Source organism: Prunus mume, linkage group LG6 (genome assembly GCF_029339155.1).
Source record: "Prunus mume cultivar Tortuosa linkage group LG6, ASM2933915v1, whole genome shotgun sequence".
Lineage (NCBI taxonomy): Eukaryota > Viridiplantae > Streptophyta > Magnoliopsida > Rosales > Rosaceae > Prunus > Prunus mume.
In genome coordinates, this window is record NC_142703.1 from 15,424,785 (window position 1) to 15,702,504 (window position 277,720).

Genomic DNA, 277,720 nt, shown 5'->3' on the forward strand with positions numbered 1-277,720 from the left:
GCGGTTGCATGTTGCATGGACTTTGTTTCTTAATGACCCTAGAAAAAGGAAAAAAATAATCAGTCTTTTTCACTTGTAAGTTGTAACAGAGGGTCTACGAAATGCAAAAATAAAAGACTTTTTATTTATGCATAAATAAACTCAAATAATGACAGAAAATATAAGTAAATGATCGCATTTTTTTAGGAATGAAGGATGATGAGTTCCTTCAAGTTTTTATCTCATTCATTCTGGATCAAGACAAAAACAGGTTAAAGTTGGTCCTCCGCCATAAGAGCAACTCCAGCAAGGAGTTGAGCCCAAGGCTGGGGGAAAAAAGAAAAAAAGCTGTTTCCAGCGGTGAGCCCAGGCCCGGGGGGAGGGTGGGTCCCACGAACTCTGTTTGGCCCGAGGTCCAAGTCGAGGCTGTGCTGGCGTCATCGCTACCGCTACAATACCCACTGATTCGATTTTTTCTGTTGCCACGTAGCGTCGTCTGGCCTCTCCAATCTGATTTTTCATCCAATCCAACGGCAGCCAATTTGTTTGCAATAAAATATTGGAAAAAATTTGAAATTTTTTTAAAAAAATACCCAAAAATTAATGAATTTTTTTTTTATAAATACCAGCCAATTTTTTTTAAAAATTTATCTGAAATTTGAAATTCAATATTTTATCCGATTATGAGATATGAATAAGTATTGACACGTACAAACTCGAAAATCTTATCTGAAAATATTATCCAAATTAATTATTTTTGAGTTAAAAAAAGTTGTGAAAAAAATAAAAAATGAATAGTAATTACCCTTTGCCATGGCAACGGATGGAAACGGAAAATACTATTTGCAAGGGCAACTACTATTCACGTGAATAGTGGCTGCCCTAGCTCCCTTTACCATGGCTAAGGGCAAATAGGTGGAGTTGCTCTAAGAGATACAAAGAGCAGCAGAGGCAGAGAGGCCCAGTTGGCTACAGAGGCCAGCACAGTCTGTTTTGGTCTTGCATGATGACACAGGCAGGAGGAGCCACACTGGGACCAGTGTGGTCCCGGGCCCTCACTCAAGTTTTTATATATTTTAAAAGTAATATACTGTTATGTATTTCTATATGTATATTATTTCAAATACTTTACGTTTTGATATGTACCCACATGTGTTGTAACAGATCTATCAAGGCACAATGAGATGCTTCAAATTGCCTCTTTGCTCAATTGATAGTGATGCACTCCAGGTGTACAGATTACCTTATTTCCATTTTTAGCATTTAAATAAATGTTTTGTCCTTTTACTTTCATTTATTTTTATATTACTCCATTTACTTAAGTTTACAATGTAAATAAGGAAGTACACCCTATTTGGATTCAAATAAAAATACTAGAAAATCAAATTCCCACCAAATCAAAATATGAAAAATCGGTTTTAGTGCAAAATACGATTCATGCTAAAAATGATGGCTCATTAAGTCAATATATACTTTATACTAAAATCCTATAAAATCAAGTTTTCTTATTTGATGTGTAAGGAATAAAAGCCGCCAAAAATTATCTTGAGAAAATGATTATTTCAAAAAACCATTTTTCATACTTAGTCAATATTTTTACATAAACCTTTTTTTCATGTATGAAATGAATGTATGAAGGGACCTAAGGTTTTTTTTAGTTTGTGAAATTTTGATTTTTTCTTTCTATTGGGTTTAATGGGGGAAAAAGCTTTAAAGATATTTGCTAAATCACTACTCTTTGTCTATCACTTACAATTTTTCTTGCTTAAAATGTATTTGTCTATCTCTTTGTCGAGGACAATTATGATTGCAACCAATAAGCAATATAATTCATGACATATGTGATATATATATACTATTTTTCATATGTATTATGAGTTCAAATTTTTGATTCTTTATAATTTGTAAGAGGCCCCCACACACATGAAATCCTGGCTTTGCCACTGGACACAGGGGGCCATGCACAATCACTAGACGGATCTTTGATTCCACCACCGACAGAAAAAAGTTAGAAGAAAAAAAAAAAGGAACATTGTCATGATATATACATTTCAAAAAAAAAAAAATTGCTCAAGATGCATGTTCTCTGTTAAAAGACGGATTTTGTATCACTAAGTATTGAAAATGCATCAATAATATGTCGATCCGTTTTATTATTAACATCTTATCGAGAATGATAACAACACTCATATGCAGTCTCATCTTTAATACAGAAGTAATATCATACAAGGGAAAGAGATTTCCAAAAGGCTTGTGGTTTCAAAAGCTAAGACCATTCACCCCTACAATTGAGATATTGTATTCAACTTAATCATCTCTTAATATTATTTGTATAAAAACAACAACAACAAAAAACAACACACAAAAAGTAGAGGGAGTGAGATTTTACCAAAGCATTGAGCAGATGAGGAGGAAAATGCCAAATTAATTGCTTTGATTCAAATGGCTAAAAACCACGCTCAAACCTATATTCTACACAACCCAATTCAACTATTCTAATCCGCAATGAAAAAAATAATTTGGGTTTTGCCCTAAAAACTCTTATTTTTATTTTTATTTTTATTAAGTGGTTATAAATTGGGTTTTGTCTTAAACCTCTTTTTCTTTTTTTGTTTTGGGGTACAAGTGGTTAATATTCTCTTAAATGCGTATAAATGCACTGATGCTAAATATAGAGGCTCAATATCTCAAATTCAGTTATATATAATTGTTGAAAATAAAATCAAAAGTATACATATTTAGTATGCAAATTTCCACATATTCAGAATTGTCATGAGGAGGCTTGGCCTTCAATTTTGTGGTTACTTCCATGAAAAATTGTATCACACTAATGACATGTTTACTAATTCGGAATTGGATTAGGAGGAATTGAATTGAGAAGGAGTTAGATTGAGAAGAATTAGATTCCAGATTCTTATTAAAATTATTTACTAAACCATATGAATCGAGGGGAGTTAGATTCCGAATTCCTATTGAAGTTGTTTACTAAATCATATGAAATTGGGGTAGAAGTGGTGTTAATTACTAAAATATCCTCATTGTTGGTTAAAGTAATTGGCAAATTTAAAAATTTAAAAATTGTGTGAGGATATAATGGGTAAAAAAGATGAATTCCTAATAGGTTAGTTCTCTATGAATTAGAATACCACATCTCATTCAAGAATTGAATTCCTCTAAAATCAGGAATTCAATTCCTAATTTTATGTGGGTCCTACTTACTTTTTAATTCCTTAATGTGAAGTAAATGTAAAATCCTTCATAGATAGAATTCAATTGCTGATGAGAATTCCAATTCCTAATTAGTAAACACACTTAAGTATATTATTTTTATTTGTTTAGAATAAAAAAATCAAATATATGACAACAAAGAAAGAGGCGCAACAAATGGGTTGTTGCTTGTTGGGATGGTCGATGGCCACCATGATAACATCAATTGATTATAAGGTCATGATCACCACCATACCTTGAGTTTATATTAAATGTATAAATTTTTAGGTTGGACTTGCTAAGACCGACAGTGTGCACATTTCTTGTTCAATTTATTGTGATGAACGAATCTTCACCGCATTCAACGTCAATTGACTAAGTATACACAAAATTGAATAACAAAAACGTCATTTTCTTACCAATACTAAACTAGGGTGTTGCACTCATAACCATCAATTTCTTATCTATTTATTTATTTTTATTGAAATAACGTAGAAACAACTCTTGCACGAGTTGGGATTTTCATTTGATTTCAGCTGGTAAGAGGTAAGTTCAAAGGTAGGTTCTAAGTTCAACTCTTGATGTAGAAAACGAACAAAGAGTTGGTGATACATCGAAAGACAATTTCACCCAGAAATTACGCAAAAACAAATAACGAGTTAAAGAAAAAACGAAACCTTTTTTTTTTGGTTTATTATAATTATGGCATCAAATTTAATCAGCACATTTTAATATGGGATTAGCCTTTTAATCCTTCACCATCAACATTCACGACCCATCCAAATACAAATACACAGAGAATAAAGAAAAAGAAAAGAAACACCCATTTGCTTTGCTTCATCAAGGAAATGTGATAAGGTCAATTGGGTTGCTCATTTGATCCGACGGCAGAGAGTGATGCCATCGCCAACTGGAAGCATACAGATCTCAATTCTGGGGTCAGCAGCGAGAGCCTTGTTGAGCTCCAGCACGAAGTCCCTGTAGTACCTAACGTACTTGCGGAGCGGGGCATCAGGGGGCGCGACCACGGAGCCATTCCATAGGGTGTTGTCGTAGCCGATCAAACCCCCAACCTTCACCAGATCAATTAGCCTCTTGTGGTAGTTGATGTAGTTGTCCTTGTCTGCGTCCACGAAGATGAAATCATATGACCCATGATTCTTCTCCTGCACAGAACATCAATAGCTTTTCAGTATTATGTACTGTACCATGAATCAACCGAAATGTTACATGTTAGACTGCGAACATGACATAACATAACATGTAAGACTGCACATAAACTTACATCTTCGATCAGTTGGTCGAGAACGGGGAGTGCAGGGCCTTCTCTGAAGTCAATCTTGTGGGCAACGCCGGCTTTTTCTATAATTGGACGACCCAAATCATAGTTTTCCCTATTTATGTCCATGGCCAAGATCTGTGACAAAGTTCCCAAATTAATATACAAAACAATAATTTAAAATTTTTTTTTTTGGGAGGTGTTTTTGATTGAAGTTGAGGGATTGATAGTCGACCTTTCCATCATCAGGAATGGCAAGGGCTGTGGCAAGGAGGGAGTAGCCAGTGAAGACCCCAATCTCCATGGTGTTCTTGGCATTGATGAGCTTGAGAAGCATGTTCAAGAACTGGCCTTCATCAGCTGATGTGGTCATGATGTTCCTATATTTATTTCAAATCCAAATCAGCCAACCAACCAATCTCAAATAAGAAATTAACAAAAGGGTTATTTCCAAAATTGATGAATTTCAATCTGGGTGATGAAATCAGAACAAACCATGGGTGCTTTGCAGTCACTTCTCTGAGCTCCTTCATGGATTCAGGCTCTCTTGGGTACACACTTGTCTCCAATATATACTACACAAAATAAAATCGAAAACCCAAAAAGAAAAACATGAGCTTTAAGCTTAATCACCATCCAATTTTCTAAAATCTTTTTTTGTGTTGTTGGAGATTTTGAAAATTCATGGCTTTGATTGTATATATGTGCTTGGTTACCTGGTAAAGTGCATCACTTTGAAGGAGGCTCTTGTGGCCAACCTCTTGGTGCCTCCCTGCCTGGTTTTGCTGGTTTTCTCCATTGGTTGCCATTGCTAGCTTTGTTTTTCTGTTGCTTTGCGGGCTTTGGATTTCTGCAGTTTTCTTGGCTTAAAATGATTAAATGGATACAGGCAGATGAACCTGAATTTAGAAGAGAGGAAAGAACAAGGTATATATGGAATGAAGTATCCGGTTCGAACCAGATGGTTGGTTGAACCGACCAGCAAATCCGGTCCGGGGTTGGTGAAACTGTGATGAGAGGGTTCTGTGAGACGAATGAGACTCGTACTTTGGAGGTGTGACCCACTAATGGCAAATTTTGAATAGATGTGTATCAGCTGATATGGTAATACAGTACCATTTTATAATTTCTCGTGGGAGTGGGGAACTTGTCAGCAAGGAAGGGTTGGGGCTGCTTTTTTTTTTAAATTTTTTTTTGAAAAGGTAAAGATAAACTTTTAAATCCAATTGGATAAAATGTTTATTTTTTTATTTTTTTACATGGCAAAATATGAATAAGGATATCACCAGCTGGCGTGGTGATACGATACCATTTTATAATATCTCCTCATGTGGCTAATGGTATGATTGGTTGTAGACTTGTGGCGTTCTGGTTGGCTCTTTTTTTGTTTGGTCAAAGTTGTGGTTGGTTTCTTGGTGACACCATTTTGTGTATTTATCACGTCATCATTCTCTTTCCTTCACGGGAGTTTACTTAGATGTTGATGGAATTTCAGCTAAAACTTTCTAATTTATGGAAATAATAAGAAAAGCGTGAATTCCAAGTTACAATCTTTTTCAACATTGAAAAAAGTACTCCTATTAAACCGAAACTTATTATTTGAGGATAGATTTCTCTCAAATTTTAATTACGAAAGAAATTTAATTATCACGGTGATATATTATTAAGAAGAAATTATATTCGAAATAAGTGCATATATGAAATAAATATGAAATTTGTTTGGATTTTTATAGTAAATACATTCAATTTGCATGGAGTGTTGTCCCTGTGTGGATAACACTAGTTTGTATTATTTTTGCTGGGTTGACACTGTTGTAACTTATAGTTTTGGGTTATAATTATACTTAGCTTTGCTAGCTAATGAATTTGATAATGCTAATTTCATTAAAGTTAATGTAATCACATGGCTAGGTGGGATCCACTTCCTCTTTTTAAGTGGAAAATAAGTTGGTAAGAGTGCGATGAACTTGGCATTTTAGGCGTTGCGGTAGGTAGACCACCTCCTCTCTCTCTCTCTCTCTCTCTCTTAAGTTAAGCCTCCTTTTTGCTAAAATGAGTTGTTGTTTGGATCTTATTATTAAAATCCTCTTCTTTTTTTCCTTTCTTTTAACAACAAAATCTACTATTACGAAATAGCTGTGTTTGGATTAGTCGCCCACCCACACGTAAACAATTACCTTAGTATTTCTCCTCATAGACGCATGCCCTTGGAATTTCTCCTATTAAACGATGGCCTTTAGAATTTTTTTGTATTTTTTTTTCCTCATAAACAACTGTTCTTAGCATTTATCCTATAAATGTACTTTAATAATCCTCATCTATCCTTAAAGCATCTACAATTAGATCCCTAAACCACTTCCTTAGACAAATTTTAGAGAGGAATCATAAAAATACAACTTCAACCATGCTCCTTATCCACCTCCTAAAATAAGGAGTCATCTAGGAGCTTCTAAATCTAAGGAGAGAAAAAAAACTCCTAGTGACTCCCTATAATTTTATGTTGCTTTATTTAATGAGTATTTCAAACCGTTATTTAATGCTAACTATTTTTTATTTTATTTTTTTAATAGAGATGGACCAATCAAAAAAGAGTTATAGCATTTATGACTCTCCAAATTAGGGAGTATGGTTGGAGTTGAAATATTTTAGAGAGCTCCTAAAATAGCTTTCTTATATTTTTAGCTAAATTTTAGTTAAGAAATAGAGAACATCATTGTTGATGTTGTTAATACTTTTATTATGTAAACATAATGAAAAGTTCAGTTGGTAGGTGAGGTGGGGTGTTCCTTTGCTTATCAAACACTTGGCAGACAGAGAACGCCATTTTGCCCTTATCTTATGAAGCTTGATCCCCATAATGAGACTAGTATGAGCATCTCCAAGGGAGATGTCAAATACCAAACATCAAATTTAAATTTGATGGATGATGTAGCAATTTGACATCTTACACAGCTTTACACTCCACATGATATGTCAAATTAAATTATTGTTTTATTACATTTTTAATGTTGATTTATTTTTAATTAAAAAGAAAAGAAAAGAAATAATAATAAAATATTCATTTGACATCTTTCTTTTGAGATGTCAAAAATAACATCTCAACCTCCATCCTTCATTCCACATCGGCTTTGACACATTGGTTGGAGTAATGTGAGATGTTATTTATAGTCGTTAAATGTCTATGTGACACTTTTAACACATCGGTTGGAGATGCTCTAAGGTTCACCAACCCCGCTGGCTGGCTTTTCGTTAAAATTTCAGGACATCTCTCTTTTTGCATAATTATATAGTATATGCAGTACGTAATAACCGTTTGTTTTTCTTTCTAGTATGAGGTCGTAATCTAAATGTGCTGTCAGTTCTGAATTCTACAGCCTTGCCTTTCAACTATTGAAAAAGGCCATGATCTGTGCAACCAAGGTCTTGGAGCAGTTATGTAAGGAGGCAAGGCCAATTCCTTTGTTAGCAAACCACTACGGTCTAGGAATACGGGGCTGTCAGCCATTATCGAAGCCAATACGTCATTACAACTTAATTGATCATCGAAGCCTTAAATACTTTTTCGGAGCAAAGGGTTTACCTTGTTGCAGCAGAAATGGTTAACCAAGCTTCTCGGTATGGATTACGAAACATAACATAAGAAGGGAGTAGAGAGAAGGGGTTCCAAACTGGCTTAAAAGAGTAATTACAAGCCACAAGGATGGTCTAGATAGTTCATTACCTGCAGTATAACTTCAATATTTTCACAATTAAGCTTGAAGTTACATGTCCATGGATTTTAATGAAAGGATTGCTCAAGTCAGAAGGAAAGGATTTAACTTGGTGGTAACAGCCAGGTTTACTAAATATAGCCACTTTTTGGCTCTAAGTCATCCTTCTACAATATTTGACGCATCTATTTCTAGCTCATAATATTGAGCATGGAAGACCATCTATTTGTGACTTGACAAAGTCTTCTAAAGCTATCAAACAAATGGGAAGATTTAATAACTTATCACTATCTATTATTCGGAACTGAGCCTGCATATGAGCACTGCCTATCATCCACAAACTGATCGACATACTAAAAGAGTTACAAGCTGTTTTGAAACATATCTAAGACGCATGACAGAGAAAGACCTCAAAGTGAGTAAAAAGATATTGATATTGTCCTCATGTCACCACCCTATAGAAACTAGAAAGACAAGCACAAGTTGCTGCAGCGAGAATTTGCTCAAGCCGAGAACATAATGAGACAATTTGCAGACAAAACTCAAAGTGTAAGATCATCTGAAGTGGGAGATCTAGTCTATCTATCAATCCAACCATATCAACAGACTTTTATTAACATTAGAAAAAAATTGAAGATAGCTGCTAAGTATTTTGGGCCCTTTCCAGTGGAAGCCAAGGTTGGTTCAGTGGTTTATAAATTTTACATCATGATTCAAAAATTCACCCCGTGGTCCATGTATCCCAGCTTAAGAAGCACATTGGGAGATATGTAAACCATTACCTAAACTACGAAAGGTCAGATTGTTGTTGAGGCAGTTGCTGCACTAGCTTGCATACTAGTTAAGCAGTAACCCAAGCACCACTACTTCAGTGGTCTTAATTAATTCCAAAAAATGCAACTTAGGAAGGTTGGTTTTTGATTACCACCTAGAGGACAGGGATTGTGTGGAACGGCAGGTAACTTGCCAAACCCCAGCTACCAATTAGCTGAAGAAAATAGCTATCCTGAAGATTTGGCAAGATGAAGCTGCTGCTTCTATTGATACTGAGCTGTGCAACAGTTGTGGCTAGTTTGTTGTGCAAATGCTAAGCTATATAAGGAAGAGGTGAGAAGGATGTTGAAGATCAAACTGAAGAACAGTTGACTAATTTGATGAGGAGCCAACTAAATTTCTCAAATGAATGGTCAATTATAATGCAGAATAGTCAACTACATTGGCTTACTGTCAGATGCTATAATGTGTAGTTTCAGATATGGTGTTTTCGGTGTGGGCAGGATTAGTTAAGGGAAGTCAGATTGTTACTTGATTAGTTTCTGTGCTAACAAGCTTGTATTCAAACCCTTTCTGATTCTTGTTATTGCTTTCAATAAAGATTGAGGAATTTTTCTTGAACTTAAGGCTTCCTGTGATGGGATTCTAATAGATCACAGAGAAACTATTTTAATTTTTAATAACAGAAAGATTAAGCCTATATCAAGAAATGGATAACAATGCGCAATTAATAGTATCCACATTCACAACAGGAAATCTTTGCACTTTGATTATTGTAGAAGATGCTGAACATGAGTACATCTTCAAAAATAAATTGGCAAAAAATTATTGCAAAAGCAATTTCTACTCCAAAATAAATAAAGAATAGAAAAGAAACACCAGAGTAGATTGCATCAACAGTATTTAATCCTGAACAAGAAAGAATCTGAGATTACCTGTTAAAACAAAATTGTTCTAGGTTGCTCCCTCTACTGAACCAATATCCTAGGTGGATTGCAATTGGACCAAAGAACTAATATTGCTTCAAACTTGTGCGTTTTGAAACTCTTTTGCTTTTGCAGCCAATGCAGTTCGTATTACCGAAGCCTTCCTCTCAATTGAATTCTCCACCAAACTAGTATCCCTATAATACTGAGAGCTCTGATCATACAAAGAGTAATCATCCACATCACACATAGCAGAAAAGTCCTCCCTCCTTAGCAAACCATTATGCAGTATAGAACAAGCACCAATATAAGCAACTGCCATCTTGAACTCCTCTTGTATTGGCCGGCTCAAAATACCCCAACTCTTCAAACTAACAATGGTCCTAAGCGCCGAAAGGCGCATCAGATTGTGTGCTGCATTGAAATGCTCTTCACTTGAGCCCTTCGCAGCATCAACAAAAGGGACCATAAGCCAAGGAAGCAAAGGGTACCCTTCATCTCCAATTAAGTACTGATTTACAGCCACCCCGTCTACATTAACTGGAGGAGAATTCAATAACCTCCCTGCTTCAATATCCTTGTACAAAGTTGACGACTTTAATACTCTTGAATCACCCTTGTTGCCACGAAACCCGGCAACAATGCTGAGAATTCGCGACGAAGAATCGACCATGATTTGGGCAGCAATGCTCTCCTCGTGAAAGCCGCCATTTTTAAGAGTCTTAAACCTTGTACAATCAATCACACCACAGCAATTGGGCAACCCAGTTTGGCTTCCGAAAGCCGCCGATACAGAGGCAAGCTCATTTGGGTTGGGAAATTCAATCCAGAAACGGTAATTGGTGCAAAGAACTCGGCACAATTGCTTGGCACAGAACCTTGCCACGGGCTCCGAAACCCCGAATTGCTTCGAGATTTCGGGGTAGCTGGAACCGGTGGACAGCCGAAACAGGCCGATACCGAGACGAAGCTCGGCAGAGAGATTGAGCGGCAACCCAACTGGGTCACGACACTCGAGCAGCGGCTCGAGTAAACCACAGAGCCATTCGAAGGTAGAGTAGGTCATTCTGAAGGAGTTTCTGAACGAGTCGGGACTCCGAGTCAAACCCAGTTGGACCGAGTCGCCGCCACCGAGTTCTTGGTCCTTGTCATGGTCAGTGGGCTCAGAATCTCGTTCTGAGAAATGGGTTCGCTTTCGTTTCCTGGAAAGGGTGAGGAGGGAAAGGGTGGCGGCCATTTCGTGGGAAGAGAGGAAGCTGTGGGCGATTGGGAAAACATTTGCGCAGGAACTGGAGGAATTGGTGGAATTGGGAGAAAGGAGGAGGAGGAGGATGAGTTGGGAGATGGAGGAGAGTAAAGCTAGAAGTGTGGACGATTCCATTTGCTCATGGGCTTTTGATTTTGATGTTCTTGGGAATCGTGGGATTGAATCTCTGGGAGACGAAATACAAAAGCCACACCACCTGGCCTCTTGGAAGCTTCTTTTGGGGCACGTGAGAGAAGAAATACAAAATAGTATACTGGGATTTTTTTTTCTTTTAAATTTTTTTTTCTCGATTTTTGTTTATCAATAAGAGTGGTTTAAAACATTATTCATTATTATTAAACTATTACAGAGTCTCTATTGATTTATTGTAAAATTTTCACACTAAAAAAAATAAAATTGAACTCTTATATTGATTTACTTTGAGATCTCTCTCTCTCTCTCTCTCTCTCTCTCTTCAATATCTACTTTGAATATGTTGAAACTAGCAAATTAATATGTATAAAGTATAAACTAATGCAACTAGGAGGGTCCTTTTACTTAGTGATTAGGTGATCACGCGGCAATACTCGGGTTGTTTTAATTTTTTTTTTAAAATAGTCTAGCCGCGCGGCTATACCCGATTTTTGAGATTGGAAACAATTGAAAGTTTAGGTAAAATGGGCCTGCTAACAAGTTTGGGTGAGGTTGAAGCCCACCGGAAATCCTGGGTCACCAGCTCTTTAATAAGCCCAATACAACCCAATAGCATTGCAAGCAAACAAGGAAAAAAAATAAAATCCGAAAGAAGCAGAGAGCAGAAAAGTGAACAAATCTTGCAGTACTGTCACTCTAAATTAAAGCGTGACAGGACGTGGAGACGACTGACCGTATAACGAGAGGGGAGCTCAGCTCACCACACCCTTGCCACAAAGGAGCACGCCACCTCCTGCAGTGCACACAAAAAATTACAATATTAAATTAAATTAAACAATTTATAATTATATATTAATAATATTATTAGCTGATGTAGGACCCAGAACGAGTGCATGCAAGCTATGTGGACATCGAATTGGCTGTGAGTACTCGGACCCAAACCCAGCCCCACCCATGACCCACCCACCTCAGCAAAAATCTCAAACCATCATCAACATTCAACATTTACATTAACATTGCTCTCTCTCTCTCTCTCTCTCTCTCTCTCGTGTTTATGTTCTCATCAGCTTCTCTCTCTCTCATCCATTGCTCAGTTGGGCTTTGTCGTATTGCGGGTTATCTCTTTCGCAGCAGTAAATTATTATTATATTATACATAAAGATGAGAAGTAGTAACTGAAGGAAGAAGAAAAATCAGACTCAGAGACAGAGAGAGAGAGACCGAGTGGGAAGCGTTTTCTCACCATTTGATCCCTGCCGTTTCATCTGTGATCTCATCCTCCTTCTCAATGTCTTCTCTGGTATTTCTCTCTGGGTTTTGACTATCATTTCTTGTATTGTCATCTTCCATTTTCAGTTTTATTCCCTCTTTTTTGTGGTTTTCATTTCATGCCAATTTGATAAGAATTAGAGCGATCGGAGCCGACCCAAAGGACCCTGCTTTCTTTTCTTTAATACTATATGTTTTTTTCTCCCTAGGCGGTTGTTCTTTCTGGGTTTGGTTTCTTTTTAGTTTCTTTTCCTGGGTTGGGTCATTTTGCTATCGAATCATTTAAAAAGAAATGAATTTGGTTGGTTTTTGGCAAACATTGCAAAGATCCTCAGTTGGGTATTTTCAGAATTAAGCCCAGTTCAAGGAATTGGCTTGGGTATTTTTCCCAAGTTTCGCATTTTCATTTTTCTTTTGTTGCGTTTTATGAGCTTATCATTTACTCTCCTACCCATATCATGGGTTGTAGGTTGTGCATGGGAAGCATTACTATTGCAGATGTTTAGTCCTGCTTGCATTGTTGCTCGATTTATCATTTTGTAGTTTTTCTCTGTTCTTTTATCTTTTGAAAAGGTTAGACTATCAACATTTGATTGAGGGCTATAATAGCACTTGATGTTGCATTCTTGTTCCTGTGGTGATTTTCCTCGGTACATCTTTAGTTGCTAAAGCTTAGCCCTTTATAATTCTGCATCTCATTTGGGCTAGCAAATTGCCTCTCATTTTGTTTTTGTTTTTTTTTCTAAAGTTGTTGTTACAACATTCTGTTGGGTATTTGCAATCCCCCTAGAATCACTGACAAATCAATGGACGTTTGTAGCAGTGACCATTGTTCTTTAGGTTGTGTGCACCACTTAGATTCATAGGCTGCACTGTTTCCAGTAAGTAACTTATACAGAAAATTTTCACTGCAACATAGCCAAGACAGAAGTTAATAATAGTCATTACATAATTTGACATATATGTCCACAATAGAAATTGCTCAGAAGAGTTGAATTGAGATGGAATTTGAATGTAGGAACGAAATTGAGAGTGTGAAAGGGGTGCTCAGTGTTATGAAACTCTCCTGGTAATCTTAGATCAAAATGGTCTAAGTGACTTTAATGATAATGGAAGTAAATTTGTGTTTTCTTTAGGTATAAGCAGTAGTGTTTAGAAATTAAGTTCATTTTATTTAGTTTCTGTTTATCACATTTAGGGGGTTAATTCATCTTGCGGGATTCCCCCCCAAGTTGTAATTGAGTGACCAGCTTCACCAGAGTATGACCAAATTAAATTTGAGTGTGACTTAGTTTTCTTGAGTTCAGCCAGGTTCTGACCTATCTTGATCGGTTCTTTCCACTAACTAAATCTGTCTGAATAAGTTTGAGTCCAACTTCTCTCTAACAAGGAGAGAATTGTACAGGTTAATTGGTTTTACTTATAATTATTTAGGGCCTAGTTATATTAGGATAGTTTAGGCATTTATTCTTATGGGGTTGCCTATGTAAAGAGGCTATTTTGTAAGAGGGGGTGATCTAACTCTGTCACATAATTGAAATTGATTAAGATTTATTGATTGAGAATCAGTTCTTTGTTCTCTTAGTTCTGTCTATTCTCAATTTGTCCTACATCACTTTTTTTTTCTTCCCCTCCTTTGTTAAACTCCTCTGACTGTTTAATTATGTAGTTTTACCTTTTGTTAGTTTATTTGAGGCCAATTCAGCTTTAACTGATCTGCTAGTCGTCAGCTTGTCAAATGTGCCTGTCACTTATTTTAGTATTAATGTTTCATGCACTTTCTAATTTTTTCCTTCATATGTTTTTTCTTTGAATCAATTTTCAGGGTCAGGGTTTTCAGTTGAAGACATGTACATAATGCAAGAAATTTATTCTATATCATCCAATCTCCGTTAGTAAGTAGATATCCAATGTTGCAAGAATTCACATTCAGATTTTATCTTCTCTCTCTCTCTCTCTCTCTCTCTCTCTCTCTCTCTCTCTCTCTCTCACCGCCCCCTCCCCCCTCTCTTCTAACTCCTGTTTTGTCCCTTTATTATTTTTATTTGAATTTGGAATTTTTTTTTGCAATTGTGTACCTGTTACTTTCAAGGTACCAGTATTGAGTTGAGATTTATCCTTTATACTGCTGTGCACATATTCCAGATCTTCCGAAGAAGTGTTTAATCCAAACCACTGTAAATATAGTGTCATCTGCACTTTACAAGGTTTATTTGGTGAGCCTAATGCAAGGTCAAGGGAGTAGTATTGATACTTTCCCAGAAATAACAGAAGTTGGGCTGGGATCCATTTCCAACAGCACTGGTATGAGTCAGCAGACTTCTCTGAATAATATGCTAAATCCTGTAGAAACCCGGTTGTCAAGTTTTATGGTGACGTCTGGTGAGATGACATGTTTAAATGCCACTAGTCATGACTCCCAGACCTTGACTGGTTCAGGTGGACCTAGCTCTAGATTGAATCTGGAAAACCCAGTTGATGATGATGGGATGAAAATGGAACAAGGTTGGTCATCTTCATGTAGTGCTTGTCCTTTGATTGGTCAAAATTCAGAAGAAAGACGAGTTGAACAAAATAATATCCTTTTCCCTGGGCGAGCTATCAGTGGCAATCAGATTCAAGGTGGGCCTTCTTTTTCTCAGGGTTCTAGCTCTAATTATATCCCTCAAAATGCAGATCTAAATGCTGGATATGTGGGAAGTAGCGGTAATTGTGAGCATGGTATGGAAGCTAATGCAGAACCTAATCTCTACAAGTCAAGTGGATTAGAAACAGAACAGACATCTTCTGGAAGTGGTTCACCTGATATTGTTGGGACTTCATCAGGAAGCTCTGATTATGTGGTTGGGGAAAGTGATGGTAATCCAGGCTCTTCTTTCGGAAATTGGGGTTCATCCTGCAAGCGAAAGGCCCTTGAGGGTACTTCTGGCCAGGCTTATCCTGGTGGGAGTTCTAGCTCCTTTCCACAAGCTGAAAATGGTGCTTGGAATACTGGTCCTGCTCGTTATAATCCTTCTAGTAATTTAAGTTTATCTACACCCTTGCGTAATTCCCCTAGCGCTAGTCCTTCAGAACAGCAGAACTCAAGATCGAGGGTTGGTTTGAGACTTGGAGCATCTGATACCTTTCCTTCATTAGGTATTACGGGCAATGCAGAAAGCCCACTGAGACAATTTTTTGCTAGGGGGGTTTGTACTGGGCCTCAGCAAGAATCTGCACCGTCTAATTTATCATCACAAGGGAGATCAACAACTGTAGCTGCAACAAATTCGGGTGGTCCCCAAAGCCAGTTTCCTGCTATGCATATGAGCGGTTCATCTGGAAACCTGCTTCCTTTACCTTGGAATGGTGCTTCCAGTTCAAGAGTGGGCAGCTTATCAAGTTCTCTTATGTCTGGATATAGAGGTGCTGAGCTAAGAGAAGAAGCAAACTTAAGAAGCATTCCCAGAAACAATGTGGAGCATTCCACATTTGCAACTGCCACTGATATGAGAAATTCAGCACAGGATCCAACAGGTTGGAGTTTGGCCCCTGGAGACACAAGCACTTCTGTAGGTGCGCCTTCCTCTTCAAGAATTGGCTCTAGTTCTGGCATTCGTTCTTTGCCTAATACTGCATGGATCCCTCTCAACAACCCTCCAACCGAAAATCATCAAAGAGTAACAGAATTTTCTCCTTGGTCTTTGTTTCCATCTTCTGATTCTCAACCTGGAGGTCATAGTCATTATAACCCAGTACCTCCAAGACCTTCTGCTTCCTCTCAGGATTCAGGAAGTTCTTCTGGATCTAATAACCAGGGTCGTCATCTACCATATCCTAGGTCAGTGTTCTCGGTGGACCGGCAGGGTGATGATGTTCTTAATATGCCCCATTCACTACGGGCATTAGCAGCTGACATTGAAGGGAGGCGCCGACTCATATCTGAGGTTGTGCTCTATATTTCTTTGTCCTGTTTTTCGAGTTTACTCTCATATATTCTTTATAGTCTGTATAACAAGGGTATGCCATTTTCAGAATTGAGTTTGCATTCCTTTTTCTTTTGAGTTGTGCTATTTCCACCTCCCATTACCCACCCCATTTTAAATAAATTTTTATTACAAATTTACCCTTGCACAAAATTACTTTAAAGGGCAGCATTAGGAGAAGAGGCCAGCGTCATAATCTGCTTATCAAGAAAAAAAAATAAGGGGTTGGAAAACTGTTCATAGGGTGGGTGGTTGATTTGTTAAATTAGAGGTTAAAATTATTTTGTATGTTCTTAGGGAGCTAATTCTGCATTGTACTACTGCCTTACCGTAGATTGTATTTATCTTTGACCTCTGACTAGCAAAATTAAGCTGTTCTTTACCATTTTGATATTTGTTATATTCGTATTTAAGACATTTTGTTTGTTAAGGATCGGTTTTATGGTTGGATACAGGGTTAAAATTCTTGCCTCTGATTAGAGAGATGATGGCATTAATGCTTTCAACTTCTGTTTTTGTATATCCACTAATTTTTGCAAGAACCATTCCCTCTGGAAGTAACAATTATAATTTACTGTGTGTACCAGATTCGTCAAGTTCTGAATGCTATGCGCAGGGGTGAGAACTTACGAGCCGAGGTTTGCTATTGACCTCTACATCAATTTCTGTTTGATTCACTAGGAATTCTATATGTTCTATTGCAACTGCTAAGGTAGTTTTGGTAGCTGGCTTAGGCCGATAGTCATTGTCTTTTGAGGAGTTCAAAAATATGAAGGTAGAAGGTTAGATGTCTTAGATTCAGGTTTTTTGTGCTGCCTATGCTTTGATTAATTTAACATTAGATTTTTTATCCATGTGTACATTGAAGTGCCATAGCACTAAACAGTGAGCTTTGTTTGTGCTATTGGAATTTAGTTATTTGCAATTGCAATAATTAGTGGCTCCTAGGCCGTCAAATTTTTTAGGTATATTGCATTACATCTGATTCTGTCTTCTTGTGGAAAAAAAGCTGTGGTAATATCTTCCAGCTTAATTTGCCATAGCTATTTCTGTATAATGAGACCGTATCTATGAACAGGTTTAGGAATCTGTTTTTAACTGCTACGGTGTATATACCAGCTTAAATAATGGTGTACTGGCTGTGACATGGAGAAAACCCGCCAAAATGATTTTAGTACAACTATATATAGCTAACAACTTTCTAATGCTATGTGAAGCTGTTTAGTTTATTTTCTTTTGCCTTCTGGCAATAGATCTGCATGCTTTACCAGGTGAACATGCTAACCAATGGAGAACTATGTCCTATGAAAAAAAAAGTAGCAGAAGTATGGTTTTTCCACCATTTTTTGTGCAGCATTGGACATTGTTCTTTGTGCATGGGCATTATATAGGATTTTCTTTTGAATAAGTGGATAAAATATTTGTATAATCAATTATCTTTAATCTCCATGATATAGATTATAATTTGATGGTGTGGGAGAAAATGGCTTGTGGGAAGAAATTATACGGTTGTGGAAAAATAGTTTGTGAAACTAACAATTATTAGGGGGGAGCATAATTAAGCTGCAAGCAAATGGGTTTGTCTATGATTGTATATGTTTAGCGAGGGGAAGAACGCTTAGCTTATTGCTATATACAACAGATTGTATATGTTGACAATCAAGCTTCGTATGTGATGTCAGGATTATATGCTCTTTGACCCATTCATATATCATGGCATGGCTGAGATGCACGACAGGCACAGAGACATGCGCCTTGATGTTGATAACATGTCTTACGAGGTAAAATGGGGGCAAGTGAGGGCAAGTATTTTCTCATAGGTTTTTGCTTCAAAATTGTTCCCATAACCATACTGTTGGACAATAGGAACTGTTGGCACTGGAGGAACGTATAGGAGACGTTAGCACTGGACTGAGTGAGGAGACCATTGTGAAGTTAATGAAACAGCGAAAATTTCTCTCGGTAACAGCAGAATCCTCAGCAGATATGGAACCGTGCTGTGTCTGTCAGGTATGAGCTATGTGGCTATGTCTATCCCCACAAGAACACAGCTAGTTGCTTTCAAGTACTTCATGCAGCTGATTTATTTGTTCTTGTTACCTTGTTTGAACCCTTATCGTGGCAGGAGGAATATAATGATGAGGATGATATTGGCACACTAGATTGTGGGCATGACTTCCACACCAAATGCATCAAGCAGTGGCTAATGCAGAAGAATCTGTGCCCGATTTGTAAAACGACAGCGTTGCTTACTTGAAGGGAAAACCATCGATGTCCAAGCCTGAAATTTGATTTTCATGCTGCTGTATCATTAAACCCAAAAGTTGGGTGGAGAATCTAGTCCTCCCTTCTCGACTGAAACTGGTTTTATTTGTGCATGGACTGCATGGTTTCATAAAAAGAGGAAAGAGCGGCCGTGACTGAAAAAAGAAAATAAAAAGAAACTTTGCTGCGCCGGTCCTAAAAGGATTTGTTTATTGGCTACTGAAGGATCCCTTTTATTTATTTGTTTTAATCACCATGACAATAATGAATATATTGGAATAATACTTCTGACATTAAGAAGCCTTTGCTATGAGTTTGGGAGATCGGACTGTTTCATTATTACTTGTCATATGCACAGATTTCATTATAGTTTTGTTCTTGTTTTGTTTAATCAAATTGTTGTCCCGATCTCATTTGTGGAACTTGAGTTTCAGAGATGGGTTTTATCATTTTCTAGCTGTTTCATTGAGTCTTAGATTAAACGGATATTTAATTTCTTGTCATTTTAGTCCCATGGGTGTTGAGCGTATGCTTGCAGTGTTTGCCATTAGCTCACTTCTGTTGCCCACAATACTTGTCGGATCGGAACTATGATGTTGCTTTGGTGATTTAAAAGTCATAGTGTAGAAGGAAACATTTACATTAAAAAATTATGGACTTTTTTCGAAGGTGGGGGCCTTGTTTGCATTGATAACTGGATCAATTCAGGATGAGAACAAAAACAACAGGGGAAGTTGTGCTGTCTAGTAAGAGAATGCAGCTGGGTTTTGCAGCGAGATTTGGATTAATTCAGAATGGAAGAAAGAGAGAGCGTGAAATGGAATTAGTCACAGAGGACAGTTTCTGTGATGACCGTGCAGGTTTCTTGAGGCCGTAGCTCAAGCAGGTTAAGAGCAATTACCCTTGCACTTGAAGTCTTGTGTTCGAATCTTCCTTCACTTGTATTAAAAAAACAAAACAAAACAAAAAACAGAGGTTTAAGAAACTTTTTAGGTTCTAAATCCCATCTAAATGACTCTTTCTTGAACGTGGAGATAATAACCTACATGGGTTATACAAAATGAGGGATTTGGATTTGAATTTTTTAGTGTAAATTGTTTATTAAGGATCCTAGAAAGAGCATATGGCTCCAATGATATGAATAGCTAAAGAATCGAAACCAACTCCCTTTTCATTTGCATTAGATTCACACTAGTACAAGCCCCACTTTACCCTCAATCACCGGGGCCCGCGCCAAGTTAGCTGAGAGACAATCAAACAGTCAACTTTATCCCTTCAGTATGAGGAGGTTTGCAGGCTAAAAACACCACCTGATGTTTAGCAGCTTTATTGCTTTGCGGTCAATTTACCATTCAGCAGCAACCATCACTATAATGTTTGTCTGTCTGTCTTTTTTTTAAATACAAGAGGAGGGGGAATTAAACCTAAGACCTTGGGTGTATGGATAAAACATTACTTTTAATCACTAAAGTTACAAGCACCTTGTTCTGGTGGCATACAAGCACTATATATCAATCCATAATCTTTATGATTTCACTTGTTATGGTCATACATTCAGGGCCTCAGCTCTCATTTCTATAGGAAAAAAATCAATACACCCTTAACATATTAAAGAAGTCTAATAATTCTCTCTCCCTCCTTAACCTTACTTATCTCTTCATTCAATACTTCCATCTGCATTCTGCACCAAGTTATTACAAATACACAGAAAGCATCAAATTACTTGTCATTTAGCACAACAATATCCATGTCTCTATACTTTCAATATTGCTAAACTTCATAATTACACTGAAGCTTTGCGGGTAACAAAAGTACAAACCATGCAAGATGATCAAACACGAAAATAATATAAACTCTGCAAAGCTTATCTGATCGTATAAATATGGAATATATATATATATATATATATATGAATGTTACAAATGGGAATGAACAAAGAAAACAAAAAATTAAGCTTAATATTATACATTTTTATGAGTTCTGCTTCTTTGCTCTTATGCTTGTTTTTTTAGGACCTTTTTCTATTGAGAAGAGCGATACTATATACTTACACACGCTACACAAATGTTAGGACTTGAACCTAGAAGCTTTACTAAGAAGAACACTAGTAGATTCTTTGCTGCTCTTATGCTTGTTTGTGAAGAGTGAAGAGGGATAAATTTTAAATACTGTTTAAATTTCTGAATAACGGCCATGTATCAGCCAGCCAGCTAGGCCATTGAGTCAGTAACCTTCTTTCTACTGGCTAATATGGATATGATTACGGGTCCAACTTTTTTCCTTTAACTTTATCAGCATCATCATTATCAAGAAGCTACCATATGCACTGGCTGTTGCCTGCATGCAACTCTAGTTGTTTACGTGTTGCGTGAGTAACACAATTGTCTTTCAGTTTTAGAGTTTTTGGAGCCCTATAAATTCCAAAAACCACTAAACGACATTCTCTGCGTGTTTTCCTAAGCAACTGAGCACTATTTCTTTTTTCTTTTTCTTTTTTCTTTTAGAAAAAAACAGGTTTTTTTATTTGTTGGTCATTGTCACTGAAATCAGTGCTCTACACACCTTGAGATCTGAGAATAGCTCATACTTCTGGCTTCTAGCAGGGTTCTTGTGAATTAGGTTTCTTATAACTTGTATATCACATTAGGGTCTAGGGTTTCTTACCTTGTATCTTTCTAAAGTCCAAAAACACATCTTCGATTGGATTGTTTTGAATCAGCCTAGATTGGTTTACCTTATTTGGTTAGATATGCATACATGATGATTTAATTGACCCCTTGTTAATTATTAACAGAAACTGCATATATTTCTCATGGAAATTTAATTTAACTCTTGCCATTTTCAATGTTATTGACTGATTTAATGGTAATAAAAGGGGTATCTGGCAGTCAATCATTACATTCATCTGTAACGCTTGCATATTTTCCAATTAATTATGGAAGTATACTCTTTTGAGCAACATCAAGACTCCTTAAACAAATTACATTATGTGTGCGTTTTGCCTCAAGAACCGACCAAATAAATTTAGGTAGGCAAGTACGCGCTTTCTTACAAAGGAAAACAGAAAATTTGATGTAATTTGTAAGGTGATTGAGTTCCTTAAACTTGGCTTCAGAAAATTGTTTGGGCATATTACAATGTTGAACTTAATCACCAGTTGAGGTCATTTGCTAGGCCAAGCAGTATGTACAAGGGGGTCACTAGTAGTGTTGTTGGGAGGCTACAATAATGAAACGATACGTAGTTAAGACTATGAGACAATGTCAGATACATTGGCTTATACCACGTCAAAACGACACGTAGTTACCGTTAATGGTTCCTACGTAAACCACATTGGTGATGTAGTAAAACCGTTATTTTTATGATTTTTTTTTTTAAGGTAATTAAGTGCAAGAAATTCACATCTTAATTCTCCATATCTAGTGCAGAATTGTAACGGCGCATTCATAACTGTATGCATGTAAGCAAAATGGTAAGTGGTTTCAGAGACCCATATCAATACCAACTCAGTATTGTTGAAGAACTCTAAAAGAACATTAATATGAAAAGGTTTTGATGGGAGATGAACGTATCTTTTCCAAACCAGGAAATGGAATTGTAGAAATTTGAGAGTGAATGGTAATTTGGTTTTGTGTATCAGGTGGTTTTCGGGCAGGTGGGGTCTGGCAAGTACCCTTGTGGGTCCCTTGAAAACACATAGCTAAAGCTATCCGTTTTTTGTTTTGAAGCATAGTAACGGCATGGCCTTATGATTGTATTTTGGGCTCTTCCTTACCAGCCAAAACAGCTTTCTTTCTTACACACACACACCCCTCCTATTCCTTTGCCTCCTTTTAAACGCTTCCTCACCCCCTCTCCCTCTTCCATAGCTTCTCATACCCCTATCTCTCTCTATCTCTCTATATCTCTGTGTGTGAAGATATGTCTGGAGGGGAAACAGGAGGATTCTCAGAAGGTTTTTTGTGGGAAAACCAGTCATGGGCTAATTTGTCAAATAATTCTGACAACTCAGTTGGTGCTGGTGATGAAGATAAAAATTTGGGGAACAAGGAGGAGACAGCTGTGATGGGAATTAGTACAGAAGGTCATAATCAGGTACCGCCTGCACCCGGTAAGAAGCGGAGGGGAGGAGGAGGTGTGGGGAAGAATGGGATAATCAAAGGAAGTACTAGTCCTGCTGACAAAGGAAAAGGTTCAACTGGTGCAGGTGATGGTGGTGGTGGTGGTGAGTCAGATGACCATGAGATGCATATTTGGACAGAGAGAGAAAGGAGGAAGAAGATGAGGAACATGTTTGCTAATCTTCATGCTTTGCTTCCTCAGCTTCCTCCTAAGGTAATAACCATAACCATTTACAGTTGAAAGGTTATTAATGAGTCTAATTTTATTTTGCATCTCTCTCTCTCTCTCTCTCTCTCTCTCTTAAGTGTTTAGAAAGGAAAACAAGCAGTGAAACTTTTGGTCTTTATGAAAAAGAGAGCCTTTCTATTTGCGTTTTCCTATCAAAGCTATGGGTAGCCTTTTTGCATATAATGGGCAGTTAATGAGAAAAGCTTCCTTTCTTTTCTCATTCTTTTTTTGTTTGGTCGAATTTCTTTTCTCATTCTTTTATTTCTCCCTTTCTCTCCTTTATCTCATAGCTTTTGAGGAGAATTGTACATGTTTTAATTACTGGTTTTATGGGTCTGAAAGAAAAAATTAATTCTTTCAACCATCCGTTTGAAATAACTTCCAAAAAAGAAAATGGTTTTCTCCAGAAAGGGTTTCTCAGCAATGGCTCAAAACTTTAGATGCCAAGATGTAACCAAATGACAAAAGAAAGGAAGGTTCTTAAATATGCAATTCTAATTAATTAATTAAATGTTTGGACATGTATGAATTGAAGTGCAACAATGTGAATACTATAGATGCACCAATTCTCTAATTTCATATGATTTGAACAACCATAGATCTCTAATTATTTATAATGTTCTTATAGGCTGACAAATCCACAATCGTAGATGAGGCAGTGAACTACATCAAAACCCTACAGCAGACTCTCCAGAAGCTACAAAAACAAAAGCTAGAGAGGCTCCAAGGTGCCACAACCATCAATTTCGATCCATCAATACTCACCCCGCAAAATGTTGCCTTTGGCTCGAGAGAGGAATTCTTAGCTAATCACGGCTCTGCGGCTATCAACCCTTCGAATTTACTCTTAACCTCGCATTGTGGTCCTGTGAACTTTCAAACATGGACTACACCCAATGTCGTTTTGAACATCTGCGGCGATGAAGCGCAAATTAGTGTGTGCTGTCCAAAGAAGGCTGGCCTCCTTTCCGCCATATGCTTCGTCTTGGAGAAGTATAAACTTGGTGTGATGTCGGCTCATGTTTCCTCGGACTGCAATCGCAGCATGTACATGATTCAAGCACATGTAAGTTTAAGTTTTTGTTCAATTCTATCTCATTATGATGCAGCTTTTGTGTAACTCTAGAGTCAATATGCAGAACCTAGATTTTTTTAGAAATTTAATTAAAGCGCTAGCTGGAAAATGTTGCATGACTTTGTTCCAGCTAAGTGCTTTTAGTGACTGACTACATAATATCCCATGGTGTTTCATGTAGCCCTCATATATATACATATGGCAGACTATGCCTCTCTCCTCACATGACTCTCTCATCACGTGACAAGTCATGAGATAGATTTAGTAAGTGTATATACCACTAGGATATGCAAGTTTTCTTATAAATTAGGAGAAACACGACGGTGTGCTCATCGCACTTCTACATTAATTGCCAATTCATGGCTACAATATGGATAGACAACATAGTTGATATATATGTCATGGACCTAAGTATAGTATTAAATATAGATATGGTACGACTATCAAAACAAAGAATTGCTCCTAAATTAGGGTTGGAACCAATAAGTTGCTCTTGCTAACTATACACTTCGAAAACATAATGAAACCATAATTGCACTATGAGGGTTTCATAGGTCTATTGATAGAGCATTTACCTACACACTCAAAGCTAGAGTTCAACTTTTACCCTCCTCCTAGGTTTTAAGCATTCTGGTGAAAAGCAGTTTTTGTCCATGGAATTTTATTCAATATTTGAACTGTTGAGTTTGTTTAGAAAATATATTTTCTAGCAAGTCGATTTGTAATGCTTAGTATACTAAGTTTCATTGCAAAGTTATATATATGTTTTCAGTTATACCTAACAGTAGTGTTATTTTAGCAGGCAAGAGGAGCTCCCGATCAGTTTCTGGAGACATTTCCTGCAGATGAAATATTCAAGCAAGCTGCAGCAGAGATAATATTGATGCTCTCTTAAGAGACCAAGCTTCTCTCAGATTCGTCGGATGCTTTAAGTTTTCTCTGATCGTATAATACAACTGTTCGGATCTTGATAGCGATGTATGTATACATGTCAGTAGTATTTGCATTTGCCCTTTTCTCCTTGTATGAATATGCATGGTGAGGATCTTTTTAGCAAATTGGGAATGTATGAGTAGTGAATATTGAGCAAGTTATTATTAGTTGGAGATTTTTCTATTGGTTTACCCACTGGGAATCGAGTTCCACTAGCGTAGATACTTCATTCAATAATTCATGTAACACCATATTGAATATACTGTATAAATGTATTGCATAAATTATATTTCAAAGTAAAAGAAAGACAAAATCACTCAAAAATAATATTTTGGAAACGTATAATATATTATGAAACCCCCCACCCTTACATGTGAGAAACGAGAAGATGGGGAGGGGCATGGGGACTGGGACGAGTACCTCAACCCCCACCCTTATACCCAACCTGGTTCGGAGAACAAAGCAATCTTCATCTCCGTCTTTGTACTTGATTTTCTTTCTCTATATTTTTTCCATTTGTGAGGCACTTACCGCGGGATTTAGGTGTAAGGGGGAACTTAGCATCCCTACTCAGATCGAGATCGCTATTTTTTGGTGGTTTTTTGGTGGTTATACACATGAACAAATGGTCTCTTCTTTGAGTATTCAAGAATTTTTATGCGTCTCTATTAAGGTGACTTGCATTTAGTAGCTTTGATACCATATTGAATATTCATTCTTGTTGTAAATAAACCTAAAATAATAGGGGACTGTTAACTTGCAAATAAGCAGCAGTGATATCATATTGGTGCTCTCTCTCTCTCTCTCTCTCTCTCTCTCTCTCTCTCTCTCTCTCTCCGTTGGTGTATCTTCCCATTGCAAGTGATATGCCTAAGGTTTTAGCAAATACAAGGAAGGGAAAGTTCCTGGAAGATGCAAGCTTCCATGCATGTGATACCAAAGTTGTGGGTGTTGAAGAATATAAGTTCCGCATTAGAAATTTGACTAAATAAAATACAAGATATAATGAATGGTTTTACTACTAATATCACCAAGGCATTTTCTGATAAAATCTCACACCTACTTGGCTTTGTAGATGGTTAAGTTGGAGACAATATCGGTGTTGCTAGTAATGAGCTAATTGCCTATTTCTTTGAAATTTAACATGATATTAAAGCGGGTTGATTGACTAACCCTGAACTAAGCCTTTACCCTTACCCTATATGTGGTGTTCACATGTTGGGCTTGAATTTACACCTACTCCTTACCCAATATGTGGTGTTCATGTTAGGCTTAAATAATTGACTCATATGTGGACTTGGCTCCACGTGTGGCCCATTATGTGGTGATCCCATGTGAAGGGGGTGTGTTGAAGAATATAAGTACTATATCGAAAACTTTACTAAATAAATCACAACTTATAATAAGTGGTTCCACTCCTAATAGCATTGGAGCCTTTTGTGATAAAACCTCATACCTATTGGGCTTTGTAGATAGTTAAGTTTGGGACAATATGGGTGTTGTTAGTGAGATAAAAACCTGGATGAAGGAAAAATAGTACATTGTGTTAATATATTCCATAATTATTCACGTCATTCTCTGTTCTTTCAAGAAAAACCAATTCTCCCCCTAACGACTTGAAAATAGCCTCATAAAAAATCCCCTCGCATATAGTTTTCCAAAGAAATATGATCTTTGAATAAATTATTAAAAATATCAGATGTAATTGCCAACAAAAGAAATTTTAGTTGGACATTTGAATAATTTCCATTGACACTGTGTCATAAGTTTTGTCCTTCAGGAACCTTAATTCATACAATTTCTTACGCATTAGGCACATTACATTAACACTATCATACCCTTGAGTCACTCTTCTAGGATTTTAATCTATGCAGTGTATTATCAATGTATTCAATTTGCAATCTTCAAGATTTGCATTGTATTTAATAATTCATTTAAATGATACAAAATGAATACATATCAGGATTATTCAAGCCATTCTTCTGAAACGGTCTTTTGTACATAATACAAGCCGTTCTTCTGAAACGGTCTTTTGTACATATTGCAAGCCGTTCTTCTGGAAGTCTTATCTATTCATTTGGTCACCACTGAAGATGACGTACATAACCTTTTACCTATTAGAAGCAAAATACCAAAATACTAAAAGGAGTACAAGTATGAAATAACACAAGTATTTCTTATATCCTTCAGTATGAAAAACTTTACTCAAAGATTCTTCAAAATCAGGTTTCCTCAACAAATATAATAGAACGCTTGATGATCTAGTTATATATTGCAAGAGTAAAAACCATAATTCAATTTCCTATGTCAAAAAAAATAAAAAATAAAAATCCTAAGTGTTAGGTTCAAACAGGGATTTGTTCTTCATATGAAGGTTCTAAAGACACAAAATCCTTTGGGAACAGAGAGTTATAAAAAGAAAGAAATATACAAAAAAATCCTAATTTTGATCACAATGTAGGTAAGCATCAGGGAAGGAAATTGGTGAGGTAACAGACAACAAACTCTCATTTCAACTTCATAAATTGCCTTTGTAAGGTCTGATTGAAGTAACTATGATTCAACTTCATTTCCTCCCACTTTCTAAAAGTTCAGCTTTTCAAAGACTTTACTTCAAACTCTTAAAATGATATGAACTTCTAGTTCATATTGTGAATGAACATGAGTAACCAAGAAACTTCAACTTCCCTTTGATCTTATAATCAAGAAACTTATGGCTCACTCTCTCTCTCTCTCTCTCTCTCTCTCTCGGCTTCTTTTCTTCTTTTCTCCGTTGGTGTATCTTCCCATTGCAAGTAATATGCCTATTTATAGGCTAAGGTTTTGGCAAATACAAGGAAAGGAAAGTTCCTGGAAGATGCAAGGAAACTTCCTCCATGCATGTGATACCAAAGTTGTGGACTCCACCTTCAAACTTATAAAACAATCCTAAAATTATTAGGTGAAGAGATTTATACAAAACACTTAGCCTACTATAGAAGCCAACAGAGAATTGGGTTAGAGGGTGAATCAACTAAGAAGAGAAAATAAGTAACTATAGAGTTGTTATTTGTTCATTTCAAGGGAGAAAGTAGACTAAAATATGCAAGCAAAAGTTACTAGATCCAGATTGCCACTAAGCCCAATGACTGAATGGGCAGGAGTTAAAGATCATGGACCAAAATCTCTACTAGCTGACTGAAATTGCCTTGGACAAGTTCTTTTGGGCCTAGTATTTGAACCAGTTGAGTGAAATTAAGAGTCGGCCCAAAACTTTGTTCTTTGTAGAATATAGAACACATTTTTGGTCATTGTGTGTTTCACCCGAAACCATATTTCGTCACTGTATGCTTTCAATTTTATCAATTTGATTCGCATCCTGAAAACTTAAAAGCATGAGACATTAAACCACATTGAGACCCATTAACTTGCTAACTAGGGGAGCATGCTCTTTACACTCTCTACATTAGTGTAGAGAACATGCTCGGCTTGATGGATCCCGATAGAATTTGAGTAAACTTAAGTTCATGCAACTAAGACCTAACCATGAGAAGAAATGTACCTGTTAGAGTGAAACCAAATGAGTTTCATTTTTGTACAAGTAGGTAGAAGTTGGAATGAAACCTAGCTATTTCTTGCTTACTTTCCCCTCCATATTTTATTGGTCGAATCTTTCCAACAACGATGATTGTTCTACACAAGTTTCTCTAGCTGATTAAAGAAAAGGCTGCAGACCAATGCATCATAAACTTATTGTAAGTTTTGTTCTCCCTCACGCGTGAAAAGGAAGAGTTGTTGAATTCCATGCATGTTTGCTTTAAGCAGTGTAGTCCAAATCCCACATCGAGCAAGATCAAGAAAGGAAGTAAGAAATGATTTGTAAAAATAATACCGTTTGACTAAGCATGTCATTATCTCTTTGAGTCGAGTATACCTTCAAAACATATTCATCTTATTATGTCCTCACTGGCGACCACCCAAGATATCGTGGATCAATATTCCTCAACAACTCCAAACTAAATTTACCCTCTGAAAAAAAAAAAGAGAGAGAGAGAGAGAGAGAGAGAGAGAGAGAGAGAGAGAATAAAGCAATGGGGGTAAGAATGCCCCTATATATTGACAAAGTTAGAAGAGAGAGACATTATAGTTTGGGACCCAAATGCTGTAGTATCATAGTGTTGGGTGGACAAATTGAATTCCCATCTGTTGTTGTGACTAAAAGAGTAGCAAACAAAGTTGGGTTGGCATGTGAGCACTAGTAGCCATCACAGGCACAAAGAATAAGAACCAAGCCATGTGATTCCACACTTTTATTCCCACAAACATGTGAACATCATCTTCTCTACTTTCAAGCCACATATATGATAATTGAAGAATGTTTTCCTACCAGACTCATCTTATCAGATAAATACTTGTATCACTAGTTAGATTGTTAATTTAAATTACACGTCTATAATCGACTTTCACAGTCTACCAATAACAAATTTCTTATGTTGTCAGACAGTCTGACTTTTGGAAAGAGTTATTAGGATCCGACATTGTTAACTCGCCAAAATTTTGATGTACACCTTTAGCATGCATGCGTGGGGCAGTACTAGCGCCATCTTTGGAAATCTAACAGAAACCTAACCTAACATCTATTTGATTTGTTATTTGGGCTTTTATGGGCTTAAATGCATGTGTTAATGATTTCCAACAATTTGAGACCCCAAAAGGTAAGCCTAACCAATTAAAATTCCACAAACAAAGAAGCCCAGTCAAAGCTTGTCAAAAAAAAAACAACCATTATGCATGATTAGATGTGTCACCAAATTATTCAAATCAGTCAATTGAGAAATAGGGTGACGAATGGCGGTCACCAAATTCATATTATTCATACAAGGATTCTCTGCCTCTCTTGTTCTTATTTGATTTTTAATCCCAACATTTATTTACAAATTCAATTCTTATATTATATTCACAGTCTTCGTCACGCAGTCCCATTGGAGTCTTGATATGCCATTCACAACCGTCTCAGTCACCCAATCCTTTGTATCTTTTGTTTTCGAGTTCGATCTCCCTTTCCGTATAGTAGTACATTCGTTTTTCTTTTCTGATGAAAAAATGTAATTAATTAAAAGATTCACATACAAGAACATATCTAAACTTTTCTCTATGCTTTTGCAACTTCGTTTAATCATCTAAGCAAAAATCCTTACATACAAAAATACACAAAAATTACAATTTCTTTATATACCAATAATCTACAATCCCAATTTTCATCTCTCTTTTTTTCACTTCCCTTGTTTTTTTTCTCTAATGACAATCTGAAAAATTGAGATTAAGAAAATTAATGAAGAAGAAAACAAAAAAGTGGAAATTCAAAATGGTACTACGAGCTCGCTGCAAACAAAATCATCAGAATTCCCAACTGAATCCTCGGGCCACGAATCCCGAAGAAGCTTCAGCAGCAGCTGGGCCTTCCGCTTGGCCCGGTCCGTACAATCACTCTGCACCAGCAGCAACAGTTGCGTCAACACGCCCGCCGCCACGGCGTCGTTTTGGCTCTTCTCGGACGCCGAGCACAGCGACAGCAGAGCTCCGGCGGCGTACTCCGTCGCTCGGTCCGAGATCTTCAGTATCGTCTTCACCAGCAGCGGCACCGTCAGCGCGTGCGCAGCAAACGCCGTGCAACCGTCGGGGACTCTGCAGAGCAGCTCGATCGTCGCCAGCGCTCGCTCCGAGTCACATTTCTCGAAGTCGGCCAGGGTGTTGATGAGCGTTTCAGGCGCGCCGGCCGATACGGCCTTGTTTCGGGTCTGCTTCACCAGGCACAAGGCGAAGAGCGCCTTGATTCCGATTTTGAGCGCGCGGGGATACGCGATTGGGTTGCGGAGAATCGAAACGACGCCTTGGTGGATTTCGTCGACATTGCTAATCTCAGCTCGTAGCTCCGCCGTCCGCGACCCGGCCAGGACGTTCTCGATCAACGCGGCCGAGTTGACTCGGACCTCCATCGACGAGTGCTGAACAAGCCGGGCCAGGTACGCGACCCGGTCCGGGTCCGACGCCACCGCTGCGCAGTCGGACTCTGGGAGCGGGAACAGAACGAGAAGCGCGAGCGCCTCGTGAGTCAACTCGGAAGATTCTGAGCCGGTATCGGCGAACACGAGCTGAACGAGGATTTCGCGGGAGTTCTGGGAGGAGATGGTGGAGCGGTTCTTGTCGAGGTCGCGGGCAAGGCCACGTAGGCGGCGAAGGGCGGTGAGCCTGGTCGGGTACGTGTTGGAATTAGACGCCGATTGGGTGAGGAGGTGGCGGATGTGGGTCGGGTCAGCGGGCTGTTTGGGAGTGGGAATGCGCTCGACGCCGAAAGAGCGGTTGGCGACGCACCAATCCTGGATAAGGCGGCGTAGGGTGTGGTTGGGGATGAGAGTGAAGTCGGAGAGCGGGGCCCGCGTGACGGGGCAGGTGGTGTTGCCCGTGGCGACCCACGACTCGATGCTGGGGCGGTCGTAGGTCTGCCCAGTGCTGACCGTAACGGGGTCGCGCATGAGCTCTAGCGATATGGGGCACCTGAAGTGGTATGGTATCTGCACCCCCAAATCCAACGGCTCTAAACTCCCAGGCATTTGTTCCTCTCTCTCTCTATCCCTATATTTGTCTCTCTCTCTCTCTTTCTCTGTGTGTGTGTTACTAAATCTGAGGGCTCTGCAAATTCTGATTTTTGGGTTTGGCTTAGTTACGCTTTGCTTACTAGGGGCTTTTATATTGGACCAAGTGGAACAGAGAAACATACCCAGCAGGGCTAGAAGGGGCTCTCTCTCTCTCTCTCTCTCTCTCTCTCTGTGCCTACATCTGACTCCAGATTGGCCACACGTGTGGTGTATTGGGGAAAGCTGACCCACCCAGCGTGACCCTGGTTAGGTTAAGGTTGGGTCAAAATTGAGATGGTGCGATTGGACTAGACTGGACTGGGGTGGGACCCATTCCTCTTTCTCTTATTAGCCAGCCCTCCATCCCCAATCTAAAATCTTACTCCTGTTTACATCATGGATTTGTTTAACGTGCGGCTGTCATTGTTCTAGGAGATTGATTGGGTAATGCGCATCATTCACTCATTATGGGTGGGTAGTGGTCTTTGCATTCATGCCCTTCTTCTTACAAAACTTCACCATCCATCCAATCCAATATAAATATTAGATTATATAAAGTTTAGGGTTGCATTGCATGTATATCAAGTAATTGAATTTGATTTTTCATGTGTCAAGTAATTTAATACTAATTTTACACCTAACATGTTTCCACAGCAAGACGTTCATGTTTATAGATTTGACTATATTTACATTTTCTAATGAGAATTGTTGAATATAACCAAAATCTGCTGACTTTTGATTGTACCATGAATCGCCAAATTACAAGAAAACTTTTTGCTTTTACAACATTTACCATTTATTATTGAGCCACTTTTATAAGTTGTTATTTCCTTTTTTTGTTTTCTATGTTTTTGTAAGCTTTTGTTCAACTCCTAACTAACTTTTAAAACTTTTTTAAAGGTGTTCAAATTACCTCAAAATTGTCCAAGAAATTGAAGATAAATAATGTGAATATAGTTTCATCATTGAATACTTCAGTCAACCATAAAATTGAAAGACTTTGTTGGAAAAATCCAACATAATAAAAGCCGATTTAATAATGAATTGAGTGGCATGTTAAAAGCTTTTGAATATTTTAGTTGAATATAAAATTCATGCTAAATAAGTGAAACAACTCATCTATATGCTCTTAAATACAAGCCACTTTAGGTATAATTGAAGTGAAACTTACATAGTTTTACCTACCTTACGAAAGAATAGGTGACAAAAACTTTCCTTATTTATTACCCAGAAAAAGAGTGGTGAAGCTCACATCGCAACACTAAGAAGGGCACAAGTGAAGTGAAACTTACATAGTTTTGCAAGAAACAAAATATATGGATTTTCATGGTGAAGAATAGAGATAAGGCAAAAATAAAAGGGCAGAAGCAGAAAATAGGTGGTGGATCAAACTATAATTAGGTTTGAATAGTGTGGCAGTGGGGGCAGTCAAAGGTCAAAGATGAACAGATTAGAGAGATGAGAGAGAAAGGAAGAGGAATTTGCGGGTCCAGGGTGTCTCTCGCTCTCCACAAAAATTTCGTCGTGTGGATAACATCAACAGGGTGGGTTGCTGGACTGGTGGGTTTCCATAAGAGAAACGATGTTGATTAACTGGGCCCCACCTCTACCTTAACATAATTGGCTATAATTCCTTCTCACAGTGCTGGAATTTGGATCTACTGCTGCACGCTATTCATTTGCTACCCAATGTGAAAAATAAATTTTAAAAAGAATCTCATTTTTTTTACTCAAAGGTGCATGGCTGGAAAAAAAATTATCAAATCGCAAATCTGTCACGGTCTACAAAGTTCATATCTTGAATTTTGGCTTCTACACGCAATAATAATTCTAGAAAAATTTGGAATTTGCGAGTCAACTTAAGATAATCAATTATTGAATTTGTAGGGGATTTTATACGATTGGTCTTTGATTTTCTCTATTTTTTCCTCGACATCCTTTGGATTATGTCATATAAATCGAGAGTCGCTCTCTCATTTTAGCTCAAGGAGAGACAAAAGGCATCTAGGGTTTCTTCAATGTTCATTGGATTTCTTGAGTCGGTTTTCTAGGTTTAGGATTTAGGTTAACTAACCATATTAGTTAAGAGTTCAACGTGTCAACACAATTTGACTTGGTTTAGTTTAGAGCTTAACTAAACTAACCATATCAGTAATGATTCGGCCAAAAAATTACTGACTCAATTTAATTCCTATCTAATTATTATAAATTTAAAAAGAAGCCGACATATGGATAATACTCACCCAACATCCTTACTCTGCAGTATTCCAATTTTTACCTTCTTTTGTAGTTTCAAAAGCGGTCTTCCTTTTCTTAGGATACTGCAACAGCATCAAAAATTCAAATAAAACATGTTTGGCATACTCGTGCATGGACAAACCCCAAAAAAAAAAAAAAGTACCAGTGGTTCAGAGTGTGAACCTTTTACTTGTCTGATAAAACTGAGATAAAGATTCAGCAGCACTGACCGAGTTTGAGTCAGAGATGAACACCAAACGGTGTCATTTAGCGGTGGCCACGCCAAACACACACGGGTGGTTTCTACAGTGCGCCCCACGAGCCATTTGAGCCCACATCGGTGAGTTGGTGTGACCCTCTTGTCCCTGGTCAACCCGGCACACCCCGCTTGCCGGTCTACCGATATTTTCACTATTTTCGGTGCCTCAATTTAATTAAATTAAATTTTTTTTTCTCTCTCTCTCTCTCTCTCTCTCTCTGTGTCTGTGCACGTGCTGCCAGCTAAGATGAGATGAGAGGCTCTTTTATTCTTTTGACCGCATGCTTTGACACCAGGGTCCATGTACGGTTTTGCGAGCCCCACCTTGTAATAACTTTGTCCCATGGCTTCCGCCTTCACACGTGTAGGTGTGAAAACGTGAGATTAACATTCCTTGTAATTTAATTCACATTTTGGATATATATTCGAAATTATTTTATAAGTATGTCGGTATGTGGATACATTTAATATTTTATTTTATTTTTAGAACAAAAAAATATGGTATTATATTATTGCAGACGATAAACAAGTTACATGATCAATAATCAAGAGGATTAGGCCAGCCTGAAAGAAATATATTTATTTATATCAATTGAGGAGTTTGGAAGCAAGTTCTAACATGAAAGAGAAAGGGGCAAACAATGGCATAAAATTTGACAAAATAGACATTCTCAACATTTTACACAATTGATCATTTTTTTAATAATTTTGAGATGTGTCGTTTAGAAGAATTTCTTGTAGGGTTGATCTATAGAGAGGATTTTATTTTGGATAAAAAGCGATTGAAGTTTATTAGATCAAACGGAGAGTACAAAGGAAAAATATATATATAAATGGAGTCATCCTAATAGCAGTACAGCAGATATGGGCAAAACTTTTCAGTGATATGAGACAGCCAAAAAACTAAAACGATATCTAGGCTAGTGAAAAGAGTATTGACATGCAGACTATCGATCACATGTTTAAACCCCCATAGCACCTTGACTTTCAAGTTAGCTCTAAGTAAGTAGGTTAGGTTATCACTAAACTACGCTTAAGAGCACCTAATTATTGCATTTGAGAGATAATGTGGGTGACCAATCCATTACATTACTGTAGACCCTTCAATAAACCAGATCTTAAAATTTCCTTGTTGTCAAAATATAAAGTGGAAAACAAAAGATAGTGCTTGCTTTTATTCTTTGTTATTGTGAATGAATGCATATAATTCGTCAACCTATATTCTAAATTCTAACTTTATTTAGTGAAAAATCTGAAAAAAGAAGAGCCAGGGATCATACTTTATTTTGTTTGTTTTCTTTATTAAAAAGAGATTTAACCCACTAACCACCCTTGTTCCTATATATCATTGTTCTGTAGAAGTGAAGGATCACGTAAAGAAGCATATTATTATTGTTAGATTACTAAGCTTATACTAATTTGACTTCATTGTCACATCAGAACCAAAGATATTCATCTTTTAGGTGCAATATTTCTATTATCCCAATTTTATATCCTAGAAAGTAAAAAAATCCTACCATAAAGCTCTCCTAATGACATAGACTGTTAGACAACATATATCTTCAATCGTCATAAAGCAAAGTTGACGATCAAACACTCACTCAATTTATGTGGTTAACGATGTATTAACTCATTAACTGATTAATGTTTTTTTCTCTATCTATTATTTCTTTATAACGGTAGGATTTTATTGATAGGAAACGTAACTAGTACAAAAAATCGGGCAATGTCGTCGGAGATTAGGCGAGTTTCTCTATTCATACGGGCTCCATCGTCGATTTAACTGAGTAGCCTTACCTACTCAACCGCAAACAGAAGCAGGAACCTAAAAGCTATATTATTTCTACAATGCATAAGTATCATTTTGTTAATTAATTAAATATATATGTTCTGTTAATTGTCAATTTATTAATTTTATATTTTATATTTGAAATTTAGTCAAATTCTAAAAAACTAAGGAAGAGCTCTTCCTTAAAGAAAATGGGATTTTTGACACTTGTCAAATTCCAAATCAAAGAAAGTAAAAAGAAATTCAGATAAAAAAAGAGTTTAATAAAATTGACAAGTATCAAAATTTCAGTTGCATTGAAAAGAAGCCTCCTCAGTTTTAACGAGCCAAGTTTTTTCCGTGATGGTCCATTCTCCTCCATAACTAAGTGTGAATCGAATCAACCTTTTCCATTAGCATAAAAAAGGATTCCAGCATATTGCTTTGGTTTTCGATTCTCTATTATCCTAATGCTCAACAGATCTTGTTTATGTTATGGGAGCAACCATTCCCCCAACTAATTTAATCCAATAATTAAAGTAGGGAACCAACTAATCAAATCTTTCTTTACAATAATTAAATATTAAAAAAATTCATTAAAGTGGTCGAAAGCCAACTTTTAGTGAGATTAGTTTACAAATTTCTAAGGGGATGCGTCCGAGAGGCCTACATGTCTCGATAGTGGATGAGTTGTTCATAATCCACACATTAATTATAGATTAAGCAGCTTGTTTTCAACCCCTAAAAATGATTCGATTCCAAATTTTTAGTGTAAGCTTAGTTGGGTTTGTGATTAGACCTAGGGGTTTTTTTTTTCAGCTTTGTGGTCCTATACTCCTATCAATCAAATAATTCAATCCACTTTCCACGTGGGTGGTCCATTCTTGCACCACGTGTCAACTTTGATTGTGATGCTGATGTGGTCCATATATGTAACGTCTATTTTCGACAACATTTTTGTATGTGTGCATAGGGTTCTCAATTCGTGGTCCTTTGTTTTCGCCCAAAGCCACAAGACACCTAAGTGTGAACATTCAAATTTCAACTCATTGAGAAATGGGTGATTGGATGCCACGAGAGAGGTTTATTTTCTTTTGTTTTGTTCAAAAAGTGAAAAGAAAAAAAAAAGTTATATCCTTTTTTATTATTGGCAAACACAACTAGTTTTCCTTCCACACTACTTTTAAGAACCAATACCCCAAACCCATCACTCTTTTCCCCTAATTTGTACAGTAATTAGGAGTTTTTCCGAGGATGTGTCAACGGGGATTTAGTCGAGTAGAAAATGATTTACTTACAGACTAGTAATCTCAAACTGTGATACGTAATTGAATATGTTACTCTTAGCATAGACTAATTATGATACGTGATTAAAATGACAAGAATATGTTACCAATCTATACTTAACTATCTATAACATGGTCAAGTGGTTGAAAGGAGAGGATGTGTCATTTCATTGAATAATGACCACATTAGCTGATAATTCTATAAACGTAATGTTTTATTTTAGTTTCAAATAGTCAAACAATGTTTATCTCTCTCTATCTGTGTTTTTTTTTCTTTCTAAATTTAATTAAGCTCTTCATGGCATGCACGCGCGGACCAAATGAGTAGATTTATGAAGGCTAGAATATGGATACTGTTTGATCATGTGGATTATGATGCAAGCAGTCAAACTGAGTAGATTTAAGCGTATATAAATATTATAATTGTGTGCTTTCAAACTTGGCAACTGTTACCAATCCAATTTTCGTATCTTATATTATAAAATAAATGTTGCTGCGCATATAATTAGGTTGGGTGGAAAATCTATGCTCCATCAACACTCAGATGTTAATCCCTCACAATTAATTTAAAACTCGGGTTAATTGGACATGACTTTATTATGTGGCATTTCTAGAAGGCTTTTTATTTTTTTATTTTTCTTTGTGCATGATTGATAGTTGGGAACTTGTCTCTAATTGGATAGTGGATAGCCAATTGTTGTCATAGGTGTTGGATTTCATTGGGTAGATAAGAATCATTTTTCTTTGTGCAAGAAAAAAAGGATCTTTTACCTTGCAAAAAGTCCACAAAGATAAATAGGTGTATGATCATTTTACTGATTCGCCCAACATGATTGCAATAGGTGTATTAGTTATGCAGATAGACGTGGGTTAAGTCAGTTGGCTAACAGTGTGTATGCCTAATATTCCAAAAATTTTATTGATTTGCCCAATAGAATTGCAATCAACAATATATTAGGCAAATTGATCGAGACAGCATGTATGCCCTTTGCATCTAATCGCTCGAGAATATTTCGTAATTTGTTTATTGATTTGCAGGCAATTGAGCTCAATGCTATAGAATATGAAGAAAAAAAATTGTTGCTTTTTTATGACAAGTCATATGATGACACATTTCGAAAACAGAATTCCCCCACACCGACCTACAAATCATATATATTCCATGTATTTCTTAGTGCTTGATTAACTGAACTAAGCCAACATATTTGTTTTCGATCAGAGTGCTTGATCAGAATGACATTGAGCCAAGCTTGATTAAATTGTTAATGTATAATCAACCTTAAATCCCCCCTAAAATAAAGGAATTAAGGTTTCTTGAGCCCTGCACAGAAGGGATTCATATGTTAAATTATTTAGACGCATGCAAAGTGTCCTTGATTCATGCATATTAATTTAGTCCCGACCAGAGACTAATTAGCTGCAGTTACCACCATATACTTTTATTTCTTGGCCCCTAACCAAAGATGCCAAAGGCGCTAGGAGCTGACTGCTTTGCTCATATAATATTTCTCAACTGGACGACTCACCAGTACAAGTTTAGGTTTATATATATGCACGTTATCATTGTGCGAACATCATTGTAAAGAAAGAGGAAATAAGGGAATGACAGTAGAAAATACATGGCATCCACACGATAAAAGCTAATATAATTTTAAAAGAATTATATTTCTTTTAACAAAGGTCCTAGGTCAAAACTAAAAGCTAGTATAACATTTAGGGTTTAAATAAAAAAATAATCTTATTGAAAGATAACAATCTAATTTTTTAGAATAAGTATGTATATGTATGTATGTAAAGTGTTTGAGGAGTGGGATTGCTCGTAAATGGAGAAGAAGTAAAAGAAACAGGAAACTTAGGTTAAAATTAAAGTAGTCAATACCGACCTTGCAAAGGGTGATATCATTACACCCACAAACCGATTGACCGTTAGCAAACTCCACAGCTTCTGGGGCGCCACCACCCTCACTTGTCTGCAAAATTCGTAGCCAATTATATTTTAGTAAATAATTACATGATGCAATCTTTTATTTATTTATTTATTTGAAGTGGATGTGGTAGTAAGTAATTACCGGGTTAAAATCAACATCAATGAAATTAGGCCATCGATTGCCAGCAGCTACATGGCAGGTTTTGAGCATGTCAAGCAAGGGAGCTGAGTTATCTTTGCAGGCATTAGGAAGGTTTGGATTGCTTGAAAAGAAGTTCATGAACACTAATGACTTGGTTGTGTTCTGCACGTCCAATGATTCAACACGGTTTGAGCAAGACCCAGCTTTCATCCCATTATCCCCATCTGCAAATTCCAATCTCCATTAAATTTCATGCACTGGGGTTCAAATTATAAGCAAATAAACTACATGTTTTAGGTAACATGATCACATTTTCTCTCCACAACTTATATAGGACTTGCATTTTCTTTGTCTATGGGTGGTTGAGTGGGTTCGGAATGATCATGGGCTAGTTTACAGGTATTGAAATCTGCAGCCAAGCCCATATAGCTAACCTATACTTCAATTACTAAATCGGACTAATGGATAATTGTCTACGCACACACTCTCTACTGTTAATGTAAGTGAGTCTTAAAATGCATCAACGGCTGATGAACGCACTATTCATATTCATGACTTCATGTCAGTACGCATTTGTGATTAACAATAAGATATTGTCATGTCGCATACTTGATGACTACAATTTAGAACAAATTTTGATGACTCTAGGTACATACGATCCATCAATTTTCTACCATTTAGTTCCACTGGTAGGCAATTCCTTCAGAAGCCTCCTTTTCTGCTCTTGAAGTGAAAACCACTAAACGTTGATTTGCCTTGGCCATGTCTTGGAAGTATTGGCCAATCGGCCATGTCTTGAAGTATTGGCCAATCTCCACCATTTTTTGGCATCTGAGTTACTGGAAACCAGAATTCCGGTATGGTATGGAGAATTAGTTATTTGCCCATGCTAACAAGATTTTGAGAATTAGTATCCCCTTCATTCTATAACCTTGTTTCTCACTCAAGAAAAACTTGGGGTGTTTGGACTTTCATGCCATCTGGCACAACCAATGAGTCTAATTAAAGCGATGTTATAAGTTTTTATTTATGACAAATTTTATTGTAACACATGTTATGTTTTAACTGGACAGTACCTGTAATTTATATATATTATTACAAGACAAAAAACTTCACACCTAACAAATAAAATAACTTTCTATAGCATTATGACTTTGGTAGCAAGTGAAGCGAAAATAATACATAAAAAATAATACATCGAAAATAAATAAATAAAATTTGAGTCTTTGTATTTACAAATGGTTAGACTTATTCCTACATCAGCTAACCTAATTTATAGTTACATTTTTACTGAATTACGCTAGCTTATGTGGCAACAAATCTAGCCATTAGATTGTTGTAGTAGTTTAGATTAAATGAAATGCACCTAAATAAACGATTTGTAAATTCATAGACTCGATGTATGATAGGAAAAATGTACCGTGACCACCTTACCCTGACCACTAGAACCTAAAAAAAGGGTTGAGCCGAACAAAATGGCAATAAAGATGAGTTTCTGCAAGCCAACATTAATTAATTGTGAGATCGTAGAGAGTATATCAAGAAGAGGAAGATGAAGAACTACTTGCCTTCATGATAAATTTGAATATGTTTTTGTATATGCGTTGTCTTTGATTAGCTGCATATATACATATGGATTCAGAACACTTAAGGAGCTGTTTTATAGGGCAAACAAAATTTACCCAAATGCTAAAACAGAAAGAGACAGATTGGTTTTACATAATTTAATGGTTGTGATTTATAAAATACAAATTTATAAAATGTCTTTTACTTGATACAATAGTGTATGCATCCATGTCCTTAAATAACCTTTGAAATGCTTATAAAAGGAGGAAGTATCTGGTAACGTTTTCCTCTCACCCTTTGCCCTCTTAGTATATAGATCAAAATTCATTACGTAAAAGGGAATTCATAGGTTGCATGGAAGAGACAGATGGATAATTGGAAGAAAAGTAAAGAGTTTATCATTAGAACACTTCGGAGAAAAAAATTTCATCTACTTGTTCAAAAATTATTATTTTTTTTGTAGCCCATCGCTCATAATTTTTTTTTTGGAGCCCATCAATGAAGCCCCAAGCCCACCTTCCACCATTGAGGCATACTCAGCTCTCAATGAAATGGCCCATTCCTTGTGGTACAACTAAAACCCAAGCTCAAATTAAAGTTTTTATTTTTTATTTTTGAAAAAAGAGTCATTTTTGAAGTGGTTGAGAGAAAAATAGGCTACCTTTAAAAAAAAAAAAATTGAAAGCTAGCATGTTTCAACAAAAAGGAACCACAATTCTGCTAAAATTGAAAGCTTGAATTTCCCAGACTCATATCCTTGAGCTTTTCAATAAGAAGTTGAAGTAAAAAATATGAGTTTGGTCAGTTAATCATGTAGTGTGTTCGATTCTCAACTCCGAATTCGATGCTGATGTTAAAATTCAGATTTATTTATTTATTTTCTAATCTGGCGACCGGAGCAATTTGAGTCCTTAAAAACAAAGGAGCTGAGTATTTAACAAAAACATCAAACCTTCTTGTAATTTAAAAAAAAAAAAATTTCTGTTAACAAAAACGTGAGTGGGTTTGGTAACATCAATATTTCTACTACCTCTAAACTAGTGGAGCTATTATATTTCAAAATGAAAAGCCTTCCAACTCCCAGCCAAAGTAGACATGTATACCTCTGCAGCCAGAGTAGACCAAATATAAATATATATATATACACACACACCACATGCTCACCAACAAAAATGTTCCCAACTCAGACAATTCTGTTATCAATTGAAAAGATATACACAGCAAATCTTAAAGAAATATAAAATCCATCATGCCTCCATCTCCATGTGCACAATGACAAAAGATTGCCTCCAAAAGTTTCCCACAATTACAAAAAGCTGGAAGGCATGCTGTTTTTCTGTCTGTTAATTTCTTTTTAATGATCACATGAGCCCCATTCAACACACTAATTCAAATTCCAAATTGACAGTCAACTTCATGCTGGTTAGAGAATAGATTTCCTTTTTGTTTTTATTATGTTAAAGAATGCAGAATCTACGAAGACAACAACAGGAGAAGGCTCACAAGAAGACTCCCAAACAACCACTGGATTTGAACTGGCCCCCCATTTGAATTTGAATAACCGAAGTTGGTGTTTGTTGGTGCAGCTGTAGGGATAACATCAGCCTCAGGCTCTGAACATACTCCAAAACTCATATTGGCCTGTGTACACAAGAATACATTAACAAGTATCGTGTATCTAAACGACCGTATTAGGTTAATATTTGTTTGAACGTCTTGTTCAGATTGATAATCTGATAACATAACATATCAGAGATTTATACACGGGATATATATTACTCACCTTGCAGTTGGCGATGGTTCCACACCCGCAAACTAAATGACCATTTGCCACGTCTGTTGCTCTAGGAGCTCCCCCACCATCACTTCTCTGGAAGTACATTTATACACACACACACACTAAATTGAGCATCCATCTAATTTTGTTTTGCCAGTATTTTAAATTAATTGTGGAAAATAATATTAATATACCTTGTAAAAATCAACTGCAATGAAGTTAGGCCATCTTTTACCAGCGGCATCAGAACATGTATTGACCATGCGAAGCAATGAGTCTGAATTATCTTTACAAGCTTGGGCTAAGTCTGGAACATCTCGAAAATAATTTACTAGGACTAATGATTTTGTTGTTGTGTTCATGGGAGATGATTCTGCTCGATTTGGACACGACCCGGCAATCATGCCACCTTTTCCATCTGAATCAAGTTTCAAATTAAGCGACGTAGTTTTGGACATAAACACAATATCAGCGTGAAAAATAGCATGTTCAAAATCGTAATTAGGACTCACATTGGTTTTCTACCACGTAGTTCCACTCGTAGGCAATCCCTTCACTGGCCTCCTTTGCTCGTTTCGAAGTGAAAACCACCAGACGCTGATTTTTCTGGATCATATCAGCAACAGTTGGCCAATTTCCGCCATTTTTGGGCATTCTTGACACTGGGAACCAGAACTTTCTCAAGCCAGCAGCATCAAACACCTTGGTCAAGCCCTTTGGTGATGTAACGTAGTCTTCAATGATGATGGTCACAATCTCTGATGGGTTTGCTTGAAGAAATGCTTGAATTTCTTTGAGAACATTAATGGCAGGTTGCTGGTAAATCAGATTGTAGATTAATTAGTACTACTATTTAAAAGATGCTTTTAATATATATATATATATATATATATATAATACCTTTGGTTAATTCAAACATTAAGAATTGAAATTATTAATTAAACGAGGATAATATGGTAAATTCATACTTTTTAATTTAAAACAAAATAAAATTAAAAACAAAATCAGATAATAGGTCATACTTTTACGAAACATAACTACCCATTTTATCTTTTCTTAATTTAAAAAAAAAAACAATTGGAGTATGTGCCAAGGGTCTAGTAAATATAAACAGAAATTATTCAATTTAATTAATTTTAGAAAATATCATCTTTAAAAGTAAATTTAATGACAGTTTGAGTCATAACCACCTATCGTGTTACTATCACATAAACCAGGCTTCCCATTTATGTGGTACTCAATTAAACTTCATTTAAACTTCATCAACTTAAGATTTTCATTAGTTCATCACTTAATCGACATGATGAAAACCAGTAATTTTTTTTTATACAAACGACATTCTACTTTAATCTAATCTAAACCCGTAATTATAGATATTAGTACCCTAAGTGACATTTTAATTAAAAATTATCGGCAACAACTCATTATTTCGCATCTATACTTACAAAAGATGTAAAGTTGTAGCAGTTGCCCCCGAACGAGTGACATAACCAAATATCATTCTGAAAGTCATACATATCGAGCATTAACCCTCTAACACCATTCTGCAAGATGATACAATTTTGTTAGCATATAAAATTCATGAAAACAAATAATGCACGAAATCAATATTTTATTTTTACATTTTGAAAAAAAAAAATTCATAATAATATTTTGAAAAATATCATTTTATTTATTTTTCCACCATCTGTATAAAACTTCCATCTATGTGGGTCAATATTTTGGCTCTTTTGGTAGAGTGATGCTTATATTATAGAGCAAGCATGACGGGTGTATTTTGCAAGTAGTTGTGGTGGTCATCATCATCATTATGAACATATATGTATATATCTTACTTTTGGATGTATGCTTATTCTCTTCTTCCCCAATTAGAAAATAGAGGAAGAGGAAATTATCAGTCAAAATACACCTAATGGCTAATTCCATAATAATGGTGGGTAAAAAGTCTAGCACTTGCCCCCTTCTTCTACGGTTCTACCAGCGCAATTGATGGATATTCGTGCCGGGCAAGCCAAGACTCGTAGTATTACACACTTTTTCTCCCTTCTAAATTACGAAGTGCTTTTTGAGTTCTTTTACCTCATTCTAAAGTGCTTATGCAATGTAAAGTCCTATTTTTGCATACAACAAATAGGTCACACAACAGCCAACCAAGACTACCTGAATTGGAAATTTCAAATTTTCACATCAAAACCTAGCGTGAGAACCTACATGCAAGAGTGTCCATTATTACTTATTGGAGCCCATATGAACCTTGAATTGAACCATCATTTTTCATGCTAATTCAACTAGCCAAACCTCAATATTTTGCTAAGTTGCTAATTTCAATAACCCAAACGATATTGTTATGCACAAAAATTCAGAAAAAAAGAAAAAAAAAATGTAAGCATAAACAAAAACTCACTTTCAACTTTTCCAATTTTTTTAAATACGATAGTCTAAACTGAAGAGGGTTTCTCACACATTCACATTACAAAAGTATCATAAGAGTTCGAATACGAGACAACTGATTTACAAGTTAAACAATTTTTCATTAGGCTAGCCCATTCACACTTCCTCATTTATTAACGCATGGTGTGGTCCTTTTTCAGGTTAGCAATCTATTGAATGTCATCAATGCGATAAGTGACAGGGCCTCACCCCTCAACCGCGTGGCCTTGAATTCTAGGCCTCTGTGTTTTTTTTTAATAAAAAATTATTTCTTCTCCTCGGTCAAATAAAAGAAAAAAAAACACAACAAACACAAAACACACGCATTTCTTCAATGATTTTCTTCCAAGTTTCTCCCGAATCAAACAAGAAGTTCGTTATAGCTTCCACGAAATTAGAAAACAAATGAATATATTATAATTTATATATGCATAAAAATATAGAAGATAGAAAGAGACATACATTAAGCTGATCGGTAATGGAGTCTTGCTGATTAGTAGGAGCAAGAATTAAAGAGCCAGTCGCCGATTTTTCGCCTAACCTCGCAAACGAATTGTGGGTTGTCAACCATGAATACCTATTAAACGGCAGCGTTTTGACCTGTTCATGTATAAATGCACAACCACATCAAACAGTTGCAGACAGACTAAAGCTGAAAATGAACTGAAAATGAACTGAAAAAATCAAACAAATTGGGTACCTGAGAAATGGGGTTTATGGGTTGGGTTCTGGTGCATTTGGGCACGACGTTGCCGTCTGCAAGGCACGTCTCGCAGTGCAAGCCCGAGTCACAGTCGCTGTTCTTGATGCATTTCTGCCCCTCCTGGAAATTGCAGAAAACAGAGGAAACAGAACAGACAGAGTGAAAAATGGTTGGTGTTGACTTTAAGTTGAGCAAATGCTTATAAATTAACAAGAAATGAAATGGGTTTTCAGTTTTGAATTAAAGAGAAAGGAGAAATTAATTAAAAAGTTGAAACCTTGCGGGCTGAAGAAAGATCAAGGAGAGAAATGGTAGCCAACAGAGTTGCAATGATAACGAGTCTCTGCAAGGGAAAAAAAAAACACAGAAATGGGTCAGAGGGTAGAGAGAAAAAAAAAGGTGATCGAGAAGAAGAAGAAGTTAATTACAAGCTCCATTGAGGTGTTGGCTATGGAGCTTTACTTGCACACAATCTACAGATGCAGGGCAATTCTCAAAGAACCAGAGAACAAAAAGGGTGCCCTCTGTTTAAGCAAAGAAATAGAAATTGTTCAAGACTCCTTTTAAATCACCATCAATGTTTATACAACAAAGTCTTTTAAGACCAAAACCTAGTTGGAATATCAGACACGTGTATCTTATGGAAGTAAAGTTGGAGAGGCCCCACACTAGAATTCCTCTTCCCTTTCATCTCCAACATGAAATGCATGTTGTTTGTTCTGATGTGTGTGTGTGTGTGTGTATATATATATATATAGAGCAAGTAAGATGGGATTGTTGTATATTATCAGAGTCCATTGCCATTTATTTGCTTGTTTTAATTCAAATTCTCCTCTTTTGTGTGGATAAAGGCCTATCTAAATGAGTGGTTGCATTTAAACTATATTTTTAATTATGAAGAAAGAAGATTAATAAGATTGCTAAATGAATATGATGCTTTGACTTAAACGTCAAGCATTTTTAAGTGGGTTCATCATTAGGAAAAATAATCACTTAAAATTTCTTCTCTGGTCACTTGTAACTTTTCTATTGATTTGTCTGCTTTAGACTATAGTCCCGTTGTATTTAAGGTCAGGAGCCTCTTGACCTGCCTCATTAGAAAGAAGAAGAAAACAATTGTTTTACGTATATGTTCATTGAAAATGAAGTTGCAAATGACCTATTAGTATAATGATTTGAAGCAATTGCTCCTTCAGGAAAGGTCTAGGGTTCGAGTTCTAGCATTTGTATAGTATGTGTAAATTTAGTATGTTTATGTTATCGCCTCTCTTAATATGAAAGATTCGAAAAAGAAAAAGAAAAGCCGTGTTTTGAAATATTTTTCGTAAATAAACGCAATTTTGAGTTATTTGAAAACTTAATCATAAACGTCTTTAAATATATAATTATTATGAGATTCGAATCTAGGAATTTAAAATTAGTTGGGCTGGATTTACTTGACAATTAGTTGGACCTCCCAAAAGTGCGATAAAATGCTTTGCTTTCGGATTTTGGATTGTTTGATTTTGATAACAGGCATGCTTTGTTTCCCTCCTTTTCCGAAACCTTTTAAAAAAATTTTTTTTTTAAAATTTATAAACCCAAAAAAGGTTTTTTAGGTTTTAGACATAAAATTTTTTTTACTTTTGGAAAAAGTCAAAGTTTTTTCAAAAAGACAAAAACCACTCAACTTTCAAATCAAAGACATACAAATGTATTGGATTCCTTAGAAATCTAAAAATAAATAAAGGCATTTTTGTCCATTTTGCTTCTTTTAAAATTTTTCTCTCTCCTTTTGCTTTTTCCAAAATGTCCCTTATAAAAATTATAGGAAAAGGTAAGTTCTGAGCAAGAAAGAAAGCAAATTCTATTTTGTCTTTGATTTTTTTTTTTCTTCTTTTGTTTGCTTGAAGCAGCTTCCTTCTGTCGTGAAATGAATGTGACCAATCCCACTGAAACTGCTTTATGTAGTACAAGACTTGTAAGTTACAAACTTGACTGACGTTCCAGAAAAAGGCAATGCTTGTAATACGTATTATATGATTATGAATGAGAAGGTGAAGGTGAAGGTGGAGGAGGAGGAGATCTATCCAAAAAAATAAAAAATATGAAGGAGAATGGATATGGGTTGTTTGGAAATAATGGGTTGAAAGAATACTTTTTGGTTGTTGTTGAAATGTATGAAATAAAGTGGGTGAAGAAATATGGACGAATAATAGCGCTACAGTTCAAGTCCATGCGCCCTTTCCTGTCCACCTGATGTGAATTTTACGATAGTGAATGATGGTGGAGAAAACGCAACTCTTCCACGTTTTAGTTAAGGTAACTCTAAAAATATGCATAAATTGATGTATGTCATGTTGTGGTTTAATTTGTGTATATTGGTAATAAGGGGTTTTCTTAAATAAATAAAAAAAGTACATTGAAATTAGGAAATTTGCCCTTTAATTAAACGAGTCGTTCTATGATGAATGTATTATATATGGACTATAGATGTGGACTTTTATATTAGCCACATGATTTTTCTGAATAGTAACTTTACTTAAATTTAATGAAATGATCTTGTAACTTATATGAAAATCCACATGAGACGTCTGAAAATACCTGCAGGATGACTCAAAATGCCTATAGGAGGGTGAATAGGCCAATTTAAGATTCTAATCAAATAAATCAAAATAAACTTCGGTAGCAGGATTGATATGGCTTATCAATCATGTAACGTGCTGGGCATAAAATAAAAGAACTCGCAGAGAATTATTTTACATGGTAAAACCCCACCTGGGGAAAATTCACGGGACTCCTCATCCAACACAAATCCACTATAGAACGATGATTACGAGAAGTACTCACACACTTATCCTAGACACATTCTAGATAATGTTTACCGACTTCTTCGTAACTCAACTTCTGTCACGGGATGATCTTCGACACTCCTTATGTTGAACGCAATACGCCACGATTGCTTCAAGCTCACCGGAGGAAAACTACCACCACAGTCTTGGTGCCCTCAACCGTATGAGTCACCGACGTGCATATGTATGCAATATGAATGAAGAAAGGATTTGATAAATCACCAAGTAAACAAGGAACACTTGATGACTTATCTAAGAAAATAAGCACAGCAGCTTTTGCAAAACGGCTTCAATATTCCAAAGAAAACCAATACGTTAAAAAGCTGCTCTTGTGAAAAGAATACCCTTAGGTTTTATTCAAAACAGGTTCTCTTACTCAAGAACCTACGTAACAACCAAATCCATTCACCAAAGACTTTTAATCCTATTCAACTACTACTACCCAAAACCTGATGCAAGAATATTTCATGCCATGTGATTCATGCCAGCTAATGCACAATGTGAGGACTTTCTACTCCAGCCCATCTTCTAAACCAATATCTACCTAACAAATTAATAAGCCCAAACAAGTAGGAAATAATATTAGGAGATAAAATCTAATCCTATTAAAAATAAGATTAAGATAAAAATACTTTAAGTGAAAATAACTCAAACTAGGAATCCTATAATGAATGCATGATTATGTCATGATTTACCTGAAATCAGATTCCTCATATCGGTCAAGTTATGCTTTGGAAACCTGGGATTGAATATGTTGCGCCAAAACGTCTAGTAAACGATATTCACACACTAACTCCCAACCTATGCTAGAGTCTAGGAAATGACAATACAAATTTCATACTAACAATCTCCCCCTTTGGCATTTCCTAGACAAAACACCTATTACAACTCAAAAGAAATTACATGGGATTTAACAAATGAATTCTTATTCTAAGCTTGAAGCTCTGAATCCCTGCACATTATGAAACAACAAAACCAGTGAAGCATGTGGGAGAAGAAATATAATTCAAAGCAGAATTACAACACAACTCCCCCTTAATTCCATAACACAATCTCTCCCCCTTAATTCCACAACACAATTTCTCCCCCTTTTTGTCAGGAAATCCAAAGGGCAAAGAATGAACATAAGGGAGCATATATAAGAGGAAAAGAAAAATAAAAAATAAAAAAATCAGATTGCATTCCCAACATATAAAGACATAGAGAATAACCGAAAATTGCATTATATATAGAGGCTTTATCTTGAAAACAAGCCGAAAATTCTTTTTTTTTTTTTTGTTTTTTTGTTTTTGGATAAGCGACAGAAAATAGAGAACTAAAAAGAATAATGAGAAGTTGTTAAGAACCAAAACATACAAAAACAAAAGCAATACACTCAAGACAGAAAGCTCAAAACAATCAAGACATAAAACATACTGTAGATGCAGACCCAAAGTTCTCTTGAAGATATAATTATTTTCCATTCATAAACATGCCAAGTTTGTGGGTAAAGAATGAAAGAAGCAACAAACCCTTTGCTGTCTTGAACGCATGTGAAGCAAAGCATGTCAGGGACAAACACACGACAGCACACGAGACTCACAAACTCATAGAGAACAGTACAGGCATACCACAGTCATGGTGAAAGATAAAAAGGCATCAAATGAGTCTACCATCAAGGAGCAAATGTGTTAAATGAACTCTTTTTCAATTAAGCACAAAAAATATGTCCACACAAGACGAATCCCACCAAAGATTGCACAAACACTAAGTGCATAGTAAGTATAAGAAGATCAATAAATATATATATATTTTTTAATACAAATTTTGTGGCTCACTATATCTAGCTTTTGACATGATCCATGTAACGGATGGTCAATCGGTGTGCTTATGTCAGATGACTGGAGGCAACTGGGTGATGAAGCACCCCTGGGGAAATACTGATCCGAATTATGAAGGCTCCAAAGATAAGCAAGGATAGCAAACCATCACAACCTGTTGACTCGAACCTCGACGTTAGTTAGACAAGAGGCCCGGTTACTGAGCAATGAGTAGTTGACACCCTTTTTTTAATTTTAATTTTAATTTTTAATTATAAACAGATCAAGAACTCACGCACAGTAGTGTTATGGCAATCCAAAGAGAGACAAGTGCATGATAAGAGATATTCAAAGGACTTCAAGGAAAAGAGTGTGGTGTGCAAAATAAAAATAAATAGATAGATAGATCATTTAATGAAGTTTATAATGCACCAAGACAATGGAAACCTTTGTGTGAAGCTGAGAGTGTAAGTTCTTAATATAGTGCAATGTCAGAGCCCAATCTAAGATCAACAAATACGTTCATGCAGTTACAGGATTGATACACCTTAACAATCCTTGCACGAGTTGGACAGATTTATAAACACAGAAATTAATTGAAATATCATAAAACATGAAAGAGGCTTTGGCATGCGATAGATTCCAAATTAATCTAGAGCACATATACCTAAAGACTTTCTAAGAGTGTCAAATCGAAGATTATCTAAGGGTTTTGCATCAATACATTTAAGATCCAAACTTTCTAAAGCAATGGGTTCATGCACAACATTAGTGGAGGAAGACATACAATTATAATTTTCCTTTTTCCTCCAAACTAACTTTGTCTTAGTTGACGGTAAACAATGAAAAGAAGATAGTTTGGATAAGCGGTTTACCTCTTTCATAAGATTTGAAATCTTATGTTGGATACTTGCTTTTCCACCCATGCCATGAGAATTTGAACAAACAAATTCGTTTAGAAGCTTATTGCATCTCGGTCTTATGTGCCCACAAGTTCCACAAAAGTGACAAATTGGAATAAATTTCTTGCTTTCATGAGAGGCAGAAGGTTTAATAGGTGAAGTGGATTTGACAAACTTTGTTTTAGACACAGCGGAAGACTTATTACTTGGTTCAAATCCCAAGCCTCGTTTGTCACCATCTCTTCGTCCCTTGCTAATCATCTTGTCAATTTTTTCTGCACCAATGGTTAAAGAAACAATCCTTTCTTTGGAATTTTTAAGTTCAAGTTCAAGGGCTTTGTTGTCAGAAGTTAAAGAAGCAATTAATTTATTCTGATCAGTCAATTTTTTCTGCAAAAACATCAATTTTTCGTTCATACCTGCACTTACCTTTTTGGACTTTGCATCAGGGGATTGAAACTCGTTTGCAATCCTGCAATTTTCCAGCTTCAGCATAACAACTTCTTTGACGAGCTCACTATTTTGTTTACTGAGCTTCTGAGATGCAGCCAACAAATCATCATATTTGTTCATGATAAACTCAATATTTATACCTTTACAATCATCATCCTCACGTGATTCATCCAAGCTAATTGTGGTTATAAGTGCAACCGTCTTTTCATCATTCTCGCATTCCGATTCACTATCACTCCAAGTAGGATGCATTGCCTTATTCTTGCCATCCTTTTGTTTCTTTAAGGTGTTGGCACATTCCGAAGATATGTGTCCATAGCCTTCACATTCGAAACATTTGACATTTTCTTTTGGATTCTTTCGTTCATTTAACCTGCGAAATTTAGATCCACCATCAGTATAGTTAACAAACCTATTTTTAGAATTTATATCTTTTGAATCTCGACTCCTTGGATCCTGATTCTTGAGAAAGTTCATGAATCGTCTTGTGAGAATCGTTAATTCCTCATCACTGCAATCTTCATTTGAATGCCCATCATCTTCTTCATTCACAACCTTGAACGCAACATTTTTGCTCTTTTTAGGAGGTAGATGTTTCATCTCATAGGTTTGTATGGACCCTATGAGTTCTTGAACTTTCAAGGTGTTCAAGTCACGGATCTCTTCAATAGCCGTGATTTTGGTTGAAACCGTTGAGGCAAGGATCTCAAAATCTTTTTCACAACTCTATCTTATGGAATTTTTTCACCTAAACCTGAACAAGCATTCACAATTACACAAAGTTTAGCATAAAATTCAGAAAAAGTTTCATTCTCATCCATCATAAGTGTCTCAAACTGTAAAGTGTGCATTTGAAGCTTGGCTCCCTTGACAGTATCTGTTCCTTCATGAGTAACCTGCAAAATATCCCAAGCTTTCTTAGAAGTATCACAAGCAGATATATATTCAAATTGATTGGAAGAGACAATAATAAATAAAGCATTTATTATTAGTGCTGTGTGTGACTTCTGCAGTGGTCCACTCCTCTCTAGTTTTGAGGACTGTGGTTTCTTCATCTCCTTTTCCAATCGTCTTTGTGGGTTTAGGAAATCTATGAACCACTGTGCTCCATACACGTTCATCTAAGAACTAAAGAAACGACTTCATTTTGGCCTTCCAAGCGCCATAGTTGTTGCCATCGAAATATGGTGGATGTGCAATTGAGCCCGAGGCACGATCCATCCTAAGGTATGTTAGATCTTGCTGAGTATGTCCAGCAACCTGCTCTGATGCCAAGTGAAAATACCTGCATGATGACTCAAAATGCCTAGAGGAGGGTGAATAGGCCAATTTAAGATTCTAATCAAATAAATCAAAATAAACTTCGGTAGCAGGATTGATATGGCTTATCAATCCATAACGTCTTGGGCATAAAATAAAAGAACTTCGCAGAGAATTATTTTACGTGGTAACACCCCACCTTTGGGGAAAATCCACGGGACTCCTCAGTCCAACACAAATCCACTATAGAACGATGATTACAAGAAGTACTCACACACTTATCCTAGACACATTCTAGATAATGTTTACCGACTTCTTCGTAACTCAACTTCTATCACGGAATGATCTTCGACACTCCTTATGTTGAATACAATACGCCACGATTGTTTCAAGCTCACCGGAGGAAAACTGCCACCACAGTCTTGGTGCCCTCAACCGTATGAGTCACCGACGTGCATATGTATGCAATATGAATGAAGAAAGGATTTGATAAATCACCAAGTAAACAAGGAACACTTGATGACTTATCTAAGAAAATAAGCACAACAGCTTTTGCAAAACAGCTTCAATATTTCCAAAGAAAACCAATACGTTAAAAAGCTGCTCTTGTGAAAAGAAGACCCTTAGGTTTTATTCAAAACAGGTTCTCTTACTCAAGAACCTACGTAACAACCAAATCCATTCACCAAAGACTTTTAATCTTATTCAACTACTACTACCCAAAACCTGAAGCAAGAATATTTCATGCCATGTGATTCATGCCAGCTAATGCACAATGTGAGGACTTTCTACTCCAGCCCATCTTCTAAACCAATATCTACCTAACAAATTAATAAGCCCAAACAAGTAGGAAATAATATTAGGAGATAAAATCTAATCCTATTAAAAATAAGATTAAGATAAAAATACTTTGAGTGAAAATAACTCAAACCAGGAATCCTATAATGAATGCATGATTATGTCATGATTTACCTGAAATCAGATTCCTCATATCGGTCAAGTTATGCTTTGGAAACCTGGGATTGAATGTGTTGCGCCAAAACGTCTAGTAAACGATATTCACACACTAACTCCCAACCTATGCTAGAGTCTAGGAAATGACAATACAAATTTCATACTAACAACGTCTATATACGACACCCTCACTATAGAATTTCGCTTAACTAATAATCCAAACTATTCTATTCCATGGACTAATAAATATGGGGTTATAAAGTATTGGGCTGACATTGCATATAAATTATTTCAAAAAAAATAAAAATAGGCCCAAACCCACCAATGTGGTGTGGTGTCACTACTGCAGACACAACCACTATTGCACTTCTATTTATTTTTGACCTAAAAAAAAATCTGAGTTATATTTACAGCAACTATTAATTTATATGCTCCAACAAAACAAAGCTGGTACACACCATTACATCATTGTCATGCACTGTTTTTGTGGCAAAGACAGACAACACAATACGGATAACAGCATCATCATCATTCATCACAAGGGTGCCAACCATTATGCTTTTTAGAACAAACTGATCAAAAAGAACAAAATTATAAACATTAAAAAAAACAAAAACAAAAAAACAATTAAATTGTGGGTCTCACATGAACCTTCGTTAATGAAGTCCATGGTCCTCACATGCTATCTGGTCACTAGGATGAGATGATTGGACACATCTACACGGGATGGATTTCCAGGGAATGTAAGGGGTCCACTTAATTGGAGAGCAATATGCGCAACCAAAAATTTATTGTGCCAAAAATTAATCCTATTTAATTATGTCAATTCCTGTCTAACATATAATATTTTACCTTCCCTCATCATATTACTCAACAGTTTTTGTATACGCATGCTGTGTACACACTTCTTTGATACTTCAACTCCGTGTTGTCGATGAGTTTGTCTAGTGAAAAATAATCTTAACTTGTATATCGGTGGTCTTAGGTTTGAACGCCTATGATAACTTAGCAGTGTGTAAAAACTCTCCTACTCTTTCAGACAAAAAAAAGAAAAGAGAACCTCTCCTTACCGAAAAAACAAAGAGAAGCTTGAACAAGCTGACAATTATCCTTAGCGAGAAAACAGGACATGCTAACATATACAAGTTTATGAGCAAGCGTACAATCATTTTCTTATATGGGTGTTAAACATCCGATTTTTTAATCCAGACTCAATCACCATAGTGTAATTTTCGGTTAATCGGCACATGTTCTTGTTTAAAATCCAAAATCGAAGTTCGTATGGTGATTCTACATCCTAAGTAAACAAGCATATACAAAATGACATTATAAAAAATAAAAATAAAACTCGAAAAAGAAATTGATGAAAATTGATGTTTATGGAAGCAAGTTGCGACTCGAAGCCTAAAAAATAGCATGCTGGTCGACCGGCCTATAATCGCATGGCGGAGGAAACCAGAAGATTATCATCCGAATGTAAGAACAGTTTTGAGTCACCCTCTCAGACTCTTTTGTAACTAAAAAGGGAATAAAAACCCAATTTTGGACCTACCACTGAACTCCATTTCCATATGACTACATGCACATGCAACTGATACCACTCAAGAAAGCCTAAACTTTGAACAGCACAATGGAAATAGAAAAACAAAAACAAGAACGTAACGGAGTTTTTTGTGTTCCCAGAAAACCAATGAAATGTGACCCTCCCCAGTATAATACTGGGAAACAGGGCCCCACAGCTACCTATTAAATTTGATAAAGAATAAGAACTCTAAAATTTACCACACATTCTCGAAGGAGAGGGTGGTGGGCCCATTCCAGTCAACTCCCACAGTCAAAACCCTCTCTCATTCTCTCTCACTCTCACACGCACACACACATTCTCAGGGTCACAAGCCTTCGTTTTTATGGTTCCCAAATGTGTTAACATACTGGCTCGTTGTTTCTTACCCCACTTCTCTTTGCTCTCTCTCTTGGTGAGTGGAACTTTCCCTCTTGGTCTCGACCATGGCAGTGTACGGACCGGGATTTCTTCTGGGTTTTCTTGTATTTCTTGGAACGCAGCTTCTCCCTCCAATAATGGCAGGTGAGTAAATATTTCTGGGTCATTTTCTTGTTTCTCATAAAGCTCTGCTTTGGTTGTTGTTCTTTCGTTTTGCTTTGCTTTGTTCTGTTTTGAGAGTGACTGAAGAGGCTGCAATTGTATTTAGTTATTCGTATTGTTGTTGTTTTCGTTTTCCTTCTTATTGCATTTCATGTTTTGGGCGCTTTCACTTTCAGAAACCCCATTTTGGGTTTATAGGAGATGGGTCCTATAGAAAATTTCAAAGTCCTTGACATTTTTTTTTAAATTTTAAGGCACCCGTGAGTCTGTATTTTTTCTTTCCCTTTTAACGAAAAACTTAATGTGCTGTGATTTTTAATGGGGGCACTTACAATGTGTATAATTTTCTGGGAGATTTTGGGATTTTACGAACTCATTCATTTGGCGGAGGTGCTCTAGGTGGATAGATGTTATTGGCATGGTCGTGTTTTTCAATTTTGAGCTCAATTTGGCTACAAGCTCACTTTTGCATTTTTAATGGGCATTTCAGAAGTGTTCTTTCGCACATTATTGGTTTTGCTTAGGAGTTTATAGCCAAAGTAGTTACACTACAACTGGGTTTTTGTAGTTTCAGAAATCTCTCTGTGTTCTATTGTATTCCACCTTTTTTAGTATTATTGTTGCCTCGCTTAAGTATCTTATTCTTGTCTTTCATAGAAGCTATATAAGAAAAGGTTGCTGACCTTATAATGAGTCACATGTGCTAGCTTGGCATTGTATCCTATACCAATACGGTGTGCAAGATAGAGCATTGCATCAATGCATCACAGCAGATATGATTAAAACTTTTATAGCTCCCACGTAAATAAGGAGTTGCCTTGTTCTTTGGAAGATCTATCTCGTGTCTGGTACTGCATATACTTGTACACGTGAAAGATAACGTATTTGTAATCTGTCTTGGTTTGCAGTCATTATCACAATAGCACTTCAAACTTTTTAGGATAATCCAGGAAAATGCATCTTCATTCATGAATAAAGTGCACTGCTGAGTCATAATCTTTTCTGTAAGTGACAAATGTGCTTATTCTATATCTCAAATAGGACGCTATTTTTCTTTTCTTCCTTAAATTGTTCTTATTCTTTACTTATGTACAACACAAGTTTTGAGATCCAAGACTCAGATGTGCTGGACCCTGCATGAAGAAGTCTGAAAAGCTGCAAGATATGGGTTATCTATGTACTTATTTTCTATGCAGAATCTTATATCTCCTTTCCAAGGCTGTGATATGTTTGCCTTGATACAAACTTTTAAATCCAATTGTAAAGATTATTAGTATTTTTCTGTACTGTTTAAACAGTCTGATGTCCCATGTTGCAGCTGTTTTTCAATGAAATATGGTTTCCATAATTGATACCCCAAAAATGGGAAGAAAAAGCCATCTCATGTTGCCCATAATATCTACTTTTGCAGAGTGCCCCTTAAAGTTGAGTGGATCAAACATTACTCTGGCCGCTTCCTTGTGCTCTAATAACAATGACAGAGGAAAGTGTTGCCGCTATATAAATGCTTTCATTGCTGTTTCTATTGCTCAGTATGCAAATTCAACAAGCAACTTAGGGGTTCCTTCAAATTTATCTGACATATGCCTCCATTCTATATCACAAACCTTAGAACTGTATGGAGTTCCCCGAAATGCAACAGCTTTCTGTGGGTTTGGGACAAAAATTCCAGTAAATTATGAGTGTAAGGGCCGAACAACTGTCACACAGATGCTGCGGTCTCCAAAATTCATTGATGTCATGGAAAATTGCAAAGTACCACTTTCGGAGGAAAGTACTTGCAAGAAGTGTTTAAATGCTGGCATTGTTTATCTTCATCATCTATTAGGAACAGAAGATAATATAACATTGAGTACCTGCCGGGACGCAACTTTTGCTGCACTGGCTAGTCAAGTTGATGATGCTTCAGCTATTGGCATTGCAAGCTGTTTCTTTCAAGTCCAGGGGCTTAACATCCTACCAGGTATGGATAGTTCTGGCAGAGAATGAAATTTTATCTTGTAAGAGTATGTGACAAATATTGGTAAACTGGAATGATGAATGAATTTTTGGATCCAGTTTTGTTGAGAAGCCCCTTCAAATGAACTTGGTCCTTCAACTATTGCCTTTGTCATTTAATTATTTATTTTTGTCGTGGAAAGGTTGGTGTTGGGAACAACTTTAATGTATTTTGAAATGTTTCTATGGCAAGCTTTTGATGAGGATATCTATGCCAGTACATCATTTTTCTTGAAACATATTGCAGCAGTGATCCTTGTTTGTTTTTTCAATCACATAGTCCAGTAAAATGTACAATACATTTTTGTTATAAAGTTATCCTTGTAATGTTAAAAGCTGAAGATCTGGATTTAACTTATTATTCATGGTAATTATGTGTTGGCATGTTTTATAAATGGGGTTCTTGGTCTCTCTCTCTCTCTCTCTCTCTCTCTCTCTCTCTCTCTCTCTCTCTCCAAACAGTTAAGGATTCTTTTATTTTTTTGCTTACAATTGTGTTTCTAGTTTCAGAGCCATCCTCATCATCCACCCCAAAGGCTTCTCCGAGCCCTTTGGTTGCTTCTAGCCCAAGCCAACACTCGTTGGGTCTTCCCCTAAATGAAAAACATCATTCCTACCACTTGACAATGGTTCCAGGTATTGGGATTGCAGTAACAGCTGTCGCTGTAATGATGCTTTTAGTCTTGATAGTTCTCATTCGAAGGAAAAGTAGAGAGCTTCTGGATTCTGAGAATATAGATAAAAAATCATCAAAATCCTTTCCCTCAACTCCTCCTATGAGGAAATTTCAGGAAGGTACAATTCTAGTTTTTTTTCCCTGTTAATTTGCTTTCACAGTGACCGGTATTCCTTATTGAAATTTTTTTGTTGGGGTTCCTCTCTGGGATGGGAAATAAGTGCAGGTGCTCCATCTATGTTCCGAAAATTCAGCTACAAGGAAATAAAGAAGGCGACAGAAACCTTCAACACGATCATTGGACGAGGGGGATTTGGAACTGTGTACAAAGCTCACTTTAGTGATGGTTTAGTGGCAGCAGTGAAGCGGATGAACAAAGTTTCAGAGCAGGGGGAGCATGAGTTCTGCAGAGAGATAGTGCTCCTTGCCAGATTGCATCATCGTCATCTTGTTTCTCTAAGGGGTTTTTGCAGTGAGAAACATGAGAGGTAGATGATTTATGTAGATTTGTGTATGTTTGTGGAGCTTATGTACCTGCCCAAATGCTTTATGTGTTTCTTGGCAGGTTTCTCATGTATGAATACATGGCAAATGGTAGCTTGAAGGATCATCTTCACTGTATGCTACTCCATCTCCTGAATTCACTTGCTTTGAGAATGGTTTTGTAAAACCAATTTATGGAAAGGGATGATTTTATGGTGTTTTTCATCACATTTGAAGTCCATTGTTTTATCTTTTGGTGCCTCTCTGTTTCTGTCTGTCTGTCTCTGTCTCTGTCTGTCTGTCTGTCTGTCTCTTGGTGGAATCCCACTTAATATGTTGGTTGCCACCTTTCTGAATGATATATTCAGGCATCCAAAAGCTATGGAAGATGACATAAAATCATTCTCTTATTTTGTTTCCAAACCAACATTCTTTTTAAGGCCATTGATCTATTCTGAATATGTTTACTCACGTGTATGCAGCTTCAAATAGAACTCCTCTAACTTGGCGGACTAGAGTCCAAATTGCCATTGACGTGGCTAATGCTCTGGTAAACTCATGGTTTATGCTTATCTTGTTACCGGCTTCTTTTGTTCATGAGATTTCAGATTTGTTCACAATCAATTACACAAACACACACACTGAAGGAATAGATTTTCTTCCTAATTTGCTGTTCTGAACTGCAGGAGTATCTCCATTTCTATTGTGATCCTCCTCTGTGCCATAGAGATATTAAGTCCAGCAACATCTTATTGGATGAGAGTTTTCGTGCCAAGGTATATGGTTGGATACAGATACAGCTTTTAATACAATCTCTTTGGTGCAAATTTTTATTTTATATTTTATATTTTATAAACAACTAAATGAAGAAAGATAATAGTTTTTCTCTTGATAGATCCAGGTGTGTTCACATACTCATTTGTGACTAAATTTTCTCCTCTTTAAATAAAAGAGGTTCAAAAAGGAAAGGACACTTTTTACAATTACTTTTAGAGTTTTAAGATATTATGGCATGGAATGTATCCAGAAAATGCATGCTAATAACTCCTTTTAAATTTTTTGAAATAAATCTCTCTCCTTTTTGTTCCAGGTTGCAGATTTTGGCCTTGCGCATGCTTCAAAAGATGGTTCTATTTGCTTTGAAGCGGTAAACACGGATATCCGGGGCACTCCAGGTTAGAGTCAAGCTTGTTTAATAGCCTGAAATAAAAAAGATATATTTTTTCTTGCTGAAGAACTTAAGAATATTGAACGGATGACTTCAGGTTATATGGATCCTGAGTATGTGGTTACACAAGAGCTGACGGAGAAAAGTGATGTATACAGCTATGGTGTGCTACTGTTGGAGATAGTGACTGCGAGACGAGCCATACAAGACAACAGGAATTTGGTAGAATGGTCGCAAAAATACATGGCATCAGAGCTAAGGCTACCTGATCTAGTGGATCCCAGTATACGGGATTCAGTTGATCTGGATCAGCTTCAGACTATCATGTCTGTTGTGAGATGGTGCACCCAGAAAGAAGGCCGGGATAGGCCTTCAATTAAACAGGTGCTCAGGCTTTTGTATGAGAGTTCAGATCCAATGTATAGTGGATTTCTAGCAGCTGTGGACGATGAAGAGTACGAAGATACTGAAGGACGGGGAAGGAATAGTAAAGGGAAGATGCACAGGAGTGACATGATTTTTCACAGTGGGGATGGAAGATATCTTGCTTCTTCTTCAAGTACATCCAGGTCCTACTGTAGTAGAAGCTTCTTGCTAGAAAATGGTTCCCCACAATCCCCTCCAAATATTCCATCCGTTTGAGGCATTCATTTAGCCATTATCACCAATTAGAAAAGGCTGGTAGCACATGATCATTTTTGAAACCACTGAATCAGATTGCCGGCCTGTTGCGAGATTCGAGGTACGTTGAGTATTTCTTTAGCTCAACCTTTTGAGAAGCACATTAAACAACTTCAAGGTGTTTCCCAGCATAGGCCAAAGGCCAAAGAAAATTGTGAGGACGGTAATGTTGCATCCTTTTGTGTTAAAAGTTTTGGGGAAGAGAAACATAGATATATATATCTTTGCTTGTACTTTGGGTATGAAGTTTAACAATTTTATAACCAACATTTAGTATAAATTAGTGTTATACCTAGAAGTGTCTTTTGGATATGTAACTCCACATGAATTCGAGTTACTTGTGGTGGCCAAAACAGATAAAAAGCAATCTTACTCATCAGTAAATGCATGCCAATAACCCCATTGAATCAAATCAAACATATAATTGGGTTCATGCAATTTTTCCTCTTTTTTAGTAATTTGAATTATGAACATTTTAAGCGATTTGATGGAGAATTGTGTTGCGTAATATATTATAATGGACTGGCATGCATACGGCCTCAGAATAATCCTCAACTCAAGCAATCAAACAGCAAGCTTGAAAAACAAAAGAAAAACAACAGCAAAACAAAGCAAACCCGCCCTCAACTCAACTACATAGTATTTTCTTTCAGAAATTAACACTTGACGAACAACAAACTTTTATTAGGAAAATCCATACAAAAAACCTGCAAAATAACCCAAATAGCTAGTAGAACTGGAGGAAATAGACAGAACAGCGAAAAAGGAGAAATCTAAAGAAATAGATATAGACAGACCAGTCAACATAAATCCCCTTCCTTCAATAGTATGTAGTCAATAACTTAAATCGTTCTGGAATCTTTCGCAATCCTCGACAGCGGCTTATCTTTAGATTCTTGAGCTTCATCATTGCCCCTTCTTCCACTATCAATTCCTCTAAAAACCATAAACATTGTAAATGTAGAATGTGCAATTGAGGAAACCCTTCGGAGGAGGAGCAAACCAGTTTTGTCCAGTTCCATGAGTTCAATCCCAAGAGAAGCATCTTTAGGTTTGGCAAGCTCCCAAGCTTAACGATTGAATCTTCCTCGAGATCAGAATTAAAAAGACTTAGCTTGATGAGGCTCGGTGGGAATTGGTGTGGATCAGGTAGCTTTTTTATTTCCCCTTCCAAATGGAGCTTGCAGAGATGCTCCAAATGAGAAAGGCTTATGGCTCTTGGCAATGTTGAATTGGACAGATTGAAATCCAGCGACAAGGATTCAAGGCAGTGCAATCTCTCTATGTTGAAAACCACTGACTTTAAATGTTCTGGCTGCGATAATAGTGCTATTTGCAGTCGTCGCAAATTAGTTAAATTGTTTATGGTGTTCAATCTAAAATTCATTATTATGACTTGGCCGAGCAGCAAATGTCTCAAATTCTTCAACTTCCAAATAACATCGGGAAAATAACACCATCGGAAGTCTGCATCGGAAGTTTCTACTTTAAGTGTTTGTAGATTCTTCAGTTTTCCAATCGATCGAGGAAGCTTGACTTGAAGTTGCCGCATATGAGATCTCATTAATACGACTCCTAGATACCTCAGTTGAATTAGGTTTCCTACGGCACTTAGTGCTCGCGATGGAAAGGGAACACCATCTAGGACCTTGAGCAACTTGAAATCCTTGAAAACAAAGTCGAGTTTTGAATACCTTATGTTGAAAAATTGAATGGAGCGTAAGCAGGAGGCATATGGCTTTAGAAAAACATACAAATCATGATGGTCACCATGGATTGCAAGCCTTCGACATTTGGTCCGTTGTGATGTTGGCGATTCAATTTTCTGCCCACTATAAATTTCAAGAAAACTTTCCTCTTTGCCCTTGGAGATAGAGAAGTCTCTGAGAACATCATGCATGTGAACGGCTTTAAGACTTCCAAGTGAGGTTAGTGTTCCTACCTGGATCATGCACCTATCAACCAACTTGTTTAAGCATTCGGTAACACCTTCCGCGGCTTCTTCTCCTTGTTGTAGTAAGAATCCTTCTGCAACCCACAATTGTATCAACTTTGTTTTCGATATAAAGGAATCCTCAGGGAAAATACCCAAATACAGAAAACACGATTTTAAGGGGAAAGGCAAATCATTGTAGCTTAGAGCTAAAATTGCAGAAAGACGATCTTGATCAATCAGGCGTGAGTCGATGCTTTGAAGCACGCGTCTCCATTCCTCTACGGTCTTCCTTTTCGTGGACAATAATCCTCCCAGCACTACCACTGCTAGTGGCAGACCACCGCATTTCGCCATCATCTGTCTTCCGAGATTCTCCAAATCAGGAGGCATTTCATTCATTCCTGGGAATGCTTTTTTGCGAAGCAGTAAAAGGCTTTGTTCTTGTGTTAGAAATCGTGGCTCAATGGGTTCGTTCATTGGATCTGCATATAAAGCAACTTCCTTATTTCGGGTGGTGAGCATCACCTTACTTCCCATCTTTCCCCTTGGAAATGCAGATTGCATGCTATCCCAGACCTCTGTTTGCCAGATATCATCAAGAACCACTAGATACCTTCTCTCCTTCAACAATTCGTACAGCTTCAATACCAACGCCTCCTCTGCTAGTTTCGTCAAATCCTCCATATTGCAATTAGGAATTGTAGCTGCAATTATTCCTTGTAGAGTGTCTCTTCTACTGTAATCATTAGATACATAAACAAACGCTTTGCAATCAAATTGTTTTGTGATATCACAATGGTTGTACAATTTTTTTGCAAGAGTGGTTTTGCCCAGACCCCCCATGCCCACAATAGAAACCACACGGCGATGCGGGTCCATGCTAGACAGTTGTGTTAGCAATGCTTTGGTATCTTCTACAAGATCAACCAAATCATCTTCCTCGATATTGGGTGATGTATGTCTCCACCATCGAAGCCTTTCATTTGGGGAAGCACTCGTCCTTTCACGTCCCTCTCGAGCAGTGCCAGTGATCCCAAAATGTTCTTTTTGGCTTGAAATGTTTTGGACCGTAAATTTGATTTCTCTAATCTTCTTTCCTGCCTGGTGAAGATTGATTAACTTTGCAGCTATGTTCCATGAACTGTGAGATGCTGCTTCTGCAATGTAAGTTGCTATAACATCTTCGGCATCCAAAGCCACTTCTCTTATTTGAGACACCCAATTGCGAAATCTTTCATTTTTCTCCTGCTCTGCATCTGCATCCTTGAGGAAACTTTGCATCCACCGCAGTTCGTTTCGTAGTTGCTCAACTTTGCCACCCACACCTTCCAAGAGAAGTGCTTCTTCAGTGATACAGCTCGTGAGCTTTTCGACGACAGCCGAAACTGCAAACTCAGCCATCTTCCCTTCTTTCTGGCTTCTGTTTATATGAATGGTTGGTTGCTGTGTTTCACCTAGGTATCTGAGTTCCTTGGACTCCCTTAACACAACGTGAAATTTGCCTTCGGATAAATATAAAGTTCGTCATCTTTGTGAGAAGAGAACAATTGAATTTCAAGGAACTTGCAAAGCGTTATTGCTTGGTGGATGCCCAGCTAAAACTTTTTATACTTTTCAGTGGGGAACTTGCAAAGCGTTATTGCCTGGTGAACTTGCAAAGCGGATAAATAAAGATAAAGCTCCTCATTTGAGTGGGAACAATTGAATTTGAAGGCACTTGGAAAAATTAACTGTGAAGTGATTGGTGCGTCCTTCCATGCACCCACCTTCCTCATATTGAAGGAACTTGCAAAGCGTTATTGCTTGGTGGATGCCTGCCTAAAACTTTTTATACTTTTCAGCACCAATAATTTTTTTTTTTTGGGTGGAATTTCAGCACCAATAATGTTTAAACATCTTTTACACAAGGACAGGATGGAGCCTCTGATAAGAACCAAAAATGTTAATATAGTTTTTTTTATTAACAATTGGACAAAGTAAATGGAAACATGTAGCAAATCAAATGGGCAATCTGACAAAGGAAAGTGCTGTGAAACAAGTGTGGAAATTGTCATGGCTTTTATTGACATTATTTAATGCATTAAGAGCATTCATAATGGGCTCTTTAAACTACCTCCTTAGACAAATTTTAGGGAGGAATCGTAAAAATGCAACTTCAATCATGCTCCTTATTCATCTCCTAAAATAGGGAGTCCTCTAGGAGCTCCTACATCTGAGGAGAGAAAAGACTCATAGTGGCTCCCTATAATTTAATGCTACTTTATTTAATGAATATTTCAAACCTTTATTTAATGCTAACTATTTTTTATTTTATTTTTTAATAGAAATGGACCAATAAAAAAAGAGTTATAACATTTATGACTCTCTAAATTAGGAAGTATGGTTGGAATTGAAATTTTTTAGAGAGCTCCTAAAATAGCTTTCTTATATTCTTAGCCAAATTTTAGCTAAGAAATAGAGAGCATCATTGTGGATGCTCTAAGGTGGCATTGGCATATGAAAGGAAAGTTTGTTGTCTGGTGCTTTCGGCTGGCTTGAGGCAATGATAGTGCCTACGCACGTCCATGCTCACTCTAGCCCAGTATTGACTTTGGAGAGAGACAAATTAGGCTTAGTTGTGTAAACTCAATCCAAAAAATATTTAATAATAGCCCACCACCTTTTTTTTTGAAAGCAGCCCGCATCTACAGCCAAATACTTTAATACTTCAATTACTAAAGTTTCTTTTCTCTCTCTCTTCTTTGGTTTATTCAGCTTTTGATTTGGCTCAAATAAGGTTTATATGTCTCTCTGATTTTGTTTTTTCAAATTTATTGAAGTTGCCTTTTTTTTGTGTGGAAATTTTGAAATATGGACCCTCCCTAACTAAACCATGCTAAAATATGAAAACTATAAGAGAATATTTGTTTGTGGGAATTTTCTATGTATTCTTCTCCTTGTAGGAGGTCATATTTATAATACAACAAAACCTGAATGGGCAAGTAAATAATAAATTCCTAAATCTATTTACAGTAGGAAATCAGGAATTAAAGTAAATCAATTACAAATAAAATAGGAATCCTTGGTGTGTAAGGAAAGTAAGTCAATATCCACAAGTCACGCCAACACTCCCCCTCACGTTGGTGCATAGATGTCGCCAATGCCCAACCTGATCCAGTGAATTGTGGAATGCTTTCTGAAATCGCCTTTGTCAAAATATCCGCCAATTGATCCTCGGATTTCACAAAAGGAAACTGAAACACTTTAGCCTCAAGCTTCTGTTTGATGAAGTGTCGATCCACCTCAACATGTTTAGTACGATCATGCTGAACCGGATTCTGTGCAATGGCTATAGCAGCCTTGTTGTCACAAAAGAGATTCATTGTTGATGTAGGTTTATACCCAAGTTCAGTAAGCAACTTTCTTAACCAAAGAAGTTCACATATCCCTTTAGTCATGCCTCTGAACTCGGCTTCTGCACTGGATAAAGCTACTACATTCTATTTCTTGCTCCTCCATGTCACCAAATTACCTCCCACAAATGTGAAGTAACCCGATGTGGATTTTCTATCTGTTACATTACCTGCCCAATCTGCATCTGAATAACCATCAATATTTAGATGACCATGCTTTGAGAACATAAGTCCTTTTCCAGGCGCAGACTTCAAATATCTAAGTATCCGAAGAACTGCATTCATGTGGTCTTCACTTGGAGAGTGCATAAATTGACTGACAACGCTCACTGCATAAGCAATGTCTGGTCGAGTATGTGACAAATAGATCAATCTTCCCACTAACCTTTGGTATCTTTCTTTGTTAGTTGGAACTTGATTCGGATATTCTCCAAGATGATGATTCTGAACAATAGGAGTGTCCGCAGGTTTGCAATCTAGCATTCCTGTGTCTGTCAACAAGTCCAAGACATATTTCCTTTGAGAGAGAAATATGCCTCGCTGCGATCGAGCCACCTCAATTCCCAAGAAATACTTGAGTCCACCTAGATCCTTCATCTCAAACTCAGTAGCTGATAGTCTTGTAGCTGTGATATTTCCTGTTTATCATTCCCAGTAATAATCATATCATCAACATAAATTATTAATGCTGTTACCTTCCCTTTCCGATGTTTCAAGAACAAAGTATGATCTGAGTTGCACTGTTTGAAACCATTGTTCTTCATTGCCATGGTGAACCGTCCAAACCATGCACGTGGTGACTGTTTCAACCCATACAATGCTTTTGTAGCCTGCAAACTGTTCCATCTGAGTAGTATTATAACCGGAGGAATGTCCATGTACACCTCCTCCGTGAGTTCGCCATGTAGAAAAGCATTCTTTACATCAAACTGGTGTAGTGGCCAATCCAAATTAGCTGCAAGGGACAATAAGACTCTGACGGTGTTTAACTTTGCAACTGGAGCAAAGGTTTCTTCATAGTCTATACCATAGGTCTGTGTGTACCCTTTTGCCACAAGTCTTGCCTTGTATCGCTCGATAGATCCATCTGCATTGTGTTTTATAGTAAACACCCATCTACATCCGATAGTCTTTTTTTCGTGGTATAGTCTCCAATGTCCAAGTCTGATTTTTCTCAAGAGCTTTCATCTCCTCTTTTATAGCTTGGACCCACTTAGGATCTTTCAATGCTTCAGAGACCTTGGTTGGAATATGGATAGCAGACAACTGATGCACAAAAGCCTTGAGTGGTTCAGACAGCTTCTCAGTAGATACATGATTTGCAATTGGATACTTGGATGTCTTGCTAATATCAGGTGAATAGCGATTTGGTGGCTTCCCACGATTTTGCCTGAAAGGTAATTGATATCCAATAGTTTTATCCTCTAAATGCACAAGTCTAGTAGGAGTACTTACCTCAAGGATATTCTCAGGAGATTGGTCTGTTGGTACTGTTGAGTTAGAGGGGGGGTCTTCATCTTGTTGTTCTGTATTGTCTGTAGGTGTGAGACTCGGATCAGAAATATCTTCGTATGGATCAGGTGGGTCAGGTAATTGATCGCTATGAATGGGCGATTGGTCGCGGCAGAGAGTAATCTTGTGCTCCAGACTCGGGATTATCAATTATTTCTGTACATAGGAGAATTTCTTCGTTTTCCAAGTTGCTCCATTCTGCTCTTCATTTCAGATCTCCCCCAAGCGTAGAATTGGATGATGGGTCATGGAAGAACAGCTCAGATTCCGAAAGGTCACATCCAAAGTGACATAGGTACGTCGGGTAGGAGGGTGATAACAACGGTAGCCTTTCTGATGAGTGGCATAACCCACAAAAACACAACGAAGCGCACATGGATCAAGTTTGCTACGTTGATTTTTGTGGAGATGAACGAAAGCCACACATCCAAAGATTCGGGGTGTGAGTACCAAAAGCAGAGGCGAGGTCCGTATTGCGCAAGCACCTGTAAGGGAGTTTTAAAGTCAATACACCAGAAGGCATGCGGTTGATTAGGTGAACTGCAGTGACAATAGCATCATCCCAGTGATGGCGAGGAACATGAGCGCCAATCAGAAGTGCTCGGGCGGTTTCAAGAAGATGTCGATTCTTTCGTTCAGCAACACCATTTTGTTGCGGTGTCTGAGGACAAGTCGTCTCATGGATAATTCCATGTTGTTGGAAGTAAGTCTGAAAGTCATGATTGACAAATTCTCCACCATTGTCGGAGCGAAGAATCTGGATTTGAGCATTAAACTGAAGTTTTCATCTGTTTGTGGAATGATTGAAAACGGGAAAACACTTCGTTTTTATTCTTCAGCAAATAAAGCCATGTCATCCGTGTACAATCATCTATGAATGTGACAAACCATCTAACACCAGAGGGAGCAGTGATAGGTGAAGGTCCCCAGACATCAGAGTGAATTAATGTAAATGGAGTAGTACACTTGTTCGTACTCAACGGGTAGGGCACACGGTGACTCTTAGCCAAAATACAAGTATCACATGTGAAGTCGGAGTCCTTGAAACCTGAGAATAAATCTGGTATAAGATGCTTCATATAACTAAAAGACGGATGTCCCAATCGACGGTGCCACAACCAAATTTGCTTTTGTTTGCTATCAAAGGGATGCGTCACACTGTTAGCTATGCCAGGACTGAAGTCATCGACATAATATAGCCCTCTCTTAGTACCACGACCAAGAATCTCCTTAGTGTGAATATCCTGAAGCAAACAAAAACTCGGGTAAATGAGTACACAACAATTCAATTGTTCAGTAAGCTGACTAACGGACAACAATTTAGTAGATAAAGATGGAACAAGTAAAGTATTAGACAGTGTGAGAGAGGATGAGAGTGCAACAGTGCCACCTGTCACAGGATAAGTAACGCCATTGGCATTTGCAATACAGGTTCGTCGAGGTTGTGTAGTATTCAGAAAATCATCAGGATCAAACGTCATATGATCAGTTGCACCGGAATCAATTATCCAACTCCTGGAATCAATCTTATCGGAAGTATGGAATCCATAACCAGTACCATTACTGGTCGTATTGCATTGTCCTCGATCTTTAAGAGTAGCCCACCAATCGGGGTAGCCATGCAATTTAAAACAAGTCTCACGAGTGTGTCTCGGATCACCACAATATGCGCAATCTAGTCCATGTGTCGGTGTCGTTAGTCGAGAAGTCATAATCTATGCAGCGGAAGATGCATAGGATATAGGTAGAGTAGGAATTCGGATCGGGATCCGAGCCTGAGTCGGGGCTAGAGTCGAAGTCGAAATCGGGATCGAGGTCTGAATCATAGACAAATTCGGGGTTGTAGTCATCATCGGAGTTAGGGTCGAGATTGTCTTCGAGTCGGGTCGGGTCGTCGTCGTCATAGTCGAGGTCGGGGTTGGGGTCGTCAAAATAGGATCCTGATTCAGGATCAAATTCGGGGCCAAAGTCTGCATCTGTAGGAGCTGAGCCATTTGGGCACTCACTGTATGGTTGGTTGAGAAGGAGAAAAGGAGTCGGCGGTGCTACCTCCATGAGGGTTGAAAAATCATCAACCCCCATAGCGGCGGCGGGGTTTGAAACTAGAGTCAGCAATTCCAAGATCGCGGCTCTGATACCATGCTAAAATATGAAAACTATAAGAGAATATTTGTTTGTGGGAATTTTCTATGTATTCTTCTCCTTGTAGGAGGTCATATTTATAATACAACAAAACCTGAATGGGCAAGTAAATAATAAATTCCTAAATCTATTTACAGTAGGAAATCAGGAATTAAAGTAAATCAATTACAAATAAAATAGGAATCCTTGGTGTGTAAGGAAAGTAAGTCAATATCCACAAGTCACGCCAACAAACCATTCCGCTGAGCCGAAGTCCTTGAGCTTCAAATTGTTCTTCATCCAAGCCTCTGAATTTTGGTTTTTCTAGGTTTTCTTTGTTTGTTGTTGGTTTCTTTGTTCACATATCCCTCCGAAAATAGTAGTTATTTTAAATGAATTCTGAAAATAATTTTTAATTTGAAGGAAATATATTGAATCGGTAAAAAAAAATATACCACTTTCATTAATCTGAAGGACATATTGCTTTATATATATATATATATATATATAAAAATAGGGCTTATAATCGATCCCAACCAAAAAAAAAAAAAAAAAAAAGCCCACCCCTCTAAATATTCCTGGGTTACATTATTTGTCTTTGCTTTGGCTATTTAATAAGGTATGGCTTGGCAAAGAGATAGTGTGGGTCGTATGCACCATGGTGTTTTTGCTGCCGCACTTTTTGTATAAGTGTTCTTCCTTTGTAGCCTCTCTCTCTTTTGGTATCGATGTGTGAGTGACTTGGGTGTATTTGGGTTCTCCCATACCACCAAAAAAAAAAAAAAAAAAGGTTCTCATTGTTTATATAGATCTCCCATATAAAAAATAAAAAAATTTAGCACACCTCCAAAAAAATTCATGGTTCCACCATGACCACATTAGCTGATAATTCTATAAATGTAATGTTTTATTTTAGTTCAAATAGTCAAACAATGTTGATTTCTCTCTCTCTCTCTCTCTAAAAAATTTAAAAAATTTATATATGATATTGGACTTGGATTATAATAAGATCAATCAGTGTTCATCATCTTCCTTCTAACCAACCAAAATAAATAACCAAATAGGAAAATAATTAAAAAAAACAAAACATTTTTATAACCAAATAGGAAAATACAATTGGTACGAAGTTTGACAATTTTATAACCAACATTTAGTATAAATTAGTGTTATACCTAGAAGAAATGTCTTTTGGATATGAAATTCCACATGAATTCGAGTTACTTGTGATGGCCAAAACATATATGTATATTTTTAAAATCTTACTCATTCGTGTCCCAAAATGGCTGAAAACAATATAGTCATTCGATTTTCTGAAATTAAAACCGAAAAACTTCTAGCCAAACAAACAACCTGCAAAACAAAAAGCAGAACCTAAATTAATAGCTAGGACTGGAGGAAATTAGACAGACCAACCAACAAGCTCACTGCCCAAACTCTTCACTCCAATGCAAGCAAATAAACATCTAGGCTAGCAATATTATCCCCAAAATTCAACCAACATATATCCCCTTCCTTCAAGAGTATGTAGTCAATAACTTAAATCGTTCTGGAATCTTTCGCAATCTTGGACAGCGGTCTATCTTTAGGTTCTTGAGCTTCATCATTGCCCCTTCTTCCACTATCAATTCCTCCAAAGACAGTAAAGATTGTAAATGTAGAATGTGCAACTGAGGAAACCCTTCCGAGGAGGAGCAAACCAGTTTTGTCCACTTGTATGAATCGGATCCCAAGAGAAGCATCTTTAGGTTTGGCAACCTACCAAGCCTAACTATTGAATCTTCCTCGAGATAGGAAGACCTTGGAGTTAGCTTGACGAGGTTTGGTGGGAATTGTTGTGGATCAAGTAGCTTCTTTATTTCCCCATCCAAATTGAGCTTGTGGAGATGCTCCAAATGAGAAAGGTTTGTTGTTGTTGGAAATGATCCCGCGAATTCCAGCGACAAGGATTCAAGGCAATGCAATCCTTCTATGTTGGAAACCACTGAGTTTAAATGTTCTTTCGCTAATACTACCATCTTCAGTCGTCGCAAATTAGTCATGCTGGCCAGACCACCATCTTCCATCCCTCTTCCACTATGTACATTTTTTAGGGTCCTTAAATTGTTTAAGGTATCCAACCTAATCATTGCGCGAGCTCCATGGACGAGGAGCAAATGTCTCAAATTCTTCAACTTCCAAATAACATTGGGGATACAACACCAATATACGTTATGTACACAATACTTGTCATAATTTTCTACTTTAAGTGTCTGTAGATTCTTCAGTTTTCTAATTGATCGAGGTAGCTCGATTTTCTCCATATCCACTCTCATTAATACTCCTAGATACCTCAGTTGGATTAGGCTTCCTACAGCACTTAGTGCTCGAGATGGCATGGGAACACCATCTAGAACCTTGAGTAACTTGAAGTCCTTGAAAATAAAGCCACATTCTGAACACCCTATGTTGAAAAATAGAAGGGAACGTAAGTAGGGGGCATACAGATTTAGAAAAACCTGCAGATCATGTTCACCATGGATTGCAAGCCTTCGAGATTTGGCCTTTTGTGATGTTGGCGATTCAATTTTCCGCCCACTATAAAGTTCAAGAAAACTTTCCTCTTTGCCCTTGGAGATAGAGAAGTCTCTGAGAACATCACGCCTATGAACGACTTTAAGACTTCCAAGTGAGGTTAGTGTTCCTACCTGGATCATGCACCTATCTGCTAAAATATGAAAACTATAAGAGAATATTTGTTTGTGGGAATTTTCTATGTATTCTTCTCCTTGTAGGAGGTCATATTTATAATACAACAAAACCTGAATGGGTAAGTAAATAATAAATTCCTAAATCTATTTACAGTAGGAAATCAGGAATTAAAGTAAATCAATTACAAATAAAATAGGAATCCTTGGTGTGTAAGGAAAGTAAGTCAATATCCACAAGTCACGCCAACACTCCCCCTCACGTTGGTGCATAGATGTCGCCAATGCCCAACTGATCCAGTGAATTGTGGAATGCTTTACTGGAAATCGCCTTTGTCAAAATATCCGCCAATTGATCCTCGGATTTCACAAAAGGAAACTGAAACACTTTAGCCTCAAGCTTCTGTTTGATGAAGTGTCGATCCACCTCAACATGTTTAGTACGATCATGCTGAACCGGATTCTGTGCAATGGCTATAGCAGCCTTGTTGTCACAAAAGAGATTCATTGTTGATGTAGGTTTATACCCAAGTTCAGTAAGCAACTTTCTTAACCAAAGAAGTTCACAAATCCCTTTAGTCATGCCTCTGAACTCGGCTTCTGCACTGGATAAAGCTACTACATTCTGTTTCTTGCTCCTCCATGTCACCAAATTACCTCCCACAAATGTGAAGTAACCCGATGTGGATTTTCTATCTGTTACATTACCTGCCCAATCTGCATCTGAATAACCATCAATATTTAGATGACCATGCTTTGAGAACATAAGTCCTTTTCCAGGCGCAGACTTCAAATATCTAAGTATCCGAAGAACTGCATTCATGTGGTCTTCACTTGGAGAGTGCATAAATTGACTGACAACGCTCACTGCATAAGCAATGTCCTGGTCGAGTATGTGACAAATAGATCAATCTTCCCACTAACCTTTGGTATCTTTCTTTGTTAGTTGGAACTTGATTCGGATATTCTCCAAGATGATGATTCTGAACAATAGGAGTGTCCGCAGGTTTGCAATCTAGCATTCCTGTGTCTGTCAACAAGTCCAAGACATATTTCCTTTGAGAGAGAAATATGCCTCGCTGCGATCGAGCCACCTCAATTCCCAAGAAATACTTGAGTCCACCTAGATCCTTCATCTCAAACTCTGTAGCCAGATAGTCTTGTAGCTGTGATATTTCCTGTTTATCATTCCCAGTAATAATCATATCATCAACATAAATTATTAATGCTGTTACCTTCCCTTTCCGATGTTTCAAGAACAAAGTATGATTTGAGTTGCACTGTTTGAAACCATTGTTCTTCATTGCCATGGTGAACCGTCCAAACCATGCACGTGGTGACTGTTTCAACCCATACAATGTTTTTCGTAGCCTGCAAACTGTTCCAGTCTGAGTAGTATTATAACCAGGAGGAATGTCCATGTACACCTCCTCCGTGAGTTCGCCATGTAGAAAAGCATTCTTTACATCAAACTGGTGTAGTGGCCAATCCAAATTAGCTGCAAGGGACAATAAGACTCTGACGGTGTTTAACTTTGCAACTGGAGCAAAGGTTTCTTCATAGTCTATACCATAGGTCTGTGTGTACCATTTTGCCACAAGTCTTGCCTTGTATCGCTCGATAGATCCATCTGCATTGTGTTTTATAGTAAACACCCATCTACATCCGATAGTCTTTTTTCCTCGTGATATAGTCTCCAATGTCCAAGTCTGATTTTTCTCAAAAGCTTTCATCTCCTCTTTTATAGCTTGGACCCACTTAGGATCTTTCAATGCTTCAGGACCTTGGTTGGAATATGGATAGCAGACAACTGATGCACAAAAGCCTTGAGTGGTTCAAACAGCTTCTCAGTAGATACATGATTTGCAATTGGATACTTGGATGTTTTGCCAATATCAGGTGAATAGCGATTTGGTGGCTTCCCACGATTTTGCCTGAAAGGTAATTGATATCCAATAGTTTTATCCTCTAAATGCACAAGTTTAGTAGGAGTAGTTACCTCAAGGATATTCTCAGGAGATTGGTCTGTTGGTACTGTTGAGTTAGAGGGGGGTCTTCATCTTGTTGTTCTGTATTGTCTGTAGGTGTGAGACTCGGATCAGAAATATCTTCGTATGGATCAGGTGGGTCAGGTAATTGATCGCTATGAATGGGCGATTGGTTGCTTTTCGGCATAGAGTAATCTTGTGCTCCAGACTCGGGATGATCAATTATTTCTGTACATAGGAGAATTTCTTCGCTTTCCAAGTTGCTCCAATTCTGCTCTTCATTTCGTATCTCCCCCAAGCGTAGAATTGGATGATGGGTCATGGAAGAACAGCTCAGATTCCAGAAAGGTCACATCCAAAGTGACATAGGTACGTCGGGTAGGAGGGTGATAACAACGGTAGCCTTTCTGATGAGTGGCATAACCCACAAAAACACAACGAAGCGCACATGGATCAAGTTTGCTACGTTGATTTTTGTGGAGATGAACGAAAGCCACACATCCAAAAATTCGGGGTGTGAGTACCAAAACAGAGGGCAGAGGTCTGTGTTGCGCAAGCACCTGTAAGGGAGTTTTAAAATTCAATACACCAGAAGGCATGCGGTTGATTAGGTGAACTGCAGTGACAATAGCATCATCCCAGTGATGGCGAGGAACATGAGCGCCAATCAGAAGTGCTCGGGCGGTTTCAAGAAGATGTCGATTCTTTCGTTCAGCAACACCATTTTGTTGCGGTGTCTGAGGACAAGTCGTCTCATGGATAATTCCATGTTGTTGGAAGTAAGTCTGAAAGTCATGATTGACAAATTCTCCACCATTGTCGGAGCGAAGAATCTGGATTTGAGCATTAAACTGAGTTTTCATCTGTTTGTGGAATGATTGAAAACGGGAAAACACTTCGTTTTTATTCTTCAGCAAATAAAGCCATGTCATCCGTGTACAATCATCTATGAATGTGACAAACCATCGAACACCAGAGGGAGCAGTGATAGGTGAAGGTCCCCAGACATCAGAGTGAATTAACGTAAATGGAGTAGTACACTTGTTCGTACTCAACGGGTAGGGCACACGGTGACTCTTAGCCAAAATACAAGTATCACATGTGAAGTCGGAGTCCTTGAAACCTGAGAATAAATCTGGTATAAGATGCTTCATATAACTAAAAGACGGATGTCCCAATCGACGGTGCCACAACCAAATTTGCTTTTGTTTGCTATCAAAGGGATGCGTCACACTGTTAGCCATGCCAAGGACTGAAGTCATCGACATAATATAGCCCCCCTCTCTTAGTACCACGACCAAGAATCTCCTTAGTGTGAATATCCTGAAGCAAACAAAAACTCGGGTAAATGAGTACACAACAATTCAATTGTTCAGTAAGCTGACTAACGGACAACAATTTAGTAGATAAAGATGGAACAAGTAAAGTATTAGACAGTGTGAGAGAGGATGAGAGTGCAACAGCCCATCACAGGATAAGTAACGCCATTGGCATTTGCAATACAGGTTCGTCGAGGTTGTGTAGTATTCAGAAAATCATCAGGATCAAACGTCATATGATCAGTTGCACCGGAATCAATTATCCAACTCCGAATCAATCTTATCGAAGTATGGAATCCATAACCATTACCATTACGTCGTATTGCATTGTCCTCGATCTTTAAGAGTAGCCCACCAATCGGGGTAGCCATGCAATTTAAAACAAGTCTCACGAGTGTGTCTCGGATCACCACAATATGCGCAATCTAGTCCATGTGTCGGTGTCGTTAGTCGAGAAGTCATAATCTGTGCAGCGGAAGATGCATAGGATATAGGTAGAGTAGGAATTCGGATCGGGATCCGAGCCTGAGTCGGGGCTAGAGTCGAGTCGAAATCGGGATCGAGGTCCGAATCATAGACAAATTCGGGGTTGTGGTCATCATCGGAGTTGGGGTCGAGATCGCCTTCGAGTCGGGGTCGGGGTCGTCGTAGTCATAGTCGAGGTCGGGGTTGGGGTCGTCAAAATAGGATCCGATTCCGATCGGGTTCGGGGTCATCAAAATAGGATCCCGATTCAGATCAAATTCGGGCCAAAGTCTGCATCTGTAGGAGCCTGAGCCATTTGGGCACTCAACTCAGGTATGGTTGGTTGAGAAGGAGAGAAGGAGTCGGTGGTGCTACCTCCATGAGGGTTGAAAAAATCATCAACCCCCATAGCGGCGGCGGGTTTTGAAACTAGAGTCAGCAATTCCAAGATCGCCGCTCTGATACCATGCTAAAATATGAAAACTATAAGAGAATATTTGTTTGTGGGAATTTTCTATGTATTCTTCTCCTTGTAGGAGGTCATATTTATAATACAACAAAACCTGAATGGGTAAGTAAATAATAAATTCCTAAATCTATTTACAGTAGGAAATCAGGAATTAAAGTAAATCAATTACAAATAAAATAGGAATCCTTGGTGTGTAAGGAAAGTAAGTCAATATCCACAAGTCACGCCAACACTATCAACCAACTCGTTTAAGCAATTTTCGGCAACACCTTCCGCAGCTTCTTCTCCTTGTTGTGGTAAGAATCCTTTTGCAACCAACAAATGTATCAACTTTTTTTTCGATATAGAGGAATCCTCAGGGAAAAGACCCAAATAGAGAAAACATGATTTTAAGCGGAAAGGCAAATCATTGTAGCTTAGAGCTAAAACTGCAGAAACACGATCTTGAGCGTCAATCAGGTGCCAGTCGATGTTTTCAAGCACACGTCTCCATTCCTCTGCGGTCTTCCCTTTCATGGACAATAATCCTCCAAGCACCATTCGCATTGCTGACCAGTTCATGAGACACAATAAAGTTAATTGGTCGCTTTGCTTCACCAGTTCACCTATCTGGGTTCCTTCGATTCGCTTCTTTACAGCTTTTTTGTTTTGCTGCTTTCCTTTACCCATCACTTTGGTTTACGAATCCAATTCATCGCTTTCTCTTTTTAAAATTATGTCTATACTTGGTTTTCTCACACACACACATTGCCAATGTGTCTTAGGGTTCGAACCTAAGACCACTGATCTGCAAGTCAATACTCTTTTCCACTATTCCGTTGACGTCTATACCTGGGTTGGCCCCAGACTGTTACATTTCCTCTGATTTCTTCTTAATTAACCTAGCAATTTTTTATATTTATGTATACCATTGGACTTATGTAGTAAGTATGTCACATAAATTAATTAATAGGAAATGATCTTATTACTGAAAATCTCCCTCTATATATCTCCAACACAATCTGATGAAAGTAGGAGGGTTCACAACCAAAGCACTTCTAGCAAATAATTAGTTGATAGAACATTTGTTGATTTGTTGAAGATGCTATCTTGAACACTATTTATAGGTAAATCTAATTCCTGTTTTATTATAATCCAGCACAAAAGCGAAATACAAGTAAATTTACATGAAGATCTCCCATTAGCAGTCGATCAGTTACAGATGACCGGGCATGGAAATTTCAAATATTAATTTCAAATCCATGCAGGGCACATTTAACATTTTAAAAAAAAAAGGTCGTCCCCAAGCCTCATCTGTCTATTTTTTCCCTTTATGAAATTTGTAAAAAAAGAAAATATTCAAAAAGGAGTGGGAGAGATGCTGGGCTAGGGTAAGCATACCTAAACCCTATGGTCAGCAGATGAGAGTTCAAAGCATCAGAAAACTACTAGAACCAGCAGCCAAACCACCTCAGTTTTTTAGCCACCACTTGCAGCCAGGAACTTCCTCTTGCTAACTGGCTCTTCAAGCAACACCACCACATCTGTCACCTTCTCAAACAGTTCCTCTAGCTGATTAACGCTGAACTTCCGATAGTCCAGAGGTTTTTTGTACCTTTGCTGGTAGATCGCCTCAAAGCAGCCCAAGAAAATCCGACAAGAGTAACTGACAAGAATCTCTTGCAACTCATATTTGAAATTCTCAAGACTGCGGTCATCAATTTCACATTTACCTGCTGTTTCCACATTGGTCTTTCCTTGGCTTCTCTCATCATGTTCTTCTACAACAACTCTTTCCTCCTCTGAGAACTCATCTGATGAGCCATTGCCTGTAGTAATATCCATGCACTCTTCTTGAGTCCCCTTCCCTTTCTTATTATCCTTCTTTGACAAAACCAAAGGTGGTGCACTTGGGCCTGTTTTCCAGTTTCGGAGGTAGACAAATCTCTTGTTCCCTTTTCCCTCTACAGACATTGTGTCACCCAGCTTCTTGAACAGATTTACGAGCTTGAACGCACCATACTCTGCTACATAAAGAGGCCTTCCGAAAACTTTCTGATACTCAGAAGGAACTCTGATAAGAGGCAAGCAACCTCCCGAAAGTTCAAGCAATTTTACAAGCTGTCCCTTCAGACCATTTAGGTCCCCTGGCTGAACCCACCAAGTAGATTCATTTTGATCACCAGAAATTATAGGTCCAGCAGAAACTTCATTGAGACCAGACGGGAGACTGTGTGACCTTGAAGCAGTGGGACAGCAAGGCATCATTAAGGAACTACTGTTGAATTCAGATACTGATTGTGAGACTATTGAAAAATCTCTTGAGTTGTAATAGCTTTGTGATACTCCCCTATATAAGATAGCTTCTTCTTCATTTTGGATATCTACATTATCATTGATGTGGCAACCCATGAAATACCCAGAAATATCAGAGTGACCCCCACGAGGATGCATTAAAACCTTAGTAGCAGGCACAAAGCCTTCTCCGCGTGCCACACTAGGCCAGTCCCACACAAACTTACCAGCATTGCTGAGAGCAGATGAAACACCAACTCCAGAAGGGATTACTAGGATCACAATATATCCACGTTGCCCAAGTATATGAAGCGCTGGAGCAAAATCAACATCCCCGGAGATCAGCATGATGGAAGAAGGTGGAGGATTGTCAAGGGCAAACAGGAACATATCAACCAAGATAGCCTTGTCAGCAGCATCCTTTCTTCCATTTGGAACATCAATTAGTTTAACACCAGTTCTCTGGCATCCCTCGCGGAGTCGCCGGGGGAAGGCATTAAAGTCCCCATAAGCAGAAAACGTCATAACCGCTCCTTTAATTACAGGATGCACCTGCAAAGCCATTCTGATATTACCAGCTACATCTTCAGGACGGACATCACTAGGAACAGGGCAGTTCTCAATATCCCAAAGGATAGCCACAGGACCATCAGAGAAGCTTCGGCTGGGTTGGTTTGTTGGAGCTTGAAGCATGTTTGTATTTGAATCTGATATATGTGCTCCTCTTTGCTCTAAGGGTTCTGAAGGCACTATTGATGTTGATGTATTTGGGCAAGCCATCACAGTTCAAAACTCAAATGGTCCTGCTTAGGCAAGTAAAAGAAAACAGAATTAGAATGGTCCTTGATAGAATTATAAACAACAAAGATGAACCAAAAGCAAAAAACCGCATCCCAAAGTATACAAAATTCTAAAACTTGAGCATAACTGATGCAGGGCAGTGGCAATAAGCTGCTGTCCAGCGACCCAAACCATCCCAAAATACAGAGAATAGAAGGATAAAGCAATAGAATTGAAGTTGGAACGAAGATAATTGAGTTCTAGGGCAAAATCCCAATAGAAACTCTAATGACTAAAGTCTGGAATTATATTCATAAAAAATTAAAAAAAATGAATACAAGAATCTCTTAATAGCCTATTTATACTAGAGTAAAGCAGCCTAGTGTTCCTATTTTCGGTTTATTAAGAAAACCTAACTGACAAAGGAAATTAAAAGAAAAAACGGAAATGAAACCAACTCCTAGTATGAATAGGAAAGGAAAGAAAAACATAATTCAAAATAAGTAGAACCCTAGCCCAATTGACTAACAGGCCCAAGAACTCTTGAACAGCCTTGTGGATGCTCCTGCAACAATAACTCTTCTACTATTTTTGAAAAGTTAGGATTGAAGTTATACCCAATTGGTTTGCTTAGCTGGAACTTTATAATATTCAAAATCGCAAATGGCATAAAACTATACATATTGACTACTTGACAAATGTTGGTTATAATCTAAATGCCGCAGTAATTAGATATAGACAACCTGCCCTCCCAATGTCTCAAGCATATTTTCTAAGGCAATTAATCACAGAATGAAGGTCTGTTTCAAATTAAACCAAACTGGTTTGTTGAACTGGAATTCAAAAACCAAGTAGGCTTTAGGCTTGCACTTAAAAGGTTTAGACCATTAAAAGTAAACAGGCAACTTAAAGCGAATGCAGTGTACGTTGTTGCCTAGAAACTATTTAATGCACTGATAATTGCTCATATGTCATTATTCTTATAGTGCAGTCATTTTCTTGTTTAGTAAGTCTTTCTTCATAGTAGAATATAATAATTAATCAGTTATCCAACAGTGGACTTAACATTGAAATCTTAATTTGAGTGCGTAAGTTACAAAATAAACAGAAGACAGCTAATGAAAACTAGCCATCAACCACCTTATCCCCCTCCCTCTCACTCACCCATCACCTTCTCTCTCTTTCTAAACTCTGTCACAATCAGAATCTACGTTTAAAACTCACTCTGTCTTTAGCCCTCAATCAGATTATTTTCAATCTCTAAGTCTCTATTGGCAATCTCAATTCAAGCTTGATCCATAGTGCAACTCCAAGCTCAAAGGTAATGAAACCTTCAATTGTTAGGTTTGCTTAACCTTCCTTATTCTTTCTAGACTTTCCTTTGTGTTTTTATTTTATTTTAATAATGGTGAATATCATTGTTACATGTTACATAAGCTCTACATAAGGACTACTGGTATTTGATTGAAGGTTAAATTATTATTTTCAGTGCAACGTGCTTGTAATCATTAAGATCAGTAACTTTCAATACCAGATGTATGCACCATGCTTTGAAGCTGTCCTATTAATCATAGCTCGTGCAACAGTATAACAAATAAGCAAACTTTCAGATTGAATTCTAAATTGCAATCCATCAACTTCAACCAAGTTCCAGCCTACAGAAGGACTCTGTTTACTAACTGAGAATCTTGCAGAATTCACAAAAACGTACAAATTTTCTAATCATGTGTTTTGTGCCCAACTTATTATCCAAATCCAATAGTGGCAGAACCGTTCAATCAAACGCATCAACAAAACAGACCCATGAGACTGAAACAATAATAATCCCGAAATCAATCTATATTCCATAATCAGATAAAAATCATCATAGGAAATTTAACACCACAGATAGAATTCTAAATTAAAAACTAAACAACAAAATTCGAGACAAAATGGTACCTCATATTTTGGCTGCCGCTCCTCTTCAAAGTACGATTGCTTCCCCAAAAGCCAAAAAAACTTAGATCCTAAATACTAAAGCGACTGGATAATTATCAGAGAGAAATCTGAAATCAAACAAAAACCCACAAAAATTCGAACCACAAAAACAGAAATTGATTAGATATATCGGAAACTTGGGAAGAAGGAAGGCTTCTGGATAATGGGTATTTGAGGATTTATCTGAGAAACTGAGATTTTATAGTTTTTTTCTTTCTTTTTTCTAAGGAAAGCGGTGAGAGACTCAGAATTTATATAACACTTTGATTAAGAGTAGGGACTGACTAAAACTCACACCTACTTTTTGATTTTCAGCAACAACCAAAAAAACTGTAGATTTGGGCTTCTGAAGATGAAGCCCAGAGAAGGAGTGTGGATTGTGATTTTGGGGGGGTTTTTAACTTTTTACTGCCACTGAAAGTCGAGAGAATACCAGATTATACAGAGAGGCTTTTGAGTTGGAGGCTTCACAGCTTTTTCCTTTTTTGGGGTTATAAAGGTTTCTTGTTTCTGATTTTTGATAGATTTTCACGCGTATTTTAAAACCGACATATTGGACAATTCTTCTGCTCAGATTCCTTGCCTTTCCCGTATTTTACTTCTCTTTCTTTTGTAAGCAGTCTTAAGATGAGACAGATTTCATGGGTTTTCTTAGAGGTTTCCTTTTCCATTAGATAGTATGAAAATATTACACACATCAACTCTTATTTCTACTCTTATCACGCGCGGCGAATTTCTCGAAAGAGCATTGCTCGACTCCTTAAAATCATTATGTAAGATATGTGCAGGACATACTCTATACAAGAGAGGTAGGAAAATTAAGGGTGTTTTAATCTCCATTAATTGGTAAGTATTTAAGGGTTGTTTTAATACCCAAATAATTCATTCCATCAAATTAGGAAGACAATACATCATCATCAAGGGAAGAGAACGCACAATTTGGTCTTTTCTTGGACAGTGTAAACCTAATTAGATGATGAGAAATATTCTTTATCATATTGTACATATGAACCTTTGATTAGCTATATATTCTTGTTACGTGTTGTTTAAATTCACAGCTTGAAAACATAAGCATTTTTCTAGCAATGTAAATTTGGTAAGAGAACGTCGCCCGCTACAAAGTAAGAGGACTGATTATAGTCAAATGAGAAGTTTCAAAAAGATACTTAAAGGGGAGATGTGCCCTTTGCGTAATAATAATGCTCTAAGTAAATCTAATGCCATAAACGGGTGTTCAATAGAGGTCACGTCATTGTCCAGATTCAAGAGGGATGCCTCGTTACTCTCTGAGTAATTATTACTGTTTAGGAAATGGGAAGCACAAGAATCAAACTTGTAAAGAGCTTCTTTTTCTTTTTTTTTTTCTTTGTGTTGAAGGATGAAATTTTATTACGAAAAACTCACCCAATAGAATGGTACAAATACAACAATACAAGCAACTCAGTAAGGAAGCACAAATCTAATCTGCAATATCAGATGAACATGAGCAACAAACTGCCCTAAATAATGATATAAACATATAAACAAAATTAAAAATTGATAAAAACTAACAAAATTAAAAACAACATAGCAACAAAAACCACATAAAAGCACAAGCATCACCAAACAACCACCATAAACCAACAACACTCAAGGCACCTCAAGGCAAAACAAATAGAACCATCAAGACAGGAAGGAGGTGGTGCAAGCACCTGAGCCGTAGCAGTGTCATGATGGCTCCACACACCTTCCAAGATAATCGTGAGAAATCACTTTACGGGTTATCTGCTACAACAAAGGAAGTAGGAACCGATTGGAGAACAACCAAGGGATGACACTAAGCGGAAGGGAATGGTAGAAATTTTGGAGAACAATAATGAAAGGAGGCATGAAACCCCAGCAGAGAGGCATAAAGCCCAACAAAGAGGCAAGAAGCCCCAAAAACGAGTAGGAAAGCTCGAGCACGAACAGCGAAAGATAATCAAAAACCAAGGAAGAGAGATGGGGGGAAGGGTAGAGACCTTCTCCCCCACAAAGAGGAGATGCGGCGCTGGATCTGGAGAGCCCAAGTTTTGCTAGGTAGTAAAGAGTTCAATCTCAACTCGGCAGTTGTAAAGAGTTCAAATCCTAGACCTACCTCATAGGGTTATTGCAATAGTAAGATCAGCAAATAATACTCACACTAGACCTCACGATATGCAACAATAATTAGCAAAACAGTGTTCTTGGATCCAGATAACCTTTTTTGATGCTTTCATAGAGCAGAGCAACATGGCCACTTGCATATATCAATGTAACAGGAATGTTGTACGAAATCTGCAACTAGATTTGTTCCAACATGAAGAAATTGATACACAATTCTGCCACATGGGAGGACCCAAAAACCAATTTGGAGATCAACTATCAACCTTGTTTTTGTTTCAAATGAATCATTAACTCTACTATCACCAAACACTGTTCAAGCCAATAAACTGGGGATGAACAATCAGCAAACTTTTAGTTACAAAAATGTCTCACTATTTTCAGCCAATGCCTCAAATATAACAATGCCAAAGAGAAGGTGCAAGAAACGATGGAAACTAAGTAAGACCTAAACTGGTAAGGAACTAGGCATATGTCTAAGATATATGTACAACCTGTATAATCCCATTTGAATACTCAAGTAATAGGAAGTGAGAAATCAGCTCTACTGATGATTGTTGTCAACTTCTCTGGCGCGAATTGGTGAATGGTTACGACTTCAGGACCCTCTCAATGGCAGCAACATAGAACTCCTTGGGCATGGTACCAACCACAGTGTCACATTTCTTCCCATTCTTAAACAGCAAAACTACAGGTACAGCCTTAATTTCATTGTCCTCAGCAACCTGCAGATCAACATCTGTGTTGAGCACAAAGCATTTAAGCTTCCCAGCATATTCAACCGCAATTTCATCAATCACCCGGTGCACCATCCTACATGGCCCACACCAGCTCGCGTAAAATTCAACAAGGACAGGTGTTTCACTGTTGATGACTGATTTCTCCCAGGAGTCTCCGGTAACCGCTGTTGCTGCATACACACAACTTGATACAGTTAAGAGGGGCCATCCACCATTGTGGACCACATCTAGCAAAAGATTATAAGCAATATGCTAATGTAAAAAATTGACATGGGTGGGGAGAGCAATAGCATATTCATATTGTGCCCCAGGAGACACACCTACAATTTTTCCAACCCTTGATGATTTCTAAGAGACACAAACTCATAATATAATAATTTCATATCCCAAATATACAAACACACCAATCTCTCTCAAGGAAATCTCAAGATAAACAAAAAATCTAGAGGGATCTAGTCTTATCACTTCACACTACATATTTATGCAATCAATTAATCTATCAATCAATTTTCATATATTTATGCAATCACCAAGAGAGGAAGATAACCCCACATCCTACCATTCAAAACCGAATTTAAGCATCAAAGTGAAGTTTTGGGCCCAATTGTTGGATACCCAAATGCTAATATGCCTTGAGGAAACTAAAAATCCGTCAAAGCAAGCGAATTATTGCCACAATAGAAAACACTATGCATCCATAAAAATAACTCGTAAACAGATAAATCAATCAACTAATCAACCAACCATAGAGCACATAAGAAATGGAAGGCTTAATGGATTAGATCTACTATGAACATTAACAAATAAAAGAGGAGAAGGATCAGAAATTACCTTTGGATTCGCGCAGAGAAAAGATCGTGAGGCTGCGAGGAGGAGCATTTGGAAGGCCAATAAGTCCCCTTTTGGGCTGCAACCGGAAAGGAAATGAAAGATTCGGCGAACGGTTTAGGTGAGAGTGGGAGAGGAAAGGCGAGAGCATTGGGTTCTCTAGGGCACGCGAGCGCAACGAAGTTGAACAGTGGAATGTGGAGGCAGCCATGGTAGCTGAGCAGCACCAGCAGCGAGATGCAGAGAGATTGAGAGAGCTGATGAAAATGGTGGGGATGCGTGTGAAGAAGTAAAATAACAATTTGGGCAGGTTTTTTTTTGTGATGATCTAGTGACAGTGATTGGTGGAGAATAAGACAAATGCGGGACCCACTTATTGTTTTTGATTGGGAAATTGATGGTTGGATTATGCGGGAAAAATATATAGAAACGTTAAAAACAATTGCACGCCCGGTGGGATTCGAACCCACAATCCTTTGATTAGAAGTCAAATGCCTTATCCATTAGGCCACGGGCGCTCTTGTATGCTAACCCATCCCTCAAACACTATAATAACAACTTGGACCCTAACTTTACAAATAATTTTTAATTTTATATTTTGCTGTAAGCTATTTCTTTGGATTTTTTGTTTCCTTTATACAAGCAATAGTTTACGCTACTCTGATCCATGAGGCGGGGGAACCCGAACTTGTGTGCAAGGAGACAAACTCACTATCTTGTCAACTGGCCTAACTCACATATGCATTTCTTTTTATCTCCGAATGAGAAGATATTGAAGTCGAACCTCTTCTAACATTTGCTATATCAAAATACAACTAGATAAAAGACCCATATCCAACTGGCGGAATTGTGATCATATCTCAAATTGTATTTTGAATGCAACGGTTCTCATCTTTTTGATATATCATCCGAATCAAAGCTCTTGATATAAAATGAATATGCATCAAGGCATTTTGTGTTTTAGGAAAACAACAAAAAGTGGTTGGATTGTAGAGGCTCATACCCATGTCGAGACTTTATTCTTATCCTTTCAACTAAAGAAAGTGGTTGGATGTTTTTTATTTAGTGAGAAATTTGAGGGGAACATTTCAAGAGAACAACATTTGAATGAACAAGGACCAAGCATTTTGGCTGCTATTTCTTTCACAGAGATTCATTGTATTACTACAACATTACATTCTGAATACACCGTACTTGGTTTCTTCTGGGTCACGGTTCATAGAAGCAGAGATGGAGAGGCCTATGACTTTTCTCGTGTCGGCCGGATCGATAATTCCATCATCCCACAGCCTTGCCGTGGAGTAATAGGAGTTTCCTTCCCTCTCATATGCCTCCACTACCTTTGCCTTGAATTTTTCCTCTTCTTCCTTGTCCCACTGCAATACATGCACATGACACAGATAAATAAGAGAACACAGTGATTGTTTCTTAAACCAAGCTTTTATCATAGACGTAATTATAACCTCAATTCCTTGCTTTTTCTTGTTGCCCCTTTCTATTTGAGCAAGGACACCAGCAGCCTGAGCATTTAAATAAAAATATGTCAATCCATACCTAAGGAAGCTGTTAGTGAAAAGTAATGCAACTCAGGGAATGAACTATACGTGCTATGAATTGGATAAAAAAAACAGATCTATTGGGATATGCAAAGTCGGGAAGATAATGCAATACACATAAAATATACTAAAAAACAAATCACACATATGTTGTATGGAAAAGGTCACCTGAGCACCACCCATCACAGATATTCTGGCATTCGGCCAAAGGTACATGAAATCAGGACTATAAGCACGACCACACATTGCATAATTGCCAGCACCAAAGCTTCCACCAACAATGATAGTAACCTTGGGAACCTGTAAACATTAATCACTAAAATTAGACAAGTAAATCTTAATTCTTCCTTTCTCTCCTATTGCTATTTGAGATTCATAATTAATTAAGTCATAAAAGAAGAACCAATAACTTTTCTTAAAAGAAAACATTGTGTAACTTCAAAGAAAACAATGCAATGGGAGCAAAAGTCATTTAAAGAAAATTTTTGATATCTATCTTGAAGAGAAAAGGAAGCCCTTTTGAGCTAGCATCATAAAGTTGATAATTGTACTATACATTTTTGAACGCGTATGGGAAAAAAATTTACTGATACTACAATAACAAATTCAGGTGGACCTAGTATGTGGGAAGGAAAAAACTTCCAATAGCTAATGACCTGATAAGATGCTTCGATTTCTCCAGTTAGGCAATATACGAGTTTAAGATCGGTAGCAATAACACTCTTAAGACGAGCATATTCACATAAGGGGGGGAAAGATGCTCTTAATCACACAAGAACATACACTAACAATGAAATGAGGAAGAACGAACCTTGGCACAAGAAACCGCCATCACCATTTTTGCTCCAGATTTTGCTATACCATTTGCCTCTGATCTCGAGCCAACCTACCAAATGAATAACTGTTATTGTTCCATGCCTCCACCACCTGGCTTGCTGTTCTATCTTTGTTTGGTGAGAGCTTGATGTTTTATATAATTATATTACAACTATGTGATAATGCGTACAACGATGTAGTAAGGAGAAGAGCACTGTTATCCTTATTTAATTTCTAAAGTAACTGATAGAAAGAAAAAACTTCTAATGTTAAATTCAAACCACTAAAATAATAAAAACTCATTTTCTTCTTCTCCACAAATGGCCAAATCATCAAAATTGCAAATTTTGAATGACAGAAGTTACTGCTATTGTATGCAATTGAACCAAAACAAAACTACTATGATTAAATGTGAAAAGTGAATCCAAAAACCTAACTACAACCTGAGTGACTGAATCCATTTTATTTCCGTTTTACTGCATTTCTCCTGATTTACCTATATGTTGAAACTTTTTAAGTTCAAAGATATTTAAATACCTTTACACGTAAATCTCAAGCAACCTTTTCAATGGATATAATGATTATATAACTTTCCCATTCTCAATCAAAAAACTTATGGTAAGCATGGCTTCCTCATTCTAGAATGTACCACATAAGCAAAGCAAATAAGAGACTTATTAGACAGATTCAAAGCGTGCCCCTCTTCAAAATAGCACAGTGGTGTTGATAGCTTCTTCAGTAAGAGAGTAACAGAAAATGACCAAGCTTACATACCATAAATCCAGTGATGTTCTGAAGGAAGACCAAAGGAATGTTTCGTTGAGTACATAATTCAATGAAATGGGCCCCCTTTAGAGCAGACTCATTAAATAATATCCCGTTGTTCCCAATAATTCCCACAGGCTGCCCAAAGATTCTGCCAAAACCTGTTACAAGAGTCTGCACAGATGCTATTGAAATTACAAAACTCATAAATTAAACGAGAATAAATTTTAAAAAGTCAGAATTGAAAATGGTGCAAATGCCCTCACAGTGCCATACAATTTCTTGAATTCATCAAATTCGCTTCCATCGACAATGCGAGCAATAACTGATCGGATATCGAACTGCTGCTTATGATCGGTTGGTGCGATGGAACGAAGTTCCTTTACATCATATAATGGTTCCTGATATTCAGAACTTATACTCTGCAACCCGCTTTTCAAGCCTCTCGCTGCCATGTGCAAGTTTTTAATAATATTCCTCCCAAGAGCAAGTCCATGGAGTTCATCTACAAGAAAACTTGGGATTATACATGTGATCTCTAATGGATAACCTCCCTGCCTCGCACCTCCCTCCACATACATGCATTATGCATAGAATAATAATTCTAATAGGTCAAGAAAAATAACATGTGATCTAAATTCAACAGTTTAAATTTTGCACATTTCAAATACCACTCCAATCACGTGATAATACCTTCTCTAAGACATTATACAAACTTGTAAACCAAATGCTAGACTTTCATATACGTTGTGATAGTATTTCAAAATTGTCACATTATAACTAATAACAAAGCTTTCCATTAATTATTAACATGTCAGGTTAGAACCTAAAGTAAGCAGAGTGAGATGATAGTTTCAAAGAAATGTATGTGAGGTTTAAAGTATAAAATGGCACGAAGTAAAATACCTTGAGCAAAATAGTCTGAAACTCCTGACGTCTTGCAATGCACGCTAGCACCCCCCAAATCTTCTGCAGATACTTCTTCTCCAGTAGCAGCCTATGGAAACATTTCCTTGCGATGAATATAGATTGTAAACATACACCTACAGATATGTATGTACTCATATGCATACAATTCATATGAAGTCTACCAGAAGGCTAGAAAATAACCTTCACAAGTGGGGGTCCTGCTAGAAATATGGTACCATTTCCTTTGACCATCACACTCTCATCAGCCATTGCAGGAATATAGGCACCGCCAGCAGTACAGGAACCTAATACCAGCGCAATTTGAGGAATGCCTTTGGCAGACATTAAAGCTTGATTGTAGAAAATTCTACCAAAATTCTCCCTGTCAGGAAAGACCTCGGCCTGCTTGGGAAGGAAAGCACCTCCACTATCAACAAGATACACACACGGTAATTTGCATTGATTGGCAATCTCTTGTGCCCTGAGATGTTTCTTAACAGTGATGGGATAATAAGTCCCCCCCTTAACAGTAGGATCATTAGCCACAAACATACAAAGTCGTCCATGGACCGGACCTATTCCAGTAATAATCCCAGCAGATGGTAAGGAGTCTTCATATAGTTCATGGCCTGCAAGCTTATTATTAACAAAATACACAATAATGAGGCAAGAAATCAACTGGGTCCAATTAATTCATAATAAAAAATAAAACTTGCATCATGGTAAGATAAGATATGTGATTAATGGGATTTTTATTTCTAAAGTTGTTACTTTTAGCGAGCTTCAATCAAAACCCAACTCATGGGAAGCTATAATTGATAGTGAAATGAAATGGGAAACCTGAGAAAGCTCCAGGAAAGAAGCGCCAGGGTCAAGCAGACGATCAATGCGTTCTCTGGGGAGAAGTTTATTTCTGCTCCTGTTTCTCTTCACAGCTACAGGTCCTCCTCCACCAAGAACCTTCCTCACACACACACACACACACACACACACACACACATTCAGCCCAATATATACATACACAATCGCATGAAATAGCGAGAGAGAGAGAGAGAGACCTTTTCGATGTGGGATTGGAGGTCGGAGATTAAGAGGTCCATGGCCTTTGAGTTCCGAGAGAAGGCCTCTGAATTCCGATCAGCTCCATCGGGAAGAACTCCAAGGCTATAATCCCTCCTTGTTTGTACAATTTGAAATGCGCTCAGTGATGATTTCCATGAAGCAGACGCTGAAGCTGCTACTCTCCTCGTCAGTATCCCAATCATCTCGAGCTCTTCCTCTCTCTCCCTCTATCGCACGCAGAGATGCACTGAACTCAGTCACTCTGCTTATGTGGAATGTCTATCCCGTACTGGGCAGTGGGTAGTAGCTTATGATAGAATTTTTCTCAATTTTTTAATCTGTTGACGATAAGGCTGTGACAATTTTGAAGATGACGATGATGATGGTGTAAGTTATACTGTATTCAAAATAATCTTGAACCAATTTAGCACTTAAACCACACCTTAGCACAAATTTGATAATTAAACAATAGAACAAGTAGAGATAAGACTTACTTGAATTAGTCATAATCAGATATACAAGATGATCTTCTCCTCTCAGTATTCCAAAATGTCAAAGCTTTCAATAGGGCAAGCATACAGAATATGAACGTGTAAATATGAGAGCAGAGACCAAGCCTTTTATACAAGTTGCTTTACAACTGACTCTCCTATTAAGAGACAACTGCTAGCCAAAACGTGGAGATAATGGATGATATCCACCTCCTGTAACAGTTATTCCATTTAATCATTATCTGAATAAAAGTCTCATAATATCTTAATTTAAATATAACTCTATTTATTATTTATATGACACCTCATAATAATGAAAAGGCAAACTCACAAAATATATGGAAAAACTTACATTCTCCCACATGAGTGTAGCCAATTCATCAAACAAAAAGTATCATATTGAATAATCAACAGTGATCACTGAGTTATATGAAATTATAGATGACTTTTGACAACTAACCATACTGATATAAAGAGCTGAACTTTAGAAAACTTGACACACTTAAATTGCACCAGCACTCTAAAATCACAAACTGATCATATCATAATGTAATGTTGCTGACATGGAATAGGAAGTGTGAGTCTCGGTACCATGAGACTCCCAAATTTCGTTGGTCTTATGATGTCATGAACATCATTCAATTTCAACATAACTTTGCAAAGACTTCATAAACACAGCACTAGAACCAGAAAAAATATTAAAATATTCAAAGGTGAAGAATTACCTTACTCCCACATTCAAAACAGATCAATCGAAGCTTGCAGACCCATTTTTGGCACTAGTCTTTGAAATGCAGTCACATGCAAAGCTTTTGTTAAAGGATCTGCTATCATATGCAAAGTGCCAAGATGCTCAATATCAATGACTCCATCTTTGACCTTGTCCTGAAGTGTCAAGTACTTGATATCCAGCAGCCTTGAAGCATCAGATCTTTTATTGTTTTTGGCAAAGAACACAGCTGAACTATTGTCACAATATAGCTTCAATGGCCTCTCTATACTCTTGACAATTTTCATACTGTGAATCAAATTCTTTAACCAAACACATTGCCTTGCAGCTTCAAAACATCCAATATATTCAGATTCCATTGTAGACACTGATCCTGGTAGTTTGCTTCTTACTTCTCCATGAAACGCACCACCAAATAAGATAAACATATAGCCACTTGTTGACATTCTGTCATCAACACAGCCTCCCAAATCAGCATCTGAATAGCAAACTAAATCAAGTGAATCCACATAATGATAACACAGCACATATGATTTAGTCTTTTGCAAATATCTGAGAACCTTTTTGCTTGCATTCCAATGAGCAATACCAGGATTTGATTGAAACCTTCCTAGTACACTTAGTGCAAATGCCAAGTCTGGTCTAGTACAAACTTGAGCATACATCACACTACCTACCAAGGAAGCATAAGGCTTATCTTTCATAGCCTCAATTTCAAAATCTGTCACAGGACATTGATGAGTAGAAAATGTATCACCCTTACCAATTGGAACATCACCACCACTACATCTTTCCATGTTGAACCTTTTAAGAACTCAGTCAATGTAATTGTTCTGAGATAACCCCAAAACTCTTCTTGACCTGTCTCTAACAATCTCAATGCCCAAAACAAAATGAGCCTCACCTAAATCCTTCATATCAAAACTACTAGAGAGCATACTCTTAGTATCTTGAAGCAATTGAACATTTGAACTTGCCAAGAGTATATCGTCTACATAAAGAACCAGAAAAATAAAATTGGACTTCACCATTTTCATGTAGATGCAATTATCAAATCTGTTTTCAACAAAACCAAATGAAGTCACAACCTGATCAAACCTTAAATACCACTGTCGAGAAGCCTGTTTAAGTCCATATATTGACTTATTTAACTTACAGACAAAGTTCTCTTTCCCCCTTTCAATGAATCCTGGTGGCTGCTTCATGAAAATATCTTCTTTGAGAAAACCATTGAGGAAAGCAGTCTTCACATCCATTTGGTGTAATTCAAGATTGAAGTGTGCTGTGAGAGCCATGATAATTCTAAAAGAATCTTTGGTTGACACAGGAGAGAAAGTTTCAGAGTAATCTAAACCTTCTCTTTGTGTAAACCCCTTTGCAACTAGCCTTGCCTTCAACCTTTCAACTCTTCCTTGAGAATCCCTTTTAGTCTTGTAAATCCACTTGCAGCCTATTGGTTTGACACCAGCAATAGGCTCAATCAAAGTCCAAACACCATTCTTGTCCATAGAAGCTAATTCCTCTTCCATAGCAACTTGCCAAAGAGTTGATTGAGAACTTTCCATGGCTTCTCTGTAAGAAACAGGATCATCAAGATCTCCAATGTTAAATTCAACTTCCTGTAAATACACCATATAATCACCAGGAATTGCAGATCTCCTCGGTCTTTGAGACCTTCAAGTGCAGGCTCAGGATTAGCAGGTTCTGCCTGTACTTCTGGTTCTAGAATAGGCAATACATCTGCTTCCTCAATCGGTTCTTCAAATACTTGTGGCTGTGGAACATTATTTGCAACTATCTCAGATGTTGAACATGAAATTGGCACTGGAATTGATATTGAGTTTCCTGAGGATGCAACTGAAGTTTTATCAATTTCTTCAAAAATATAAGAATTTTTGGACTGTGAGGAAGATGTGCTGAAATCCTCAATAAACTTAGCATTATTAGTCTCTGCAATTCTTGTATGCAAAGTAGGACAATAAAACTTAAATCCTTTAGACTTCTCAGAATAACCAACGAAGTAACAACTAGTGGTTCTCATATCAAGCTTCTTTTCTGTTGGATGGTAAAGCCTAGCTTCAGATCTGCAGCCCCATGTATGAAAATGATTGAAGCTTGGTTTTCTACCTGTCCATATCTCAAATGGCGTGGAAGGAATTGACTTACTTGGTACTCTATTCAAAATATAATTAGCTGTCTTTATGGCTTCGCCCCACAGAAATTCTGGTAACTGGGAATGAGACAACATGCTTCTAACCATATCCTTCAGTGTCCTATTTCTCCTCTCTGCCACTCCATTTTGATGTGGAGTTCCAGGTGTTGTATATTGTGCTACAATGCCTTGCTCTTGAAGAAAAATAGCAAAAGGACCCTTTTGTTGTCCAGCCTCTGTATGCCTGCCAAAATATTCTCCACCACGATCTGATCTTACAACTTTAATGGTTTGGTTAAGCTGATTTTCAACTTCTAATTTGAAAACTTTGAAACAGTTTAAAACTTGTGATTTTTCAGAAATCAAATACAAATATGAATATCTAGAAAAATCATCTATAAAGAGAACAAAATAGAAATTTCTACATATTGTCTTTGTTGGAAATGGACCACAAACATCTGTATGTATTATCTCTAACAAGTTACTGCTTCTAGTTGAGTTTATTTTCCTTGTGCTTGTGGTTTTGCCTTTAAAACAGTCAATACATGTCTCAAAATCATTGAAATCCAAATCTGGCAATATCTGTCTTTTCATTAATCGTTCCATTCTATCCTTTGATATATGCCCTAATCTCCTATGCCAAAGCATAGAAGATCTGTCATTATTGAGCATTCTCTTAGAAACAGAATCAACAATATGGAAACATTCATGAAAATAAGTACACTGAAGCTGCCACAAGTCACCATTAAGAAAAGCATAACCAAGTAATTTATCAAACTGATTTTTGTGAAAAATACGAATACTTTCAGCATCACCAATATAAGAAAAACCATCCTTAACAAGCTTTGAAACTGAAAGTAAATTCCTTCGCATTGAAGGTACATAAAGAACATTATTCAATACTAAAATAAAACCAGATGACAACTCTAACTTAACACTACCAACAGACTCTACTTCTACTTTTGTTCCATTTCCAACAAAGACTTTGTAGATCTCTCTATTTTGGTCCTTCTGGCTTTTGAATCCCTGCAATGAATTAGTGATATGAACAGTGCAACCAGTGTCAAACCACCATGAGTTTTGTGGAATAAAAACCAAATTTGTTTCAACAGTAACAAAAACATCAACAATTTGAATACCTTTCTTAATGAGCCATGCCTTAAAACCAGGGCAATCTTTCCTCACATGCTCAGCAGATTTGCAAAAGAAACATTTTTTGAAAATGTCTTTGTTAGGTTTAAGACCAGAACTAGTGGTAGTAGTAGAGTTTTGAGCAGGCACAACAGAGTTATGAGCATTTTTCTTTGAATTGGAATATGAACCCGTTTTAGGTGCATTTGTCTTCTGATTGGGATTTCCAGATTTATTGACTATAGCTACTTTCTTTCCTTTCCCAGCATGTACGAAATTGACAACTTCAGCTTTGCCCTTTTTTAATCTCTCCTCCTCTTGACAACAAATAGCAATAAGTTCATTGACAGTCCAAGTCTCTTTCTGGGTATTGTAGTTGATCTTCACTTGCTCATAATCAGAAGACAAGGAATTGAGAGCCATATGAACAAGAAATTGATCAGTAATCTGCAAATCCAGATTGTTGAGCTTGTTTGCCACATTAACAAGTTTGAGGAGATGCTCTCTCATGCTCCCAGTTCCATCAAACTTGGTTGAAGTGAGTGTAGTAAGATAAGAACTTGATTCAGCCTTGTCAGACCTCTTAAACTTTTCCTCCACAGCTTCCATATAATCCTTAGCAAGATCAAAGACATATCATTTGCTCTCTCCCATTTCTTAAAAGCATCCTTTTCTTCTTGACTACTGATATTAGTCAAAGCTGCTGGCTTAGGCTCCTTAAAAGCTATGGTGAACTCAAGTAATCCCAAATTCATATCAATTTGTTGCTTCCATGTCTTGAAGTTGGTCCCATTCAGTTTCTCAATGTTAATAAGGTTTAACATATTGAAACCTGCCATTAATTATAGGAACAGAACATAAGCTTCGAAGTTCACAACAATTGTGACTAAAACTGATATCTAAATGCTTTAGTCAAACTTAAGTTATAGAAAATGATCACACCTTTAGGCAAGAAATCACTCTATAAATGTAATGAACTATCAAAACAAAAATTTGCATAGCCAAGCATAAAGCACAAGAATTAGTACAAATTCAACACCTTTGGGTGAGATTAAATAATACTAACCAAGTTTTTCATGACTCACTAGACATTAGTTTATAGCCAAACCCAGTAGACAACTTCTTTGGAAGAAAATCTACCTGTTAATGTTTATAAACTACAAACTGAGCATCAAAATTGATTTTAAATAGCAAAGGATCAGATAAACCACTTTGGCAGTTTACCCATCCAATCCCAAAATCATCCCAGTATATAATCTTGTTAATTTAATTAAATCAACAAAATTCATCAAAAAACCATTAGACAAATCAATTGAGACTGAATTTGATTCTTAATGTTTATTGATCAAATTGAATAATCAGCAAGTAACATCACAAGTGCATCGAAATATAATGATATAAAAATTACAAGTATAATCATTAACGCAGCGGAAAAAGACAAATAAAAAAAAAACAAAAAACAAAAAACAAAAAACAAAAAACAAAAAACAAAAAACAAGGATAATCATAAATGACACAATGTCGATAAACGTTAACCAAAAAAGATGAGTTCAAGGCTGAATTGATGGCTCTGATACCACATGTAAGTTATACTGTATTCAAAATAATCTTGAACCAATTTAGCACTTAAACCACACCTTAGCACAAATTTGATAATTAAACAATAGAACAAGTAGAGATAAGACTTACTTGAATTAGTCATAATCAGATATACAAGATGATCTTCTCCTCTCAGTATTCCAAAATGTCAAAGCTTTCAATAGGGCAAGCATACAGAATATGAACGTGTAAATATGAGAGCAGAGACCAAGCCTTTTATACAAGTTGCTTTACAACTGACTCTCCTATTAAGAGACAACTGCTAGCCAAAACGTGGAGATAATGGATGATATCCACCTCCTGTAACAGTTATTCCATTTAATCATTATCTGAATAAAAGTCTCATAATATCTTAATTTAAATATAACTCTATTTATTATTTATATGACACCTCATAATAATGAAAAGGCAAACTCACAAAATATATGGAAAAACTTACAGATGGAGCAAAGCAAAGGTTTTGCATATGATAGATGAGATGAGAGCGGATTGACGTGTAATTACAAGGCTAAACATAATTTTCCAGTTCTATGATTTAAATGTTGTAGTTCACATTTTGTAAATTGTATGTATGAATGAATGGTAAATGGTATATTCGTTTTATAAAAAATATTATATAAAAATAAAAAATAAAAAAAGGTAAGTGGTAGATTCGTCTGAGAGAAAAAATGGTTGGTCCAATTTTCCTGTTACCCTTTTCCTTGTGCCTCTCTATTACTCTTTTAATTTATTTACACGTCTCTACACTTAACTTCTAAAGAGCAGCTCCACTGAGGAGCCTAAGCCCGAGGTTGGGGGGAGGCCAAGCAAAATCGCCAGTTCCTGTAGGCCACTTTTGCCCGGGCTAGTTGTGGGACCCACGAAGACGGGCTGGCTCGAAGGCAAGTCTTGCCCAAGCTATAGCCCGAGGGGGAGAAGACATCAAGGATGACGTCAACGCGCGGTGCAAATTTTTTATCCTTGGCGCGTGTAATGCACGTGCCAACGGTAAAAAACTTGAACTCTCGTGTGCTAATGTCATCCCTGCTCATTTCCAACAGTTAGAAGACAGTGTCTTCGCCAGGCGCCCGATCGCTTCTCCTCCTCCAATCCAACGGCTGGGCTTTTTTTGCCTATAAAATTATGAAAATAATTCGTACTTTTTATATATAAAAAATACCAAAAAATTCTGAATTTTTTTTCTATAAATACCTATCAATACCCTTCACTTTCAACACCAATACTCATACATTTTCTTCTACTTCTACTATTATCCACCCTTACTCAACATTTTTTTATCTTTCAAATTGTATTTTTATTTCTTATCTTTATGGCTTCTTCTTTCGAAACCGAAGGGGCGTGGAGCATCATGGAATATGTTTTCTTGTCTGAGTCTTGGCTCCAAATTAGTCATTGTCCCGTGTCAAGCAATGAGATGAAATTTTGTCATATGTGAAAAAAAAATTTCAATGCCGAATTTTGTGAAAGAATTCCAAGGTCAACTCGTACAGAAATGACATTGTTTAGTATGTGGAAAATTCTCAATAAAGAGTTGAAAAAATAGAGAGATGTCTTGGCAAAAGCGAGGGACAACCATAGAAGCAGGGAAAATCTTAGTAGCGAGGTAAATATTTTGTAATTTTCGTTTTATTAAGTTTAATGTCCTAATATATATATATATATATATGTTTTTTTAATGTTTCTTGCGTTTTCAATATTTTGTTAATATTTCTTGCATTTCAATATTTTGTTAATATTTCTCGCATTTCCAATTTTTTCTTAATATTTCTTGCATAAATAATATTTTGTTAATATTTGTTGCATTTCCAATATATTTGTAAGGTTAATTGCATTTTCATTATTTTTTTTATATTACTTGCATTTCCAATATATTTTAAATATTTCTTGCATTTTCATTATTTTATTTTGTTTGTTAATAGATTATACAAGCACAGATGTGGTTTGGTGCAATTGGGCAAGGCAAAAAAACTTTCAACCATCATGAATGTTGGGAGGTGGTGAAAAATTGCAAACGCTTCAGAATTATTCCCACGAGTCCCCCCGTTATGTTAAACGAGACGCCACTCCATGATTCAACGACATCAGATTCACCTCTCGATTCCCTTATGAGTCAATGCTCACCCATCGAAAAGGAGCCGAGGCCTATTGGCCGAAAGGCTGCGAAGGTGAAGAAATGGAGTAATTCTAGCACTAATACATCAAAGAAATTTGTAGGAAATTGCAAGGCAGGCTGCCATAAGAATTGAAATTGAGAAGAAACACCAAGAGAATGAGATGGCAATTCGAGCAGAATATGTACAAGAAATGGAGTATTTGAGCAAACAACACATTGAGAAGACGGATCGGGAAACCATGACCATGGATACAAGTCATACGTCCCCTGAAACAAAAAAATTTTGGAAGCTAGAACGAAGGGATGTTATGAGAAGAAGACTTTTCCGTGACGATGGACCTAGCAACACGGATTGGTTAAATGATCAAAACCATTAAATTAGTTGGCATACCTTTTATTTATTTGTATTTTTCATGTTTTGTATTAAAGTTGTTGTAATTCATGTATTTTATTTTAGTAGTAGTAATTCTTAATGACTTGTATTGGCTTTCTTTATTTAATAAACAAAGCATTCAATAAAATAACTTTTTATTCAACATATTCCTTACATCAAACAAAACATAATTAAAAGGAAAAACAACAATCAAAACATAATAAAAAATTAAAAAAACTACAACCAAAGTACAATAATAAAAACAAACCACAACCAAACCATGATAAATAAAAAAACAACACAACCAAACCATAACTAAATAAAACCTAACCAAAGCATCTATGCTCCATCATTCACCGTCATTGCCTTTCACCACCCATAGATGCTTCATCAAGTCAACTTGACGTCTTTCATAAATATAAGAAGATTGCATATCTGTATATCGATCTAGCATATGGGTCATGAAACGATCATCCCTAACCAATGGATCCTACTCCAATGGTTCTCCACTTGGCCCTATGTCCCTTTCATAAATTTGTGTCAAAGCCTTGTTCATGGGATCCGGTTCGTAAACCTCTGCAGCATCGTAATCATACTCATCCTCCACAATCATATTATGTAGGATTATGCAAGTCATCATAATACTTCTCAGCACCTCCTCATCAAACATACGCTCCGCACCTTGAATAATCAACCACCTAGCTTGGAGGATGCCAAAACACATTTCGACATCTTTCTTGTATCCTTCTTGATAATAAACAAATAATCTTTGCTTCTGGGAACAGGGATTCGGAATGGATTTGACAAATGTAGTCCACCTCGGGTAGATGCCGTTTGCTAAATAATACCCCGTCTGGTAGACAGTATTGTTGATTTGATAGGTGATATTCGAGGCTTCACTTTTCAAAACATCGTTGAAAACCGGGGATTGACCTAGCACGCTAAGGTTATTTTGAGATCCGACAACTCCAAAGAAGGCATGACAAACTCATGTATCAAAGCCATCAACGGCTTCAAAGATGATACTTTTTTGGCTTTTTCTATTTCCGTAATCTCCTTGCCAGGCAGTTGGGCAATTCTTCCATTGTCGTGTATGCAATCGATGCTACCAATCATTCCGAAATCCTCGAGCTTCGCTTTTGTAGAAGCCGTTGGAAGTCCTAGGCGCAGTCTGCGCAGAAGTCCTTAGTGTATAGAATTTCGACTGCATCACAAAATCTTACCAAGGTTTCCAACGTAGTGGGCTTCCTCATCCGGGTAATCTCATCCACCTGATCAGAGATGAACCATACGTCAACATTCGTATAACATTGTAAGTTTTTGCTTCGGAAAAAGTCCCAAAACCCCAGCAACATCACACTTTTGAACAAAGTATGCATCATAATTGCAAATATCATGCATGACTTTATTGAACAAATAGGGTTGCATTCTATATCGCCTTTGAAAATCAACATCAGAGTACAAAGAAGTTGGGATAAAATAATCTTCCAAAAGATTCTTACCCCGAGAATGCCTATGTCTGTCGACATTCGGGCCACGGCCGACTTGTGAACCACGGCGGCGACCTTGGTTCTCTTCATCAAGCAAAGCCACTGTTATGACAACTTGTTCATCTTCTTCTCTCTGCAACCTTAGCCTTTCAGCTCGTCTATGGCTTCTCTCATTTGTTTCTCGCTCTTGCCTCCCCAAGCATCTCCTCATGTCTTCCATTGAGAATGGAGTATGAATTCTAAACTCTGAGAAATGAAAATATAGAAAGATGTGGTGTGAGAGGTATGAGCTGAGCTTATGGTTTTATAGAAAATTTTGGCCAGATAGACATGACACGTGGCTCGATTTTAGAAGATGAAAATCTTATCTGAAATTTGAAATTCATCTGAAATGTGAAATTTGAATGTTAAAATTCATATGAAATTTGAAATTTATCTGAAATTTGAATTTTGAAATTCATCTGAAATTTGAAATTTGAAATTTATCTGAATTTTGAATATTGAAATGTATCTGAAATTTGAACCCAAAAATCTTATCCGGAAATTTTATCCGATTATGAGATATGAATAGTCGTGACACGTAGGAACTCGAAAATATTATCCAAATTAATTATTGAGGTAAAAAAATTTGTGAAAAAAACAAAAAAAATGAATTTTAATTGCCATTTGTCATGGCAATAGGTGGAAACACTCATTGCTTTTTGCAATGACAACCACTATTTACATGAATAGTGGCTACCCTAGCCCCCTTTGCCATGGCAAAGGGAAAATAGGTGGAATTGCTCTAACATAACTGTATTAACTTTTTAAAAAAAAATAAAACAAAAACAAAGCTAATTATTAAACAAAAAAACAAAAACCAATAGCCTACAGCCCCATCCACCCACACAACCTCAGCCAACTCCCCACCCATCCAACCTGGTCACCACCCCATCCCGTCGGCGTCAACCCCTCTCCTCCTTGGCTCCGGAAACACTTCATTATCTCAATATCCCTTTCTATCTTTTTCTTTCCTACTTTACCATTTTCTTCCTCAAACTCAAAACCCCAATAACATAGTCAATCTCATCTGTTAAAGCCTCAAACAAGAATGACACTAAAGGGCTTCAAAATTGTAGGATATTTTGTGCAATGAGCCATATTGTGTTGTGGCCTCAACAACCCCTTCATCTTCACTACATCTCAAGTAAATAAAACAAGGAACACACATATTCTCAGTATTCTTCACCTTCAAACCTCTGATGTAGCCAAGCCTATGTAATTATAAGAGAGATCTTGGAATCCATATTTGGATATACTATATCTCACATTTGGTGTTGCCATGTTGTTTTCTCCCCCCTTTTTTTGGGTGTTGTTGGGTTAAGGAGGGAGAAGAGAAATGACATGTAGAAAGGATTATGGGTTTTAGCCATGGAGAAAAATATATCAGATATATGAGTTTGATGTTGCTTGATAAAGAGGGAGGACATAAAATAGGAGAGTTGCTGCCGACGACGACTAAGAGAGGGGTTGCCACCGGCGAGGTGGGGCGGGGTGGCTGACCAGGTTGGATAGATGGGTTGGCTATCCAGGTTGGGCGGTAGGCCTCTGGGTGGGTGGGTTGTGGTGGTGGCTGTTGTTTTTTTCTCTTTTAAATAATTAGCTTTGTTTTTGTTTTATTTTTATTAAAAAAAGTTAACACTGTTATGTTATAATTTTTTTTTTAAGTACAAGTCTAAATTACAGGGGAGAAGGATTTCTCACACACACATACAACTATGATGCCATGGAGGTTCGAACCTGAGACCTTTAGTCTACAAGTCAAGACCCTTTTCCACTGGGCTAGACCTTGTTAGCCTATTATGTTAGAAGTTAAGTGTAAGAACATGTGTAAATAAATTAGAAGGGTAATAGGGAGGCACATGGAAAAGGGTAACAGGAAAATTAGACTCATTTTCAAAAGGGTTATGTCCAATAGTGCTCAACTTCTTGAATAAAATAAGAGTTCAAGTGAGAGCTAGACTTCACATATTTATGCCTCAGCTGTGTTCTGACTACCCTTTTTGCCATGACCAGCTTGATACCATTTAACACTTGTTTGTGAATTGTAGCTTTGCTAGGAATGTTTGGGGATGTTCCTTTGTTTTCCCTTCTCTTCCTTCTCAAGTTGGCGATTTCATTAGTTGGTTATCCTCTTTGGATTGCACTACTCAACCCCCCAGGTCTGGATCACTTATCCAAAGCTATTCTCATTTGCTGGCAGATTTGGGAGGCCAAAAATGATATTAGCAACATAACCATTTGGTAAAAGGAAAATGATATCCCTATGGTGATAAAATGGCACACACCCCCAATTCTATCCCTGCCGTTTTCCCTACATGTTGGATTAAAATTAACTTTGATGGGTCTGTCATTAATTCTCAAGCTACCACTGGTTTTGTCATTCAGAATAGTGATGGTCATGTGTTATTGGCTGGTGCCAATAACATTGCTGAAAATTCCATAAATGTGGTTGAAAGTGTTGCTTTCGGGATAGTCTCGATGTTGCTATTGATAGAGGCTAGGGTCAAATTGTGGTAGAAGGTGACTCTAAACTTGTTATTGACAATGTCCTCAAAAAAGTTACTTCTCAGTGGAGTATCCAACAAATTATTCAAGATATTTGGCACCTTAGCTTTCTACAACTTCTGTTCACTTCCAACATGTGTTCAAGAAGGCAAACTCCATTGCGGATGCGGTTGCCAAGCTGGGCCATGGGCTCTCGTCGCAAGTTAGTTGAGAGCTTGGGCTTCCTTTGTCAATTTGTTCTCATTTCTATTTTGACCTCTTTGGGCTTTCTTGTTCTAGGGGTTTCGTTTTGTAATTTCAGTTTTCAAATAAAATAAAAAAATTCTTAAATAAATTAAATTAAATGAAACAAGAATATAAATGGAACATTGCAACAAAATTTTAATTCAGGTGCAACAGAATTTCTATTTGGTACATTACAAATTACAACAAGGCTTATAGTTCAAGTGTCCTTGATCCAATTTTCCCTTATCTTGTACACTGTAGTGGAGAAACAAGCTAACTTGTGTCCAATATATCTCATAAAAATATCATCTAGCATCGCTAATTTAATTTATGAAAACGAAAATGAACCCAAAAAAATGATGAAAATTAAGATATAACTTGAGGAAAACCACCTTCCGCTGAAACGACGCTGTTTTGGACTCAAGTGAAGTGGACTATGTTTCGGTCCAAGAAAGAAAATCCTGCCGAGCCGAGATAAGGTCCACTTCATGATTCTAGCGCCAAACTGGGAATTGCGTCAATGGAGTGTCTGTCTTCTATTCTCTCACCAACCGCGGTGAAATTCTCTTATCCAATGCTTGCTTCAATGGCTGCCTCTGCAGCTACTGTTCCTTCTTTCTCATTGAAGTCCATGGCCTCTGGACAGCGAAGAACAGCTACTTCAAAACACTCGGCAAAACCCACTAAAACCCTCTCTGCAACAACAGCAACAAACCCAGTTTCTAGTACAACCAGCACAAGCACAGCCACATCGCTACCTCCCAAGAAGGTCTTTTTTCAATACCCATTTGTCCATTCCTCTAAATGCACCAAACCCACATGAGCTTCTCCATGTGGTTGCTGAGAAAATGGATGAATGAAATGAGAACTTTGGCAAAATGGGTTCTTGGCTTTGTGATATATTTTTTCTTAGCAACCAAAGAAGAAGTGAGAGAGTTAGTTGAATTTTTGGGTTTGTTGTGTATGCGCAGGTTCTGGTTCCAATTGGGTTGGGGACAGAAGAAATGGAAGCTGTCATTATAGTTGATGTTCTGCGCCGAGCTGGTGCTGATGTCACTGTGGCCTCGGTGGAGCCACAGCTCCAAATTGAAGCTTCTTGTGGTACTAAATTGGTTGCTGATACCTCCATTTCCGCATGTTCCGATCAAATTTTTGATCTTGTGGCTTTGCCGGTCAGTTGTTTTGAACTTTTTGTTAAATTTCATGAATTTATAGTATTACTAAGTAACTAGCAGAAGGCACGTAATATTGGTCGTTGAGATTCTTTTAAAACAACCGAAGTTCGTCAAATTAGAACGATAGCTATAGAAAGTTTTCTTCTTTTTGGCCCAGAGCTGGAGAAAGTTTAACAACAAGAGTCAAAGTGTGTATCTATAGTTGGAAGCAAAAAATACTGTAGGCACAAGGTAGTCTACAAGCTGGAGGTGTTATTTTTGGAATTATTGTGAACCAATTACTGCCCTTGGTTTTTGTCTGTTGATTAACCAATGGATATTAATATTAGGAAGTTTGGTGATAAGTTGTACGTTGAATTGACAAACTTATAACATCCGCTGATTACTGCTATGTACATGACCCTTAAGGGAGGAATGCCTGGCTCGGTGAGGTTAAGAGACTGCGCAGCACTGCAGAAAATTACAAGCAAACAGGCTGAGGAAAGGAGGTTATATGGAGCTATATGTGCTGCTCCAGCAGTAACACTTCTACCATGGGGTCTTCTAAGGAGAAGGCAGGTGGGTTAACTTCGGCTTAGTGTTGGTTAAATTTTCATAGTTTTGTGCATTTCAATGTAGTTTTCGGCTAATGGTTGTCTAGTGTGTTATGCAAGACTACATGCCACCCTGCATTCATGCACAAGCTTCCAACGTTCTGGGCAGTCAAATCAAACATTCAAGTTTCAGAAGGGCTCACAACAAGCCGTGGCCCTGGAACTTCTTATGTGTTTGCCCTATGCCTAGTTGAACAGCTATTTGGGGAATCTGTTGCAAAGGGAATTGGAGAATCATTGGTGAGTGCTGAGCTCTGTCTCAGTTTTTTGTTCATTATATAAGCATAGGAGTGAGTGTTCAGATAATTACCTTAAAATTATAGATCGACTAAACAATTATATACATAGGTTTTAGATGTACCTCCAGATGCCTGGATTAATTGTGTTCTAAAATACGTATATATTATTCTTATAAGAAACAATTGTGTCCCAAAATATGATCATGTTCTTTTAAATTTTGTCAATTGGATCATCTGCATATAATCCTCTTGTACCAAGATATTTTTACTAGATGGGAATAAATGGAAGAAACGGACTTTACAGAATACTTACTCCATTTTTAGATCTTGAAAAGGCGAAGGGAAAGTAACAGGGAATAGAAAAATGCTTACACAAGAAAGCTCATTTCTAAGTAGTCAGAAAGTTCCTTTTCCTTACGTTTCCCAACATTCATTTAGGGTTTTAAGATTCAGAGTGAAATTGGAATATGACAAGTAGCTCAGATTTGAGGAAGATGTTTGAAATAAAAATCTACATTATTAAGGCTGGTACTGTGTCTTATATTGGTTTAAGGGTCTGCTTTTGACATACAAAATACAAAATTAATAGAAAACAAATAAAAGTTACTTGTGAACCATACATTACCTGTCTAAGAAGTCAGTGGTATGACTTTTTTGGTTCTTTTATCCAAAAAAACTTCATCCTTTGTCAGATTGTGTCTCCAGGAACAGACTGCCTGAACTATTGTGCTTTGTATCAAGTAAATATGTATGTATCTAGTCAGATTCGTTGTATCCATATGGTTTTTCCCTTTCATTATTTTTCCTGATAATTTAAAGCTAATACCCTGCCTCTCTTGTATTAGTTGGTGTGCCTCGATGATGATAACTCTAGAAGGGAAGAGTTCAACAAAGTTGAGTGGTCTTTTGATCACATCCCTCGCGTAAGTTTCTTTTGTTTCTGTTTCATTACTGAATTTTTTGTCACTTCGATCTATGGACACGCAGTTTGGTTTTCTATTGACCAATACCCTAATGGAAAACAGAAACTGTCATTCTTTGGTGACCCATTACCGAAAAAAAAGGCCGAAAGTTTTCTTCTTTTTCTTCTTTTAACAAACCCACTAGAAATAACATATTGGTAGGTACCCACTCTTGGTCCAGTGTTTGAAATGTTCTCTTAGATGGACAAAAGATACAACGATAAAACTTCATCTTTACATTCTTTTTCTTTGACTCCTAACCTTGCTCACAGTTCACCTTTTGCTTGCTCTTTTCCATGCTTGCCCAGATTTATTTATTACATAGTTTTATCTTCTGCCTGTCAATGTGGGTGTTCGTTATTTCTCTGTTTTTCCTTCGTTTTGGCCTAAAAAGCCTTTTGTCATTCGAATTCATGTAGGTTCTGATTCCAGTTGCAAATGGTTCTGAAGAGATTGAAGTAGTAACTATTGTAGATATTCTACGACGAGCAAAGGTCAATGTAGTAGTTGCTTCAGTTGAAAAATCTGTGCAGATTTTGGCATCTCAAGGCACCAAAATCATTGCTGACAAGTTGATTGGTGTTGCTGCAGAGTTAACTTATGATTTAATCATTCTTCCGGTGAGACAAACCAAATAGTTAGTGATAAGTTATATTTGGCTATGTCCCTTAATCTCTGTGGTGCAGAATCAAATAAAATGCCAAAACTCCATAATTAATTCATATGCCTTCAACAGTTCTGGTTCATTGTAATAGGGAGGAACTGCTGGTGCTGAGCGGTTAAACAAATCTAGGATTCTAAAGAACCTCCTCAAAGAACAAGAACTAGCTGGAAGAATATACGGAGCAGTCTGTTCCTCACCGGGAATCCTACATAGACAAGGCTTACTGAAGGTAACACAAAACTATTTCTCTAATTTTTTGTTTTGTTTTTGGCTTATATGATTCCTTATGCTTCTTTTGCTAAACATAGGGTAAGAAAGCCACTGCTCACCCTTCCATTGTAAGCAAGCTGACAAATGAAGTGGTAAATGGCACCAAAGTAGTGATTGATGGTAAAGTGATTACAAGCAGGGGACTTTCTACGGTCACAGACTTTGCATTGGTTATTGTGAGCAAACTATTTGGTCATGCAAGGGCAAGAAGTGTTGCAGAAGGCCTTGTTTATGAGTACCCGAGGAGTTGAGATTATCCGGACTCAGAGCCAAGTCCTTGCGGATGGAATGCAATCTTCATCCCCTAGCCATGAAGAGTATAGACTGTTAGATCGCATTAGCCTATGGAAGCAGAATCTTCATACCAAACAGTTTTGGAAAATGGATGTTCGAAAGTATTGAGTTTGACCACATTGTCCATCCGTTTCTAAAGTGATTTTCTCCCCAAACTGCTCATTGGCTGGTCAAGCTTCCGCAACATTATGATTAACAACTTACCATTTTTTTATATGCAGAGACAGTGAACCTTCAGTAATTGATGTGAAAGAGAATGCATTTGAGATGGAAAGGCCTGTAAATTTTGTAGCAAATTTTTGTTAGTTGTTACTTGTAAGTTTAGGTGTTCCAGGCTTTTTAGCCACTCTGTTTATTTTCATGACTTCATAGGATACTTACGTGGGCTGTAAATATTTTGCAGTTGAATTTATCGTCTTTTGTAATGAGAAGTTGATGAGGAATTTGAAGGCTGATAAATAAATGTGTGCAAATATTGATAAATTAAGATGGCATAAAAAAAAAAAAAAAAAAAAAAAGGATTGTGTCTAAGGTAATTGCTTCGATTGAACTGTGCCGTTCTCTGCTAAGGAAAACTTGAAAACCAAAAAAATATTCCGTTGCCGGGACTTGAACCCGGGTCTCTCGGGTGAGAGCCGAGTATCCTGACCAACTAGACTACAACGGATTGTTGTTTGAAGTACCTTTGAAAACCTATTTAAACAATGGTTCGTTTATCTACCTACCAAGCAATTTAATTTCAGTTCCCACAAAAACAGATACTAGGAGATGAGGTTCTGAGGTGAGTAAAATGGTCTTTTATACTATTTGTAAATTCTGAGATGGTGGAGCCTTTTGAAGAACTACCATGAGGTAGGTTAATTTGACGTATAGAAGAGAACAAAGTTAACATCATCAAAACTGTGTCAAGGGAAATGGCTTTTTTACCTTTATGTTTTTGGGGCCATCTAAAAGCAGAGAGAAACTTATAAATAAGCTTGCATTTGATTTGATTTTCATATAAATTAATTACCATCACAAAACAGGTTAAGATTTCAGTTTTTACATCTCCAGCATTCCCTCCTCCACCTTCCCAAAATACTAGAGCTGGGAAAATACGAAAAGAACAGTACTTGAATACGAAACCCAAGTGAACAAATCTGAAGACCTGAGCCAATTCGTTAATTGAATTCAATTCCTATATGCATGAAAATAAAAGTTTATGAAGGGCAGAAATGTATTAATTATTTAGATGGACAATACTAAAATAGTTTACACATGACTTGCTCAATTATCCTAGACTCTCTCTGCAATCAAAATGAGAAGCAAACAGAGATCATACCAGTACAAAAGTTCAATCTACAAGATGAGACCGTAGTTTGTAATTTACAACTCAACCACTCCTCTCCTATACGGACAGCTACCTACTGTTTCTAGTATAAGATTGGATTCAGATAACAGATACAAGCTCCAATCTTTGTACCATACTACCTATATGTTTGTAAATCAAGCACTCATCTTACATCTGCAGTCCAACTTCATCCAAGTTACCAAGGGCCAGTCAATGTTCGTCGTAAGCATTGCCTTTTACCTCCCCTTTGCCGCTTCACTGTCTCCAAAATCTACCGAAGTATTCAAGAAAGAAATCCGTCAGCCTACTTTGACAGTCATAATTTACAAGAAATTCCTAAAGGAACGTTATCGTTTGCCTCATTGGTTATTTTAACTGGGAGCAATAAGACATCACATAAAATGTAGGGCAGTGAGGCACTAGAGAAATAGGTACAGTGATGTACCTGATCTTTCTGCATTTCCATTATTTCTGTCTGCAGAAACCACATTAACGTCAAGCAGCGTTAGCCAAACTAGGACAACCAGGTGAATAGCCAATAATTTTTACTTAAATAAATTATATACCTGTTTTCTCTGTAATTCTTCATTCATTTCTTTAAGTTTTGCAACTTCAGCCTCTAGTTCCAAGGTATAGGCCTGCAATAAATCGAGAAGAAAAGGTTATTAAAAAAAAGTATCAATCATGTTTCTTAAACAAAAAAAGTATGAACAAAGCAGAGCGCCACTATTCAAAGAGCCGATGCTAGGACCAGAACTCATAAAACATATTATTAAGTTCAAAAAATCCCAAAGATGATTAGCCTTCCAGAAATTGTGCCAAAATTAAGAAAGAAAAGATTAAACACTTACAAATTTTGTACATTATGTAAAATACATCGGCAGTGCAGAAGGCTGCTTTACGCATTTATGTCGTCATAATGAAACTGACAAAACCTCTTACTGGGGTTCATCAAATATCAGTAGGATTCTATGAATTTTTAGGTAGATATGAATCAGCATTAGCAGACATAAAAGGACAACCCACCTTGAACTGGTGGACTGTCCATCTATACACCAAAACATAACTAAATGAGCATAAACATATGAACGTGTCTGCTGACTGCCTATTTTCTCCCACATGGCATGGCTACTTTGTGCTCGTAGTTTTTGTTTAATTCGTTAATAATTCTGCTGGTGTGTGCAGATATCCCAAAGTATGCATTTGTAAGGTTCTCACCAGAAAACTACGCATATGTAAGGATCAGCGCAAAGGCATGTTGATGCACAAAATGCCACCAAACTGGACATCAAAATATAGGTCTAAAACTACAACTAAACTCCAAAAACCACTTGATTAGCAAATACAACAAAGTTAAGCCAAATTCAAAAGACAATGAGCAACAAATTGAGATAGTACTTAACAGATAAATAATGTATGATGGCAGCATAACCAATGTAGTCACCTGTTTACGAGCTCGGGACCTTGCAGCAGACTCTCTGTTTTTTATCATTCTCCTTTGCCTTCTCTCAACTACTTTCTCCAAAGCTCCATTGGACTTCCTTCCCCGGCTAAACATGTAAGGAACTGGTGACAACGACGATGTATCCCCACTGCTCTTAGCAATCACATCTGGTGATATCTGATTTGTGGGAGATCTTGCTGCAACTGCACCGCCCCCAGTACCTAAACCAGTCATTCCAATTCCTGCACCTGGAAACCCACCACCTTGAGTGAAAACAGTGTTCATAGAAGGTTCCACAACCCCAGTCATTGGTCCCCTGGTTCTCGGGCTTGTTAACTGAGCATTGTTTGTTAAATGCATAGAAGGGGCAAATGCTACATTTGTAGGCTTGGGGAAGAGTGGCTGCTGTTGTGGGGCAGCTGCTGTGTTTGTTGCTGAGAAGATCTAACTCCACCAACATTAAGTGCTAAATTGGGAGACTGGTTAAGAACCGAATTATTGTTGTCTGCAACTCGATTACCTAAAAGACCGTTGGTTCGACTTGGTTGTTGAAATCCGGGAGCTATACCATTGTGGTTATTTGGACGGTATAATTCACCATAGAATCCACTATTATTAGGCCTTACAACTGGTTGGACATCTTCTCTGACAACCCCTGCTCTCACCAAAAACTCCTCCAAAGTCATCTCTCCCAAAGTTTGTTGTCTCTGTGGCAAATTTGAACCCATAGCAACGGTATTATATTTAGCATCACTTGTCTCTCTAATCAAGTCTTTCCAAACCTCATCAACTGTCTTCTGACTAAGTGTTCGTGGCAAAGTTAATGACCCTTGTCTCTGCAAATTACCCCCAGGAGCACTTCCTTCTCCAGCCCCAGAAGTAGATGTCACGCCTTGAGTCTCTTCAGCAGTCCATATATTTTTCAAAAGTTCATCCATGTTCATAGATCCAAAATCCTTTCCAAGCCCACCTATGGTGTTCTGGAACTCATCGAACGTCAGAGAGTACACGGAAGACTGCCGGGCCAACATAAAATTTCCTGCTGCCTTCCCACCATTGCCCTCCCCAGGTGGTACATCACCAAAGTTCTTGAAGTTGAAATTAGACCCCATCTTCTGGCACCTTGAAATACTAGTAACAGCTAGCTGTGCAAACTTTCCTATATATCCATCCAAGTAGAACACACATAGTTCAGACAAAAATCAGGAAAATGATAGGCCAATGAAACAGTTCTATGCATGAACTGAATTAGAAAACCCAAAAGCACCAAACTGCATACACAAAACACTTACTGCATAAACAAAGAGATAAGAGAATAAATTTAATAATAGCTTCAGAAAATTGGAGACATACAAAGACAACAACCCCCTCAGAGTTCCAAAAACAGACAAATGTCCGAAAACAAACTTAACAGCGGCTTTATTCAACCCACCAACAGAAGCTTGACAACACAACTCAAACCATTAAAGTCAATATCTCACACAAGATTCTATTGCCTAGAATTTGAACTTTATGAAGAACCAAGAATGTGAAAATGATCAGAACCAAACAAATTGTTCATCTCCACCTGTCCAATATATTCAGATAAAAACTGTGATGACAAATACTTTTCCCATTAGCTTCAGATCCACAAACTCACTCAAACCAACATGGTACTGGACCACTAACAAGATCTTCCAGAGTTCTCCAGCTCCATTAAATCATAACAACATCAAAATCTATACTCTCATAACCATTATCCAAGACCAACCCATTTCTCCAATTTTTGTTCACCACAACCAATAATCAAAAAGCTTAAACCTTTCATTAAAAAACCAATCAAAACCCTAACCATATCTTACTTCATACAACAACAAAGCTCAAACAACCCTGTAATTTGAATCCATAAATTTGCTTCCTTGACCAACAAAAAACAATTACAGCTAAAATAATAAATATAAAACAACCCGCAAAAATAACAGATAAAGACAAAACCTAATAAACAGAAAAAATAGCTCAAATGAAAAATAAACAAAAAGACAGAGTTAGATAGATACAGAAAGAAGCATTGAAAGAGAAGGACTTTATTTACCTTATTTTCTTTTTCTTTTTTAATTTTCTTTTTGTGGAAAATTGGGAGTGACTGCCTGGTAAAAGAGAGAGTGTCTGTTTCTCTGAGCTTTGGGTGTCTGGGTTGTGTGGAGGCGACAAGTGTCTTGTGCCGCCTCGACACGAGTCGCTATTTAAGGACGGTTCGGAGGCTAAGATTTCGGAATTGTTTAAATTTTTTTAATATTAAAAGTGGTTGGGTAGCCATCCATATCTCGCAACGTGGTCCAATCAGGGCCTGAGATCGTGATTTGATGTCTGCCCAATGTGGGGTGGCGAGGTGGGACGATCTGAGCCGTTGAAGGAGGCTCTCCGACAGGTTGATTGGACTGGGAGATCTTTTGGTTGGTTTTATTGGTCGAGAACAGTGGCAGTATGAGGATTTTTCTTTTTCTTTTTATTTTATTTCTTTAGGGGTTTTTTCTCTCTCTTCTTTCGTTTTCTTGTTTGTTTGTTGATGATTTTGTAAGTCAAAATCCCAAGCTCTTTTGGGAAATAGAGGTGACACTTATCAACTAAATATAAACAGATGAGGAAGGTTTGTGTGTTTGTATATGTTGATGATTTTTTATGACTTGCTTAGTTTGTTCTGAAGTTGCAGAACATGGTGATGTTTTGATTGGATAAAGTATGGATGAGTTCATCATGGTAGTATTGAGCTCAAAGTTGCACAAGTCAATACATGGACGGTTCAATGCCTTTTTGTATGTTGAAAACCTACTTGGATGCATTTGGTCATGCCCTTGCTTTCAGTGTTGAACTTAGGGAGATGATCTTGCAAACAAAAGAAAAAGGTCTTATCTTTCTTTTTAGCTTTAAGGTTTGGGTAAGATAGTTTGGTCTTTTCGATAGTTTCGTAAGTTATGGTATCACACTATAAATCATTATCAGGCATTACCTCAACGTAGTTCAATTTTTTGGTTTTGTATTCCTTTGATGCTTGCGTACTCAAAATAGGTTAGTCAAAGAATGTTTTGTAAGAACTTTATTCACATGAGTTGGACGTGTGGAATCAAAAATGGTTGATTTCATTGGTATAACTTTCTCATTAATCGAGGACAAAACCACCCTTAGATTAGGGTGGACCGCAACCTAGTAAAAATTTGTCCACTCCACCACCACCGTAGAATCCCCACTTTTGTTAGGCCTTACAATTGGTTGGACATCTTCTCTCACAACCACTGCTCTCACCAAAAACTCCTCCAAAGTTATCTCTCCCAAAGTTTCTTTCTCTGTGGCAAATTTGAACCTGTAGCAACACTATTATATTTAGTATCACTTGTCTCTCTAATCAAGTCTTTCCAAACCTCATCAACTGTCTTCTGACTAAGTGTTCGTTTGTCTCTGCAAATTACCCCCAGGAGCACTTCCTTCTCCAGCCCCAGAAGTAGATGTCATGGCTTTTAACCACGTGGTCGTGGGTTCGATTCCCACAGACGGCGCCAAACTATTGACGCAGAAAAATGATTCGGCACTTTCTCGCGTAACTTAATGATTTCGTTACCTTCGGTATGCTATGGCCTCGATAGGATGTTATACCTGTAAGATAGCAAACGCTCGGTAAGTCCTAGGTACCGGTGTGGTATCGGCCAAGGCTCTCCGATGCTTAAGTAAGTACGGATTTAGTAAGTTTGAACTACAGATCAATAGGCAGTATGCCTTGAGTTCGATTGATTACCTCCAAGCTGGGATAGTTGTCCTCTTTTATAGGCCTTGGGAGGTGTGCATTTTGTTTAGAGTTTCGATGTAGGACTGTGGACATCGATTGTGAGATTGCCACGTGTCCCAGGTGGTAAGGTTGCCCTAATAGAGCGATCGGTAGATAAGATGCCGAAGCTAGATGTCGAAGGCTCCAATAGCTCCAGCTTGGTCCACGTGTCAAATGTTCATTGGCTGCTCATTTTGGTATAAACAAATTCAATAATAGCTTCAGAAAATTGGAGACATACAAAGACAACAATCCCCTCAGAGTTGCAAAAATAAACGTCTGAAATCAAACACGGTAAATGGTATTGGTATAACTTTCTCCAACCAAGTAAAAATTGTTAGTCGAGTACTAAAAATTTCTAATTTCACCCTTGCTTATGTACCTCTTATAAACACAAATATTAAAACACGAGATTGCAGACATACAAACTTTCGTGCATCACTTCTTTACAACCTGGCTTTTGTGCATCATTTCTTTATAACCTGATGTTCTACCATGAGTTTAACGACAAAATACTTATTATTCTTCTAATAGAAGAACATTATGTCCCAAAGCGAGGTTTAATTTGCTCATGTGGTTGGTGTGAATTGTATAGAATAAAATCCAACAAAATCAATTTTATAAAAATACAGGGATTGAAGAATAGTGAAGGAATCGCGCATGTGAATATAGTGGGCCATACCTTATCAAGAGCTCAGATCCAAATAAAAGACGGTGAAAAGATGCCATGCTTTTCCCCAACAATAAAATTACTAAAGGACGCTCTGATTACTATCAATCTGATAAAATGGGTACTAAAATTGTGGCACTGTTAGTGGGAGGACAGGCGCCACGTGTAGCGCTGCGATTCCTTTTCCTACTAAAAAAGGTGGAGGGAGTAATGGTGGGCCCGCACGGAGTAATGGTGGGCCTGCACCAGAAAGCCGCTTCAGATGCGACTGAATGTGGTGGCGTCATGCGATTACGGCCCAAATGAAAAAAAGGAAAAAAGAGGGAACAGAGTTTGGTGGCGCCAGGAGGAGTACGTCCTGCTTAAGCATGTTGAGGAATCTCTGATCAGATCGTTCGGCCAAACTTTGAGGGCACTGCCTCAGTTGGACCTGGGACTTGGGAGCATGACTACATTGTGTGATTTTTTTTCATTTTTTTTTTCAGTTTTCTTTGGTGTAAATAAAAATTTGTGTTTAACTCGTAGTATTTAGAGTTGGTAATTAAAGAGTATAGCCGCGCGGCTATACTTTTTAAATATTCAAACTTATTTAAGAATTCGTATATGATATTTTTTCATATCATTTTTAGTTTTCTTCGGTGTAAATAAAAATTTGTGTTTAATGCCACTTATTTTAGAATTTAATAAACATGTTACGCTAGTACTATTTACGATTTTTAAATCGTAAATAAAGATTAAGAGGGTAAAGATGATCCAATGACTGCATTTTTTAGTAACTCGTAGCGTCGCTATGGTGGCTCTTCATGCAAGTGTCTCTCATTTAATGTCACGTATTCCTTTGTGACACGGGTACCATTTTTACTGGAATTTATTTTTTTTCCTCTTCAAGTGAGTTTGTTTTGTTCCTTGTCTACAGTACTCAATTACTCATTTCAATGCATGTAATTTTGAAGTTGGACAGAGGATTTTGAAACTAAGTGAAGAATCTGGAGTATGTTCGACCTTCAAGTTTTCAAATTTTGGCATCCTTGGAATGCCTTATTGGTTGTCTTCCTCTTTGGAGAAAGTTTTATGCTGTGTGTGTTTACAAAGACAACAATATGCTAACTAGTTTCCTCATAATTCCAATTTTCTTATATACTTTCCATGTTCTGATTATATGACAATGAACTGCTGAATTGTTTTCTCACGAACTCCATGTTATTTTTGGCTGATTTAACAGTGCTGATGGACATCAGTGACAGATTGATCATTTTCAACGTTTTAGTTTGTTACCAGGTATTTTTCTTACTCTTAAATATGCTTCTGGTATTCCTTGGTATAAAGGATGTACGAGGGTCTTCAGAGCGATTTCAGTTCTTTGGGGTTGGCAGGTTGGTGTTGCTCAACAATGGTTTGATGAATTGGATAATCCTGCCTCTTTGATATCACCACTTGAATCAGAGCTGAATGTGGAAGATGATAGTACAACTTCAGAAGCAGGATTTCAAGATGGAAAAGTTTGGGACAAGTGAGGTGTGCACCTTTTTGTTCATATATTTACTTGTTTTGTTTTGGGTCGTTTGAAAGCAATAGAATCTCTTGCCATGGTTACATCTTCATTCTTGGTATTGTGTAGGTTATTGTTTATGGGGCATTGTATTTAAAACTTAGAAGAAAGAAAGAATTATTAGAGGATAATCAAGAGATATCTGCAGCAAGGATAGCATATATTTTACACTTAGAGAAAAGTGGAAAGATATGAAGAGATTCATGCATCCAATTCTTATTAAAATCAAACAGAGATTGAGAGATCTCATCTTTATGAAACCTCTACATGTGAGGATAAAATTGGATTGGCTTGATCACGAAAAGGCTGAAAACGCAAAAGATATTATCCTAAGAGACTCCAAGATTGAGGTCAATGTTTCACTTAACTCGTAATATTCAGGGTTGCAATGAAAAAACGGGTCAATCGTCTTGTTATTCTCAATCAATTCTTCCAAACCTCTCTACGGAATTGGAAGAAGAAGCTTTCACCCAAATAAATGACGTCCGAACTGTGTCATTCTTGAAGTATGGTGCAACAGTTTGCCGAAAACACAAGGCGGGAGTGAGTCGAAAAGATGCTTTGTCAAGCTCCTGTGCAATACACACCACTGTGGATGTTAGCGCTTTAGTTCAGATGGATCTATAGAACGTAATCAATTACCTATCAAAGTAGAGTGAGGGTCTACTTCAATGGGACCTTTATGTGGTGATACGATGCCTTAACAAATGAAAAATGAATAGGAATGCTTTAAATATTCAAATATAAAAGTATAGCTACATGGATACATGGTGTAAATATTTTCGAATATTTCAAGCGTATAGCCGCTTATATTAACCCGTATGGCCGTTTGGCTATACTATTATATGTATAGCGCGACTATACTATTTAAATATCTGAATCTATTTAACTCGTATAGCCACACGGCTAGAGTATTAAAATATTCGAAAATATGTCAAGTGTATAGCCGCACGGCTATAGCTATACGATTAAAATATTCAAATATATTTAAAGAGTATAGCCGCGCGGCTATACTATTAAAATATTCAAATATACATTGAGGGCTGAATGTGTGCACCATTTACATCGAACTGTTCCATCGCGAAGCCGTCGCTTCGTTTTGTTCAGGGGTTGTTAGTCGGGTCGGGTCTTCATTGGAAATACGGGTTTTATTTTACTCGTTTCTACGTGAAACTCCTCTTTAAAATTCTACGGTTCTGATAAGATCCGATATATCCAACGGCTTCAATAGCACCGCATATAAGCCCACCCCTCATTAGAGACGAGCTCATCGTCTCTCTGAGCTTCATCTCTAATCTAAAACCCTAAACCCTCACTGGTGGGAGGCATCTTCTGTTAAGCAGGTCCATTGATACGTTCGGAATTTCTCTGAAACGTTCATGTATGTTCAGGTAGGAACCTCCATTACCATTCCCTCTGTTGTTCTTTACCCAACAGTTTGTTTTGTTGCTGAGAAATTCTTGAAAAAACAGATGGAACTAAATCTTCTAACTTCAAGAAATTTCATGTTTTGGTGTAATTTTCAAGTCACATTAAGCAAATAACTTTTTTTTTCTTCTTCATAATCTATACTCTAGAGTAGTAGATGAGTGAGAGAGATTGGATGATTGGAAGAGCTGAGTGATCATTTCACAACATTTCTAATTACAATCAGTATGTGTCTATCTATTTAAAGATGAGCTTCTTTACTTAAGGAACAACCATGGAATCCCAAGAGATAAACATCCTTGGATATTATTACTGAATGAAACATCAATTTTCCATACAGAATTATATTTTATAATTTTTCATATTTATTGTTTTCACTGTTTTAGTGATCATGTTTCATTTGTGTGTTGAGGAAGGGAATATGCAATTGGCATAGTTCATTTTGTTTACTCAAGCTTATTCACTGCCCTGCTGATGTTTTATATATCTGTTTCCAGTTTGGTGCCCACCTGCAAAGGTAGGCATGTTTCCAAATTTTTGCCCTCGCTTCGACTTTGTTGCCAATTGTTCTCGGCAGCTACAAATACTTTGCAATTTTCATCAGATGGCTTTGCAAATGAGAACAAAAATGATGATATCGACCTTCTATTCCAATCCTGCACTAACGTTCACCATGCTAAGCAACTCCATGCTTTTCTTGTGGTATCAGGAAAAGTTCAAAATATCTTTCTTTCTGCCAGGCTTGTCAATCGTTATGCCTACCTTGGTGATGTGTCATTCTCTCGCATCACCTTTGATTTGATACCGAGGAAAGATGTCTATACCTGGAATTCCATGGTATCTGCTTATGTTCGCAGTGGGCATTTCCGTGAAGCTATAGATTGTTTCTCTCAGTTTTTGTTGACCTCCGGTCTTCGACCTGATTTCTACACATTTCCTCCTGTCTTGAAAGCTTGTCAGAATCTAGTTGACGGGAAGAAGATACACTGTCAGATTCTAAAGCTCGGGTTTGAATGGGATGTCTTTGTGGCTGCTTCGTTGGTCCATTTGTATTCCCGGTTTGGTTTTGTTGGCGTTGCTCGTAGATTGTTTGATGAGATGCCAATTCGAGATGTGGGTTCTTGGAATGCAATGATTTCTGGGTTTTGTCAAAATGGGAATGCAGCAGACGCATTGGATGTCTTAATTGAAATGAGATCAGAAGGGGTAAAGATGGATCGTGTAACTGCCACAAGTCTACTAACTGCTTGTGCACAATCAGGTGATATCTTAAGTGGGATGTTGATTCATTTGTATGTCATAAAGCATGGACTAGACTTTGATCTGTTAATTTGCAATGCTTTGATTAACATGTATTCCAAATTTGGTAGCTTGGGGCATGCACGGAGGATTTTTGATCAAATGGACATAAGAGATTTGGTTTCATGGAACTCAATAATTGCCGCATATGAGCAGAATGATGATCCAATGACTGCACTTGGATTATTTTATTCGATGCAACTACTCGGAATTCAACCCGATTTTTTAACACTAGTTAGTTTGGCCTCAATTTTAGCTCAGTTAAGTGATGCTGCAAAGAGTAGGTCTGTTCATGGATTCATCTTGAGGAGAGATTTTTTTGTGCAAGATGTTGTCATTGGAAATGCAGTTGTGGATATGTATGCAAAGTTGGGTGCTATATATTCTGCACGTACCGTTTTTGAAGGACTTCCTATCAAGGATGTGATATCATGGAATACTTTGATCACAGGTTATGCTCAAAATGGTCTTGCAAGTGAAGCAATTGAAGTGTACCGCATGATGCAAGAGTACAAAGAAATAATTCCAAACCATGGAACTTGGGTTAGCATTCTACCAGCATATACCTCTGTAGGAGCCTTGCAACAAGGGATGAAAATTCATGGACGGGTGATTAAGAATTGCCTTGACTTGGATGTATTTGTGGGAACCTGCTTGATTGACATGTATGCAAAATGCGGGAGACTAGATGATGCATTGTTGTTATTCTCCCAAGTTCCCAGGAAGAGTGCGATCCCCTGGAATGCCGTAATTTCTAGTCATGGAGTTCATGGGCACGGTGAGAAAGCTCTGAAGCTATTCAAAGATATGCTAGATGAGGGGGTTAAGCCAGATCATGTAACCTTTGTATCTTTACTGTCAGCTTGTAGCCATTCAGGTTTGGTCGATGAAGGTCAATCGTACTTTCATATGATGCAGGAGCAATACAGAATCAAGCCTAGTTTAAAGCACTATGGCTGCATGGTAGATTTGCTTGGTAGAGCTGGGCATTTAAACAAGGCATATAGTTTTATAGATAACATGCCTGTACGGCCTGATGCTTCTGTGTGGGGTGCTCTACTTGGTGCTTGTAGAATACATGGAAATGTTGACTTGGGCAGGATTGCCTCAGAACACTTGTTTGAAGTTGATTCAGAGAATGTGGGCTACTATGTTTTGTTGTCAAATATTTACGCAAATTCCGGGAAGTGGGAAGGTGTGGAGAAAGTGAGATCCCTGGCCAGAAACCGGGGACTGTCAAAAACTCCTGGGTGGAGCTCAATAGAAGTTAACAACAACGTCGATGTCTTTTATACTGCAAACCAATCTCATCCGAAATGCCAGGAGATATACCAGAAGTTGAGCGATCTGACTGCGAAAATGAAGAGCCTTGGTTACGTTCCCGACTTCAGCTTTGTGTTGCAGGATGTTGAGGATGATGAGAAGGAGCACATCCTCAATAGCCACAGTGAGAGACTGGCAATTGCATTTGGACTCATCAGCACTCCTCCGAAAACTCCCATCCGGATCTTCAAGAACTTGCGGGTATGCGGGGATTGCCACAATGCAACCAAGTTCATATCAGTAATTACAGAGAGGGAGATCATTGTAAGGGATTCTAACCGTTTTCATCATTTCAAGGATGGAGCTTGCTCTTGTGGGGATTATTGGTGACAACCAAATATCAATCATGTAAGATTGGAAAGTACATTTTTTAATTCTTCTAGGGTCTGTTTGGATGAGGGACTTGAACAAGGGATTTGGGCTTCCATGTGCCCAATTACCCTATTTGTGAAGCCCAAAGAAGAGAACTTCACGAGATGAATGACCACAAATGTGACAAACCACAACCAACGCTGACGAGCCACAACCAACACCGACGAATCACGAACGATGGTACAAATTCTTATCCCTTTCCTTTTCTCTCTGTGATTATTGGATTCAATGTTTGATTCCACTTCTTTTCTCTGATTTTGGTTCATTTTGTGATGGATTTGGGGTTCAATTTTGACTGGGTTAGAGTTTCTCAGATGAAGGGTTAGGGTATCCACTTTGCCTTTTGTGTGTGTTCAGATTTGGAGAGTTGGGTAGTGTTGACTGCAAGTGGAGAAGTGCAAGGTTCAGATACAAAATATTCACAAAAAATAACAAAATTGATATATAATTGAGTTGGGGTAGTATTAATTCTTGTTCTTCATCTCTTTATCCATGATTTCTACTTCAGGATATAACAGCAATAACTGTCTTTTGCTAAATGAGTGGACGGTTTCTATCTAAACAAATGGAGTGGATACAAACATCATTTGATGGTGGTGATTATAAAGTTTTCTGATTATAAGTGCTGCCACGACTGCCACTTGCTGGAGGGAGCAATGTGTAATTGGCATAAGATGTGAAATTCCCAATATGAGAGGGAAAAAAAGGAGGATTGGTGGTGATTATAAAGTTTTCTGATTCTAAGTGCTGCCATGACTGCCACTTGCTGGAGGGAGCAATGTGTAATTGGCATAAGATGTGAAATTCCCAATATGAGAGGAAAAAAAAGGAGGAGAAACATCCCAAACAGAAAAAACGAAATCAGATTCTATATTGAAATTTGATTTGGCCCCAAAACAAAAAAAGAAGGAAAAGTGTGTTGATGTTCGTAAGGTGTGACTATGAGACCAAAATTGATTTTCAACCTACTACGGAGTATAGACCAAAGACATTAAGCATGTCATAAGTGGAGTTGAAATTGGGGCTGTTTAAATTGCAAATGGTTATATTTGCACACTTAAAATAAAAAAAAGAGTTATGAACAAATAGACATTTGGTAAAACAGGAAGTGTGATATGTAGTCTCTTAAGTTATAGAAAGTGTCCTGTTAATTTCTATGTTTATGCTTCTTTGCTAATCTGGTTATATGTGGTTCTATTTGTATGTAAAATTTAGGGCTTATGATTTCAATTGAATTTTTGAACTTGATTCATATTAGTTAATTTTTTAACATGATTTGCTTTCTCAGTCTAGGTGCAAGATTGCAGCTGAGTGCTAGCTTGGATGCACATTTTCTGATCAAAATGATTAAGAAGTCAGGATCCTGATTATTTTTATAACTATTGTTTCATTGGTGAAGATTAATGTAGTATTGTTTCACCTGTTCTGTGCCTCATTGATGACGTAAAGCTAAATTGTTATTACTTTACAGGAGGTTCCTGCTTAGGTTCGAGATAAAAAATAATTATTTAAAAAAAAAAAACCCTAAAAAAAAAAAATAGTGAAAAGAATATCTCAACAAAAAGAGAGAGAGAAAAACAGATGAAAAAAAAAGGGATAGATATATAATAAACTGAATAGTCTAAAAAAGGAACAAACAAATTTGATATTTATAAGAAATAACCCAATCAAATCTCATTATTTTGGAGTTCCCTCACTTTAAAGACCCATCACTTCAAAGTGCCTCATCCAAACACATTGCTAATGATTTTGCCAACTTGGTGCCAGTTGAACTAGAAAAGCCGTGGTCAAATGTACAAGAGGCACCAACTGCCTAACTGATGCTTGGATATGAAGCCAGCATTTTGGCAAGAAAGAATACAACCTGTTGATTTGTTGATCCCACATCATTTATGACTCATTCCATTTGCCAGCTTGGGTCCAGTCACCTTGCTTCACTTTGACACCATGGACCAGAAAGAAAATAAATAAAAATTCTTGGGAGGGCTAACAAGTAGCCTAGGCGTAGAGGCATATATGGGTTCTTTCCTTAGAAAACAAATATCTATTTTCTGGGTATTTTTCCATGTTTAGTTTTAAACGCTTGCTTTGGGAGTTCCTTCACTAGTGATCTCATGTTCAAATCCTCATGATATTGGTAGTATGAGAAACCTCCTTTCCTTATAATTTAGACTATCGTTTATATTAAAAACTTGAGGAGAAGGGGAAGTTGGAAGGGTAAATACCACATGTGTGGATTGAAACCAAATTAGTAGTTGGAAGGTTGGAAAGAAGAGTAAGTCAGTCATATTCATGCTCCGTCCAAAAATGTTATAAGCTTATAACAACATTAAATTAATTACTAGCCCCTTGGCGCATTTTATTTTATTTTTAGAATTAAGAAAATATAATATCGGTAGTTATGTTTTCATAAAAGTATGACCTATTATCTGATTTTGTTTTTAATTTTTAATTTTTTTTAATATGAAATAATGTGAATTTACCATATTATTCTCATTTAATTTATGATTTTAATTCTTCATGTTTGAATTAATAAGGACATTTTCTGATATTTTGAATGTTTCACAATTCTCTGTCTTTTACTTTATATATATATTAGCTTCTCTGCAAGTGTTTTACATGCGAGAGGTTTTTTAATTTAAATTTATTTTAAAATTAAAAAAATATAATGGGTAGTTGTGTTCATAAAAATAAGATTCATTATCTAATTTTTCTTTTAATTTTATTTTTTTAATATGAAAAAGTGTGAATTTATCATATTATTCCTCATTTAATTAATAATTTCAATTCTTAATGTTTACATTAACCAAAAGTATTTTTTAGTATTTTGAATGTTTTATCATTATATGTACTTTGAAAAATATATGTATTTTTAAAAAAAAAATTAAAAGAGAATTGGAAATTAAGGCCCACCAACCATGACCCACTACGATCTTACTGTCATCTATGTAGACCCCACAACCATGGCCCACCACTACCTCATTCTTATTTCGACTCTGAAGTGGCAAACAATCAAACCCTATCTATAAAAGCCCTTCCCGCCGCCGCCAAACCGGCAAACTCCCATGGATAATATTACAATTTAACCTACACAAAATCCCAAACCCTCGTCCCCCCTGGCAGCCACCGAAACGGCGACGCATAAGACATTCCAGCGGCGAGCCCATGGAGAATACCCACGCGCCACTGCCTCGACCTCTGTACAAGCAGAACTCGTGGTCGCCAGACACGCTCCGTGACGAGACGTGGCAGCGCCGGAAGAGCAGCTGCAGCGCGCGCCGCCTCAATCGCAGCAAAAGCGTCTCGGAAGACGATTTGGAGGAGCTCAAAGCGTGCATTGAGCTCGGGTTCGGGTTCGATTCGCCCGTTATCGACCCCAAACTGTCCCATACTTTACCCGCCTTGGAGTTTTACCACGCTGTAAATACGCAGTGCAGTAAGAGCGTGTTAACAGGTTGGTTGATATACACCGTCGGATTGATTGATTTCACCGTGGACTTTTTTGATACGACGGATGATAATTGTTGATTTTTCTTGATATTTTGTTTCAGAAGTTGGTGATGCGGAGATGGTGAAGATGAGGTTGAGGCAATGGGCCCAATTGGTCGCTTGCGCGGTTCGGCAATCATCTTCTTCTATCTAAATCTTAAAAATATTTTCTCAATTGTAAATTATAAATTTAATTCATATTTATTTTATTTTCTATATCAATCACTCCATTTGTTGAATTTGGAAAAGTCGGGTATGTTGCTATTATAGTTATAAGATTTGAATATAGCCATATGCCTTTGGAAGTTTGGCGACTTTATCATTGTCTCCTAGGACAACTGCAAAAAAAATATCAAAACACGTGTTTCACATTCACATGAAGGAAACTTTTAGAAAGCACTCATATATGTCCTACGGGGATTGGATATATTTTGGGATTTTTTTTTTACTTCACAGTTAACATGTATCGGTCGTGTCAGTTCACCAAAGCATCTTCTCTTCATAGTTTATAGTAATGTAGGATATCACATTGTCAACAAAAAACATGTTACATGAGTGAATGAATTCAACTTTTTTCCAAGTTTGCGTTTTGATCCATGAATACAATTATTGAATTTTATAGTTCTCACACTTTGTGACACGTGACATTTTAGTCATTCTTCGCCTCTGTTTGACCATTGGTTCTCTCTAGATACACAAACATTTCTCCAAATGAAACCATAATTTCCCTTTTTATACGATGTTATCTCAATTGGTTGCAGAAAATAGCAAAGAATAAGGCTCCTTACCATTTGGAAGAAGACAAAAATTGTCATTGTGGGAAGTTGAGATGTCACAAGGGTCTTGAAGAAGTGAATCAAATTGCAGCCTTAGTAAGTGAGTTGAGCCCTAATCAAGCCTTAATCACTCAATATATACGACAAATCAAACCCAATCACTCAATTTTACATGTCAAATAGATGGAACTGCAAAGGCTATGATATTATTAGAGTGGTGATTTTTTCACTCATTTTTCTCCTATTTTATCCACTTACACTCCTTTTTTATAACTAAAAAGGAATATAAGTGAATAAAATAAGTAAATCATTCTATTATTAACCTTAACTTTTAACATGTTATATAACATAACTAAATAATACCAGTCATATGACATGAAAGTTTCTATCAAAATTTTGAAGCATATATATATACATGATAATTTGTTTACATTTATAATATAAGTAGATTTTTATTGATAATATTCCGTAAAAAAATAAAATACTTATACAAAATATACCATTCTATAATTTCTTCATATACAAAAAGGTATGGACACATACTACTTACATCACAAGTGTTTATTCATAATTCAAATTTTACGACGTATGTTATATTTTAATTGAACAACTTATCATTTTATCCCGTCAATGTCACGTAATTATGCTCCGCCAATGCATTTTTAACCTTATTCCGCCGCGAATGCGATTATGCGACCGTGAAAAAAATCCGCACATAATCTCTCAATTACCCCACGTGAGCTACAGTCCCTTGCAACCGAATATGCCCAAAGTTCCGAACGTACCGAGTACGACACGAGGACTCGCTCTTCAGCAAAGAAAAATATCTGTTGCTGTTCTGACCAAAAAAAAAACAAATATCTGGCTGAAGATATTATCTCCCGGCTGACGTGGCACCTGCTGATACAGAGAACACGTGTAAAGAGCGCGCCATCTGGAGCCTTTATTGGCCCCAACAACAACAAAAAGCCCTTCTCTCTCTCTCTACTCGTATTGTTCACGACCTCCCCGGAGTGAGAAGCGAGAGGGTTTTTTTTTTCTGCTAAATTTTAGGAGCACATTTTTTCTTTTGCTCTCTTTTCTCTTCCGAGAGCTTTCAGAAGCGAGGCCGTTTCGCATTCCGTCCGATCAGAGAGGTGAAGAGCAGTGATGGGAGAGAATATCCGGGAGAATATTCCGCTTCCGAATTCGGATCCCGAGCGCCGGCCCGAGTTGACTCGGACCATCTCCAACTCCTCGTCGTCGTCTTCGTTCTCCTTCACTACTCTTGACGCTTCCGAGGAGCTCCCGCTTTGTTCCTCGCATGCAACACTGGTAGATTCCATTTTCTTCAGTTTCCTTCCTCTTTCTTGCTATTATTTCTTCTGATTGACTACCTATATTTGTTTTTGCGTTAATATTTATGGATGATTATTTGTTATAGTTGCTGCTTTTGCTATTTTGTGAGATATAGTGTATTTATTGAAGTTTGATTGGTTGAGTTTTTTTTTTAATGAATTTTTTCAGGTAGATATTCAGATTGTGAGATTTGCGAGCTGTTTTCTGATTTAGGACCGTCATTTTGTGTTTTGCATGTCATTTTTTAGAATAAATTTTTATTTTTTCAAGTATTTATCTTTGGTCTATTTACTGTAAATGAGCGTTTTAGATGAAATATACAGAAGAATGAGATCTCTACATTTATGGTGCTGGTGTCAAGTTATTTTGAGCTGCAGTAGATTCATAGTGATGAAGATAATTTGTGAACTCTTTCGTTAAGGCTTATATTTTATGCAAGGAAATTTGAGTTGAGAATTGAATCAAGATTGGATGTCACATTTTGAATGCTTCCTTTAACTGTGACAGTTAGCTGCCTATTTAGGACCAGAACAAAAAAGAATTAAATTTGTTGGAGTCGGAGATATGGAAGCATTTTTGCGCTTTCTGTTTTCCTTGATAGGTAATTTATATGGATGTTATTTCCGGTCATTTTTCCTTTTTCAACTTTTGCTTTTGGTTTGACGCAGTGGAGTTTTGTGTTTTACAAAACTTATTATGAAATCTTTGTTATAATAAGCCACTGTCATGTATATAATAGGACTCAACCTATCTTTTTCTAGAAATGAAATGGCATGTGTTACAGGTGCTTCTTTTCATGGTGGTCAGAGGTTTTGGAGACAACTTCTCATAGTATTCAAAATAAAATTTTCCTTTAGATTAACGCAGAATGTGACTAGTTGGAAAGAATTGTGATTCATGCAAAAGGTGACCAGCTGAAATCAAGAATCTGGGACCAGGCAGCGGCTTCTAGTGCAGCATAATGCCTAAGAGAACGTCACGACCCCTCCCTCTGTGCAGTTTCGGGAAATACGGTTAAATGGATAAGGAGGTGGCTAACTTTGATTTTTTGGGTGGTACATGAATTGTAAAAAACAAAAGGTTTGAGAACTTTACCTCCTTATCGATTCACTTAGATCTTTAGGGAAAGGTGATGTATTTGAAGAACAGTCTAGAGAACAAGAAACAAAAGGTTGAGAATTTTATTTTTCAATCCATTCAATTAGATCTTTAGTACCTGTTTCTTTGGTTATGTTCTCAAATAATATTTTTTGAGAATAGTTTAGAGAACGGCAATAAATATTGGGAACATGCTCTTTTCTTGTTATTGCTTTATCAAGAAACAGAGACATTTAATTATCATTTTTGATGTTCTGAAAGGCTGCTTAGATAATCCTGTAGAACAGATGATCCTTCTGAGATGATCGGAGCATCCTGAAGAATGAAATCCACTTTATCTCAACAAGATTCCCAATTAACTAGTAGATATCTGTGCACCAGATAGCATAATACATTTTATACTGGTGTCTAAATCCTTTAGAGATCAATGTAAAACTATTGAAAAGTAAATTGTGATATATATTAGACATTCTCAACGGAAGAATGATGTTGACCATTGCAAGAAGATGACCTCTCAGAATATGGTGAAGGTCAGTGCAGTAATTAATTTTTGTTACATGTAAGTTAATATATTTTTCCAAAGAGGATAAAACGATTTGAATTAAGGGGTATATGGCAGAAGGTTTTTTAGTAGACGAACAGTCAATGATCAATTTATTTCTAGTGTGAGAGATGACATGCTCATGATAATCTATATCCACAACTCGATTGAGTTGATTGTGTCATGGATTTTAATCTCATCAAATTAAGGGCTGAGATCTTTGAGTGTTTTATGTTTAGGAAGTAGACTATTTCCTTGATTTATAAAGCATTGGCAGTCAAATTCCTTTCGTATTAGGGTTTTGTAGAGGTCCCTGGTCCCCTGGACTTGAGGAATTTGATTTCACGTTGAAGTGTAACAAAAATAAATCTGTAGCTTTTTACTGAGACCAGTATGTCTAATATTCTTTTTCTCTCAATAATCTGGAATATATAATTCCCGAATGCAGGTTCTTTTTTATATATGTTTAGACTTTGACACCGATGATGTTCCATTGCAGGGTGCATCCACAGAGTGGACAAATGAAAAGCACAATTTGTATCTTGATTCTTTGGAAACATCATTTGTTAATGAATTGTACCATTCCATGCGTTTGCGTGACTGGCATCAACAAAAGAATGCTCGAGGGACACGTTCATTGCAAGAGGTCTCATTCAAGACTCAGAATTCTTCTGACCAGGTCAGAGTCAAATCTGCTATATCTCTTTTGGTTGTGTGTGAGCATGTTGGTAATGGCCCATTTTGGTCATCTTGTTCATTATTTTCTTGGGTTATTCGCAGTTCAAGGTTGTTCAAGATGGCTGCTTGCAGAAGATCAACCTTCGAAGGAATGAAAGATTGATGGAAAGCACAGCTAATTCTCATGTTACTATGAGAAGTCCATGCAGATGTCATTATACTCTTGCAGGCAAAAGCTGCACTGTTTCATCTCCTAAGACGTTGACTTTAAAAAACTTACATGCATCAGCAAGAAGTTCAGAGCAGAACCTAGTATGTCATCAGGATTGGGTTGGCAATATTACAGGTACTCTGACTCACTTTGCTTATTTAGGAAAATTCTTTCCTTTCATCTCCTAATAATTGATATGCTCTTTCAGAATTTTTTCCCTTCCAAATTTCCTTCCCTGTCACACCCCCCCATATGCGCGGCTACACAATGTGAATGCACGTTAATTCGAGATACAGAATCGTGCAAATAAATGTGTTTTGTTCTCCTGGATACTAAAATTAATTGCTATATTTGTGCACTGGTAGTAGTTTGACTAAAATTAATTGATCTTTCCACGTTCCCCAGATTAATAAGCCTCATGGTATATGTCTTCTGGTCATGTTGCGCTTACATATACGTTTATGCCTACACATACTTGCATTATAAATATACAATTTTTCTGAAATTTTGTTTTTTTTCTTGAGTAAATTAGTAGCTACTTTTACTTTTGCTGAAGCACACATCCACACATCACAAATACGAACATGTAAAATATATTTTCTGAACTTTACCCACCCTTTCGCTAGATGGTGATTGTGAGCTCTGTTGACATTACATAGCATCATTGTTTAATGTGTGTGAACTGGCCACTGCGTATTGAGAATTCAATCATATGCTTTAATAATTCATGTGCTTCATTTTTCTTTTTTGGGTTTTGATCATTGTCTCCTCACAGAAGTATCTGGTCAGAACTTTGTGGATGAAGACCATGGAGGGAAGCTAAGCAATGCATCGAAACCAAAAAGGCTTAAAAGAATTGCAGCTGATGCTTCCAGCAATGATCAAGTAATGTCTACAATTAACACAAAAAGGGAAAAAAAACAATATTTGGAATAAATTCTGCATATTGATCTTGCTTTACTTATCCCACATAAGATCCTGTGATTATTGTTCAGTCTTAATTGTTAGGTTCTCATTTTGTATTAATTTCCTCATGTGCCTTATCAGATTGTGCCATCAGAAAATTTTGATACGAAAGAGGTTTCAATGGCCCATAATGTTCTCTCTGAACAAGGGCATAATCTTCGCTATTTCTTAGGAGGAAGCTGAGATACAACTTAGTACTGAAGTCTGACAGGTAAGCAGTATCGATACATCGAAAGGATGGAGATATGGTTATACTTTCCATTTTCTCCTATTTGAAGATGCCAAATGCAAAGGTTGATTCTATCAGTAGCTATTCTTGTTGTGAATGGTGTTCGGGGTAACGCTACCATTGGACTCTGGGCAAAAGTCCACAGGGAAGAAATTATATCTGTTCAGCGATATGCTCTTCATCTTTTAGGATTGGTAGATATAGGATTTATGGAGTAGATTTAGTTGATGAGTACACATCGATTACATGGGTCTATCTGATCATTTGCTGTTCCTTTTCTCTGTTTTTATTTTTTTATTTACTGCATTTCAAGTAGAACAACTTCTAATAGATATAGAAGATCCGTAGTACAATTTTGGGCTGTATGGCAGATGTCTGGATTTCATGGGGATGACCTGAGAGGTGTCAATCATGTCCTGTTAAAAGAAAAAAAAGGTGTCAATTATGTCCTCTTCCACAATCATGGAATTCCATTGTTATGAAATTACAAATTTATTATGTTATGAAATTCTAATAAATTTCCATTAGACCCATGATCTATCGCCTCAGTGCGATTTTAGAATTTTATATTATCTTCGTTTGTCTGATCTGATTGAGTTTGAGTATATAACACACTTGCTGTAATTACAGAATTTCCAATTTGTGTCAGCGACTTGCCGCCGCCTGCCCCAACAACCCCCCCCCTCCTCCTCCTCCTCCTCCTCCTCTCTCTCTCTTTAATTTTTAATTTTTTAAATTTATAAATATTTTTTTTATATAAATTTTATGACAAGTTTTCCTAATCTTTCCAGCACGTTTCCATGAGTTTCTTAAATATGATGGGTACCTAACCCTGTTCTACTACTTTATCATGTAGAAGCCTAATCCAGTTATTGTAATTTGTGGATTATTTAAGTAACTAAGATTCGGTTTTTTAAAATATGGGGAAGGGGGATCGGAGTTAGACCTCTTTTAACATTGAGAAGAGAAGTATGGCTATAGGAAAAGATAGTTTGCAAGTCAAGTATTTTCTATTTGGATCATTGATTAAAAACAAAATGTTAAAGAAAGAGTAACTATAATCCGGACACATCTGTTCTTAATCCTAGGAGCACTTTAATAATCCCATCCAGAGAAGTATGTCAGGATACTCGAGATATGCTTAAAGTAAAAATATAAAGTCCAAGTCAAATGCGATTATTGTTCAAGTTCTGCATGTGTGTTTGCGGTAGATGCTCTAAACTCCTTCAGCTACAAGTCCTTTGTTACTATTAAATATTTTTTTAAACAAAAAATTATGTTTTGCCCACACTTTGCTTACATGGCTTCCGCGTCCACAAAAATGCATGACCCACATTATTTACATCATCAGTTAACATAATTTTGTTCAGGTGGTAATTGCATACAAACCTAAATGCATGTGCAAATCTCTATATAGTTTTTTTTATAAATTTTATAAATTTATTTTTTTGAGGGCTTTTCCTAGTGGGAGGGGTGATTGTATCTTAAACTCACATATATTACATGGATGCTAGGATTCGGATCCAGGACCTTGACTGAGAGAGTAATTACTCCAAATCACTACACTAATGGGTCATTTGCAATCTCCATTTAGTTTTTTATATCAACTAACTGAAATTAACAAGATGAAACATAACATTAAATGATGATATTCAATAAAAAAAATACCAATAAAAAGAATTCATAGAAGCAGTTTGATTCGGTTTAAGCGGTTTCCAAATAGATCAAATCGAATTTAACCAAACAAATTATGATTTAATTTGATCCGATCTAGAATTACATTTCTTTTATGGCATGTTTACTTTCCAACAAAATGGGTAGTAAAAATAAAACCAAATCGGGGACATGGCTAGTTTGAATTGTTGGGCCGGTGTCGTTACAGTGTTTCCATCTTTTGTCGAACAAACAAAACAAATGTTTTCATTGCTTCTCCTCCAAAACAAAAACAAATTGAATATTCCTCATATCTCATCCCACTCTTCAATCTTGTAGTTGACTTGCAACTAAAGAAAAATCAACCCCTCCCCTCTCTCCCCTCACCAATGAAAATCATTTGATTAAACCCAGTTCTTCTTTTCCATCGAAGACCGCACCAAACCCCGTTATGTTCCTTTGCTGAACACCACACACAGCCCCCATTACAAGGTGCTTCCTTCATTTTCTCTTCTTCGGGAAAGACAGGACGACCCAGAAAACTGAGTGATTGATTTTGTTTGATGGGCTTGTTTTGGACTCAAAGAGGCTCGAGAACAGCGACGACCCAAGAAGGCTTACCGGTCTCTGGTGGGATTTCAACGGCGCCCAAGAGAAAATGGTCCAATCTGATGCCTTTCTTTGTGGCCCTTGTGGTCATAGCAGAGATCGCCTTCTTGGGTAAGCTTGACATCGCAAAGAACACAGCTTTAGTCGATTCGTGGGCCGACTTGTTCTCCCCGGCTCCGTTGATTCATGAACTGGCAGTGGAGAGTGATGATTTGGGCTTGCTGAGTTGCGAGGAGTGGTTGGAGAGAGAGGATGCTGTAGAGTATTCCAGGGATTTTGAGAAAGAACCCATTTTGGTTTCTGGTGATGAGAAGGTATGTGCAGTTTTTATTAGTCGTTATATTTTTGATATGGTGTGTAATTGTGTTATTATTTCTGTGTAACAATGGATGAAGTAGTTGTCTTTTCTTTTTAAAATGGTTTTTCTGGTTGATTAAGTGGTATCCTTAATTGGGGTTTAGTTGTTGAAAGTGGGGCAGTGGTGTGACTTTGAGAATGATGACATCTTCTTCTGTAATGTCAATTATACAACATTACAATTTTCATGACATGAGTGAGCAAAACAGTACGAGTTTGTATTACTGCAAGACCTTACACGGCTTAAGTTATTGATCCTTGTCACTCTAAGCAGGATATGAAGTTTGATATTTGCTTCTGGACTGCATTATGTTAGTCTTGCCTAGTTCTTAAAACTTGAGCTATCGATCCTTGACACTGAAATCAGGATGTAAAGTTCGATATTTGTTTTTGACTGCATTATGTTAGTCTTGCCTAGTTCTTATCATGGTTGAATGTCGTCTAGCGGCGGAGGACCTAGGCCATTTTAGTCTTTTAGTTTAGTTTTTTTGGGTTTGATCTCCATCTTAAAAAATCTTGTTGGGTAAAATGAACAAGAAATATTTGGAGTTGGCAGTGCTTGAGAGAGAGAAAAGTTGACGCAACTTACAGCAGTTGACAAATTGTGACAGTATCATAAAAATGAGGTATTTGTACGTGACATTGATAGTTCTAATTCTCCCTTAGGTCCTGGAAATAATCCTTAAAAGAAGACTTAGTATTTGTATTGAAATGGGCCTCTCTGTCATTTTTAATATTTCAGTAGAATGAATTGAGTCTTCGTTCTTGGGACTTCAACATGGAGTTTTGGGATATAACCGACCCAATTGCTTTTGGTTCACTTCTGTACAGGAATGGAAATCTTGTTCTGTGGGATGCCAGTTTGGATTCAATCCCAGCAAAAAACCTGATGCTGCTTTTGGCTTAGCTCACCAAACTGGGACAGCCAGTGTTCTCCGATCCATGGAATCAGCTCAATACTATGCAGAGAACAATCTTGCTTATGCACGACGGTGGGTAAGCACAAACAAATATGGCCTTATTGCATTTTTAGAAGAATTTATCTTTTCTTTTCTAACATGTAATCCCATTCTCATATGAATTGTAAATCTTGTACAACGTATTAAGCAAATCTTCCTTCAATGCTTTCAAGATTTTTTTAGGCTTGTTTTCTGGCAAAATGTACCATCAAATTTGAAATGCTGAAATATATTGTTTGTCGATACAACATTAAACATTGGTGGAAATGTCTCATATGTCAATAGTCTAATTGTCCAATCATCCTGAAAGAAACAAGGTGTTCATGATTTCCATGCTTTCTCCAAATTACTTTCATTAGTTTTTAAATATTTTTTTAAACATGAATTTAATTCTGCATCTTCTTTTCCTGATTAAACAAGCATTTAGGATAAGAAAAAGGATTCCTCAAAAAAAGAAGAAGGAAGTAGCAGGGAATACTTTTAACATACTTCTCATTCTTTGGCGTTTTTGGCCGTGCAGCTGTTTTAGGCCATGAGCATAACCTACATGATGGTATTACTTGTAATTATGTCTATTAACTATAAGCTGAAGTGTGCTGGTGGGATAATTGTATGTAGCCAATTGGAATTACGTAGTCATTTCTAAATCATATTCCTGCTGTTTAGTGGGGCCGGGGTCTGGAACTCTCAGAATGAGAACGCTATTTTATGTAAAACTTGTTTGTATAAGTAATAGTTTAAACTTTTTTTTTTTTTTTCTGTGTACTAGGAGGGGATATAATATTATTATGACAACCAGTCTCTCCTCGGATGTTCCAGTTGGATATTTTTCTTGGGCTGAGTACAACATCATGGCACCTGTCCAGCCAAAGACTGAGACTGCCCTTGCAGCTGCATTTATTTCCAACTGTGGTGCCCGCAACTTCCGCTTGCAAGCCCTTGAAGCACTTGAAAGTGCTAAGATTAAGATAGATTCTTATGGTGGTTGCCACAGAAACCGTGATGGAAAAGGTGTGGACATTTCACTGATGATTTGTAAAGTAATAATATTGTGTTTTTGCTCGTTTCCTTCCATGTTAAATCATTAGAATCTGGATTCTAACTTCCTTTGCTTGCATGCTTTCATAAGTTGTCATGCTTGCTTGGCACGTCATACGAAGTTTGCGACTAACTGTGGTTCAATTGTTGTGGCCTTGTTTTGTTTATGGTTGAAAATATTCTGCGTTGGCTTCATACTGGCTTGTAGATAATACAATTTATTGTGTTTTGAGGGGAGGTCTAATCTTATCCAATGCTTGGTTGTTTGGTCTGAAATAGATTAACAGCCACCCTGATAATATTTTTTTCCTTTCTCCATGGCTATTTATTTGCTTATAAATTATTTTCCCTCACCATAAGGAGATATATATTTTAAGTTGGACTTTCTAAGAAAAATTTCTTGGTCTAATGGCTAGGCACCTTACCAATCAGTTAATGTTGCTATAATGTGATAAGTCAGACCTATATTGATACTGGTGTCCCTTAAACCCGATGCATATGCTTGGATAGTATTGTTATTTTTTCTGATTATGTTCAGTAGTTCTAATTTTGCAATCACGTTGGACTTTATTTCCATATATTGGCTAAATTGTTGGCATATTGAATGAAATGCAGTAAAAGAGAAAGGAAGATAAATATCACAATCTTTTGTGGAGATGTCATTTGTATCTTCACTAAAAAATGGTTACAACCTTTTTGGGTACACAGAGTTTATAGATTTTGCTCTTTACGGTATATACATGTGGTTGGCTCTATGAAGATGCTGTGAAAAATCTATTGAATCAATCTTTGATTTTGTTGGGTGTGTGGCAACAGCGAACGGTGAATGGTCTTACTTGAATGATTAGAATATACTTGCATGCATGTGTACAACATTTGCAGAGTAGGATCTTTTGGGGGATAAACTGATATACTATGTTTTGGTTTCTTTAATGTGATAAGATATATATGATCTGTTGGTATTATATCTTCTTCTTGTTAACATTTACGCATGGTAAATAATTTGTTTTTTCTTTGTTTTTATAAATAAATCTAGCAGTGGACAAAGTTGAAACTCTGAAGCGCTATAAATTTAGTTTGGCTTTTGAGAATTCCAACGAGGAGGATTATGTTACTGAGAAATACTTCCAATCTCTTGTTGCTGGTATGAAACTACTGTCTCTCTCTCTCTCTCTCTCTCTCTCTTGTTGATTTTGTAGTTTCAACCTGTAATATGGGAAAATTTTTATGGAGGAAAAAATTCAGAGAACCGTTGCTTGATTTTGTGTAAATCTTGGTAATATTCTATAAACAAATTTGAGAGATTTCAATATAGATGGAAGACTATTAGTGTGTGCCTTCATCTTTGATTTTGCGATGTGTTGCCTCTAACGTCTGTAAGATTTCATGGGTTCCATTCTCACATTCAGTATAAGGAATATTTTCATGCATAAGGAGGAATCTTGCATTTCAGCTGCCAAAAGAAAAATTCTCATCTGCATACTCAAGTTCGGGAATAATCCTGAGATTGCATGCTGACATCTTTCTTTCAGGGTCTATACCTGTGGTGGTTGGAGCTCCGAATATTGAAGATTTTGCTCCTGCTCCTGGTGCAGTTTTACATATTAAGGAGATAAACGATGTTGAACCAGTTGCCAAGAGAATGAAATACCTTGCAGATAATCCTGAAGCATATAATCAGTCATTAAGGTCAAATTCTTTTTCTTATCTAGTTGAAAATGTTATCTTCCAAATCCTTTGGTTTTACGTGAAAAGAACAGAATAATGGTCATTATTATGATCATTAGTTGTTTTCTTTCTCTTTTTCTTCTTTTCAGTTGCATGTTTTTTTTTAAAAAAAAAATCTCAATTTTGTTTCTTTATGAAGTTTATATGAGATTTTTAATGGTTAGGTGGAAATATGAGGGTCCATCCGATTCCTTCAAGGCCCTTGTGGACATGGCAGCAGTACATTCATCATGTCGTCTTTGCATTCACCTGGCAACGATGATTCTCGAGAAAGAAGAAATGAGCCAAGGGTCCAAAAGTCGACCTTGCAAGTGCACCAGAGGCTCAGCAGTTGTCTATCACTTATATGTAAGAGAAAGAGGGAGGTTCAAGATGGAATCTATTTTCTTAAGGTAACTTCATTTCCTAGTATCAGTTACCACCCCACCTCTTACTGCAATACTGGGGTAACCTCACCATTCTTAACTCATGCTGAAAGATTACCGGCCAGCTCGTTTTGATATATCCAGAACAGGAGGGAAAGAGAAAGTGAAAACTAGTTGTGTCATTTCTCTAAAGTTGGAGCAGGGGAGGCGCATCATTAACTGCCTTTTATTTTAGCTTTCTGTTGCGTTATTGCATGTACTTTAGACAGCATGGTTAAAGATAAAATAAGTACTTTTGTCACCACACAGTTTCGAGAAGCCCCCTAATTTTTATTTTATTTTTATGTTCCCAAAATTGGAGAAAAATCTTATTTGTAATTGTTCTGGGCAGGTCTGGCAATCTGACTCTTGGAGCTTTTGAGTCTCTGGTGCTCACAAAATTCAAGTCTCAGAGACATGTGCCGATTTGGAAAGAGGAAAGACCTAAAAGCATAAGAGGAGGAGACGATTTTAAAATATATAGAATATATCCTGTTGGCATGACACAGAGGCAAGCCTTATATACCTTCAGATTTAATGGGGATGCTGATTTTAGAAGACATGTTGAAAGCAACCCATGTGCAAAGTTTGAAGTCATACTTGTTTAGTGCGAAAAATATAACATTATGTCAACTTTAAGAATGGATATACTGATTTTAGCAGTTCTCTATTGATAATATTTGTCGGGAGATATTGACGTGATCTCATTTGGGCAATTTGTTATGCCCTTTTGTGCACGCTGATTGTTACAGGAGTCAGTGAACTGCAAGATCTTTAGGGAAGGTGCCATAGATTATTGATGGCAAGCGCATTTGTGCAGCTAATTGTGGACCCTTTACACCAGGTGAAGGAAAAAAAAACGAGTTGTAGTTCAGATTTTAACCTATTTGGTGGGAGATTCTAATCTTCCCTAGTGGAGTTAATCAAGGAAATTGAAGGTTTTTTATTTTTTTTTATTATTTTGCTCTTAGTTCATTAACAGTTGGTGGTGGGCAAATATTTCATTCAAAGAAAAACAGTTTCCGGTTTCAAGTACTGAAAACAGTTTTTTTTAAACCCAAAAAACTGGTTTACAATGAAGAGAAATTGTAAAAGGCAGTCTTATAGACGCATAGAACCATAGTTATTTTTGAATCTTTTGGAGGATAGATAATGTATCTTGATGCTATATGATCGTTCTGGAAATTGGAATTTGAATTTGACATTCGGAGATTCTGAATAATATTTTTGTTAGGTTATGAATCAGTTCAATGACGCGAGTATGATGTTATTTGCAGTCTAGTAAAATAGCACATGATTGTCAGTCGAGAAATCTTATTATGGAGATATTGCAAAATCCTAAGTTTGTATAAGTTATGCTTTGAAATATACAATTTTTTTTTTTCATTTTCGAGATGAAAAATGAATTGCAATAAGATTACAATTGTCAGGTTAGATTGGGTTGCAACAAAGAGAGATTACTTAACAAAGTGAAATAAGAAAATTATATAAACAAGTGAAATGAATGTTGTTTGGAATGGGGTTGTTACAATTTAGTTTATATAGCAAGCGGTCGTGGTGTGTTAAGGATGTGGGTTTAGAGGAGCTGGCTCTGGTGAGCCACGGCCGATCCATGAGTGAAGGCTGGGAAGGAGCTGACGATCCAAGTCTTTTGGCACGCGTAGAGAAATCCGAACATTACCGGATTGAGTCCTTGGAGAATACAATTGTCAACAGAAAGGTTCTTGTTGTGCTCGGTTCAGCCATGGCAAATGCGATGAGATTATCTGAGATTTTTGTGAGTGTGAGGGCAAAGCATTTTAGAGAAGCCAGAGGGTGGGCGGGGCTGGGGCTGCGGGAGTTGGGGAGGGTGGGGAGTTGGTGCATCTAGTATTATTGAATGGTTATGTGTCATTAGTTTTCCCCAATATCTTAACTCCATGTAATTGCACATTTGTTTTTTTTATGTATTTGTAGTTACTGTAAGATTTGAGCGGGGTTATTAGACCCAGAAGTTTGTTTATGCAGTTTTGTTTATGAGCTTCGGCTCCTTAGAACCCAAAAAAAAAACAAAAACAAAAACATCATAACTCAATTTATTGGTGCTCTAAAACAAGTCATAACCTTCATCCTAAAGATATGTTAACAATCATATCATTCTCGTTTATATATAGCCCTCGTATAAATGTGACTATGATAACATCTTGTGAAGTAAAAATTATAAAGTGTTCTTATTGATCTAGATAATATAAAGGCTTCTCGATGAATTGGTCACCCAATTAACCAAAAAAACAAAGCTATGACGATGATAAATTGTAATTGTCTTCAGAGATAAAGCTAGAAATAATAATGTTAAAAAATTCAACAAAAGAATTAACACAAACGACTTAATGTTATTAGCTCATAAGTAAATTGTATGCAGCATTGAAATAAACGGAACGTGTGGCATTATGCTTGGGCCTAGTGCCCGTTTGTTAACCAAAAAGTGTTATAAACTGAGGTTAGAATGGCAATGGGGTGAATCGGGAATGCGTATGTCATTCCCATCCCCATTAAGCTTTCTTTTCCTATCCTCGCCTCTATTCTGTAATATTCAAATTGGGGATTTTCTACTCTCGCTTTCATTGGGGAGCGAATCCCCTGTCCCGTCCCACCCTATTACAAAATTGCCAATAAAAAACAATTTATGAATGAGAAAAAAAAAAAAAGGTTAGAAACTAAACATACAATACAAAAGTTTTGTTCTAGACTTACATTTTTGTATGTATTATTTAATTCAGTAGGGCAAACTGATTAGTTTGGACAATTGATTAAATTGATTTTTGGACACTTAATAAGCAATTCTGGACTCTTAACTTTACATCCCATATGCCTTTGGTCCAGCATTGAGCCAGTTAAAAGTAAAAACCAAAAGGTAAATAATAATGATTGAAAAAAGAGTAAAAACGAAAAGAAAACCGCATCTCTCCCTCTTCCGTCTCATCTGCTTTCTCACAGACCTCCCTCTCTCTGCTAATTTGAGCTCTCATTCGCTCTCTGAAACCTTAAAGTCAAAAACCAAGCTGCCTAGGTTGCTCCACCATGTTCTTCCCTTAAAACCTCCTACTCTCCCTCTAAATTCAGACCTACCCAGAACCCATTATGCCCTTAAGTCTCTCACCGAACTCTCTCCATCCCTCCACATTGGCATTTGCTCAAATTTTTTCACAGAACTCCAACCTTACACAGCCATGGCTTCCACACGTGCTTCTTCGGAAGCGACCCGTGACCCGAATTTCCTGCGTTTCGACCCGACCCAAAAGAAAACCGGGAACGAAGACCGAGGACCCGGATGTCCGTGAGGTGGTTCGTATGCTCATGAGGAGCTTCAGTGACAAAGAGCCTTTGTTGAAGACGCTGAACAAGTACGTTAGGATTGTTAGAACTGAGCATTGCTTTCTGCTTTTTGAAGAGCTTGGGAAGAGTGACGAGTGGCTTCAGTGCTTAGAGGTCAGCTCTTTTTTCAATCTCTGCATTTTTAGCTTTTGAGTCTTTGAAATTGTTGAAATTTTTGTTGTGGTGTTTGTGGTCGTTGATATACCTTATGATTGAGCTTATTTGGTTTGTTTTGTGGAGCCCAATAATCGTTGAAAGCTTGATTGAACGATGTGATTTTCGTATATAGGCGTTGTGCATGTTACGATATATAGGGAATAGAACGGCATGTGTTTATATTTGTAGAAATTAGGCATTTTTAAGTATAGTTTTTCACGTGTTAAATATGGACAATGACAAATTTTTTTATAGGTTTTAAGAAATAGCTCATGGGTGCATGAAGCTTGACTATGATTTTACGAGTTTGGAGGATAAAAATATATGTATATCTGGACAATTTAGTTAAGTTTCAGTGAACTTGATGATATACAGCTAATTTGAACTAAGACGTGTCAGTTTCAATTTGAGCATTTTCTAGCAGCGATTATGATTGGATGAAAGGTAGCTTCACTTACATAACCCACACTCAGGTGTTCAGATGGATGCAAAAGCAGCGCTGGTATGTTGCTGATAATGGCGTCTATTCGAAACTGATTTCGGTTATGGGAAAGGAAGGCCAAACTCGGATGGCCATGTGGCTCTTCTCTGAGATGCGTAATAGTGGGTGTCGGCCTGATACTTCTGTTTACAATGCACTCATCTCAGCCCATCTCAACAGCAAGGACAAAGCAAAGGCTTTGGACAAAGCTCTCAGATACTTTGACAAGATGAAGGGGATGGAACGGTGCCAACCGAACATTGTGACATATAATATTCTTTTGAGAGCTTTTGCACAATCTCGAAATGTAGAGAAAGTTAACTCTTTGTTTAAGGATCTTGATGAGAGCATTGCTTCCCCTGACATCTACACGTATAATGGTGTAATGGATGCATATGGGAAAAATGGGAATATCAGAGAAATGGAATCTGTTCTTTCTCGCATGAAAAGTAATCAGTGCAAGCCTGACATCATCACCTTCAATTTGCTGATTGATTCATATGGGAAGAAACAACAATTTGATAAGATGGAGCAGGTATTTAAGAGCTTACTTCGTTCCAAGGAGAAACCAACACTTCCTACATTTAATTCAATGATCATAAATTACGGGAAGGCAAGGCTTAAGGAGAAAGCAGAAGATGTGTTCAAGAAGATGATTGACATGAGATACACACCAAGCTTCATAACCTATGAGAGTCTTATCATGATGTACTAGGGAGGTATTTGACAGGTTGGCTGACTCTGGAAAGGAGCTAAAAGTGTCAACGCTTAATGCGATGCTTGATGTCTACTGCATGAATGGTTTGCCCGTGGAAGCTGATAAGCTTTTTGTGAACGGAAATAATATTGGGGTGCGCCCAAATGTATCAACATATAAACTTCTTTATAAGGCGTACACTAAAGCCAACATGAAGGAGCTTCTAGAGAAACTGCTGAAGTGCATGGACAAGGATGGTATTGTCCCTAATAAGAGGTTCTTTCTAGAGGCTCTGGGAGCATTTTCTCTTCACCAGGGAGTCCAGGGTCCGTGACTGCGATCACTAGTTTGAGCAGGCCACAGGATGGAACAAAAACTTAGGTAGATATGGTTAATAACTTGGTTTGCATATTCTTCTGATTTTTCTTCTGTTAGACTCAGGTTCCAAGCAAAGTTAGAATATAAACAGAGTTTCTGTTTCCAGCATCAGATAACTGTGGCACGCGGAATTACATATTTACATAGTAAGTGGTATTTTCTGTGATTTAGTCTTTGTTAACACCATTCGTTTTTGCTTATGGTAAACTTTTAATTTGTATCTGCAATATGTTTGTTTGTTGGGTTTTATTTATTTATTGCTTTATGTCTTCAGTTATATTAAGTTTCTTATTTGCAGAGTTTCCCTGTTGTCATCTTAATTGACCCTTGTAATTCTTTCGTTTAGGTTTAAAGTAGATATCTTACTGAAATCCCAGACTATTTCACTAATCAATACTGCATGTGATCAGAACCCTAAAAGTTCGTAAATGTTTTTTCTTTTGGTTGAAAAAATCTGGTTATTGGTGGAAAAAACGAGATTTAGAAAAACCTAGTGTTAAGGACAATGTTATTGATGAAGTTCGTCTTTCAGAATCAGAGCTGAAAATAGTACAGTTGTGCAGGAAAGAAATTCAAAACCAAAAGAAAGGAAAGAAAATTAAAATGTCATGATGGATACAATTCAGAATTACTTAGTAGAAGGTCAAGGTCTAGAAATTACCAAGTATACAGGTTAGAGAATGGCTGTGCTTATAATGAAAAACCCTAGCCACTATAGTGGGAATGCTTAGTCGCATATGAGTCATATGATATCTTTCTATCAGTTATTTTGAGGCGTAGAGTCCAAATTTGGTTTGTCCACAAAAGTGAATTCAACTTACAGCTGGAGTAATTGTTTTGATTTTTTTTTAAAACTTTTTATTTACTTGACTTCTTATATGCTCAAAAGTAAACAGTAGATGATTACTGTACCTTTGTGTAAGTGAAATTTGTTCTTGCCGAGGTTAGTTGCACCTTTTTTCTACAATGCAAATAAATATCTCCTCATTTAATTTCTAATCTAGAAATCTTTATTTGATCTAGGATCTCATTCCATCGACAGTAAACGATATACTGTAATAGTTAGTGACTCTCTCTTTCTCTACCTTGCGGCAAGCACAGGGACCTTCATCTTCTTCTCAAAAAATAGGTGCCTTCTTCATTTTTTTCCCCACTATTCAGTTTAGGTATATGCTTTTTTCTATAGTTTGTAGTGTTTGATTAACAGTTCATGAATGCTGTGTCATGACATATAGAATGTCTGTTGGAGAATGCAGAGCTGCCTGTGCCAGAGTATATTCTCTCGTGCAATATTATTTCTGAATTTTGATAAAACTGTTTGCACTCAAGTTGTTGCTCAACACACGCATCTAATTTTATTGAATTATTGTATACAAAATACTGACAGAATTTTTTTCTCTCATCCTCTCATCTCTTCCCATCCCTTTCCACCCTTCTCCTCCTCCACCATTTTCCCCATCTCCCAGCCATGGCTGTCCATAGCCCAGGAGGGCCCCTCTAAACCCAGAGGCAACTCTGGTGGCTGCATGGCCCCTGGACATGGTTATTGTTATTGTTTTGGTCAACATGGTTGTTATTATTATTATTATTAAACACAATCTACATTAACTATTTAAAAATTGAAACAATTGACACCGTAGTAGGGATGAAAGATCGCATCATTTTGATTTCATGTTCTTTCCTGCTTGTCAGTTTTACATAAATGTTTAATTTTTTCCATACTGGATTCTATTTTTTCAGAATTGATAAATGTCCGTAACACATAACATGACTGCAGGAGAATGCGAAGCCACATTTAAACGACTTATAAGAACTGAAGCTAAGTCTTGTAGAAATTTATTAGAAAGAGTAGCAACCTTTCACTCCGGAAAGTTTTGGTTTGTATTATGTAGTTCATTCTTTTCTGTTCTTAACAATGTAACTGGTGATGACACTCGTCTATGGCCAGGGTGCTTATCTGTGTAAACCCCGATTGTTATATTGAATATACTGTGTATTCTTTGTTAACTTCTCAAATAAATTACTAGGCATTTGACATAATGCAGTGCTTTGCAGTTTAAGAGCATGTCACCAGGCTTTGGGCCGTAGCATTTTGGTGTAATCTCAATTGACAGCTTCCCTTGCTTGCTTGATTTATCTACCATTCATGTTATGCACTATTTCAATTAAATTGGACAAGTGTCTTGCTTAATGTCTTGGTTGTTTGGTAAACTTATAAATGCAAAAACACATACCAAAGTACTACAGCCAGCTAGCTTTGGGTTTGGATTTTGTTCTCAATTGGTTACCTGGATTCTATTTTGATTCCTAGGTACAGTTGTTTGTTTTAAGTCCATTCCCAAACCCAACTTTTGATGTGGCTCCAATAATGCCAATGCAGAAATACAATTCTGAACCCCACAACCAATACTTTCTGCCTGCTTATTTAGGTAACCTTATCCTAATTCCCTAGGGGTTTATATGTTAATCTACTTATCTATTTATAATCAATATTCATATTGTATTGTGTATCTTAAACCCTAAGGAATTAGGATAAGGTAACCCCATATAAGCAAATCCATTTCCAATAAGATTTAAGATAAATATTTACACCAGAACAAGGCAAAGACATCAGATTGATATATCCTCTAATACCACAGAGAATAAAGCCAAACCCCAAAAGTGAACTAGTCTTTTGCTTGTGACGGAATGCCAGCAACAATTCCAATATAAAGTTCTCTTCACAACGTATCAAATTCTTGAAAAATCAGTAATTAGAGGGTTTCCAAGCTCCATTACAAATGTAATACCAAGTTTTCAGCTATAAGAACATAATTACAAGCTCGGTGTGTATTCAATTACCAAGATGGTTTCCCATTCCAAATTGCTCCTATACATATCCATTTTTTTAACCCCCTTGTCAACTTGACAACAAAACACAAGACGCTCTTCCTTAGTTTCCTCTATTTGAGCTGTTCATTAATGAAAAGTATTGGATGGAGTGAAAGGATGCGTAGCATCAAACTGATGGGAAATGCCTATTAAGGTTGTATGGCAATGAGTAGAACTCTTCACTCCTAGTATCTGAGCCAAAATTCTTGAACTTTTCCCACCAGTGCCTGCCACTATCTCTCCGAGTTGAGCCGTGTCGGCGACTGACAGTTGAGTCCAAGAAGAGAGCAATTATAATTGCCACTGTTGCTGGGGATGAAAAAATTACTTGCACTATATTGAACTGCAAGAGTAAATAACCAGCATTCTGGTGTTAGCACAGAGTTTTCTGTAAGACAACAGTGAATCTTTGAAGATAAATTGCAATTCAACTACTCACCCAAGTAGAACCAGTTCGAACAGGACCACGACCAGAAGTTGCAAGGTATTCGTTAAAGTATTGGGGCGCAGAAAGACCCATGAAGAGCGCAAAGCCAACAATGAACTTTGACCTATAGCTGTTTAGGTGGCAGAACTGGAGCAAACCAAGACCAGAAGAAGCTGCACACCAAACAGTACATATCATCAAAATTTCAAATATACAGGTTATATGTGACCAAGCATAGACAATAAACTGAGAATCATTCATAGTATGTTCACATAAACTAAAAAAAAAGAAAGTCAATAATACAGATTCATAGTTATGATATGGGAATGAAATGCGTACCGACATAGGCGTAGAGGACGCAATACAAAGCCGCCACAATAGGTAATCCTATAGAAGCAAGAACAGCCCCAAATTTTCCTGTGAATGACATAATTAATGATACCTTAGACCACATAATGTAAACAAAGTTAATAAGATGCTAAGCTCCTGCTTGCACTCACTCAGTTTATATCCTTATTCAGAAATTAAGTATCCAAATTAGATAAACAGTTAGCCCAGCAAAAATATAGAATATTCAAGATTTAGATTGCTAAACGGAACACCGAACCTAATACAGAGAAGAAGAGCATAAAGCCTGCCGATATTTGAATTACTCTCCGACTTCCAATATGCGTTAATCCCAAAAGACCTGCATTTTCACTGGAAAAACAGGGTAAGATCATTAGATCACATGTTTACACAATATGGCAAATATAGTTTCTTTCTTCTTTTTCTCTCTCAGTTAACAATTATTTCTTCTTTAGATATATTTTCACTAGAAAATGCAGTGAGCTAAAAGCCTACAACTAGGGCACCCACGCACTCAATGCACAAAACTACAGGCCCTTGTAATATGGATCGAGAACTGTGACTAATGTACTGTTCTACAGGATTATATGCAGACAAACTTATCCAACAATCGCATACAGCAATCTCCAGATTTCGTATAAATCAGCATCTTTGCGCTTTGTTCATCTGTTTTATATGCCCGGTAATAAAAAATTGGTAAAGGTAATGTGGCATTCTAGCAATACTGGCTATGCACTTGTAAGCCAGTCAAAACCTTTTACAAATTGATTATGCACACTGTGTAGTTGAGTCAGAGAAGCATTTGTCCTTATGGAATTCTACAACGAAGGATGTCATAACTTCATAAGTTAAATATTTACACTGATGCCGTGGAGCCAGTTAATGTGCCAAATATGCCATCCAGAAACGTGTTTATGCCCTGAAATTTTTACAAGACCAAATAAGTGTCGCAGAACTAAGAATTACAAAGTGTCTACAAATCTTACTCGAAAGTTGTGATTAACATGACAATTCATAGGACCACTTCCTACCTGCCAGCCAATACCTCTGCTGAGAACAGAAGGTGGTAGAGGGGTGGCACTCCCATATCTTGATGCCGCAATAAAGGCACCGGTTGACTGCCCCAAATGAAAGGGAGAAAGGATATGTCAGGGCAAATGAAAGTACTGTGTATTCATTTTGCAAACCTTTCATAGAGAATCATATTTCAAATAAAAAGATAGCATTAACATAAGATGAGAAAGTTACACAATGCATCCTTACAAATCACAAGTACATTTAATTTATATTTATTCTTTGTTAGAGTGTCACAAGTACAAAAGTTTCCTAAAGACATCTTAACAAGGATGTCTGGTCTACTTTATGTATATATACTACGTAAAATGAACATCTGTATGCATAATTGTAATCTTGAAGTATCAAAATTAGAATAGGAAATTCAATAAAGAAAACAAGAATGAACTTCAAAAGAGTTTACCTCAACAATGGCAACAAGAGCTGCAGCCATCATTGAAAAAGCATCCCCAACATTAAAATCAGAAGGCCGCCATTGAAATGGATAGGGAACCCTTATCCTACATATGGTGAAAAAAAGAAACATTATTCAATGCCGTACTATAGTTTATCTCTCTATACTAAGAAAAATATTTATATAACTGTCAGGACTAAACTTCTGGAACATGAAACTAAATAGGAGTTTGGGGAATTGTTTATGGAGCCTGAGTGTGGTAACCAAATTAAGTCAAAACCCTAGGTCAAATAATTCATTCCATTTGGGGATTATTTGACCTAATTGGGAATTAATCAACCTAATTGGGAGTTACTCAATTTAATTGGGGGTTACCCAATTAAATTGAAGACTACCTAATTGGGTTGAGAATTGATTCCTAATTCCTACCCCGATTCTCAATTAAATGAGGAGTTACCTAATTGAAATAGGATTTGATTTGATACCTACCACAATTAGGGATTTGATTTACCCTAATAAATCAAACCTAATTGATCAAATCAATTCCATAAAGGGGAGGAATAATTCCCTTCCATCTACGGAATTATTCCTCTGAAACCCTAGCCTCCGAGACCATTATAAAAGCATAGCCACACACAATGGTGGAGGTACGTCTAAATTCCTACTGAAACTCTGCAGAAATCATTTCTCACAAACCCTAGCCACCACTTTCTTTCTCTCCCTTACACAAGGCTTGGCCACCACACACGGCTCCGGCCACCCGGTTTTCCTTGAAATACCTTACCTAACTTAGGCATTCGGAGGGCCTTTGGCCAACACCCCCCGGGTGTGGTCCTTTTACTCCGATCTGTTTTGCAGGGAGAAAGAGAAGCGGAGAAGACGAAGGAATCTTTGACGAATATTCTCGTGGGGAAAATCATTCCCTCCAAATTGGTGCTTTCATTGAGAGCACGAGTTATACTCAACGCGTGCTCAAGGAATCCGTTCCTCCTATTTTCCAATCCACCAAAGCCTTCCAAACAACCATGGTTGGAAGCATGAAGACGAGAGGCAAAACCGCCGCGATGGCTAGATCCGCGACGGCCCAAAGCCACTCCACCCACGGTCCTGCAATCGACATGGTGGCACCACCACCTCTCACCACCGCACCGGCCACCGCCGCCGAATATGGTGGAACCTCTCATCAAGGTGGGCTTGTTACCACCGCCGACTTAGGCCCGGTCTTGGAGCAACTTCAAGCGATCCCTTCATTGCCTCCACGCTCGACACACGCTCCCGCACACACCTCCAATGAAACCCTAGCCCGTATGCAATTGGGCTCCACACACTTCTCTCCTCCTGATCCACGAAGTCAAGCAGATCTTAGTCTGAGAGTTGACTAGCTAGCTCAGAGAATGGACGACCAAAGCGATCTGATGAGGCAACTCCTCCACCAAATCAGCTTGGCTCAAAACCTTGGCTTTGGACAACTAGGCGAAGAGAGAAGGATGGACGAACGCACCGGCAGGCAGCTCAACGGGTACCCAGCAGGTCAAGCAGGAGTAGGCAGACAAGGCGAGGGACAACAACGATCGGCTTGCCGACATGTCACAGCATCCGCAAGCCCCACTCGGAGCAGATTAAGTTCGAGGAACAACATGCGCGAGAGGCTAGGCCCACGACTTGACGTCCACGCCCGCTTGGGACCGCAGGGAAATGTACTTCAAAGGCTAGGCCCCAGGGAGGACAATCAGACAACCATCATAGAGGGTCATGAAGAAAGACGCCTCGCTGTCCACTCGCGAGCGAATGTTCACGAGAGGCTACATCCCCGGTGGTCAACCGGATAATCCTCACAATGAGGACCACGAGGAAGGACGCTCCGCTGCTCACTCACGAAGGGACGGCTCGTCGACAAGCTATGGAGAATCTCGCAAGTGCAGTCCACCAACACACCGCCTAGGCGGCCAGACAAACGCCGACCCTCGCGGACTCCGGAGGAGGTCAGTCAACGTCGCCCGAATTGCGAAGGTCGCCAACATGATCGACCAGCAATGTGTATGGAGGACGTTGAAAAGCTTATGAATGACCGACTTCAAGGTCGAAGACTGGTGGGAACCTCGACGATGCACTACGCAAGGAGATCGACCGCAAACTCCACACCTTTCATCGCCAAAATCGAGCAGGCTGCTCCCCGGCGATTCTCCACGCCTTCGTTTATACACTTCAAAGGGGACTCCGATCCCGAGAGCCACCTAAAACACTTCAAAAGTGTCATGATCCTCCACAAGGCCGACGACGCGTTGATGTGCAAGGTATTCGTAGTGACCTTGCGAGGAGCAGCACAAGATTGGTTCCACACCCTGCCATCCGGGTCGATCAACAGCTTCAAGGAGTTGGCTTACGTCTTCACCAAAGAGTACACCTCTTACCGAACGATCAAGAAGAACCCTGACCACCTGTACAACCTGCGCAAAGAAGTCCGCGAATCCCTTTGAGATTACATCAAGAGATTCAAAGCAGAAAAGGCCAACATTGTAGGATGCGACAGACCGAATCGCATCATCTGCCTTCAAGAAAGGCCTTCCAGCTGAACACGACTTGTATCGCGAGCTGACTATCACTCCCGACCAAACTCGGCGGTCTACACGACCGTGGAGCATACGCGCTATGGGATGACGATCGAATCGCCGCAAAAAAGTCTACTAAGCAGGAAGATCAACCAACTAAGCGAGCAGGTCAAAGAAGCGATGGATTTAGCAACAAGAACAAGGATAAGCGCAGGTCACACCCACAAGGAGACGCTGCAGCAGGAGAGAACTACACCAAGTTCAGCATCCCCATACATCAAATCTTAGCCCAAGTGAAAAACAAACCTTGGGTAAGAAGACCGCCACCCTTGAAAGGAGATCCAGACAAGAGGGATACTAGCAAATATTGTGCCTTCCATGGGACACACGGGCACACTACCAACAACTGCCTCGCTTGGAAAGCACACCTTGAAGAACTCGTGAGAGAAGGTCACTGCACGGAGTTCATCGCGAAGCAGGCCATCCAGCGAATTGAAGATCGAGACACCGCCAAGGAACCACCCCGAAGGTCATAAGGATTAACACAATCCTAGCCGGCGCCTAAGGAGTCGGGACCAGCAAGGAAAAGAAGAGGAAGATCAAACGGCCGCTATGATCTTCCAAGTCTCGACTGGCCTTCTACCAGCGGCGAAGACGATCCTATAATCGGCTTCCAAAAGAAAGATCTGATCGGCCTCGACATGCCACATAATGATGCCCTTGTTGTCAGCATTCAAATCGCGCAGGCCATGGTCGACCGAATCCATGCGACGAGGGCAGCGCAGCCAATATCCTACGGTGGCGGTCATCCGGCAGATGGGCTTGGAGGCAAAAATCAACAAATCAGCCGGATCAGGACCGGCTTTAATGGTGCAACAACGGTTACCGTGGGCACGATAGACCTCGACGTCTATTCTTCACCTGTAGTGCTGCTTGCAAACATTCATGGTCATTGATGAGGTCTCACCCTACAACGGCATTCTGGGCAGGCCATGGATTGGCAAGATCAACGCCATCACCTCTGCCACACATCAGAAAATTCGGTACCCAATCGAGGGGTGGAGTCGGCCAAATCAACGATCGAGCAATGGCGAGGAAATGCTCCGCCCAAGGGCTAAAAAAGCAAACAAGCGCAATTCCTCCCTGTGAGCCATGCAGATCTGAAGGAAGTTGAACAACCGAATCTTGCTATCTTATAGCAATTAAAGCATCAGGACCAATCCGAGGAAATCCGTCCAGAGGTCTTTCCTGAAGAAGGATGGAAACCGAGGAAGACGCGTCGAGTTAATACCCTTGGATCCTGATCACCGGACAAAAGCGCGGATCGGCTCGCGCCTAAGCCCAGACGAGAAGATGGAGCTTACCACCTTCTTCCGAATAACAAAGATATGTTCGCATGGTCGCCGTCAGACATGCCTGGCATCGACTCGAAAATCATCGCCACCGACTCCATGTCAACCCTACACGCAAGCCGCTGGCGCAAAGAGACGCAACCGCACTGGCGAGTCGCTATCATCGGCCGAGATTGACAAACTTCTAGCTGCCGGCTTTATTGAGGAGGTCTCCTACTCAGAGTGGCTTGCCAACGTGGTTCTAGTAGCAAAACAAGAGAAGGGCAAGTGGAGAGTCTGTGTCGATTACACTGATCTCAACAAAGCATGCCCAAAAGACAACTTCCCATTGCCGAGGATCGACCAACTCGTGGATTCCACTGTGCAATCACCTCACTTCATGGATGCTTACTCCGGCTATAGCCAAATCTTGATGCACACGGATGATAAGGCGAAACTTCTTTCATCATCGAGAGAGGACCCTTTGCTACAAGGTCATGCCTTTTGGGTGAAGAACGCCGAGCAACCTACCAAAGGCTGGTGAATAAAATCTTCAAGGAGCAAATCGGCAAAACTATGGAGGTATACGTGGACGACATGCTGGTCAAGGCCCCAAAACGTGCAGATCACCTCAAAAACCTCGCCGAGGCATTCAGCTGCTCCGCCAGTATCGCATGAAGTTGAACCCAAGTAAATGCACATGGTGTATCCTCCGGCCGATTCTTGGGATACTTAGTCACACAACGAGGTATCGAGGCGCACCCACGTCAGATCAAAGCTATTCTAGAGATGAAGTCGCCTTCCACAGTGAAGGAAATACAAAGTCTGACGGGCAGAGCAGTGGCCCTCAACCGATTCCTCTCGAGATCAACCGATAGGTGCAAACCATTCTTCAAAGCTTTGAAGAAAGGACAAAGAGACAAATGGGATGAGGAATGCGAAGTAGCTTTCCAGAGTTTGAAGACTTATCTCACTTCACCACCCCTGCTCTCAAAGCTAGTCCTTGGTGAGGACTTGTTCGTGTACCTGGCAGTGTCCAACTCATTTGTCAGCTCATTTCTCATTCGAGAAGAGTCAGCCCAACATCCGGTATTCTACACGTCAAAAGCTCTCCTCGATGCAGAGACTCGTTACCCAAAATTGGAGAAACTCATTTTGGCTCTTGTAGTTTCCGCGAGAAAGCTACGACCCTACTACCAAGCTCATCGAGTCATCGTCATGACTGACTTTCCTTTGAGATCAATCACACAGCCCGACGCTTCTCAGCGACTCATGAAGTGGGCTATAGAGCTAAGCCAATATGACCTCATCTACCGGCCAAAGCTGCAATAAAAGCCCAGGCTTTAGCAGACTTTGTGGTAGAGTTCACCCCATCAGCCGAAGAAGAGAAATTGGTCAACAAAAATAAAGAAAATTCAAGAGCAGATGGGACCTCCTGGACCTAGCCAACTTGGAGACACGTGGCAGTTGCGGGTAGACGGAGCGTCAAACCAAAAAGGAGCTGGAGCGGGTGTCGTCATCATCACCCCGGATGGAACCTTGTTGGAGCAAGCTATCATGCTTGGCTTCCCGGCCTCGAACAACGAGGCGAATACGAACCTTGCGCCGCCTCGCGGCGAAGGAACTCGCAATTAAAAGCTAGCCATTTACTCGATTCCCTGATCACGAATCAAGCCTCGAGGAGAATACATGGCGAAGCACCCAAGGATGATCTTGTACCTTGATAAAGTCCAGGAGCTGTTGAAGGCATTTCCTACCTTCACCATCCAACAAGTACCCGGGCGAGAACGCACATGCGGATGCACTAGCCGATCTAGGGTCGTTGGATACCGATTGACGCTCCATCCCGGTTGAACACCTTGACCGGCCAAGCATTGAAGAAGTAAAGTCAATCGACACTATGCAAATTGACGAGGACCCTAGCTGGCAAGACCCCATCATTGACTACTTAGCGAATGGGAACCTACCCGCGGACAAGTCCGAGGCTAGGAAGGTCCAACGAAGGCGCGAGATACTACATGCACGACAATAAGCTCATTCGCGAGATCATACTCGGCCTCACCTTACGCATAAAATACCCTCAAACACTTGAGGTCCTCTGCCAAAATTCACGACCGAATGTGGCAGCCACTGGGGCAGGTCACTGCCTGTAGGCTCTAAACATAGGCTACGGCCTACCATGCGCCACGACTACCTGAATATGTCAAAAAGTGTGATCGTTGCCAGCGATACAAGCCGATCCCTAATTTGCCTGCCGAAGTTTACCATCCGCAAAACAGTCCATGGCCATTCATGCAATGGGCCATCGACTTAGTGGGTCCCTTGCCACCGGCGCTGCCAAGAAAGAGATGATGATCGTCGCCACCGACTACTTCACTAAATGGATCGAGGCCGAAGCTCTATCCTCTACTAAAGAAGCCGATGTGGAGTGATTCATCTGGAGAAACATCATCTGCCGATTTGGCTGCCCACAATCGCTGGTCGCGATAATGGCTCACAGTTCATTGGCAAGCATATCACCGCCTTCTTTGTGAAATACAAGATCAAACAACACCTGTCAACTCCGAGGTATCCACAAGGAAATGGGCAGGCCGAGGCATCCAACAAAGTCATATTGGACTGCTTGAAGAAGAGGCTAGAAGGCGCCGAAGGAAAATGGGTGGATGAACTCCCCGGAGTACTATGGGCTTATCGCACCACCAAGCGAAGGTCAACTGGTGAAACCCCATTCTCCCTCGCCTATGGGACGAAGCAATCATCCCTCCTCACATCACAGTCCCCTCTATAAACCTCGAGGTGGGCAGTGTTGACCAGAACTCCAAGCAAATGAGGCTCAACCTTGACCTACTTGAGGGCGAACGTGAGAAGACCATTATCCGAGTCGCCTCCTACCCAGCGAGTTGAAATCTTACTACGACAAAGAGCTAAGGTCAGACAGTTTCAACCAGGCGACCTCGTGCTAAGAAAGGCTTTCACCACCGCACCAAAACAAGGGTCGAAAAAGATGAGTCCCAACTGGGAAGGCCCTTATGTGATCAGCCGGTCCGGGGGCAGAGGAAGCTACACATTGGACACCATGGATGGGAAGCAAATACCACGACAATGGAATGTTCACCATCTCCGAAAGTATTATCCATAATGCTTCCTCATGACTACTAGAAGTTTCAAGTTTTGTACTCAGTTATTTTCATTTTCGAATAAAGGACTGTAATCTTATGAATATCAATATAAGTTCAGTTTCTCATTCCGAATGTCTTATCGCCTACAAAACACAAACAGCGATTGCCCATAAGCGGCGTCCTAAGGAACGCAGGAGGAGCGACCAGCGTCATTCGGGAGAAGCGGCCGTAAAAAGCGTCCTAAGGGAGACGCAGTGCGCCAGAATTTCTTAAAATGAGGTCTCCATGCCTTCGCGGAAGTATCCGGTTCCTATCCGTTTCCTAAGGGGCGGGATAGACATCAGCGATTGCCCATAAGCGTCTAAGGAGCGCAGGCGGCGACCAAAGCATCCTTCGGGAGGCGCGGCCCGTAAAAGCGTCCTAAGGGAGACGCAGTGGTGCGCCAGAATTTCTTAAAGGAGGTCTCCATGCCTTACGGGAAGTATCGAGTTTCTATCCGTTTCCTAAGGGAGGCAAGATAGACCGCGATTGCCCATAGCAGCGTCTAAGGGAGGCAGCGCGGCGACAAGCGTCCTTCGGGAGACGCAGCACTGTAAAAAGCGTCTAAAGAGGCGCATGAGTGCGCCAGAATTTCTTAAAGGAGGTCTCATGCCTTACATTGGAAGTATCCGAGTTCCTATCTGTTTCCTAAGGGAGGCGGGATAGACACACTGATTGCCCATAATCAGCCCCGAGAGCGCAGGCGGCGACCAAGGCATCTAAGGAATGTGCGAATCGCCGGAGCCTCTTAAGGGGCCTGGCACTCTCCAACTTCCTAAAGGAAACCCAGTGAGCACGCCCGAGCCTCTTAAGGGGCCACGGCACTCGCCAACTTCCTAAGGGAATCCATCCTAAGGATGTGCAGACACGCCGGAGCCTCTTAGGGGGCCCGGCACTCGCCAACTTCTAAGGAATGTGCAGAACACGCCCGGAGCCTCTTAAGGGGGCCTGGCACTCGCCAACTTCCTAAGGAATGTGCAGACACGCCGGAGCCTCTTAGGGGGCCTGGCGCCGCCAACATCCTAAGGGATGTGCAGGACACGCCGAGCCTCTTAAGAGAGGCCCTAGCGCTCGCCAACTTCCTAAGAGAAATGATCCTAAGGGATGTGCGGGACACGCCGGAGTCCTCAAGGGGACCACGGCACTGCCAACTTCCTAGAGAAAAACACCATACGAGATGTTCAGAATACGCTCGGAATCCCCCAAAGGGAACCCTATCACTTATAAATCTCCAAAGAAGAAGTGCAATCAAGATAGAAGCTGATTACTTAATAGTTCACATCCATAACAAGATGACCAACCGGCCAAGTTTAACAAAAAGAATATGGTCAACAAGGACCAATTATTCTAAACAAGAAAGCAAACTACAAAAGCTGAAAAGAAACAAAGAAGTCTTCATCTACTCCAGGCGCCAGCAGGAGACCTATGAGTTGCAACCTCTTTGGCGTCCACCGATCGGCTATGCCTTCAGCAGCCTCATCTGCACTGCTCGTAACATCTGCCATCATCTCATCTCTGTGTCATCCTTCCTTCCATCCTCTCCAACTGCCTGCTCTTCAGTTCCTCCTTCCGCATGGGGTGAATCAGGGCAGAGTGTCTCGATGTCTACATTGTCAATCGCATACAAGGGAGTAGTCTCATCCGCACAGTGCAGGTAGCCCAACTTGTATGCATCTATGATGGCTTCGGACTTGGATTTTTCTGCGGACTTGTGGTATGCATGAAATCTAGCCAGGAGCTTGTCATAGCTAAGGGAGATGTCAGCATTCTTACGCTCAAGACTAAAGAAGGCATCTTTGCGGCTAACCAAATCAATGGCAAGAGAGTTGAGCTCAGAATCCTTCTCGGTAAGGGAGCTTTTCAGTTCGGATATCATTGTCCTCAAATCATGCGTCTTCTTCTCATAACGGGCCTGCTCCGTGGCAAGATGGCTAGCCAATTTAGCATTCTTCTTCTCCAGCTCGCTAAGCGAGCGAAGAGGGGCAACAACAATGAGTTCGAATGGTCTCTGCGGCAAAAACCAATCCTTTTGGATCAGATGGAATGTCGCTTCCCTTTGTTTTTCCAAGGAAAGGCTGGAGAAAGTGCCAAGATCGCCGGCCTGACGGATGTGATCAACCACTCAGCACATGAGGACGGGTTTGATAGGAAGTTCGTCTTGAGCGGATCGGACACGCATGCATCCCCTGCGGGCTAGACTTGTCCACCTTGGGATCAACCGCCGTCGCTGAAGAAGAACCCTTAGCCCGAGCAGATGACTCTCTCATCTTCTTAGCCTCCGCCAACTTCATCTCCAAAGGAGTCATGTATCTTCGAATCAACTCCACGCTTGACGCTTGCGGTTCAACATTTGGATCATGCGCACCTCCCACCCGATATCCATCTTTCGACCGTGAGCGACTTGAACCGAGGAGGAATGTCTACATCTTTGACGCCTCAGCGAGAACTAGGCCGGGCACAGCCTGTCTCCACGAGGCGATCATGTTTTCAAGCTTGTCGTGAGGAGGCTCAGGCGAGAACATCCGAGCACCGCGTATACCACCAACCCGTGCAATCTCCACTCACGAGATGCTTGATCCACGTAGATGATGACGAGTAGACCCCCTTGAGTCTTCTCGCGAGAAGGAGCCTTGGCTTCTTCTCAATGGAGACCCATTCTTGGCGTGCGAAGAAGTAGCTTCATACGGAAGATTTGGTAGCAGACCTTTCTCTTTGGTGGAGATTCAGCAGAACACTGCTCTGTCTTGTAGGCGGATCGTCGGGTCGGGCCATTTTGCTTCCACCTTTCGACATCCTTGGCAGGGGGCGACCACCATCTACCTCTCAGTACTCGCCAACACCAAGCGCCACTCGCGAAACTTTTGAGGGATGTTCAAAGCACGACGGACCTTAGCCATGTCTGGTCCAAGCTCCAATTGCTTGCTGATGTCATTCACTATAAGCAGAAGACGGTTAGTCAACCACACTTTAAGAAATTCAAATAAAAAGGAACGTATCAAAAGTCGCAAAAGACATACCATGGCAATAGGTGACGGGAACAAGTGGGCCGTCACGAACGTCGCCCTCCCACCGTCCGCTAACTTCCAAAGACCGTCGTCATGCCAAGCGTGATCTCCCTGACTGAGACCGTCGAACAGCTTGGTCTTGTAGGTGCGAACTTGGGCATACTGCTCAAAGTGCCTCACCTCGAAAAAATAAAAGAACTCGCGCACTGACAGCTCCAAAGTGAAGAAACGGCTCAGATTCTCGAAGCACATGATTGCCCTTAAACATTGGGAGTACACTGGCTCGAGCACACTCCATGGCGCAGAACACCTCCTTGAAGAGCTTCGACAACGGGAATTTGAAGCCCAAGGAAAAGTAAAAGGATGAAGGTAATGACCTAGCCGGGATCATTCGCATCTACCAAAGGCTTGCTATCACCCCAAGACTTCGTAGCTTGACTTGCACGTCATCGAATGGCAGATGTGAAGAAGCTCGCCATATCGAGCATCGTCACGCGGTGCAAGTTGGCCTACGAATTTCTTGCTAGGCACTAGGGAGCCTCCCACAAATATAAAGGTGCTTGAGAGCTTGGAGCCTTGCTACCGTCCTCGGAAGACATAGTTGGTCAACGCAGTGGCTGCCAAAAAGAAAGAATTCTACAAGTTAGAATACTGGAAAAATTCGCAAGTCGAAAAAAAAAAAAAAGCAGCAACAAAAATAAAATAAAGTTCGGGCTGCTTGGATCACCAAGCAAAGAGAAGGACACGGTGCTCGGCCACAGGCCCAATCGCACCAACACCAAAGACGGAGGCCCACCTCCACTGCCCACGCCTCGCGCAAAGCCCATCGCGCATCCTTCCCGCCCGCCCGCTCCAAAGACCGGCCGACGTGGCACTTGCCTAGCGCAAGCCCACGTCCCCACGCTGGCCTAATTCCACTCCAATGCAGGCGGGGCACGGAGCCTCCAGACCTCCACCAAGCCCACGACGCCACTCGAGCCCACCTCGCATGCCAGGCTTAGGCACCTCCAGACCTCCATGCTCTAGCCCCAAAGCATGCAACTTCAGACCTCCATGCTCCAGCCCCAAAGCATGCAACTTCAGACCTCCATGCACCAGCCCGTGGGCACATCTCACCAAACCACGCCCCATGCCTCACAGCTCCAATGACCAGCTAGAATATACGGACCAAGGTGCTAAAAGTCAGAGACACAAAAATTCTTCTAGGCTAATTACCTTGGATGGACAGCAAAGATGAAGTTTCAAGCACGCTGGGAAAGCTCTCCAAAGTTTCTCTCTCTCTCACTTACAAAATCGGTGGAATAGACTTTTTGATGTGAAGAATAAATTGGAGGAGCCCTACATTTATAAGGATCAAAATTCCTTGACCTACAAGGAATCGCAAACTCTTTCCAACTTGGGAGTTCATAAAATTGGCAAGTCAAATACCTCCTCTACTCAGGAGCCCAGGTCCACGAAGGAAGCCCGATTCATATGGACAACCCAACGGAGCATTTACATCTCCTACATGCCACCACGCGCCATGCAGAAGCTGGGGGGCATTTGTGGTAACCAAATTAAGTCAAAACCCTAGGTCAAATAATTCATTCCATTTGGGGATTATTTGACCTAATTGGGAATTAATCAACCTAATTGGGAGTTACTCAATTTAATTGGGGGTTACCCAATTAAATTGAAGACTACCTAATTGGGTTGAGAATTGATTCCTAATTCCTACCCCGATTCTCAATTAAATGAGGAGTTACCTAATTGAAATAGGATTTGATTTGATACCTACCACAATTAGGGATTTGATTTACCCTAATAAATCAAATCCCTAATTGATCAAATCAATTCCATAAAGGGGAGGAATAATTCCCTTCCATCTACGGAATTATTCCTCGAAACCCTAGCCTCCGAGACCATTATAAAAGCATAGCCACACACAATGGTGGAGGTACGTCTAAATTCCTACTGAAACTCTGCAGAAATCATTTCTCACAAACCCTAGCCACCACTTTCTTTCTCTCCCTTACACAAGGCTCCGGCCACCACACACGGCCCGGCCACCCGGTTTTCCTTGAAATACCTTACCTAACTTAGGCATCGGAGGGCCTTTGGCCAACACCCCCCGGGTGTGGTCCTTTTACTCCGATCTGTTTTGCAGGGAGAAAGAGAACGGAGAAGACGAAGGAATCTTTGACGAATATTCTCGTGGGGAAAATCATTCCCTCCACTGAGTAAATGACCTATGATAATCAGACTTCAGTTTTTGCTTTTATTCCCAAACAGAAAAAGAAATAAGATCCTATGATTACTCAAAACAGGACTTTAAGTTAGAACTTTAAGCTTACCAACGAACAGAGCTAACAAGCCCAGAACGATCAGTGCGGCAACTTCTTTGAGTTATAGGAGATCTTTTGCCGTATGCACCAGCTGCAGTCAAAATTTCTGCATATACCCATACAATTGCAACAGAAAATAGTACTGCAAATCGGTGAAATATAGGCAGTTTTAACTTCATCGTGTACTGCAGTAACAAAGGTTAAATATTAGAAGAGAATTAATCAGAGTAGATATGCAGGATTTACATTCTATAAAACAATATAACTTGAGAAATTAATAATTAAATTGAAGATGACTGCAAGAGAATGATAGTTGAGGATTCTTCCTACCTGTGAAAGAAAAACCAGTATAATCAATGCTGGTAGTCCTACTTCAACACAGTTTGCCAGCTGCAACCATCAAGCAGGAAGAAAGGATGTGATGATCCAAACAAAGCAATACCTCCATGTAGTTGAAAGAGAAACTAAAAAGAGTCTTTGAGATTAGAAGTTTAAAAGTTTTGCAAAACTACTCTCGACCACCTACAGCGATATCTAAATAAAAATCAACCGGAGCTCATTTATTATAATATGTATAACAATGTTTCAGAACATTTCTTTATTCCTATGCAAGTTCAAGGAACACTAACTGACTCATACCTCGGATGGGCCCTGTCAATTTGGTGGCTTACCACCAGGCTTTCACATAGGCACAATCCCTTGGAATATGATCCATGTTAATTTTTACCCCAACATATCAGATTTCTTGACTTAACATGAATCAGAACTCATGGTGTGCATGAGGGAAGAGGAAGACATTGGGTGAGAGGAGAGGTGGGTTTGGTCATGGCTGGGTTGCATAAGGAGGCATTGTGTTTTTGCAGGTTTCGCGTGCTGTCTCTCAGAGTGAGACTGTTGTGTGGTGGTGGTGTGTATGAGGGAAAATAGAAGCAGCTTCATATATACTAATCATTTGCAACAAGCAATAAGGCAATGAAGGGTTCAGCATGGTTACCTGAGGGAAACCAAATACAAAGAACCCAAGTCCAGTACGCATCACAAGAGGAACTGCAGAGAGAGGGCTAAGAAACCTGCATCAAGCCACATTAATAATCAAGTTATTTCTTACACACGGTAATAAGCAATAAGCACATCATCAGATTCTAATAGCTTTAGTGCCACAACCTACCTCCCAAAAATTCTCACAAACCCCAGAAAGCCAAGAATCATCTGGAAGAAAGATGCAACTATGACTGCTCCTTGTATTGCTCTCATGGATTGTTTAAACCTCTAACAAAGCATTCAAAACCCATAAGAAAGACCATAAGTACAAATGAACTAAAAAATACAGGACATCATATCCATCAGGCTCCTTTATAAGTCATCAAACATTAAAGAAAGAAAGAGTACATGGTAATCATTTCCATATAAACCCTTTCCTTGCAATTCATAAATTCTGCCCTAGAGTCCAATTGAGTGCTGAAAATAGGAGAAAGGAAAAATGATGAATTGGATTAGACCAACCTGGTGGGGGTCTATGTATACATTGAACCTCCTGGATAAAGCAATGGAGACAGCAGGGATGAAGGCATAAGAACCCCCCATCACAACAGGAAGCCTAGTCCCAAACAGAGTCTGCAAGAGTGTGTTAATACCCGCAACAAAGAGCAAAGTTTCTATCACCTCAGCCTTCTCCACCTATTAACATAAAGGTAGAGCAATTATTGTCAGAAAGACCATGCAAGCATGAATCAGAAATGGGAAACAAAAAGGTAAGATTTTTCTTTTGAAAGAGGTCTTACATCGCCACCACCCATTAGAGGGACAAGTATGGTTGGAATGATCACAGTGGTCCCAAGCATTACCAGGAAATGCTGAAATCCCAAAAGTATGGCTTCAGCTGCAACCAATCAAACAAATTTTAGTAAATAGTATAACAAGACATAATACTTTTAGAGGGAAGAGAATAAAATTTTAGAGAGAGAAAACATAAAACAAATGTTAACATACAGAAGTCCCACATCGAAAGACAGAAAGAACTTCCGTATTTTTTTCTTTTATAAATTGATCCACACCCAGCCATTATCGACAGGTGTAGAAAAACACACACGCGGGTTGGGGGTATGAAGTTAGAAGATTTTCATATTTCTTCTCGCTTCATATCCCTTATCCCGCAGAAAAAAGGTATGTATTTAAACACCAAAAATCCAAAAACAAATACAAAATAAGAACTGGGTTATATTTATTTCTATGTATTACCACGTGTGGTGCTGAGAATTAGATCGGAGGAAGCTGAGAAGAGAGAGGAGGAGGAGGAAGAAGAAGAGGGGAGGTTGGCGATGAAGTGGTGGAGGAAATCGAAGGGTGATGGATCGGAGCCTCCATTGAGAACGGTCATGACCCGAGCTCCATTCTCGAACTGCCTGGCTCGAACACGAACTTGGGTTCAAGATTTGGAGGTCCAAAATGAAAGGCACATTGGCTGCTCCATCTTCGCCGCTAAAGACAGGCAAGCTACAGATTAAACGGCCAAGACCCATTGTCTTGCTGCAGCAATAAACAAATAAATAAGCAAGCGAAAAGTCGACACGCAAGACATTTTCCGGAATATGCGACGTTTTCTCGAAAAGGGAGGAGAGTGATTTACGGAAGAGAATGGGAGGAGAGGAAGCGGTCAAGTAGTTGATGGAGAGGAAGGCGGTGAGGGAGAGAAGGTAGTAGGCGTGGACTTTAAGATCCAGCTTGATTGAGTCCTGGCGCAGCGGTGGCGGAGGCGAGAGATGTAGTTTGGGGAGGGCATATGATTGAGCCTCGAGTCGATCAGACGGGTGAGGATGGTGGCGGTGTCGTCGGTTTCATCGGACGGTGGGGAGTGATGGGATGAGACGACAAAGTTGGAGGTGTCGAGGAGGAGGAGGAAGAGGAAGACATTGGGTGAGAGGAGAGGTGGGTTTGGTCATGGCTGGGTTGCATAAGGAGGCATTGTGTTTTTGCAGGTTTGTCCTCTCGAGTGAGACTGTTGTGTGGTGGTGGTGTGTATGAGGGAAAATAGAAGCAGCTTCATATATACTAATCATTTGCAACAAGCAATAAGGCAATGAAGGGTTCAGCATGGTTACCGAGAGAAACCAAATACAAAGAACCCAAGTCCAAGACGCATCACAAGAGGAACTGCAGAGAGAGGGCTAAGAAACCTGCATCAAGCCACATTAATAATCAAGTTATTTCTTACACACGGTAATAAGTAATAAGCACATCATCAGATTCTAATAGCTTTAGTGCCACAACCTACCTCCCAAAAATTCTCACAAACCCCAGAAAGCCAAGAATCATCTGGAAGAAAGATGCAACTATGACTGCTCCTTGTATTGCTCTCATGGATTGTTTAAACCTCTAACAAAGCATTCAAAACCCATAAGAAAGACCATAAGTACAAATGAACTAAAAAATACAGGACATCATATCCATCAGGCTCCTTTATAAGTCATCAAACATGAAAGAAAGAAAGAGTACATGGTAATCATTTCCATATAAACCCTTTCCTTGCAATTCATAAATTCTGCCCTAGAGTCCAATTGAGTGCTGAAAATAGGAGAAAGGAAAAATGATGAATTGGATCAGACCAACCTGGTGGGGGTCTATGTATACATTGAACCTCCTGGATAAAGCAATGGAGACAGCAGGGATGAAGGCATAAGAACCCCCCATCACAACAGGAAGCCTAGTCCCAAACAGAGTCTGCAAGAGTGTGTTAATACCCGCAACAAAGAGCAAAGTTTCTATCACCTCCGCCTTCTCCATCAACTACTTCGACCGGTTATGGATACACCTTATAAGTTTATGGAATGTGGACGTCCAAAACATTGTCAAATGAGTCCTTACTATTGTAAACCCTTGTGTTTTACATGAATAAGGACCAGGTCTATTTCTCCAAGGTCCACGCTTACTTGAATGTTGTAAAGAGGCTCCCTAAGCTTGTATGTTACAATATTTTGGTAAGAATTTACAAGTTTTGGCACTTGTATTACAATGTTTAGGTTCACACGATCCATAACATTGTAAAACCCCTATTTACAAGGATATGAGTCTACATTACAAGGATTTGGTAAATATGGACCTTGGAGATGTAAAATTGGGTCCATATTCTAGTAAATATGAGGGGTTAAAATTTTTAGGACATGTGTTAAAAATGTTTTGGATACGAGGGTATCATAACGTTGTAAAGAGGCTCCCTAAACTTGTAGGTTACAAGATTTGGGTAATCATTTACAAGTTTTGATACTGTATTACAACATTTGGGTTCGTGCTATCCATAACTTTGTAAATCTCATATTTACAAGGATATATATCCACATTACAAAGAATTGGTAAATGTGGACCTTGGAGATGTAAAATTGGTTCATATTTTAGTAAATATGAGGGGTTACAAATTTTAGGACCTTTGTTAAAATATTTTGGATAAGAGGGTACCATAACGTTGTAAAGAGGCTCCCAAAACTTGTAGGTTACAAGATTTGGGTAATCATTTACAAGTTTTGGCACATGTATTACAACGTTTGGGTTCATGCAATCCATAACTTTGTAAATCTCATATTTACAAGGATATGTGTCCATATTATAAGGAATTGGTAAATGTGGACATGGAGATATAAAATTGGGTCCTTATTCTAGTAAATATGAGGGATTACAAGTTTTAGGACCTTTGTTAAAATGTTTTGGATACGAGGGTACCATAACGTTGTAAAGAGGCTCCCTAAACTTGTAGGTTACAAGATTTGGGTAACCATTTACAAGTTTTGGCACATGTATTACAACATTTGGGTTCATGCGATCCATAACTTTGTAAATCTCATATTTACAAGGATATGTGTCCATATTACAAGGAATTGGTAAATGTGGACCTTGGAGATGTAAAATTGGGTCCTTATTCTAGTAAATATGAGGGTTTACAAGCTTAAGGACTCCTGTTACTATGTTTTTTTATACGAGGACACCATAATGTTGTAAAGAGGATCCTAAAAGTTCTAAGTTACAAGATTTGGTTAACAACTTATAAGTTTTTGCATCGAGATTATAACTTTAGAGTTGATCCAATCCATAATGTTGTAAATCCCATTTTTACAAAGATATGGATCCATATTACAAGGGATGGTTCAATGCATAGATTGCAAATTTAAAATTGAGTCTTTATTCTAGTAAATATGAGGGTTTATAAGCTTAAGGACACATGTTATATTGTTTTTGATATGAGGGTACCATAACGGTGTAAAGAGCATCTCTAAGATTGTAAGTTACAAGATTTTAGTAACGACTTACAAGTGTTTGCATCGAGAGTACAAGCTTATGGTTCATCCAATCCATAATATTGTAAATACCATTTTTACAAGGATATGGATCGACATAATAAGGAATGTGTAAATGTGGACTTTGGATATGTATAATGGGGTCCTTAAGCTAGTAAACATGAGGGTTTACAAGCTTAAGGACATATGTTACAATGTTTTGTATATGAGGGTACCATGCCTTTATAAATAGGATCCTTAAACATGTAAGTTATAAAATTTGGGTAGCAGTTTAATTTTTGAATTTTGAATTTAGTTTTTATGATTTTAATAAGTTAAATCATAGAAAAATAATATTAAATAGTATATGGCACCACGTGGCAGAAGGTTAATGGGGCCTCGTCTGTGTTTCGGCCAGATGTCCTTATATGAATGCGTCACGTGTCCTTTTTAAATTTTATGTGTTTTTATTTTATATAATTCATAAAAAATTAATTAAACATCATAAAAATACACCTAAAATTATTACAAACTCCTCACAACATTATCTTTGATTATGGAGATCTAACATCATGATTCCAAGTATTTGAGTTCATAAAAGTCATTGGATCAAAGAAATAATAGTGCTAGTTCATAGAACACAAACAATTGTTTTGGTTTGTTTAGAAACAAAGATGGGTTTTTATTTTTTATTTTTTTAAGGGTCAAAATTATATTTTTGTAGCATGAGAGTGTAGAGAATGTCACATCACAAGGAGTTTGTAGGAATTTTCGGTATATTTTTTGAATTTTTGAATTTATTTATTATGATTTTTAGAAGTTCATAAAAAATAATATTAAATAGTATATGGCGACATGTAGCAGCAGCTTAATGGGGCAACATTAGTGTTTCCGCCGGATGACTTCTACGATTGCTCCATGTTTCTCTTTTTTTTAATTTTTTGTGTTTTTATCTTAAAGAATTCATAAAAAATTAATTAAAATCAGAAAAATATACATAAAATTGCTACAAACTCCCCACGACATTATCTTTGATTATGGAGGTCTAAAGTCATGATTCCAAGTATTTGAGTTTATGATAATGATTGGATCAAAGAAACAAGAGTGTTAGTTCATAGAACACTAACTAGTGCTTTGGTTTGTTTAGAAATAAACAAGAGTTCGTTTTTGTTTTTCTTTTTTTTTGAAGTGTCAAAATTATATTTTTGGAGCATGAGAGATTATAGAATGTCATAAGGAGTTCATACGAATTTTTTGGATTTTTAATTTATTTATTATGATTTACATGGGTTTTACAAGATTAAGGACTCATATTACAATATTTTGGATACAAAGGTGCCACATCGTTGTAAAGAATCCAAAAACACGTAAGTTACAAGATTTTGGTATTGGTTTATGAGCTTTTGCATTTGAATTACAACATTTGGGTTCACCGAATCCATAATGTTGTAAATTCCCCTTTTACAAGGATATGGATGCATTTTTCGCGATTTTGCATCGTGATTAAAACGTTAAGTAAAAACTCTTCCTTATTCTTATAAAAATAATGGTTTACAACATTACGGACCCACCTTATAGCGTTTGAGACATGAACGTTCCCAAACCTTGTAAAACCATGGGTTTCGTAATTGCCAATCAAGCAGTTGATTTCTGCAAATTGAAATGCCAATTACGTATTGTCTATTTATTGATTGGCAACTTGATGGGGTTGAGTGAAAGCAAAATAGGCAACTGATGGGTATCAATTTGACAATTGATGAGTATCAATTCGGTAATTGATGGTAAAACACGCTCTTTTTTTAGTATCAATGGCAATTGCCAAACAAGAGACAAATTTCCCATCGTTATTTGAAAGTGAGATCTGACTTAACAAAAAAGAGCTTAACAATAAAAGTTAATATGTGAAAATCCAATGCTTTGTACCTTTATTTATGTGGATCTATATGACCTAATACTTTCAATTAACTTGTATTTATTTTACCCTTAATCAATTCAAATGTTTATTTTGGAAAATAAACTTGTCCAATTGCATAGTTCAATTTTCTTTTGTATTTTCATAATAAACATATAAAGCATTGGACTACTATGAATGTCAATTGCACGACTGGAATGCAAATAGGACTACTTTGATTGTCAACTGCAATACTGGAATGCAAATGGCACTACTTGTTTGTCAATTGTAGTGACAAATCACATATTGTATTTATATTTTCAATTAATTGTGCACAGATAATGGCAATTGGACGATTGGAATGCAAATGAGACTGCTTTGTTTGTCAATAGCACAACTGGAATGCAAATAACATTATTTGTTTGTCAATTGCATTGAGAAACAACGTATTTACATTCTCAAAATTGAAGAGGCTACCAATATCATGACAATCTGCATACAATAATTGTAAAAACAAACTAACCAATTGCTAATTGGATTAAAAATGACATATTAAAGTACCTACTGCATTTTCATTACAAAAATGCGAGGCAACAAATACAATGGTGCATACTCTAATTGCAATAACAAGACTAGTCAGCTGGTAATTGCATTCTGAAAATGCAAAAAGGTTTCCAATTGTATGCTAAGTTACATACACCAACTGCAAAAAACCCCTTACAATTTGGTAATTGCACGCCTAAATATTATACCAAACTTCAATATAATACAACAATTTCGATGAAGATGAGTTGAAGATGAACTCAATGTCAAAGCTCATAATATCATTACAATTAAGAATTCTACCTAATGATTTTCAAATGAGTCACAAAAATTTCAACATCAACAATATGCACAACATGAAAGAAGAGAAAGATACTGAAATTAATCATATTGGATATTGTTTGTCCAAAAAAAAAAAAAAACTTAAATCATAATGGGTTTCTTTTTAGCAACAAAACACTCACATCCACATCTCGACCACAATGCCAAGCTAAATAAAAAAACCAGATAGTACAAAAAGAATAGTATGAGTGAAAAAGAAAATTAAAGCTTCGTAAACAAAAGGTGCAAAGAAATAATTAAATTGTTAAATAATTATATAAAGCAACAAACTAAAATCTCACATACAATATAAATAAATATTTAGCACTACAAAAATGTTATAACATGTCAAGTATCTAGGGAAATGATATTAAAAACATACAAACATAGGGAAATAAACCAAATGATCTAATATCCAATAAGTGTAGGTCTCAAATAAGGGTGTAAATTGGATTGGAAAATCCGATTTCGGTTCGAAATTTTCCAAGAAATCCGACTCCAATACCTCTTATATCCGAAACTTCCGAAATCCGAAATTTCCGATAAAATTCATATCGGAATCGGAATGACTTTGTGAATTCCGAAAATTCTGAAATTCTCCGAACCCATTCCGATCCGATTTTTCCGATATTTTCTGAAAAATTCCGACTTTATAATAATCTTTTATTATTTATACTTTTCATTGCATTGTTTTTTTATTTATAGGTTGTATATATGCGTCATTTATTATTTTTTATATTTAAGTACCTACATACAAATATTCAAATGTACATGTACACTAAACATAAGAGTATATATTACTTTATGACTATATACTAAACATTCATATATGCTAAACATTGGAGTATATTAATTTATAAGACTATTCACTAGTCATAATTGTAGCTAGCTTCCTTTGACTAGTACTACTTTGGAATGTTGAATTATGTTAGTTTGGTATGGTTTGATTCTCCTCTGATTTTAACTCAAATTGAATCAAATTGTACCACTAAATGATTTATTAAATTGATCATGGTTTAGGGGATACAAGTTTTCCAAACTAGAGCACAACACTTCTCATTGATCATGGTTCATGGGGTAGTTTCAGTTTGTTATTTTGGAATACTGAATTATATTAGTGTTATATGGATTGATTTCTCCTATGCTTTTAGCTCAAATTGAATCAAATACCACTAAACGATTTATTAAATTGATCATATGGTTTAGGGGATAAAAATGCATGTATACTTATATAAATGTATGTGGGGTTATTATATAAAACACACATACATGTTTACATAAGAAGTATACACATGCCTACATATATACTAAAGGTATATTATATATACATATATGTGCATATGTATAGGAGTATACATATTACTTTAAGCCTATGTATTTTTGGCTAATACGCTTGTTTGAATATAACAAAAGTGCATATGTGTGGTTATTATATACAAACATACTATACACAAAGATATAAGAAATCATATGCTCTTTCTAACAAACAGAGAATAATACTTGTCAGATGGTGCGGCCCTAAAAACAACATTAAGAACTTGTATGGCTTCTTGAGGCAACCGATGAAGGTCGGGTTTGTCGGCCAATTTTACAACGACCTTAAACTCCCTGTCCTTTCTGTCAGTCATTCAAACACAACATAAAAATATTCAGAGAACAGGCAACTATAAAAAATCCAAAAAGGAAACAAACACAACACACTAAACTCTCATTCGAAAATACCTTCTGGAACCAGAAGACCAATCACGACCATCCCTCTGACCCAACTTGACCACAAACACTTTAGAGACAAATGGCAATGGCCCTGCTGTGAAAATGCCTTTCATACCATCATAAGATGGGGTTAAGTTTCCCAAGTGGGAAACTTTGTACAACTGAACAAGTTGTTTAATCACGTCTTTGTTCGTCCTTTTCGAAACTTCAGGGGTAATTGACACCTAAAACCACCAAATGAAATTGTCAAGACAACCCCACCCGTAACCATAAAACAGAGAACAAAGAATAATCTTGTGAAACAGACAAAAAAATAAGCCAGAATATCAAATCTCAAAATAATTTGAGTTTTCTGGAGATAAAAAGAACTCTCTCTAAAACAAAGTTTCTTACTACTATCACTCAGAAAATACCAAAACATTTCCGATATTCCCACAACACCTTTCTGAGTCAAAATACTGAATAGCAACATATTTCAACAACACTTCCGATGAAAGGTGTTTTGATATTCAGAATCTGACTCAGAAATGTGGTACGGGAAGATTAAAAAAATCCTCCTAAAACACAAGAGTAAAGTAGAGGAAATACGAAAGAAATTTGATACAAGCAAATGTTTCAGTAACATTCAAATATAAAAATATTTCTAAAACACATTTCCGTTCAATTTAAAACAGAAAGAAAATATAACAGACAATTTTCGAGATGAAAAATGAATTGCAATAAGATTAAAATTGTCAGGTTAGATTGGGTTGCAACAAGGAGAGATTACTTAACAAAGTGAAATAAGAAAATTATATAAACAAGTGAAATGAATGTTGTTTGGAATGGGGTTGTGTTGAGCCTATTCTTAACAACTAAAATGAGTTATTAAAAACAACAACTTTAATTCTCACAAGTGCACGAACCGTTTATAGTATAACTTATGTAAATACGAGGTCGATCCCATGGAGAATGGTAACTTGGTTACAAGTTAAATTACTTAGAATGCTAGAAAAACATAAAACAAAGAAACTGACTAACTAGCTAAAGGCAAGGTCGAATTCAACAATGCCTCTTGCTAATTACTCAAGGTCTAGGACAGATCCTAGCACCACACACACACTCGAAATGGGGGGTTTTTGTTGTTGAAATGAAAAGAAGAACGTGAAATGAAAGTGCTCGAAAGAAAACACTAGCAGCAATCAACAAGTTGTGAAACAAAGATTGAGAGGTGTTAGAGCCTTGGAATCTACCACTAGTCTTCCTATCCAAGTTATGAATGCATAGAAATTGACTCAAGCTTCATTAACAATAGATTATCGCCCACAAGCCTATGGTATCTAGGTGCAGGATGCATGATTCTCCTATGGCATGTGATTATGCATGGTATCTACACAACACGTGATCTCTAATATGCAACCTAAGCATGGTATCTACTTAGAATAAAGCATACAAGAGTCATTAAGCTCCTTGAGAATATGATAATCACACAAGTCCTAGAACATGGTATCTGTCCTAGTCAACCTATGGTTATTAACCCCTTGAATGATTCTTAGGCAATTCATGTGTTGCTTGTGAAAAGAGAGTATAATTGGTGAATCTAAACTCCTTCCCAACCTGTACTAGATGCATAAAATCCTAGTTAGCTACTCCAAGAAAACATACATCAAGCACATAGTAAACTGGAGATTAACAACTTGATAATGAAAGTAAGGAAATCAATTAACTATAAAATCATCCATAACATTGAATATTCATGACTAGGGCTTCATCCTAAGCCCTAACTAAATGGATTAGTTAGACATAACTATGAGTACAGAAAATAAGAAATACATAGATAGGATAAAGAGAGGAGAAGAACTAGATGATGGCAGCAAGGAATTCCCAGGACAGCTCCAAGCTCTCTTCTCTCTTTGTGGCGAATCTGAATGTGTGTATGAGAGTAATGGATGAAGTGAATGTGTGTGTCTGCCTATCTCCCTTGAATAAGTGAGCAGCTCTCTATTTATAGAGAGAAATTTCGTCATCCCTTTGGCTGGTGAAGCACATCTCTCTTAGCCGCTCCCAACTGCTCCCTTCTGCCCATACATGCCACTTGCTCCAGCTGCCAAATACATGCTTTGGTATGGTTTCTTTATGGAAGCTTGACTTTTGTTCATCTTTCTGAGTTCCTGAGCTGATTTGACTCCCATGTATGGCTGCCCATGCTTAGCACATGGCTCTAGGGATGTAGATGTGATGGCAGCCAATCATGATATTTATGTGAACTTGGTTCAGTCTTTGACGTGCTGAGGGCTCCAAATTTATCCAATTGGGCTGAAATTTGGAAACGTTATAATAGACACCTATTGGAACAACTTCTATCAGGGATGTCTCCTCATCCGATCTGTGTAAGTTGCTGAAATGAGGCCTGCAAGATGACCTACGAAACTTGACTGACAAGGAGTGTGGCCCAAATTTTGTCTTTAAGCTCATATTCCTCTTATCCCAATCAGCCCTTAATAAGCATGAATTACATCAAATGTGATCTCTTGCTGTCTTAACCTACAAAACAAACAAAAAGAGGTAAGTGACTAAAAATAAAGAGAAACTAAGTAAAGTCACTAAGTAAAGAGGGCATGCGAATATATGAAATTATGAACTTATCAGGTTGTTATAATTTAGTTTATATAGCAAGCGGTCATGGTGTGTTAAGGATGTGGGTTTAGAGGAGCTGTCTCTGGTGAGCCACGGCCGATCCATGAGTGAAGGCTGGGAAGGAGCTGACGATCCAAGTCTTTTGGCACGCGTAGAGAAATCCGAACATTACCAGATTGAGTCCTTGGAGAATACAATTGTCAACAGAAAGGTTCTTGTTGTGCTCAGTTCAGCCATGGCAAATGCATGAGATAATTTGAGATTTTTGTGAGTGTGAGGGCAAAGAATTTTAGAGAAGCCAGAGGGTGGGCGGGTGGGGCATGGAGTTGGGGAGGGTGGGGAGTTGGCGCATCTAGTATTATTGAATGGTTATGTGTCATTAATTTTCCCCAATATCTTAACTCATGTAATTGCACATTTGTTTTTTTTTATGTATTTGTAGTTACTGTAAGATTTGAGCGGGGTTGTTAGACTCAGAAGTTTGTTTATGCAGTTTTGTTTCTGAGCTTCGGCTCCTTAGAACCAAAAAAAAAAAAACATCATAACTCAATTTATTGGTGCTCTAAAACAAGTCATAACCTTCAACCTAAAGATATGTTAACAATCATATCACTCTCGTTTATATATAGCCCTCGTATAAATGTGACTATGATAACATCTCGTGAAGTAAAAATTATGAACTGTTCTTATTAATCTAGATAATATAAAGGCTTTTCGATGAATTGGTCACCCAATTAACCAAAAAAACAAAGCTGTGACGATGATAAATTGTAATTGTCTTCAGAGATAAAGCTAGAAATAATAATGTTAAAAAATTCAACAAAAGAATTAACACAAACGACTTAATGTTATTAGCTCATAATTAAGTAAATTGTATGCAGCATTGAAATAAACGGAACGTGTGGCATTATGCTTGGGCCTAGTGCCCGTTTGTTAACCAATAAGTGTTATAAACCGAGGGTTAGAATGGCAATGGGGCGAATCGGGAATGCGTATGTCATTTCCATCCCCATTAAGCTTTCTTCCCCTATCCTCGCCTCTATTCTGTAATATTCAAATTGGAGATTTCCCATTCTCGCCTCTATTCCATAATATTCAAATTGAGATTTCCCATTCTCGCCTTTGTTGGGGAACGAATCCCCTGTCCCGTCCCACCGTATTACAAAAGTACCAATAAAAAAGAATTTAAGAATGAGAAAAAAAAAGGTTAGAAACTAAACATACAATACAAAAGTTTTGTTCTAATCTTACATTTTTGTATGTATTATTTAATTCAGTATATAATATGATATGAGGAATAAGATATTTGGTGAGAGTAGTTAGGAGGGGCTTAACAAAATATTCATATGAAAAATAAATAATATATATTTTAAATAGGGCGGGTTCAAGTTGGGGATTAGAATACCATCCCCGCCCTACTTCAAACACCATACACGGAATTTCTCCAAACGTGTTCCCATACTCAATTTCTATCCTTCATACCCAACCCTTAACCTGTGGAAAAATATGAAATATTTACCTAAAACAAGGGTTCACTGTAAGTTAGAATGGGTAAGTGCGTAATTGTATAATAGTTCATATACAATTGATCCTTACAGTTTTCCTTTAAAATTGGATTTAGAGGGAAGATGCCTTGGTGGCTCTTGTAGGGCTAGACAAAAAATAATCTGAAGAGTTCAAACTGATTAGTTTGGACAATTGATTAAATTGATTATTTTTGGACACTTAATAAGCATTCTGGACTTTAACTTTACAATTCTGAATTCAAGCATACCCACCCATTACCAAGTAATATCTTCCAGAACCCAACCCAGGTGTACGAAGTCCACTTACCAGAGATACAGCCTACCGGCACAAAGTTCTAACACTTCAAAACAATTTTCCAATCATCTGGTCAATCAAAGCACTTATCTCTCAACACATAGTGCCCATACTGTGAGTCTGTGACAGATAATAAGTTATTTCAATTCAATAAACAAGGGGATACAATCATCTATTTGGAAGACTATAAACTTGCAATAGTGATTTGGTGCTTTCCTGCTGATGGTGTGGCTGCAACTTGTTATTTGAACCTTGCCTATATTAAAATTCAGTTTTGTAATCTTTTGGGCCTATGTCTTATGCCTCTACCTATGCTATTCAGCATTCAAACTGTTGTAATGTTTTTACATATTTAATGAATGGAATTTGCCTTGACCCTAAAAAAATTAAAAACACGGAATATAGCCGCGCGGCTGAAAATTTGTATAATACGTGAATTTTGGGTGTCTTACTAAAAATTTTGTAAAACTTATGTGTATAAAACATTAGAAATACATACGTACAAGTACAATACGACTATTGTATGTTTTCTTTTCAAAAAAGTGAGACGTGTATAGAACATGAATGTTTTATTAAAAATATGTATATATATACATATTATTTTTTAAAATTAATATCACTATATAAACTCTTTAACCCAATTTAATTATAAAATCCCCTTTTACATTTTTAGGTAGTTATATGACGAATGTGCCAATTTTGCGTGATCTGTTTTAGATCCTATGGTTCGATTGGAAGATTGATCAAAACATAATATATATATATATATATATATATATATATAAAGCAAAAGGCAAAGAATGATGAAACATTCAAAATGCCAGAAAATGCCCTTGGTTAATTCAAACATTAAGAATTGAAATTATTAATTAAATGAGGATAATATGGTAAATTCACATATTTTAATATTTAAAAAAATAAAAATAAAAATAAAATCAGATAATAGGTCCTACTTTTATGGAACATAACTACCCATGTTATCATATAATATATATTAATTTTGAAATGTGTAAAAGTATTTTTTGGATATATATAAAAGAATATAACCGCTCATCTATACTATTTATTAAAGACAAATTATTATTATTATTTTTAAAAAAAAGTACAGCCACCGACTACACTATTTTTTAAAAATAAGGAAAAAATCAAGTATCGCCGCTCGGCTATACTAAAACAGAGCAACTGCTCAGAGCCCACGTAAAATAGTACAGCCGTGCGGCTATACTGTTTTAAAAATAAAAACTGAGTTTAGCCGTGCGGCTATACTACTTTTAAATATAAAATCGGAGGAACCCCATCCATTAGGCGCCACGTGTCAACACAAGGTCCAATTTTTTCCCAAAATAAAGGAAACAAGGAGTATAGCCGTGCGGCTGTACTATTTTTAAATAAAAAGAGAAGACCCTCTCTCTTTTAGCGCCACGTGTCAAGAATTATTTTTTCTAAAAATCGTAGTATAGCCTCACGGCTATACTATTCAATATATAAAAAAAAATTAAAGAAAAAAATAAAAATCGTCTTTTGATTAATTAAATATATTAATTAACCATTTACCCAACTAATTAGGCATTTAACCAAAGGCCATACCCACAAGCCACTCAATTGGGCCACTTGCATAGCCTATACAAACTATTCTATTTCCAAGAGTAAGTCTTATAAAGACATACAAGAAACTCTAGTGTTCCAATGTGGGAGCTCAAACATATTTGCAATACCTTGGAAAACAAACAAAACTAAATTATGTTACTGCACACATTATTTATCGTAGAGAAAACTAATTTCACGATGAAAATTGAGATTGCATATTGATGTAAGATAGAGTTGAAGAAATTATTACTAGAGAAGAATTATTTGGAACTGAATGGGACAATCTACTACAGAATCGGACATTGAAGTGTTGTTGATGCATTGTACCACCAATGATTATATGCTATTAGTTTCCCCCAATATCTTAACTCCATCTAATTAAATATATATATAAATTTTTAAACCATTTTTTTCTTTTGCAGAGTGGGAAGCAATTTGCTCCAGCCAACTTGGGTAAGCCCATTTTTTCAAAGCATTTCCAGTTATGAGAAATCTGTAGCTCAATTTATTGGTGCTCTAAAAGAAATCACAGCGGCTTATCTTCATCCTAAACTCTGTTAACAATCATATCATTCTCATTTATATATATCCATCGTACAAATGTGACCATAATATGACATGCATGATGTTCAAATAAAAATTATAAACTGGTCTTATTGATCTAGATGATATAAAAACTCTTCGATGAATTGGTACCCCAATTAGCCAAATAATTGTCTTTGATGCTGAAGCCAGAAATTTCTTTTAGTAGGGGCGACTTGGAACAAGAAGATAATGTTAAAAATTTAACAAAACACTTGAGATATTGATTTATAGTGTTTTCCATGCAACACATGTATGATTGAGCTTCAGGCGTTTTAGTGTTGCAATTAAACTCTATTTTCTCTTTTGGTGTGGTGTTCTGCGGGGAGTGGTACTGCCGGATGTGCCGGAAATTCTAAAAGGTCTTGCTGAGGTTGGCTTGACAAGTTCTAACCATTCTGTTCCTTAAGACAGACGCAGAAGCAACAACTTCCTAAATAATGAGTAAATATTCCATTTTGTATCATCTGCATAAACAAATGGCGCCCATAACAGCCTGTATTAGGTATTGAGGTGATGACTGATGAGGTCCATAAACCTTTTTCAACTCTATACTTTCAACCATGGCGTTTCAATTCACTACCAACTTTTGTTTGCACACAAAATCCATGATCAGAACATGAACATCAAATGTTGATGCAACAGACAAGTAACCATGACTAATCATTTCATTCATCAGCCCGAAGGTGTCATGGACATGCCCTTCTTGTTCATGGAAAAATTTAATGCATAGATGAAACGATCATGGACAAGAAGACCTGGAACTCCCCTTCCCCAACCCTCTGGCTATAAATCTACTTGTATCCTTGGTGACACCCTCCTCAGAAAAGCCCAAATAGTAAAATCCTCCAAGTTCCAACTCTTATTAAAAGCTCAAATGTTTCATCAAATCAAATTTTGTCATTGTCATACATACAATCTAAGACACTTATAAGAACTAGAACCACCATCCCATTTGTTCACCTCCATTATTTCCAAAATGTAAACAAATGTTGATGCAATGGAAATGTAATCATGACCAATCTACCTCATTCATCAGCCAAAGGTGTCATGAACATGCCCTTCTTAACGATCATTGACAAGAAGACCTGGAATTCCTCTTCCCCAACCCTCTAGTTGTAAACCTTCTTGTATCTGTGGCCCTCCCCCAACAGAGAGAACCCAAATTAGTAAAATCCTCTGAGTTCCAACTCTCATTAAAAGCTCAAATGTTTGATCTAATCAATTTTCCTCATACATACAATCCATTTGTTCTCCTCCATTATTTCAAAATTTGAACTCAATCCATTTTCCTGAACACCAACCTCTAATAATGAATCAATGTAATAAAATTTCAATCTGATTCCATATCAGTAAAGAGCTCAAGAACCTAATCCCACCTCATCAACTCAAAAGTAGCAGTCAAAGGGCTAATCCTGAATTCATTCTGGGAAACCACTTTCCAACTCGGTTAAATTAATAAATCTATTCAATCAGGACAGAACCTTATTCAGAATGACAGAAAGAAACAGAGAGAGAAAAAATAACCCAATTATGCAAGATCAAGGTGCATTACATTTGCAAAGTAAATGCTATATGGAACTTTTCAACAAATCAACTTCAGCTGTGTCTTGTAAGAAAGTACCAACTAATAAGATAAGTCATAAACAAAACAAGGCTAGTGAAGCCATCCTCATTTCTCATTCAAATTGAAAAGCTACTCAATTACAACAGAGTACAAGTGAGAAGCAAAACCTCTCAAACCAAACAAAAATCCAATCTTTTTCTTGAAATGAGGAACAAACTTAGGGTTTATTCGACCCAAAAAAAAATCTAGGGTTTCAAAATGTGACATTTCCCCCCAAATCAATCCAAATCCTTAACAATCTTAATCCCCATAGAATTAGCCGTTCCAATAACAGACTTACAAATGGACTCCAAGGGCATGTACTGGCAATACGGGTCAGATTGCTTCACCTTGGCGATCTCATACACGTGCCTCACCGACAGCTTAGAAGCGACCACGTGTCCGGGTCGGCTGCTGCCGGACTCGACGCCGGTGGCCTTCTTCAGGTACCAGCTGACAGACGGTGACTTTACCGTGAACTCGAAGGTGTTGTCTTTGAAGGCGGTGATGGTGACCGCCATGGGCGTGTCGGGTTTGAATTTCTGGGTCCTGGCGTTGAAGTCCTTGCAGAAGGCCATCATGTTCAGCCTGTATTGACCCAAAGCAGGGCTCAGTTGTTGGCTGGGTTTGGCCGCACCGGCCGGGACTGTGACTCGGATCGTCGCCATCACGGGTCGTCGGGTAAGGATCTCCTTGACGGTTGACATGGCTTCGCTGCTCTGAACAACAACAGTTGCAGAAAGAGTAGCAAGAGTAGGCTTGCGGGAGAGGGAGTCACACTTGCAGCAAGAGTAGGTTTTTGGGACTCAGAGGCGTTGATGGGCTGGGCCGAGAGTTCAACAACTCAAACGAGGTGAAAAACAAAACAGTCTAGTAAAAAACCAGAACATCAAGTTCAAGTCTGTGTTGTCAGCGAAAACTGAGTTAAAAGAGGTGAAATATAGGGATAATTACATTTTTTTATCACTAGAGTGGGATCAAATTTAACTTTGATCACAGAAATTTTATTTTTTCGATTTTAGTAACTGCATTTGCAGATGTTAACAAATCAGATCAAATATTTCAATTCCGTCAATTTTATTAAAAATAAATAAAATTTAATTATTGATTTTTTTTTAAATTTTTTTAGCTAATAAAAGAGAGATCGAGATGATGGAGAGTTGAAGAAGTAAAAATCAAACATAAGGGTCGTATGTAGATCAGAACAAAGCTTTTTTATTTTATTTTCACAAGCGATAATCTAAATTATAAAGGATGATGATTTCTCACACACACAATTATGATGCCATAGAGGTTGGAACAAAGCTATTATACCTCTTGTAGTTTAACTATAGCTTATAGTCCTATTTTCTATTTTTAGAATAAAAATATAAAAAATTAAGTTGGACAACTTGTCTACAAAACACATCTCCGAAACGTGGCACATGGTGGACAGGGGCCACCGTAACCCAAATGCATGAAGAAAAAAAAAATATAACCGTCACCAGTCCCCCCATTTCCTCTCCAAGACAAAATATGACGACCCTTGGCTCCAGCCAAAAGCCAAAAGCCAAAAGCCCCTCCGTCACAACTGAAAATGAACCTCTCCCTCCTCCTAAGGTCTTCACCGCTAAGCTCACCTACAAAAATGCAAGCCCTCTTCTCTCTTTCAATTCCTACTTCAACAACGCCATCAAAATTTGGAGCTCTTTGCAATCATCCGCACCAGCAGCATACTCTGATCAGCCATGTCATCATCACTATCTGTTCAGTTTCTTTCTCCTCCCCTGTCTTCAGCTCTCCCCTGCTGCAAGCAGACGAGGCTAGCAGCCGCCACCACCCCCCTGGCGCCGGTTTCCACAGATGTGGAGGCGGCCAGGTTGGAGCCTAGAGTGGAGGAGAGAGATGGGTATTGGGTTTTGAAAGAGAAGTTTAGAGGAGGGATTAATGTTCAAGAGAAGGTGAAGATTCAGAAGGAACCCATGAAGCTTTTCATGGAGAATGGGATTGAAGAGCTTGCCAAGACTTCTTTTGAGGAGCTTGAGAAGTCTAAGGATAGTAAGGATGATATCGATGTCAGGCTCAAGTGGCTTGGCCTTTTCCACAGAAGAAAGAATCATTGTGAGTTAATTTGATCTATATTTGTTTGCTTTGTTAAATTTTGCACATACTTTGAATATTCTTACATAGGGTAATGTTTTCTTGTTAGATATTCTAGATATTTTATCTTTTCAGATTATCAATAAAGATTAGACATTTGAACAGGAATTTAACTAATTTTCCGAATTGACAGTCCAACAGCATAGCATGTTGAATTGTTTGACTTTTCTTTCTATATTGGCATTTTTTCTTAAATGCAACAAGCATCTTACTTTTTTAGTATGTTCTTATTGGTTAATTAATACTGGTGGTGATGATGATCAGATGGTAGATTTATGATGAGACTGAAGCTACCAAATGGAGTTACAACAAGTGTACAAACAAAATATCTAGCGAGTGTGATAAGAAAATATGGTGAGGATGGTTGTGCGGATGTTACAACCAGGCAAAATTGGCAAATCCGGGGAGTGGTACTGCCTGATGTGCCAGAAATTCTAAAAGGTCTCGCTGAGGTTGGCTTGACAAGTCTGCAGAGTGGCATGGACAATGTGAGAAACCCAGTTGGAAATCCTCTCGCCGGAATCGACCCCGAAGAGATTGTTGATACACGACCTTACACAAACTTGTTGTCCCAATATATCACTGCCAATTCACTTGGCAATCCTACTGTCACAAACTTGTAAGTGTTTTAGCTCCTTTCCCCATATGTTGGATGTTCCTTTCTGTTATTTGTACATAATTAGGGGTTTAATTTCATAAAGTCATGGTTTAAGCGGCTGAACATGGAGCACTGTTTCATTATTTGGTTAGTTCAGATAGGAGAAATACTTTACTAAAATTAAGCATGAATGGAATTTTTTTTGGGTCAAAGCACGAATGGAATGAGTTGCTTGGATTCTTAAGTTTGGTTTTCATCTGAGCAGGCCAAGAAAGTGGAATGTGTGTGTGGTGGGATCTCATGATCTTTTTGAGCATCCCCACATCAACGATCTCGCTTACATGCCTGCAACAAAGAACGGAAGATTTGGATTCAATTTGCTTGTGGGAGGCTTCTTTAGTCCTAAACGGTGCGCAGAGGCAGTTCCTCTTGATGCCTGGGTCTCCGCAGATGATGTGATCCCACTTTGCAAAGCAGTGCTAGAGGCCTATAGAGACCTTGGCACCAGAGGGAACCGACAGAAGACGAGAATGATGTGGTTGATTGATGAACTAGTAAGTAACCATTGTCCCAACTATATAGATCTAGTTTCAATATGCCGTAATCTGTGTGATCTTCAAAGTTATTACTGAATTTATTATGTCATGTTTCAATCTTCTTAAGGAGAAATGCTTCTAAAAAATTTCACCACCATTTAAAACATGTTCTACATTATTTGAATGAGCATTGAATTGTTATCTTCTTGATGGTATTTGCCTGACAGTTTGTTGAAAATTATATGAATGCAGGGCATAGAAGGATTCAGGGCAGAGGTTGCTAAAAGAATGCCTTTCCAAGAGCTGGAGAGAGCATCTTCTGAAGACCTGGTTCAGAAGCAATGGGAAAGGAGAGACTACGTAGGTGTCCATCCACAAAAACAAGAAGGTCTAAGCTACGTGGGACTTCACATTCCAGTCGGCCGGCTCCAAGCAGACGACATGGATGAGCTAGCTCACGTAGCTGACAAGTACGGCACAGGGGAACTCCGGCTCACTGTGGAGCAAAACATAATAATCCCAAATGTTGAGAACTCAAAACTTGAAGCATTGCTTAAAGAGCCTCTTCTGAAAAACAGATTTTCACCTGAACCTTCAATTCTCATGAGAGGATTGGTGGCCTGCACTGGCAACCAGTTCTGTGGACAAGCCATCATTGAGACCAAGGCCAGGGCCTTGAAGGTGACTGAGGAGGTGGAGAGACACGTGGCAGTGACCCGACCAGTGAGGATGCATTGGACTGGGTGCCCAAACACCTGCGCGCAGGTGCAAGTGGCGGATATTGGTTTCATGGGATGCATGGCAAGGGATGAGAATGGGAAGCCTTGTGAAGGGGCTGATGTTTACTTGGGAGGGAGGATAGGAAGTGACTCACATTTGGGAGATGTTTATAAGAAGAGTGTCCCTTGCAAGGACTTGGTACCTTTGGTTGTTGACATTTTGGTAAAACACTTTGGAGCTGTCCCTAGAGAGAGGGAAGAAGGGGAAGATTAATTTGAACGGAACGGCGATTCGGAGGGTTCAATGCAGATTTAAGCTGACCCTTAACACTTTACATTGCTTTATTTTGGGGATCTATACAAATATTTATGTAATATTGCAATGTCAATCAAACTTAGGTTGCCGAGTTCATAATTCTGACATTTGCTCCTATACACAGTTAACTTTATGCCCTTCTGCATTTGGAGTTTTGTTATATAAGAAATGAGCAAGTAGTATCCTTTAACAAATAAAATAACCAAGTACACACATTCTCTCCTAAGTATATTGACATGACTTTTGGGTTGGCCAGACTAAGGCCTGCCAAGATTTATATATGATATTCTTCTTCCTGCTGTTGGTGTTCTACAGAATAGCTGTCCGTCGGTGGCGATTCCCATTTGGTCCCTTCCGACCGCCATCAGTCAGTACTCAGTAAACCAAGCCCAGCCGCAGTGGGTACGCTTATGAAATCAGATGTGACATTTTCATTTTAATATATTCAATTGGGTTTACGACTCTAGAACAATGAGTCCAATAGAATTGTATTTGATAGTCTCCTACAACCTGAACTCGTATAAGCGCAACAACTAATTATAAATTTGTAAAACTTTAATTCACACAGGAAAGTAGGTTTGGCTGAATGATCCATCACTTTGATGGAGAGTTTGTATTTATAAACGCTTACAGATTACACAGTTGTACAGATGAGAACAAACTCCTATTTACATGTGTTTATCCATCTACAGATGAAGTTAACCTCCTGCGGTGTGACTTTTCTTTCTTCTTTTTTCTGTTTGTTTCACCCTTTTTTACTCTCGTACGCTCACCCCCCATCAGTCCATTTCTCTCCCCCTCCCAGTAAAACTCAAACCCTAAAATCCTCCTGTGTGGGTTTTATAGTTTAATGGTCCATTTGGACCAATTCCTGCTCCTGGATTGCTTGAGCATGATGCATGTTGGTGGCTTGCTTCTCCAATCCCACGCACTACAGATCCCCTTTGTTGGTTCCCCTGAACCTTTTTCTTCTTCTGGAAGAGGAGGCGGCGGCGGCGGCTGTTCGTTGTTTCTAGAGTTTGATTTTGCTTTGGGCCTAAATTTTTTGTAATTTAGATTGGGCTTTTCTTTGACCCAAAAACAAATCCATCTATAGATGAAGTTGATCACAAATCAGGGTCTTACACCACACTAAGCTACCCTTAATGTCTACTTTGGCAGTAAATTGAGTTTAATTGAACCCCCTTTAATATATTAGTTTCCGCCAATATCTTCAATCCATTCAATTGTGCAATTATGGTGGCATTCGTAGTGAATCATAACTTAATTATTTAGATCCAAAGGGTTTGTTTTTTCAATTGATAGCAATGGCAATGGATACTCTAGATAGCTCAGTTGCTAAAAGCTTGTTCACAAGATCCGTCACTAAAAGTTTGTGCAGATGGCTTTGTTCATAGTAGAGATGCAACTGGGCAAATGGGATTGTTCATATTTGTAGGTTTGAATGATGAGCCACGGAGTTTATGCAGATGTTAATGATGGAATGTACCACTACCGTTTCTGCTATTTGAACCTTAAAAGTACTCTACACTTTTTATGTGCTAATGGATGGATTGTGATTGCATGTATCATTTTTCTTCTATAAGGTTGGGCTTTTTTTTTCTTTCCATAAACTGCATATTTTCATTCTAAAGATGTGATAATTCATGTCATACTATTCTTATTGATATGGACCCTCATATAATTGTAACCGCAACACCACAGTAAAGTAATTAAATGCAATGTTGATATTAATTTACTTATTTAGAGGAGATATTTGAAGTTGGTACCATTAGAATACCAACAACAATTATAGGTAATTTAAATTACAGATTTGTATTATTATTTAAAATTCAAAGTGGGATTCAATTAAGGACACTTACAAATTCCACTTTTCTTAAATTAGAGCATTAATTCAAGAGCAACTATATCTATATTTTGAGAAAAATGATAATAATTATTGATAAAATATAACAAAGTACAAAGTAGCTATAGTACTGAATATGGGTACAACGTCTATAGTGACTAAACAAAATAACATGTTCATTTGATGTTGAGAGAATTACGCCTAAACCAAAAAGACTTAAATCTCCGATTAAGCAACGAAAAGCACATGTACTCAAACTTACAATACAAATCCACCGCATAACAGCAGAAATGGTAAATCCATATTGGAAGCCGAAAATTAAAATACAAAATATAGTAAACTCCTAAAGAGTTCCTAAGAATTATTAGACAAAAGCAAACAAAAAAACAGTATCACTGCTCCACATCCTCTCCAACAATCGAAAAGACTCATAAGGCCATATCAGCTAAACCCATACAATCCAACAATTTCCATTTATGTAACTCCAAGATCTAAACTGGAGCCAAATCCTTGTGTATGTGGACGAAAACGACAAATATATCATGGCGACAAAGGTGTTTCGCGGTGACTACTATAACAAAACAAAACAAACCAGCATAGCAACCGATGCTACTCCCACCGACGTTGATGCCGCTGCCTCCTCCGAGATGGAGAACATCACCGACAACCACTCAAGACCCTTGTCTATATGGCAACCACCACAATTTGCACCAAAAAAAGGCAGTAAGAAGAGAGTGACCTTTGGTGAGGTTGAGACCATGATCTGGCTTGCCCTTAAGATACCAGAGGATGCTTGCCTGCCGAAATGCATTTATTTATGGAATGATTGAATCATAGTCAAGTTGTTGATAAACTACTACTGATGGTAAGTAGGTTTGATTATTCTTTAAGCTTATTAGTTATAGTGCCTTCTGTGCAAAGAAGAGGTGTTTTCATTGATGAAGATATCATGGGCATTGTTTAGAAAAAGTGGAAGACTCCCAAGGGCAAACCCCTTACAATTTGTCATTGAGCTTAAGCTGACCTTTACACTTCACACTGCTATTTTGGGGGTCTGTTTTATATGATGTAACAGACACTGACAATATACAAATATTTATGTAATGTTGCACATAATATATATTTATGTAGTATTGCCATGCCAATCAAACTTAGGTTGCCAAGTTCAGAACATAATTCTGACACTTGCTAAACACACAGTAAACTACAAATAGTATACACTCCTAAACTTCCTAAGTTTTTTTTTGTGATTTTTTTAATTGAATGAGTCAATCAATTGTGTAAATTATCGCCTTAACTAACACTTAAAGTTGACCTTCCTTCACAAGATTTCTAGTTTCACCAATATCAAAGTCAATAGAATGTCAATCTAGAAATCTCGGGGTGTTCTTTTCGTCTGGTCTAGTTTCACCAATATCAAAGTCAATAGAATGTCAATCTAGAAATCTCGGGGTGTTCTTTTCGTCTGGTCGGGCTTTCTTATTTAGGGCTTTTCATGTGTTTGTCTTTTGGGTTTGGCTTGTTCCTCTGGGCCGGGGCAAGTATCTTGATATGACTTTTGGGTTGGGCAGACTCAGGCCTGCCAAAATTTGCACATATCCAAACACATATAATTCTATATTCATGGACCAATCAATACACGGCGCACAACCTTCAAACATAAATTAACTCTAGTAAGTCAGCAATTTCATCTCTAAATTATAAATTATAAATTCTCCTGCAACTCATATTCCGTATCCTAAATCATGGTTACATCTCATCCAGTTAGTTTCCATACGTAAGAAAGACAAGCCTAATACATACATAACATATTTTTTGAAACATAAATAACATTTAGTGTAGAAACACGGTAGATAAAATTGAAACCATATATGATGATATGATACCATAGTTACTTACACGCGTGATATTAATCCCTGCTTTACAACATTCTTTTCTGTCAAAGAATTAACAATTTCTATTCACTAAGTGACAAATAGAATCAAAATATACTCCGAACATTTTATGCTAGTCTAAGCCAAAACAACACTTAAGAATCAGAGACGGTGGCCTTACTGGCCTGCCGTCATGTATAAATAGGGTTTAACTAAAGCTCCTTCAATATATTAATTTCCCCCAGTATCTTAAATCAGTGCAATTGTGAAATCATATGGCATTCGTACACAATCATAACTCAATTTAGATTCAATAGCTCAGTTGCTACGAAACTGGTCAAAATATATGTTGCTAAAACTTTGTTTTGTGATGGCTTTGTTGGTTGTAGGTTTCATGAGCCACCGGAGGAATATACCACCTTTTCTGCTATTTGCACTTTCTCTACATTACATATTTTCATTCTAAAGATATGCTAATTCATGTCATACATTTCTTATTTATACGGCCCTCATCTAAATGTAGCCGCAGCATCACAACAATTATAGTTAATTTATCATGTCCCCAACAAAATAATCAGGTTTTAAGTTTGAATAGAGGTTTTAGTTTTGAATCCCGTGACATCTTAGTTGTATGTATTTGAGAAATCTCCTTTCCTATAACTTAGATTATCGCTTGTACTAAAAAAATTCAAATTTTTTGTTGTTTTGGTTTTCAAAGTCAGGTTCCCAATTGATCAGGACACTTAGAAATTCGTCTTTTCTTAAATTATACCATAAATATATTACACATACTATGCATGTCATAATCTTCAAGGAGCATAAATTCAACCGATTAAAAAGAGCATTAATTCAAGAGCACCTATATATTTATTTCTGTGGATTTGGCTTTGCCCCACAAAAACTGGACGACACTACCAATCAATATTTGAGATTTTCAACCAATAAACCCAACTTGCATAGAGTAGTTCATGTCAATGGGCAAGAAATGGTGGCATCAGATAAATGAGATTGAGACAAGACCCTTAAAAAAATCAAGCAATGTCTGAAAATTATACATACATTTTTGGACCATGCTAATTGCCAAGTGACCATCTGCTTAATTGAAACCACATCTAAATAAACGAAAATTGGTTTACAGTTACATTGTCGGAATTAAAGGTTAGGGGCCCGGGCAGCTTATTAATAAGCCACTGGAATTAATGTGATAACCACATGCAGCAATTGCCTTATTATTGTCTGCATTATAGACAAAAGTTGACAATGGTGGTGATAATACAAGCCAATACCACAAAATTAGGTTTGAGTGTGATTGATTTTGTTGATGTCTTTCCACACTAAATTAGGATTTTCAGTGTTGTTGAACCCCAACCTTGGGCTACAATCCTCCTCCAACCCAACTATAATACGTGTGTCAAAGGAATCCAATGGTACATATTTATAGCTAAAATCAGTGGTTCAATTATTCATTTGTAACAATTATATGGTAACATAGATCATTGGGAAGTTTTTACACATCTACCGTACTGTAAATGGAGTGGTTGATAGACTTACATCTTTTCCTAGGAATATTGATATTGTTTTTATATGGTTTGAAGAGCCACAAGATTTTCTTACAAATGTTTTGTTTGAGGATTTGTAACAAATAGGGTTTTTATAGGTACAAACTTAGGGGGGCGAGAGGGCGCTCTATCAATGGTAAGGCTTCTTTTCCTACTTGTGGTTTGCTGCTTGTTGAGAGGGTAAGTAAGGATACTCAGTTAGGCCGACAGTCGAGCTCGTATGTGTAAAGAGGCTCGTCTAATCCTCTAAGCTATAACTTGTTTGTTTTGTACCTGTTATTTTCCTATCATCAATAAAATATTGCCGCTCTTATTAAAATAATAATAATTATCTAATAACATAAATATTTTATAGTTGGGATCCAATGGTCTATATTTATAACTAAAATTAGTGGTTCAAATTCATTCGTAACAACTATCTGATAACATAAACATCTTATAGTGTGAGATCCACCCATAATTTATACTATAATTATTTCGCTTTGAATATGACTCATCTTCGATCACATTCAATTCTTTTTACAAAATCTCACCGCCCAAAAGGGTGTTGTGTTGGACACTCTTCACGTATTAATAGATGATTTCAGGGATGAAAATTTCTGTCATACAACAAATTTTCTTTTCCAACATACGATAATTCATGAAACAATTAATGCATGGCGGAAAAATCCGAAGTATTTATTTATAATATATAAGCAAATCCAATTATATATTTATTAATATAATTGACGTAGGCATAGGGTCATGAGTTAGGCAGTAGTAGTACCAACGCAATTGATTTCTCGGTTCATTATCCGCCGTATGTTCCAAAAGTGGCATGATAGGCCAAAGGTGACGGGTCAGCTTGGCCACACTGTTTGGCCAAATCTACGTGGATATGGGGCATCATTCTGGATATCTGGGAGCAAAATTGCAATCTGGTTTTCTGTTTGTTTTCTGGGAAAATTCCAAAAACGCCTTGTGAGTTGTGGGAATTTGATTCTTCAACTGTTTTGATTTCGTCTCTCCTATCTCAGCAAAACTCTGCCACGCTTCTTCACAAAGTTGTGGCCTATTTAATTTCAGCCATAGCTTTGAGCCTTTGAGGATCAAAAGAGCCGGCCATGAGAAAAAGTGGAAGTAAATGTAATGGCAGAAGCTTTCGATTCTATGTCAGTGGGTTCTTCTCGTCTTTCGGATTTTATGCGGTGTTTGACTATGAGCCATGAGATTGGACGTCACAAGTTATTTTGGGCACGCTATAGTATTACTTTCTATGATTTCTATCCTGCTTTTTATGAAATAGGTAATGGTAGTGGCGGAACTAGCTTTCATTTATTGAGAGGGAATTGTATTTACAGTTGAAACGACCAGGAACTGGCACGGCCATTTCGGATTGAAATATGGCTCCGCCCCTAGCCAGAAAAACTTGTATGAAACGGGAATAATATTATTTTGTTATTTTCACCAATCACAGTGTCACGTGAAAAAGTTATCACGCGTGACATATTGTGATTGGTTAGAAATAGCAAAATAGTGCTATCACTGTTTCATGTAAGTGTTTCTCCACTCAAGAGACTCATCAACAGTGCAAATTTGCATTGAATGTGAAAGAACGACTATGATGGATGTATAAGCGAAGAGAGAACAGAGTGAACCCATCGATCTAATGGCTAAAATATTATATTATTCGTATTGTGAAAAATATAAAATTCATATATTAAAATTGTGGTGAGTATAACATGGTTGGCACAACATTTCAAGCCAAACATATGAACATCACATATTGGTTGATGTAGATCAAGTGTCTGTTGGGGTTCACACGCGACTTATGACTGTGCCACAATAGATATGCCTGTGAATGAATCTTTATCTTTTCTAGAGTGATATAAAAAAAAACAAAAGAAGAAGGGAAAAAATTAGCAAGCAAATCCTGGTTCACCACATTGTCTTAAATAAGTGAAACAGTCGTCCCATCCGTCTCAATCCGGGGCACTTTAATCGTTTCTGTAGATTAAGCAGATGACGATCTCTTAGAGAAAGATAAAGTGATGTTAACAAAAATGCATCCACTTTGTACCGTTTTATTGTGAGCCAAAACAAAAGCTGCATGTGGATAGAAATGGATGCGTTTGTATTTAGCGGCCTCGTAGTGCTGTGAAAGTGACAAGAAAGTAACCTCGGTCGAACGAGGAGAGACTCTGTGAAATATCAAATACCCATGAGCTATATGACTCAAATCATGACATATCCACAAAGATTAGATGAAGACATATTCTCTATCCATAATATATTGTTGACCATGAGATGCCCCCGCTAAGCTATTCTCTTTGAATGGTACAGTATATGTTTAGTCAAATACTATGAACATGGATATTGGAAACAGATTTTCTACTTAGGTGTGTGTGTTCTTTTGCTAGTTGTATGTGTTCGTATCGAATATTTTCGGATGTAAAATTACAGTTTAGGGTTTAGTATTGTGTATATCTAAATAAAATTTTAAAACTAAGACATGGTACGTAGTTTTGGATAAACACAATAACAATATAGATGTTTCGTATTAGAATTAGGGTTTAATATTATGTTTGTTTAAATAAAAGTTTAAGACTGAAACAACGTATTTTGAATACATATAAGTACCATTACAAATACAAAGAGACAGACTCGTTACCCTAAACAACTTCCTAACTCACTTCTACAAATAAAAGTTTAAGATTGAAACAGGGCAATAATTAACAATACATAAACCTAAACACAAAGATCCCAAATCAATCAATTCATGGGCATTTGGTAAATTATTTGTTGGAAGTGAAACGTGTCACAAGTGGGAGCTCAGAGTCGTATGTGGAAAGTGGAGCAAAATTCCCATCCTAAAGAATCACACATGAAAATCCAAAGGAGGAGAGAGGGATGGGCTGAGTGCCGTACCGCAGTGGCCTTTATCTTTCCCAAATCTAATGACAGATTCATTCCTACCCTATTTGGACGTTCGCCTGCGCCCACCCCCCCCTTTGTGGCCAAGTGTGATTCATGTAGACATTGCCATGATTGCTTGCTTTGCTACCATGGAGGAGAGAGCAAAAGCAAAAGGGGGCATGCCTTTCTTCGAATCACCAGCCAGTCCAGTCTACCTAGACTCATTTGGATTTCCCATATCTTCTTCTACAGCTACTTTTTCTATCTTCCTAGCTAGCTTTAAAAAATCATTAGGTCATTTTCTTACCTAGCTTTGAAGGGAAATGGAGCTTGAGGTTCGTATGCTTTACTTTTAATGGAATGGCATGCCTGTCTCACAATCAAAAGACTCCTATAGGAGATATTTATGTTCGCATTTCAAAATCAAAAGACTTAATATCGTGGATTTAATATTGTTTGAGAGTGGAGAGTTGAAGTAAAAAAAACTATTTGAGATCCTGTGTATTGACGAATAGTTGTATTGGGAATGCCAAACTTTGGGTCTAAAATTTTTTAAGTTGAAAATAATGTCAGAGCATAAAATTAATCTAATTTACAGAGAATGAGATTCGAACATGGTTGTAAAGGGACAAGTTCATTACCTTGACTAATTAACCTAATTCATGTCTGCAAACATAGGTTATTCTTCAGAAACAGGGGAATAGAGAGGTTATCCTTGAGAACCTTATAATTAGTTTAAGATTTGGGAAAATATGCCATTCTTAAGAGAGGTCTACTTTATTGGAATGGACGAGCATTAATTTTGGGGAAAGATCATTCTTACAAGTTAGAAATATCTTCGTTGCATTCTTACAACCATGGACCTCAATTTCTACCAAACTTGATCATTTCCATTTTCAATCAAACACCCAATCGACCCTATACTTGATTCCATTCTCATTCTAATGATTAGTTTCTATGCATGCGCTTCTGCGCCTGCTAGAAGCTTTTTTTAAAAAAAAATTTAAAATTTATTTTAGAATTAAAAAAAATGATGGATAGTTGTGTTCTATAAAAATAGGATTAATTATCTTATTTTTCTTTTCATTTTAATTATTTTTAATATGAAAAAATGTGAATTTACCATATTATTCTCATTTAATTAATAATTTCAATTTTTAATGTTTGTATTAATAAATGGCATTTTCTGGTATTTTGAATGTTTTATAATTCTTTGCCTTTTGCTCTCTCTCTCTCTCTCTCTATAGATATAGAGAGGAGAAAAAGAGCAAGCTTAAAAAAAAAAATCTGGCATTATTTAGTTAGAAGACTCCTGAGTTTGAATTAATCGCATGAATAAAATATAACCAACCTTAAAATATCAAGTCGGCTCAGACTCCCAGTTGGCTTGGAGGCTATTGGAGCTCTAATGCTATTCAATTTGACATGTTTGGTGGTTCAGACTATACTGACTATTTCAATTAAATTAGACAATAATATCATGATCACTGATTGATGAACTTATGCATGCTAAGATTGAACTTATTATTATATTAGAAATCAGTTCAACATATTGTGTCATACAAATTTTATATAGAAGGATGAGGCTTATAAACAGCTTGAAATCAGTTCCAAACCCAGTCCAACCTGAGCCAACTTATTGTTGATTGGTACGTGGCCTACACACACACACACACTCAGGTTTCAAGTGTGGGTTATGTCACTTGATTTCAAATATGACACGCATCTAACCTAGCTAGCAAAAGTTCATATCTTACAAGATTGTATTATGTACACATTTTGTACGTTTGCATGCTTCTTGTTGTTGCATGGAGACAAGGAATGCCTTAAAGGAGCAAAGCAAACTGAGAAAAGAAGATGAATGATATATCTCCTACTTAGCAAATTGAGTATCGACCCTCCAATACGACCCATTATCCATAGTACAGATTATATTAGAGATAACTACAATTAATTAGTACCAACTTTGAAGTTTTGGATCCATTTGAAAACGATGGCTTCACCACGCACGCACGCAGGCATGCATGTTTTGACATTTTGCCTAAATGCTACCAAGCATGTGTGGTGCTTTGCTTGCTGCACCAAAATTTCCATATACGCTAAAAGGCTAAAGGGTTTGCCAATGTATATTATGAAGATGATTTATCCATCTTAGCTTTTTGAAGAAAAAAAAAAATTACCTGTACAAATGGCCCACCAGCAATTTGGGATAACCCCTTAGACTGACGCGCCACACATCGTTTAATTTCCTACCCGCTGGCTCATGGCGAGGGCCCTTTTTATTTATTTATTTATAAATTTCTTTTTTTATAATAATAATAATTTTTTTTAATGTGAACCTATCTGCTAAAATGATAAGGGGGTTGAGATTAAAAAAAGGACATTCAAACATAACGACAATTCTTAGTGGTGCAACAAAGAGTTTAATACTAGGGCCTCAAGTACCACAAATTTCACATAGCCAAACAAGCCATGAAGTCTAGCTGTTGTTTGATGCAGGTTTTTAAAGAACAAAATAAAAACCTATATGGCCCACTATAAACTAGAACACATTAGGGAAATATTATTCTATGATTGTTTATATTGAAAAAGAAGTTAATTATAGAACCGATTTTGATGCAATAACAAAATATTTCAACTCTTAAAGATTGCATGGCACAATGTGAATAAGTATGCTTTCAATTATGTTGTTGAATGTATATTTATTTTAATAATATGTATTTTTGTTTGTATTTAATATATATTTGTTTTATATTAAATGTATTTAATTTAATTTTTGTTTATATGATTTAATGTATATACTTTATTTAGAGAAAAACTATAGAAACGGTAAGTTTAGAATATATATATATATATATATATAAAAGATCATTAGAGTTTAAGCTAAAAAATTTAGCTAGCCCAACCGTCGAAAAATTTATGGTTCCTCCCTCTCTATTCTACAACTTCTTCTACTAACTTAAATATTGTAGATGCTTGACCAAAAAAATTAAAAATTATTGTAGACAATCATATTAATTGATCAAATTATGTGACAGGTGACGTGTATATAATCAACTAGCTATAATAGTCGAAATAAGCAAAATATCACTTACCCTATACTGTGCTTATTACCTAATATGATTTTTAATTAATATTATTTGGGAAAAAAAAAAAAAGTGTATGCATACGCCACGCATTTGTATTCATATTGTGATTTTGAGCAATGTGTACGTACGGATTGCCTTATGGGCAAACAGCACTGTTGGCTTCCCTAAGTTGTAGGTTCCCCAGTGTTCCTACATCCACGTGGAACCAGTTATTTCTCTTCTCGTCCCGAACTCTCTCGATCAGGACAACCAAGATTTCTACACGTGTCGTGTCTATCTAGCGTTTGACGGTGACGGATGCAAACGGACGTTGCTGTTCCTTTGATTGTTGACGTCGCGCACTCGCGAAGATTCCACATCGGCATTGACCGAACAACATCACCGACCCACAGGTGGGGACTACTGACAGGCTTGCGGATCCCAGGGAAATCCTAATGGGGCGGGTGTATGAGCTGTATTGCGTCGTCGTACGTAGAACCCGTAAGCCAACGTATCCTCTTCAACCCAACCCACAAAAAAAAAAAAAAAAAAAGGCAAAAAAGAAAGGCTACTTTATTTTGCACAAGATTATTTAATCTACGAAATGGGATTTTGTTTTGTTACTTTTTGTGATATTCGTAAGTACTAAGTACCCACATGGAAGTTTGAGTTATTTTTTTATTTATGAGGATTTGATTAATTTTTGGAAGAGATGGAGATAGAGAAGAGGGATCTATTGTTTTTAACATCTGATACTTACATATGATGATTGTGAGGGAGAACTGTATATGTTTACTTTGATTTATTATTTGTGGACGTTTGCCCGACTTAAGTGGAATTACGCTAAATAACTTTTTCCCTAGGAATATTGCTAGAGAGATCACATTATTGTACCATATTAAGTGCATCTCTACTAGAGATAATACTCACCAATGTAAATAGATCTGAAGTGATACACAATATGATCTCCCTGCCATTTTTCACAAATTAGATAAAGCTAGAGTGTCTTTTCGATTACAATTTACTCTTCCGCAATGTTATATGTTACCTTCTAGTTTTCTTTGGCTTACAAAACTTATAAAAATGGTACCATAAACAAAAAATGAATTGGTACACAAGATTTATGTAATCTTGAATCGCAAAATTATATGTTACCTGCTTCTGGTTTTCTTTAATATTGGTTGTCATTTAATAATAAAATTATTAGGCGTGCGGTTTTGTATCCATTGGAGTAAAGGTTTTTGGTTATAAATTTGAAAATAGGGTTTGGAGTCCTTTCTGAAAATGAGATTAAAGGAAATTAAAAGCTGTGTGTGGAATGGTGCGAGACAAGTGAAATCAAAACAATTAACAATCTTGACGAAATTTTTTTCGTTATCTAGACTTAATTGTTATAGTGCGCCTTTAAACTTAAAGTATAATCAAACCCTACATGGTTTCTTCAGAAGTCATAATGACTCATTTTGTTTTTTTACCAACGTTTGTTGTCTCACTTACCCACATTAATTCCCTCAAAAACTTCGTCAAACATGCTGATATTGGTAGAAAGTTAGAGGACTCACACATGTGCCACGTCATCAATATTAACGAACTTAACCATGATAACAAACTAAAATGCAAAATGTTGTTCAAGAAGACAAAGTGAGTCATTGGGACTTCTGATGAGCAATGTGAGGTTTGGTACTAGTATAATAAAGCCTTTTATATATTTCGATGTTCCAAATTTGAATTTCTGTTCTTCACGTATAATTTTCCTCTTGATAGAAATCGAAGATGCATAATGAAAGTAATGATTAAATTGAGACAAATGAACGGCTAAAGAAATACATAAGCTGCAAGGTACGACTGGGATACAAGCTTGGAGGTAAGGAAATCACCACCTGTCAGTAAAGTAGGTGACCAATAAATATCCCCACCCAGGGGGCACAGATGAGGTCTCATATTTTACACATTTGGAAACAGTACGACCTATATGACACATAATTAAGTTCCCCTTTTCTATGCAAAAGTCACCTTTGCACCTCGAGTGATTTAGAACATTTATCTCTGTGCTCATTCACTTTTATAACTAGAGTGATTTAGAGTATTTCTCTCTGCGCTCAAAGTTATGTGCTCAAATCGTCATCATCACTTGAAACTTTGATCTGTAAGTAACATCAAGGTGGCAATCCATGCATGACATAAATCACCCAACTACAAAGATTATTAGACTTTAGCATGCAGTTCCATTTTGCAACTTATTTACAACAACCCAATTTTAATACCCTTTCTTTCACTTAAACAAAAAATTGAAATAAACCATTTCTTTCAGGAGTTTAAAGTGGGCAGCAATAACAATCCAATTTATAAACTATTACAGTTATCAAATTTGATAGGAAAAAGGAAAAAAAAGAAATCCATGTTACCTATACTTTCAGGAATCTAATCCACTTTAAGCTATACAGAAGCTTCTGTATCAAAAACTCACAAGTCAAAGTTCTCATGTGAAGGAGTAATTTCTAGTACTCCCCATTTCAGATGTTAATTTAGTCCAGACCCTTCAAAGATTTGGCAAATGATTTATTTATTTATTTTCCTTAAATCCATATCGGATTTTGGCTCTTGCAAGTTGCAAGCCACCTCCTTTTTCACTCTATATATACCCCAAACCCCCTCATCAATACTCATATTGACTTGAGAGTGCATTCCCTTGGCAACCATCTATCTCCACCATACACTCCTCTAAGTCATCAGAGAAACATACTAGAATTCAGAGAGAGAGAGAGAGAGAGAGAGAGAGAGAGAAGCAGGTGCTACATTTGTATGGAGATTGCTTCTAGTTTGATATACATAGTGCTCTGTCTCTCAACTCTGTTGTTATACCACTTCATAAAGAAACAAAAGAGAAATTCTAAACATAAAGCTAAGCTTCCCCCTGGCTCAATGGGGTGGCCTTACATAGGAGAGACTCTACAAATGTACTCTATGGACCCAAACATATTCTTTGCTTCAAAGCAGAAAAGGTTCTAATCTATTATCAACCTCTGAATCCTATTAATCTTCCATTAATGTTTCCTCTCCATGGATTTGATCCAAACTTGTTCCATTTTGTCCTCCTTTTTTGTGTTCATCAGGTATGGAGATATATTCAAAACCCACATACTTGGATGCCCTTGTGTCATGCTGGCAAGCCCTGAGGCCACAAAGTTTGTGCTGGTCACTCATGCCCACTTGTTCAAGCCCACATACCCCAAGAGCAAAGAGCAGATGATTGGTCCTTCAGCTTTGTTCTTTCACCAAGGAGACTACCACAATAGCCTCAGGAAGCTCATTCAAAGCTCTCTGTCCCCGAACCCCACCACTATGCGGAAACTAGTTCCTGACATTGAAGCATTAGCCATTTCCGCCCTGGAGTCATGGGCTGCAGGTGGCAAGATCATTAACACCTATCATGAAATGAAAAAGGTTAGTGTTTCACCCCAACATGTTTTTAATGTGAGCCTCATGTTTTTGCTTATGCCTTTTTGGCTCAACTTATTGGTTTCATCATTAGTGGTTCAACTTGGTTTGTCTTATTGCTGATGTTCTCAAAACTTCCTTTGTAATGGGTCCTTCTGTTTTGTTTGGATCAAGTAATATTTTATTCTAATATGTGGATGGATCTTACTGTGTCCCTCTACAGTTCTCCTTTGATGTTGGCTTCCTTGCCATCTTTGGTCAGTTGAATGACACCTATAGAGAAAGGCTCAATGAAAATTACTGCATAGTAGACAAGGGTTACAATTCTTTTCCAACAAAGATACCTGGTACTGCATATCACAAAGCTCTTTTGGTAAGCAATAGTAATTCTCTCTCTAAAAATAATATATGTAATCATACAGAAGGATTTTAAACTTTAAATCTGACACTGACTTTTGTTTCTTCTTTCTGCGTAATTATCAAAGGCAAGGAAAAGGCTTGGTCAGATTTTGAGTCAGATAATTTGTGAGAGGAAAGAGAAGAAAACACTACAGAAGGATCTATTGGGTGATCTGCTGAACTTCCAAGATGAAAAGGGACAAACTTTAACTGAGGATCAAATTTCAGATAACATCATTGGAATTCTGTTTGCAGCCAAGGACACTACAGCCAGTGCTTTAACATGGATCCTCAAATACCTCCATGACAACCCAAAAATTCTTGAAGCTGTGAAGGTGAGAGTAACTTGCAAAGTTTACAATATTTCACTCAAATTGTACATGTGAAAGGTTAGTTTATGTCAAGCTGTTATTTATTGCAGGATGAGCAGAAGGCTATATATGAAGCAAATGATGGATGCAAGAAGCCCTTGACATGGGCACAGATTAGGAACATGCCTCTTACATACAGAGTAAGCCGAACTCTAACTACTCTTGTATTCAAAATGCAAAACAGCACCAAGAAATTTAGACTGACTGTGAGCTGAATATAAATGGAATTTCAGGTTCTATTAGAGAGCTTGCGAATGGCAAGTATCATATCTTTCACATTCAGGGAAGCTGTGGTTGATGTAGAATACAAAGGTGAGGATTTAAAGTTCATTTATGTGCCTTTTTTATTTTTCTTTTGAGGATCTTTCCTATTGAGAGGGGCGATAGCTACTGAACTCACACACACAATATGGATGCTAAGACTCGAACCCAAGACCATTCCTGGAGGAGCAATTGCTCAAAACCACTACACTAATGGGTCCTTGGTCATTTCTGTGCCTTTTAATTAGCAGGATAGCAGTAAAGAGGATTTATGTCCATAAATTTCTTTAATATTTATCACAATCAATTTTGCAGGATATCTTATACCAAAGGGTTGGAAGGTGATGCCATTGTTCAGGAACATACATCACAATCCAGAATTCTTCCCTGATCCTCAGAATTTTGACCCATCTAGGTTTGAGGTATGTATTATGTTGCAGACAAGGTGGTTTTTTGTTTAAACCAGAGAGTCTGATATCAGCTGGTTTTTGCAGTATCAGCATCTCTCTCTCTCTCTCTCACTAACAAATTCAATGTAAGAACCAAAATTTCATTTTTTTTCCTTATATTTATTTTTCTGGTTGTGGGTGAATAGGTTGGTCCAAAGCCTAATACTTTCATGCCATTTGGCAAAGGAGTGCATGCTTGTCCTGGAAATGAGCTTGCCAAGCTGGAGATGCTCATTTTGGTCCACCATCTTGTGACCAAATTTAGGTACAAAATGCAAACATCTCTATTTTCATTACACCCTTTTGCATCAGATTAGAGATGGAATTTACAGCTGAACAAGTTTTGATTCTTACTTAGATCATTATCAAAAACATTATGCAGAAACATTGCTTAGATCGCTGTTGTTGATATTTTATGATTTGTGTTGCAGGTGGGAAGTGGAGGGATCACAAAGTGGGATTCAGTATGGCCCATTTCCAGTTCCTCAGCATGGATTACCAGTCAGATTTTGGGAAGAATCCAACAATCTCAAATAAGACTTGTGGGCCTCTAATTGAAGATGCCTTCACCAACTTACTCATTTTACCTCCCTAAAACCCAATTTAAAGCCCTCTTGTTTTAAAATGGGGCCTTTCTCTCTCTAGAAGTAACCTATCATATATCTACTCCTCGTAATTTTCAAGGATGACTTTGATTATCTATATTGGAATGGGGTAAACTTTTTTATATTACCCTAACATAAGAGGAGGGATATGTTATTACTATTATTGTAACTTTGTCCAAAGCTAATAAAACTTGGGCATTTATGAGAAAATATATTTTGTATATCGTTCATACTATATTATCATCTATCTTAACATGTTAATCTAGTGGTACTTTTTCTCCTAATGTTGGAAGAGATCCTAGGTTTGAATCCTCCCTCTTCCATAGGTAAAAGAGAAAAAAGAGACAATATAATCATCTGTTGACGTCTAAAATTTGCAGACTTAAAAGTGTCTTAAACGATAGAACAATAAAAGGAGAACCATTTCCAACTTACCTAACACTTCAATATAAAGATTGCTACTTCAAAACTTGCTCCTCTAGTCCATTTTTTCTAACTTTATCATTGTATTGTCCAATTTTCAATTAGGATTTTTGCCTGCATCCTTTTTTAGCATTTAAATTTGCTACAGTGATTATGTATTTTTGACATGAAAGAGGAAAATTTGAATTAACACAAAATATATTAAACCAATGACTTTCTAAACATCAAATTTCTCTATCAAACACCGTTGATAAGGAAATTTGTTCAATCCATCCGTTGCGATCTAGCTTTGTTCCTCTGATGATTGGGCCTGCATATTGCTTCACATCATCACATGGGGGGTCACTAGCAGTGGCCACAAAAGAGCCACGTGTCATAAATCTGGTTGGCTGAGTGAAATCAAAGGTGCCATTGATTGGAGGGCATTAGAAGGCAGTGGCAGCAAAGCAAATCGAAGGGCAGAAGGCTTGAGTGATTGGTTGTGGTTTTGGGAGCTTGGGAAGGCCTAGCAAGGTACAGCCTACTTCCCCCGATTGCTCGCAAATTGTAAAGCCAATTTGGTTTTGCCGGTGGGCCAATGGCCCCAAGTTTGACATTTCATTACGGACAAACAAAACTGTCCTCCAATAGGGCACCACCCAGTAGGAATGACCCAAAATTACGCGAGTCTAAAAGATTCCGACCAGTATGTCCTTCACCTTCAGGGGCACAATTTCTGCATGCATCCAATTTCCCCAGAAATATCATCTAGCTGTTCGTTGCAGCATAAAGGAAATTTGTAAGCACTCAAATAGCACCAAATGGAGCTTAAGTTTTAAGACAGACCACATTCAATAAAGACTATCAAATGGACTGGTACAAATTGTTGATCTTATTCAACATGGAAGTTCTAAAAGAAGTGTGTGGTGGCTGTGTATATAAGATGCTTGATTGATAAGAAACTATAATAGATTCATTCAGAACAACCCAAGCAGGCAAGGCTTCCTTGAGTTCCATTAAAAATGCAGTATGTTCGATGAAAATTCCGACTATGGCATCAGTCATTTTCTGTTGCAGGGACAAAGCTAAAAGGATTGTTACTCATGTAATGTAGGGCAGCTGGAACTAGGTTATGTTTGCGTTATTATTGTCGTACTAGCTAGCATTACGCAATACGTCTACAACACATTATGCAAGTATATTGAAAAGAGAGAAAAAAAAAAAAAACACCATGTAATAATCATGAAAATCAACCCCATCATAATTGAAATGTGTAATTCTTTGTACGTTTGACACGATTTATTGGGATGTTCTTGTCTATCACCAAGCTTTTTTTTTTTTGGGGGTCTGATGTCTATCACCAAACTTAGAGTACCATCCACTAACAGGGCAAAAGGACATAAGATCATCACATCACGTTCCCGGGTCATAGACAACAGAACCGTCTCATTGACACTGAAAAATAATGTCACAAGTAACACCAGAATTGTACTAGATGTTCACATGGCACCATCAACATCATTCTTGACTAAGGTCGATAGCATTATCACAAGATGGAACAATCATCAAGTAAATATAGCTGCTGTAGCATCAACAGTAGTTCATTCACACCAACATTTTCAATGGGAACCATCTCATTGCCATCATCATTTTCATCCAAGGAAATGAGAAAAGGATATAACTTAAGGTACCCATTAACATTTCACCTGGTACAACGCATATCAATTGTATAGCTGTACAAGGTACTTCCATGTCAGCAATATTCATGGAAATCATTTCAGTAATGACATCTTAATTAGTCATAATATAAAATCATCAAGACTGCCTATACACTTAATTCACCATGGTGATTATGATGATGATGATTTTAATACTTATCATCATATGATGCAGACAATTCAATCAATTTCCCTGTTGATCAAACACCTAATGAAGGCAAAGGCCACATATTTTAGTTATGTGATCCAATTTTAAGGTGTCATAAACAATCTAGATTTAGATAATCTACGTAAAGAGAGTGTCATCGGTATCAGGTATTATAAGAAATAAAATCTTTCTCAAAATAGTTAACTTGTTTTCTGGAAAGACAAAATGATATTCAACAAACAACATCAATACACAAATGGGATCATACAGCTTATGGAGCACTGAGAATGGAACTTTCTTTGTCATTAGTCAATTGATCTCTATTCACCTAGCCATAATGGCATTACGTCCATTCTAAACCAACCTGAGGCTCCCTCTTAAAATGGGTATGAATATGTACAGTACAACCCCATGAATTTTCTGGAGTGACAAACGATATTCAAACTTCCACCAGAAAATTGGCATGAATTTTGTGGAAGGAAATGATATTTCATTATATACTTCAATAATTGAAAGGAACATGAAGCTTCAAGCACCAAACCACCAGAAAATACTCCAGTAATAAAAGTTTATAATTCTAGAGTCAGACTGGTCAATGATCCCTAACTTATCACCATATCCTTATCTATTGGGTGGAATTCATAGCTAAGTTTACTTTTTCAGTTAGTATCATTGAAATAATCATTGTCTGTGATCCCAAACTACGTACCAGATCAATGATCATCATGTCTTTTTATCCATGAGATGAAAATTTATACTTAATATGGGAGCTGTTATTGGCACTCCAAAATAGTCATCCTGCACTCCTTTCTAATGAAAAAAAAAAAACAAGGGAAGGGAGGAGAGCAGGATGACTATATTGAAGTGCTACTGAATATTGAGCATTTTATAACAATCAATTAATAACCTTAAACAAAAAAACTAATTCTCCGTCATCCCTGAATTGCCTCATACCTGTCTATTTTCTTGTCAAATTTCATTACAATTAGTTCTACCCTAGAATTGTGAAATGGAATACATTTTATAAATCAAATTGGCTAATAAAAGGATTTTCAAATTTTATCCTATCCAATAATGTCTTTGCTGTCTCCTTTTTGACCCCTTGCAAAGTCAGAGTTATATTAACTAAAAGATTTTAACTGGAAAAATAAATAAATGAACAAATACTTTAACAGCTAAAATAAGTAGATGGAAAAAGATGTGGGTAAATCCTTGGTAAACCGTGGAAGATATTATAAAATGATTTCAGGATGTTAGATAGCCAAGATGAATCCAAGAAACCAGACTGGGCCAAAGGATATCACAATAAATGATTCAACTATATGAAGTGACCACAATTGACAGAACAGTATTGCCTGCACCACTCACACACATATTCAACTTCAGAGGGGGGCAAAAGAAGAAAATGTATGCGGAATCTAGTAAAGAAAAAAGGCCACAAACTCTAGAAAATTAACATTCATGGGCTAAAATTCCATTCGAAGTAAGGTAACGGGATTTGATGTTGCACCATCTTCAACTCTTCTTGTGGAGGAACCTAAGGCAATGGCCTCTCCCACGAGCAATGGTAATTTACTTGAGAGAGCTAAGCAAAGCAGGTGGACAAAGGTCCTTTTATTTTGTTCATCCGCTTTACTAAAAAAACTGTTTTCTCTGCAACTTAATAATTAGAGTTCAGAAACCTTTGTTAGTCAAGTCCCCATGGATACAAGTTAACTGGATAAACAAGACCAGGATCGCAGAGAACTCCCTAAACCGTAGAATCTCATGAATGTAGCAGAATGAGGTCATGTGTAGACTGGGAAGATATCGGCTTTCTAAAACATCAATTAGTGTAACAAAATGTGAAATGGCATATTTTAAAATCTAGAAGAGCTTCTATTAAAAGAGCCGACTAAAACATTACTTTGGTGAGGCAACCTCACAAACTCTTCAATAGGATTATTCAATATTGATGAGGTCTCTAGAAGACCAAAGACTATTCGTGATATTTTACTTCACACAATGTACGTCCTGTCTTTGAGACTCAAAATGCACTCTTAATTCATAGAGTTTTCATCTCATCTTCTATTTGTATTTTACTTCACACAATGTATTTCTAGCTGCACAAACATCATCTCTATCAACTCTGTAAATAGAGGTGAGCTTTCAACCGTACAGACTGTTTGCAGTTTGCACAAGGTATTTCTTAAAATAAAAAAATCCTTCAAATAATAGGATTTACTTTCCAAGAATTAAATGACCTAATGAATAAAAAAAACCACAGTGGCTTTCATAAAGTGCAGGTAGGGCAATATAAAGATTTCGGCTTTTACTTATTTGTTGGTTTCCAACAATAAGCTTAGTTTGGTTGGCTGAAGTTGTGGATATAAAAGTTCCTCTAGCATGGTCAATGAGGTAATGAAATCCCCTAACGAGATCCTACCATGAACGAAATAGTACACGATATTGTTGCAAATGGTTTCTACTATTTTTATTTGGTCAATAGCTATGATTAAAAGTAAACTAATCACTTCCACTGATGATTGAAACTGAATTGTTTCAATTTTAACATCATTGGAAATGCAATAACATCAAGAACCATGACAAACCCATCTTGTATTGCATACAAATTTTCAGACAATTAATATAACATCTATAATAAAAAATTCGAGCACTTTCAGAATTTGAAGATTCATTCATAGACACAGTTCAAAGAAAAAAATGAAGACTTTAAAGACAATTGCCCAAATCTCTACCCATAAGAAGTACAATTTTCACCACATCACATTCCTTGACAAATCAGATTATGAAGTAATAGCAATCATTGAAATTTGTTTTGAGGTTGAGCTAAAGCTATTGCGCCCAAGTACAAATGTAAAAGCAGATAGAGAAAAAAGCACTTACAGGTTTTTGGAGCATTTCTAAGGTCCTCGCTGCTAAGAAGCAGAACAGTCGAGAGAGAGAGAGAGAGAGAGTGTGTTTGTGGGGTATGAGTAAACAGAAACCCTTTCTGAACGTCTTTGGACGAAACGCGGCAACGATGCCCCACGACAAACGTTTTGATGAAACACTTTTCACTCTTTTTTATTTGGGTTAGGCTTTTTCTTTTTTCCTCAACTCTGCCCCGTTTTCTTTCTAAAGAAAGCTTACCTCCTTAAAAAATAATAATTTATATATATCCGAGAGACGAGATCGAGATGAGGTGACCGAAAAAAAACCCACAGGCTCGGACAGTAAAAAAAACCAAGGAAGTCCGTGAGAACGACAAATTTTCGTTTTCAATATTTGTTCATGATCGTTGAATTCATTTTCAAAAAGCAAATTATATGTTTTTCAATTTAACGGTGCCGAATGCATATTTGGTGAAAACAGAAAATAAAAACTATGCTCCGAAAACATAAACGAATGGGTCTTTAGTTTGTATTTTTATTTTTTGGGATGAAAGGAATATTCATAGGATGAAAATAATAAATAATACAAAAATTCTATTTTGTCTATGCATTTAATAGAAAAGATAATAAAATTGTCGACATGATCATTTGTCCCAACAAAAGTGAATCGGGTTAAAATTCAGGAACTATTAGACCTAAAAATTCTATTTTTTTATTTTACACAAAAGTCTTATGAGGAAAAAATTAACGATAATCTATATAACCAATTTACGATATTTAAGACATCAAAATACTTTTCAAAGAAACATGTTCGTTTGCGAAATTAGGTTGTAGGTGGAAGTTTGAAACACCATGGTCAAATAACGAGTTCTCTAAATGTAGAAGAGAAGACTGGCGGCATTTTACGAAAGTATGACTTTCTGAAATTCTCGCGTACCGCCCACCTGCATTTTACAAATAAACTAAAAATATATACAAATAAACGACTTGATAAAAATAAAATAATAATAAAGGACAAGATCTCAACCTCATGTCCTTTGCCACTCGGCACGCTCTCTCTCTCTCTCTCTCTCTCTCTCTATTTTTCAGACTCACACACTCCCGAACCAGAAAAATCAACGTACTTTCTTCCCCTCCATGAAAGGATTAGGGCAGATATAGATCCCAAGATTTGGAAATGGAAGAAAGTCGCGGGCAATTATTGCATCGCGGTTGCTGATTTCTGAGGCATTGAGGTCGAAGCTGAGCTTGAATTTGATCCGGGGTTCGCTGATTGATGCTTTTCGGTCGAGTTCTGGTTCTAAGACGCACATGGAATCGTTCTGGAGCCACAATGGCGCACCAGACGCTTGGCACTTCCTCGTCGTTATCTACTTCGCTTTTGGGTTTTTGGCTGCTCGGCTCTTCTTTGACAGATTCATCTTTTGCGTAAGATTTCTAGCTGTGTTTGGGATTTCAAGTTGCTTAAGCATTTGGTTGTGCTCTTTCTTTTTTGAATCTTCAATTGGTAGAATCTGTTTGACATCTGAGATAAATGTGGAAAACACGGAGAAGAAAATCTTGAATTGCATATCTTGTCCTCCTTTACTTTCCTTATTAGATACTAACTTGTAGTATTTTCTTTGAACTACGATTTTTTCCTTTCCAAAGTTTTGACTGTGTAACTTAGTTGGATAAGCGCTTTTGTTTCTTAGACTCCAAATAATGGCGCGATAAGTAATTGGGCTTTTAGTACGAATCTTAGTTTGTTTGAGAACTTGCATCTCTATATTGTGGGTTCAAAGAATTGAGTTTGTCTTTATAATTGTCAAGAAGGAATCTTGAACAATTGCAAGGACAAGAAGATTTAACATGGTAGTACAAGCATGTGCCCTACCATCTGAATGCTTGTTATAGGACTTTAACATGGTAGTTGTTTAATCTTGCCATGATTTCAGGAAAGTTGAGATTTGTGCTGATTAGTCAGATTTGCAGTGAGTTTTTTTTTGGGTAAAATATTTGTAGTATAGGTTGAATGGTTCATTATTAACTTGCTGATGTTGGGACATTCAAGGTTTCAGTAGCACAAGTTTCGGTCTTGCATCAGAAATGTGCTCTTTATAGGTCCTTAACTCTGTAGAAATTTAAGGTGAACTAGATGATCCCCTTGGAATTGATAACTGGTTTTCCAGGTGTTGATAATATAGGCAGTGTACAGCTTGTTACATTGGCTTCATCCAAAAGTTAGGTTGGCTTAATTTTTTTTTTAATAGAAACGAAATTTATTGAAAGAAAAAGAAGAGGAAAAGACTGATTTCTAGAGCATGTACTTGGAGAACTGATGTTTCGGTGTTCTGTATAAACACCTATGTACTCCATTCTTGTGCTATGGAAAAAATGATCTTCCTCATATTGTTTGAAGTTTATTTTCAACATGGTATCATAGCAATATGTTCATGGTAACCTAACATTTCTGCCACCCTAACCCTTATCCTACCTTGTACTATAGCTGCCACCACCACACAATCTCCAAGTTAAGTGAAAAGGAATATGCAAGCATACCATAGATTTGATAGTTATCCTATATAAGTTAAAGTGAAAATGAATATTCAAGCATGCAGTTTACCAGGTTTATGTTTTTTCATACATAAGTGAAATACAAAAAAGTATGATCCAAATTTTGACTACTTTCCAAATATATTCTTAAATCAAATTTAATAAGCAGCATAAGGCTGAATTTTCCTCTTTTTTTAAGCTGTCTTCTTATATATCATAACCTACCAGTATATGGGGAACAAAAGCAGTATCAGTAACTATTTAGGTGAAAAGGAACATGAAAGCATGCAGCTTTAGCAGATTTGCATGTTTTATCTTACCTTCAATTATAATCCTCATACTGTAAATTTTTTTTCTCTTAATTTTTTTGTGTTTCAGAAAATTGCCATCTGGTTGTTGAGCAAGGGATCTGCTCCATTGAAGCTCGATATGGCTACACGGTCAAAGGTTGTAAAATGTTCGGAGTCACTTTGGAAGCTAACATACTATGCGACTGTTGAAGCATGCATTCTCAAGATAAGCTACCAGGAGCCATGGTTCAGAGATACAAAAGAGTACTTTAAAGGCTGGCCAAACCAGGAGTTGGGGTGAGTGCTCATATGGTTGGACTAGTAGTACTCGTTAGATAATCCCCTTCTCACACCCCCTCCCTCTTCCTTTTTTAAAAAAAAAGCTGAAGATGGTTCGATCATGTCTACAATTCAATTTTTGCATGATTTGTTTGGAAGGAGAGGGGGGAGTACCGAAGTTAGGAATGACTTGAATTTGTAGAATTCTAGATCAATGATGAGTTTTCGCATAATCTGAGTTTTACAGACATAGCATTCTGAAATTGTGTATTCTAACTCTATTCCTTTCTCATTTCAGGCTTCCCCTAAAGCTTTTGTATATGGGTCAATGTGGATTCTATACCTACAGCATTGTTGCCCTCCTTACATGGGAGACTCGAAGGAAGGACTTCTCAGTGATGATGGGTCACCATGTAATTACTGTTCTCCTGATTGGGTTCTCATACATTACGAGGTATTTTTCAGGTTTTCTGCGAGCACAATAATATGTTGGTACCACAGAGCATATATTTAGCAATATGCATTTGTGTGGTGTGGAGGATCTCATGCAATGACTTTCTTTTCATTTTTTGGCCACTTGTAGCTTTTTTCGGATTGGCTCAATCATTCTTGCCCTGCATGATGCGAGTGATGTATTTATGGAAGCTGCCAAGGTTTTCAAGTATTCTGAGAAGGAGCTTGCCGCAAGTGTGTTATTTGGATTTTTTGCTTTTTCGTGGCTCATACTGAGGCTAATATTCTTCCCTTTCTGGGTTATAAGGTCATCAAGGTCTGCTCTCATGGTAAACCGTTTTATTAAACCAAATTTACATGTAGAGTGGCTCTGACTTATCTTTTCTTATGGTTTGTCTTTTCCAGCTATGACCTTCTTGACTGCTTGGATCTATCGAAGCTGGCTCCCAGAGCTCTGTACTATGTGTTCAATACAATGTTACTGATGCTGTTTGTGTTCCACTTATACTGGTGGGTTATGATATGTGCAATGATAAGAAGACAGCTGAAAAATAGAGGAAAAGTTGGAGAAGATATAAGATCTGGTAAACCATATATACTGCTTACAGTTTGAATCTTACAAAGCCTTATACTGCTTATAAAATTTATTGTATACTTCTGCTTACAAGTTTGAATCTTACAAAGCCTTATACTGCTTATAAAATTTATTGTGAGAACTACTCTTTTATATTTGGAAAATATATTTCTTCTCTTTCACTCTCATTGATTCAGTAATATGGTTGGAAGCATTTAGTCGGATTTTCTGTAAAAGAAACCTTCACTAATAAATGCATGCGCCGATACCTAAGAAAACGACATTATAAAACTTCTCATTTTATTGGTACTAATTGAATATGGTAGAGTTGGGAATAAAGTTAGATTTTCTAGCATTGTCCTATGGTTGATACTTTATGCTCTCCCCAGACCTAGTATTGGTGAGAGCTTGGTGCACTGGGCCACCCCTTTTTAGTGATTTGCCCTCCCATACTATTCGAAGGATTTTGGTTTGATGTCCATGTTTCAAATTCTCAGTCACTTGAAGTTGAGATTATTCATTGTACTCAGACCCCATATCGTGTTCTTGAAGCCAACCATGTATAGCATCTACTTTCATGCACAGCCAAACACATTTCAAAGTGAAAAGCTATGCCTTTTCAGTGATTTTTAAATAGGATCTTTGCCCCTTTTTCTGATGATTGTTTTTTTTTTCCTGCATGTATACAGATTCAGAGGATGATGATTAGGCTTCCCAAGTTTTTTTTTTGTCTGTGCTAATGCTGGGGAGCCTACTTTTGACTTTGGTTGGCTTATCGTTCCACTCAAAAGTGGTCATTATCTGTAGGAAGGGCTTGATACTTTCTTCATATCAAGTTTTCTTTGATTCTTCTTATGGGTAGTCATATGGAGGTAGGAACGTCGAGCATATCCCTTGTTATCTTGTTTTTCTTTTGATGGAGTCTCTTGGTATCTTTCTGGTGTATAAAATAGAAGGAAATTCCTGTATAATTCTTCTCTGGATAATCATTTGTTTTGAGTTAGCCTTTGCATGGAGAAATGAAAGGTACTCACAAAATAGAAAAGAGAAAATCATCTTTCTGTGGAATGCTGTGTGATTTGATTCGGACCTCCTGTGGAGTGCTTAGAACTTTTTCTTTTCACGTTTCACTTTTCCCTTATTTTCCTTCTCTTTCAAGAAAAACAAAATTAGGAAGATGACAAAACGGACCCTTAGCTTTTCCATCCCCATTTAATTTTGCGTGATTTCCTTCAAGACCTCCTTTGTGGTGTTGAACCTCTTATTTGAGGACAATGGATAAAAGTGTTCATACTAGGGGTTTTGAGGGTCTCGCATCTAAAACTTTCAGCATTTTGTCAATCAAATTTTCGTTCGAAAGCTTTTGAAAGCCGAACGAGTAATACAATCACCACACATTTGATAACCTGCATAATGTGTCTGCAAATCACTTCTGCTTGGTGGCTTTGCTATAGAACTCTGGTTGTTCTAGTGTAAACTTGAAACCATTAGGCCCCATTTGGTTCACAGAACGAATTTGAGGGGAAATAACTTTCCATGTCATTTTCCAATGGATGGGAAATGGAGATTCATTTCCTATGTTTGGTAATTATGGGAAAGTAATCAAGAAATATCACTTTATTTCCTTTTACATGTTTGGTTTGTGTGGGAATGTCAAATAAAAAAAGAATACATTTAATGTTATATTGTAATTCTAAATTGTTAATGGGGGCAAATATGGTCATGAAAAATGTGTATTTAATGTTGGTTCATTTTCTCAAACTTTTCCATGCTTGGACTTACCAAATATCGGAAAACAATTGATTTCCCATCCCCAAGCCTCATTTCCCAGAAATCAAACATGACCTTAGTGTGGGCAAAAGAGTACTTGATTCATAATATAGGCCCTGTATTGCATTAGAACAATCCTATAGAATCCAATATTTGAAAGTTGGGAAAATATTTGAGTTGTTAAATTACTTTGCTTTGCTATTAATTACATTAATTGCCAATTTGAAAGAGGGATTTGTGGAAAACGTAATGAAAGTGTTAATACTAGAGCCTTTTCCACACGTTACTAGAATTGTCTTCTACAATACCATTCAAGTATCTCTATCCAATTGAAGTCTTAAGATACTTTCCATGCATGCGACATTGATGGCGGATATGTTATCAGACGCAGCCGATTGCGGTCTGACTCAACCAATCAGAACAAAGAAAAACTTAGCCAAATGCTTGACTTCGACGTGACGTTAGTCTAATCATATTTCTCTTCCACAAATGTTGAAAGACATCTAAGTTCGATTCTCCTATTCCAAAGACTAAATAGCAGTCACGTTTTCACACCAGCAAGATAATCTTAAATACAACGATGAAACGGACACCATTTCACAAAGCTACTTTAAGCTCAAACCAGCAGGTTATGATACAAGGAAAGAGACATGAAATCTCCAACTACTTCTCTCTTCTATCTCCTACTCTGTATCAATCTCCTGCCCAACTTCACTGCTTCCCAAATCCTTTTTCAGGTATTTACAGAAAGAATATTCTCTCTTCTCTCTCTCTCTCTCTATGTGTCAAAGGGCTAACTTATTTTGTGGGGGGCTGATGATCAGGGGTTCAATTGGGAATCATGGAAGACGGAAGGAGGATGGTACAACTCTTTAAGGAAGTCCGTACCTGAACTAGCTTCTTCTGGAATTACACATGTTTGGCTTCCTCCACCTTCTCAGGCTGCTTCAGATGAAGGTAAAATCTGTTCAAACCAGAATTTTTTTTTTTTTTTTGTTGAAGTTACTGAGCTAGAACTTAATTTGGGTGCATTTGAATGGAATGATTTAACTTTAATAACCAAAAAAAATTAGTCAAAAATAAAATCAAAATCTATAAACATTAGATACGATGTATTTAAATAACTAGATACAATATATTTGAAAGAACTATTTATAAGGAATCATTTGAAATCCATATAATACCAAATGACCCTAAAATTTAGTTTGTGGCAATGTTGAAAGCAGAGTCTTTAGCTATTTAGCAGCAGTTGCATGACTGCCATATGCCAATTCTTCCCTTTCTCCAGGATACTTGCCTGGAAGGCTCTATGATCTCAGTGCATCAAAATATGGAAGCCAAGATGAACTGAAGTCGTTGATAAGTGCCTTCCACGATAGTGGGATACAGGCTGTGGCAGATATAGTTATAAACCACAGAACTGCAGAGAAACAAGATGAAAGAGGAATATGGTGCATCTTTGAAGGAGGAACTCCAGATGATCGCCTTGATTGGGGCCCGTCTCTTATTTGCAGCGACGACACACAATATTCTGATGGCAAGGGGAACCCTGACACTGGAGCCAAATACGAACCTGCTCCTGACATTGACCACAAAAACACAAGAGTCCAGAAAGAGCTCTCGGATTGGATGAATTGGCTAAAGACTGAAATTGGGTTCAGTGGGTGGAGATTTGATTTTGTCAGGGGATATTCTCCAGAAATTACCAAGTTGTATGTGACAAACACAAGTCCAAATTTCGCAGTAGGGGAACTTTGGAGTGATTCCTTTGCTAAAGGAAGTGATGGAAAACCAGAGTACAATCAGGATGCCAATCGTCAAGAGCTTGCGGGATGGGTACAGGGTGCTGGAGGAGATATTACAGCATTTGATTTTACCACTAAAGGGATACTTCAAGCTGCAGTCCAAGGGGAACTGTGGCGGCTGAAGGACCCGAATGGAAAGGCTCCAGGAATGATTGGTTTGTTGCCAGGAAAGAGTGTAACTTTCATAGACAATCATGATACAGGTTCCACACAAAACATTTGGCCGTTTCCATCAGATAAAGTCATGCAGGGATATGCCTATATTCTTACTCATCCGGGAATTCCCTCAATTGTAAGTTTCCAAACTTGAGTTGCCTTTTCCCAAGTTAGAAAGTTGGCATCTTCATAAGCCCTCACTAATGCTCGTTTAGGTGACTACAATATGAGATTCTGATTATTGTACTTATTAGCAGAAAACTTATGTTGCTTATGGTCCATTCTTCACATTTGTTTACCTGATTATCTTGTACCAGTTTTATGACCACTTCTTTGACTGGGGCTTGAAAGAGGAGATCACTAAACTCATTGCAATCAGATCCCGGAACGGAATCAAACCCGACAGTGCCTTGCGTATTCTAGCATCTGATGCAGATCTCTACGTAGCTGCCATAGATGAGAAAATCATAGCAAAGATTGGTTCAAGGTACGAGGTTGGGAACCTTGTACCTCCAACCTACCAACTTGCAACTTCTGGAAAGGATTACGCCGTGTGGGAGAAAAAAGCATGAGGTCGTGAATATCTTCTGTGGAATGAAGTGACTAGAAATTGTTGTATTGCAAGTGTATTTTATGCTTATTTATCAAGGAATAAAGCAAATAGTAGTCCTCTACTAGAAATAAAAAATTGAGGTTTCTTTGGAAGATGCGAGAAAGTGAATACAATTTGCATGTGTGGAATTTCTTTGGAAGCAATTAAACTGCTTAGGACTCTTATCTATGAAGAATCCAGTTGAAATGCCATTATTAGAGGTTACACTAGAGACGCCTAATTTCCTTACCAAATTTGTTTGCCAAATGATGTGTCAATGTACACGTCAATATCTTAGTTGTAAGATTTGGAAATGGAAGAAAGTCGCGTGCAATTATTGCATCGCGGTTGCTGATTTCTGAGGCATTGAGGTAGAAGCTGAGCTTGAATTTGATCCGGGGTTCACTGATTGATGCTTTTCAGTTTAGTTCTGGTTCTAAGACGCACATGGAATTGTTCTGGAGCCACAATGGCGCACCAGACACTGGGCATTTCCTTGTCGTTATCTACTTCACTTTTGGGTTTTTGGCTGCTCGGCTCTTCTTTGACAGATTCATCTTTTGCGTAAGATTTCTAGCTGTTTTTGGGATTTCAAGTTGCTTAAGCATTTGGTTGTGCTCTTTCTTTTTGAATCTTCAATTGGTAGAATCTGTTTGACTTCTGAGATAAATGTGGAAAACAGAGAGAATAAAATCTTGAATTGCATATCTTGTCCTCCTTTACTTTCCTTATTAGATACTAACTTGTAGTATTTTCTTTGAATTATGATTTTTTTTTCCTTTCCAAAGTTTTGACTGTGGTTGGATAAGCGCTTTTGTTTCTTGGACTCCAAATAATGGCTCGATAAGTAATTGGGCTTTTAGTACGAATTTTAGTTTGTTTGAGAACTTGCATCTCTATATTGTGGGTTCAAAGAATTGAGTTTGTCTTTATAATTGTCAAGAAGGAATCTTGAACAATTGCAAGGACAAGAACATTTAACATGGTAGTACAAGCGTGTGCCCTACCATCTGAATGCTTGTTATAGGACTTTAACATGGTACTTGTTTAATCTTGCCATGATTTCAGGAAAATTGAGATTTGTGCTGATTTGTCAGAATTGCAGTGGAGTTTTTTTGTGTGTAAAATATTTGTAGTATAGGTTGAATGGTTCATTATTAACTTGCTGATGTTGGGACATTCAAGGTTTTAGTAGCACAAGTTTCGGTCTAGCATCTGAAATGTGCTCTTTATATTATCCCTGTAGAAATTTAAGGTGAACTAGATGTTCCCCTTGGAATTGTTAACTGGTTTTCCAGGTGTTGATAATATAGGCTGTTTACAGCTTGTTACATTGGCTTCCTCCAAATGTTAGGTTAGCTTAATTCAAGACTGATTTCTAGAGCATGTACTAGGAGAACTGATATTTCGGTGTTCTGTATATACACCTATGTACTCCGTTCTTGTGCTATGAAAAAAAAGATCTTCCTCATATTGTTTGAAGTTTATTTTCAACATGGTATCATAGCAATATGTTCGTGGTAACCTAACATTTCTGCCACCGTAATCCTACCTTTTACTATAGCCGCCACCACCACACCATCTCCAAATTAAGTGGAAAGGAATATGCAAGCATACCATAGATTTGATAATTATCCTTATAAGTTAAGTGAAAATGAATATTCAAGGATGCAGTTTACCAGGTTTATGTTTTTTCATAAGATCCATAAGTGAAATACAAAAAAGTACGATCCAAATTTTGACTACTTTTCAAATATATTCTTAAATCAAATTTAATAAGCAGCATACGGCTGAATTTTCCTCTATTTTTAAGCTGTCTTCTTATATATCATAACCTACCAGTATATGGGGAACAAAGCAGCATCGGTAACTATTTAAGTGAAAAGGAACATGAAAGCATGCAGCTTTAGCAGATTTGCACGTTTTATCTTACCTTGAATTATAATCCTCATACTGTAATTTTTTTGTGTTTCAGAAAATTGCCATCTGGTTGCTGAGCAAGGGATCTGCTCCATTGAAGCTCGATATGGCTACATGGGCAAAGGTTGTAAAATGTTCAGAGTCACTTTGGAAGCTAACATACTATGCCACTGTTGAAGCATGCATTCTCAAGATAAGCTACCAGGAGACATGGTTCAGAGATACAAAAGAGTACTTTAAAGGCTGGCCAAACCAAGAGTTGGGGTGAGTGATGCATACGGTTGAACTAGTAGTACTTGTTAGATAACTCTTCCTTTTTTTAAAAATGCTGAAGATGGTTTGATCATGTCTACAGTTCAATTTTTGCATGATTTGTTTGGAAGGCGGGGGGGTTGGGGGAGTACCGAAGTTAGGAATGACTTGAATTTGTATAATTCTAGATCAATGATGAGTTTTCGCATAATCTGAGTTTTACAGACATAGCATTCTGAAATTGTGTATTCTAACTCTATTCCTTTCTCGTTTCAGGCTTCCCCTAAAGCTTTTGTATATGGGTCAATGTGGATTCTATACCTATAGCATTGGTGCCCTCCTTACATGGGAGACTCGAAGGAAGGATTTCTCAGTGATGATTGCTCATCATGTAATTACTGTTCTTCTGATTGGGTACTCATACATTACGTGGTATTTTCCAGATTTTTCTGCGAGTACAATAATATGTTGGTATCACCGAGCATATATTTAGCAATGTGCATTTGTGTGGTGTAGAGGATCTCATGCAATGACTTTCTTTTCATTTTTCGGATTGGCTCAATCATTCTTGCCCTGCATGACACGAGTGATGTATTTTTGGAAGCTGCCAAGGTTTTCAAGTATTCTGAGAAGGAGCTTGCCACAAGTGTTCTTTGGATTTTTTGCTGTTTCGTGGCTCATACTAAGGCTAATATTCTTCCCCTTCTGGGTTATAAGGTCATCAAGGTCTGCTCTCATGGTAAACCGTTTTATTAAACCAAATTTACATGTAGAGTGGCTCTGACTTATCTTTTCTTATGGTTGGTATTTTCCAGCTATGACCTTATTGACTGCTTGGATCTTTCGAAGCCTGCTCCCAGAGCTCTACTGTACTATGTGTTCAATACAATGTTACTGATGCTGTTTGTGTTCCACATATACTGGTGGGTTATGATATGTGCAATGATAAGAAGACAGCTGAAAAATAGAGGAAAAGTTGGAGAAGATATAAGATCTGGTAAACCATATATACTGTTTACAAGTTTGAATCTTACAAAGCCTTATACTGCTTATAAAATTTATTGTGAGAACTACTTCATTATAATTGGAAAATATATTTCTTCTCGTTCACTCTCATTGATTCAGTAATCTGGTTGAATCTTACAAAGCCTTATACTGCTTATAAAATTTGTTGTGAGAACTACTCTTTTATATTTGGAAAATATATTTCTTCTCTTTCACTCTCATTGATTCAGTAATATGTTTGGAAGCAAGTCGTATTTTCTGTAAAAGAAACCTTCATTAATAAATGCATGCACCAATACCTAAGAAAACTACATTATAAAACTTCTCATTTTATTGGTACTAATTGAATATGGTAGAGTTGGGAATAAAGTTAGATTTTCTAGCATTGTCCTATGGTTGATACTTTATGCTCTCCCCAGACCTAGTATTGGTGAGAGCTTGGTGCACTGGGCCACCTCTTTTTAGAGATTTGCCCTCCCATACTACTCGACGGATTTTGGAGTTTTGAGATTGTTCATTGTACTCAGACCCCATATCGTGTTCTTGAAGCCAACCATGTATAACATCTACTTTCATGCACAGCCAAACACATTTCAAAGTGAAAACCTATGCCTTTTTTAGTGATTTTTAAATAGGATCTTTGTCCCTTTGACTTTGGTTGGCCTATCGTTCCACTCGAAAGTGGTCATGATCTGTAGGAAGTGCTTCATACTTTCTTCCATATTCAAGTTTTCTTTGATCCTTCTTATGGGTAATATGGAGGTAGGAACGTCGAGCATATCCCTTGTTATCTTGTTTTTCTTTTGATGGAGTCTCTTGGTATCTTTCTGGTGTATAAAATAGAAGGAAATTCCTGTATAATTCTTCTCTGGATAATCATTTGTTTTGAGTTGGCCTTTGTATGGAGAAATGAATGGTATTCACAAAATAGAAAAGAGAAAATCATCTTTCTGTGAAATGCTGTGTGGTTTGATTCAAGACCTCCTGTGGAGTCCTTATAACCTTTTCTTTTCGCGTTTCACTTTTCCCTTTTTTTACTTCTCTATCTTTCAAGAAAAAGCAGAAGTTGGAAGATGACAAAACGGACCCTTCGCTTTTCCATGCCCAGTTAATTTTGCGTGAATTGATTCAAGACCTCTTGTTTCTTCGGAAAGCTTTTGAAAGCCGAACGAGTAATACAATCATCCCACATTTGATAACCTGCATAATGTGTCTGCAACACTCTGGTTGTTCTAGTGTAAAATTGAAACCAAGAGTGGGGCAAAAGAGTACTTGAATCATATGTAGGCCCTGTATTGCAGAACAATCCTATAGAATCCAATATTTGGTTCATGGGAAAGGAGTGGTGTCCGTTTCATCATTGTATTAAGATACTATCCATTCAAGTATCTCTACAATACCATTCAAGTATCATTCAAGTATCTCTATCCAATTGAAGTCTTAAGATACTATCCATGCATGCATTGACATTGGTGGTGGATATGTTAAGGTATCAGACGCAGCCGTGTGGAAAGTATCTCAAGACTTCAATTGGATAGAGATACGTCAGAAGACAAAGTCTATTGCAGTGTGGAAAATCAAGTACTCTTAGCAGGTTTTATTACGTTTTCCATAAATCCTTCTTTCAAATTGCCAATTAATGTGGTTGAGAATGTGGTATACAAATATGGTAAGAGTAGCAAGTTCGATTTTCCTATTCCACAGATTAAAAGAAAATATCTTGACGTTGGTATGGAATTTGTACCAAGTTATAGACTAAATAGCAGTCACGTTTTCGCACCTGCATCTTCTAAGATAATCTTAAATACAATGCATAAAATTGTTAATACTGGGGTTTTGAGGGTCACACATCTAAAAATTTCAGCATTTTATCGATCAGATTTTCGTCAGAAAGCTCTGAAAGCCGAACGAGTGATACAATCATCCCACATTTGATAACCTGCATAATGTGTCTGCAAATCACTACTTTTGCTTGGTGGCTTTGCTATAACACACTGGTTGTTCTAGTGTAAAATTGAAACCAGCAGTACTTGATTCATAATGTAGGCCCTGTATTGTGACAACAGAGAAAAACTTCGCCAAATGCTTGACTTCGACGTGATGTTAGTGTAATGATATTTCTGTTTGCCCGTTTTGCGTTTACTCCTATGATGGAAGGGCAAAATTCCCCACTGCCTTGAGAACCATAGACTGGTCAACAAGTCAGCTTTCTTTGGTGTGCGAGCGTGCCACGCTAGTAATAAAAATTCTAGCAGACTTAGTTTGGAATGGATAACTTGCGCCCCAAGTTACTGATTTCTGCAAACAAACGATTGTGAATTTGGGTGAGGAATATCTCTCAAGTAAGTTCTTTTCCGCCTCAGATGGTGAGGACTTTAACAATTTATCTCAAGATAAAGAGGTTGTTCGCCAGAATGGTTGATGGAATTTAAACTGTTTTTAGCAGAACTCGCCTTTTACAAAACTATAACAATAAATACTCATGCTAGAGAGATGAAGATACACTGGAACTCTATTTCATCGAGATGGAAGGTTCTGTCGGCTGGACTGGAAATGTCCGGCTGGATCGAGACGCTGGGCTGGATCGAACGTTGACAACCTTGATTGCTAAGCTTCAACTATAAATCGATACCAAAGGTTGATTCTGGCGAGCTTCAATGTACCTTAAGCTTTTGTGAAGCTTCGAGTGGGCGAATCGCGCTTCTTCAAATCTGTGGGACAGTGGCATTCTCGAGGACTTCAGTGGGCTAGAGACTGCACTGTAAAATTTGTTGAGGTTTTCATGTTTGGGAAAAGCTCAAGCTCTACCTGTCTTGGTTTTTTGCTAAACCAAATTTGTAACGAGAGAAATCTCGTTTTGAATGACTTATTTTCTAAGTCTGAACCTTGGGAATTCTAATCTAAAGCTGGTTTTCACTTGAAATTCAAGTGAGCTTCTGGTTGATTTTGAGTTGTTTGTTTGTGGCTCAATGAGCTTTGGTTGCTTCAGTGTTTTGAAGGTTTTTTGAGATCAAGTGATCATTTTGAGTTTTTGTTTTTGATTGATTTTTTGGTTGTCCCTTACCCTGTTCACTCCTTCTTATATTTATAGTAAACTGTTTCTTCTCTGGAGTAGGGTGATTGTGTTTATTTATTGGGCGGCAAAGATAGGCTCTCAAATAGGCAATCACTTCCCTGATTTTCTTGAAAAGGAACCTAATCTCTTTCCCAATTTCAACTGCCCCTTGTGATATTTTACCCGTGATGGTTAGTTTGATTCCTTTCTGGACAGCTCGCTTTCGCTTATCCTCTCGAGATTGTAACTTGCTTATCTCCTTGGGAGAATTACCTTCTCTGTAAAGACAGAAGAAAAATCTCTGAATATACATATATAAGAGGGATTTGATCTTCAGTTTTTTCAGAATCAACTTGATGTCATGAACCCTTCAATCACTTCTTCTATGACAGTCGCCATTGCGACTTTCTTTATCCCAGAGATGTCACGTGAGATTGTTCCTTTTTCTGGACTCCCTCTTCCTATTGCCTTGTTTGCTCTGATGAGCCTTGGGCTGGTCTCTTCTTTTTGGGCTTCCATCTTTCTTTGATTTTTTGCGCTTTATTCGGGCCTAATTTTACTGAAATTTGGGTGTGTCAATTTTTGGCCCAAACAATGCCCCTTAAGTCCAATCGTTTTGGAACGGTTTCGGACTTAAATGACATGGCCATTAAATTGGCGCGTGGTAAATTCCCCGTTACCTCACGTCTGCCGGGCCTCATGGAAGACTGTTGATGCTGTTGGTGATTATCACAGAAGAAGGACCAGCAGAAGCTAGCCAAGTCATTCACTATTTCCCAACCACGATCAACCGTAATTGCTCCTTCTCCAATTATCTCGAAAATTTAGTCGAGAAGGGCAAAGATCGCAGATATGTTGTTCCTCCTGTATTGGTGAACAGGTTTGTTCGCCTAATCGCTTCTTCTCGCAGCCTCGCTGAGTATAGGCATCCGCGAAGCTCGCATAATCATACGATGTTGGACTCGGGCCTACGATTCGGCCCATCTATTCAAGAACTCGCACACCGCCACCCGAGAATACCATTGAACCTGCTCGCTCTTTGTGCATTCGGATGATCCAGATCCGCTGCAAGTCTATTTCCCAAAGCGAGGTTCTCAAACATAGTTCGCTCGAAGACCAAGTTCGCTCAACCTCGATGTCGGCGTAGTGCCCAAACGCTCCCTTGAAGAGTATTTGATGTTCTTCCAAAGACTGTACTAAAAGGTCGCAGCTTAGTGGCGCTTGGTGATCGAAAGGCCTATCCTTGGTTCCGCCTGGATACCGGCTGTTTGAGAAGGAGCCGAAGAGGAGGCAGCAGAATCGACTTGGAAGAAGTTCTGAGTGTGAGCTTACCTAGAGATCTGCCTCATGGAGGAGGAAAACCTCAAATTATCATTTAGGCGAAGTCTACCATCCCAACTTGTAAGGCAACTTGCTGCCCTCGGCTCATACCCCTCAAGTCATACGAAGCTTATAATCGGGGTCTTCTTGGAGGGACGCGGATGACTTGGAGGTCCACAAAGATGCCAGGTGTGCGGATGAATAAAATCAACAATAGTGCAGATGCCCTTTATCCTTCATGGGAATTGAACTCCTGCAGTTCTGCGGAGTTTGATGCTTGGTGGAAAGCCGATTCCGTGATCTGCCTGCTTCCAGACCGCACTTCAGTCCTTTTTAAGGGCTGGGACAATTGGAATGTCCATTCAGACGAAGAGACTCACAAATTCATGGTGCAGACCATCAAAGACATCAACATGCAAGTTATAGAAGGTAATCTCTCAGTTCTGTCTGTTGTTGCCCATTCTGTTTTTAGTGATGATGCTAATCTTTTCATCGTACTCGGATCCCTCTTTGAGAGCGGCTGGTGCAAAATCTAGCACTTCCTCCTGTAGTTCCTCTTCCTCCTGGCTTTCCGTGATTTCATGAGTGAATTCTGCCATATTGATGGCTGGATTCTGCGCAAAAAACTTTCTTTCCTTCCAAGTATATCAACAATCTTTTGTAATGGACCGGATTGTTGCAATCGATCCTTTTCTTGTTGATTGGGACTGGACATTAGTGCTATGGAAATTTAGAACAAAAGGTCTGTTCTAATCCTCCAAGGAATTGGTTAGACCTTCTTCAATGAGCCTCTGGGCCGTGATACCATGGGGCGGCCGTTCTGGTTGACTCCAAAGAAGGTGAAAGGACCAAGGTCATCATGATAATACCTTGCCTCACAACACATGGCAGAAGGTAGAAATGGCAATGGATCGGCCTCTATTATCTCCATGTAGCCTTCTTCATTCCATAAAGCTAACTGTTGATGAAGAGTGGAAGGAACACATAGACTCTGGTGAATCCAGTCTCTGCCAAGCAATGCATTGTAAGTGGTAGAGGTAGTATCTACCACAAAGAATGCAACCTTCAGCTTCTTGCTTCCTACTAAAACATCCACATCTAGGATCCCAAAGGGTTTTGGTGATGCCTCCTGCGAAATTGGTGACGGTCAGGCGGGTTGGAATTAAATCCTTTTCTGTTCTACGCCCATTTTGCTCAGCATTCTGTGAGGCAGAAGGTTGATGGCTGCACCTCCATCTACCATAGTTTTGGGAATAGGAACACCCCCAAAGTTTGCTGTTATAAACAAGGGTCTGAGGTGGTTTGCCATTTCTTTGGTTGGTTTGGAGAAGCAAAGCTGATCTGTAGCCAACTTGTGGGTTGTTCCTTCTGTCCTGGGACTGTCTGCTTGTTGTTCGCATTTCTTCCGCTTCGCCAACCTGCATTCAAAACTTTCTTGGGAAAATACGTCTCCGTCCGAGTGCTCTTTGTCCTTCTACGCCTGAACTTTTCGCGAATGAACACCATATTGATGCCTAGGTCAGACGTAATAAGTCCTCCAACCTGCACCAAAGCCTCAGGCATCCAATTCTCCGTCATAATCCATCTGTTCTCCATCATACTCCTCCGTCCATTCTCCTAGTTCTTCTGTTCCGATGAGCTCATTCTGGTCATTTGTAGATGGTTCATAATCCAGCTGCTCCTCTTCATATTCCTCAACCCAGTCTCCTTGCCCTTCTCCTGGAATAGGATCGGTTTTTTCCTCTGGTCGGGAGAGTTTTAAGTAGATTTTCTGAGGCGGAGGTAGAATGGATAGAAGGTTTCTTTGAGGATTCTGCTTTTTTCAACTTCTGTGGTTGAGAGATTGCTTGTTCATGGGAAATATTTCGCTCCTTCCCTTTTTGGCGGATTGGCCTCTGGAAGCACTGTGCGTTTTCTCGTTATTGAGGAATGTGCGATCGTCTCGAACCCTCCTCCTTTGGGTTCTTGTCAGCTCCATTGTTGGTCTGCCACTTTTCCCGACAGAATACCACCTGCCTTCAATGATGGCCGCCAAAGGTTTATCACTTCTGGGCACTCTTATTGATTTTTCTTCCTTGGGCTGCTTAGTCATTCTTCTGCTGGATTGGACAGGCCTAGGGTAGTTTCTCTGTCTGGCCTTATCCGGAGCGTGGTTCCAATCCGGTCAAAAACACTTGGAGTGGGCAGATCCTGCTTTTCCAGGATTACCTCCAGCTCAGCCTCACACTTGCACCTGCTGCAGAGCACTATTCCAGCTGAAATGGTTGCTTTTGGTCTTTCCATAATCTCCTTTGAAACTATTCGCTTCTACGAGTCGCCTCTATAAGCTTACATCCTTCTTTCGTTCGCCAATTTAGGTTGACCATATTAATTTGTGGCGGGAAAAGGATCTGTGGTGACGGATGGAGGTTTTTCGCTAGCTTCAGCCTTCTTCATTATCCTTCTGTATAACATCTCTGAAAACAACACAACTATTGGTAGAATGATTCCAAGAATTGTGCCATCGCAATACTGTCGCCCTTGAGTTCTTCTGGTTTGGGCATTCTGTGAGGCGTCTCTATTGCTTTCTGTAGCAACATTTCATCAAACAAAGCATCTACTTTGGTCAGATCGAAAGAATATACTTTGTTCTGCATGGGTTTGTTTGGAACGAACCCTCCTGTGAATGGTGGCGGCTTTTGATCCCTTGGAGGCTTTGTAAGGGTTTTACAACTGATGGGATGCTTTAATTTTGCCATTTCCGCAACTGCAACCTCTCTCTCCTCCGATTCCTCTGCATCTTCTTCTGACTCCACTTCAATCATATGTATTGAGGAAGAAGGGGATTTGTAATACGTGCCTTTGGAAGAGTTTCTCTTCTGCTGTTCCTCTCTGAGCAATTCCTCGTACTTGGCCGCTTTATCGCCAGTTCTGACAGATCTCCAAACAACATCCCATCAAATCTTTTCCTCAGAGAAATTTTGAGGGCAGCCTGAGCCATTTGGATGAAGTGTCTTTCTTCGATGGGGATTCGGCACTTCATTTTGAGCTTCCTGAACCTGTTTATAAAGTCTTGGGCAGGTTCATCTTCACTCGCTGTTTGAGAGCGGAAAGGTCACCGATGGTGACTTCGCTGAATCTCGTAATAGTAGTCATGGAAGACGCTCTCCATTTGCTCCCAAGTCCTGAATAGAATTTGCTGGCAGGTTAGTGTACCAAGTGAAAGCTTGTCCAGAGAGAGAGTTCCCAAAAAGTCTTAGCTTTAACAGTGGGTTATTCTCTATGGCTATGCATTGGGTGGAAAATCTGCCTACGTGCTCAACTGATGAAGCATGAGGATCCTCTCCGTTGAATAAAGTGAAGTTTGGTACTTTAAAACCTGGGGACAAGGGTATCTGATCGATGTAAGGTGGATATGGCTTCCTATAGGTGGGCCTTTCCCCCCTCCTGGCTTCAGGCTCCATCATTTCCCTGATCATCCTCTGCAATGCCCCCACGTCATTTAGAGCATTAACGGGAGGGGTTTTGTCCTGTTCTGGCTGAGCAAATCGTGGTTCGCCTATATGGTCTAAGCAGAACTTCTTCCTCAGTGCTCCTCCGGCTCTTCCATACTCGGGTGGTTCCTCCTTGCCCTCGCTTGTTTACATGCGTTGTTAGCATAAGGATAGTTTCCCTCTGCCTCTCTTTCCTCTTGCAGTGGAGGGAATGGATTGGGGTCCATCCTTCGGGCCTGTAGGGTAATATTGCTGGCTCGTGCAGAATTTCCATAGGAGATCTTGTGGGGCCGCTTCTGAACAAGCCGAGGCTCGGCCGATCTCGCGGACTTGTCTGGCGCAGAGCTTCGGCCGCATCTTGGGCGGACGTTCTGGACAGAAAACCATTTCCGTCGGCTGGATTTCTCCCCGCTCAGTATCCCGGCCACCTGCACCGAGAGGATTCTCTTGACATGGCCATGCCAGTGGGGACCATAGGGAAGGTCTAGTTGGACCACCTCATCGGGATTGGGAATTCGCCATGGCACCTCCGATCCTTCCCGAATTGCCTGTTGACCTGCCATTGCATCATGGCTGTCATATTATTTAGGGTATCTTGGCTCCTTTGTGTTGTGACCTCTTGTCGTAATACAGATTCCTGTATCGTTCATCCTTCGAGCCGGTCCTGGACCTCCTGCTCCTGTCTTTGCCATGTGAATGCCGGGCATCACTTTCTTCGATTCCAGTCCTTCCATGAGGGCCACTTGGTTTATTTCCATGTCGTGGTGTGGGTTCTGGCTAGAGCTTCCAGTATTCATGGAGTGGTAAAGAACTCAATGAGAAAATGTATACTGAGAAGTCCCACTGGGCGTGCCAAATTGTTTGCCCGCTTTATGCGTTTACTCCTATGATGGAAGGGCAAAGTTCCCCACCTTGAGAACCATAGACTGGTCAACAAGTCGCTTTCTTTGGTGTGCGAGCGTGCCATTGCTAGTAATAAAAATTCTAGCAGACTTAGTTTGGAATGGATAACTTGCGCCCCAAGTTATCTTGATTTCGCAAACAAACGATTGTGAATTTGGGTGAGGAATATCTCCCAAGTAAGTTCTTTTCTTGCCTCAGATCGTGAGGACTTTAACAATTTATCTCAATATAAAGAGGCTGTTCGCTGAATGGTTGATGGAATTTAAACTGCTTTTATGCGAACTGCTTTTACAAAACTATAACAATAAATACTCATGCTAGAGATGAAGATACATTTGGAACTCTATTTCACGAGATGGAAGGTTCTGCTGGACTGGAAATGTCCGGCCGACGAGACGCTGGGTGGATGGAACGTTGACAACCTTGATCGCTAAGCTTCAACTATAAATCGATACCAAAGGTTGATTCTGCAGAGCTTCAATGTACCTTAAGCTTTGTGAAGCTTCGAGTGGGCGATCGCGCTTCTTCATGGGGCGAGTATGGCGTTCTCGAGGACTTCAGTGGGCTAGAGACCGCACCTGTAAAATTTGTTGAGGTTTTCATGTTTGGGAAAAGCTCAAGCTCTACCTGTCTTGGTTTTTTGCTAAACCAAATTTGTAACGAGAGAAATCTCGTTTTGAATGACTTATTTTCTAAGTCTGAACCTTGGGAATTCTAATCTAAAGCTGGTTTTCACTTGAAATTCAAGTGAGCTTCTGGTTGATTTTGAGTTGTTTGTTTGTGGCTCAATGAGCTTTGGTTGCTTCAGTGTTTTGAAGGTTTTTTGAGATCAAGTGATCATTTTGAGTTTTTGTTTTTGATTGATTTTTTGGTTGTCCCTTACCCTGTTCACTCCTTCTTATATTTATAGTAAACTGTTTCTTCTCTGGAGTAGGGTGATTGTGTTTATTTATTGGGCGGCAAAGATAGGCTCTCAAATAGGCAATCACTTCCCTGATTTTCTTGAAAATGAATCTAATCTCTTTCCCAATTTCAACTGCCCCTTGTGATATTTTACCCGTGATGGTTAGTTTGATTCCTTTCCTGGACAGCTCCCTGCTTTCCTGCTTATTCCTCTCTGAGATTGTAACTTGCTTATCTCCTTGAGAGAATTACCTTCTCTGTAAAGACAGAAGAAAAATCTCTGAATATACATATAAGAGGGATTTGATCTTGCTTTTTCAGAATCAACTTGATGTCATGAACCCTTCAATCACTTCTTCTATGACAATGCCATTGTCGACTTTCTTTATCCCAGATGTCACGTGGGATTGTTCTTTTCTGGACTCCTCTTCCTATTGCCTTGTTTGCTCGATGAGCCTTGGTCTCTTTTTTTGAGCTTCCATCTTTCTTTGATTTTTTGCAGCTTTATTCTGCCTAATTTTACTGGGTGTGTCAATTTTTGGCCCAAACAATTTCTCTTCCACAAATGTGGAAAGACATCTAAGTTCGATTCTCTTGATGTGAAATATTTGTACCAAGTTGGACTAAATAGCAGTCACGTTTTCACACCTGCAAGATAATCTTAAATACAACGATGAAACGGACACCATTTCACAAAGCAACTTTAAGCTCAAACCAGCAGGTTATGATACAAGGAAAGAGACATGAAATCTCCAACTACTTCTCTCTTCTATCTCCTACTCTGTATCAATCTCCTGCCCAACTTCACTGCTTCCCAAATCCTTTTTCAGGTATTTACAGAAAGAATATCTCTCTCTCTCTCTCTCTCTCTATGTGTCAAAGGGCTAACTTATTTTGTGGGGGGCTGATGATCAGGGGTTCAATTGGGAATCATGGAAGAAGGAAGGAGGATGGTACAACTCTTTAAGGAAGTCCGTACCTGAACTAGCTTCTTCTGGAATTACGCATGTTTGGCTTCCTCCACCTTCTCAGGCTGCTTCAGATGAAGGTAAAATCTGTTCAAACCAGAATTTTTTTTTTTTTGAAGTTGCTGAGCTAGAACTTAATTTGGGTGCATTTGAATGGAATGATTTAACTTTGATAACCAAAAAAAATTAGTCAAAAATAAAATCAAAATCTATAAACATTAGATACGATGTATTTAAATAACTAGATACAATATATTTGAAATGACCCTAAAATTTAGTTTGTGGCAATGTTGAAAGCATAGAGTCTTTAGCTATTTAGCAGCAGTTGCATGACTGCCATATGCCAATTCTTCCCTTTCTCCAGGATACTTGCCTGGAAGGCTCTATGATCTCAGCGCATCAAAATATGAAGCCAAGATGAACTGAAGTCGTTGATAAGCGCCTTCCACGGTAGTGGGATACAGGCTGTGGCAGATATAGTTATAAACCACAGAACTGCAGAGAAACAAGATGAGAGAGGAATATGGTGCCTCTTTTCCAGATGAACGCCTTGATTGGGGCCCGTCTCTTATTTGCAGCGACGACACAAAATATTCGGATGGCAAGGGGAACCCTGACACTGGAGCCCCCTACGATGCTGCTCCTGATATTGACCACAAAAACACAAGAGTCCAGAAAGAGCTATCGGATTGGATGAATTGGCTAAAGACTGAAATTGGGTTCAGTGGGTGTTGTCGGATAAGGTCTCCAGAAATTACATTCTTATCATCCAAGGGTCCCAAATTGTAAGTTCTTGGAATTTAATTTACTCTTTTTCTCAAGCTAGAAAACTGCCATGTTTCTGTTTCATAAGTACTTGACAAATGCTCTTTTAGCTGACTGTAGAATGAGATTCAGGATGTCCTGGAATTCTCATTATGGTATTTATTAGATTCAGGATGTTTGGACAGAAAAGTTCATTTGACTTCATATAAATTAGCTAGGTGAAGACTCAGGAATTCCAATACATATAAATATGAAATAATGTGATATTGTTGACAGATTAAGCATTTTCTCACCGCCTAGTATTTGAGGTCTTTCTGTTTTCCCTAGTGAACCTATTTAGACTTGATGGTTATGGCCCATACTTAAATTTGTTTATCTGATTATCTTTGCCACAGTTTTATGACCACTTCTTTGACTGGGGTCTGAAAGAGGAGTTCACTAAACTCACTGCAATCAGATCCAGGAACGGGATCTAATTTGCCTCACCGACAGTGCCTTGCGCATTCTATCAGCTGATGCAGACGTCTATGTAGCTTCCATCGATGAGAAAATCGTAGTCAAGATTGGTCCAAGGCTTGACATTGGGAAGCTAGTGCCTCCAGCCTTCAAAATTGCGACTTCTGGAAAGGATTACTCCATGTGGGAGAAAAATGAATGAGGTATTGTTGATCTCATCTCTGTGGAACTGGAATGAACTAGTTAGAAATTTTTGTAGTGCAGTTGTATTATTTGCCTGAGTCTATATCTGACTAGAACAGTTTAAGGTGTCTATGTAGCTGGATTCAGATTCTTGCAATGGGGTTCAGATTATACGTCTTGAAGATTCGAATAAGTACTAGCTTTTAGCAACTGAAGCTGTTATCTTGTGTTTAAGCTAATATTGCTCCAAAAGTTAAGGATCTTGAGTGTATGGGGTTTAAAATGCCAATGAACTTCACAAATTCACTATTTTGAAGAGTCTAATTTAACATCCCAAGTCACACATTGATCCCCATGAGCCGTTTTGAGCTCAAGTTGCAGTCCATCTAATTAACATCTTCCATTTCCTTCAGATCAAGTCGTGCAAGGATATGCGCCTACATCCAGGGAATGGAAATATGGGGACATTTTATGGAATGGAAAGTGTTACATGATAACCCTATATTACAGAGAAATTTTTCTATGTGACCGTGGTGTTACTAATTCACACAAGTTATAGATGTGTGGTGGACGATGACAATACTGAAAAATTACTCCTATATTATGTTACCAGAAAGAAAAACCCTATACAAAATAACACGCACAGACAATTTCGACAAGAAAATGGGGCACATACTAATCTACCATGTCCTACTTCTGGAAGATCTCTCTGTTCATTTCAGATTGTGAATGGTGTGCAGAAAATGTGTTAAGATGCTTTGATTCCAAGGAGACATGGGATTTGATGGGAAGCGAGTTTTATACATTGATTTCCCAATACAGTTCAGGGAATGTCTAATCCAAAGCTGACAAGGCCACTAACATCAGACATGCTCTTCGAGTGCGGTCCAGACCCAATTCAGGAGTTGTCTTTTTAACATGCGTAACTTATGAGCAGTACTCTTGCTACCATGTAAAATACCTTTCAGCCCCTGTTATGAATCCGTAAGTTTTTTTTTAAATTTCTTTTTTCTTTACAAGTAATAGTGTGGGAAGAGGGAGTCGAACACACAACATTTCACTAGTGAATTATTATTATTTTTTAAAGGCCAAATATCATATGTGTGGTCAATGGTAGATTCATGAATTTTCTTTACAGAGAAAGAACTACTAATAGTGAAGATCAATCGACTCTAAAATGTTAAAAAACATATCATATAAACATATCCATGTACAAATTAGAGGTTGCCCTCCTTGCCCTGCCTTAGTCTTCTTTAAGGCATTTTATCAAAAAGCTTACCCCCATTCAATACGAAATCTCATTAAAATCTGGGACCATAAAGAACATGATCTTCTCTGGACCTTTAATGAATCCGTTAGTGTGTGTGTGTGTGACGTCGTGCTTTAAATCTGTAGAAAAATTATCAATCATACACGTGTTGGCTACCAAACTCGATCAAAATTGAGTGTAGCCAACTGATTAAATTGCAGCTTTTAGACGGAGGGAAATCTCAATCGTGACTGACATTGATAACGGGCGCCAAAACAGGTGTACAATTGATAATCATTTTGCCACGCATTATTAAAGAAAACTAGAAAGAAATGAATGAGTGTTGAATGTGAGAGATTCTTGTGTGCGGTCATGTGTACACACACACACCTCAGGAATAGGAGTGGTCCCACACGCACTATAGTTGTGCGGGGATGGAAGTTTGATAACTTCCCTTCCTTTATGAGGCAAATCCAATTCAGCAATGAATGTTGAAAGTTTTGGTGGGGTCTGTCTGTCTGTCTGTCTTGTCTCAGCCTCTGGCAGTCGAGTGGAGGGAGAGAGATTGACCTCCGGCGTGAGAATGAGAGGTCAGCTGGCGCCTTAAGGCTTTCTTCTAACCGTGTTGCTGTGTGAAATGCCAAGACTATCAGTGATGTTGACACCCGTGTTTCTTTTTTCATGTTGAAAAGTTCCTGGTGTATATAAAGTTGCTTTAAGTCCATCTCCAAATAATAAAACAAAATAAAAAAAGTTGCTTACGTCATCGTACTAACGCAATCCATTAACATGAAGACTTTTGAGTTGGTTGTACTTGCACTACAGCATCAGCTCAAATATAAAATTTACCGTTCTTTTAATATTTGGATACTTTACTCGTTTTTTTTTTAGATATAATTTTTATGAGCTAAATTTAAAAATATTCTGGAACTTAAGATTTCTTACGGTTTTAGAATTTTTTTATTTTTAATCTAAACCAACTCGTATCGTTGCATTTGTGACAGTTCAATTTATTATCAATCAATTATCTTGGAATTTTACCAATCTTCTTTGGTTTACATTTCATTATAATTGTAAATGTGCATATGTGACATGTTGTAATTTTTGTATAAAAAATAATCAAGCTATGTTCTATGAAAAAGTTTAAGCAGGGTTCTATAAAACTTCCGAAGTTTCTTCCATGTTGACTCAAGTACGGTTGAATAGGTCCATCCTCATAAATCTAGCTAGAGACAACATGTCAGGATTTACATTTGTCTGCGATGATGATGTAATCATTAACGTGTATGTTGGTCGTCAAAGCAAAAGGAAACTTCAACCCTGTCGTATAGCGGAACCCGTCTACTTCTCAAACTGCCACGTGTCCCTATCCTGAGATATCTTAAAGCCCAGCTCACCTTCCGCTGTTAAAACGGCGCGTGTGAGCGTCAGCTCACTTGTTAACCCAAGAGACAGTCCGTCCAGCTCGGACACTTGTACACTTCCACTTTCCTCCGCATCGCATATAAAAACACAAACACAACCCACAAAATTCCCCACGTGTACGACCACACTGCGTGTTTAAACGGTGTAACAGCTGTTGTCCACGTCACCCTACCCCTTCGTATATAAACGCCCACCACTCTCTCTCTCTCAACTCAACGCAAAAATTTTCAAACACTTTCCCACCACACACTATCTCCTCTCTTCTCTTACGACAACATGCGATCCTCCTACAAGCGACCCAAGCTCGACGACCCCGAGCCCATCCACCCGGCTGAGCCTCCGATGCCGCTGCAGCCTCGCCGCCTCACCCAAGACCAAGAGCTCACCGTCATCGTCTCCGCGCTTCGCAACGTCGTCGCTGGCACCGCCACTGCCGCCTCCATGGACTTCAATTCCCTCCTCCCCCCACTACAATGCGCCTCCACTTCCTACCCGGGCTCAACTGGCAGTAGCTACTACAGCGACGCCCTATTGACACCATCCGATTTGGACACCTGCAACGTGTGCAAAATTAAGGGCTGTCTCGGGTGCGATTTTTTCCCGCCACCAGCACAGGAGGAAAAGGCAAACAATAACAAAAAGGGGCCCAAGAAGAGGGTGAAGAAGAACTACAGAGGAGTGAGGCAGAGGCCTTGGGGTAAATGGGCTGCGGAGATTCGAGACCCGAGACGGGCGACTCGGGTCTGGCTGGGCACATTCACGACGGCGGAGGAGGCGGCCCGGGCCTACGACAAGGCCGCGATCGAGTTCCGTGGACCCAGAGCAAAGCTCAATTTTCCATTTCCCGACGCCACATTGTTGACCCAGGAAACCAATTCAGCACAGCCCGCACAGCCCCAGCAGGTAGTTACAGAGCAAGTGACAAGCAGCGAATTTTCTCGGGAAATTGAAATGACGGAAATTGGGAAGGGAAAGGAAAAGGAAAAGGAATTCTGGGAAATGATTGGAGAAGACGAAATCCAACAGTGGATGAGGATGATGGATTTTGCCACTGATCATTCCTCGGATTCTGGAAATGCTCAAAGCGCTTGAGCCCAATTTATTTTCAGGCATAAATTACATAAAATTTCATATTTTTTTAATTTTTTTTCTAGACAAAATTGTAGCTTTGTACGGGACTAAAACAAGTTCGTTTGTTCTTCATTTAACATTTATGTGATCAATTTTAGAAGAAAATCACATTTATGTTGCTTGTAAAATTGAACCAAAATTAGTATTATTTCTAAAGTCTAATTTTGTTTGTGGGATCCACACGTACCAATCAGCTTTGATCAAATATACCATGTGCGTTCTCAATATTCTGAAAGCCCTACCACATACTGCCACGTGTACTGGAAGAGGAAACTTTCAGGTGATTTGTGAGAATACAACATGTGCGCTTTTCTTTTCGGGAGTAAAATAATTGGGAGCACGAATTTCACGTTTTTTTTTATTAGCACGTGGGAATAGGGTTAGGACTGCACTAAAAAAAAATTAGTGGATTATCCGAAGGGAAGGAAAATGAAAACATTTTATTTTAGATATGATTTTAATATTGGAGTAAAAAAGATTAAGCGTAATGAACAATGAATGGATATGCTCTAATTAGCCCGGGTGGTTGTGGACAAAACGAGTAGGGGCCTCTAATTTGACAATTTTTAACATGATTAACACCCGTTGATATCCACCTTAGTTTTAGGATGCAAAACCTTAATGATGAAGGATGATTGACATAACTTAGGAACGTTTGGGAGTGTTTTTGGAACTGCCAAAAAGTGTTTTAAATTAGTAAAAACATGAGTGTTTTAAAAGCCGTTTCCAAGTAATCTAGGAGTGCTTTGGTGGGATTCAAAAGCATTTGAGGTGGTTTTTCAAGAAGCACATAGGAGCATGTCCAGCGCTAGACAATAACCCGGGCAAAAGGCCCCCAAAGCCTGGGCCAGTTTCGCACTCAAATAAGAAGACTGCGGCGAGCCTAAGGGCAAGTTCTGCACTGGTTTCATGAGTTTTGTGACGTCAGCGTAAGGAAATTTAATTTTTTTACCATTGTGCCACGTGTTGCAGAGACGCTCCGATTGTTTTTTTCCAGAAATCCGACGGTCCTCGTTTTTGGCTTAAAATTGCAAAAAATTCGAAAAAATTCTGAATTTTTTTTTAAAAAATACCAAAAAATTCTGTATTTTTTCCCTATAAAATACATAACCATTTTATTTACTTTCCACACCAAATCTTCATATAATTCTTCTTTATCCAATTTTTTTAGTCTCCACTCACATTATTCACTTTCCACACCAAATCTTCATACAATTCTTCTACATCCAATATTTTTTTATCCAAAAATTTAATTACAAAAGATTATCAAAATTAATAGTTTAAAGTATAAAAAAATAGGAAATGAAGTACAATGAATAGTATTTGCCTTTGACTTGCCCTAAACCTTGCCCTCATGGGTGGAGTTGCAAATGGCAAGGCTGACACTATTCACATGAATAGTGGCAGCCCTTGCCTTAGACTTAGCCCTTGTGAGTGGAGATGCTCTAATAGAAGTGTTGCATGGAAGAAACACGAGAAACACTTGGCTCCCATTAATAAAAGTCTGAACAAAGAGAAGTGAGTGAGGAGAAAATATGATGGGAATGTGGAGAATAATGAAAAGGGTTATCATTTTATACAACCACTGAGAGTGATTGAATAATCATAGTCACAATGATTAAATGAATATTAACTCCTTAACTACTCTCCTAGCAATCATTTCCATACACCTTATTATTTCCCTGCAAACAGAAAACCATATAATTTGTAGGAAATTTTAGATTCCTTCGTAATTAGGATTAGTTTTAATTGAGGTTACTGATCTTAGCTTTTGGCTAAACATTCTTCTTTTTTTTTCTTTTTTTTTAATTTTTAATTTTTATTTTAAAGTCTACATTCATAGATTATTCTTGCAAAAAATTAGACAAATCGAAAATGGTTTCAATATCCAATTGTGTCCTACAAAATTAATGAACACAATGCTTTAAGAACGTACTAAATTTCAATAATTCAGTTGAGTGGTCAAATGATATCAGATTCAAGCGATTTTTTTATAAAAATGATATTTGGATGAATATCTACAAAATAGACGGTTTAGATTAGTGAAATATAATACGAAGTGGGCCATACAAGGGTGTCCCTCAAATAATTATTTAAGGGATCCCTCAACTGAAACTCTCTATAAAATTATGCTTTCTAAGGGTCACCATTCTCTTAAGTTCGTAATTATAAGGTAAAAGACCCACCAAACTCATTCTCACGTTCACACCTACCTTTAGGATATTTACAAGTACATACTTAAACCCTTACAATTTACACACTCCGTTACACAAACCTTTAATAAGTCCATTAAATGCTGATGTGTCAGACATGAGATCCCTTTTTTTTTTTAATGACGTGGACACTATATGGGCAAAACAGTAATAAATAATTCCTTGTATTTAAAAATAGTTAAAAAAAATAATAATTGAAAACAATGTCGTCACCCAACCATCTCCTTCTTCCTTAGTCCTCTCCCAGCTGCAGCAAGGCTCCTACCTTCATCAGAGCTCTGGGGTTGGCTGGGTGGGGAAGAGAGAGGGTGAGAGTTTATTTTATTTTATTTTAAAATTTTGTTTCACTATTGCATTTGAAAGAATGAAATAGCGAGTAAATATAGCAGCTACGAATAATAAAAAGATTATTTGAATTACTCTTTGGCACCCTGCCACCCACATCCAAATTTGACAACTAAATTCCAAATAGTAAAAAAAATTAATCTTTTGGGTGCTTTTCTTCAAAATGTACTGAAATTTGCAGCTTTCCAAGCAAACTCACCATGCCACTACCCAGTAGTCTCCAATGCCACCCAGTGAATAAGAAAATTTACTCCGCTTCTCCAGAACCAAGTGAAGTCATTAAATTTGTTGCTCAGTGTTGTCAGGCCTACGGTATGGCATGTAAATGTGGTCCTTTGCAGCATTCTTCCTGCGCCTTTTCTCGATGAAGGCTTCAAGCTTGCCAGATCCCTGATCATTTAAAAAAAATTACGTTAGTTGCCAAAGCCATGATGACTATGTACTAGTCCCAACAAGGTATTTTGAACATCATGACAAAACGAAAATCTGTACCTTGAGTTGTTTATACTTGTCCATAAGTCGTTTCTTTCGGATCTCAGCTGCAAATAATTAAAAATGTTAAAAAAGTACAATTGGGATTCGAATAATCAGATGATAAGATCTTGGGGTTCTCTTGTCAACGGGTCTAGAATTCCTCGTATAATGAATCTAAAATATTTTGCTTTTTCTAGCATCTGCCAAGTACTATCCGGAAATATAGACTATTGAAACAAAACACACATGCACATGCACACATAGATGGAGAGAGCGCAAGAGAGTATTACATTTCTTAAGAAAAAAGGGTTGCTTCCCTTGCTTTGCTGCTTCTCTCTCTTTTTGCTTGTGCTCGGCCAGTATTGCAGCTTCAGTGCGCTTGGCTGACTCAGATTTGAGCTGTTTATCCTGAAAAGACACAACAATGAAGAAAACTGAATAGTGACAGAGCCAGTTTCTCTAATTTTTCTTTCAAGCAAAATAGAGAGTAAAAAGGAGCATATAGCAAGGACAGATAAATGAGGGAATATATCAAATATATATTTTTGAAGTCAAGCACTTACGATCCAAGATATGTGTTTCTTTAGTTCTTCAGTGACTTCTGGGTCCTTGGATTTTTTCACTTGCTTCTGCAGTTCCTGTCATATGCAAAACAAAAATCAGAGAAAAATAATAAACATGTAGAGATGAAACTGAAGACATAAACATATTTAAGAAGTTTTACCTCTCTCTCGGCAGGAAGCTCGTTTGCAAATAGAAAGTCATATCTCTTCCTAAACCTGTTGACTGCAGGTTATCTTTTTTATTTTCTAAATAACATAAATTTTGTTGAAGCCAGAAGTAGCAACTCATCTTTAATAAAAGGAGAGAAGCCTAAATAAAGTAATCTATACACACACCACAAATGGGGGGAGAGAGAGAGAGAAGCCTACCCATCAACATCCAGTGTTCCACATAAAGATTCAAAACGTGGGTCACGTACCACCTGGACATAGCAAGAAATAATTTCAACCAAAGTACACTAATTGAATTGTTCAAGCTTTACACTAAACGAAGTACATGTAAGCCTTCTGCTTTACTCCAATACTCCATTAGTTGTCTTAATAAGATGATTGCCTAGGTATGGAAATACCTAGCTCTAATCATAGATTGACTACTCACAACTTTGCTCATCCACTTTCTCACTTTAACATTACTTTGATACAAAAAGAACTTTTCTAGGAGAAATGAATCCTAAGAATAAAATCCAGATCAAATACTAAAAACCATAATCCCCCTATGTCATGCTTAATAACACACCAGGTTTTGATTCCAAGTAGGTCATAGAAAAAACATAAAAACACAAAACAAGAAACAAGCTACAGTTATTTATCGTCAATTTTTGTCATAGTAAACTATTTAAGTTATCAATATTTTCTCATGAAAACCTTTGGAACCCAATAGGAAAACAGATAGGCGTACTGCAAATAAGGTTGAATCTTAATTAAGTCATAAAATCACAATGCAGAACATCTTTATATCAAAAGCTCACCTTTTTCGAACCTTGAATGATCTCTCGAAATCTTGTAACAGGCTTCTTGCAACTAACCTCCATTGGCCTTTAAAAGCAAACATACACACACATATTCAGCTCTTCAATTGCATTACGAAAAACCCAACAAGAACCAACAGGAAACAATCTAATGTATGCTCAAATTACCGGTTCTTGTTCGCCCGGCCACCCTTCTTCTCTTCTTTGGGCTTTGGGTGAACTAAATGTGACCCGTTTGAGCGTGCCTTTTGCAGTTCTCCAAATGTCACATCTGCGAGCTCCTGCTCTATCTCCTCCTCCTATTATAAATATAAAATATAATGAAAATCAAATGCAAAAATTGATTCTTCTTCACAACAATAAGAATTATAATAGCAATTAAAAAAAAAAATTACTTTTGATTACTTACATCTTCGGATGAAGACGAAGATTTGGATTCTTCGAACTTTATTTTGCTTGATGTGGAGATTGTGCTTCGAGGTTTCTTCATTTTAATTATCTGAGTTAAATAGGATTGGGTTTGCCCTATAAATTGAAATCCAAGTTGATTAATTTCAAGAAAGACATAATACAGAACACAATTAAATCCAAAAACATTCCAAATCAGACAAACTACAACAGATGAGAATATTAGGGCATAAAATTGATATTTCGAGAATTCCGACTTCACAGATTAACTAAAGAATATAAACAAATTCATTAACAACACAGCAGCTTATTAAAAGAATAAGAAGAAAACCTTAAGCTGCGTAAGAAACCCACCCAACCAAATGAATCTGAGATGGCGATGGCGATGGTGACGGGTGCGACGGCGATGGCGATGGGTGCGACGGCGATTGCTGGTGGGTTCTCTCTCTTCCTTCTTCCTCCTTTTTTGGTTGCCGTCTAAATCGCTCGCCCAAAAGATCTAGCTAGCCTCTCGACAAAAGTTTAAACCCAAATATTCAATAACTTTCAAAATCACCCCCAAAGTTTCAAAATGTTTTCGCTTTTACCCCTTGACGTATCGCAAGGGTATCGATGGAGTATCGGAGCCGTATCGTAAAGTCAATTGGCCATAAAGTCTACAATATGCCATGTGGTGTATCAGATTCAGTACCGTATCGGATACGAGCATACCCCCAAAAACTTCCATATCGGTGCAACAGAGCTCACACAATATTTGATTCACAGGATGGATGATTATATCAAAATGTATTTGTTATCAAAATGCTTTTAATTTGGTTACATGTATTAAATGGTTTTTAGTTTGTTTCGTTTTTTTTTAAAGATCGTTCCTATTGAGAGGGGTCATAACATACTAACTTCCATGAAATTTGAACTGAAACAATGAAAACATATTGCCTTATATCTTGAACCTAGGACTTCCAACAAATTGGATGGAAACTAGAATTTTATTTATATTTATTGTAAATTACTATACACCTTCAATTAATACAATTTATTTGGTATTAAAATAAATAAATACAATTTATTTGGTGTTAAAAAAATAAATGAATACAATTTATTTTCATGTAATTGTACTGGACGAATTTGTTCTACTTAGGGATTCTATTGATGGGTTCTCTACAGAAGGTGCCATCCAATGCAAGGACTCCATCAACGCAGACTTTATCCCTTCTACTGCGGAATTCATGACTATGTTGAGATGCTTGAGATTTGGTAATGGTGAAGGGAAGGCCTCTCTAAAATCTTCTGGAAACATGACACCCTACACAATTAAACACCATAAAATATATTAATAAAAAAATTAAATAAATTTATAAATTTATTGTTAAAATGAAATTTTTGGATGTGTATAAATACCTCAGCATCATGAATGTAAAGTTTCAATTTTTTGGAGCAATCAAAGTGTTCAAGATAATCTCTCAGAGTAGAAAAATGATTCAATGGCAAGCTGAAGGTGGGCCCTCTGATGTGATCCAAAAGTATGAGTGTTGCATCCGATAAATATTTCAATGGAGCCATGGAAACGTTAGCCATCAAATATCCACTAAAATCAAAATAATGTAAATTTGGAGTGTTAATTGTTGCCTCGACACTGTTTTGGCACAATGCATATAATATAAGGTGTTGAAGGTGCTGGCTGAAGATGTTAATGCATTTCAAGTTGGTGCAATCAAACAATGCCATGCTCTCAAGCAATTCAAAGTCTGAATCAAATTTAAAAGACTCAAGATTCTTGGCTTCAACTTCAATGTGGCGAGAATAGCAATAGAAAATTTCGAAGGATTTGAGACTCGAACTTGAAATTTTGAGCTTCCAAGTCCAGGAGCCGAGGTCACATAAATTTAAGGACAAATGCTCGATCCAAGGGCAGCCTGAAATTAGGTTGGAAAGTGCCATGCCCTCGAAGTCCACCATTTTGAAGGACATGGATTTTACAGATGGTAAGCTTATAGGCTGATCAGCAGTGTCCTCTATTCTCACATCCTCCAAACTGAGAGTGGTTAAAAGCTTTGCATCAAAAAGGGTTCGGGGCAAGCAGTAGGGTTTGACGGTCGGTACGTTTCGAAGGCTTATATCTAACTCTTTCACGCTTCTCTCAACTGCAGATCTCAACCATGCATCTAGGACTTTCGCATCTCCCTGGTACCTCATTCGGAGCCTGAATTTTCCATCATGATTGTATGGATCGCCCTCCTTGAATTCGAACACCGGGATCGAGGAACATGCCTCTGCCCATTGCTTGGAAACAAAGCTAGCTTGGGCTGCAATTTTTGTGGGAAGGAGTTGGAGGATATGGTAGATAATGAGACCGGGTAAGTAATTATAAGGTCTTGTTGAGGCCATGGCTTTTGTCTCCACAATTTTTTTTTTCCGAAGCCTTGTGTTTGTGTTTGGCTTGTTGCGGCTGCGTGCTTCTCCCTTGTAAGCCATTGTGAATGAATGACGATATTGGAGAGAAGAGATAGAGGAGGTCTTATTTATAAGGCTAGAATCCTTGTAGGAGTAGGAAACCTTTTTTATTTTTTAATTTTTAATTTTTTAATTTTTGGTTTTATTTTGAAAAATAATATCGTAATAGGAGTCAGAAAATTTTATTAAATTTGAACTCAAATAATATCTTATAGGATTTACTTCCAAGTTTCCGTTTTATTAATTTATTATACAAAGGACTCTTTCACGACAAGTCTGCCTATTTGAAAAGGTCAATGCTTAAACCTCGTACAAAGTTGTTGACAAAACACACCCAAGTCAAACACAAATATCCATTTTTATTTAATTATCCATTTACTATTCCTCGAAATATCAGCAGAATCCCAAGATATTCTCTACAAATTTCCAGAAAAAATCTGATCGAAAAAGGTAAGTTTTGGCGCTTTCTTCCTTGGCAATCAATCATTACCTTCTGCGCTTCTTCCTCTTCGCCACTTTCTTCCTTACTTTGGTCTCTTTCTCTCTCCTATTGGTTCTTGCTCTTCTCCATTTTCTTCCTTTCTCTGCTCTCTTCTCTCTCTGATTGCGTAATGTTGACACACACCTTCTCTCTCTCTCTTTGATAAGTTAACAATTTTTATTAATATATGTTCTTCTGTTTGGTTTTTTATTACTTAAAGACTTCTAGTTGGAGCTTAGTCTCCTACCTTTCTACCATTACAAACACAATAGCTTTTTCTTATATTCATCAAAACATTCAAAACTCATGCTTAATCTACCATGTCTACCAAGAGAAAAACTCCCATAGAAAACACAAATTCAAGTAAAAAGCTCCAAACCCTAGAGTACTATGAATCAAGGGAAGATGATCACGATCGTGACCGAGAAGACGTCACAATACCTAGCTTTCCTGGCCTTGTTATCGATCAAATCCTCCAACACCTTCCCACTACACTTGCCGTAAGCGTGAGCATATTTTCTAAGCAATGGAAAGGTGTATGGTCTTCGGTCCCCGTATTAGATTTTGACGAGGGCGAGCCCTATGATAAAGACGAAAAGCTCGAAAATCTTCGACGGAAGAAGTTCATTAAATTCTTAAGAGGGTGTTTGAAATTTCGTGAGAGAGACAAGTCCTTGGATAAGTTCAGGCTTCGCATGAGATACCGTGGGAAAAGTAGAAACATAGAAAAGTGGTTGAGCTTTGCAATTGAGAGAAGCGTCAAAGTGTTAGAGATCAGTCTTCCAAGAAAACCTAAATTCAAATACTATTGCCTATCCAAGACCATTCTTAATGCAAAATCTATAACAACCTTAAATTTGGAGAGTTTGAGAATAACTGATGACAGCACTTCTCATCCCATAAGCCTTCCATCTGTGAAAACTTTGTCACTCAAAACTGTGCACTTTGGTCGCCGGGCTTTCTCCAATTTAATTTCACGGTGCCCTTCCATCGAGTGCTTGACACTAACTTCGTGTACTTTTGCCATCTTGAATGGAACTGTTAAAGTTTCGTTTTGCAGTCTTGAATCCTTTTGATAGTGCAATTTGGCTCAGTTTTGGTGGTTGTCTATGGTAGACATTTGGTTAGTTTTGCTAAATTCTGGTCTCTGATGGTGCAGTATTTATTTCCTATGCTCCTGGTATCTTTAATTTGGCCTTGTTTCGTTTTCGGACACATTGTAATCTCTTAATTTATCCTTGTTATACCCTTTTGAAAAAGGAAAAGTTTTATCACTCCTTGGAAGACTGGTTTCATATAAGATGAAACGCAATTGTGGGTTTTATCACTCTTTGTTTTCTTTTTCTTTTTGTTTTCACACAGGGTCTCTTGTGACTGCAATTTGTGTGGCAGAAAATATGATGCAATGAATGTTCTCGTGCCATACATAAAACGCACACTTTTATACTTGGCAAATTGAATGTTCTTCGATGCATATATCTGTGTTTTCGAATCAATATCGTGACCTAAATCTGGACACTAATTATTCAAGGGAGAGAATACAACCGCCAAAACATTTTCTACACAACCACAAGTCTAGTCCCTCGGCGTTGGCTCGGCGGTGAGCCCATATATGACTGGAAGAATCAAACTCAGTATGTGTTTGGTTGAACTCGTTGATTTCTTTGTTTTAGAAATTTCAATCCCTATGTGGTGGAGGGAAGCATTTTACCAAGTAATTAACATGACCATATAGTCCAATGACGTCTCGACTTTGTTGGAGAGAGTCTTCAAATACCATGACCAAACATTTGTTGAAAAACAAAGAACACTTCTCTTCTAAATTGATTTACTGTCTAAATTTCTATGTTTGAGATGGTTTACCACTTAAAAAGAAAAAGTATGGGGGTTAATTTAAGTTTGTTTCTATTATGGCTACGAAAAGAAAAACACACAGAAAACGTCTAAAACCAAATAAGAAGATCAAAAAAGAAGATGATAACCCAAATTCCACGGCCATGGAGTAATTAGTTCCTAGTGATTCTAGAATTGTTATAATTGTTTGTTACCTTAGAAGGATTCCTAGTAATTAGTAATTAGTTGATTTCTTACCTTAGAAGGATTCCTAGTGATTCTAGAATTGTTATAATTAATTAATTAATTCCCTGATTGATGAGAGGCTATATATGATACCAATGTATATAAAGCCATAAGAAACTTAGGTTAACAATCCCTACAATAAATCGATTATGGCTACCAGAAAAATCCCAAATCACCCGAACACAAACAAGAATAATCTGAAGGGAAAGCAAAACTCCATGGCCACCGCCACAATACCTCACTTACCTGTCCTCGTAATCCACCACGTCCTCCAATTCCTTCCCACAAAACTTGCCATCCGCATGAGCTATCTATGCAAGCAATGGGAAGGGCTGTGGTCATCAGTCCCAGTTTTAGATTTCGACGAGGAAGACGGGCCAGACGACAGACTACAGCATGCAAAGTTTATCAATTTCTTGGACAGGTGTTTGGCGTTCCCCAAGAAATACGAGCACTTAGACAAATTCCGGCTTCGCATGACGTTGTTTTCAGTCGAAGACGAAAAGAAAGTTCTAGAGTGCTTGCGTTTTGCAGTTGAAAGAAGAGTCAAAGAGTTGGATATCAACATCAATAATACATATCACTGTGATTGGTATTGCTTATCCTGGAGGTGGAACGTTCTCAATGCAAAGCCTATAGTTATTTTGAATTTGGAGAATGTGACCATATCGGACAACCATCAGCCTATAAGCCTGCCCTCATTGCAAACTCTGTCCCTCAGAGATGTGAGCCTCACAGCCGCGTCTCTCTCCGCATTAATTTCAGGCTGCCCTTGCATTCACTATCTGTCGTTATTAACTTCATTCTTTTCCTTTCACTATTATAGCATATCCCTGCAGACTCTTCTTGATGCAAAATCTTTAACGTACTTGAATATAGAATGCGGGAGAATCTGGGGTGACAATAATAATGATCCTATAAGCCTTCCATCATTGAAAACTCTCTTCCTCAGAGTAGTGACTCTTGATTACTACTTTGCTCTCTCCTCATTAATTTCAGGATGCCCTTGCATTCAGTATTTGTGGTTAACTGGATATCTTCAACCCTACTATAAGTTATCCATTCAAACCCTTCTTGATGCAAAATCTTTAACTTCCTTAAGTCTGAAGCGCGTGGAGATACTACCAGGTGACGATAATATTAATAATGATCGTAAAGCTGTAGGCCTTCTGTCTTTGAGAACAATGTCCCTCGAAAGGGTGATGCTGGATGACATGACTTTCGGTCGTTTAATGTCAGGGAGCCCTGCCTTGAGCATTTGTCAGTATCTTTAATATCTGATCATATTCATATACCGCGTTCCAGTATCAAATCTTTGCAAGTTACGAATATCAATTCTACGACGTTCCGAGTAAGTGGAGCTAAGAATCTTGAATCCTTTACCTTGATTTCAGAATGTTCAACGCAGATTGAGAGTATACGGTTGGATTGTTGCAAAAACTTGAAATATTTGAACATCCGTTCTCCAGACCTGCAAGAATTTACACTTGAATTTAATGGACGCAAAGATCGTGTGAAGGCCACAATTGATATTCAGGCTTTGGATTATCCTATAATCAACTTTTTGGGGAAAGGGTCTCCGTGCCATGGAAACATGTTTTTCACTGACAAAATATCTTTAAAAAACTGATTGCTTCGAGACTATATCGCTACGTGATGATGATGAGGTGAGTCTATATCCATTGCATGCTCTGATAGATTTTGAAAGTTATTGTTTTTTACATTCTATGCAATTGATTCTTCCACACTGATCATGATTTCCCTTTTTTGGCTGGAACTTTCTGCATGGTGTAGGCTCTTATATTCCCAGAAAATTTGAAAAAGACCAGCCCTCCACCATTACCTACTCTCAACACTCTCACCGTATTCATCAATTCTCCCGAGGTGCACAAGATTCTGAGTTGATCAGGCACTCTTTGCTTTGGTTGGCACCTTTTGTAGAGTCTCTGTCAATGATATACTCTGACGTTTCGTCCCGGCACAAGTACAGAAAGAAAATTCTTTAAAGGTAAAGGTGCACTTCGTATTTTGGTAAACAAGAAAACTCAGTCAATAGCCTAGTTTTGTTGAATTTTGGTATCATGGTGCAGTCTGTTGTAATGCACCCGAATACACATTGCAATGCCCTTGTTTTTTGTTTCAATAATTTTCTCCATTTTAAATAAGGTGAATTCAAGACTAATTACTTGTTTCCAAGTGTATACAATTTAAAAGTTGCAGGTTGAGGTTTCCCTGCATCTGGAAGAATTTTTTGGTTAGTCAAGCATTGCCAGGGATAAAAAGGTGCTTTAGATCAAATCAAAATTTGTTCCAAAGCTTCTTTGACTGAGGAGATTGTTTCTGATCTAAGGCTGTATGGCCAATTTAGTTGCTTTTGTACTCTTCAGTGCACCAAACAGGAAAAAATTCTGAAGTTTGCTACAAAATTCTTTTCTGTTTTTTAAGTAACCACCACAGAAATTTTCACTACTACTGAAAAATGCTGACCTTTTTTTCGGAAATGTTGACCATCTGATATGGCTCGGATACACAATCGATATGCCTGATTGTGTTGGTGCCCTAATAAATTATACACCGCATTTTGTTAGCCCCCTTTTATTTATTATTTATTATTTATTTTTGCCAAAGTTAAGAAGGGGATGGAGAAAACTCACACACAAATACTATGAGGGTTTGAACTCAAGACTACTTAAAAGCACACCAAAATAGAACAGTGTGTTTACGTACTCAGTTGGGCTTTATGATAATGGGCTAATTTTTTTATTTAAAAAAATTCTCATATGGGCCAATATAATAGAAGATTACCCAATATACAAAAACTCTTTTATAATATATTCTTAAATATTTATATATATTATCCCGTATCCATATTCTACTTTTGTGCTATGTTGTATGGGTATGGGTACAGATACAAGTACACTGATACAATACGATACGATGAGTTGGTGTATCAATACTAGGGTTTATTTCATGATGTATATAAAGTCATAGCAAACCAGGTTAACGATTTCTCCCTGTTAAGATTTTATCTAGTTACAGCAATTGTTTTTTAATTAAATAAACTGATTATCCTATTCTGAAGGAAGTCATGTTGCACATTGTTATGTTTACCAAGTCCTTAGGAGTCTCCCAGTAGTGGAGCAGTTTTTTAGTAGTGTCAGTAATGGATTAAGTTAGTAGGAGTCATGTCCTTGAATTTAGCATAGTCTGATGATGTAACGAAAATCCTTTATGGCTACCAAAAGCAAAGCAGGCAGAAAAATCCCAAAACACCCAAAAACAAACAAGACTAATCTGAAAGGAAAGCAAAACTCGAAGGCCGCCGCCACAATACCTCACTTACCTGTCCTTGTTATCCTCCACATCCTCCAATTCCTTCCCACCAAACTTGCGATCCGCATAAGCTCTCTTTGCAAGCAATGGGCAGGGCTGTGGTCTTCAATCCCATTATTAGATTTTGACAAGGACGAGCCACCATATGGCGACGAAAACCTTGACATAATACAACTCCAACATACGAACTTCATCAATTTCTTGGACAGGTGTTTGGAGTTCCACCAAAAATGCGAGGGCTTAGACAAATTCCGGCTTCGTATGACGTTGAGTTCAGTCGAAGACAAAGACAAGGTTAGAGAGTGGTTGTGTTTTGCAGTTGGAAGAAGAGTGAAAGAATTAGAAATCAGCGTCAAATATAAATATGAGGTCAATCAATATTGCTTTTCCTCTACCTTTCTCAATGCAAAGGCATTAGTTATTTTGAATTTGGAGAATGTGACAATAGCGAACAGCGGTCAGCCTATAAGCCTGCCCTCATTACAAACTCTGTCCATCAGAAAAGTGAGACTCACAGCCTCGTCTCTCTCCGCATTAATTTCAGGCTGCCCTTGCATTCAGTATTTGTCGTTAACTTCGTCTTCTTGCTTTGAATCCTATGACTTATCCATGCAGACCCTTCTTGGTGCAAAGTCTTTAACTTCCTTGAATCTAAAGTACGTGAGAGTAAGGGACAACAATAATAATGATCCTAAAGCTCCTGTAGGCCTTCCCTATTTGAAAACAATGTCCCTCGAAATTGTGGACCTGTATTACCCCCAATTAATTTCAGGGAGCCCTTCCCTTGAGCATTTGTCAGTATCTTTTTGTTTCGCTAAATTTTATAGATCTACTAAGATTCCACGTTCTTCCAGTCTCAAATCCTTGGAAGTCAGAGATTTCGATTCTTAGGTAGTTCAAGTGAGTAGAGGATCCACCATGGCGCCCTGGAAATGGCTTGGAGGTCCTTGGTTTCTCTTGGCAGCCATGGGAGATGACCCCATGGAGAAGAAGTTACAAACTGCTAGGGAGAAGAAATAGGGAGGAAGAAGAAAGAGAGAGATAGAGGGGGAGGAAGAAGAAAACCAGAGGGAGAAGAAAAGAGAGAGGGGTAGGAAGATATTTGTTGGGGTTTTTTTTAAATATTTTTTAAATTCTGTGTACACCTATAAATATTAAAAGTCATGAAGATATCATTTACCATAGTGGTCTGTGAATTGAAAAGGACTTTAAGGTCAACGGTTCAACACCCACTGTGTTCTTTTTTCTTTCTTTTTTTGGGTAATATTCAAGGTATTATTTTGATGAAATTTATGATTTAAATAATACATATATGAGTTTGATTTATTAAATGATGTTTTTATTAATTGGAATAAGTTCGGTGTGTTTTTTATTTGTTATTTTTGTATTGTTTAATCTTAAAATGAAAATTGGAATTTTAACACTATGACCCCATAGAGTAATAATCCTGGATCTGCCACTTGAATGGAGCTAAGAGTCTTGAATCTTTTACCTTGGTTTCAGAATCTTCAATGCAGATTGAGAGTATACGGTTGGATGGTTGCAAAAACTTGAAACATGAGCATTCGTGCTCCGAACCTGCCAGACTTTAAACTACACCTTCATGGATGCGAACATCTTGTGAAGGCCATACTTCATATTCCAGAGTTGGATGTAGAAAGCTCCTCCAATGTGGAATGGGAACATTTTTCTTCTCTGACAAAATATCTTAGAAAATTTGAACCTTGCAAGAATCTATATGTTGATGATGCCAAGGTGATTTCTACATCCATACTGCATATGCATGCTTGTGTTAGTTTAAGAAATAAGAGGTTTGGAAAATGATTGATGGTGATTAGGATAATAGCTTAACTTAGAAAGGAAAACTTTGTAACAAAATAGTTTTATTTTATTAATTGAAATAAGAAGGGTACAAGGCTTTAGGGCTAATGGGAGAGTTAGACAGCTGTGGTTTGCAGCTTTCTTCCTTGAATGCATAACTGGGCTGCTAGCTGTATTTATAGAGTAGCTAAGTCGGCAGCTTGCTTTGGAAAAGTCGGTTGCTCATGCAATTGACTTTTCCAAAGTCATTTTCAGCCAAAAGTTTTCTCCTTATTCTAGATTTCTTTAGTATAACTTGCCTACTTTCTTTCAAATTTTCTAGATTTTTCTATATTATTCAAGACCTTTCTATATTATTCTAGTACAAGTGTGCATTATTTTTTTAACACTTTGATAGATTTTGAGTTTTGTATTTTGTAAATTTTCTGTATTCTATTCCAACTTCTGCTGCAATTTCCGTTTTTTGAATCTTGTGCATGTTGTTGTAAGCTCTTATCTTCCCAAAAAAATTGAGAAGGACCTGCCCTCCACCATTACCTACTCTCAACACTCTTACTGTTGTTTTTATCAGTTCTCCAAGAGGTGCAAAAGATTGTGACGTGAGGCACTCTTTATTTTGGTTGGCACCTTCTGCGGAGTTTTTATCAATGAAATACTCTGACATTTCTTCCAAGTGCAAGTACAGAAAGAAAATTCTTTAAAGGTGCACTCTTGTATCTTGGTATACAAGAAAACTCAGTAGCCCAAGTTTTAATATCATCTCGCAGTTTATTATAGTGCACTCGAAGACACGTTGCAATGCTCTTGTTTCAATAATTTTCTCTCCTTTTCAAATAAGGTGAAGTCACAATTTTTTTTTTCAAAAGCCTTCTTTGACTGCAGAGATTGTTGGTGAACAGAGTTAAGTGTGCTTTCTTCCTGAAATTTCAGTGGTGTTGGTTGTTGAAGAATGGTTTAGTTGTAACATTTTAATCGCAATGAACAAAACTATTGAAGAAGTTAGTAAATTTCAGTGGTGTTGGTATTTAGATAGATAAAAAACAAAAGACAATGTTTCTATGTCATGCATGACAGCAAATGATGCAGAAACAAAAAAATCAAACACATTCTTCTGCGAATATTGTAGTAAAAATTTGTGTTAACATTAATTCTTCTTGTTACATGATTGTAAAAAGAATCGATCGTTAAATTCTAAAAAGAACCAAATAAAGAATTTTCCTATTTCTGTTTGTACAACATTTGATGAACTACTTAGAAAAGCTTGCAACCAAATTCATCTATGGATATTCCCTCCAGACGAGATGAAGCTGATCTTGATGCAAGTTCTCTAAGCTGATCTGAACTTCCCAGTTGCATAGCAACCTTCATTTCAAACAACTCCCCATTTTCTCTTTTCTCCAAATCTTGTTCTTCAAGCGTGGCTTGAATTGTATCCTCCAATTTGTTGAAGAAGCCAGCGCAGTTCCTATACATCTCAAACACCATCCCAATTTGCCCACCATGCTGAAAAGCATTAACTGCGCTAGCCAATGACCCTGCAGCCACTGCCACTATGGCACTAGCTGACCCCTGGCCCACAAAAGCAGAGCCAATGGCTGCAACCCCCGTTAGCAAAGGGCCTGAGATTGCCAAAATCTTGTTGATCTTCAACACCAAGCTCCCCAGTCTCTCATAGTCTTCTATGTCTTTCGTCTTCACCACTTCAATAATTTCCCTCATTTCCTCTTCAAGTTCAGCACTCCACCCATTAATCTTTCCCATCTGGGAGTTGGGTTTGCTTGGCTTTTGAGATTGAATATTTTTAGGCCACCAAACAGCTGGCTCAAATTTTTTAGGGAACTTTTCAAGCATGGCTCCAAGCAAAGGAAGTGGGTAAGCTTTGTCAAGTGCCAAGACCTTCTCCGTAGTGTCTTTCACATCTTGTTCAGTAGGTTCATGAAGAGCAAGCATGGTTTGGATTTGGATCTGGAGCTGCTTGAACAATCTTGTGGCATTGCGCTGTTCCTCAGCGAGCTGCGAAGGCTGGAACTTGTTCATCACAAGCAGCATTCCGGAGGCTGCAGAGAACAAAAGAGTGGAGGAGATGTTCAAGGCCGAAACGGACACTCCAGCACCGGCTGCAGTGCCTGCAATTCCAGCCATGAGTGAAGCTGAGAGAGTGATCATGTTGATGGAGTTGAGAAGAAGCGTGTTCCAGTTGTCGCGCCACTCGCGAATGTTGTTGTGCATCTCAACTCTGTCTGCTACGGCTTCTAAGATTGCATGGAGCTGAGTTGTAGCAGCTGTAGGAGTTGCTGGAATGGCAGAATGGTTATTGTATGAATCATTATCAAGGATATGTTTTGGTTCCCCCAATTGAAGTCCCTCAAGCATCAGCTTTGTTGCTGTTTTTGGGACTGTGAAGCGGACTCTTGGGAGCTTGGGGACATGGATAGCAGCATTGGTATTTGATCTCCTTGAAGAAGAAAAAGAGAAAATGAGAGTTGAAGTTTGCAAGGACGCCATTTAAACTTGTTGGGTTTTCTGGATCTCTTTGGTTGTGAAGTTAAAGAGTATTGAAATCAAAGAGGATCTGAGTATTGCCTCTGTTGTTGTTGTTGTAGGAGGAGAGGAGTTTGAGATGAAAATAGAAGGTCCAATTTGGTGTTATTTATAGTGGGGAAGCACGGCTGAAACTGAAAGGAAGAGGTCAGATTTGGAAAATATTGACTGGCTTGAACGGGCAGAGAAGACTCAGCCCATTGGCTGACCTGCAGCCTGACCCATTCCATTATTTTTAATTTTCTCTGTTCAAGATTGGTCAACAAAGGCTTCATGCTCTCTCTCTCGCAAACATGTAATAGCGATACCCTACGTTTGCTTGCGTGGTACTTCACCTTGTCAACAATTTAATAAGCTGCTAGCAACTTGCAAGTTTTGTGACCAGCTGTTTGATTGAAGTGGTCTCTTCGCTGGGTTTTTAAGATGGACCGACAGTTTTTTTTTTCTTCCAACTACTAGTTTTCAAACCTCAACATTATATTATAATTTTCTAAATGTTTGGTCTTTCTTTAAGATGGATCATCTTATATCATTATAATGTCACAATTATTTCCCAAAAATACAAGTCACTAAATACCATGTTAACATCTTTTCATTGCCAGAATTAAATGAAGTTGATGAGCAACCTAAAGCAGTAATTATTTTTGTTTTCTAGCGTTGTATTTTTGCACACAAATCACACATAATATAACAAAACAAAATGTAATAAAATAGTAAATCAAATTGTGTAAGGTAAAGTAGGTTTAGGCTTGCATACTTGATTTAGAAAATTTGTCAGGGTGGTTAGCTTGCCCCATTGCAGCTAAGTTCGAGTCCCTTTTTTTCAAAGTTAGATTAATTTAGAATAGTTTAGATTGTTGCTTGTATTATTTTAAAAAAAAATTGAAAAAAATGATGGAATAATACGGCAGAGCTGATCCGTGAGAATGTTATAAACTCTTGTATTTTGATATACAATAAAACTTAGCACCCGAGTTCGATTAACATAAAAGACGATTTTGAGGTCACCCAATACAATATTTCCCCCTCCCCCTCCCTAATGAATGACAAAAAATATCATGTTAAAGTTTGCTCTAGATAAAATGAAAATGTTAGTTGAATGATAATTTGTTCAAAGCTTCTTTTGACTGCAGAGACCGTTTGTGAGCAGAGTTAAATGTGCTTTCTTCATGAACAAAGTTCTTGAAGAAAGTATTTTTCAGTGGTTTTGGTAATTGCTCCAAAACATTTTCCTTATCTTAATGAACAATTTTAGGTACTAATCAAACAAGTTTAGATTTTCATCGCTTTTTTCAATTTGGCATATTAAAATGATGGAATAATACTACGGCAGAGCTGATCCGTGAGTAAGTATAAGAACTATACATTCCTGAACGAAATTCAATTGCACAATCCAATTTGTCACACAGAAATCAGAATCGCTCAACATTAGCAGACGGAACTTGTACAAACACAAATTTTAAAAAACTATTAATAAGAAACCCTATTTTGTACTTCTGTATGAAAACACCAGTTAGAACAACTCACATGGATACAAGCAGAAAGAAGAAGCTAAGAACAAGAAGCCATGAAAAAATTAAAAAATTAAAAAAAAAAAAAAAATCTGAGTAACAATGACAAGCAGCTGAAACGCAGGCATTAGAGCGAATCCCGTAGGTACAAGACTGATGACAATGTTAACTCTCATATACAAAGGGTACGGCAGTATTATCATCTCTTGCCAGAGAGACTGATTGAGCTGACTTTCATGGGCGTTGCCACCACCAGTGGAGCTTCCGGGGAGTCTGTAACAGCAAAGTTGTCGTGCATGAAACGACTCTCCACGATGGACTCGTCCTTCAACAGAATCTTGTAACAATAACAACTCTTAAGACCTTGCTGATTCCTGTAGCATTCATGGCCACTGTTCTTCACCTGCTGAAAGTCCCATACCACGCTGAACTTTCCCACTGTTGCGACTAGGTGACGCTCTTGTTTACCATTTTCAGTGACCTGTAAACAGACATAACAAGTTTTCAGCACAATGAATTTCTCAATAAAGAAAGCTAATGAATGCATCTTCTATTTTCCAAATCATGGCAGAACTGTTTGGTACTTGAAAATTTATTTTACAAAAAATAAATTTTCATCTTTACTTCAATATTTTCGATTTTGATGATTCTCCCCTTCTAATTATATTTGGAAGAGTTAAGTAAATGATAGTTTTCTATTCCATTCTATCAGTTTTATAAAGCTATATAACTCTAAAAATACCAGAGAGTTTTCTATGGAACACTTGTTTGCTAAAGGTCTATGCCTAGGAGAACAAATACAGGGCAATGAGAGAAGAAACATAAAATCCAGCCTATATCTATGAAAATACAGAACTTACGTAGCATTCCTCAAAACTTCACATTTTAATGCAAGTGTGAAAGCTAATGAATGCACCTCAATGCTAGTTCAATGCTTCATCACATTTCGAAAGAGATTGAACCACAACTTTAAATTTGACAAGCTAGCACACAGTGTATTACCGTTCACCAAAACAATTCCTCTGCATTAATCAATTAAACAAACTAAATTGAATGATTTACATCTCACATCTATATCTAATGAAACAAGTCTTGCCGAACTGCTATTGGGGAACAAGAAAATCCACAGCAACCCTATGCTACTGCAGCAGAACCTGTAGTTCTAAACCCCAATATGATTGTTCTCACAGTATGATGCACTGCAAAACAAGCCATTGGCCAGATTTAAGAGTTTGAACATCATAAGAAATGAGAAGTCCAAGTAGTTAGTGTTAGCTTCTGTTTGTTCCTCTTTCTGTTTAGATGCCTATTCCCTAAGTTAGTTGCTTTTGTACGGCCAGTATCCATTTCATGACTTATGGTTAATCCCTTCATGATCTAAGGTTGTTGGCTAATCCCTTCACTATATAGGGAATTTGGTCTTGTATGGGCAAGTTAGTTGCTTTTGTACTCCAGTGCACGAAACAGGAAGAACTTCTAAAGTTTGTTGAAACGACACTAAGAAATTTATTTATTTATTTATTTTCAACAACAAACACTAAAAAATTTCACTGCTACTGAAAATTGCTATATATTAGCCTACACTTAATACCAGGCAGACAAACAATATCATAGTATCGTTGTCAATGAAGCATGGAAGCAGATATCAAATAATCAACATTCTCCAATAACAAAAATTGAGATTAAGCTACCACCAAAATCAATCAAAACATGGTTAACTATTTAATCAATGTATGAGAAACATCATAATACACAATGAGCATCTTTAAGATTCTTAACACTTTCAAATAAAATCTGTAAGACAGTTAACGCAGAAAAATCCACGCTTCGTTTAAAGCAGATATGACAGTTCAAATATCACCGATGGCATTAGAGAGGAAAAGAAATGTATTCTCGGGCTGCACACATGTATGAAATTCACGCCATATCTACATGACTATGCATGGTTACAGTATGAAACTAGAACAGCTATAACCACAATCAAACCAATAAAGCACATATTGATGGCAATATATCGTGAACCTATAGACAATATCCAGGATATACAAGCATCTAGAAACACTATAGGTAGACCATGAAGCAGTCTGAAAAATATGGAAAACATGAACATCGAAAAAATCACATTCAAGACTCATTAATGTAGGTTGACATTTAATTTAACCAAGATATATGAAACTGAACTCTGTAACAACTGAGGAAAACAATAACACCAGAAGAACTCATTCAAGGGTCATTAATATAGATGGGCACTTAATCTAACCAAAATGACACTGACCACAATTTCCAATTACGAGAATTGCTGTCATATACCTTCAAAGAACTTATTCAAGCATGCATATGTCCAAAAGATCTAAGTATTGCAGCATTTAAATAGAGAATAAGTTGCTTACCCATGAGAAATGGCCACCGTGAAATCTATTGTCTGTGCCAGCCAAATGCGAGTCCAAAGGGGTGAGCTTCAACAGCCTGGGAGCTGGTATCTTGTTTCCAGCTCTACCACTAAATGCAGTCTTGGTCTTTCCATCTTTGTCAGTGAAGAGAGTGCATATAAGAACCAAATAAGTATCAGTTGTGCCTAACACCCACTTCCCATCATAAGTTACATCAACATGGGTAATGGGGGAACCCAGCCCCGGAAATGCAGTCTTTGCCTGCCTCATGGAGGTCTTGGAATACAGCCTTATCTTCCCTTCCAGAGATCCAACAACAATAGACCCATCTCCAGTGGTAGCAAAGCACTGAAAATTGGTCCCTCGAGAAAACTGATGCCCCTGAGTCCAATTCAGCACGGGCGAATTAGCGGCAGCAATGTTCTGAACCATTCCTGCCCGATCACGCATATCCCACTGACAAAGCCTGTTATCATCCAAACCTAAAAAGGTTGATTCCGAAGGATCCAATTGCGACGCTTTGGTGTCATTAGTAATATCCCTCATTGTAATATCTGTTCCATCCTTTTGAAACTTCCATTCAGTGACAATCTTGCCGGTCTCAATATCAAGCTGTTGAATCCCATTAGCCTGAGGCTTCCCTTCCTTCAATGGACTCATAAGCAGCATATTAGTCTCAGCCCTCATTAACAGAGCCTTCTTGGGCGTCGATCTCCCTAAACTCGAGCCCCCGCTATCGAATTGCGCGACTACACCCTTCCCATGAATCCCATCGTTGAAATTCCGATAAACCTGAACACCAGTGTCGTTCACCAAGAAGCTATTGTCCATTGCGCCAAGGGTTAAGCTCTGGACACCTCCATTGGCGGCCTCCTCGAACTCCTCCATCAAGTCCTGGCTGGGCCGGACCGGCGTAGCCGACTTAGGGCTTTGATCAATATCAATATCATCATAGTCCCAAGCCGAATCGTCGGCTGCCTCCGGCTTGGCCCACCCAAGAAACTCCTTGCCGTAAACCTTGACCTTGTTCTCCTCCGTGGCTTTGACTCCGTACACGTTCTCGAACAAGTAGTCCTGAAACTCCGTCACGAACCTCCGGTACTGCTCGTCGGTGTAAAATTTCAAAGCCCAGACGCCCTTGGACACGAAATCGACTCGGCGCTGATCGCCGAACATCTTCAATTGCATGTCGGTGGAAACCCTAGCTCGGACCTTGGACCCGACCTTCAGAACCCACTGTCCCTCACGGTCCGATCGAACGTCGTCGTCGTAATCATCGTCGCCGTCGACATTAAAGGTCTTGACGAAAGAGTAAGAGGTCTTATCGGAGACAACCCACTTGGCCTTGGGAGTGTTGCCACCGATGTGGAGATAGAGCTTGACGGCGTTCTGGTTTTGCGCGGCAGAGGAAGAGGAAGGAGAGCCGTACTTGAGCTTGAGGGCTTTGAGCTTGGCGTCGACATCGTCGATGGAGGCGTCTAGGGTTTTGGATTTGGGCTTCGAGGAGGGCTGGTGCGGCTTCTCCTCGGCGTCCTCGTACTGGTCTTCGTCTTCCGAAACCTCTTCTTCTTCCGACTCGTACTCGTCTGAGTCGGTGATGTGATCCTCGCGGCTCTGAGAGGTTCCCATGGCTTTTGGAATTCGAAATTCTCAGAGCTCAGAAAGACAAATGGAGAATTTCGAATTTCGAATTTCGAAGATTTTGTTTGGGAAATGAAATTCGAGTATTGAGAATTTGGGAGCGAAAGAAATTGTAGAGGTTTTGATTTTGTGGGTGTCTGCAGAGTTGGCTGCTGACTCGGTTGCTTTTTTATACGTGCTTTGCTTTCAGCGTAGCGTTGATTCGACGTGGCCTTTGCTTCTTGGTTAAGGAAGGGATTGGCTGTAAGGCGGGGTACATCGCCATTTTGTGAGAGTATATGCCACGTATGCGTTTGATTAATGTGATCGACCTCTCTCATCCCTTTTGTGAGACTATAATCCCTTTTCGGAGACATTACTTAAAAAGTTTAAAATTTGCTTTATGAACCGTTAGGATTAGTTGGTTAATCGGTTAATCCCATCTTATCAAAAAATAAAATTTAAAAAAATTTAAAACTTATGATATGTTTACTTCAAATATGTGAATCTTGAATCTGAAAGTCACGAATAAATTAGATAACAAGTAAACATAAAAAAGAATATGTTTGCTCGATATTGGATTACACATTTGTGAGACCACACACTTACACTAGTAGTAAACACAAACAAATTAGAAAAGAGATCAAATACTCATTACATGTAAGCAAATATGCTACTAAGATCTCTAGTTTAATTGACTACGTTTTGTTTATTTACCATAAAGAGATTACTAAGCCGTTAGTGCATGAGATAATGAGTTGGGATTAAGCTAGATTAAAGGTTCGATTCCCTTTCATTGTAATGAAAAAAAAATGAAGTACTTATTTAGCTCGAAGGTTGATATTTTATGTCATCATATTTATACATTACGAAGTATCATAAACATCGCACATAAAGATTAAAGTTTTTGTATTTTGTATTTTTTTAAAACAAATATTATATTTTTCAATAGGACACGAGAATGAACTCCAAATTCAACAAAAGATTTTTATTTTTTTTTAGGGAGCCTAAGCCCCTTTTTAAGATTGAATAAAGAGCCAAAGAACCACAGATGAAGTGCTATGTAGGATGTAGGGAAGGTGGTGTCTAGCTTCGATTCTCATTGTAAACAACAAACAAAAGAAGTATTATACTAAAAGGTGGAAAGTGGAGCTGTATACAATGATCAATAACAAAACAAAATAATTAAAAGAAAGTTTTTAAATCAAAGTTTTCTTGGGTGATCATTACAAGGAATGTGGGCGGAAATCCAGCCAGCAAAGCAAGACACAAGGGCTAAGGCAGCCGAACTACTAGCCCAATAGGCAACCAATTTGAGAAGCTTGCTTGCCTTACCAAAACTTGGCAGTAATATGACTAAGTAGAGGCCATGAGTAAGAAGAACGGGAGGAACTGACCAAAAAAATAAAAGAACAGGAGGAACCAGAAATGATCATAAGTTGCCTCCAAATCTCTAATTGGCATCCATAGAATAAAACTCGTTCTTAGATGGATTGTGGGAACAACAGGCTTGCGATCACAAATCCCATTCCAAGAGCAATGCTGCTGCCAGTTATGGATAATGAGACTAACCCTAGCATCAAGAGCCAAACCCGAACTCAGGATAGGAGGACTAGTAAGAAGGTGGGAGAGGCCCCAATGGATGTCAGTTGTCAAACCACAAATTCAATTGGGACTTGTATCTAAATCTCTGATTTATAGATTTTTCTCCAATTCCAGAGCAAACTTGTGGAGGGTTAACAGCCCAAATGCTCATGCCCTTGTGATTATACTTATGCACCCCCTAACATCAAGAGCCAAACCCGAACTCAGGATAGCAGGAGGACTCGTAAGAAGGTGGGAGAGGTCCCAATGGATGTCAGTTGTCAAACCACAAATTCAATTGGGACTTGTATTGAAATCTCTGATTTATAGATTTTTCTCCAAGTTCTAGAGCAAACTTGTGGAGGGTTAACAGCCCAAATGCTCATGCCCCTGTGATTATACTTATGCACCCCCTAGCATCAAGAGCCAAACCCAAACTCAGGATAGCAGGAGGACTCGTAAGAAGGTGGGAGAGGTCCGAATGGATGTCAGTTGTCAAACCACAAATTCAATTGGGACTTGTATCTGAATCTCTGATTTATAGATTTTTCTCCAAGTTCTAGAGCAAACTTGTGGAGGGTTAATAGCCCAAATGCTCATGCCCCTATGATTATACTTACGCACCCATCTAGTCCAAATGCTGTCAGAATCGCTCACAACATGCCATAAGCATCTAAGCATCAAGGGTTTGTTCCAAGAATGCAATGCAAGCACCTGATGCCCAGGCCTGCACCACTGAATACTGAAGATATGCAAGTCTACGACTGTCCAATAAACCAATAACGATCAACAATTGAATTTTTCTCATACAAGCAATCTCACAACTAAACTAGTATCACAATTTCAAGCAAATTTTGTCATTGGTTCATTGCTGGGTATAGGTAGCATAATCACGTTTTCCAAATTTCAGCTTTGCCTACAAGTATACTTACCTATTAACACACAGTTGAACTTGCTAAAACAAGAATAGTAAGCCACAGGTTTTCTGTTTCCTTGGCCACCTTCAAATGAAGCTCTGAATTCCCAGAACACGAACCACATTCTTCTCACAGAGCATCACGAGAGGCAATCCGGCAAGTAATGGCATCAGCAAGAGAAGATATCCCTAGTTCCACGCTAGTTATTCTTATAGTGCTGAAAATAAAGAGTGTTGATGATCACTAACTAGAAACAAAATCACAACAAAACTAATTGCCGCTAGAAAAGTGATCAAGACTCAAGAGTGTACCTTTTGTATTTGGGCTTGGTCTGCTCTACCTCCCAACTCCTCCAAGTCAATCTCTTTTCCATTGATTAGTTTCTCTACTGCTTTCTGTTCAATCTAGTATTCAACAAAAATTATGAAAGTCAGAATGGCTAACATTTTCTGATATCCTGAAGGCAATGCAAGGCTTGATCTACTACACCTTTCAGAGTGATCTTACCTCATCAGAAGAAGCATTAAAACGAGCAGCAAGCACATAAGTCGAGCTTTCAGAGATGCCACATCTTTTCAACGATTCTGTGATCTAATCATGTTCAAAGCTAGGGGTTACATATTTGCAGCACGAGAAAAATAAGCAACAGACCACAGAACATATTAGTTAATAGGTAGAAAATTACATGCTTGGATCCTGAGTAATTGTAAACAAGCTCAGAATGAAGAGTGCGCGTTGTCAACGACTCTCGGGACTTGGCTACAATTGTCTTATGTGCAGCTGCAAGCAAAGGAAAAACATCTGGTATCTGCTTCCATTGTGGGTGAAGGTAACATTAGAGGAACTCAACAAGAAGGATCTCAGCAAAGAGAATACAACATTGAAGGAAAAAATAAAAAAAGGGATGGTTAAAGTATGGAATAAAACCAGTGAAGCATTCAGGAACGCGACTTCGGGGTCTAGTGTCCCAGATTGCATAGAATCAAGCAGCTCCCTACAAGATAATGACTTTACAACATAAGACAGATATATCACACATAAGTTTTGTTCCACTTCAATTGAAGTAGATGGGTTCATTCTTACTTCTGTTTAAAATTAAAACATCTTTCAAATTCAACTACAAATTCAATAACTTTCTTTTTCTCTTTTGGGACTGAAATTAGATTAACAAGCGATGGCAATCTTGTTTGCAGTTAGAGCTATGTTAAGTAGAGGCAATCATCGGTTCCCAAAAATTAATACATCGGAAGAAGAAAAAAAAACACTTGTTCTTACTGGCATGAGATAAGTGAACAAGTTCATATCTATGTGCTAAAGAAATTATGACAACGAAATGCCCAACTTTATTCTCCAGCTTAACCAGGTTTTGATGGAAAATTCAGGGGAACGAAATTGGGTTTGGTGAATTTTCCATGAGAAAGCAATACCCAGTTGAGCTAGTTGCAATAGAGAGAGAGAGAGAGAGAGAGAGAGAGAGAGAGAGAGTACTTGGAGTTGGTGACTTCAGTGAAGAGAGCGAGAGAGAGAGTGTTCCCATTGACCTCAAACGCCTTCATGATTGCGTCTTCAAGCAATAGGCTTTTGCACTGCAAGTCTGCAACAAAACAATTTAATTGAAGCTTACAATTTCTGGTGCGAATACATAATCAAATAAAAAAAAGTAGCAAAAAAGCATCATGGGTTTTACCAGCAGGTGCCTATTCTCGGCTGCTGCTCTGCCTAGGGTTTTACCACCAGTTTTGTCTATAAAAATTAAGAAGTCAAAATAAAAAAAATAAAGCCATTTTTATGCGCGCCAGGTAGGGGTCGAACCTACGACTTTCTGCTTAGGAAACAGACGCTCTATCCACTGAGCTACAGGCGCCTACTTGTTAATTTGTCTGCAATAAATTGTAATAAATAATAATTTCTATGTTATGTATTGCCGTGCCTATGGGTGTTAGTATATAATAAGACACATTGACGGATATCTGTTCGGTCTCCAGGCTTAAGGCAACAAGAGCCAAGCTTGAAAACCATATTTGCATTGCATTGATTTTATGTAGATTTTTATTTATTTAATATTTATAATTATTGGAAAAGATGCTTTATTCGAAATAATAGAAGATGCCTAAGTAGATAAAATCATTCGAAACCTAACATAAGAGAAATGACAATAGTGTAATTTAGACAAAGATTCGCAGCTTGAACCAATTACAAAGAAACAAGAAAAAGAAAATAATAGGAAGTTTGAACACCCCTATCCAAAATCTAACGTGAGAGATATGAACTGTAGTGTTATCTTAAAAAAGATTTGTAGCTTGAACCAATAACGAGAAAATAAATAAAAGAAAAGTGTTGTTATTTCCACTAATTCTGTCTTATTTTCCCACCCACCTTATCTTTAAACATTTAAAGACAAATTTAATCATAAAATGACTTAGACTTAAGGAAAAATAAAGAGACAAAAAAAAAAAAAGTTGACTTCTCAAGTTGTCACGAACCCTATCGTTTGACAGAAAGAAAAAAAACTTAAGAAAGCTACGACTCCTTGCTCATTATTCCTCTTATGACTTTTCAATGCCCATAACTTAATTCTCAAATAATTTTCTTCTCTTTTCTATTCATTCAATCAAATTGTTATTATGAAGAATAAAAAACAAGAGAATGGATGTTAAAGAGAACGATTTTGGCTAAAAAGTAAGGAAATCCTATTTGAATAGACTTTCTAAGATCTTTACGATTACTTAAAGCATTGGGAGATGAGTATTTCTTGGACTATGATTTTTTTTCCTAAAACAAATTAAAAATCTAAAAACCTGGGGATGAATCAACAATTCTATGATTTGCGTTCTGTTGATTACACAAAGAATGTTCCTTACAAAACCAATTTGGCTGAGGATTTTTTGAGGCATGAGGAGGTGAAGAAGGCTTTGGGGGGTTAATAGGTCGTTGGTTTTTGAGGAATGCAGTGATTTGGTGGGGATATTTTGCATGAAGATGTGACGAAGAGTGTGAAATACATGGATATATTTGATGAAGAAGAACAAGGTCTTGCTGTACCAGGGGAAGTTTGATTTGAGAGATGGTGCGGTTTCCATTGAGGCAGAGAGAGATGTATAGTAAACATGAGAGAGAGAGAGAGAGAGAGAGAGAGAGAGAGAGAGAACATGAGCAGAGAGAATAAAAGGAGAGAGGAAATGAGATAATAATTAAAATGGTATTTTATGAATATTGGTGGGTGGCAAACTAGAATTGTGATTTTCAAAATTTATATGGTGCGTGGGAAAATATGACGGGTGGGTAGAGATAGCATCACTCTAAAAGAAAACGAAGAAGCATGAACACCCACAGCTTTGCTAGAATCCTGCCCCCTAAAGTGAAAAAGAGAAAAATAGAAAAAGAAACATTAGAAGAGAAAAGAAACAGCTCTTTCATTACTGTATTCATTTTTTTTTTTGGTCGAATATTACTGTATTGATTAACGAAATCTTTCAGGCAAGAACAAATGTTGTCTTGTAAATATTAACCATATTGACCTGGTCAAAAATCTCCATGGGCTCTCAAAACCATCATCTATCTTCAAGCATAGCCCTCCACGTGTCAACCCCAACCACGCCATGCCCAACCTTCCCCTTGGCGCCCATTCCTCAATTTCACCAAGAAAACAAAATCTTGCCAAACTTTGGCATCCTTTCTTTCTGGGTTAGGGTTCCCAGCAGGACGACATGTCCCTCTGCCTCTTCCTCCTATGGCTCGTCACCATCCCTCTCCTCGCCTACTCTCAAAGTAACCCTAGAGGCAGGTTCCATAAATACACATGGCACATCCCCACTAGACACATTTTCTCGCTTTTTATCTTTAGGGTTTTTCTTGTTTGTTCATTTTTTTTCACCCAAAAATAACACAAAATTCTAGCATTTTCCTCTAGTTGATTATACAATCCCATCTGTCAAATTTTATTTCAAACTTTTGAGAATTGTGTTCTAATCAATTTCGAAGCCTTGAATTATATGATCTTTCTCTATTGTCCAGTATTTGATGCTGAAATATATTTTCCAAAGTAGGTACATGCAAAATTAATGTCTCAAAAATGCAGGGTACCTCCTAAACTGTGGAGCTGGGCCGTCGCCTGGCAACGACGTAACAGTAGGGAGCCTGAAATACATCACAGACGAGGGCTTCATATCGGTGGGAAACACCAGCACCATCAAACAGGATGGCCTCGTGCCCATACTCACCACATTGCGCTATTTCCCAAACAAGTCCGCACGTAAGTACTGCTACGCTATCCCCGTGATCAAAGGAGGGAAGTATCTCGTTCGAACGACGTACTATTATGGCGGTTTTGATGGCGGGAAGGAGCCTCCGGTGTTTGATCAGATTGTGGAGGGGACTAAATGGAGTGTGGTTAACACCACGGAGGACCATGCCAATGGGATGAGCTCGTATTATGAGATTGTGGTGAAGGCTCAGGGAAAGGCCTTAAGTGTGTGCCTTGCGAGGAATAACATGACGGCATCAGGTTCTAGCCCCTTTATCTCAGCTCTTGAGCTGGAGTACATGGACGATTCAGTGTACAATGCCACGGATTTTAACAAGTATGCGCTTACCACGGTGGCCAGGAGTAGCTTTGGAGATGATGGTGACATAATTGGGTAGGAACTCAATTTGTTCTTTAGTACTCCTTGCTGCATTTTATCAATATTAACTTGAGAGCAATGCAGTTGGACTACATTGTAAACTACGTCACTAATAGAGGTGTGACTAGGTGCATCAGCTGCACTAGTCGGTTCCACCTTTATCAGAAATGTGGTTTACAATGCGGTCTACAGATGTGATCAAAATGGTCTATTTTTTATTGGTACTAGCAATATATACTATGTGTACATTTGCAGATAAAACTATTTGAAGGTCTGAACCATATTTATATATGGGCACATTGTAGAGGCAGATCAGACTTACTACTTGTTAAGTGGGACCTACCTCCACTCTACTAGTGATGTAGCCCAAAATGTGACTTATGTAACGTAGGTCATATGTGCATCATACCTTTGTAAGCTATGATCAGAATTTTTTTAAAACTAACATAGGTTTTGGCATGAGACATACCAAAAGGAAATATAAATTTGTCTTTGGATACAAGTTTTTATTTTATGAATGCTACGTTATCTGTACAATTATATATAATGAACTATCTGATGTTGAATATGTAAATATGAACTTAGCTTTCCAGATGACAAATTCAACCGGTTATGGCAACCTTACAAGGACCAGAACCCTGTTGTGCCCTGCAAGTATAATGTAACTCCCTCCGATTTTTGGAACATCCCGCCAGCAAAAATATTCCAAAATTCTGTCACAAGCAGCCGAGAGAAGCCACTGCAAATCAAATGGCCAGCCGGGTCACTCCCCAGTGCAAGCTACTACATTGCATTATATTTCCAGGACAACAGAAATCCAAGTCCATATAGTTGGAGAGTCTTTAATGTTTCTCTGAATGACAAGAACTTCTATGCCAACATTAACGTCAGCACCAGAGGCTTAACAGTTTATGCACCGCAATGGCCGCTTTCCGGGCAGACTCAGATTGTCCTAACTCCTGGCCAGGGCATACCTGTTGGGCCTGTCATCAGCGCCGGTGAGATCATGCAGATTCTGCCTCTTGGAGGAGTGACTGTCAATAGAGATGGTACAGCTTATTCAATATCCCATCCACTTTTTTCACCATTTCTTAAACCATGGTTATTTTTATGAGACTTTCCTCTTTTCTTGCTTGTTTGAACTTTTAACCAGTAAATGTCTTTGGTGTTCCTTAGTTGCGGCAATGATTGAATTGAGAAGACATTTCGACAATCCACCTTCCGATTGGAGTGGCGATCCTTGCCTGCCAGGAGAGAATTCATGGACTGGTGTTACATGTTCTCATGGAAAGAATTATCGAATAACAGCTTTGTAAGTCCACAAGGATATGTGACATGACTAAATTCTTGGCCCTGAATCTCATGAGGCATACATAATATCCTTACAATATGTTTCCTAGATAATGATTTATGCTAGGGGATTTAAATTTTGATTGGCAGTCGAAATGTTTTAATATTCTGTGAAGGAATCTAACTGGCATTGGGCTATCTGGGTCACTGGCACCAAACATAGCAAATTTGACTGCTCTACGCCATATGTAAGTAATCATGCACTTGCTAGTTATGCTACCAACCATTGCTCACCGGCATCTGTTTTCACGATCACTTACTAGTGGCGCTTTCGATGGAATTATTTCCTTACAGTTGGCTTGGGGGAAACAAACTTTCAGGCAACATTCCAGAAATGGGCTCATTGAAGGACTTGCAGAGTTTGTATGTTACATAGAAAGTTCTATCACTGTCATTCATTCTTCAGTATACTTTTCTATGCTTAGCAATCCATGCATACTTCTTCTGCAATGCTTTAATTCTGTTTTTTTCCTTTTTTATTATCTGACGAAGGCATTTGGAAAACAACCAGCTTGAAGGACTAATTCCTCAATCATTACAAAAACTTCCAAAACTACGAGAGATGTGAGCAAATCATTCTCTCTATGTGTTTTTTTTATAACATTATTCTGTGGCATCAGCTAACTATTTTGGTGACCTGCTTTGGTTTACAGTTTCCTTCAGAATAACAAAGTTAAGGGCGATGTCCCCCACACGCCACAGGATAAAAAGAAGAACATTCAGTAAGAAATAACAACCCTAATTTCTAGTTTGATCCCCATAGTAATTGATTTCAATGTATTCTAACTTCTTCGGATGAATGAGCCTGCTAAAAAAAACAAACAGGGTTCCTTTGCAACTTATGCTGGTTAATATTGCAGGTTGAAGAACGACCCTGACAGTGGATCGCAGTCTCCAGCTAGGATGTAACTGGGAAGTTTTAATCCCTGGAATAGAACTCTAAGAGTCGAATGACAGGAATGGATCAAAAAGGCGTGGAGAGATGGCAAAGAAATTTACGACCCCTGCTTCAGTAATAGTTTGGTTGGGGAAGGTCTTCATGTTTATAGCTCTCTTTTTTTCTTTCTCTCCAAATGTCAGCCCTATAATTCGAAAACCAACAAACAAACCAAGTGCAGCATATGCAATATGATTAATTAACATGTACATCACTAACATGCCTTACAGAAATTACTTAACTGCTAATGAGAATGTTATGAAAACCACATAGCACAGGAAGCTTCTGATTTTTTTCTTGCTGTTCTGTGGATTTTATGTTGTTTGCACCATGGCATCTGATTAAAACGTGCCATCAGTTCTAAACATCAGAAACTCAACAAACAAAAACATGGCTATGCTATGATCTTGTGTAATGTATATTCTCTAAAATATGGACAGTCTAATGCAGGAGGATGTGGGCTCCTAGTTGGCTCTCCATGGCCCCATCTTCCTTTATCAGCACCCTACAGGCTGATGGGTTACCACTGTGGCACGTACCCCACAGTCGTGCCGCGTGTCCTTCGATTTGTTTTTTTTTTACGTTTAAGCTTTGTTTCCCTTAGATGTTTGCTTCTTTGGAACTAGGTCTGTTTGAGGCATATTTTGACACCACAAGTTATTTGTAATTTGAAACGGTTGCATTGAGATCACGAATCTTAGCATAAGTCAAGATTTAGATAGAGACAATGCAGGTAGGGATCTAAGGAAAATTATTTAAAAATTGATGTTAGAGTTGCCCAGGATCTCAAAAAAAAAAAACCAATATAATGTTCATTCAAACACCATGATTTCCATCTTTTAACTTCAACTGAGAGCAGAGATGATTGCCACTCAATGATCAAGTTGTGAGGGATCGCAATAGGTTCCACCATTTTGAGAAGGGGACTTGTTTTGTGCTGATTCGATTGAAATGCAAAACGGATCGATAAACAACAAACTTGCTACAAGAGCAAATCCTGCTCAATGATAACATGTTGGACAACCACTGAATCTTAAAAACTTAAACTTAGATTTTATATAAAAAAGACAAGTAGATGCAAATAGTATAGAAGCATCTCCAACAGGTTTACTTAACAGGATAAATAATAAGTAGAAACAGAGCTCTCGTGGCATGTTAGACAAGACAAGTGTTTAATTCCGAACCTAAAATGTAAGAAAATTGGTCCCTAATGTTAATGCATCTCAAAGCTAATTTAAAATAACACTACACGTATCTTTGAGGCAGATATTGCCGTACAAATTCCTTGATTGGACGCTTTAATCACGAATTGCCAGCTTCCACTTGACAAAAACACAGAGACAGCAGAGACCGCACGTTACACTTTTAACTACATTTCTCCTTTGAGCTCGCTGTTGCCGCGCGCGCGCCACACCCGCAATCTATATAAATTCATTTCTCACCCTCCCTCTCTCTCTCTCTCTCTCTCTCTCTCTCTCTCTTACTTAAAAATTTCAGTCTTTCAGTCTTTCGCTCCTCAACATTTCTTGGAATGTTGGCTACTAACCCTAGCCTCTTCTTCTCCTCCTCCAAACCCTCCTCAACCCGCCTCCGCTGCCGCGCCGCCACTGGAGACCTCCCTCGCGGCCCAGCATTCCCCCGCTTAATTCAATTCCCCTCCGCCACTGCTGACGCAGCCGCCGTTGGCGTCCGAATTGGCCAGGGCGCCGAGCTCGACGGCGGGGCGGCTGGGCTTCGCGGCGGCGGTAGCGGCAGTGGCAGTGGTGGTGTTAAGGTGAATGCCATGGAGAGGAAGTGGTCGCGTGACAGAGAGAGCTATTTGACTCACAACGGCGACCCCCTCCCTCTTCCGATGACATATCCCAATACTTCGCCGGTGTCACCCGAGGAGATTGACCGGAGGCTCCGATGTGATCCAATAGTTGAGGTTAGAATTGCAAATTCGGTTTTAATTCGGGTGTTATCTGTAAATGTAAAATTATATGTGGATAAGTCATTCAAAAATCTTGAAAGTTTTGGGAAGTTTTGTAGGATTGCAAGGAAGTTGTATATGAATGGACAGGAAAGTGTAGGAGTTGCCAAGGCTCAGGATTTGTCAGTTATTACAACAAAAGAGGAAGAGAAACTATCTGCAAATGCCTACCTTGCCAAGGAATTGGTATGCTGTTCTGTTTTATTTAGTTTTCTGAGCTCATTTTGGGCTTTGTCAATTCGAAGCTTGGAAAAGATGGGTTTAGTTTACCTTGCTTGGTTCAACTCAGCTACATGTTAAAGTTTATGCTTTCCCATTTTGGATTGTGATTGGAATTTTCTGGTGTGGTATTTATTTGGCCTTTGTCAGTCACATGGGTGTGTCTGTGTGTGTGCTCATACTGTTCAAATCTTAGGAATTCTATCAAGTTGAGGAAATGATTATATGAATGGTGGATAAGTAACCCCCTGCCTATGCATTTATATGCGTGAGTCTGTTTTGTGGATTGCGGGATATATCAAAGTTTCCCGTTCTAGAGAGTAGAAACCTTATGTTTGAAATAGTAAACTTGGCTGCCAACTCAACTTGCTTAGTACACATCCTCGGCATATATAGCTTTATGAAAGTAATTGTTCGAATTCTCTGATGTAGATATATGGGGGAAAGAAGGGCCTTTGTACTTGAGAATAATCCTTCAAGACATATTATTGGGGCATCTGGAATTTCTTGATTTCTTTGCATGCATCTATAAAATTTTAGGTTGTACATTTTGCCATTTGGCTTTCTAAATGCGTATAATGTCAAGAATTTATGGAGTTTGTCTGTCATATCTATCATTTACCGAGGCCAGTAGGCAGAGAGGGAGAGAGAGGGAGGGAGGTATTTTGTAGACAGAGCCAATCATTGGTTCCCAACCGAGGGGCAAATGGAATCCTATACATAAATCAGTTAATAAAAGAATAGAAAAAGCTTTTATTGTGTCGCTTAAGTTATATAGGAATTCTTGAACCCAAGAGTTAAGAATAACAAGTTCTTCATTACCTATAATAGAATAACCACTTAGAATAACGAAACATATTATATTTGTTGAGAAGTGTAAAATTGTATACGTGCGATCCTCATTGTGCATCTTGATCAATTGGATCGTTTCTTTGTAGATTTCGATGTGAGGCTTTTGTAAATGTGCTTCTGCGTATTCCTTTAACATGTTGTCCAAACGTAGGAGTTCCTCGAAGTCTATGAATTTTAATAGGTACGTTAACATGGTACTACCTACTTTCAGACACCACATAATCTCACAGCTGAGGTGTAAGTTTTGAAGTGCAGCCTCAGCTTAGGCTCCCGTTAGAACGTCTCCTTTAAGTTAAGTTCTCATTGTGGGTAAATGAGATTATGTATTCTCTCAAGATGTATTGAATTAGATTAACTGACATAAGAATGTCTCCACCTTTTTTTTTTCTCCCTATTTCCCCATTGTCATTATTTGCAGGCCTTTGTCTAAACTCTGGCACTACCTAGGTCTGCCAATTTTCTTTTTTCTTGGTTGGTGATCTAGTGCTAAAACTAAGATCAAAGACAATGTTTAGCGAGCAGTTCAGCACTATCATTTGTTATACACTAAAAGGGGAGATGTATGAGAATATTTGATGTTGTGGAAGTTCTGGTAACTCATTTACTTTATGCAGGAAGAGTTTTGTGTAGGATGCTTAAAGGACTTAAAAGATTGTTCAAAGCTCGAAAAGGAAACTTTACTGATTCCTTTGGGCCATCATTTTTTTGTGTTATCTTTGTGTTTAATGTATACCTTCAAGTCTAGGGGCTTTCCTTCTTAGATTTCATTTTTACTAATTTTATGTGAGTTTGAACCCCTTGCGGTTTTGAATTTCTACCCTAGAATTTTTACACAAGATATTCATCATTGCAGGATATGTACAAAAGATAACAGCTCGTAAGGACATTGAAGTAATGGAGGATTTAGATAATGGAAGACCGCCGTGAACTAAAAAAAGAGAGTTATTTTTTGTATAATTTTTTGTATATTGGTGATATTTTACAATTATTTTGATGAGTTATCTTTTCCCCTCCTTTGAATACTTTTTTCCTTTTTAATAATAATAAAAAGAAAGCAAGTCTTCAAAAGGAGAATTTTGAGGATGAGAAAGGAGGCTGTAGTTTCTGTAGCTTTTTCAAAGAATGTATTCTTTTCTTATCTCTATTTGTTTTTCTTTCGGCTATCACGTAAAGAACCTTCTGTTTATGAATTGCCACAACTTGTCGAAGGAATAAAATTGTTTTAGCCCTTGACTTTAGAATCTCCACTGCTTATCTGTCAGTATATATAAAGATCGAAGACACCCAGTTTCTGCCATCTCATTTTGACGGCTGTCTGGACTGTTATATCGAAGTTTGATTTAGGTATTTGCTCTGATCAGCTGAGGCGGATATGTCGAGCGCAAACTTCCTTGATTTCCAGTTTAACCTCTCGAAACGGAAGTTTCTGCGAAAACCATCACATGTATGTTCCTTCCGAGACAGGCAAAACTCTGGCTTATCGCCTTCTTTTGAGCCAAATCCCAATGAAATGAAGATAGTGTTTGAAAAATTTGACTCCAACAAAGATGGGAAGATATCTCAGGAGGAGTACAAGGCCATCTTGAGAGCACTAGGAAAGGGAAACACGGTTAGAGAAGTCCCCAAGATTTTTAGGATTGCCGATTTGGACGGGGACGGGTTTATTAATTTCAAGGAGTTCATGGAAGTACACAAGAAGGGAGGCGGGATTCGAACGATGGACATTCAGAATGCTTTTCGGACGTTCGATTTGAACGGCGATGGAAAAATAAGTGCTGAAGAAGTCATGGAAGTGCTGAGGAGGTTGGGGGAGAGTTGCAGCCTTGAAGACTGCCAGAGAATGGTACGGGCAGTAGACACTGATGGGGATGGCGTGGTTGACATAGATGAGTTCATGACCATGATGACTCGGTCCATGAAAACATGCTTAGAGAATTAGAGACCTAATTTGTGTTTGCGTTTATGTGTGTTTATTGTTAATCCATGTGAAACAATTTACTGTATAATTTGCCATATGCATGGCAAATGGTAATAGCATAAATGTGGCATGTGAGTTTGCTTTACTGTACTTTATTCCTTTTGTCTTTTGTTTATTTTAAACCTATGATTTGGAGCTAGAGCTTCCTAGACTACCAGGCTTTGCTTCATCCACTAGGTCGTTTTGGCATAATAACTCAAAGGGCTTGAACACTCCAATCACATCAGTGTTTTATAATTCCAGAGTTGTTCAGTTGTGCACGCATGCGGGCTCATCCTGCTCGTCGATGCATTTAGACCCCAAAGCATCAATGACCAGGATCAACCTACGTGCTCGTAGATCACTGACCTTAGCACTGCTCTTCTAGAGTTTACGGTGAAAACATATGATACAAATCAATCAGCACATTCCATTCACAAAACAAAAAAGAAGATGCTAATAATAACAAAATCCAGCATGCCATAATCCCTCATTTGTTTTTGGTCAAATGTCATAATCCCACTTTAGAACTTTAATCAATATAATTAAACTAGGGTCCCATTAAACTATTACTACCAGAGTTCATGGCAAACTGTTACCTAAATACCAAAACGGGTTGTCATCTTCGCACCATAAAAATAGAGGAGAGACAATCATTTTATGTTTTGAAACAACTTTTCTCTAATAGCTTCTAGACACCAGGATTGGCATTTCGACAACTAATTGATTCAATATCGAAACAAAGATAATGCATATATAGCTCGGCATACATGTCAAAACAAGAAGTGGATGGTTCATCTCCTACCAACTAGTAGCACTGGTGCTCATCTGCACAGGATCCCGTATATAGCTCGGCATTGTTTAAACTTTTTACACGCCAAACTGCAACTAGGAAGAACTCTTTAGACAAGTCTGAGAGGTGACATTTTGCTCTTCACCAATAATCCCCACAAGAGCATTTTCCATCCTTGAAATGATGAAATCGTTTGTTGTCCCTAACAATCAATTCCCTTCCAACAATCTTGGACATGATCTTAATGGCATTGTGGCAGTCACCACAGACGCGGAGGTTCTTGATGATCCTAAGAGGCGTCCTTGCTGGAGTACTAATCAGACCGTATGCGATTGCCAAACGCTCACTGTGATAGAGCAAGGCCTGCTCCTTAGCCTCCTGATCAATGTCATGAAGAACATATCTTGTGTCTGGCACATAACCTCCTTCTTTCATCCCACTAAGAGCCTTTAACTTCTCATCATCCTTGTAGAGTGTTGGATTTTTAAACTCGCTGATTCTGTTCTTCCCGTCAAGCATGCTAATAGCACTGCGCTTTTTGGGTGGTGGAGTCGGGATCTTTTTCACAACAGCCTTTGATGGGTCAAGAGCAACCATCAACTCCTCAGCATGATCTTCAAGATCAATATCTCCATGAATCTGAGCATAATTCCTCAATGCCTCCCACACCGCCACTGTAGGCTCAAATGGGAGTTTCTCAATATAATCAACTGCTTCATTTAGATGACCGCATTTTCCAAGCACATCTAGAACACCCAAATAATGATCCACTCCCGGAGGAATTCCATACTCATTTTTCATCGACTCAAAATGTATAAATGCTTCTTCCACAGCATCTGCACTAGCACAGGCCAAGAATACTGCAAGGAAAGTTTCAGAATTCGGTTTCAACCCCTGCTCCCTCATTACCTCAAACATCTGCAACCCATCATCTCCTAAGCCATTATCCGCATACCCGTTAATCATCAAATGCCATGAATCAATATTCTTGTCAAGCATATGATCGAACACCCTCCGGGCATCAGTCATGCTTGCACACTTTCCATACATTTCAATAATTTTATGATTCAACTCACGATTACCCCTACATGTAGATTGCAAAAAGAAATCATGAGCCTTTTTCGCATCCTCAATCGACTTCAATCTCCCACACAACTCAAACAAAGACTGAAAGCAATCAGCATCGGCCTTAACCCCTTCTTTATCCATCAATTCAAGAGCTTCCTTAGCCTTCCCCTCTTGGCACAACCTCCTCAAATCGTCAAGTGAAGGGGGCACAACTACCGGGGTTTGGTTCACAGCCTGATTGTTGTTGTTGTTGTTGCTCCACTGAGCAGGGTTTTGAGCTTGTGGGCTCCACTGATTAGGATTTCTGGGTTGGTGGTATCCTTGATTGGGATTGTTCCACTGATTTGGGCTTCTGGGTTGCTGAAAACTGGGGCTCGGAGGAGAGTTCACCTGGTTAGGGTTTTGATACTGAGGAGGGCTCTGCACCTGAGGGCTCCATTCATTCGAGTTTCCACGTTGTGGATAGCTCTGGTTCTGGTTAGGATACCCGCGATTGGGAAAGTTCGGAGCTTGGTTAGGATATCCACGACCCGGGTAGCTCTGATTCTGACCCGGATAGCTCTGATTCTGACCCTGATAATTGTACTGATTGTTAGGCCTCTGGTTCTGGGTCTGTGGACTCCACTGGTTAGAGTTCCCATATCCCTGGCCTTGTGGGGCCCACTGGTTAGTGTTTGCCTGGTCATCGAAAGCCCTAGGATCGGACGGCGGGGGCTGCTGCTGCGGAGGGGGCCTCTGGTACTCGTTTGGGACCGCAGAGGTGCTTAGGGTTTTGGCTATGGTTAGGGTTTCTAAGTTGGTGATGTTGATGGTGGTGGTGTTGCTGCCGTGAGAGAAGGCTAAATGAGAAAGGTGCAGAGGCCGTACCTTAAAGAAGGGAGACAGTGCTGGGCATCGCGCGCGTCGAATCGCCATGAGAGACGCCATTTCTGAGCTCAGAGAGATTTTTAGCTAAAACCCTAAAATGGTCTTGCGCTGCATCCTTATGATGTTTTAGTGTTTGGGTTTGATCCACTGAGGTTTTAACTTGAAAGATGCAAGGCCCAGGTCTTGTTCCCTGGGGCCATTTTAAGCCCATTGAAAGAGTCGGGTCGGTTCGGGTCACTTATAAATTTATCTGAAAAAAAGGTCAGATTGTCATGTGTGAATGCAACGTGGTAAGAGTTGAAGGACAACTTGTTTCAACCAAATAATCAAATTTTATATGAATTTGAAGATAAGAAGGGCGATGTATTTGGTTTTGGCCTTTTTAAAAAAATAAAAATAAAAATTGTAAACTTGAAGTTGAAGAACAAAAATGCAAAGGAGAGTAAGCTACTTAATTAGATCGATGATCAAACTCTTACGTATAAAAAAGCTCGCTTAATCCTCTAAACCTTAGTTTCTTTTTTGTATCGGTTACTTCCTCTTCATTAATACATTGATGTCATTCTCTTCACAAAGAAAAAATGCAAACTAAGTACCCCAAAGGCAATCTTTGTCCAATCCTAAGAAGTTTAGAATCTTCATGGGAGCCAAGTGACCAGGAAACAGAGGACTAGTTGGACTATTTTTCAGCTAGTGTTTAATTATGTTAAATTCTATATCAAAGTGTAAGCTATTTTGAACTCAAAGTTGGTGGTTGAAATATAAGTTGACCCTTGCCAATGCCAATGAAAACATGAAAAATGACATGTTTTGTTTTGTCATCTCCCAACTGCCCAATTGAGATATGAAAACATGATTGGACTCTTACCCAAATTGATATGCTTGAGACTTGTAAGCCCTATTGTCTCTAATTTTTGGGTCCTTCGACAACTCTTCCTTGCCTATACGGTTTCACATTTAGCCTTTTTCACCCTAAATGAATTAGGGAAAATTATGTTGATCTAACGGTTTAGAAGTGGTCGTATGGTAGAGGAATTTGTTAATTAGTTTATATCCAAGTGTGAACTTGAGGCTATTGTTTTGTTGTTGTCTTCACTACTACCTACCTATAATAAAATAAAAATGAAAGCAAGTGGCAATATCTGATCATGGTTATCTATCATCATCCTTCAACGTCATTTTTTTGTTATCATAATTAAGTATGCTAAAAGATGAGACTATGAATGGTTTATTATTAGTTTTTGGTAGCTAATTAAGCTCAGAAGTCAATTGTGATATATCCCAAGGTTGATGATTGCTGATCTTTCCTTGCAGACTACAATTGATGCAGATAAAAACAAAAACAAGTTAGATGGCAGACTAAGAGGGCGTTTAGAAGGAGACTTAAATAGTGGAGATGCTTGCAGGTGGTTTGGTTGGAGCTTTGGTTGACATTGGCCATTGTGTTCATGTTATAGAGGAAAAGGAGGATGGAGGTTAAAGATTTTTGAACATTTTCCCCAAGGGAAATCCTCCAAAATCTCTTATTTTCGTAGTATTTCTTGTTCATTATTATGATTTTTTTTTTCTTTTAAGCTAAAAAGATGAAATGAGTTGGTTCTGAGATTGGGTGCCGTGTGGGAAGATGCATTGCACTCTTTTGGTCTAGTGGTAGTTGACTCCACTTGGTTGGTTGGAGGAGGTCTCACATTTGATCCACATGAACACGAAGACGATACATATTTGTGGTGAATTCGATATATCTAGATTTGGCTTAGCCCGTTGTAAAAGTAGCTATATAAATATCAATCTTGAGGCGGTTGAATGCCCCCTAAATTCACTAGATTTTCCTCCTGAGATCCCCTTGTGTAAATTGAAGATGGCCATGTTTGAAGAGTGCAAAGTGGTAATGAAATATAGTTATTATGGCTTAACTAGTTGTGTATCTCACTAACCATTGATGTGGTGTAAAATGAGACTAGTTTGAACTCAACGTGAAGAATTTTATTATAAAATCACATGAAGAACACATGGGTAAGCACTCAAAACCAGCATCAAAGAACATGCACACAAAAGTTCATAACATAACAAAAGTGTGCAAGTAGCAGCACAGCAACATCAGCAGCACCCTTGACACAAAGAAATGGCGCCACAGAATACTCTTATCTGGTCATCCCTGGAACCACACTCGGGGCTGCAGTAACTCCGCGCCTTCGTCGGTCCATATTGGCTTCCCAACCTTCAATTCCAAGCAAGCAATTGCGAACAAAATGCATCAGAAGATTAATAAATTGGAGAAATAACAGAGTTAAGTCAATGCTGAAATATAAAATTGAATGCAACCAAGCAACATGTTCGTATAATATAAGTACTGTTTATGATGACATATTCTGCTGGAATTTGATCTTATCTTTATATATAGTTGCAAGTAGCAGCTGAGTTACATGAATAATGTTTCTAGTTTTTAAAAAAAATATTGTCCTGGAGGAAGATATCATTTTCATTGCTGAAAAATAATACTATGTGCCCCTACTATCAGCAATCAGAACAATAACTAATCGTCTGGAACCAATGTTTCACAGCCATGGTGGCCTTGGCAAGATTGCAGTTTCTTCCATCATGCCTTTTCGACCACAGCCAATAAATTAACCAGGCTAAGACCACACCAAATGACACTAGTCAGGTTAAATTCTTCACCAAGTATAGTTATAACCACACCAAATGACCTTGCTCAAATTGTATTTAAAAAAAAGTGAAAAAAGAACATTAGTTTCTCAAACACCAGAACATAACTGGGGGAAACTTCAAGTACAGTGTGAGATTCTTAGGAGGTTTAACAAAAGGGTAAAACAACAAAGAAGGTATTGGTTTACCTATCCCCATATCGAAACCGCGATTTCTGAGCTCTCTGTACTCTTGACATAGTGCACAAGTAGCACAGCAGAAGTGCACCAGGCAGTCCACACAAGGAGCTTCTTCCAAGTCATATTGGCCTCTCAACCGCGAGCGGTAGAAGCACGAATACAAGCATGCATTTGCAGTTGTTGCTAGAAGAATCCCATAGCACACTCCCTGTGAAGCACAAGCTGCAAAATATAAAAAAAAACAAAAAACACCAGAAAACAAAAAACCAATTAAACAAACTATTCATCAAGATTTACAAGTAGCAACATGGCTAGTGGTTTCAGGGCTTACATGTAGAGCCTTGGCTCACTATCTCAGCTATCTGGCCGAACGTGATGCAAGGGCAAAAGGCAGTGATCATACCTTCAAAAATTGAAATTGAAACTAGTTATTGGGGAAAAGAAAAGAAAAATCAAACTTTGTACATGGCTGAAGTGTATATAATATGTTCACTAACAATTTGCAGGATCATCAAAACAATGGCAAAGACCAGTGGACCAGCTCCCCCTTACATGACCAGAAGGCTGCGTATTGTATGCGTACGGGGGAGGAGTGTACGTTCGTAATACACTAGGATTGTTCAGCCCTGGAGCTGGGACAGGATTTGCAACATTTTGGTGATTATGATCAGCTGCATACTTCTCATCGTCAGGAGGTGCTGTAGGATACATTATTTGTGGCTAATTAGTTTTAGTGGCTCAAGTCCTCCTAGTATATATAATGGCCCTATAGAAGGAGTGTAATTTGTTGGAAATTGTCATGTGGTCCTAGGCTTACAGAAAATATTTTAAGAGAAAGCACATGTAACTCATATATTCTAAACATAACCCCACTCTCATTTGTCAACTTTCATTATAAAAAAACCCCAAATTTAAAATATGTTGTCATTTTTTCTTAGTGTTATTAACTATTTTACAATTGATGCTATCCACCTTTATATTAAGGGAGTTTCACTAAAACACCCAAAATGAGGGTTGAAATTATAAAAAAACCCAAGCACTATTTAAACATATAAACACACCCAAAACTCATCATTATACACACTCAAAACCCATTTATAAACACACCCAAAAAGTTGACTTTGTGGTTGATTTTGGGTGTGTTTCTATGTTTAAATAGTACTTGGGTTTTTTTATAAATACATGTCTAGGATTGGGTTTATTTATAAATTTGTATTATAGTAATTACAATAGCCTCTTCCGCTCCTGCGAGAGGCTTTTAAAAAAAATTAAAATTAAAATTTATTTTAAAATTAAAAAAAATAATGGGTAGTTGTGTTTCATGAAAAGATGATTCATTATCTGATTTTTCTTTTAATTTTTAGATTCATGTAATCTGAACACATTAATTTAAGGACTTGATTGACATTCAAATCTCAATTCATGGTAGTAAGGACCATAATCAAAATCTCTAATCAATGTAATTTTTTTGTAACCATCTTAATTAGTAATTAACGTTAAATTACTAATAGAAAAAACAATAATAATATATCCAAGCAATAGTAATACACCTACATAAACACAATCATTAGTGCTAAGAATGGATATCTAACTAAATAGAAGACAAGAGACTTCCCTGTCATGGTTGCTATGAACCTTTGCTCCTTGAATGAAATTCGCCATCAGCACCAATAGTAGTCATATACCACGTCATCCTCCTTACGTAGTTAACTCTACTTATGGTTCTGCAAGCCTTGACTTTTATATATAATTGGCCCGATCTTCGTTCATATATCTTGTAACTTACTTTATTTTTATTTAAAAAATTACAAAAAATTACAAAACAAAAACACTCACGCGTTTTGTGTTTTAATTTATTTATGTTAAGGGCTCATTAAGTTAATGTTTAGGACAGCACAGAGAAATCTTGCTATAAAGATTTGTTCATGATGCCATAATGCTTTAGATGAAAGTCTAGCAGTTTGATTCACTTCACATGCAATTTTCATTTGCATGTTTACACATGAGTCATGACATAATGTTTATTAATGTTTCCAGTCCGGACTCATCATTTCCGAGTTCTTAAGGTTTTCTTTTTGGTTGGTTGGAAAATAATAACTAAATTTCTTTGATTAACAAATGGTAAGACCAATCTGTTTGTTTTTTTATTATTTTATTTTATTTATTTAAAAATTTAAAAAAAGACTCTGAGATGAGGAGAAGGAGTGTGACTTGGTGGAAATTGTCATGTGGTCCTGGGCTTACAGAAAAATATCTTAAGAGAAAGCCCGTGTAACTCATATATTCTAAACATAACCCCCACTCTCATTTGTCAACTTTCATATATAAAAAACCCCAAATTTAAAATATGTTGTCATTTATTCTTAGTATTATTAACTATTTTACAATTCATGTAATCAGAACACAATAATTTAAGAACTTTATTGACATTCAAATCTCAATTCATGATCATAATTAACTTTTCTAATCAATGCAATTTTTTTGTAACCATTTTAATTACTAATAGACAAAACCAATAATAATATATCCAAGCATTATTTATTTGGAAAAAAATTCGTAGGGGGTCCTAAATGGTGTCCCTCAAATAAAATTATTTGAGGAATCCCTCAATGGAAGGGGATTATATATATTACTAATTTATTTAAATTAATTTACATTAATTTACCTATACTTGTACATATTGTTTACCTATATTTTGTAGGTATAAATATACAAAATATCCTAGGTATACTAATTTACTTAGATATTTTGGTATACTAAATTAAAACAGATGTCATTACACACAAAATTTTAAATTAAAAAAAGGAAAAATTATCTCGAAATTTGAACACCATTAATGTGCATTGAATTGCAAATAATTTGTTGGAAAAAAATCAGCACAATAAATTGAGAGAATAAAAAAGTAATCCAAACCAAAAAGGAGAACATTAAAATGTAATTAAGGATATTTTATGAATTTAAAAATATAATATTTAACACATTAAACTTGATTAGATAATTTATTTTGTTGGATCATAATCATCGAATTTAGTGAGAATTTATCAAAAATAGCCAAAACTTGACCCCCAATTTAAAAAATGTTAGTTTTTGTAAAGTATTTCAAATATAGCAAAAAACTCACCTAAATAGACAAATGCCCTCAAATTTAAAACTCACATAAATCTAAGAAAGAAAACCTTA

At 37.9% G+C, this 277,720-nt stretch overlaps 37 protein-coding genes, 1 long non-coding RNA gene, 3 other non-coding genes and 5 pseudogenes across 54 annotated transcripts; 22 read left to right on the forward strand and 24 right to left on the reverse strand.

Annotated features, from left to right (window-relative positions):
- Positions 1-3,931: 3,931 nt before the first annotated feature.
- CCOAOMT1 (S-adenosyl-L-methionine-dependent methyltransferases superfamily protein) lies at positions 3,932-5,364 on the reverse strand (the record flags this gene model as incomplete). The annotated part of the gene is given in 5 exon segments (NM_001326509.1): positions 3,932-4,352; positions 4,472-4,603; positions 4,701-4,845; positions 4,961-5,040; positions 5,182-5,364. Coding segments are annotated over 5 exon segments (744 nt in total). The 3' UTR covers positions 3,932-4,058.
- A 6,913-nt stretch (positions 5,365-12,277) lies between these two features.
- MBR2 (RING/U-box superfamily protein) lies at positions 12,278-19,169 on the forward strand. 2 transcript variants are annotated; one of them, XM_089055288.1, is made up of 7 exons: positions 12,278-12,574; positions 14,369-14,438; positions 14,689-16,469; positions 17,096-17,146; positions 18,191-18,289; positions 18,375-18,518; positions 18,634-19,169. In XM_089055288.1, exons 3-7 carry the CDS (start codon positions 14,769-14,771, stop codon positions 18,763-18,765), a joined length of 2,127 nt encoding a protein of 708 aa, XP_088911414.1. In that variant the 5' UTR covers positions 12,278-12,574; positions 14,369-14,438; positions 14,689-14,768; the 3' UTR covers positions 18,766-19,169. The 2 variants fall into 2 exon arrangements, with proteins under 2 accessions (XP_088911414.1, XP_088911415.1); XM_089055289.1 differs by having other exon boundaries at positions 12,294-12,574; positions 14,636-16,469.
- A 3,525-nt stretch (positions 19,170-22,694) lies between these two features.
- LOC103335259 (transcription factor bHLH95) lies at positions 22,695-25,093 on the forward strand. Its single transcript, XM_089055083.1, has 3 exons — positions 22,695-23,108; positions 23,752-24,189; positions 24,998-25,093. Exons 1-3 carry the CDS (start codon positions 22,695-22,697, stop codon positions 25,091-25,093), a joined length of 948 nt encoding a protein of 315 aa, XP_088911209.1.
- Positions 25,094-30,247: 5,154 nt separating this feature from the next.
- Positions 30,248-31,913, reverse strand: LOC103335258 (U-box domain-containing protein 26-like). The gene has a single exon (XM_089055290.1). It carries the CDS (start codon positions 31,884-31,886, stop codon positions 30,471-30,473), a length of 1,416 nt encoding a protein of 471 aa, XP_088911416.1. The 5' UTR covers positions 31,887-31,913; the 3' UTR covers positions 30,248-30,470.
- A 10,135-nt stretch (positions 31,914-42,048) lies between these two features.
- LOC103335240 (PI-PLC X domain-containing protein At5g67130-like) lies at positions 42,049-46,454 on the reverse strand. The gene is made up of 9 exons (XM_008238250.2): positions 46,270-46,454; positions 46,119-46,184; positions 45,839-45,961; positions 45,601-45,738; positions 44,154-44,252; positions 43,221-43,524; positions 42,903-43,126; positions 42,715-42,801; positions 42,049-42,572 (listed from the first exon to the last, which is right to left on the reverse strand). Exons 1-9 carry the CDS (start codon positions 46,276-46,278, stop codon positions 42,405-42,407), a joined length of 1,218 nt encoding a protein of 405 aa, XP_008236472.2. The 5' UTR covers positions 46,279-46,454; the 3' UTR covers positions 42,049-42,404.
- A 9,443-nt stretch (positions 46,455-55,897) lies between these two features.
- Positions 55,898-61,448, forward strand: LOC103335366 (Protein kinase superfamily protein). Of its 2 annotated transcripts, none has more exons than XM_008238376.2 (9): positions 55,898-56,126; positions 57,556-58,107; positions 58,653-58,937; positions 59,045-59,306; positions 59,384-59,436; positions 59,784-59,851; positions 59,988-60,077; positions 60,392-60,476; positions 60,567-61,448. In XM_008238376.2, the coding sequence occupies exons 1-9, from the start codon at positions 56,048-56,050 to the stop codon at positions 61,109-61,111; spliced, it is 2,019 nt and encodes a 672-aa protein (XP_008236598.2). In that variant the 5' UTR covers positions 55,898-56,047; the 3' UTR covers positions 61,112-61,448. The 2 variants fall into 2 exon arrangements, with proteins under 2 accessions (XP_008236598.2, XP_008236597.2); XM_008238375.2 differs by having other exon boundaries at positions 55,899-56,126; positions 58,647-58,937.
- A 1,198-nt stretch (positions 61,449-62,646) lies between these two features.
- Positions 62,647-64,825, reverse strand: LOC103335365 (putative disease resistance protein At1g50180). The gene is made up of 2 exons (XM_089054005.1): positions 62,905-64,825; positions 62,647-62,816 (listed from the first exon to the last, which is right to left on the reverse strand). The coding sequence occupies exons 1-2, from the start codon at positions 64,485-64,487 to the stop codon at positions 62,792-62,794; spliced, it is 1,608 nt and encodes a 535-aa protein (XP_088910131.1). The 5' UTR covers positions 64,488-64,825; the 3' UTR covers positions 62,647-62,791.
- A 6,570-nt stretch (positions 64,826-71,395) lies between these two features.
- LOC103335370 (putative disease resistance protein RF45) lies at positions 71,396-77,815 on the reverse strand. The gene is made up of 2 exons (XM_089054006.1): positions 77,270-77,815; positions 71,396-72,812 (listed from the first exon to the last, which is right to left on the reverse strand). Exons 1-2 carry the CDS (start codon positions 77,703-77,705, stop codon positions 71,626-71,628), a joined length of 1,623 nt encoding a protein of 540 aa, XP_088910132.1. The 5' UTR covers positions 77,706-77,815; the 3' UTR covers positions 71,396-71,625.
- Positions 77,816-78,135: 320 nt separating this feature from the next.
- Positions 78,136-82,539, reverse strand: LOC103335364 (Putative endonuclease or glycosyl hydrolase). The gene is made up of 2 exons (XM_008238373.2): positions 82,029-82,539; positions 78,136-80,113 (listed from the first exon to the last, which is right to left on the reverse strand). Exon 2 carries the CDS (start codon positions 80,088-80,090, stop codon positions 78,495-78,497), a length of 1,596 nt encoding a protein of 531 aa, XP_008236595.2. The 5' UTR covers positions 80,091-80,113; positions 82,029-82,539; the 3' UTR covers positions 78,136-78,494.
- A 1,916-nt stretch (positions 82,540-84,455) lies between these two features.
- Positions 84,456-86,052, reverse strand: LOC103335363 (thioredoxin M3, chloroplastic-like). Its single transcript, XM_008238371.2, has 2 exons — positions 85,760-86,052; positions 84,456-85,098 (listed from the first exon to the last, which is right to left on the reverse strand). Exons 1-2 carry the CDS (start codon positions 85,965-85,967, stop codon positions 84,779-84,781), a joined length of 528 nt encoding a protein of 175 aa, XP_008236593.2. The 5' UTR covers positions 85,968-86,052; the 3' UTR covers positions 84,456-84,778.
- Positions 86,053-86,201: 149 nt separating this feature from the next.
- Positions 86,202-86,274, reverse strand: TRNAR-UCU (transfer RNA arginine (anticodon UCU)). Its single transcript has one exon. It is a non-coding gene; the product is annotated as a tRNA-Arg (tRNA).
- Positions 86,275-86,771: 497 nt separating this feature from the next.
- On the reverse strand, positions 86,772-91,245 carry MCCB (3-methylcrotonyl-CoA carboxylase). Its single transcript, XM_008238368.2, has 10 exons — positions 90,861-91,245; positions 90,643-90,762; positions 90,004-90,438; positions 89,800-89,890; positions 89,160-89,398; positions 88,903-89,067; positions 88,124-88,198; positions 87,481-87,612; positions 87,220-87,276; positions 86,772-87,132 (listed from the first exon to the last, which is right to left on the reverse strand). The coding sequence occupies exons 1-10, from the start codon at positions 91,065-91,067 to the stop codon at positions 86,929-86,931; spliced, it is 1,725 nt and encodes a 574-aa protein (XP_008236590.2). The 5' UTR covers positions 91,068-91,245; the 3' UTR covers positions 86,772-86,928.
- An 848-nt stretch (positions 91,246-92,093) lies between these two features.
- Positions 92,094-92,882, reverse strand: LOC148916235 (secreted RxLR effector protein 161 pseudogene; annotated as a pseudogene).
- A 2,136-nt stretch (positions 92,883-95,018) lies between these two features.
- On the reverse strand, positions 95,019-97,196 carry LOC148916236 (uncharacterized; annotated as a pseudogene). The gene is made up of 3 exons (XR_016127996.1): positions 97,058-97,196; positions 95,377-96,200; positions 95,019-95,263 (listed from the first exon to the last, which is right to left on the reverse strand). The product of XR_016127996.1 is annotated as an uncharacterized LOC148916236 (transcript).
- Positions 97,197-104,174: 6,978 nt separating this feature from the next.
- Positions 104,175-108,375, forward strand: DJ1C (Class I glutamine amidotransferase-like superfamily protein). The gene is made up of 8 exons (XM_008238377.3): positions 104,175-104,484; positions 104,687-104,887; positions 105,299-105,448; positions 105,544-105,723; positions 106,568-106,645; positions 107,104-107,304; positions 107,440-107,577; positions 107,657-108,375. Exons 1-8 carry the CDS (start codon positions 104,236-104,238, stop codon positions 107,867-107,869), a joined length of 1,410 nt encoding a protein of 469 aa, XP_008236599.2. The 5' UTR covers positions 104,175-104,235; the 3' UTR covers positions 107,870-108,375.
- Positions 108,376-108,506: 131 nt separating this feature from the next.
- Positions 108,507-108,579, reverse strand: TRNAE-CUC (transfer RNA glutamic acid (anticodon CUC)). Its single transcript has one exon. It is a non-coding gene; the product is annotated as a tRNA-Glu (tRNA).
- A 531-nt stretch (positions 108,580-109,110) lies between these two features.
- On the reverse strand, positions 109,111-112,917 carry ABF3 (abscisic acid responsive elements-binding factor 3). Its single transcript, XM_008238367.3, is given in 6 exon segments — positions 109,111-109,513; positions 109,688-109,717; positions 109,809-109,880; positions 110,687-111,102; positions 111,105-111,845; positions 112,758-112,917. Coding segments are annotated over 5 exon segments (1,287 nt in total). The 5' UTR covers positions 111,799-111,845; positions 112,758-112,917; the 3' UTR covers positions 109,111-109,438.
- A 3,025-nt stretch (positions 112,918-115,942) lies between these two features.
- LOC148916237 (uncharacterized) lies at positions 115,943-117,075 on the forward strand (annotated as a pseudogene).
- Positions 117,076-118,065: 990 nt separating this feature from the next.
- On the forward strand, positions 118,066-121,223 carry EMB2758 (Tetratricopeptide repeat (TPR)-like superfamily protein). Its single transcript, XM_008238366.2, is given in 3 exon segments — positions 118,066-118,092; positions 118,627-118,640; positions 118,642-121,223. Coding segments are annotated over 3 exon segments (2,466 nt in total). The 5' UTR covers positions 118,066-118,080; the 3' UTR covers positions 121,082-121,223.
- Positions 121,224-123,965: 2,742 nt separating this feature from the next.
- On the forward strand, positions 123,966-124,929 carry LOC103335358 (uncharacterized). Of its 2 annotated transcripts, none has more exons than XM_089053833.1 (2): positions 123,966-124,577; positions 124,678-124,929. In XM_089053833.1, the coding sequence occupies exons 1-2, from the start codon at positions 124,289-124,291 to the stop codon at positions 124,764-124,766; spliced, it is 378 nt and encodes a 125-aa protein (XP_088909959.1). In that variant the 5' UTR covers positions 123,966-124,288; the 3' UTR covers positions 124,767-124,929. The 2 variants fall into 2 exon arrangements, with proteins under 2 accessions (XP_088909959.1, XP_008236587.2); XM_008238365.3 differs by having other exon boundaries at positions 123,989-124,577; positions 124,675-124,929.
- Positions 124,930-126,377: 1,448 nt separating this feature from the next.
- On the forward strand, positions 126,378-130,976 carry LOC103335357 (cold-regulated protein 27). Of its 4 annotated transcripts, none has more exons than XM_089055405.1 (5): positions 126,378-126,702; positions 128,865-129,044; positions 129,146-129,389; positions 130,033-130,139; positions 130,302-130,976. In XM_089055405.1, the coding sequence occupies exons 1-5, from the start codon at positions 126,538-126,540 to the stop codon at positions 130,401-130,403; spliced, it is 798 nt and encodes a 265-aa protein (XP_088911531.1). In that variant the 5' UTR covers positions 126,378-126,537; the 3' UTR covers positions 130,404-130,976. The 4 variants fall into 4 exon arrangements, with proteins under 4 accessions (XP_088911531.1, XP_008236586.1, XP_088911532.1 ...); XM_008238364.2 differs by having other exon boundaries at positions 126,382-126,702; positions 130,030-130,139; XM_089055406.1 differs by lacking the exon at positions 126,378-126,702 and adding an exon at positions 126,941-128,354 and having other exon boundaries at positions 130,030-130,139.
- Positions 130,977-132,206: 1,230 nt separating this feature from the next.
- Positions 132,207-138,151, forward strand: LOC103335356 (glycoprotein 3-alpha-L-fucosyltransferase FUT11-like). 2 transcript variants are annotated; one of them, XM_008238363.2, is made up of 7 exons: positions 132,207-133,025; positions 133,900-134,060; positions 134,797-135,038; positions 136,105-136,209; positions 136,598-136,754; positions 136,958-137,185; positions 137,550-138,151. In XM_008238363.2, the coding sequence occupies exons 1-7, from the start codon at positions 132,666-132,668 to the stop codon at positions 137,803-137,805; spliced, it is 1,509 nt and encodes a 502-aa protein (XP_008236585.2). In that variant the 5' UTR covers positions 132,207-132,665; the 3' UTR covers positions 137,806-138,151. The 2 variants fall into 2 exon arrangements, with proteins under 2 accessions (XP_008236585.2, XP_016650933.2); XM_016795447.2 differs by having other exon boundaries at positions 132,385-133,025; positions 136,102-136,209.
- Positions 138,152-140,153: 2,002 nt separating this feature from the next.
- LOC103335355 (pentatricopeptide repeat-containing protein At4g39620, chloroplastic-like) lies at positions 140,154-144,303 on the forward strand. Its single transcript, XM_089055463.1, is given in 5 exon segments — positions 140,154-140,665; positions 141,181-141,899; positions 141,901-142,184; positions 142,187-142,409; positions 143,287-144,303. Coding segments are annotated over 4 exon segments (1,431 nt in total). The 5' UTR covers positions 140,154-140,317; the 3' UTR covers positions 142,267-142,409; positions 143,287-144,303.
- A 661-nt stretch (positions 144,304-144,964) lies between these two features.
- LOC103335367 (nucleobase-ascorbate transporter 4-like) lies at positions 144,965-162,118 on the reverse strand. Its single transcript, XM_089055435.1, has 14 exons — positions 161,983-162,118; positions 161,526-161,623; positions 161,248-161,421; positions 160,913-161,013; positions 160,739-160,814; positions 160,075-160,134; positions 159,754-159,929; positions 147,387-147,483; positions 146,941-147,027; positions 146,770-146,828; positions 146,169-146,260; positions 145,901-145,978; positions 145,574-145,734; positions 144,965-145,477 (listed from the first exon to the last, which is right to left on the reverse strand). Exons 2-14 carry the CDS (start codon positions 161,583-161,585, stop codon positions 145,262-145,264), a joined length of 1,437 nt encoding a protein of 478 aa, XP_088911561.1. The 5' UTR covers positions 161,586-161,623; positions 161,983-162,118; the 3' UTR covers positions 144,965-145,261.
- Positions 162,119-177,722: 15,604 nt separating this feature from the next.
- LOC103335268 (large ribosomal subunit protein uL11m-like) lies at positions 177,723-178,506 on the reverse strand. The gene has a single exon (XM_008238277.3). The coding sequence runs from the start codon at positions 178,390-178,392 to the stop codon at positions 177,925-177,927; it is 468 nt and encodes a 155-aa protein (XP_008236499.1). The 5' UTR covers positions 178,393-178,506; the 3' UTR covers positions 177,723-177,924.
- A 684-nt stretch (positions 178,507-179,190) lies between these two features.
- NIR1 (nitrite reductase 1) lies at positions 179,191-182,192 on the forward strand. The gene is made up of 4 exons (XM_008238278.3): positions 179,191-179,785; positions 180,089-180,443; positions 180,688-180,976; positions 181,211-182,192. Exons 1-4 carry the CDS (start codon positions 179,413-179,415, stop codon positions 181,949-181,951), a joined length of 1,758 nt encoding a protein of 585 aa, XP_008236500.2. The 5' UTR covers positions 179,191-179,412; the 3' UTR covers positions 181,952-182,192.
- A 13,710-nt stretch (positions 182,193-195,902) lies between these two features.
- Positions 195,903-198,968, forward strand: CYP707A4 (cytochrome P450, family 707, subfamily A, polypeptide 4). The gene is made up of 9 exons (XM_008238279.3): positions 195,903-196,237; positions 196,349-196,679; positions 196,897-197,046; positions 197,159-197,407; positions 197,494-197,583; positions 197,677-197,755; positions 198,020-198,126; positions 198,300-198,418; positions 198,585-198,968. The coding sequence occupies exons 1-9, from the start codon at positions 196,038-196,040 to the stop codon at positions 198,688-198,690; spliced, it is 1,431 nt and encodes a 476-aa protein (XP_008236501.2). The 5' UTR covers positions 195,903-196,037; the 3' UTR covers positions 198,691-198,968.
- Positions 198,969-199,361: 393 nt separating this feature from the next.
- On the reverse strand, positions 199,362-204,343 carry LOC107881405 (uncharacterized). Its single transcript, XR_001678018.2, has 2 exons — positions 203,913-204,343; positions 199,362-199,932 (listed from the first exon to the last, which is right to left on the reverse strand). It is a non-coding gene; the product is annotated as an uncharacterized LOC107881405 (long non-coding RNA).
- Positions 204,344-204,897: 554 nt separating this feature from the next.
- On the forward strand, positions 204,898-209,098 carry LOC103335271 (ceramide synthase LOH2). The gene is made up of 6 exons (XM_008238281.3): positions 204,898-205,327; positions 206,813-207,021; positions 207,302-207,457; positions 207,587-207,772; positions 207,862-208,040; positions 208,720-209,098. The coding sequence occupies exons 1-6, from the start codon at positions 205,211-205,213 to the stop codon at positions 208,737-208,739; spliced, it is 867 nt and encodes a 288-aa protein (XP_008236503.2). The 5' UTR covers positions 204,898-205,210; the 3' UTR covers positions 208,740-209,098.
- A 1,235-nt stretch (positions 209,099-210,333) lies between these two features.
- LOC103335272 (alpha-amylase-like) lies at positions 210,334-212,466 on the forward strand. The gene is made up of 4 exons (XM_008238282.3): positions 210,334-210,537; positions 210,625-210,757; positions 211,089-211,897; positions 212,079-212,466. The coding sequence occupies exons 1-4, from the start codon at positions 210,451-210,453 to the stop codon at positions 212,331-212,333; spliced, it is 1,284 nt and encodes a 427-aa protein (XP_008236504.2). The 5' UTR covers positions 210,334-210,450; the 3' UTR covers positions 212,334-212,466.
- A 152-nt stretch (positions 212,467-212,618) lies between these two features.
- Positions 212,619-216,943, forward strand: LOC103335305 (ceramide synthase LOH2). 3 transcript variants are annotated; one of them, XM_089054137.1, is made up of 6 exons: positions 212,619-212,917; positions 214,329-214,537; positions 214,802-214,939; positions 215,042-215,251; positions 215,341-215,522; positions 216,585-216,943. In XM_089054137.1, the coding sequence occupies exons 1-6, from the start codon at positions 212,801-212,803 to the stop codon at positions 216,605-216,607; spliced, it is 879 nt and encodes a 292-aa protein (XP_088910263.1). In that variant the 5' UTR covers positions 212,619-212,800; the 3' UTR covers positions 216,608-216,943. The 3 variants fall into 3 exon arrangements, with proteins under 3 accessions (XP_088910263.1, XP_088910265.1, XP_088910262.1); XM_089054139.1 differs by having other exon boundaries at positions 216,594-216,943; XM_089054136.1 differs by lacking the exon at positions 216,585-216,943 and having other exon boundaries at positions 215,341-216,488.
- Positions 216,944-225,855: 8,912 nt separating this feature from the next.
- LOC103335273 (alpha-amylase-like) lies at positions 225,856-227,575 on the forward strand (annotated as a pseudogene). Its single transcript, XR_016128131.1, has 4 exons — positions 225,856-226,014; positions 226,100-226,232; positions 226,517-226,937; positions 227,410-227,575. The product of XR_016128131.1 is annotated as an alpha-amylase-like (transcript).
- Positions 227,576-230,431: 2,856 nt separating this feature from the next.
- LOC103335274 (ethylene-responsive transcription factor ERF109) lies at positions 230,432-231,551 on the forward strand. Its single transcript, XM_008238284.2, has one exon. The coding sequence runs from the start codon at positions 230,507-230,509 to the stop codon at positions 231,320-231,322; it is 816 nt and encodes a 271-aa protein (XP_008236506.2). The 5' UTR covers positions 230,432-230,506; the 3' UTR covers positions 231,323-231,551.
- A 2,171-nt stretch (positions 231,552-233,722) lies between these two features.
- On the reverse strand, positions 233,723-236,830 carry LOC103335275 (rRNA biogenesis protein rrp36-like). Of its 3 annotated transcripts, XR_016128138.1 has the most exons (11): positions 236,687-236,822; positions 236,334-236,449; positions 236,093-236,223; positions 235,925-235,991; positions 235,326-235,378; positions 235,118-235,172; positions 234,957-235,031; positions 234,684-234,801; positions 234,412-234,458; positions 234,119-234,309; positions 233,723-233,862 (listed from the first exon to the last, which is right to left on the reverse strand). XR_016128138.1 is itself a non-coding variant. In XM_016795065.2 (10 exons), the coding sequence occupies exons 2-10, from the start codon at positions 236,412-236,414 to the stop codon at positions 234,199-234,201; spliced, it is 738 nt and encodes a 245-aa protein (XP_016650551.2). In that variant the 5' UTR covers positions 236,415-236,449; positions 236,687-236,830; the 3' UTR covers positions 233,971-234,198. The 3 variants fall into 3 exon arrangements, 2 of the variants coding, with proteins under 2 accessions (XP_016650551.2, XP_016650550.2); XM_016795065.2 differs by lacking the exon at positions 233,723-233,862 and having other exon boundaries at positions 233,971-234,309; positions 236,687-236,830; XM_016795064.2 differs by lacking the exon at positions 233,723-233,862 and having other exon boundaries at positions 233,971-234,309; positions 236,664-236,805.
- Positions 236,831-237,429: 599 nt separating this feature from the next.
- LOC103335306 (FBD-associated F-box protein At5g60610-like) lies at positions 237,430-238,900 on the reverse strand. The gene is made up of 2 exons (XM_008238317.2): positions 237,731-238,900; positions 237,430-237,635 (listed from the first exon to the last, which is right to left on the reverse strand). Exons 1-2 carry the CDS (start codon positions 238,802-238,804, stop codon positions 237,435-237,437), a joined length of 1,275 nt encoding a protein of 424 aa, XP_008236539.2. The 5' UTR covers positions 238,805-238,900; the 3' UTR covers positions 237,430-237,434.
- Positions 238,901-239,489: 589 nt separating this feature from the next.
- Positions 239,490-245,707, forward strand: LOC103335307 (uncharacterized). Its single transcript, XM_008238319.2, has 2 exons — positions 239,490-240,278; positions 244,597-245,707. Exons 1-2 carry the CDS (start codon positions 239,585-239,587, stop codon positions 245,565-245,567), a joined length of 1,665 nt encoding a protein of 554 aa, XP_008236541.2. The 5' UTR covers positions 239,490-239,584; the 3' UTR covers positions 245,568-245,707.
- Positions 241,537-242,755, forward strand: LOC103335308 (F-box/FBD/LRR-repeat protein At2g26030-like). The gene has a single exon (XM_008238320.2). It carries the CDS (start codon positions 241,562-241,564, stop codon positions 242,615-242,617), a length of 1,056 nt encoding a protein of 351 aa, XP_008236542.2. The 5' UTR covers positions 241,537-241,561; the 3' UTR covers positions 242,618-242,755.
- A 1,921-nt stretch (positions 245,708-247,628) lies between the features above and the next one.
- LOC103335276 (putative F-box protein At4g22030 pseudogene) lies at positions 247,629-249,099 on the reverse strand (annotated as a pseudogene).
- Positions 249,100-250,435: 1,336 nt separating this feature from the next.
- LOC103335278 (Vacuolar import/degradation, Vid27-related protein) lies at positions 250,436-254,779 on the reverse strand. The gene is made up of 2 exons (XM_008238288.2): positions 252,940-254,779; positions 250,436-251,030 (listed from the first exon to the last, which is right to left on the reverse strand). The coding sequence occupies exons 1-2, from the start codon at positions 254,566-254,568 to the stop codon at positions 250,749-250,751; spliced, it is 1,911 nt and encodes a 636-aa protein (XP_008236510.2). The 5' UTR covers positions 254,569-254,779; the 3' UTR covers positions 250,436-250,748.
- Positions 254,780-257,041: 2,262 nt separating this feature from the next.
- LOC103335279 (uncharacterized) lies at positions 257,042-258,868 on the reverse strand. The gene is given in 8 exon segments (XM_008238289.3): positions 257,042-257,267; positions 257,269-257,277; positions 257,372-257,464; positions 257,568-257,651; positions 257,746-257,868; positions 257,988-258,054; positions 258,549-258,654; positions 258,748-258,868. Coding segments are annotated over 7 exon segments (522 nt in total). The 5' UTR covers positions 258,617-258,654; positions 258,748-258,868; the 3' UTR covers positions 257,042-257,189.
- On the reverse strand, positions 258,852-258,924 carry TRNAR-CCU (transfer RNA arginine (anticodon CCU)). The gene has a single exon. It is a non-coding gene; the product is annotated as a tRNA-Arg (tRNA).
- Positions 258,925-260,707: 1,783 nt separating this feature from the next.
- Positions 260,708-264,262, forward strand: LOC103335311 (Leucine-rich repeat (LRR) family protein). Its single transcript, XM_016795104.2, has 9 exons — positions 260,708-260,840; positions 261,139-261,697; positions 262,268-262,731; positions 262,859-262,994; positions 263,149-263,220; positions 263,327-263,395; positions 263,525-263,596; positions 263,686-263,754; positions 263,893-264,262. The coding sequence occupies exons 1-9, from the start codon at positions 260,768-260,770 to the stop codon at positions 263,939-263,941; spliced, it is 1,563 nt and encodes a 520-aa protein (XP_016650590.2). The 5' UTR covers positions 260,708-260,767; the 3' UTR covers positions 263,942-264,262.
- Positions 264,263-265,309: 1,047 nt separating this feature from the next.
- SCO2 (protein disulfide isomerase) lies at positions 265,310-268,032 on the forward strand. Its single transcript, XM_008238290.3, has 3 exons — positions 265,310-265,896; positions 266,001-266,127; positions 267,866-268,032. Exons 1-3 carry the CDS (start codon positions 265,501-265,503, stop codon positions 267,937-267,939), a joined length of 597 nt encoding a protein of 198 aa, XP_008236512.3. The 5' UTR covers positions 265,310-265,500; the 3' UTR covers positions 267,940-268,032.
- Positions 268,033-268,375: 343 nt separating this feature from the next.
- On the forward strand, positions 268,376-269,080 carry CML30 (Calcium-binding EF-hand family protein). The gene has a single exon (XM_008238292.3). It carries the CDS (start codon positions 268,385-268,387, stop codon positions 268,949-268,951), a length of 567 nt encoding a protein of 188 aa, XP_008236514.1. The 5' UTR covers positions 268,376-268,384; the 3' UTR covers positions 268,952-269,080.
- Positions 269,081-269,625: 545 nt separating this feature from the next.
- Positions 269,626-271,852, reverse strand: LOC103335282 (Tetratricopeptide repeat (TPR)-like superfamily protein). The gene has a single exon (XM_008238293.2). The coding sequence runs from the start codon at positions 271,755-271,757 to the stop codon at positions 269,904-269,906; it is 1,854 nt and encodes a 617-aa protein (XP_008236515.2). The 5' UTR covers positions 271,758-271,852; the 3' UTR covers positions 269,626-269,903.
- Positions 271,853-273,658: 1,806 nt separating this feature from the next.
- Positions 273,659-275,251, reverse strand: LOC103335283 (protein PLANT CADMIUM RESISTANCE 2-like). The gene is made up of 4 exons (XM_008238294.3): positions 275,038-275,251; positions 274,872-274,943; positions 274,550-274,762; positions 273,659-273,915 (listed from the first exon to the last, which is right to left on the reverse strand). Exons 1-4 carry the CDS (start codon positions 275,249-275,251, stop codon positions 273,839-273,841), a joined length of 576 nt encoding a protein of 191 aa, XP_008236516.1. The 3' UTR covers positions 273,659-273,838.
- Between the last annotated feature and the right edge of the window lie 2,469 nt (positions 275,252-277,720).

What these genes read in the sequence shown, in the direction of transcription:
- LOC103335358 (XM_008238365.3), top strand. Translation starts at nt 124,289, where the DNA reads ATGGAGAATACCCACGCGCCACTGCCTCGACCTCTGTACAAGCAGAAC. An exon ending in CAGTAAGAGCGTGTTAACAG is followed by an intron (nt 124,578 to 124,674) that starts GTTGGTTGATAT and finishes ATTTTGTTTCAG; the next exon opens with AAGTTGGTGATGCGGAGATG.
- LOC103335356 (XM_016795447.2), top strand. Translation starts at nt 132,666, where the DNA reads ATGGGCTTGTTTTGGACTCAAAGAGGCTCGAGAACAGCGACGACCCAA. An exon ending in AATCTTGCTTATGCACGACG is followed by an intron (nt 134,061 to 134,796) that starts GTGGGTAAGCAC and finishes TCTGTGTACTAG; the next exon opens with GAGGGGATATAATATTATTA. An exon ending in GCATATAATCAGTCATTAAG is followed by an intron (nt 136,755 to 136,957) that starts GTCAAATTCTTT and finishes TTTAATGGTTAG; the next exon opens with GTGGAAATATGAGGGTCCAT.
- LOC103335268 (XM_008238277.3), bottom strand. Translation starts at nt 178,392, where the DNA reads ATGTCAACCGTCAAGGAGATCCTTACCCGACGACCCGTGATGGCGACG.
- LOC103335306 (XM_008238317.2), bottom strand. Translation starts at nt 238,804, where the DNA reads ATGGCTTACAAGGGAGAAGCACGCAGCCGCAACAAGCCAAACACAAAC. An exon ending in TTTACATTCATGATGCTGAG is followed by an intron (nt 237,636 to 237,730) that starts GTATTTATACAC and finishes TTAATTGTGTAG; the next exon opens with GGTGTCATGTTTCCAGAAGA.
- LOC103335367 (XM_089055435.1), bottom strand. Translation starts at nt 161,585, where the DNA reads ATGCTTGGGACCACTGTGATCATTCCAACCATACTTGTCCCTCTAATG. An exon ending in CTCTTGTTGCCATTGTTGAG is followed by an intron (nt 147,028 to 147,386) that starts GTAAACTCTTTT and finishes CATTTGGGGCAG; the next exon opens with TCAACCGGTGCCTTTATTGC. An exon ending in ACTGGCTCCACGGCATCAGT is followed by an intron (nt 146,261 to 146,769) that starts GTAAATATTTAA and finishes CTGTTTTTCCAG; the next exon opens with TGAAAATGCAGGTCTTTTGG.
- SCO2 (XM_008238290.3), top strand. Translation starts at nt 265,501, where the DNA reads ATGTTGGCTACTAACCCTAGCCTCTTCTTCTCCTCCTCCAAACCCTCC. An exon ending in GATGTGATCCAATAGTTGAG is followed by an intron (nt 265,897 to 266,000) that starts GTTAGAATTGCA and finishes GAAGTTTTGTAG; the next exon opens with GATTGCAAGGAAGTTGTATA. An exon ending in CCTACCTTGCCAAGGAATTG is followed by an intron (nt 266,128 to 267,865) that starts GTATGCTGTTCT and finishes TCATCATTGCAG; the next exon opens with GATATGTACAAAAGATAACA.
- LOC103335272 (XM_008238282.3), top strand. Translation starts at nt 210,451, where the DNA reads ATGAAATCTCCAACTACTTCTCTCTTCTATCTCCTACTCTGTATCAAT. An exon ending in CTTCCCAAATCCTTTTTCAG is followed by an intron (nt 210,538 to 210,624) that starts GTATTTACAGAA and finishes GCTGATGATCAG; the next exon opens with GGGTTCAATTGGGAATCATG. An exon ending in ATCCGGGAATTCCCTCAATT is followed by an intron (nt 211,898 to 212,078) that starts GTAAGTTTCCAA and finishes ATCTTGTACCAG; the next exon opens with TTTTATGACCACTTCTTTGA.
- LOC103335363 (XM_008238371.2), bottom strand. Translation starts at nt 85,967, where the DNA reads ATGGCTGCCTCCACATTCCACTGTTCAACTTCGTTGCGCTCGCGTGCC. An exon ending in TTCTCTGCGCGAATCCAAAG is followed by an intron (nt 85,099 to 85,759) that starts GTAATTTCTGAT and finishes GTGTGTATGCAG; the next exon opens with CAACAGCGGTTACCGGAGAC.
- LOC103335307 (XM_008238319.2), top strand. Translation starts at nt 239,585, where the DNA reads ATGTCTACCAAGAGAAAAACTCCCATAGAAAACACAAATTCAAGTAAA. An exon ending in GTGCTTGACACTAACTTCGT is followed by an intron (nt 240,279 to 244,596) that starts GTACTTTTGCCA and finishes AAAGCAAAGCAG; the next exon opens with GCAGAAAAATCCCAAAACAC.
- LOC103335308 (XM_008238320.2), top strand. Translation starts at nt 241,562, where the DNA reads ATGGCCACCGCCACAATACCTCACTTACCTGTCCTCGTAATCCACCAC.
- LOC103335282 (XM_008238293.2), bottom strand. Translation starts at nt 271,757, where the DNA reads ATGGCGTCTCTCATGGCGATTCGACGCGCGCGATGCCCAGCACTGTCT.
- LOC103335275 (XM_016795065.2), bottom strand. Translation starts at nt 236,414, where the DNA reads ATGAAGAAACCTCGAAGCACAATCTCCACATCAAGCAAAATAAAGTTC. An exon ending in CTTCGTCTTCATCCGAAGAT is followed by an intron (nt 236,224 to 236,333) that starts GTAAGTAATCAA and finishes TATTTATAATAG; the next exon opens with GAGGAGGAGATAGAGCAGGA. An exon ending in TCATTCAAGGTTCGAAAAAG is followed by an intron (nt 235,379 to 235,924) that starts GTGAGCTTTTGA and finishes TGCTATGTCCAG; the next exon opens with GTGGTACGTGACCCACGTTT.
- NIR1 (XM_008238278.3), top strand. Translation starts at nt 179,413, where the DNA reads ATGTCATCATCACTATCTGTTCAGTTTCTTTCTCCTCCCCTGTCTTCA. An exon ending in AATCCTACTGTCACAAACTT is followed by an intron (nt 180,444 to 180,687) that starts GTAAGTGTTTTA and finishes TCATCTGAGCAG; the next exon opens with GCCAAGAAAGTGGAATGTGT. An exon ending in TGTGGTTGATTGATGAACTA is followed by an intron (nt 180,977 to 181,210) that starts GTAAGTAACCAT and finishes ATATGAATGCAG; the next exon opens with GGCATAGAAGGATTCAGGGC.
- LOC103335311 (XM_016795104.2), top strand. Translation starts at nt 260,768, where the DNA reads ATGTCCCTCTGCCTCTTCCTCCTATGGCTCGTCACCATCCCTCTCCTC. An exon ending in CTCTCAAAGTAACCCTAGAG is followed by an intron (nt 260,841 to 261,138) that starts GCAGGTTCCATA and finishes TCAAAAATGCAG; the next exon opens with GGTACCTCCTAAACTGTGGA. An exon ending in GATAAAAAGAAGAACATTCA is followed by an intron (nt 263,755 to 263,892) that starts GTAAGAAATAAC and finishes TTAATATTGCAG; the next exon opens with GTTGAAGAACGACCCTGACA.
- MBR2 (XM_089055288.1), top strand. Translation starts at nt 14,769, where the DNA reads ATGCAAGGTCAAGGGAGTAGTATTGATACTTTCCCAGAAATAACAGAA. An exon ending in GGCGCCGACTCATATCTGAG is followed by an intron (nt 16,470 to 17,095) that starts GTTGTGCTCTAT and finishes TGTGTGTACCAG; the next exon opens with ATTCGTCAAGTTCTGAATGC. An exon ending in AACCGTGCTGTGTCTGTCAG is followed by an intron (nt 18,519 to 18,633) that starts GTATGAGCTATG and finishes TTATCGTGGCAG; the next exon opens with GAGGAATATAATGATGAGGA.
- LOC103335370 (XM_089054006.1), bottom strand. Translation starts at nt 77,705, where the DNA reads ATGGGTAAAGGAAAGCAGCAAAACAAAAAAGCTGTAAAGAAGCGAATC. An exon ending in CTTAAACGAGTTGGTTGATA is followed by an intron (nt 72,813 to 77,269) that starts GTGTTGGCGTGA and finishes ATATTTTAGCAG; the next exon opens with ATAGGTGCATGATCCAGGTA.
- LOC103335305 (XM_089054136.1), top strand. Translation starts at nt 212,801, where the DNA reads ATGGAATTGTTCTGGAGCCACAATGGCGCACCAGACACTGGGCATTTC. An exon ending in TGGCCAAACCAAGAGTTGGG is followed by an intron (nt 214,538 to 214,801) that starts GTGAGTGATGCA and finishes TTCTCGTTTCAG; the next exon opens with GCTTCCCCTAAAGCTTTTGT. An exon ending in TGGGTTATAAGGTCATCAAG is followed by an intron (nt 215,252 to 215,340) that starts GTCTGCTCTCAT and finishes GGTATTTTCCAG; the next exon opens with CTATGACCTTATTGACTGCT.
- LOC103335357 (XM_008238364.2), top strand. Translation starts at nt 126,538, where the DNA reads ATGGGAGAGAATATCCGGGAGAATATTCCGCTTCCGAATTCGGATCCC. An exon ending in CTCAGAATTCTTCTGACCAG is followed by an intron (nt 129,045 to 129,145) that starts GTCAGAGTCAAA and finishes GGTTATTCGCAG; the next exon opens with TTCAAGGTTGTTCAAGATGG. An exon ending in TTGGGTTGGCAATATTACAG is followed by an intron (nt 129,390 to 130,029) that starts GTACTCTGACTC and finishes GTCTCCTCACAG; the next exon opens with AAGTATCTGGTCAGAACTTT.
- CML30 (XM_008238292.3), top strand. Translation starts at nt 268,385, where the DNA reads ATGTCGAGCGCAAACTTCCTTGATTTCCAGTTTAACCTCTCGAAACGG.
- LOC103335258 (XM_089055290.1), bottom strand. Translation starts at nt 31,886, where the DNA reads ATGTTTCTCTGTTCCACTTGGTCCAATATAAAAGCCCCTAGTAAGCAA.
- LOC103335274 (XM_008238284.2), top strand. Translation starts at nt 230,507, where the DNA reads ATGCGATCCTCCTACAAGCGACCCAAGCTCGACGACCCCGAGCCCATC.
- LOC103335364 (XM_008238373.2), bottom strand. Translation starts at nt 80,090, where the DNA reads ATGGCTTGCCCAAATACATCAACATCAATAGTGCCTTCAGAACCCTTA.
- MCCB (XM_008238368.2), bottom strand. Translation starts at nt 91,067, where the DNA reads ATGATTGGGATACTGACGAGGAGAGTAGCAGCTTCAGCGTCTGCTTCA. An exon ending in CTTTCCTGGAGCTTTCTCAG is followed by an intron (nt 90,439 to 90,642) that starts GTTTCCCATTTC and finishes GTTAATAATAAG; the next exon opens with CTTGCAGGCCATGAACTATA. An exon ending in CTGTGATGGGTGGTGCTCAG is followed by an intron (nt 87,277 to 87,480) that starts GTGACCTTTTCC and finishes TTAAATGCTCAG; the next exon opens with GCTGCTGGTGTCCTTGCTCA.
- LOC103335366 (XM_008238375.2), top strand. Translation starts at nt 56,048, where the DNA reads ATGGCAGTGTACGGACCGGGATTTCTTCTGGGTTTTCTTGTATTTCTT. An exon ending in TATGAGGAAATTTCAGGAAG is followed by an intron (nt 58,938 to 59,044) that starts GTACAATTCTAG and finishes AAATAAGTGCAG; the next exon opens with GTGCTCCATCTATGTTCCGA. An exon ending in TTGACGTGGCTAATGCTCTG is followed by an intron (nt 59,852 to 59,987) that starts GTAAACTCATGG and finishes TCTGAACTGCAG; the next exon opens with GAGTATCTCCATTTCTATTG.
- CYP707A4 (XM_008238279.3), top strand. Translation starts at nt 196,038, where the DNA reads ATGGAGATTGCTTCTAGTTTGATATACATAGTGCTCTGTCTCTCAACT. An exon ending in AAATTCTTGAAGCTGTGAAG is followed by an intron (nt 197,408 to 197,493) that starts GTGAGAGTAACT and finishes TATTTATTGCAG; the next exon opens with GATGAGCAGAAGGCTATATA. An exon ending in ACATGCCTCTTACATACAGA is followed by an intron (nt 197,584 to 197,676) that starts GTAAGCCGAACT and finishes ATGGAATTTCAG; the next exon opens with GTTCTATTAGAGAGCTTGCG.
- DJ1C (XM_008238377.3), top strand. Translation starts at nt 104,236, where the DNA reads ATGGAGTGTCTGTCTTCTATTCTCTCACCAACCGCGGTGAAATTCTCT. An exon ending in CATCGCTACCTCCCAAGAAG is followed by an intron (nt 104,485 to 104,686) that starts GTCTTTTTTCAA and finishes GTGTATGCGCAG; the next exon opens with GTTCTGGTTCCAATTGGGTT. An exon ending in GTCTTCTAAGGAGAAGGCAG is followed by an intron (nt 105,449 to 105,543) that starts GTGGGTTAACTT and finishes GTGTTATGCAAG; the next exon opens with ACTACATGCCACCCTGCATT.
- LOC103335365 (XM_089054005.1), bottom strand. Translation starts at nt 64,487, where the DNA reads ATGGCTGAGTTTGCAGTTTCGGCTGTCGTCGAAAAGCTCACGAGCTGT. An exon ending in CATGGTGACCATCATGATTT is followed by an intron (nt 62,817 to 62,904) that starts GTATGTTTTTCT and finishes TTTGTTTTCAAG; the next exon opens with GATTTCAAGTTGCTCAAGGT.
- LOC103335278 (XM_008238288.2), bottom strand. Translation starts at nt 254,568, where the DNA reads ATGGGAACCTCTCAGAGCCGCGAGGATCACATCACCGACTCAGACGAG. An exon ending in ACGGTGGCCATTTCTCATGG is followed by an intron (nt 251,031 to 252,939) that starts GTAAGCAACTTA and finishes GTCTGTTTACAG; the next exon opens with GTCACTGAAAATGGTAAACA.
- LOC103335271 (XM_008238281.3), top strand. Translation starts at nt 205,211, where the DNA reads ATGGAATCGTTCTGGAGCCACAATGGCGCACCAGACGCTTGGCACTTC. An exon ending in TTGACAGATTCATCTTTTGC is followed by an intron (nt 205,328 to 206,812) that starts GTAAGATTTCTA and finishes TTTGTGTTTCAG; the next exon opens with AAAATTGCCATCTGGTTGTT. An exon ending in TGGCCAAACCAGGAGTTGGG is followed by an intron (nt 207,022 to 207,301) that starts GTGAGTGCTCAT and finishes TTCTCATTTCAG; the next exon opens with GCTTCCCCTAAAGCTTTTGT.
- LOC103335240 (XM_008238250.2), bottom strand. An exon ending in ATCTTTCTTCAGCCCGCAAG is followed by an intron (nt 45,962 to 46,118) that starts GTTTCAACTTTT and finishes TGCAATTTCCAG; the next exon opens with GAGGGGCAGAAATGCATCAA. An exon ending in GAACCATCGCCAACTGCAAG is followed by an intron (nt 42,573 to 42,714) that starts GTGAGTAATATA and finishes TTGTGTACACAG; the next exon opens with GCCAATATGAGTTTTGGAGT.
- LOC103335259 (XM_089055083.1), top strand. Translation starts at nt 22,695, where the DNA reads ATGTCTGGAGGGGAAACAGGAGGATTCTCAGAAGGTTTTTTGTGGGAA. An exon ending in TTCCTCAGCTTCCTCCTAAG is followed by an intron (nt 23,109 to 23,751) that starts GTAATAACCATA and finishes ATGTTCTTATAG; the next exon opens with GCTGACAAATCCACAATCGT. An exon ending in TGTACATGATTCAAGCACAT is followed by an intron (nt 24,190 to 24,997) that starts GTAAGTTTAAGT and finishes GTGTTATTTTAG; the next exon opens with CAGGCAAGAGGAGCTCCCGA.
- LOC103335283 (XM_008238294.3), bottom strand. Translation starts at nt 275,251, where the DNA reads ATGTATCCTACAGCACCTCCTGACGATGAGAAGTATGCAGCTGATCAT. An exon ending in TTTTGATGATCCTGCAAATT is followed by an intron (nt 274,944 to 275,037) that starts GTTAGTGAACAT and finishes CAATTTTTGAAG; the next exon opens with GTATGATCACTGCCTTTTGC. An exon ending in AGTGAGCCAAGGCTCTACAT is followed by an intron (nt 274,763 to 274,871) that starts GTAAGCCCTGAA and finishes TATATTTTGCAG; the next exon opens with CTTGTGCTTCACAGGGAGTG.